The sequence below is a fragment of the Barbus barbus genome (assembly GCF_936440315.1).
Source record: "Barbus barbus genome assembly, chromosome: 33".
NCBI lineage: Eukaryota > Metazoa > Chordata > Actinopteri > Cypriniformes > Cyprinidae > Barbus > Barbus barbus.
The window spans coordinates 13923283-14136523 of NC_136761.1; the positions used below are offsets into that span (position 1 = coordinate 13923283).

The 213241-nt window shown below is 37.5% G+C and overlaps 20 protein-coding genes and 1 pseudogene across 31 annotated transcripts; 11 read left to right on the plus strand and 10 right to left on the minus strand.

Annotated features, from left to right (window-relative positions):
• Window positions 1–10572: 10572 nt before the first annotated feature.
• Window positions 10573–29028, minus strand: anxa6 (annexin A6). Of its 4 annotated transcripts, none has more exons than XR_013782708.1 (26): window positions 28742–29028; window positions 27677–27721; window positions 25263–25347; window positions 25066–25160; window positions 24864–24977; window positions 23815–23905; window positions 23648–23727; window positions 23465–23521; window positions 23002–23095; window positions 22570–22665; window positions 22426–22484; window positions 22217–22339; window positions 21874–21932; window positions 17244–17322; window positions 16775–16856; window positions 16592–16686; window positions 16384–16497; window positions 15926–16016; window positions 15663–15742; window positions 15511–15564; window positions 15314–15407; window positions 15130–15225; window positions 12768–12826; window positions 12005–12127; window positions 11698–11869; window positions 10718–11099 (listed from the first exon to the last, which is right to left on the minus strand). XR_013782708.1 is itself a non-coding variant. In XM_079390296.1 (25 exons), the coding sequence occupies exons 2-25, from the start codon at window positions 27683–27685 to the stop codon at window positions 11040–11042; spliced, it is 1989 nt and encodes a 662-aa protein (XP_079246422.1). In that variant the 5' UTR covers window positions 27686–27721; window positions 28742–29028; the 3' UTR covers window positions 10573–11039. The 4 variants fall into 4 exon arrangements, 2 of the variants coding, with proteins under 2 accessions (XP_079246422.1, XP_079246421.1); XR_013782709.1 differs by having other exon boundaries at window positions 11990–12127; XM_079390296.1 differs by lacking the exon at window positions 11698–11869 and having other exon boundaries at window positions 10573–11099.
• A 6068-nt stretch (window positions 29029–35096) lies between these two features.
• Window positions 35097–39580, plus strand: LOC306853321 (cationic amino acid transporter 2-like; the record flags this gene model as incomplete). Its single annotated transcript, XM_079390639.1, has 11 exons — window positions 35097–35460; window positions 35631–35786; window positions 35875–36040; window positions 36429–36565; window positions 36926–37148; window positions 37225–37361; window positions 37558–37660; window positions 37737–37867; window positions 37977–38143; window positions 38308–38416; window positions 38489–39580. The coding sequence occupies 11 exons, from the start codon at window positions 35097–35099 to the stop codon at window positions 38605–38607; spliced, it is 1812 nt and encodes a 603-aa protein (XP_079246765.1). The 3' UTR covers window positions 38608–39580.
• A 1211-nt stretch (window positions 39581–40791) lies between these two features.
• On the plus strand, window positions 40792–43276 carry LOC306853028 (platelet-derived growth factor receptor-like protein). Its single transcript, XM_079390186.1, has 4 exons — window positions 40792–40927; window positions 41838–42131; window positions 42254–42473; window positions 42579–43276. The coding sequence occupies exons 1-3, from the start codon at window positions 40858–40860 to the stop codon at window positions 42433–42435; spliced, it is 546 nt and encodes a 181-aa protein (XP_079246312.1). The 5' UTR covers window positions 40792–40857; the 3' UTR covers window positions 42436–42473; window positions 42579–43276.
• A 1456-nt stretch (window positions 43277–44732) lies between these two features.
• Window positions 44733–71826, plus strand: LOC306853274 (NEDD4-binding protein 3-A-like). Of its 2 annotated transcripts, none has more exons than XM_079390558.1 (5): window positions 44733–44912; window positions 64836–65279; window positions 66505–67107; window positions 69665–69928; window positions 70325–71826. In XM_079390558.1, exons 2-5 carry the CDS (start codon window positions 64869–64871, stop codon window positions 70895–70897), a joined length of 1851 nt encoding a protein of 616 aa, XP_079246684.1. In that variant the 5' UTR covers window positions 44733–44912; window positions 64836–64868; the 3' UTR covers window positions 70898–71826. The 2 variants fall into 2 exon arrangements, with proteins under 2 accessions (XP_079246684.1, XP_079246685.1); XM_079390559.1 differs by lacking the exon at window positions 44733–44912 and adding an exon at window positions 50790–51016.
• Window positions 71827–72787: 961 nt separating this feature from the next.
• Window positions 72788–82379, minus strand: LOC306853395 (E3 ubiquitin-protein transferase RMND5B-like). Of its 2 annotated transcripts, none has more exons than XM_079390761.1 (10): window positions 82325–82379; window positions 80992–81169; window positions 79990–80132; window positions 78332–78469; window positions 78064–78164; window positions 77311–77477; window positions 76941–77106; window positions 75925–76027; window positions 75119–75273; window positions 72788–74689 (listed from the first exon to the last, which is right to left on the minus strand). In XM_079390761.1, exons 2-10 carry the CDS (start codon window positions 81128–81130, stop codon window positions 74626–74628), a joined length of 1176 nt encoding a protein of 391 aa, XP_079246887.1. In that variant the 5' UTR covers window positions 81131–81169; window positions 82325–82379; the 3' UTR covers window positions 72788–74625. The 2 variants fall into 2 exon arrangements, with proteins under 2 accessions (XP_079246887.1, XP_079246888.1); XM_079390762.1 differs by having other exon boundaries at window positions 82263–82368.
• A 2749-nt stretch (window positions 82380–85128) lies between these two features.
• LOC306853711 (histone-lysine N-methyltransferase, H3 lysine-36 specific-like) lies at window positions 85129–108083 on the minus strand. 2 transcript variants are annotated; one of them, XM_079391328.1, is made up of 24 exons: window positions 107264–108083; window positions 105592–106481; window positions 103570–103711; window positions 103190–103362; window positions 101239–103084; window positions 101027–101139; window positions 99469–99679; window positions 99294–99385; window positions 99138–99191; window positions 98074–98113; window positions 97791–97945; window positions 97514–97636; window positions 95993–96116; window positions 95419–95619; window positions 95123–95302; window positions 94803–94959; window positions 94503–94708; window positions 93901–94013; window positions 93278–93547; window positions 90969–91085; window positions 90733–90874; window positions 90550–90656; window positions 90257–90458; window positions 85129–87841 (listed from the first exon to the last, which is right to left on the minus strand). In XM_079391328.1, the coding sequence occupies exons 2-24, from the start codon at window positions 106462–106464 to the stop codon at window positions 87177–87179; spliced, it is 6306 nt and encodes a 2101-aa protein (XP_079247454.1). In that variant the 5' UTR covers window positions 106465–106481; window positions 107264–108083; the 3' UTR covers window positions 85129–87176. The 2 variants fall into 2 exon arrangements, with proteins under 2 accessions (XP_079247454.1, XP_079247453.1); XM_079391327.1 differs by having other exon boundaries at window positions 97791–97948.
• Window positions 108084–109378: 1295 nt separating this feature from the next.
• Window positions 109379–111540, minus strand: LOC306853278 (UPF0461 protein C5orf24 homolog). Its single transcript, XM_079390563.1, has 2 exons — window positions 111317–111540; window positions 109379–110823 (listed from the first exon to the last, which is right to left on the minus strand). The coding sequence occupies exons 1-2, from the start codon at window positions 111356–111358 to the stop codon at window positions 110215–110217; spliced, it is 651 nt and encodes a 216-aa protein (XP_079246689.1). The 5' UTR covers window positions 111359–111540; the 3' UTR covers window positions 109379–110214.
• Window positions 111541–112556: 1016 nt separating this feature from the next.
• Window positions 112557–116967, plus strand: LOC306853394 (serine/threonine-protein phosphatase 2A catalytic subunit alpha isoform-like). Its single transcript, XM_079390760.1, has 7 exons — window positions 112557–112982; window positions 113983–114192; window positions 114275–114448; window positions 114567–114656; window positions 114771–114932; window positions 115783–115901; window positions 116025–116967. The coding sequence occupies exons 1-7, from the start codon at window positions 112881–112883 to the stop codon at window positions 116095–116097; spliced, it is 930 nt and encodes a 309-aa protein (XP_079246886.1). The 5' UTR covers window positions 112557–112880; the 3' UTR covers window positions 116098–116967.
• A 1127-nt stretch (window positions 116968–118094) lies between these two features.
• LOC306852799 (sideroflexin-1) lies at window positions 118095–125775 on the plus strand. Its single transcript, XM_079389882.1, has 11 exons — window positions 118095–118226; window positions 120110–120279; window positions 120384–120554; window positions 120777–120875; window positions 120982–121057; window positions 121213–121298; window positions 121975–122102; window positions 122368–122417; window positions 122609–122658; window positions 122749–122796; window positions 122878–125775. The coding sequence occupies exons 2-11, from the start codon at window positions 120116–120118 to the stop codon at window positions 122972–122974; spliced, it is 969 nt and encodes a 322-aa protein (XP_079246008.1). The 5' UTR covers window positions 118095–118226; window positions 120110–120115; the 3' UTR covers window positions 122975–125775.
• Window positions 125776–129793: 4018 nt separating this feature from the next.
• LOC306852969 (septin-8-B-like) lies at window positions 129794–133769 on the plus strand. The gene is given in 9 exon segments (XM_079390104.1): window positions 129794–129966; window positions 130054–130240; window positions 130343–130504; window positions 130631–130727; window positions 131310–131478; window positions 131598–131634; window positions 131636–131644; window positions 131648–131731; window positions 132444–133769. Coding segments are annotated over 9 exon segments (1095 nt in total). The 5' UTR covers window positions 129794–129799; the 3' UTR covers window positions 132627–133769.
• Window positions 133770–134451: 682 nt separating this feature from the next.
• Window positions 134452–147287, minus strand: LOC306852968 (palmitoyltransferase ZDHHC5-B). 3 transcript variants are annotated; one of them, XM_079390101.1, is made up of 13 exons: window positions 147139–147260; window positions 144447–145708; window positions 144240–144361; window positions 143095–143252; window positions 142799–142971; window positions 142597–142699; window positions 142384–142475; window positions 142177–142291; window positions 141400–141508; window positions 140268–140374; window positions 138168–138916; window positions 137829–138013; window positions 134453–136449 (listed from the first exon to the last, which is right to left on the minus strand). In XM_079390101.1, the coding sequence occupies exons 2-12, from the start codon at window positions 144581–144583 to the stop codon at window positions 137830–137832; spliced, it is 2049 nt and encodes a 682-aa protein (XP_079246227.1). In that variant the 5' UTR covers window positions 144584–145708; window positions 147139–147260; the 3' UTR covers window positions 134453–136449; window position 137829. The 3 variants fall into 3 exon arrangements, with proteins under 3 accessions (XP_079246229.1, XP_079246228.1, XP_079246227.1); XM_079390103.1 differs by lacking the exon at window positions 137829–138013 and having other exon boundaries at window positions 134452–136449; window positions 147170–147287; XM_079390102.1 differs by lacking the exon at window positions 137829–138013 and having other exon boundaries at window positions 134452–136449.
• Window positions 147288–147607: 320 nt separating this feature from the next.
• Window positions 147608–151938, minus strand: LOC306852970 (polyribonucleotide 5'-hydroxyl-kinase Clp1). Its single transcript, XM_079390105.1, has 6 exons — window positions 151637–151938; window positions 151258–151535; window positions 151061–151168; window positions 149966–150085; window positions 149726–149863; window positions 147608–148517 (listed from the first exon to the last, which is right to left on the minus strand). The coding sequence occupies exons 2-6, from the start codon at window positions 151531–151533 to the stop codon at window positions 147822–147824; spliced, it is 1338 nt and encodes a 445-aa protein (XP_079246231.1). The 5' UTR covers window positions 151534–151535; window positions 151637–151938; the 3' UTR covers window positions 147608–147821.
• A 1609-nt stretch (window positions 151939–153547) lies between these two features.
• Window positions 153548–155689, plus strand: LOC306853386 (selenoprotein H-like). Its single transcript, XM_079390746.1, has 5 exons — window positions 153548–153598; window positions 153920–154046; window positions 154214–154356; window positions 154492–154615; window positions 154708–155689. The coding sequence occupies exons 1-4, from the start codon at window positions 153577–153579 to the stop codon at window positions 154593–154595; spliced, it is 396 nt and encodes a 131-aa protein (XP_079246872.1). The 5' UTR covers window positions 153548–153576; the 3' UTR covers window positions 154596–154615; window positions 154708–155689.
• On the minus strand, window positions 155582–157301 carry LOC306853387 (macrophage migration inhibitory factor-like). Its single transcript, XM_079390747.1, has 3 exons — window positions 157048–157301; window positions 155930–156102; window positions 155582–155715 (listed from the first exon to the last, which is right to left on the minus strand). The coding sequence occupies exons 1-3, from the start codon at window positions 157153–157155 to the stop codon at window positions 155649–155651; spliced, it is 348 nt and encodes a 115-aa protein (XP_079246873.1). The 5' UTR covers window positions 157156–157301; the 3' UTR covers window positions 155582–155648.
• A 1081-nt stretch (window positions 157302–158382) lies between these two features.
• Window positions 158383–162556, plus strand: LOC306853384 (uncharacterized protein). Its single transcript, XM_079390743.1, has 4 exons — window positions 158383–159084; window positions 159289–159476; window positions 160143–160239; window positions 161070–162556. The coding sequence occupies exons 1-4, from the start codon at window positions 158790–158792 to the stop codon at window positions 161945–161947; spliced, it is 1458 nt and encodes a 485-aa protein (XP_079246869.1). The 5' UTR covers window positions 158383–158789; the 3' UTR covers window positions 161948–162556.
• A 693-nt stretch (window positions 162557–163249) lies between these two features.
• LOC306853624 (short coiled-coil protein B) lies at window positions 163250–170253 on the plus strand. The gene is made up of 4 exons (XM_079391169.1): window positions 163250–163315; window positions 163732–163835; window positions 169240–169320; window positions 169434–170253. The coding sequence occupies exons 2-4, from the start codon at window positions 163817–163819 to the stop codon at window positions 169574–169576; spliced, it is 243 nt and encodes an 80-aa protein (XP_079247295.1). The 5' UTR covers window positions 163250–163315; window positions 163732–163816; the 3' UTR covers window positions 169577–170253.
• Window positions 170254–170817: 564 nt separating this feature from the next.
• Window positions 170818–182263, minus strand: LOC306853625 (alpha-1,3-mannosyl-glycoprotein 4-beta-N-acetylglucosaminyltransferase B-like). The gene is made up of 15 exons (XM_079391170.1): window positions 181883–182263; window positions 180838–180990; window positions 180633–180764; window positions 179864–179997; window positions 179414–179460; window positions 179220–179333; window positions 179065–179140; window positions 178862–178976; window positions 178226–178356; window positions 178018–178125; window positions 176257–176450; window positions 175001–175079; window positions 173976–174051; window positions 172453–172565; window positions 170818–171218 (listed from the first exon to the last, which is right to left on the minus strand). Exons 1-15 carry the CDS (start codon window positions 181965–181967, stop codon window positions 171201–171203), a joined length of 1575 nt encoding a protein of 524 aa, XP_079247296.1. The 5' UTR covers window positions 181968–182263; the 3' UTR covers window positions 170818–171200.
• Window positions 182264–187222: 4959 nt separating this feature from the next.
• Window positions 187223–188642, minus strand: LOC306853626 (saxitoxin and tetrodotoxin-binding protein 2-like). The gene is made up of 6 exons (XM_079391171.1): window positions 188499–188642; window positions 188244–188386; window positions 188082–188146; window positions 187890–188000; window positions 187702–187806; window positions 187223–187463 (listed from the first exon to the last, which is right to left on the minus strand). Exons 1-6 carry the CDS (start codon window positions 188613–188615, stop codon window positions 187396–187398), a joined length of 609 nt encoding a protein of 202 aa, XP_079247297.1. The 5' UTR covers window positions 188616–188642; the 3' UTR covers window positions 187223–187395.
• An 858-nt stretch (window positions 188643–189500) lies between these two features.
• Window positions 189501–194689, minus strand: LOC306853322 (matrix metalloproteinase-17-like; annotated as a pseudogene). The gene is made up of 8 exons: window positions 194682–194689; window positions 194146–194254; window positions 193881–194058; window positions 192154–192329; window positions 191937–192063; window positions 191262–191485; window positions 189936–190196; window positions 189501–189826 (listed from the first exon to the last, which is right to left on the minus strand). The product of its transcript is annotated as a matrix metalloproteinase-17-like (transcript).
• A 121-nt stretch (window positions 194690–194810) lies between these two features.
• LOC306853627 (SUMO-interacting motif-containing protein 1-like) lies at window positions 194811–200462 on the plus strand. Of its 2 annotated transcripts, none has more exons than XM_079391172.1 (10): window positions 194811–195235; window positions 196135–197409; window positions 198064–198314; window positions 198535–198604; window positions 198711–198874; window positions 199015–199107; window positions 199438–199569; window positions 199743–199881; window positions 199970–200054; window positions 200183–200462. In XM_079391172.1, exons 1-10 carry the CDS (start codon window positions 195116–195118, stop codon window positions 200395–200397), a joined length of 2544 nt encoding a protein of 847 aa, XP_079247298.1. In that variant the 5' UTR covers window positions 194811–195115; the 3' UTR covers window positions 200398–200462. The 2 variants fall into 2 exon arrangements, with proteins under 2 accessions (XP_079247298.1, XP_079247299.1); XM_079391173.1 differs by lacking the exon at window positions 194811–195235 and adding an exon at window positions 195824–196006 and having other exon boundaries at window positions 200183–200461.
• An 877-nt stretch (window positions 200463–201339) lies between these two features.
• LOC306853537 (CCR4-NOT transcription complex subunit 6-like) lies at window positions 201340–211637 on the plus strand. 2 transcript variants are annotated; one of them, XM_079391030.1, is made up of 12 exons: window positions 201340–201517; window positions 202675–202796; window positions 202913–203099; window positions 203931–204016; window positions 204094–204198; window positions 204436–204504; window positions 204591–204748; window positions 205145–205299; window positions 205422–205576; window positions 206280–206513; window positions 207531–207733; window positions 208062–211637. In XM_079391030.1, exons 2-12 carry the CDS (start codon window positions 202685–202687, stop codon window positions 208272–208274), a joined length of 1677 nt encoding a protein of 558 aa, XP_079247156.1. In that variant the 5' UTR covers window positions 201340–201517; window positions 202675–202684; the 3' UTR covers window positions 208275–211637. The 2 variants fall into 2 exon arrangements, with proteins under 2 accessions (XP_079247156.1, XP_079247157.1); XM_079391031.1 differs by having other exon boundaries at window positions 201362–201517; window positions 206283–206513.
• Window positions 211638–213241: the final 1604 nt, after the last annotated feature.

A 213241-nucleotide genomic window follows, 5' to 3' on the forward strand; every position in this document is an offset into this window, starting at 1 on the left:
GTCGAAAATATCATTATGATCATGTATTTGATGTTTTGTTCTGAATTTAACAATGTTATTGCAATTACAGACATCATCGATGGTGACTGGGATGTTGGTCTACTTGCAGGGGATTTCCTAGCCCCACAAGCTTTTTTCTTTCCTCTTTTAACTAAAGACGGCCTGACAACAGCTGCACTCACACAAAGACACGTCTGCACACACACACACACAAACAGACGTGTGTATGCACACATACACATAGCTGCAGACAAGAGTATAATGAATTGATGGTTTGAAGGCTCGTTTTTAACACAGGAAGGCTGTTGTACGGAAAAAGACCCATCAATGCTTCTACTCACACCCTGAAATCAGCAGACAATACTGTTGCTGTCTGCTATCTGGGAAACCTCTCTTGAAACTGGTGCGAAGCCCAAGAGAATGTCTCGGTTACGTACGTAACCCTCGTTCCCTGATGGAGGGAACGGAGACGTTATGTCGTGACGACATAGGGGATTTACTTGGAAGCCCCAATAATCTCTGACTTAAGAGAAAACGCCAATGAAATTGGCTAGTGGATTTTGCATACCTGAGCCACTCCCCGTGCATACGGGTATAAAAGGGCGACAGGTACATCCACTCATCCGGTTTTACCCACTGAGGGGCCGAGAACGTGTCCCTGGCAACCAGCGATGGTTCAAGATTGTGGCATGGGGACATTACGTCTCCGTTCCCTCCATCAGGGAACGAGGGTTACGTATGTAACCGAGACGTTCCCTATCTGTCGGTCACTACGAGTTATGTCGTGACGACATAGGGGTCATATGGAAAGCGCCACAACCTGAACCCCGTCACGACCTTGTGCATGCAGATGTTGACAAGCTGGTGCGTGACAGACAAATGCCATGCGAAGGTCGCAACCTTCCCATCGCCCCAGCGCAAATTCGCTAACCTTGGTGCCCGCAGGGACCACTGAGTACATTGCTGCTGAAGATAGCCAAGCCGCTGTTCCTTTCCCCAAGAAATCGGAAGGGATTTCGACCTTCTATGAAAGACCGTTTCAAGTCTTTCCTATTTGTTGTTACAGCTTGGCAGTAACGACGGGGAAGCGAGCCTTCCGGAGAAGGGCGCTACGGAGGCCACATCCTGCCCGAAGGGAGGTAACATGTGGAGACACTGATATGGACTGGCCCAGGCCTGGGGCAGTTCTACATACGACTGGACCCTGGGGCAGATCCTACCTAGGAGTAGGGAGGAGGGCTGCCAGCAGGGCCTGACAGAGCTCTGTCAAAGGGAAGACACGGGTTTACCGTGAGGGAAACCGTACCGTGGACGAATACACGTGTGGGATTACCCGAAGGGAATCAGGCCATACGGACACCTAGTCGAGTACAGGGGCTGACCGGAGACCCGGGCGAGCTAGCACCAGTACTGGGCCTGGCGCCAGACTGCTCCGCCCAGTCTGACTGCCGGGAGTGCTGGAGGACTCCACCACGGTTCGCTGTCCGGGGAACTGAACTGGAGGAGGAAAAAAGGCGCTCGTATCCCCGGGTGAGGGGGAATGGCGCAGCAAGCGTGACACCGGCCAACTCTTCCCGCCACTTACCTGTTACCCAACACACGGGAAGAAACTGGCTCAACGCGGAGACTGTAAAATCTTGCGAAGGTGTTCGTGTCGCCCAGCCCGCAGCTCTAAAGATGTCTGCCAAAGAGGCGCCGTGCGCCAACGCATAGGCGGAGGCAACACTCCGTGGAGTGAGCCCTCACCCCGAGGGGGCACGGCTCGCCTTGGGATTGGTAGGTCGCCTAATGCTTGGAGGTCCCCGACCCTCTTGATGGAAGTGAGCGCGGTCAGGAGCGCTGTCTTAGCCGACAGGAATTTCAGCTCGACTGAGTCCAGCGGCTCAGAGGGACCCCTCTGAAGTCCAGCCAGGACGATAGAGAGGTCCCAGGAGGGCATCAGGGGTGACCTATGGGGATTAAACCTCATGGCACCCCTCAGGAACCTCACGATGAGATCATGCTTTCCCAGGGACCGGCCGTCCACTGCATCGTGATGGGCTGCGATAGCAGCCACATACACTTTCAAGGTGGAGGGTGACAGCCTACGCTCCAACCTTTCTTGCAGGAAAGAAAGCACTACTCCAATCGTGCATCTTCGGGGGTCTTCCCGGCGAGAAGAACACCAGTTCGCGAACAGACTCCACTTCAGTGCATAGGCTTGCCTTGTTGAAGGAGCTCTAGCCTGAGTGATGGTGTCTACCACGGACTGTGGTAGACCACTTAAGTCTGCCGCGTCCCGTCCAGGAGCCACACATGGAGGTTCCACAGATCTGGACGCGGGTGCCATATGGTGCCGAGCCCCTGAGAGAGGAGTTCTTTCCTCAGAGGGATACGCCAGGGAATGGCTGTCGCGAGGAGAATGAGTTCGGGAAACCAGGTCCGGGTGGGCCAATACGGCGCGAACAGCAGGACCTGCTCCTCGTCCTCCCTGACCTTGCAAAATGTCTGTGCGAGCAGGCTCACTGGGGGAAATGAATACTTGCGTAAAGCCCGAGGCCAGCTGTGTGCCAGTGCGTCCGAGCCGAGAGGCCCCTCGGTCAGGGAGAAATATAGCTGGCAGTGGGAGGAATCGTGGGAAGCAAACAGGTCTACCTGAGCTTCCCCGAATCGACTCCAGATCAGCCGGAACGTCTCGGGATGGAGTCGCCACTCTCCAGGAAAAGTGAGCTGTCGTGAGAGCGCATCGGCCGCACGATTGAGCTCCCCCAGAATGTGGACAGCGCGCAGCGATCTGAGCTGCGTGTGACTCCAGAGGAGGAGATGGCGGGCGAGCTGTGACATGCGGCGTGATCGTACACCTCCCAGCCGGTTGATGTGCGACACAGCCGCAGTGTTGTCCGTACGGACCAACACATGCTTGCCTAGCAGCAGTGGCCGAAACTGCCGCAAGGCCAGGTGCACTGCCAACAGCTCCAGGCAATTGATGTGCCAAAGCAGTCGAGGCTCCGTCCAGAGCCCCGAGGCTGCCTGCCCGTTGCATGTAGCGCCCCAGCCCGTGCTGGAGGCATCTGTTGTTGACACTTGTTCTAAGGGCACCCCGGCCCGTAGAAAAGCAAGGTCCGTCCAGGGGCTGAAGGAGCGGCGACACTCGCGTGTGATACTCACCCGAAGTGAACCACGGCGCCATGCCCACCTCGGGACTCGGGAGTGCAACCAGTGCTGAAGTGGACTCATATGAAGCAATCCGAGCGGCGTGACTGCAGCTGCGGATGCCATATGCCCCAGGAGCCTCTGAAACTGTTTCAGTGGCACCACCGTCCTGCCTCTGAAGGAACTCAGGCAGTTCAGCACTGATTGGGCGCGCTCGTCCGTGAGGCGCGCCGTCATACTCACCGAGTCTAACTCCACACCGAGAAAAGAGATTCTCTGCACAGGGGAGAGCTTGCTCTTTTCCCAGTTGACCCAAAGCCCCAACTGGCTGAGGTGCCTTAACACCAGCTCCCTGTGATCGCACAACTGCTCTCGGGACTGGGCCAGAATGAGCCAGTCGTCGAGATAGTTGAGGACCCTGATGCCCACTTCCCGTAGCGGGGCAAGGGCGCCTTCTACGACCTTCGTGAAGACACGGGGAGACAGGGAGAGCCCGAAGGGAAGGACCTTGTACTGCCATGCCGACCCTCGAACGCAAACCGTAGGAACGGTCTGTGTCGCAGAAGGATCGAAACATGAAAGTAAGCATTAGGGCTGTAACGTCCCAGTCGATTAGTCGATTAATTGGTCGATACGGTCTGGTTCGACCAAAATTCTGATTGGTCGATTTTTTGCCTCGCTCATTTCATCATTTTTGGATTAGCCCAACCCACTGGAGAAGAGAGACAGATAAGTAGGCTTTAGAAGGTTTGATGCTGAATAATATTTATTTAATAATAAGCTAGTGTCAATAAAACAAGAAGCTGTCTCCTTCCAAAGAACCAGTGTTAATTTCGTTAACGAAGAGGACGACGAAAAATATTCGTTAACGAACCTTTTTTCTGTGACTAAGACGAGAAGTTGACGAGATAAAACTAATATCTGATGATAAAAACTATGACGAAATTTATGCGCGTCTTCGTTAACAAGACGAGACAGGACTAAAATGTTATTTGAGGACTACCTGACATTCAAACTACATCCTATAGGCTAAGTTGACTGTCTTGTCTTTTAAAATGTGCGTCCCTGTCACTGGATCGCAATCAGATGAGGGGCGTTTCTATATCTAGTCACAGTATGGCAGCCGCAGTGGGCGGATACGCTACCAAAACGCAAACTAGCGATCTGAAACAATGGCCTCAGCACCTGAATGGTTATAGGGATAGGGTGACCAGACATCCCGTTTTTCCCAGGAGTCACAATTCGTTGTTGATTAACTTAAAGTTAGTGAAGGTGCGATAGGCGGAATCACTCTGATAGAAGTGCTCCACTTTCTCAGTTCTCACACAGCGCGCGATCAGTTCTCAGTTCTCATACAGCGCGCGATCAGTTCTCAGTTCTCACACAGCGCGCGATCAGTTCTCAGTTCTCATACAGCGCGCGATCAGTTCTCAGTTCTCATACAGCGCGCGATCAGTTCTCAGTTCTCACACAGCGCGCGATCAGTTCTCAGTTCTCACACAGCGCGCGATCAGTTCTCACACAGCGCGCGATCAGTTCTCAGTTCTCACACAGCGCGCGATCAGTTCTCATACAGCGCGCGATCAGTTCTCAGTGCTCAAATATACACACAGCAGTCCAAATGTATATCGTGTAGAGCATCTCATGTAAATACAGTCGGTTATGGCTTAAGTGAACGTAAACAGGTGGGTGAAATCTGAATGTGTGTCAGTATTACATGCATCCGTCTTAAATGGACAACATTCCTAATTAAATAGCCTACCTATCTATGCCATTAATATTAACCAACAAAAGATGTTAAATAAATGTATACTTGTTATATAAACCTACTGTATCTGAAAAATTAGTTACATTTGTATCTCTACCAAAAAAATTGAATTTATTCCACTTTTTCCCAAATTCAATCCTTAATTCAAATTTCTCATAAACTTAATTGATTTGGTAATGACTATTTTTGTTTGAAGACTACATATAAAATAGCTACCAAAATAAATGTTGGTAACTGCAGTTTGACTAAAAGTGCAATGCAATGACTTTTCGTCGACTAAAACTATGAAAGACTCAAATGACTAAAATGTGACTAAGACTATTAAGCATTTTTCTCTCAAGATAAAGACTAAGACTAAATCAAAAAAGCCTGCCAAAATTAACACTGCAAAGAACGTGGATATGCTTGTGTTTCTCGCACACAACACAAAAAAGTGTGGAATGGAGACTGATTGTACTCTCTGTGAGTGAGTAGCCATTTGTTTATTTAATTGTTTTTACATTATTTCGTTTTGGACATTAATCAAATGTTATAATTTTGCACATTTATTTAAAGTATTATTGGATTTGGGCACTTTATTTTTATTTGTTGTAGCCTAACGCGCAATTGCGCTGTGCACACTGTTTGTTTTAGTTTTGAACCTATGCTTTATTTATTTTTTGCACTTTATTTCGTTTTGGACATTAATAACATTTTATAATTTTGCACATTTATTAATTTTAAATACTTGTGGATTTGGGCATTTGATTTATTTATTTTTGTATTTGTTCTGAGTGCAGCTACCTTGTTGTTGTATTCACTTTATTTGGTTTCGTTTAAAATTTGGATGATTAACATGTTGTAGTAGCCTACTTTACTTTTATGGTTCCGTTTTATTATTGTGCAAACTGCAAATTTATTTCTAGTATTATTTATTGGATTTGGGCACTTTTTTTATTTTTTGTATTTTTTATTTGGAATGCGCAATTGCGCTGTGCCCACTTGTGTTAGTTTTGAGCCTAAGATGCTTTATTTTTCAGTTATGCACTTTATTTGGTTTCTGCTCTTGTTTGTTTAATAAATATTCTTTTTTTATTAAAGTGGACGCGCCTTTTGTGTTTATTAAGAGTAAAAGCTTTAAGTCTATTCGTGTCTCAGCCGCGAAGCTGAGCTCTTATGTTCAGCCTCGCTCTGTGAGAGCTGCGCAGAGCGGCTGAAATGATAGTGTCTGATAGTTATACTTATAACATATGACAAAAATAATTTTCTAAATTATGTTGCACATTCCTCAAAAGTTCTTGTGATATCACTAGTTGACAACATAGTACTGTTTTCAGAAATCACAGGCTATGATATTGCGCAGGTGCACGTGATGCACCGCTGTCAGAGACGACAGACTCGTGTGTCAGACTCATTTCAGTGCAAAATAATTAGGTCAAAAACGATTTAATATACTGCAAATAGCCTATTAGTTTTTTATGTTTATTTATAATTAATTTAGGCAGACAACAAGGCTACCAAGTACTGAGCACAGTGCGTATCTAATTAATGTAATGTACGTTTTTTTTTTCTCCACGTCATTTTTAGTCGATTTTTAGTCGAAAGTTTCAGGACTTTAGTCGACCAAGATTTTCTTTGGTTGATTACAGCCCTAGTAAGCATCCTTCAGGTCGATCGCTGCAAACCAATCCTGGGGCTGGATGCACCTGATCATGCGCCTGTGCGTCACCATCTTGAACGGGAGCCTGTGCAGGCCCCGGTTCAAGACTCGCAAATCCAGGATTGGTCGAAGACCACCGCCTTTCTTGGGTACGATGAAGTAAGGGCTGTAAAACCCCTGCCTCATCTCGGCTGGAGGGACCGGCTCGACTGCATCCTTTGCCAGGAGGACCGCAATCTCCTCGCGCAAGACAGGAGCGTTCCGAGCTACCACTGAGGTCTCGAGAACGCCGCTGAACTTGGGAGGTCGCCTGGCGAACTGAATCGCATAGCCGAGTCGAATTGTGCGCGTGAGCCACCGAGACGGGCTGGGCAGCGCAAGCCACGCTTCCAGACGCCGTGCAAGGGGCTCCAACGGCACAATCGACGTACCTGCGGTGGTGCAGCACAGGGGAGTAGGGCTGGATGGTACAGAAGGCAGCGCGTTCTGAAGCATCCTTACCGAACTCCCTGGGTCCCAAAGGGGACTGGCTAGAGGTCAACCCGCGAACCTGATAACCCGGAGGAAAAGGAAATTGCTCTTTCTTTTGACAATGTGGGTACATGAAATGATTCTCCCCCAGCCCTCCTTCAGGGGAAGGAGCGGCGCTGACCTCGCCATCTCCTGAGATAGAGCAGCTTCCCACATCTCCGGGTTGCCTGTGTCAGGGCCGTTTTATCACCTCCTTGGACGATATCCGGGCCAGCTGGAACACGGGGGGCGCCACGCTCCTGCAAGAGGCTCGACGCGCCAACACAAGGCGGAGCAGCTCAGGGGAACACAGGAGGGCGCCCACGGCGACCAGCAGACTGGGGCTTGCCCTGCGGCGGAGCGGTGCATCATGCTGGGGCAAAATGTGCTGGACAGCCTCGGTCTGCTGCAGTACTGCCGAGAACTGCTGGGCACAGTCCTCGACAGTATCGCCGAACAGTCCAGCACGAGAGCGTCGAGAAAGTGTACTTTGTCGACTTCGCCCCTCTCAGCAGGCTGAGCCATAGACGGCACTCTTGGACCACAAGTGTGTAGACATCGCCTTCCCGAGGGACTGCGCTGTGACTTCCATTGCCCGTAGGGCAAGGCCAGTCGCTGAGCGCAGTTCCTGCGTCAACCTCGGGTTGGTACTACCCTTGTGCATTTAATGCCTTGGCTTGTGTACTCGCAGGATAGCCATGGCATGCAGGGCAGGGGCGGCCTGGCCCGCAGCACTGTGAGCTTTGGCCGCAAGAGCAGCCGTCAGCCCATAGGCTTTGGACGGGAGACGCGGACGATTCCTCCAAGTGGCGGCGTTTCGCGGGCACAAGTGCACCACGACCGCTCTCTCCACCTGGGAAATGTCAGCGTCACCCTTAGCCGCCCCGCCATCGAGGGTAGCGAGGATGGAGGAGGCAGACGTGCCGCTTCTGGCCGTAAAAAGGGGCCGTCCACGACTTCATCAGCTCCTCGTGCACTTCCGGGAAGAAAGAAACCAGGGCAGGGCGTGGTCGCGAGCCACAGCCCATGCCGAGGAGCCAATCATCTCACCGCGAGGGCTCGGGACTGGGAGGTGTGCACGCCTCCAGCCCGATCTCGCGGCGGCCCGGGAAAGCACGGCCGTCAACTCTGGGTCCGATTCGGCGGCCGCCGCGAACCCCGAGGGGGCAGCTGCGCCGAACCTTCATCCTCAGAGGACAATTGCCCATCCCCCGATGCCGCGATCGACATCTAATCCTCTATCGGCACGCCGAATGAAAATGCTGGGCACGTCGTACGACGGCACAGCAGAATCACCGGGGAGCCGCACAGAACAGCTACTGCAGGCGGAGTGAAAGGTCCGTGGGGACTGGCCCGGCGGAAAGGCTCTCACTGTAACCCTCAGATCGCCCAGAGCACTAGCCGATGGTTCTCTGCTCGTGGCAGAGAAGCCAGCGCGGGTAGTGACAGAGGGAGCCCCTACCATCCCCGTGAGGAGAGAGAGGCGCGATCGCAGCGCTGTCATGGTTACACGCTCAATGAACGCATAAACCATCCACGACCGCAGCTTCAGCGTGCTGGAAGCCCAGACACTGAAGACAACGATCGTGGCTGTTGACGGAGGACAGGAAACGACCGCAACCAAGAGGACATGGCCGGAACAGCGTCTTTAAAGAGACGTGAACCAACCATGATTTGCTCTTTTAGGAAATCTGCTCTTTCAGTTGAAGTGGCCAGGGGAATCGCTGCAGACAGGACACCGCTGTTCGCACCGTGACGCCAACCAGAACAGCTTCCAGACAGATGATGAATGGCTTTGTGGAGATCAACACGTTCATCCACTCGGCTCCAAAGCAAAAATCGGATGAGTGGATGCACCTGTCGCCCTTTTATACCCGTATGCACGGGGAGTGGCTCAGATATGCAAAATCCACTAGCCAATTTCATCGGCGTGTTCTCTTAAGTCAGAGATGATTGGGGCTTCCAAGTAAATCCCCTATGTCGTCACGACATAACTCGTAGTGACCGACAGATAGGGAATAGAACATTTGTTGAAGTTCAATTTTCCCAAACAACAACAACAAAAAACTCTTCAAAATGGCACATGATATGGAATTAAGGTGTGATGTGCATCAAGAAATCCAATAAAAGCAATGTATTCAGGGCAGACACTAGGGTTATGTATGCATCAAGTCGTATGTTTTTTTCTCTTTATTTTAGGAACGTCATTATGCTTTTTTTAATCAACTTCATAATGCATGATTTATCTTTTGAAAAGTAAATTAAATCTACCGACCATCAAATATCACATTTACCTTCTGCAGCTTATAACCAGATATTTCCCATTCAGAACAGAGTTGCATAGATTACAACAGGAGGGAATTTCCTTATGTGGTGTGTCTGTAATGTAAATAAAGTTAATGACTGATCTGGGTGAATCAGCTATTCAGACCACTAATGAAAATAAGGATGTGAGAAACATCCTCTGCTGAAAGAAATACTAGATGTTTTAGGCCAGTGGTTCTCAATTTTTTGTGACTGAAAAAATGGATCAAAGAGCCACGAACATCAGTTGAAAAATGTAAATAATTAAATGCAACTAGTTATATAATCATGCACAGATATAAAAGAGCAAAATAAATATGCTTAACTGTTAAAAATCAGGAAAAGTTGTTTCCTGTATCTTCTGTTGTCAACAGAAAATTAATTTGTCACCTGTAATAAAAATCTACACAGGATAAAAAATATATATGACCCATTCTACATAAAATATGATTTTTCCTTAAGAGAGCATAAAAAACTATTTGTGAATTATTGGCTGCTTATGAAAACATTATTAAATGCCTGTTTAATAATTATCATAATTAAAACAATAACTATCCTAGTGTCCACAATGATCTGTTTATTCTAAGCGCATGCTGCAGTTTTGGCGCGTGTTGCTTTAAATGCTCAAGAAAGCAGGATTGATTCTGATTGGCTGTCAATGTTTTTAGCATTCATCAGCTAGCTGAAAAACTAAAATCCTTCTGAAAGTGATTCTAGCAATAGCTTGCCTTCTGTGTTATCATTATTGTTGTGGTGAGAACAATTTTTAAAACTATATCTTTCTTGCTAAAATTATCATCCATGGACTGAATGCGCTTTAAAAAAAAAAAAAAAAAAAAAAAAATTTAGCTTACAGTATGTCATAATATTAATTGTGCACAATATCAATAAGCCTATGCAATTCATCGAAAGGTCCATTGTCTGTTGTCAATAGTGTAATCTGTGTGACCAACTTAAACCTGTTGCAAAATCTGTGTGGGAAAATATTCATGTGGATTCCAACTGAAATGCCCATGAAAGCTTGCGTACATGACCGCACTTGAAGTCATTCATTTTAATTGTTTACTTTTGTATGAAAAAAAAAGTCAAAGTACGCACATCCAAAGCATCTTGGCCAGTGCAAGATCAAAAAATACATCAAATAATAAAAATTTAATTCTTTGACCGAAACGTTGCCACTTTTAACTTTTTCTAAATAAAGGGAGAATAACAAGTGTGCACATCTATTTGGTATTATTTACTTTTGTATGATCAAGAATTTTGGTACTTTGTTCATAAGCATATCACCACATTCTGTACTAGATTTAAAGCAACTTTTGGTATTAAAACACATCAACAATGGTGGACATCTAACAACACAAACTCAAACACGATCACGTCTTTTATTTTTGGGGTGATCAATTTAAACAGGATGTTGGGTAACAAATAAAGCACTGGTAGTACGGTCACACCATAAAAAGTGCTCATAACTGTAAAAAAAAAAATGTGTTTCGTGCATCATTTCAGAAAATGGGACAAGGTGTGGCTTCTGCATAGGTCATTAGCTTTGGCATAGGCATGGCAGCAGCAGCAGAGGGCACAAAGACTGTATGTTGACTAACATCTCACAAACAATGAATGGGAACACAGTGCACTGGTTACTTGGCATGAATATCCTGTGACACATCCCAGATGACGGACAATGTTCTAGTCCTCACCTCCACAGAGAATCAGAAGGGTTTTTCGATAGTCTCCTGATGTGTCACCCTGAAAAAATAATATGATTTGGTCAGAACAAACGTTTTGAAATAAAGCATCAAAACACACCCAATAATTTGGGAGTGAACATCATAATCATATCAGTGAAAGTTTGGTGTTGCATAATGATATTAAGCCATTACGAAATTCACTGCATTACGTAATTACAGAGTGTTTCGTATAAACATTCATAATAACTGTACGAGCAGTGAGATAAACGGCTCATTTTCCTTCCTTCATGTTCTAAAATGCATTTCCATTGAACTAATGTTTGCAAATGCAAATGAAAATGATATGAAACCATGCAATTCTACAAAACAATAAATCTAATCAGGAAAGCTTTTGACACACACCTTAAAAACACACACAGAGAGACTTGTTCTCAGCATGCTTTATCTGCAAGCATCTAAAAATAAATCATGCTGTTATTTTTTATTTTTTTATATAGGATTTGAATTTAAATGAAGCATTAGTTTGTTTTGGTTGGTTTATTGGGATACTGGTCCAACTAATAGCATAATAAGCCCCAAAAACAAGACATAAAATATATAATTTAGTGTTGTTATTGATCTCTAAAGGGAGTTTTGATTATAGAGCCTGTATAGACCTGTTATTCAACACTTCCTGTCTCCTTTCTCTCCACCAATCAGATTCAGCACACTGAGAGGAAGTCAAGCATGCAGGGGAAATTCCTAAACAGCTGAGTCGAGCGAGTACACCGCAGGAACCTGTCAAACACTCTGTTCCCCTTGACTTAACCAAAAGAGGATGTGCAACACCTACAGTAAGACAAAACACAATATCTACACAACTCTCTTTTAAATTCACTAACGTCCCATCGCACCAGTAACACATGCACAAATGCATGCAGTATGTATAAGAAGGAGCACACAACTTACAACAAACGTCTCTACCTGGATGAATTCATGCAAAGAGGCGTCATGGGTCTCCTTGAACTCTTTGCGGATGTTGAAGAGGTCAATCTCAGAGCGGGACACCATGATACGGATGAGAGCCCTGTCGTCTGTTCCCAGGCCCTGCAGGGAAAGTCACAGTGCTTAGGAAACTCAATAGTGCTGATGCTCATCACAGGGCCTGTGACTCATAATCAAGCCTGAGAACCATCGCTGGCACAGATACTCTCTCATCAGATGAGCTCTACATGACTGTCATTTTACACAAGTGTGTATAGCCCACAAAAACTAAGACCATAAAACATGTTTCATTTCAGACTGAGCAACCCTCAGTAAAGCATGATTTTAATCAGTGTCTGTAATTCATCATTCAGAGTAAAGGTCAGAGTAAAAAAAGACTTAACTGAGTCCTCAGTTATGTTTTATTTCAGCATCAACTCAGATTTTTCCCCTTGTGAAATAGCAAGAGTGTGAATAGTAAGAGCTATAAAATTAAATTATTGAAATGTCTTCTAAACTTCAGACTACTGCAGTGTGATTACTGTTGCGTGAGATCAAGTATCTCCATTTGCTCCCACTTTTACTGGGAGCATTGAAACCATTTAGATATTAAAGAGACCAGAGTTATGATTTTATTCCTGTTCTATAGGCACTTTGAGTTGACTGATGTCATGTTCTTGGGCTAAATCAGCTGTTTGAGTTTGTTCCTCCTGCTCAGAGACAGATGTTGAGGGAAGTGTATTACATAACAATGCACTTTTACCTTCATGGCTTTGTACAATCGGTCAGCAAAGTAAGATGGCTGATTCTTCACACTCCGCACTGGAAAATATACACATGTAATTGCTATTTTTTAGATGACTGGAGTCATATGATTTTTTTGCATGTGAAACATGTGATCATAAATGTCACTGCTTGCTGATGTACAACCCAAATTCTGGAACTGTTGGAAGGTTTTTTAAATTTGAGTAAAATGACAACTAAGACTTTCAAATCACATGAGCCAATATTTTATTCACAATAGAACATAGAGAGCATAAAAAATGTTTAAACGGAGAAATGTTACACTTTTATCGACTAAATGAGCTCATTTCAAACTTGACGCCTGCTACAGGTCTCAAAAAAGTTGGCACGGGGGCAACAAAGGGCTGAAAAAGCAAGACATTTTTAAAAGATTCAGCTGGGAGAACATCTAGCAACTAATTAAGTTAATCAGGTCTGTAACATGATTAGCTATAAAAGGGATGTCTTAGAGAGGCAGAGTCTCTCAAAAGTAAATGGGCAGAGGCTCTCCAATCTGTGAAAGAGTGCATAAAAAGACAAAATGTTCCTGAACATCAAATTGCAAAGGCTTTGCGAATCTCATCATCTACAGTGCATAAAATCATCAAAAATGTCAGAAAAACTTGAGAAATCTCTGTGCGTAAGGGACAACTTTGTTGGATGCCCGTGGTCTTCGGGCCCTCAGACAGCACTGCATCACTCATCAGCATGATTCTGTCATTGACATTACTAAATGGGCCCAGGAATACTTCCAGAAATCACTGTCGGTAAACACAATCCTCCGTGCCATCTGCAGATGCCAACTAAAGCTCTATCGTGTCAAAAGGAAGCCATATGTCAACAAGGTCCAGAAGCGCCGTCATGTCCTGTGGACCAAGGCTCATTTAAAATGGACTGTTTCAAGGTGGAAAAGTGTTCTATGGTCAGACGAGTCCAAATTTGACATTCTTGTTGGAAACCACAGACGCCGTGCCCTCCGGGCTAAAGAGGAGGACAGCTGGAGACCTTCCAGCATGTTTTCAGCGTTCAGTTCAAAAGCCAGCATCTCTGATCTTATGGGGGTGCATAAGTGCATACGGTATGGGCAGCTTGCATGTTTTGGAAGGCACTATGAAGGCTGAAAGGTATATAAAGGTTTTAGAGGAACATATGCTCCCCTCCATATGACGACTATTTCAGGGAAGGCCTTGTGTATTTCAGCAGGACAATGCAAAACCACATACTGCAGCTATTACAACAGCATGGCTTCGTAGTAGAAGAGTCCGGGTGCTGAATTGGTCTGCCTGCAGTCCAGTTCTTTCACCTATACTATAGAGAACATTTGGCGCATCATTAAACGAAAAATACGTCAAAGACGACCACGAACTCTTCAGCAGCTGGAAACCTATATCAGGCAAGAATGGGACCAAATTCCAACACCAAAACTCCAGAAACTCATAACCTCGATGCCCAGAGGAGGTGAAAAGAAGAGGAGATGCTGCACCATGGTAAACATGCCCCCGTCCCAACTATTTTGAGACCTGTAGCAGGCATTAAATTTGAAATGAGCTCATTTTGTGCATAGAATTGTAAAATTTCTCAGTTGAAACATTTGCTATGTTATCTATGTTCTATTGTGAATAAATATTGAATAAAATAATAAAATAATGCGGATGAAAATAAGGCTGTGAAGGATAGACCTACAGTCTTTACAGTGGAACACTATGTATAAAGGCCCTAGATCACGTAATTTTCACAATTCACAACTTTCAAAACTCTTTTATAGTGTTTTTGTCTACTGAAAGTTTCCTTCAGAAAGATGTTTCATCATCTGAACAATTAGTATGTTGTTAAACAACAGTACAGTCCATTGAATGCACTGTACTTCTATCACTCACAGCCTTAAATTAAACATGGTGCTACCCTGACTAAGTGTTGCTACTGTTAATTAAAAATAAAACTACAACTATAAAAAATGTTTTGTTAATTGAAACAAACTAAAATAAATATAACTTTAAAATAAAAAATATTGCCTATATAACTGAAATCAATGTTAAAGTATAAAAAATACTAAAACTAGAACTGAAAAAATAAAGCTTAATGGATCTATTAAAAATATATAAAAATGATAAAAGCCCATAAAAATTTACTAAACTTAGAAATTATATAAATAAAAGCTCATTTAAAATATGAATAAATACTATCATTAATTACAAATTATTTTGACAGTATGTTGCACTCAAATTCATTTCTGATTTCATGATGATATGACAGTTCTAATGACAAAAAATCTAATTCAAAGTAATTAGTCATAAAATAAGTATTTTCCTGATGCCTGGTCATTGTCCTGATAAAAATCTTACCAATAGCAAACATGGCATTTTTAACGTCTCCTGACATCTCCTTCTTTATGATCTGTTCGATATCTTTATTGCTGCTCCTCACAAATTCCTGGAACACTGGAGGGGATATAGTGAATGTTGGCTGGAGCGTCCATGAAAACATGTATTAGCATGTGTACCAGAAGCAAACATGAGTTTGCATTACCTCTCCTCAGGTGAGGAAAACTCCTTGTGCACAGAATACTCATGAACTGGTCCTCGAAGTCACCAGAATCTGCATTACATGCATCTGCCAATGCCTTAAATTGGACAGAAAAATAAAATCTTATGATAATACTCTGGCATTACTTTTATACTTGGTAAACAAAAGACAGTTGTGTTTTATGAGTATTTCACACTTACTTGGGCATCTTCCAAGGCCCTGGCCATGTCTGCTGGGTCCTCCTCACGGGCTCCCTGACAAACACCATCAGATTGAAGTAAAATATGAGTTTATAAAGCACAAAGTATGAACTGTGAGTCAGTGTTTGGATCCACAAAATGTGTAGATATACCTGTGCCAAAGATATCAGGATGCGTTTGAAATGGCCAGATGTATCTGATGCGATGGCATCCTCCAAACTTTTTTTATAGGCTATGTAGAAGAAAGTTAAAATAAGGGTAGACATAAAGTGATGGATAGTCTATCTGTAAAAAAATAATTGTTCAAACTGTAGTAAACACCCCATGACAAAGCCTTTTTATCTGTTTAGCCTAGATAAATGGCGCCGCCTGCTGGACAATGCATTATTAAATTTACAGCAAGATTTTTAGTTACCATTCTGATAGGCAGAACACATATCCTGAATCTCCTGGTTGCTCCTAGTGACCAGGATCTCAATCAATGCATGTTCATCGGTCCCTGCACCCTATTAAAAAAAAAAATTATATATATATCTATTTAAGCATAAAAATAGTATTTCATACCAAATTGCTTTAGATTAATATATGTAAACTAATATCCATATCACTAAATACTGCTTTTAATGTCATTTCTTTACCAACCCAGTGAAACTCAACATGAAAGCAACACTGGCAAACAAACAGTCCTTGTAAAAAGAGACTATCACTTCTGCTCTAGTTTGGACAGGTCACTGACCCCCCAGTGCACAAATGAACACAGAGGTTAAATAGCAAAAGCAGGTCGATCTGCTTCAATGATGAAACAGCACTTTTTATGACTCAAAAAAGTATTTTTTTGGTTCCATCGTGCCGTTACAATTTTATTCTCTGTACCTCAATGGCTTTCTTCATCATCTTAGCGTCAAACTCTGCTGGAGTCATCATGAGACCCAGGATGAGTCTTTCGAGGTTTTTGGACAGTTCTGATTTTAGGTCAGCCATGAGATCCTGATGGAAAATACCAAATGCATACACATTTACAGTAACCACAATAATATACTCTGTTCAATTGAGAACAAAACTATACAGGGTAGTGTCGTACCCGTCCCAAAAGAGATTTAAAAGTCTGTCTGATCTCCTGTCTCTGTGCATTGCTCCTGTGTGCCACAATGTCAATAATCGTATCTTCATCAGTTCCTGAAAAATAACAGGAAATCATATCTTATATTTTGCAATTCTTTGGCTAATGCATGCTATTAACCATAACATACTGTTTTTTACGCACCAAATCCCTTCATTGCTTTTCTCAGAGCTTGAGCATCACTCGCAGGGTCAAAATTTTGATATGGTCGCACAGTTCCTCTTAACTAGTGATGGATAGGAAAAACCACATGATACACTTACACATTAAAAAAGACATACACAAATTGATAACATTGATCTATCAGTGCATATTTGTTAAACTGATTAACAGCAACATCACATCAGCAGCACAAGCACATGTACGGACACAATGACATCTGTGGGATTGGTGTGACAATGAACTGACACTGAGTGACTGGAAAAGAGTCACAGGAACTGGCAGCAAATCAAGACTCTGATTAGCGAATTGAGTGGCATTCGGATCCTATCTGTGCACAGACAAAAGCCCTGCTGTATGTTCAGGGTGCATGACACAGTTATCAACTCTAGTTTGGCCGGCGCAGAGGCTAATATAATGCATGCTGCTGAGAGAAAACATGGGGGTCTCCAACCTGGACTCTGGTCATGGCGCTGATTTCCCACATCTTGTAGGCAATCTGTGCTGCCTCTGGGAAGAACTCCCCTGCAATACTGAGAAACAAACAGCTCTTTAGCCTTTTGTGCTGACAAAATAACAATGTGTGGATTGAGGGCTTGACAAAAACAAAATAGCTTAAATTCTTGATCTCTGGCCCTGGCTCAATGAAATCTGCAAGAGCATATAAATCATATAATACAGTATGTAAATATGGAGGTACTGTATATAAATACACTACTGTTCGAAAGTTTGGGAACAGTAAGATTTTCATTCAGCAAGGATGCATGAATTTTTAATTTTTTTTAAACATTTATAACGTTACAGATAATTTCTATTTCAAATTACTGCTGTTTTTTTAAACTTTCTATTCATCAGAAAATCCTGAAAAAAATGTATCATTGCTTTGACAAAAATATTAAGCAGCACAACTGTTTTCAACATTGATAATAATAAGAAAATTTTCTTGAGTACCAAAGAAGCATATTAGAATGATGTCTAATCATATGACATTGTAGACTGGAGTAATGGCTGCTGAAAATTCAGCTATTCATTCAAATAGAAAATCAAATTGTAGTGATATCTCACATTATTGCTGTTTTACTGTGTTTTTCATCATACAAATGTGGCCTTGGTGAGCATAAGACAATAACATAAAAAAACATCCAAAAATACTTACTGATCTCAAACTTTTGAACAGTAGCATGCATTAAAAGAACATTTAAAGAAAGTATAGATAGAATCTTACGCCTTGTTTCTATATACTGTTTCTAAAACTGTGAATGTGGATACTATAATACAGGGATGGGCAACTTCGGTCCTGGAGGGCCACTGTCCTGCAGAGTTTAGCTCCAACCCTAATCAAACACACCTGCTTGTAGCTTTCTAGTGATCTTGAAGACCTTGATTAGCTGGTTCAGGTGTGTTTGATTAGGGTTGGAGCTACACTCTGCAGGACAGTGGCCCTCCAGGACCGAAGTTGCCCATCCCTGCTATAATATGTTGTCCTGTTTTATGATGGACCAATGTCTCCCTCTACTGATTATTCATAGTTACTGCAAAACTGATCAGAATCAGAATCAGAATGAGCTTTATTGGCCAAGTATGTTTACATATACGAGGAATTTGTTATAGTGACAGAAGCTCCACAGTGCAACAGAGAGACAGGACAGGACACAGATATTAAAAGAATAATATACAAATAGGCAATGTACAAAATAGCAAAAACACAATATATAATAAAGACAATTATGTGTGTACAGGTCTGATATGTGCAAATTTTAAATGAAAAAATAAGTAAGTGTGGTGAATAAATAATGTATAATAGAGTTGTGTGTTCCATGTTTATTGTCAAGTGTTCATGAGATGGATTGCCTGAGGGAAGAAACTGTTCCTGTGCCTGGTCGTTCTGGTTCTCAGAGCTCTGTAGCGTTGACCAGACGTAACAGTTCAAAGAGGGAGTGTGCTGGATGTGAGGGGTCCAGAGTGATTCAATTCTTGGAGAGTGGGGAGGATTGTACCAATGATTCGCTCAGCAGTCCGGACTACCCTCCGTAGTCTTGAGGTCAGATTTGGTAGCTAAGCTGAACCGGACAGTTATTGAAGTGCAGAGGATGGATTCAATGATGGCAGAGTAGAACTGTTTCAGCAGGTCCTGTGGCAGGTTGAACTTCCTCAGCTGGCGAAGAAAGTATAGCCTCTGCTGGGCCTTTTTGACAATAGAGTCAATGTGAATCTCCCACTTCAGGTCCTGAGAGATGGTGGTGCCCAGGAATCTGAATGACTCCACTGCAGTCACAGTGCTGTTCAAGATGGTGAGTGGGGGGAGTGCAGGGGGGTTTCTCCTGAAGTCCACGGTCATCTCCACAGTTTTGAGCATGTTAAGCTCCAGGTTGTTAAGACTGCACCATACAGCCAGCTCCTTAACCTCCTGTCTGTAAGCAGACTCGTCACCATCCTGGATGAGGCCGATCAGTGTGGTGTCGTCTGCAAACTTCAGGAGCTTGACAGAGGGGTCTTTAGAGGTGCAGTCGTTGGTGTAGAGGGAGAAGAGCAGTGGGGAGAGAATGCAGCCCTGAGGAGCTCCAGTGCTGATGGTTTGAGTGCTGGATGTGAATTTACCAAGCTTTACTAACTGCTGCCTGTCTGTCAGGAAGCTGTTGATCCACTGGCAGATGGATGTTGGGATGGAGAGCTGAGTTATTTTATTCTGAAGGGTGTCCGTGATGATGGTGTTAAAAGCGGAGCTGAAGTCCCTGAACAGGATCCTCACATAAGTCCCTGGTCTGTCCAGATGCTGCAGGATGAAGTGCAGTCCCATGTTGACAGCATCATCCAGAGACCTGTTTGCTCTGTAGGCAAACTGCAGGGGGTCCAGTGATGTCCTTCAGATAAGCCAAAACCAGTCTTTCAAATGATTTCATGGCTACAGACGTTAGAGTCACAGGTCTGTAGTCATTAAGTCCAATAATTTTGGGTTTCTTTGGGACGGGGATTATGGTGGAGCGTTTGAAGCATGAGGGGACTTCGCACAGCTCCAGTGATCTGTTGAAGATCTGTGTGAAGATGGGGGCCAGCTGGTCAGCACAGATTTTTAGGCAGGCTGGTGACACACCGTCTGAGCCTGGTGCTTTCTTCTTTTGTTCTTTCTGAAGTCCTGGCGCACGTCATCTTCACTTATCTGAATTGTAGGTGTGGGGGAGAGGGGGGTTGCTGAAGGTGTAAATGGTTGTGTGGAGAGTTGTTAAGAGCGGGTGTGGGGTGATTTTTCAAACCTGCAATAAAACTCTTTCATGTCGTCTGCTAGTTGTTGATACTCCAATGTGCTAAAGAAAGTGCTAAAGTGATCTAAAGAAGTTTGTGATTTCTGCACCACTAGAATCATTAAATGCAATTTACAAAAGAATAAGTTTTTGAGAGGAATCTGCCTTTGAATGGCTCACGTATAGTTATCTTTGCATATAAAGCTAGGACCCAGACAGTAGGGGTGGGCGTATCGATCCTAATATCGATAGTATCGATACCAACGTTGGTATTGGTATCGGATCGATACTAGCCTGATAAGATCGATACTTTAGGTTAATTTTTTTCTCCTATACACGTAATAACATTGCTTAATACATACAACACAGTGTAGACATGTCTGGGTGCATATGCCGCTCTTTTCACATCTCTTATGCAAACATTGCTGCTCCTCCCCTGCTATGATGTGTTTGGTTGTCATGCCATCACGTGACTCAGCGGCTCCGAGCGTGAGCGGATACAGTGAGAGATGAAACGGAACTCCGAGCTACAAACGAAATGAAAAGGGGAGGAAGGAAATCCTTCACATAGTGCATATTATACCTGTATACTGAATTTGTCCTTTTTATACAGTATCACTGTAAGGTGTGGACTGAGTTTAGCTTTTTAAAATTATTTCTTAATGCATTAAGACACTTTAAATTTTCATTATAATGGTTTTCTATGGGAGTAAAATGCTTAACATGTTGTTTAGCATGTTTGCATATATATTCTGGTCTCAGCTGCTTGCAACATATTATATTTTATTAACAAGCTGTTTCCTGAATTTAGTTTTTATTTATTTATTTGGTCTTTATCACTGTCTTCCTCCATTCATTAATTGCACCATATTAAATGTTTTTATATTGCAATTAGAGAAAATGAAAATCAGCGTGTTGCATTCATGTTCTGGGTTCATCTGCTTACCTGTACATACATAGTAGGCCTATATATTTTTATAAACTATACCGAATTTGGCCTTTTCATATCACAGTTTTGTTTTATTGCGATAAAAAACAAATATTACAGTATGTATAAAACAAACAGAAAATACAGTACATACATAACATACTAAAATCCTTTCAATAATAAGCGAGTTATGGTTTAATAGTTATTTTTCATATCAATGTCTTCATTCAATAAGCCACTTACGTTAAACTTTTCTTTATAATGTTTTTTTTATGGGAGGAAAATACATAATGTGAAAACTTTGAGCGTTGCTTTCATATTCTGGGCACATCTGCTTACGTGTATATCTAGTTTGCAACATTAATAAGGTGTATACTAAGTTTTTTAATATTACGTTCTTAATTTATTAAGCCACATTAATTATTTTTTGGGAGGAAAAGACTTAACATGAAACTGTTTATTGCTTTCATGTTCTGGGCTCCTCTGCCGGCAAAGTCCTTTTAGAAAGGCAAATAATATCCACGTAGCTTTAAGGTGAATATAATATTAGTCATATCAACATTAGTATTGTTAATTTTTTTTAATTGTTGTTGGTCATTTAAATTGATGTTTTTTTACCTGACAAGTATCGGAATCGGCGATACTGGCCCTGTAAATTTGCAGTATCGCACACCCCTACCAGACAGCAACCAGTGCATTTCACACGGGCCAGATGTGGGCTGGATCTAGGCCAACACTATAGGCCCTTCCTAGTACCCATGCAACCGTTTAAATGGTACTGGGAAATAGTTTGTGCAAAATCGTCCCAGTACTTTAGTACTGTACTTTTAGCTCTGGAACTAAAACGGTGCAAAAGGGGCTTATGTTGCTGACTGGGGATTTTTAACATTTAAAAAATGACCCTTAAAAAAGCTTACTCATCATCTCCTCCACACAGTTTCAGCAGGGTGCGCTTGTAATCCCCGGATGTGTCATCCTGTTGGGTAAACACATGACAAAATATATTATTTACTATTTTATTTACAGACACACACAATGTGCACCCTGTGGGTAACTTAAAATATGACCCATCAATGTACCACAAGAATAAGCCGTATTTCCTATGTAATTACACAACAAATGACAAACTCAATTATAAGGCCAAGGAGAAAAACTTCACTATTATTGGAAATGATTTCAAACGATAATAAATGTAACGCATATGAATGTACTGATAGAATGCAGAAAAGTCTGAATTCTGTTGTGTTTGTGTATATGCACCTGAATCATGTTGTACAGAGATTTCTCATAGCGCAGTCTGAAGCACTCTCTGATGTCCAACATGTCAATCTCAGAGCGGGAGACCATGACGCGGATCAGAGTGTTATCAGCCGTGCCCAGACCCTGCAGACAGATGGGAAAAATGATAATGCATTGATATAAGCCTTGAGAATTGCAATTTCACTACAATTATAGGTAGGTAACACTACCTTCATGGATTTGTAAAGGCGTTTGGCGAAGAACATGGGCCTACTCCTGATGCACTGAACTATGGGAGATAAACAAAAAAGCCAATCTTAGAGAAAATGCAGCAGTGTGCTTTCAGGTATTGATTGCATGGTGCCAAAGCTTACCGACAGCCAACATCAGTGTTTCAAAGTCTCCGGAGAGCTCACTCTTAATACTGTCCTCAATGGACTTCTCAGCAATTTTCTGGTATTCATCAAATACTGAAAAACACAATTATTTATTTGCTGTTACGTCATACAGAATTTATCCATGTTACACTGGGTAATCCAAATATTGCAATGAATCTTAACCATTAATAATTTAAATTCATTAACAATCATAAAATTGCACAGTGGTGCATCTTGCATAATCACACATCATTTAGGTCACTGCACAGTGGTTTTGTGTCAGGTTATTATAAGCAGCAACCTGATGGTCAAATCTAAATGGCGGTGCAGTGAGGAGTGCTACAGACACAGAAGGGAGATTGTGTAGTGGAGGAGGGGTGTTGGTCAGCAGAAATCTCTGTATCCAGTGTGTGGCTACGGTTCTCATACCCAACTGCAAATGGGTCACACTTCGGTTTCCCAGCAGCATGATGAATTTGGCCTCGTCTGTGCCCCACTGTGCCTCTCCTGCGTCATACAGGTCCTACAGCGAGATTACAGAATCATTCTTTTAGGATGCAAGTCAGGAGGTCAAAAACACACTTGCTAAGTTGCATGCTAGGGTATTCTAGTATGCTACATAGTTTTCCTGTTGCCTTTGTGCACTAAAGAGCCAAATAAATAAGTAAATAAGCATAGAATATTCAGTTACATTTTATTTTCTTTATGTGGGAAGAAAGAGAGCGCAGAGTTATACAATCATTGTAAATTACATTTGATCACAAAAGGTCACAATCGACCAATCAGAATCAATGTAATATTGATTTGTAGTATCATTTATCCAGTGATCTGTTTGAAACAGTTTGTAATTTATAGCTAGTTCTAACTCTAATATTCTAATATTCACACTCACTTGAGCATCTTGCTCCACGAGGTCTTCACTAACAACATCATCTTCCTCTCTGGTCCCCTGAGAAACAAGACACAATTAACTTACACAGCTTCTGGATTCCCAAAAAAACAACAACATGAAGGTTTTAAATACCTAAACCTTTGAAATATAAGCATAAATCAACATATACAAGATTTGACTCACCTGAAGCAAAACAATCAGCATCTTCTTAAAATGTCCAGATGTGTCCCCTATAATATCCTCTTCAAGGTCTCTGCCATATGCTGTGAACACAGTCAGAGTCATGCTTTGCCTCAGTTCAGAAGAATCTTTGGTTTCATGTTAACTTGTGTAAAAAAAAAAAACCTCACCATCTTTGTATGCTTCCACCAGATTATGAATCTGCTCGTTGGTTCTTGAAGCGAGAATTTCAATCAAACATTTCTCATCTGTTCCTGCTCCCTTTAAAGCACAGCAAGAAGGTCCATTACTGAGCACAAATCACATATTCTGTCTCTTTCGTTTGTATTTATCTGTTTGTAGAGGATAATGTACAGTCAGCTAGTTTAATTCTTCAGAGGGATATGAGTGCAGTTACTTAAACGACACAGAAAAATTACAGTACAACTCTGTCCTAGATGACAAAATACTCTTCTCTTATTTGAAAACATATTCAGTGTTAGTATTGCAAACATTTTTCAAACCATGCAGTCTTTTGTGGTAACAATGCATTTGCAGAAAGCAGTTAAAATCTGCAATAAACGCCAATTTAGGTTTAAACTCCCCATTAAGAGTTGAAACGAAGCAGGTACTATATCTGTGATGAATACTTATTAAATATGTAAAAATCTACTTCTTTTCCAAAGGTATAGTCAGACATTTCTTCCATGTTTTCTATTATAGAAGTCCTGATTGGCTAAATCCTTTTTGATTTTTCACAGCCGTAAAGATCATGAAATGGTTAACACTCACTAAAGAAAGAACTGGCCTAACTATTACAATTTAATTAGTTAAGGAAAATCACTTACCGAATCCTAATGATAGCAACAGCAAAACAGATTCACAGAACAAAACATGCAGTAAATAACAGAGAATATAGCTGATAATTGTAATTGGTCTTTTAATGAATGATGAGATGAGGTTGTTAGTCACTTCTGTTCTGTTTAGCTGATAGATAGATATAGTATAAGCCACATATCCTGTAGCCATTTTGCTATTATATTTAAATAAAAACATTGTGACCATAATTAAATATGTTTCCAGAAAATATTAAGGACAGAATTAAATAATACAGCATAACACATCTATCTGAATACAAGCCATACATTTGAATAGTTCATTTCAGTGCAATTCCATTAGCCAGGCATAGCACACTTAACTGAAAGTCTCAAATTCTCCAAGCATCAAGATTCTCACATACCTTAATGGCATCCTTGATTTCTTTGGCATCATGATTGGCTGGAGGTCTCATCAAACCCACAATCAGACGTTCAAAGTTCCCTGTCAGCTCGTATTTCAGATCATCAATTAAATCCTGTAAAATAACATATTTTTGATAAAGCACATTTTGTTCTATAAGTCTTTTATGCATTTACTGAATGCTTGCAAAGATTTTCGAGTACCTTCCCATACTGTGATTTGTAGGCAGCACGGATCTCCTGCCTCTGAGCATTGCTTCGTGAGACAATCAGGTCTAAGATGGCCTCCTTGTCACTTCCTGTGACACATAAGAGAATACTTTTAAGTGATCATATGGACATATCCCAGCAGCCACTGGCTTCATATTTAACATCTATAAATGAGGAGTCCTGAAACTTACCAAAGCCTTTCATGGCATTATACAGGGCTTCTGCATCACTGCCCGCGTCAAAGTCAGGGTGATCTGCAATTGTACCTCTGAATTCCTATAACAAAAATAATAAATGTCTAGTTGTTGATTTTATTGAATGGTGAAGTCCAAGAGTTGTTGCAAGATTAATTTTATCAAACCCAATGAATAATAAGCATTCAAAATGTTTTCTTACCATATTACAAGATAAAATTACTTGAAGCAAAACTGCATACAATATTATGACTTATTTTCAGGGAATATATATTGAATTAAATGCTCTTTCCAAAATATTTTTTTCTGTCTTCAAGCATAAATTTAGTGAGGTTTATACTTAAACAAAAAATGTTAGTATAAACGGTAATATTGTGAAATATTACACATTATACAATTAAATTTTTCTATTTTAATTTATTTTAAAATGTAATATATCCTTGTGATGGCAATGCTGAATTTTCAGCATCATTACTCCAGTCTCGAGTGTCACATGATCCTTCAGAAATTATTCTAATACATTAATTTGGTGCTCAAGAACATTTCTTCCTAGTGTTTCCGCTTAATGACTTTGTGGAAACTGTGCTATGATTAATAGAATGTTCACATCTATTTGAAATAGGAATATTTTGTAACAATGTAAGTCTTCACTGTCACTATTGATCAATTTACTGCATCTTTGCTGAATAAAAGTTTTAATTTCTTTCAAAACTTTTGAACCAGTAGTGTATATAAAAAAATCTATAAAATATTCTCTTAAAAACAATCAGAAATCATTATTTTCTAAAGTTAATTAATCTTGTTTTAAGGATGTTTGGACATTTTTTTTACTGAAAACAAAACAAAATACTGATGAAGACAATTATTTTTTTGGCAGTGCATTTAGATGTCTTTTACAGTCTCATGCATTATACTGAACTCAAAAATGTATTTTAAGTCGCTCATGGGTGGGACAGGCTACATGTGTTTATATAATCCCAAAATGTAATTTTATACCAACAATCAGACTCTCCCTCATCTGGCCTTTAGTCCAAACCCAAGCGAGACTACAGAGTGGACAGCTGACACCTGTCAGTGTAGCAGTTGTGCGTTATGGTCAGCAGCAAAAGTCTGTTTGTGTGTGACAGAGAGAGACAGAAAGCCTGTATGCGACTTAAATGTCTGTAACCTTACACTTTCAACCCTACTGAATCTATAGAGGGATCGTTCTCCTTCAGAGAGCAGCAGACCTCACATCTGACAGGGCATAAATGCTGCATGACTGTGCATTTTCAAAGTTCCTCTACATTCATTGCCTCCCTTATTCCCCGTTATATTGGCCTTGCTGGTGTGTCTCCGTAGGGCACAAAGCCAGGGTCCTCCCCCACATGCTTCTGTGCACATGCTCAAGGCCTCTCCAGCAGCTATCGCTCAACACAGCAGCTGTAGGGTTCCACGTCTACAGCAACAGACCCCTAGCAACACCGATTTCAGCAAACAAACATCCAGCCAGGCACTTCTACAATATTATAAGAAATGCTTTATGCCATCTAGTGTAGTGGCGAGCAGTTCCTTACTTTCAGAAAACATCTAAGATGTCACTGAGAAAGTTTTGGAAACATAGTAAGTCTTTCAGCTGCAGAAAGAAAAAAAAAACTGTGAAATATAACTTATAAACTTACAAAATATAGCAATATAAATTACATTCTGAAGAATGTCCTTCAGACATTTTCTGAAGAAAATGTGATTGCTACACATCAGTGGTAAACTCCCCACCATGTGGCAAGTGGAAACCATTACTATATGGTTTTCAGTATGTTACAGGCATGGTCCCTCCTTGAATTTAAGTTTTTCTCCTGTTTATTCATTCTGCATTTGTAAATTTTGAGCACTTACAAAAGTAATAGCTCACCTCTCCTCAATAAGCTGCATAATTTAAGGTATTATTCATGAGCGTAGCACAAACAAGGTTTAATACTTAGGGTTAGAGGTTTATTAAAATCCCTAATCTTAATAATAGCAAAAGCAATAGTGATGCTTAATTTTACAAGCATCAATAATACATAATGAATTATCAGTGTGCTTTTTGCTACTACCTATTAAAAAAAAAAAAAAAGGTAAGATATCAAGAATGAAATAAAAACTCAAAAATAAGACAACTGAGGCACCACATGTCTACGTGCGGCATTGTGGTGTTCACAACAGATCTAATTTTTTAATGAGCAACTCATTGACCTCTGAGATTCCATAAAGAAAACTGTGATATCCTATACTCTCTGAACTACAATAGATGGAAAACGAGATTCGTTACCATGAGAAAGGAGGCAGAGGTCATGTCTTTGTGGCCATTTTTTTCTACCTACATGATCAAAATGCAAACGTTACATCAACATAACACAAGTAGACACATTGATATAGACGTTTTGGCTTACTTTGCCCATGTTTGATCAGTTGTCAATGGAATGCTAGTCTTGAACCTGGAGAGAGAATTAATAAGAAATAAATTAATGTTAGCCTGTTCTTAGCTTGTGCATGAGTAAAGACAAAATGTAATGTGCTTTTTATTTTCAGAATCTGAGTTAAGTCTTCTATAAGCTACAGTGGAAACTAAGTTAGATATATGATATTATCCCAAACTGTTCAATCTTTATGACTTTTGTTTACTTACCCAGGAATGATCTAAAAAATAATGTCCCCCTAATTTAGCCTAAACCATTTCTACTCCCTATAGGTTTAACCACTGAAGGCAAAGCCACATTTTCCACAGGATACTCAGGGCTCCACCTAGTGAACTTATACTATGCTCTCTTTCATCATAATCAGGAAAATAAAGAACAGGGAACTCTCAGTGAAGGAAGAACGTCCAGTCTGCAGTGGACCAATGGAAATGTGACTCTCTGTTATAATGCCAAACTTGTGCACAAATCATCCTGAAGATGCAAGCAGTTACTGCACAATGACAATTCATCAAATGTCTTGTTTCTTCTTGTATGTTGTGTAAGCATTATTGATTGTGCACTCAGAGAATATCATATGAAACTTTCTGTATTGTTTAAAATTGTAAATGTGTGTCAGTGGAGTCCAAAAATAGGCATGTCTCTCTGTCTGGAATACATCCAAGGTCTGAGAAAGACATTCACAGCCCCACCCAAGCAGCAATACCACAAATTATAATGACATTTAAAAATAAAATGAATGAAAATTATCCTCAGCTTATCTGATATGACATAAAAAGACGTTTCCTACAATCATAATCTTAAGACCTTTGCATTATAATCGACTTTTCACATTTGCAATAATCACACGTTTGTTTATTTTATAAAACTGAGAGTCTATATCAAATTTTGTGGCAGTAGGAAAACATTTGAACTCATCTGTAAGTTATTAAAGTGCCTATGAAACGCGCGTTTATATGCTACAATATGTGTCCCACTATTTGCTAATGCATTCGTTAAGAATATTCACAAATATTAACAACAGCAAAAGCAACATTTTACCTTAATCTCGGGGAGTCTCGAGCTCCGATTGACGGTGGTCCGTTGTCTCTCTTCGGTGGTCTCGCTGAGAAAGTATCAGCTGTCTTCTCTGACGCAATTTATGCGGCACAAACCGCACGCGGCGCTCAGCTCAGGATAAAGCAGCTGGGATGAAATGTCGTCATAGCCACTTCTCACAAATGACATAGAGATTAGCCTACTATCAGTGAAGACATGAAGCGTTGGTTTTTCAGACAGTATTATGTGCAGTGCACCTCCTGATCTGCATATGCAGCTAATTTGGGGATTCCTAGAAATCAGGATGATAATTTGATAAACAAATGCACAGTATGCAATTTGTGAGGTTAACGATCTACTCAGCAAAGTTTTACACAATAAAATTGTAATAAATTGCATATGATCAAATTAAAATAAATTTGACATTGAAACATTATAACTGAAATGGGAATTAAACATCGTTATTCTAGATGAAACGGGACGGGTTCCTGTGTGGTAGCCACCATGTTGACATCAAATGATCATCTGTGGTATGCAATTCACATAGATTTCTTTATATAGGCTAGTAAAGTATTTTTTAACATACATAAAAGTATTTTGCATGGACAGGAGCAGTTCAAATAAGTGTCAGTATCTGAAAACCTTTACTTTTGGGATAAATAGCCAGCTAAAAAGTAGCCTACTTACTAAATGCACCAGTAATATCTGAAACATTACTAAATACACACCTTTTTTATACGACATTAGAAGTATTTGAAGGAATTGAGGTAAGCATTTTCAAGTAAATTATGGCTGATACAAGCTTCTGTGTATATATAGGGCCTATATGATGTAAGGTGTCTTCCTCAAGAACAATGTGCTTTTAACATATTTTTGATATCATTCTTTGGCCTATATTAAGTTGCATTAATATATAAGTGCCATTAATGTAAAATACTAAATGAACAGTTCTATTGAAAATTGTGTTTACAAAAATATTTAATTGCCCATGAATTGTGTCATATAAGCACCACTATTACTTCCAATTAATTTCACTCAATAGTCTGTAGGTTCTTGTGAATAGCAAAGATGTCTACATCTATTTCATGGAATTATTATGAATTATATGAAGTATTACATTTTAAAAATGCTAACACTAAATAACTTTTTCTTTTCAGAAAAAAACATTTGGCAAAGCACAAAAACCTGTAATATTAAACTATAAAATGTCACAGATCACAATTTTCTGGACAGACAAAATTAGATCATTTAACCTCAAAATTAGTTTTGACCATCTAAATTTCACAAATGTTGATATTCAGATGAAAAGATCAAATTAAGAGTGTAGTCATTCTTCAAATATGTTAAGATTTTGTGTACCCACACACACACACACACGGTATATACTGACAGGCTTCATTAGCCATGAAGATGAACCAGTAAAAGTAAAATATCTTAAGGAAAGATCATATTTAGACACATCTTTTAAACTGTTTATATGAACAGTTAATAAAGCACTCAGATGCAGTCTGAATTGCAGCCAAGTGCAAACTAAATCAAACACAGTGTCTTTTGAATAAACTTCAAGAGAAAAGTAGAGTGTTTTCTGATATGCTCTTAGTATGCAGTGGCCGATCATGTCTGCCTTGGCGTGAGATTGTGACAGGGCTATTTTTGTCCGGGCCTTTCGGTCATTCCGGTAAGAGGGTGAGGAATCCAGATCAGAGCAGCATAGAAGACCAGAACGGAGGGAGAGGGGGCCGATTCAGCCAGTACTCATTTACAGTACACTTTTCTTCCTAAATACTGTGTCACCTCATTACACTCACAGAATACTTAAGTATTTTCCAAACACTTTTGTTATAGTTATTGTTAAAACATGGTTCAATTGCTGGAGTCACATAGAGCATTATATAAGCTAAAGTGCCCCTATTATGGATTTTTTGTGTGTAACACAGCTCTGTGAATGAAATCATCCTGCAAAGTTTTAAATCTGAAAGTGCACCTTGTATAAAGTTGTTGTCTCTCAAAAGAAAGAGTCGACTCTGAATCATTGAAACGAGTCTTTTTTTTAAACGAATCCCAAGCAAAGACTATAGAATACCCAGCAGGAAGCCCCGCCTTCTGAAGGAAAGAGCCAATCGCTAATCGGGAAAGTCAGCTCGTCACTGCAGCTGCAGTTAGAAGTCCTGGTTGCTATAGAAACATTCAGCGCTCTGAGACCCGCGCTGAAGACTGCGCATGCGCTCTGACTGATCTAGCCTGAAAAATAAGCTTCTTATAACCTATTTGAGCAAAAGAAACAACATTTATGACACAGTTGTTGTCCAATTTCATTGGTGATTTCAAATATAAAACTTAATCATAAGCTTAGTGAACGGTTTTGGAGAATTTGATGTTTCCCCATACAAAGTGATAGGAGCTGCACTTGGATGCCGGTTTCAAAGATGGCCGCCGAGTGACATGACTGGGTGCGTCTCAATCAGCTCCCTAGCTCCCGAGTTCGTAAATCAGTTAATCGTGACACGAATTCGGTCACTGGTAAGTTCCCTGACTCACCGCACGTTGGGACAGTGATCACCCGAATATACTCCGGTAAGGGAGCACAGTGAGCTCTGATGCTCCCTAGTTTTTGCGGTGCATTGTGAGATTTTCCAGGGAGCGAAAGTTCCAGTGCACTGGAAGGATTTCGCGATTGAGTGTGTCTCACTCGTCCTGAAAAGTGAAGCTGCGGGCTCTTTGATCGTCCCCTGGTGGCTGGCTGCAGTACAGGTCATAAACCCCGCCCTCTCCATGTAAACCAATGGGACTTGAGTCATAACAAAAAAATTCATTACACTTCCAATACAATTTTCCCAAATATGATTTTGTTCATTTAAGGTAGTTGTTATCACACTGATATATGATCAATTGTTCGTTTTTGTGGTAAATTTGATTTTAGCTAGTAATTTGATGCTATAAAAATGGGGCATGTCGTTATGGTTGATTGGGTCTGCGGGAGTTTCATAACGCGGCTCCACCTCACGACTCTACTGCGCAGACTCGGGCTCCAAATGAATCTCTACTGCGCAGACTCGGGCTCCAAAGGAATCTCTACTGCGCAGACTCGGGCTCCAAAGGAATCTCTACTGCGCAGACTCGGGCTCCAAAGGAATCTCTACTGCGCAGACTCCGGCTCCAAATGAATCTCTACTGCGCAGACTCGGGCTCCAAATGAATCTCTACTGCGCAGACTCGGGCTCCAAAGGAATCTCTACTGCGCAGACTCGGGCTCCAAAGGAATCTCTACTGCGCAGACTCGGGCTCCAAAGGAATCTCTACTGCGCAGACTCGGGCTCCAAAGGAATCTCTACTGCGCAGACTCGGGCTCCAAATGAATCTCTACTGCGCAGACTCGGGCTCCAAATGAATCTCTACTGCGCAGACTCCGGCTCCAAATGACTTAATTTACTCACGATGGCAGTGGCCATACTGAGATGTTTTGGCTTCACTTTTTTCACTTTTCTATAGTGGAAGGAAGCGGAGATGTGTCGTCCATCTTTTTTTACAGTCTATGGTCCCAAGCCGTTTCATGTTGACGTCAACATGAAACATTAGCATATTGTCCGCCCACTTGTTGGTCTGAATGAAAATGCTAATTCATTCTTTGCCACTAGATGCCACTTTTGTAGCGTAAAAAATAGCGGTTTGCCGGTAACGCTGTACATAAAGCAGCACTGAGCTCACAAACTCTGCTTTATCAGGCATTACAGGCTAAATGAAATGAAAATGAGACCAACCAGACCAAGCACCGCAGATTAGCATCACGCAAAGGAGGGGTTTGGAAAAATGAATCGTTAAACGAATCGTTTGGGAGTCATTGAGCAAATAAGGTAAAAAAATCAATGCAGATTATAAAACAGTGAAAGTGTTTTTTTAACCTTGCATGCATGTGTTGTTGGGGACTCCTAAGATCAAAATATGAAACTTTCATACCCATAATAGGGGCACTTTAAAGCATCAAGGCCCGGTTTCTTAGACAGGATTAGGCCATTGTTCAATTAGGACATTTAAGTAATTTTTTTTATAAACGTGCCTTAGAAAAAACATTACTGGTGTGCATCTTGAGACAAAACAAAGGCACTGATATATTTTAAGATCAGTCAGTGCAAGTTTCTTTCAGTTGAAACAGCTCAGACTTACATTTTAGTCTAGGACTAGGCTTAAGCCTAGTCTGTGAAACCGGAGGTATGTGTTAACTTTCTGCACTACAAATCATGAGGGTCACCATCTAAACCCTGATTTCTTTGTAGACAGTAAATAACAAGGCATGGCAAAGCTGGCTGCCATCTAGTGTACAGAAAGTGAACTGTTTGTTGAAATTGTTGAAAAATAAGAATGTCCTATTTATTTCTTGTACGAAACAACGTCCTGTTTTGTTGTGTGAATATATCTATCTGAGATAGACGGTCATCATAACCTCACAGCAATGTCACAAATCTTTCTTTGGTTTTCAACATGGAATTTTATCCTCACCCTGTGCCTTGGCTGCAATTATGAGCACATTATGGGGCCAGTGAGAAATGTGGAAAGAAAGGCTACTTTGTTGCTAATGCCATTGAGTGGGTGGGTCAAACAGTCCACTCTTGTATATATTGTTGTAAAAATCATTTGGCCTCATTGGTGTGAAAGAGACGGATATATTTAGATGGTTATTACAAAGATACAGACTGCAAACTTCTCTGGACAATTAAGGTACAGAAACAAACGTTCACTTACTAATTAAATGCATCAAGAAATGTCTTTGCAAACTCTTTATTCATAATAGTCATAACATTTTATCATTATAGTCATAACTTTTTGTGGCTTTTCTTCTTACTACGCATTATTTCAGTGCATATTTTCAGTGCAACAGCAGGTGTAAATAAATGTTAAAAATTCATGAATTAATAAGAAAAATATTTCAAATCCTACTTCAGTTCACATGCATTTTAGAAAACATAAAATAATGCATGGAAATTAAAGAATAACAGTTTCCTACATAAAATAGTCGCAATAGAAAAGTAAAATAATTACAGTAGAATAGTACTAATAGAACCTTTTTGCAACACTATGTTCTGTACATTCATGTTGGCATGGCATGTGATCAGTGCTATAGAATGCAGTATGCAGCAGTAGATTCCTGGCAGGATTAGCATGGATTGTAAATCTCCAGTTGGCAGATTTTAGAAAGCCACTATACAAAGAGAACGTGTGCCAGCCGACCACTACCAAGTCAAGTTATGAAAGCAGCTTTGTCTATCCTTCTTCATTACTATCTCATGGAGCCACAGAACAGACCTCTGTCTAGAGTTTAGAAGGGGATATGTGATACAGCAGAAAGTGAAGGACACCTGACTGCATATTTTGTGTTGTATGAACCAATATACAAATGAAAAATTAATTTAATGTTAATTAATTAAAAATTATATTATAGTATAAAATGAGATTGAGATATTTTTTTTCAAAATCACTTGAATAAAATGATTTAATAATTTAAAGTGGATCCCTTATAATATGTTTTATTCTTTAATTAATTTGATTTGATATAGAAATAATTTTGTGGATCACAAAGATAGTTAGTGATGGATATCAGTGATCTTTTTATACTTAAATTAGAGATCTGTTTTTATTCTTTCTTTTTTGAAGGTTTCAAAGGAAAGAAGCAAAGAAAAACATCTCAGTACTTGTAAAAACATGAAGACATTGTGATAAGGTAAATGGGAGGACAAAAATGAATCGACAAATAAATGACCAGCATGCAAAGGATTAAAAACTATTATTTTTCAGGCCGATTACTGAGCATAATCCAGATTAGTTGTCCAATGTCACGATAGCATGGAAATTATATTAATGACATTTCATATGATGATAAAATTATGAAACAAAAGTAATTTTAGCTTAATAAAAATGAAAAAAATGTCATTAGTTTAAAGAAATAGTTCACCCAAAAACTAAAATTTGCTTAAGATTTACTCACCCTTACACCATACAAGATGAGTTTGTTTGTTCATCGGAACAGATTTTGAGAAATTGAGCATTACATAACTTGCTCACTAATGGATCCTCTTCAGTGAATGGGTGCCATCAGAATGAGAGTCCAAACAGCTGATAAAACATAACAATAATCCACAAGTGTGTTTATAAGAAACAAATCCGAACAAACAACTCAATTCCACATCTTGGATGTCCTGAGGTTGAGTACATTTTCAGCAAATGTTCATTTTTTGGTTGAACAATTCAATTTTAAAAATTGGATATAGCATTACCTAACTTTTTTTTATATTTCTATCCTCACATACAAGCTATATTCAAAGTAAACCTTTAAAATTTTACTCTCACTCACCTATAACAGCCAATAATGCAGTCAATGCGGTCTTTCCTGAGGGGCCTGTGCCGCAGGAAGCCCCTGGAACCAGAGGGAGAGGTCTCCACCTTTCGTCGTTGTCTTACAACATTAGATCTGGTGGCTTTGGGAGTGGGCAGCACCTTGGGGGCCGGTGTTTATGTGCTCTCTGGAGAGGTGGCCCGGACCCTGGCTGGACCAAGTATTATCATCTCCTTCTTCATTGCTGCTTTAGCTTCTGTCTTTGCTGGGCTCTGCTATGCTGAGTTTGGCGCAAGGGTTCCTAAGACCGGCTCTGCCTATCTGTACAGCTACGTGACTGTAGGAGAGGTGTGGGCCTTCACCACAGGATGGAATTTACTACTGTCTTATGTCATTGGTAAATAGAAATTAAAGGCCTATAAAATTGCAAATCCAGCATAATGATAGATAGATAGATAGATAGATAGATAGATAGATAGATAGATAGATAGATAGATAGATAGATAGATAGATAGATAGATTAAAGTGTTAAAGGTCAAATACTAACAGAGCTTTCTCTTGGTTTAGGCACATCAAGTGTGGCCAGGGCATGGAGTGGTACATTCGATGATCTTATTGGAAATGTGATGGCTAATTATTTTAGCAAATATGCCGCCATGAACCTGCCTGGGCTGGCAGCTTACCCAGACTTCTTTGCAGCTGGTCTCATAATGATTCTCTCTGGTATCTGACTGTCATACACTGTCTAGTTCATTACTACATTTACCATATGGCAAAGGCTTAGACACAACTTACCATATTTTTCTCACAGGTCTTCTTGCGTATGGCGTGAAAGAATCAACCACGGTCAACAAGATATTTACAAGTGTTAATATACTGGTGTTGGTATTTGTCATCATCGCTGGCTTCATCAAAGGAAACCTACAGAACTGGTTTATCACTGAAGACATCATCCTGAATGCAACAGCAAAGCATGAGTGAGTCTATTTGCATTTATTATTTATTAGAATTTTCAGCATACTGTAGTAATATTCAGTGTAATCCTTTCGGTCTGCAAACATATTAAAATGATCTGTGTAGGTTAAGTATAGAATACTAGCATATTGCTTGATGCAGTACATGGTACATATAATACAAATTACTAGAATACACAATCTATTGCATTTGTAAGAATAAAATCAACTGCAATTTTTTGACTCATTATTTGATTGGACTGACAAAAGTTACACAAAATAGATAAAAATGCAAAATCTATATGTTCTTTACCAAATAGCATACTACTCTTACTATAATGGCAAAAAATACTAGGACTAGTAGGCTAGCATGCTATTACAAATAAACCTTTAAAACTGCTTTTATTTTTAGAAACCTAACATCCACCATCAACATCACCACTCAGTATGGAGTAGGTGGCTTTTTTCCATTTGGATTTGAAGGAACACTTGCAGGGGCAGCTACATGTTTCTATGCATTTGTTGGCTTTGATTGCATTGCAACTACAGGTAAATCCGAAAACATTAATAATGAGCCATTTTTTATGTTTTCTCTTGTAGTCTTTTGTTCACTTTGGCTGCATTTATTTGAGCAAAATACTGTAAAAATAATGATATTATGAAATATTATTACAATTTAAAATACCAGTTTTCTATTTTAATAAATGTAATTTGTTCCTATAATGCCAAAGCTGAATTTTCAGCATTATTGCTCCAGTCTTCAGTGTCACATGATTCTTCAGAAATCTTTCTAATATGCTGATTTGGTGCTCAATAATTTTTTTCTCTTAAAAAATCTTGCTGATCCCAAACTTTTAAAAGTTAGTGCATGTTATCATCAGTAGTCATTCTTTTAAACTGATTTTATAGGCGAGGAGGTGAAGAATCCTCAGAAGTCTATACCTGTGGGTATCGTGGCATCTCTGCTCATCTGTTTCCTGGCGTACTTTGGTGTTTCGGCTGCTCTCACTTTGATGATGCCATACTACAGACTCAGCATTCAGAGTCCTTTGCCCGTGGCCTTCACTTACATTGGCTGGGCTGCTGCAAAGTACGTTGTGGCAGTCGGGTCCCTGTGTGCTCTGTCAACAAGGTAAAGGAGTCACGCATTGAGATCTGAATCTCTGTTAAGTATTGGAACAGTTACAGACATTTAATTTCATCTGCAGTCTCTTGGGGTCCATGTTCCCAATGCCTCGTGTCCTGTTCGCTATGGCCAGAGATGGACTTATGTTTCAATCACTGTATAAAGTCAGCTTACGGCAGAGTCCAGTGGTGGCCACAATATCCTCTGGCACTGTTGCGGGTAAGTGTACTAAAAAAACATGATCTACAAATCGGATCAATTAAGTCGGGTCTGTTTTTCATCTCTCACATATGACAGACTAAGCTAAATCATAAGACTAGGGCTTTTTTCTCTCTTTAAGATGAATAGTAAATAGTCTGCAGCTTTTGAGCAAAATACAAAAGCCCTGGAAATCATGTGCTCTGCTTTATTCCAGCAATAATGGCTCTTTTATTTGACCTGAAGGCATTGGTTGATATGATGTCGATTGGAACCCTCTTCTCCTACACACTTGTGGCTATTTGTATTCTCATACTAAGGTTGTATTCCCAGCTCCAAACTTCCCTTCTAACACCATGATGCAAATCTTTGAAGCTAAAAGTGGTTTCTTTCAAGGTATCAAGAGACGGCTTCAGAGGGAAATGATTTGTGCACACCCACAACTTCGACGTTTGGGTTTTTAAAACCCCCTTCTTATCCTACTTATGAAACTTCAAACACTGTTACGACCTGCACAGTTTTTCTTGGTATGTTGAAAACCTAAGTAAATTCCTTACTAAATCCACAGAAATACCAAAAATATGACCACTTGGACCATTATATATGTACATTTCTTTCATATCTTTGATTTTGCAGTTGTGTTGGTGATTATTCTGTCACTGCTGATGAGCAAAGCTATCAGATCTTTGTTGTTTCTGGAGATCTGGAGTCTTGTGAGTGTAACTGTGATCCTGATCATAATGTTACTCATGGTTTTTATTATCTGGAGGCAACCCCAGAACCCAACCAAAGCCTCCTTCATGGTGAGAACAGCACTTTTACCAAAGCAACATCATCTTGAAAAAAAAAAAATATATATATATATATATATATATATATATATAATATAATAGCACCTTATTTTATAAAATAAAAATATTAATAAATAATAACAATTATTCATATCTCATATTTTCTGTGACCACAGGTGCCATTCTTGCCTTTACTCCCTGTGGCAAGTGTGTTCATCAACATTTACTTGATGGTTCAACTAGGAGGAGACACCTGGATTCGCTATGCTGTGTGGATGGCTGGGGGTATGCAATGCAAAATATGAAATGTTGCTGAAAATCAAATCCATATTAAATGTGTGTATTTTTTCTGCTCAGGTTTCCTTATCTACTTTGGATATGGAGTGAGGAACAGCGTCCAGAAGCAAAGGTTACTCAGCAGTCAGGTCACCATTGAAACCACTGAAACCAAATCAGATAACGATGGAAAAAAATAAATTGATGAACTACAGAAAAATCCTGTGCACCTGTCACATCTGTCAAGTAGATGCCAGTTCAGCAAGAAACTCTTTCTAGGTATTTTTTTTTTTACTAGAGCTTTATCATATTTGCAGTGAAATAATCTCTGTCATTTTATACTTTTTATAATAAATAAATAAATAATTCTGAATCTTCAAGTTGACCATAACATTGTTTATTACATTACACATTACTGTTACTGTCTGTAATTTGTTTTTAAATGTTTTTGAAGGAAGTCTCTTATGCTCAGCATTTATTTGATCCAAAAAATTCAGCAAATTTGTGAAAATATATTACAATTAAAAGTATTTATTTTCTATTTTAACATACTTTAAAAATGAAATTGATGTGATGGCAAAGCTGAATTTTCAGGAATCTTTACTCCAGTCTATTGATACTACTCCTAACATTATAAATGTCTATACTGCTACTTTTAATCAATTTAATGCATTATTTCTGAATAAAAGTATAAAAAGTATCATACTGACCAAAACATTTTAACAAGTTTATGTCAGGAGAAAATGCTTCAATAATTTAAACAAAAGGTCCCAAATACCGTAAGTATGCATTATCTGGATTAAATGGGAAAAAAGTTTAGTATCAAGATTTTAAATTTTAGTTAAGCATTAAGATATAAGATTTGAGTTTAATAAAGAGAATCAGAGTTCATTGTTGATGTTTATTTATGTAACAAAATGTAAGCGTTTTGGACATTTTGGTAAAGTCTATACTTGCATGAAAATAGTTGCTGAGTTTAATCTTACTTTAAACTGTGAGGGCACAAAAAACAATAGTACCATTCACAAGATCTTACCTGCGTTGCATTAATCAGATCTGAACTATTAAATCAAAAAGAAACTCAGAAAACTGGGTCATTCCACAGCAAATACCAGACAATGAGTTTACAGGCCACTTGTATCTTAGTTTAGCATTTTTAGCTCTATTGTTTTATACACCAGAAAAAAAAATAAAGGAAGTAAATGTAATATAATGTAGAATATACTAGTAATCACCCATAACACTATCATGTACATATTTGTGGATCATTGTTTTGTAGTCTTCAGTAATTACAAATTGCCTTGTGACAATTGTTTTCACAGAGCAGACCTTAGACAGATGCCTCTGAGTTTTTACAGCTAAATAATCACTGACTGCTTTTTCAGTTGGATGGCCAGCTCTTCTCAGACCCTGATTGGTAGAAAGGATCCATTGAGTGTAACCAGAAGAATTTAGGGTGTTCATGCGACTGGTAAACTTCTGACCTCTCGGTTCCTCCTCTCCTGCTACCTTTCTATTTCTCCCTTCTCTGCATGTATATTAAGGTATAACAGTGAACTAAAGTTTGTTTGTGGTTGCTGTGAATATTCTCCGCCAGTGGAGGGTGGTGCTATTTTCTCTTCTTGTTTCTCTTTTCATCATTCAGTTCGGTGAGTATCTTACCTCTTAAGAGGCCATATTGTATTGTAGATACGATTCCCAGTAATACAAAGAGTGAAAAACAATATAACTGTAAAAAGTAGGTATTAACGCAATGCATGTAAAACATCAAAAGTTGCATATAAAATGCTTTTCAGGGACTACATGAACTGGTAAAATGCACTTTGAATTCAGTCCAAAATCACTATGGATAAAAGTGTCTGCCGAATGCATAAATGAAAAAATTACTGAGTGTACTTGTAAATGTTTTTTTATATATAAATCTTTAAAAGAATAATAAATATAAACAGAAACTTTCTGAATTATTTAATAATGGTTTGTCACATAAAACACAGGCATGTGCAAAATGGTTGAACCTGACCCAAAGACCAAAGCTGATAAGAGACCAAATGGCAAGTCCAAATCTGGGAAGGGATCAGGAAAGACTCCTGCTTCCAAGTCTAAAGTGAAAACCACCCCTGAGACCCCCAAAGAAGCTCAGACATACCTTACTCAGGTGGTAAACAAGGGAAGGTTCCAGAAAGTAGGGGACGTGCTGACTGTCCAAGCTGGTGGCACGTTAGAGCTGAGGTGTAAAGGAAATCCTGTCAATTGGGCTGTTCCCGCATATCTGGAAGAGGATGATGAAGGACGACTCAGGTATGAGCTAATAGAGTGGTTAAAACTGTGATCACATTAGATTGCGTTCAATAATCAATTGCTTTTGTCTATATGTTCAGCATGAACGTTATGGTACTCTGATTTTGGCAAATTCAACAGCAGCAGATACAGGAGAAATCACCTGCTATCCCATGTATTGTGAGGATAAAGACTGCAGAAAACAGTATGACAAAAGCGTCAAAGTCTTCATCTTTTTCTCAGGTAAAATGAGAATATTATGTGATGAACAGCGTGCAAATATAGCATTCTATAGGTAACTAACATATGACATGTAAATCTAAAATTAAAACCTTTTAAGGTTGGAATACAGATTTTTTTCCCCATTAATTTGGATGAGTCAACACTAGTTTGCAAAAGTGATGGGCACTCTGTGATTCTGAACAGTCAGAGTTAACAGATCTCACAAAAAATAAATAAATATATATATGTGTGTGTGTGTGTGTATATATATATATATATATATATATATATATATATATATATATATGAGTTTTTGTTAATATTTAGAAATATTTAGGGGTAAATTGAAAATAAAGAACTTTTTTTATAATTAATTTTATTTCTGTCAACGTTTCAGTTGTTTTATTTCAAGTAAAGTAAGTAAAGTAAAAAGTAAAGTCGTGACGTATTGTCAAGTATGGTGACCCATACTCGAAATTGGTGCTCTGCGTTTAACCCATCCAAGTGCACACACACACAGCAGTGAGTAGTGAACAAATGCACACACACACACCGTGAACACACACCTGGAGCAGTGGGCAGCCATTTATGCTGCGGCGCCCGGGGAGCAGTTGGGGGTTCGGTGCCTTGCTCAAGGGCACCTCAGTCGTGGTATTGAGGGTGGGGAGAGCGCTGGACATTCACTCCCCCCACCTACAATCCCTGCTGGCCGGGGACTCGAACCCGCAACCTTTCGATTACGAGTCCAATTCTCTAACCATTAGGCCACGAGTCCAATTCTCTAACCATTAGGCCACGACTTCAAGTATTGAAAGTGTTTTTTATGGTTTTTGATGACTGTCTGACTGTATTTACACAGTGTATAATGTCACTATTTTATTTTCAGTTTACACTTAGAGATGACAATTGTCTGTTTCCATTTCTCTCTCAGACCCTCAGGAGTTGTTTGTACCTTCCGCTGACTATTATGAGGTCATTCAGCTTTGCACAAACTGGCCCACCGTCCTGCCCTGTCAGGTGACTTCTCCGCTAGCAAATGTGACTTTACACCGGGAATTTCCTCCAATGGAGGTGAAAGTGGATGGACGAGAAATCTCCTTTGATGTCCAAAAGGGTTTCACTATTCACAGTCCGAAGCAGTGTCATGCTGGATCTTTGTACTGTGTGGCAAGCCTGGGGAACCTTCGCCAGAGCTCAACCAAATGCATGCTCATCTATGTCTACTGTGAGTATTTCCTCTGTTGTTAGCACACAACAGCAAACTGAAAGCGGTACATAAGCACGCAACCATATAAATCAGACTCTAGAAATTTCAGAAATGATTTCAGAATGTCTAAACCCTGACAGATCCAGACGCTCCTCCGTCTCCTGTGATCCAGGCCTCCTCTGGCACTGTGGCAGTGGGACAGAACCTCCAGGTGACATGCACTGTGATAGGAGAGCAGGATGTGGTGGTGGATTTTACCTGGGAATATCCTGGACAAAAGGTTAGACTAGAGATAAAACACAGGCATGTGCAAAATGGTTGAACCTGACCCAAAGACCAAAGCTGATAAGAGACCAAATGGCAAGTCCAAATCTGGGACATAACCAAAAATGACAATAAATTAAATGATATTTCTATTATTTAAAAGACTTGTTTTTAGTGATAATTTATATTTTGTATTATCAGATTAGGCGCCTGCTGTACAACCAGGACAGTGTGCAGACAGTGCAGGTGGATGGACAGAACCGACAGCGAACTCAGACAATACTGCTGGTGGATGAGGTCAGAGAGGTTGACCAAGGAACATACACCTGCACAGCTCAAAACCTAGAGGGTTCAAGGTCTGCATCAACCAGTGTCAAAGTGCAGTCAGCACAAACTAACACCAAGCCTAAGAAACCAAGCCTAATGAAGTCCTTGAAAGAAATCCTGCAGGAACCTGAAAACCTGGAGCATGCCAGTCAGATATTCTCAGCTATTACATGCTATACTAAATGGCTGAAAAATAACCAGAATGACCACCACAGAACACTGAGTAGACACAAGTCAGTGGCAACAGAGCAAAGCAGAAACAGTGCTTAGATTACATAGCATGTGCATTACTATTGTCTTATTGACCATGTGGCAAGAGAGCAAAGAGGACTGTATAAATATCATTTGAGCACAGACAAAATTAAAATATGACAATCAAACATGCAACTACAGAAATACTGGTATAAATGGATAAACAAAAATGGAACGAGGGTTATGTATCCATATCAGTAACACCATTTTACTTCTGGCTATTTATTTACACATTTAGGCTATAATATTGTGCACTTTTGAATCCTGTACCTACATACTATGTTTTCAGACTATACAAATAAAACACAATATAGTCTATTAATGACAGCTTCTGTTATCCTTGTTCTTTATAGCAATTTAAACTATTACTGTTATAATGTTTGGGACACCCACTGAATCCTAGAAATACTGCAGCTTTAACATTACCAGCAGAGGCCGACATATTTGCGCTATTGAAAACACAGGAAAGATGTGGAAAAAGCAAAAGCAACCACAGGATATTAAACTTAACACACAAGAACTGATATTCATATTGTGTTAGGAATTGGTTAAAACATTTTACATTTTACGTATGGATTATTGTGATGTTTTTCTCTGCTGTTTGGACTCTCATCCTGACGGCACCCATTCACCCCATCAACAATTGATATAATGCCAGATTTTCCAAATCTGTTCCCATCTACATCTTGAATGGCCTGAGTGTGTACATTCTAAGCAAAGTAAAAAATTTTGTTTTGTTTTGTTTTTTTAACAATTTTGCAGTTTTGCTACAGTGGGGCTCTAAGGGTTAAAAAGTCTTAACACACCAGATTCTCCAGAAACTGAGTTCTTTTCACTCATTTACTGCTCCTGAAATTAAACCATTCAGGATGTCTCTGCTCTATCCTCAAAGGACATGAAGTATGCAGTGTGCACTCAGGTGTGTGCCCAGAGGCTACAGTCATCCGAGAGAGAGTGGAGAGGAGCGGTAATGACAGGGTGCTGTCAGCCGTACTCAGTATAAGGAGGTCTGGGGGCCAGATATGAGTCTGTGTCTAGTTCTATGAATAATTATAACAACAGGATGCGTCAAAGCTTGGGATACACCTCTATGATCATTCTGTTCTGTTCGTTCCCATCGGAAATGCATCATCTGTATAAAAATGTTATAAAGCTGATGCAGCTCTTACACAGCACAGCCCCAGGTCTCAATTGTGCTCCAAATTACATATCCAGATAAACAGCGGAAATGAAGGAGAGTTCACCATACTACACCTTTTATTACATTTGAAATGTTTGGGGTCAGTAGAATTTTATTTAAAATTTTGAAATGAATTCATTCTTTTGTTCAGCAAGGATGCATTGGAATGGTTAAAACAAAAGTAGCAGTATTTTTACATAAAAATAGAAATTCTGAAAAATATGGGGTTTCCATATCCGATTTCCCAAAAAAATAAAAAATTTGAATTTTTTTTTTTTTTTTTTTCAAGGTCATATTTCAGCATTAGAATTTCGAATGATCATGTGACACTAAAGACTGGCTTAATGACAGCTGAAAATTCAGCTTTGCCATCAGAGGAATTAATTACATTGTAAAATATATTAAAATAGAAAGTGTTATTTTTAATTGTAATGATATTCACAATATTATTGTTTACTAATAGAAAGAAAGAAAGAAAGAAAGAAAGAAAGAAAGAAAGAAAACATCCAGCAGTTCCTCTCTGTAATCGCCAGGTGTCGCTGTAGAGTCAGTGTGATAAATCACTGAAGCCGCTGCAGTGCACTAGTTCAAATCTCAGAGAGGGAAACCGAGGCGCAACATTACGTTGTGTAGGACTCCGACATCAGATCATCTCCAGGTCGCTGTTGGCGCCGAGGAATATCTCTCTATTGTTTTCTTCTAAAACAAACTGAAAAAATCTCATGCGATCCAGACATCAGTCTCATCTATATTGTGATTGAGCGCCAGCAATAATGGTGAGTCTGCTGTGACTTTAGAGTCTGTTTGCACTTGCTGCAGTGTCTCTAGACTACATATAGAATTAAGCCTGATCTCTGTCTGTAAACATGGCTTAACGGTGCATATTACTGAACTTGAATTAATTTAACTCTATTTTTTACTGCATGTGATCTGAAAATGAGTTTACAGGTGTCTTCCAGTTTGATGCACTGAAGAGCGGCAGTGGATAGCAACAAAAATATTATATATATATATATATATATATATATATATATATATATATATATATATATATATATATATATATGGACATTTTTATAACAGAAATTGATCATTTATTTTCTCTTCATGGTCATAGAAGCATATTGTTAGCATCTCAGTGATTATGTGCAGAAAGATTAGTGCACTCTTGTTTGAAAAACAATTGCATTGCATTCCTAGCAGGTCAGTTCCATTAAAGCAAGGTCACTAAGAAGTTTTCTCAGCACTTAATAGGTTGCCACAAACCATAAAAAAGGCTATTTGCATAGTTGGAGTGCAGCCTGCCTGTTTCTGTCATCTGCCTTGGCGGTCGCAGAGCACTCGGAACCCCATCGAACTCACTCCACAGTGTCTACATGTATTTACGGGTGACTGTTGAGAAATGTTTGGGTGGGAGTCTTACTCTAGACTCCAGCTCTGCACTGCTTTTGATGCCCTGATTTTAGGGACAAAAGAGAACTGAGTAGCGTTCTTCTCTGCTAGGCAGTAACCTTGGAAACCAGGGGCCAAAACGGGACCCCTGACCTATAGAGTCACGGCCCATTGCGGGAGTGGCTCTCAAGTGGAGCTGGTCAGAGGGCGTGAAGGTCCTCACATCTTCTTTCAGCGGCACAGAATGCATTAATGGGGTGTCTAACAACATGAAACTACACTTAGGGTGGCTTTTAGACAAGGCAGTTGGATGGCTGACAGTGGATTACTTCTTGTGCAATTCACTGAATGTTCTTAGTACACATGCAAACAGAGCAACAAATGTTGCTTGGTTGTCACCTTGCAGAAAACGTACATAACAGCTGACGGATGAGACTAGTAGTAGAAGCTCCCGTCCAGGCAGAATATCTGGCACTGAACTATCATGCCATCCTTGACCTGCACTGCTCAATATATCCATTGTTAAGTGTGCTACTATTCTGGACAAGATATAATAACATGAAGTCAACCAATGGTGTGAATTTGGGTTGGAACTACCTGTATGTTAATTCAGTTATACATATTTCAAATAAATAATATAAAAATAAATAATGAAAAAAAATGTATCTCAGTTTCCACAAAAATAGCAGCACAACTGTTTTCAACATTGACAATAATAATGTTTCTTGAGCAGCAATATTACAATGATTTCTGAAGGATCATGTGACACTGAAGACTGGAGTAATGATTGCTGAAAATTAGAGCTTTTGCCATCACAGGAATAAATTATATTTATCTTTATTATATTAAATATATTAAAAAGAGTTTGTTAGGGTAATACTTTAGTACCAATTCTCACTATTGCTTTTTAGCATGCCTATTATTAACATATTGGCAGTTTATTAGTACTTATAAAGCACATATTCTGCATGACCATATTCCACATCCTTAATCCTATACCCAATTCCTAAATTTAACAACTGCCTTACTATTAATAAGCAGTAATTAGGAGTTTGAGGCAAAAATTGTAGTTAATCGTTAGCTACTGAGAACTGGACCTTAAAATAAAGCGTGACCAATTGTCACGTAATAACATTTTACAATATTGTTTTTACTGTATTTTACTGTAGTAATTCCAGCATAAGAGACTTCCTTCAAAAACAAAAAACTTACAGACTGTAACAGTATTGTATAACAGTAATGTATAATTTATTAACACCCAAAAGAGGCACAAACCAACAGTGACTAACACTAATTTGGCGTAAGCATCAGGAGAGCAGGTGTGCGGCACGGAAGGCATCATTCAGCGTTATCAGAAACTACACCTTTAAAGCTGGTCCCTGCAGGGCTTTGGCTCAGCAACTAAACCATGCATTAGCATGCAATCACTTCACCTGTTTGTGCTTCTATCCTGTGGCCCTGTAGTTTTTATAGGCCATGTACTACCTGCTTTGAGTATCTGAAACCTGGAAACTTTTTTCAAACTTTTGCCATTATCAGTTTTTAAGAGTGTTGGGAAATAACTAAGTATTGTGACAATAATAGTTTATCTATTTTTAAAATACTGTAGCTTATCTGGTCTCAAGCTTAGCGATATAGTGCAGTGTTATATAAATTAGGGTGCAATCTAGTATTTGATCTGTCCAAATGTATCTGTTTAATGCTGTCAGTCAATAATGCAAATGCCAGAAATAGCAGCAGGAATGTAATTCCAGGACCTTAGTGAAGAAGGCAGTGGGCTTTTAACATAGCTGGACCCAGAGAAGATAAGCTAAGCATAGCTAATCATCCTGCTGATATATTCCTCCTCTTCACCTATATACTATCCCATGAACCCCTTTCTAACACTGTATAGAAAGTCTTGTGTAGGATTAGGATTAGTCAGCTTTCTTTCTCAGGACGACATCACACGCGCTCACACTCACCACTCAGATTCTCCTTTTGCCTTTAGATCCTTTCATCCGCTGAGAGACGCGTATGTCGTTGTAATTAAAGATTTGTGGTGTTGGAGAATAAATAGAAGATCTGATCCTGCAACATTACCTCAAAATAGTCAGGACGGCATTTAAACTTCCTCTATCTATCCTGTGTTTGCCTTCAAGCACATACTGTAGCTTTGTGCTGATTCATGTGATCCTTTTGATATCATACTAGACAAACCAAGATCTGATACTCTTGCAAAGTGGTTTTACGTCTTTTGGTTTCTCTGACTGTATGAAACATTTCCTAGTGGCACTATCATGTCTGTCTTAGCAGTCTACTGGACTGCTTTCTTTAGTATTTTGTTTTTAGAGGTTTTATTGAAGTTTGATGGCCAGAAAAGAACAGTGAGTGTAAAATAGTCTTGACAGCCAGTGTTTATATCAGGTTACAGTTAGGAACATTTGTATGTGGGTCTATTGTGTATTGAATAGAATGAAGAATACAGTGGCTGCTGGATTGACATAATGAGGTAGGCTCAGGATACTAATGCTTAAGGTTGCTAGGATCTGTAGAGGTGACTCCCAAAATAATGTGTGATCACTTAATTATTCAACCTATAAGAGAGTGCTTAAAAATACAACTTAATACTAGGGCTGTCAATATTTTAAATTTATAGTGTGATTTGTTTCTACTTCAAAATGTCATGTTTAATTCAGTGTGTTGCTACACATTTCTTTGTAATTGTCTGTGAAATTTACTTGCAATTTCTGAATGAAAATTGCGAATTTTTTATAGCGTACTTATAAAAATACTAAAATATTCAATTCAGTTCCATTTTTCTTGTGCATATCATTTAACCCTAGATTACTCCAGGGGACTTTCCATGCAATTTGTATGTCACATATTGTTTTGGATGAAATGTCTACTTCAATGAGGAACTAAGTAATAATTTGTGTGACCCTTAGTTCATTTCCTTCTCATCAAATTTCCAGCAAATCATAAGCAACAGAATGATATCGATTACAGCACTTTGTTTCCATCACTCAAATATTTCTCATAGCATCAAACAGGTTGTAATTCAAAACTACCTGGAAATCAGTTTGCAGTTTTTCCTCTGATGGTCTGTTTGGCTGCGGTACAGAAGAGGATCAAACTCTGGTACTTATTGTTTCTTTTTATAGCTGGCTGGCTAATAGCTGCTCTCCAGAAATGTACAGGGTTGTGTTTTTTTTCTGTACATGCTGCTACTATAGAAAAAGCAGAGCTGGTTTGGGTAGAGTGTTTTTCCACTCACAATGGAAACAAAAACTATGTGCTATGACTTTGCTAAGCAATTTTTGTTTTGTTTTTTCATGGCTATTCAAGAATACATTTCTTCTGAGGAACACAATAATTTGTTTTCATTAGGAAACAGGTCTGGCTCAGTTAGTTGTTTGTCATCAGGAGTCAGATAGATAACTGAGAGCAGGCTTCAACTTGTCTACATTACCACACTACACGTCCTCATCCTCCCTCTGTTCTCTTTCTTCTTGCTCGTTCAACTCTCCTCCTCCTCTGTCATCCCGGGAAAGCCTTCTGCTGCCAGTTGAATTTATGGAATCTTCTAGACTGACTTGCCTGGAGGGGAGAGAATATGCAGCACTGTATTTAAGAAACATGACTGGGGCACTCATTATAAAGTCTGCTTCGTCCTTCAGTAGCTATTTATTTTTTCTGTTTGATCTTTCTGCCAGTGAAATAACCCATATGTAAATATGGCCTTTCCAAAAATCTTTCTCCCAGAAAGAATTTGTTTGTCTGGTTGATCCCTGGCCAAGAGTGACGTACTGTACTTTGGTTAAAGTGTATCATAAAAGTCAGCTGAGGCGTTCCAGAGGTGAGATTTGGCCCTTTCGGACACCTGTAACTAGTTCTCTCATGATCATGTGAAGAGATTGACTGACTGATAATGTATCGACCGATACCAGATTCTTTTGTTGGAAGTGTTAGATAACCAGTATGCCAATAATTATTGTATTGTTGCAGCTTTTTGGCACAAATATCATTAGAGTGAAACGATATAAAGATGCATTGTGAATATACATAAATATATCAAAGTTGGGGTCTGTAAAATGTATTGTTTTATAAAAAAAAATTATAACAATATTGAGAATAAAGACATTTGTAATGTTAGCAAACACCTCTGTTTCAAATAAATGCTGCTCTTTTGAACTTGAATCAAAGAATCCTGAAAAAAGTATCATGGTTTTCACAAAAATATTAAATAGCACATCCATTTTCAACATTGGTAATACGTTAGATAAGTTATAACAGGTTAATAAATAATTTCTGAAGAATCATGTGACACTGAAGACTGGAGTAACGGCTGCTGAAAATTTAGCTTTGCCATTAAAGGAATAAATTACATTTTAAAAAATTTAAAATAGCTATTTTAAATGTAATTTTTCACAATATTAATGCTTTAACTTTATTTTTGATCAAATAAATGCAGCCCTCGTGAGAAAAACTGACAAAAACATTATAATATATATTACGCAATATATATTATTAATACTACGCAGATGAATTGCCTTCGATTATGAACACGATATTGCGTAGCTTGTCAGTGAATTATGGCTCTGTGTATTAAATGCCGCTCCATCTGAAAGCATGTGATAGAGATTTACTACTAATCAGAACCAGCTTTACTTTTATATATAACCATAGTCAATAATCAATACATAATAATAAAAAATACATTAATAAAATATAATAAATAACACAATATAATACAAATAAAACCATAATAGCTATAAGCAGTAATCAATGATTATGAATACTGCTAAACAATACAAAAAAATCTGTTTCAAACTAATTATGGGTCTTTAGTCACGTGGATACCACGAGAAACTGACTCATTTGCTCTGTAAAGTTCTCCTGTAGAACAAGCCCCTCATTTTTTAGTGTCTCCCACCTGCATGATGTAATCTGATGCTGTGGAGAGCTTGCCAAGGCTGCCTGATGTAGCCTGCAAGACTTAAGTCTATTGTTTAGACACATTGCAAGATGACAACACAACTTGTTTCCCACTGGACACCAGATTCTGCGGTGAGCCTCTGAACCTCTCCATCACAAACAACATTCTTTGGCCAAATTCAAACCAAACGATTTCCACTTTCTGTATTCTGACATCTAGTTGGTTCCGCATTAGCAGCATTCAATATTGCTGCCCATGGCACAAGTAGTGTCCTTCACATTTGTCACAGAACAAGGAGAACAGGTTCTCCCACACCGGCACCATAGAAAGGCGCGCTTTATTTACAAAAGGGAGAGAGGGGTGATCAGTGTACCGGTGGCAGGAGAGAGTAACCAGAGACATTCCCAAGGGTTTTCCTGGCCGTAGTCTGGCAGCAGGTCCGTGGGAGTGAAGGAAGAGATGTTTAAGTGCTGATGGGTAATTTGGATCTCTCCTCAGCGGCATTAGGAGGAAATCAAATATATGTGCATTGACTGGAAGACAAGAGCAGCGGCAGCAAGTTTTTCTCAGGTGAACATCTTGTTTTGCATTTTATTTTATGTAGCCGCATTTCATAGTGTTTGTAGTATCATTAAATAAGAACTGGACAAGCCGTTTGTCTCCAAATACTGCCTCACTGTGATCCTCTCAGCATACAAACCTAATATGGTTCGGCTGATTAACTTCCATTCTGTTTACTGTCAAGAAAGTTGTGAAGTGAGACTCTTTGTAGCCTTTGGGGAGCTTATTTGCAATTGAAATGCACTGCACCAGTTTCTTTAATACGGACGTCAAATGAACACACAGGATTTGCATTGTTTTTTTGCCAGTACAAGTTACATCCTCATTCCCTGCAGGGACAACATTGTAATTCCAAAACTATTGCACAAGGGTGGCATTGTTCAGATCCATGCTTTGTGTTCAGAGACCACTGACAGGGTTGAAATCTTCCATCCCATGGTGTGACATGTGTCATAATTAATGGAAAGTCTGGGATAAATACAAGCTCTTTGACATGCTGTTAAAACATCAAATAACTCTGACTCATCCTTCAGTTAGTAAAAACAAACAAAAATCATGTTTAAGGCACTTTTAATGACAGTCTATATTGGAATAAAAGTTTGTAACAATATGCAACATGTGGTCTAAGTTTCACAAGGTATGTGGAGGAATACTATAATGTCATTTTTATATTTGATTATGCACAACAGCTATTGATAATGAAGTGCCTATACTGTTTTTTTGTAACATACACTGCTAGTCTCTCACAGTAATATTATGAAATATTATTACAAAGCTTTCTAAAGGCAATCTTTTTACATAATGCAGGGTATATTTAAAGTATTAATTATTAATAAAGCTTAACTTGCATTTAACCCTGAGCATTCCTTTAATAATAATCCAAGATGATGTCATGACCTTGTGAGCGAAACTGATTGTACAGTGAAACCCTGACAAAAAAGTGCTTTTTTTCCCCGAAGAATTCTGATTGCAGTATTTCTCACAATCTTGTTTCCTAAAGCTTTACTATTGCTCCACTGCTGCCCAGCTCCAAGTCTAATAATTTATTCACTGTTGTTTATTTCTAAAACAGCAGAAGTTCCCATATCTTGTGTAGATTTGGGTTGATCTTTCTCTGCAATTTTTCTTTCTTTTGGTCTTATATCAGCACCCCAGTGAAGACAGCCATAAATCTCATAAATATTAATCATTACTTCCACAGAAATGTGAGGAATGTCCATTTTTTACTCACTTATCTAACTTACTTCCCCTAAAGAATGTACCATTCGGCTCAGGACACAGGCATCCCACTAAAAAGGGTCAGATAGACTCAATGAGAAAAGTACACAGAAAAAGAGCTGGTTAAACAAAAGAACCTGATGCCCCTCCTCACCACTGACCTATTACGACATTACACCTGGACTGTGCAACTACATGTTCCTTAGTTGCGGTACCTGTAAAATGTAGGCTGCTTTCAAATATTAAGAGAATTTAGGGAATCCCAGGTCTAAAAAAACTGTGATTTCTATAATGAATATAAATGTTCTATTATGCTCAGCTATAAACTATATCCTTTCTGAAATATTTCATAATTTATTCTTTGTTTATGATCTCTGGAACATTAAAATCCTTATCCAGTAATCACAACCTGGAAAAGTCATGGAAGTTGATTGGTGAAAAAGTGTGGCAATCCTAACCTACATTTAAATAATTTTAATGCAACTGTAAACAGGGACACTTGCATTTATTTTTAGTGCAATTAATTACATAAGCCAGATTGCTGTAATATATTTGTAGATACTTCTTTTCCACAGCCCTCTGAATGCTAGTCAACCCTGCTACATAATTTAAAAGCAATGTATCGTGAATAAAAGGCTTTGTAGGTGTTAACAGGCAAAGCACATCCTGGCTATATTTACTGAAAGTTTCTAAAGGTAGGTGTGAAGTTTCCATTCAGTTGCCATAGAGACTGTTTAAAATGCGTCCATAAAATACAGACAAGTGCCCTTAAAGTTGCACGTTGCAGTTGAGTAATGGAACATCTGAATCTCTGTTGCACTAATTTCTCACATAGCTGTTTGAAAAAGTGCTTTAGGTCAGTATTGACAGCACTCAGCAGGCGGGGGACAAGGATTTGCTCTGTTAAAACAAACCTGAACGGCTCAGGTCTGTGCCGGGCACTTCATAGCATTAGGGCTAATACGATTTAACACTCCCAGAGTGACCTCCACAAAGCCTCTTCGCATGCTGATCTTCACTACATTATCGCACGTGCAGGATTTAACACACCTCCACATGGCTTGCTTCTGCTTCAGACCACATTTCCAAATTTTCTTCCATGAACACAGGTGAAAAAAAAAATTTCTTAAAAGAACAGCATTTACTAGAAAAGTCCTATGTAACAATAAATATCTAGCTTTACTGCCTTTAATGCTGAAAAAATGTATTAATTTCTCTAAAGTGCACCTATTATGCCTCTTTTTAAAAGATGTATTATAAGCCTCAGGTGTCCCCAGAATGTGTCTGTGAAGTTTCAGCTCAAAATACCTTACAGATCATTTATTTTATCATTTTGAAAAATGCCCATTTTGAGTGGAAGCTTTTTAAATGCAAATGAGCTGCTGCTCCCCGCCCCCTTTTCCAGAATAGGGCTGTGCCTTTACATCTCGGACCTCAGATAATCTGCCAAAAAACATCTGGTTATCATGTATATCGCTCTGAAATCATGTGTTTTAAAGCCATATCCTTTTTAAACTTCTGATATACGTTTTTTTGAACACATCCGAAGCACGCGCAAACAGAAAGCGACTGTCACAGTCGCAGAAAGTATTAAACTGAGTTATCTTTCGTGTCTTATTGTGCTTAAACTGTCAAATACACACAAGTTTGTTAAAAACATACATAAGTTACAAAAACACAGTTCGTTATGTGTGTCAAGTGAAACAGCTGGGAAAGAAATTGCATAATATACAGCAGCGTAATACACAGTACCTATACTGCTGTCTACTCTGTAAATATGCCCCAATCAATCAAATAAAAACAGAAAATCACTCACTGCTCTGAACTGAATAACTAATATAGATTTAATAAAAAAAATGTCTTACTTGAATGATGCTTTTAAATGCTCTAGCATGAAGATAAACATGGCGGATTGTGTGTTGCTCACTTTGGGGGGATACGGCAGTGTCCGTCAACAGTCATGGGTGGGGCTTGTAAAATGTGACATCACATATTAGGGGCACTGCTTATGATTTATGGGGATTAAAAAAAAGGAGTGGATGGAGTGGATTATCATTTTAGGGTGGTTGTGTACACACACTGCCAACACACATTTATGTTCAAACAACATGTTAAAGTGAATTTTGCATAATAGGTGCCCTTTAAAAAAAAACTATTTAGAAACTAAGTAGCAGTGGTCATCGGGAATCCTTCAAAATAAAAATAAAAAATCAGTCTGGTTGATATATTCAGCTCTTCAGCTCATTAACTCCTAATATTAGCACCATTGTTAGCACCAGAGAGAACATGCAGTGTGCCGAAGGTCTCTGTGGGGCCCTCAGGTCATTATTTTGTGATAAGACATTCACTTTCCTCTTTGCCCTCTCTGTCTGACCCCCAGCCTCTAACCCTGAAGGGGCAAGTTAATGGTGCTTTCCCAGTGGCATGACTGAACGGCCCTGTACTCACTAAAGAGAGTGTCTCCAGTGTGTGTGCCTGTGAAAAATGAATGGTGCTTCTATGCCAAAGTAAGACCTCTAAAGAACGTGATGCAATCCCTATAAAGAGAGCTAGTGTGAAGTTAGGGCCTTTTCAATGAATGAAGTCGCCACCATTCGACTTGTCATATTTCACAGGGAGTCATATTCAGCCTAATGTCTGTAGTTTGGTGCTAAATGGGTGAATAATTAAAGGGGACTTAGTGTCACTTTGGGTCCTACAAACTCTGGTCATGATTCCCAGCAGTTTTAGCTCAACAGACCTTTTATTTACATCTGTAATTAGTAAACAATAAAGAGGCTGTTGTTATGTTCCCACAATTAAGTGAGCTGCATATAGAGGCAGCATTTTAAGGCATCATAAACACTTTTGATGCAATGCCTGTTTCAAAAATAGGCAGAATAATTGTTCCCTTATACATTTTGGCACAATTCTAAGGGATTATCACATGTATACTTTGCAGAGAAAGAGAAAAAAGGTAAAAAAAGAATCCAATATGGCAGACAAAGCAAGAGAAATTTGATTATAAACAAACTACAGACACTGATATTAAATTCTGTTAAATGAAACTATTAAATGATTTAAACAATTTAAAAACTAAAATAAAAAATGTAAATTCTACAATTAAATGTAGGTGCCCCATTATTAAATACAGTAAAAAAAATAGATTGGCTAATAATTATATACAGCCATGAAAATTAGTAGTGTTCTAAAAAGTGAGCATTTAATGACAACAAAGGTCATTTAAATATAAAAAAAAATATATATATATATATATATATATATATATATACATATATGGAAAACAAGCATGCACAATTTAGTATCAAGCAATACCAATAAATCAAAATCAATAAATAACTAGTATCAGCAACTGATACTAATGGTACTGATATATTGTACATCCTTAAAATAAAGAAAGTATTGATAAATCTTAATTTTTGTTGCTGTCTATGAAGCACTTTCTGTTTGGGTGGGTAGTTAGTAGGCAGTGAGGCAGCTTTCTAGATTTTGGAGCAGAGTTTGTTCCCTCAGGGCAAACTGGTCATGTTCATTTATTTGATGATACGCAGAAGGGTTCTTGTCTTTAGGTTTGTCCATGGCCTCCAGCTAAATGATACTAGTCACGACATGGTGCCTATGATGTAACAGAAATCATTGACCAGAGAGCTATGAGTGAATAAATAGCCCTGTAAGTTGTTTTTTGACTGACGGTACATGAAGGATAGCTGACAGGAAATGCCTTGTGGAATGAAATGTGTCATTTCCTGTGATGTGTCAGCAGATCAGTCCTCAATTTCAGTTAATGGGGCACCAAAGTAATTTTAAGTGTAAACCTGTTGTTCTGAATGGAATACTGGAGTACTGCTTACACACTATATTGTTTCTTTAAATATTAATAATGATGTTAATAATAATATTCAGCTAATATTTGGATTATAATCAATATATCACCTTTTTATAATATTTTGATCAAACTGCATTGTTGGATACATTACACACACAGTACACTCTGTACAGCAGTGTTTTGTCAAATATAGTCACACAGGTAATGGATGAAGAAAATCCATGCTGCGTATTGCAGATATAGTAAGATTAGGATACTATTCCAAACATCACCTTCTTGTCTGTGCTGGAACAAGGTTATGCTGGTCTGTGCACAAAAATGTGCTACAAAGCAAGAATGAGGTAGTATGAATGATTAGAGCCAAAGAAGGAAGTAAACTGATATTTTTAGAGATACATCAAGTTAGACAGGGAACTGTCTTGATGAGAGAGAATGCAAGTCACAACTTGATTTTTAGAGGTATGTTTGGAATTTGAAGTATCTTTGAGACCTGCTTTAGCTTTGTGCACTTCTGTATAAAAGCTATTTAGCCAATACATATATGTATGTGTGTGTGTGTGTGTGTGTGTGTGTGTGTGTGTGTGTGTGTGTATATATATATATATATATATACACAAACACAGTGCCCTACATAAGTATTGGAACAGTAAAGACACAATTGCTCTGTTGGCTGTGGAGTAAAGACATTTGCAAATATGATTAAAAGATGAATATGAGAAAAAACTACAGAATGTCACATTTTATTATTAGCCGTTTCAATACACACATGTTTTACCAAATAAAAAGAGCAGCACTTTTAGAGTTCATCCCACTCATTGATGTGAGCATAAGTATTGGGACAGTTGAACATAAGGCAGATATAAAAGATTAAAAGCTATTATTTAGTTTCAGATCCCTTGCACACAATCACAGCAGTGAGTCTGTGACCCATAGACATCACCAGACTCTTGGTCTCATCCTTTGAAAGACTTTTCCCAGCCTTTAATGCAGCCAATTCCAATTGTTGCTTGTTTTGGGGAGTTTCTGCCTTTACTCTCCTCTTCAGCTGGTGAAGTTCATGTTCAATCGGACATGTTCAAACTCTAATCTTGCCTTTCTATTTTTGGTGCTGGTCAGAGGTTTGCATCTTGCTGTGTAGCATCTGTAATTCTGTGTCAAAGTCTCCTGAGGACAGTAGATTGTCAGAGCATCACCCCAGCTTTCTGGAAGTTGTTGGTTATTTTAAAGACTCGTCTTTTAGGATTCATTTTCACAGCTTTTATGATTTGTCTGTCATCAACTACTGTTGTTTTCTCAGTCGATCAGGTCGTTGTTGGTTGCTAGTGTCGTTTCTCCATGCCCTTCATTTTTGCTATAACTCTAATTGACTTCCTCTTTTCTTTTAGCATCCACATTGCTTGCTTTTCTCTCAAAGTCAGCTCCCTCATCTTCATCCTGGTTTGTGTGTGTCATCATCGAATGCAAGATTCAGAATGCAGAAGTAATGGATATAACTGATACGACACATTCCCTGCTTTTAATATCTGAAGAATTAATGCAACAGGACACAGCTGATCACTTAGAAAGACCTGTGAGGCAACTGTTCCAATACTTATGCTCACATCAGATAGAGGGATGAAACTCTAGAAGTGCTGAAGTACTTAGCTGGTAAAACATCTGTGTTGAATCACCCAATAATAAAAAGTGACATTCTGTAGTTTTGTCTCATATTCATCTTTTAATCATATTTGAAAATGTCTTGACTCCACAGCCAACAGAGCAATTTCCTCTTTACTGTTCCAATACTTTTGGAGGGCACTGTATATATATATATATATATATATATATATATATATATATATATATATATATATATATATATTAGGGCTGCACGATTAACCTTTATCGCATCGATATTGAGGTTTTAACTCCCGCAATAACCTAACCAATTAGAAATGGCAATGGAAACAAGGTTGTATGCAGTGCACCGGCTTTCTGTCAGCAGCAAAGCAGCTAACACACAACGTGTACCTCGAATTGTATAGAAAAAGCTTGTAACTGCGCAGAAATGGCCGAAGGCACTTCTTCGGTGACGGGAGAGGAAGCGGGGGAGCACTTGGTTAACAAGAAGGGTGGTACTTCAGCTGTTTGGACTTATTTTGGATTCGCGAAGAACGACGTGGAGCAAAAGAGTGCTAAATGTAAAATCTCTCTCTGACAGGAGTTCTCATATTTGCACTTTGTCTTGCAGTGGGCAAGATGAGATGTTGTTGTTTTTTTATTTTACTTTAAAATGATTGTGTGCAATATACAACCGTTTTATGTTTGGTGATTGTCCATTTTTTCTTAAAGTGAATTTACAAGTGGATTTCCAGTATGTCTTGTTATTCTATGCCATCAGAGCATTTTTTCGGTGCCAGTGACATTGTCACGTGTCTCATGCCAGAATTGTAGACATGTTGGTGTTTTTAGCAAAAGAACTCTGAAAATGTAACACTGTGACACAGTTCTCAATTTTGCACTTTATCGTTCAGAAGGCAAGCTGATCTAGCTTTTTATTTTACTTCAAAATGTGTGCAATGCAGCTGTTTTATGTTTACTAAATGCCAGTGGGTTGCAGTATTGCTATATTTATTTTTTCTAATTCCAAGTCTAATAAGAGATTGTATTATTTATTTTTCAATTTTTAAGTTTAATGGGTTAGAATTGTTCACTTTTTCTCAAAGTAAATTTACCATTTGTCAAGGTAATTCCCAGTATGTCTCATTATTCTATGCCATTAGAGCATATTTTCAGTGCCAGGTATTTAATAATCACGAAGCATCAAACAATCTCATTACCTCAATCACTATGTATGTAGTTTATTTAACCCTCTGTGTCGTAAAAGTAACAACATATTCATAATTTTAGGTTTTATGCACTTAAAAGTATCGAACGCAAAAATCGAAAATCGCATCGCAATCGCAATATTTGTCAGAAAAACCGCATTTTTCTCAAAATCGTGCAGCCCTAATATATATATATATATATTTAGGCAGACACATTATACTCTATTGTAAATATCTGGGTAAAATAATAAAAGAAAGTGTTCAAAAGTAATTATACTAGTGAGAGTTGCAGAATTTACTTTAAATATTACATTGAGAACTCTGACTTCCTCTCATTGGAAAATGTTTTAACTTTTATCCAAGCACCCAGGTAAATTTGACTCCTCACAGAAAACACCAGATTTCAACTCATGGATGTCATTTTTTACATTTACAATCATTATAGAATGTAAATATATATAATACAAGATATTTAAAACATCAGAAGAAGGAAATGAGAAGTCTCAGTTGCTCTTTAAACAAATGAAACTGAACCGCTGTGAGGTAGACAGGTCTCTAATTAAAGCTTTTCCATGAGGGGGATGTAAATGAGAGTGTGTGTAAGGGCCACTGGCTCTGAAGGGCCCGACTAGGCTGTAAATCAAACCTGGTCTCTCAACTCACTCTTGCTGTTCAGTGTCTGAAGCAATTATGGAAAAAGACTGGATGAAACATTTTTCCTGTCCTTCAAGATTTGTGGCCACTTTTAAAAGGGTTTTGAACCTTTGCTAACCCTTCCCCCCAATTCCTCAGGTCACGTCATAAAAACTCAAACTTTTTTGTATCAGACCACAGACATTCCTCACACAGTTGCTATGGTTGTCAATAGATTGCAAATGCAATTGAATTAAATACCTTATACATATACAGATTAACCAATCTAGAAAAAACACATACAGTGCCCTCCAAAGTATTGTATAGAACAGTAAAGACAAAATTGCTCTGTTGGCTGTGGAGTCAAGACATTTGCAAATATGATTAAAAGATGAATATGAGACCAAACTACAGAATGTCACATTTTATTATTGGGTGATTCAACACATAGATATTTTATCAGCTAAGTACTTCAGCACTTCTAGAGTTTCATCCCTCTATCTGATGTGAGCATAAGTATTGGAACAGTTGCCTCACAGGTCTTTCTAAGTGATCAGCTGTGTCCTGTTGCATTAATTCTTCAGATATTAAAAGCAGGGAATGTGTCGTATCAGTTATATCCATTACTTCTGCATTCTGAATCTTGCATTCGATGATGACACCCACAAACCAGGATGAAGATGAGGGAGCTGACTTTGAGAGAAAAGCAAGCAATTTGGATGCTAAAAGAAAAGAGGAAGTCAATTAGAGCTCTAGCAAAAACAAAGGGCAGAGAAATCCAGAGTTTGGAAACCACCAGCGACACCAGCAACCAACAATGACCTGATCGGCTGAGAAAACAACAGTAATTGATGACAGACAAATCATAAAAGCTGTGAAAATGAATCCTAAAAGACGTGTCTGTAAATTTCCAACAACTTCCAGAAAGCTGGGGTGATGCTCTGACAATCTACTGTCCTCAGGAGACTTTGACACAGAATTACAGATGCTACACAGCAAGATGCAAACCTCTGACCAGCACCAAAAATAGAAAGGCAAGATTAGAGTTTGCAAAAAAAGCACATAGGTGAGCCAGAAGAGTTTTGGAACTGTGTTTATGGACCGATGAGACAAAGATGAACCTTTATCTAAGTGATGGGAAAGCAAAAATGTGGAGAAAAAAGGGAACTGCAAATGATCCCAAGCATACAGCCTCATCTGTAAAGCATGGTGGAGGTTGTGGCATGGCATGGGCATGCATGGCTGTCTCTGGAACAGGCCCTCTCAACTTTACTGATGACTTAATGTATGATGACAGTAGCAGAATGAATTTAGAAGGGTACAAATCCATCTAGCCTACCTATATTCAAGAAAATGCCACCAGATTCATTGGGAAGTGCTTCATATTGCATCAGGACAATGACCCAAAACACCCTGCCAGTTCAGTCAAGGAATTTATAAGGGCAAAGAAATGGGAAGTCTTAGATTGCCCAAGTCAATCTCCAGATTTAAATCTGATTGAACATGAATTTCACCAGCTGAAGAGGAGAGTAAAGGCAGAAACTCCCCAAAACAAGCAACAATTGGAATTGGCTGCATTAAAGGCTGGGAAAGGTATTTCAAAGGATGAGACCAAGAGTCTGGTGATGTCTACGGGTCACAGACTCACTGCTGTGATTGTGTGCAAGGGATCTGAAACTAAATAATAGCTTTTAATCTTTTATATCTGCCTTATGTTCAACTGTCCCAATACTTATGCTCACATCAATGAGTGGTATGAACTCTAAAAGTGCTGCTCTTTTTATTTGGTCAAACATGTATGTGTTTAAACGGCTAATAATAAAATGTGACATTCTGTAGTTTGGTCTCATATTCATCTTTTAATCATATTTGCAAATGTCTTGACTCCACAGCCAACAGAGCAATTTTGTCTTTACTGTTCCAGTACTTATGGAGGGCACTGTAAATAATAGCTCTAAGAATTATATTATAGCATAACCTTCATATGTTGTATAAACAACTGTAAGCTTTGATATCTAATCAAGCTAGACATCAGTTTCCTGGTTTGTCTGTGTGTCAACATCACTTTGGTTCACCTGACTACATAAGGAGGAAGTATGGCTATCTGAACTTAATTGTGGCAGCCACAGTGTTCTACACTTACAAGCATATAAGTGATATAAGCATAACGGTCAGTGTCATCATGCATATCAAACCCAAAATGATCTCAACTCAGCATCTACTCATAAAATTATATCCCAACACGCCCTCTTCCTTTCACACTGAGGGAGCAGTCACTTATTTCTCTAAGTTCCTGCATTAGAATACTTCACTATCCATCCTGTCAATCATAAACTAAAGTGGCACTTCAAGTCATGGCATATTTATAATCGGCACTTGGACAGACGCAGGTCTTGTACAGTAAGTGTTGTAGTTAGCTGAGTGCTGTGATGGCAGAAAACTGAGGAGAGCTCGGCCACATCTCATGCATAAAATCATGAGGTGCTGTTTTGATCTCTCTATGGTTAAAAACCTGAACTTAAGTGCCGCACTTTTTTGCCTCCTCTCTAACTATTTGCATAATCACTCCAGGAGCGTAAGGCTGAATTTGGTAAATTATCATTTTGTTGAAATAAGAAAGAGCCTGGAGGGGATGTTGTGCTTAACTGTGCATTTGTAGCAGAATGTGCTGACATCTGGTGAAGCTGTTAATACATTGCAAAAAATTTCTAATTATTATTTTTAAATACATTTTTAAGGAAAAACAATAACATTTGTTTTCATAGAGAATATATCTTTAGATAAGTATTTTTATCCATTGGCAAGTTGTATTAAGCACAAATATTAAGTATAAACAAAATTAAGTGAGGTTTAACAAAATTAGTGGGTATTAAGAAGCTGTATTTTATCAAATTTTTCATGAAAGACATCTTAAGTACTTTTTCTCTATTGTGTTTAATAAGTATTAACAATATTTAATAAAAAACTAAAATTAAGTGAGGTGTACACCCAAGACTGAACAAAAAAAAAAAAGAAGATACATTCCTTAAAAGTCTATAAAATGTGCATTGATTTTGTTTTCAGGACGTTTAGATATTTTTATGGAAAACAAGAAAAACGAATTATTTGGAAAATGATTTTACAGTATATAGTAATACTGGAATATCGGTGGAATAAATTAGTTCTCTGAGTTTTAATTACCAGAACTTCAATTGTGCTTCAGCGTTCACTGAAAATTAATGCCAAAGAGATATTTTATAAAATAAACATTTAAGAAATAAAATTTTCCTTGATCTTATTGAATACAACAGTATAACATCATAAACACATCCTGTAACCTCCAGGACAGAGAAATGCACCTAGGCTCACAAAGAGGGTGGAAAAGTTCATTACTGTTCTGGGAATACAACAACAAAAAACTTTACTAGGTGGACTTAGTCTTCTGTATGAGAAATCAATAGGTGATCACACACCAGTTTTTATACATGAAACATCAATTAATCAAGTATGTTCCTACAGGTACCTTGGTATCCATATGGATGATAAACTCAGTTGGGGGATTCATATGGATGCAATTTGTTCTTGTGTGCAGCAAAGATTGTATTTTCTGCATAGACTTAGGATTTTAGGAGTAGAGAAGAAAATCATGTATTTATTCTATCAGGCAGTTATAGAGAGTATAATTAGATATTGCATTACGGTATGGTTTGGTAACTTCACAATTCAGGTAAAGTCTAAGCTTGCACGCTTGTTAAAAATAGCAATGAAGACCATCGGGAGAAAGAATTATCTTTCCCTTAAGTCACTGTATGAACAGTCGGTCCTTAGGGACGCACATAAAATTTTAGCTAACCCATTACATGTACTGCATACAGAGAATGAATTGTTGCCTTCTGGAAGACGGTATAGATTTCCAATGTGTAGGTATAATCGTTTTAAAAAGTCTTTTATACCTGTATCAGTTAAAATGTTAAATAATAAAATGTTGTTTTGTTTATAGGAATTCATGTGTATATTGTGTGTATATTGTTATTTATGGATCCAATGGTCTTGTCAATGTAAACACCTTGAGTCCAACACAAATTTCCAATAAAGTTTCCAATTTCATTTCATTTCACTTCAGGAAAAAAAAAAACAAGTTAGGTAATTAAAAAAAAAAACAGCATAGCTTCTTTAATGCCAGATCCATCGTCATGGGGGTAGGTCACAGTGAGCAAATGTTTGCTTTGGGTGAGATGCCAGAGGTGAAGATGCACTAGACAAAAGGAAACACTTAGAAACGCTCTCAGCGTGACCCAGAGGTGCTGAGTAGTGATCTGGCAAAGTGCTAGAATATTTTAGGCCTTCGTTTCCCTGCATTAGCTCCACCACAAGTCACAATTGGCCTAAATGTGTTTAAACAAGGTCATTATATTATTTATGACTCTTTCAGAGGGCACTGGCTCCTGTTCAATCTGTTTATTCTTAGTTACAGAAATGTGTCCTACGTGTATATATGACAGACAGTATATATTTCACACTGGATATGCCTGATGAGTGTTCACATAAGCAAAAACACTTGAGTGCATTTGTCTTTACAGGTGTTTGAGGCCAGTAGCCTACGTTTATAGCCATGAGAGAGAAGGTCGTTGAGGTGAAATCAATACAGGCACTTAATGAGGTGCTCTGGAAAGAGAAAACTGATTGAGAAAGGGTTAGAGAGAAACAAAAAGTGAGGCACTACTAAACAAATATATTGAAACCCAGACCGTTTAGAAGCAGGGCAGCACTGAGCGAAGAAGTAGATCAACCTCACTTCCAGTGAGAGGAAATATTCACAACTTAGTTTGTTTTTTTTAGTAGGGAAATATTAGTGATTACCAGAGGACATTGATTAATGCAGCAGTATTGCAGTGTAAATTGCAAAAAAGTTAAAAAGTGTGTTTTTTTCATGTTCTAAAGGCATCTGCCCTCATTTTCAGGGTATTTGGCTCATGAGACGATTCCCAGCTTGTATCATCTCAGTTATATAACAGACTTGTGAACTTCAGTGTGTACAGTAGTTCTCATTTCTAAAAGAAAGCAGAAGCTTTTGACCTATTTTCATGTCGTGGTCTTACATGAAAGGGTTTTTATTAGACTACATACAGTATAAACATGCTTATGAGTAGCTTACATTTGAAACAGTGACTGTAGTGTGACATTATCAAATAATTAAGAAATAAATTTTTTTGTAAAAATAAGTTGGATGGTAAGAGGAAGAGCTTGCTTCATGATGTGAAACATAAAGATGGATGCAACCAGAGCTTCTTGAAAGATCTGAATATTCTGCAGAAGAAGGATTCAGGTTTCATATTTGTTTTTCATTTCTCTTCTTTCAATTTAGAGATCCCAGTGGAGCCGTTTGATCCTGTAACCAATGGCAACAGTCCAGGCCCTGTCCTTGAACCAGGACCCCAGCAAAAGCATCTGTGCCGGTTATCTAGCGTCCACTTTGGCATCAGGCCGCTGCGTCATGGGAAGTGTAGGCAGCCTAATCGAGAAACCAGATGTGTCACCAACCAAGAGCAACAGAGCAGTTCCACAAGTGCCAGGAAGTCAGAACCACGGCCTGCTCAAGAAGGGTTTCAACCAGAGGGAGTTGCTTAACTATCTGAACATCACCAAGAAGGAGGCAAAGGGCAGCAAACACATCATCTCTGGGACATCCTCTATCAAGAGAGAGCACAGGAGAGAGGAGGACGACGTCTACACTAAGGTCTACCACAGGGATGGAAAGGAGGTCGATTTGGGAAAGAACTCGCTTCCCATAGGTGGCAAGTTTGACAAGGTACACAACTGTCAAGGAGTTGCTTTACTTAAGTCATGTAAAAATTACAGTAATTGCGATTTTTCATGTTTGTCAAGCTCAAAATTACAGGTTTGAACCTCTGGCCAATGGCAGATGCAGGGAATGTTTGGGAAACATAGCTTTAAACAGTTATTAGTTATGATACTGTGTTTAAAGACTTAAGTGGTGCAGAAATTACATACTTCATCTTCATATATTTTATATGTATATTTTATATATATATATATATATACACACACACACACACACACACATCTTTACTTAATATCATAATGATTTTTGGCAGAAAAGAAAAATGGATAATGTTGACCCCTACAATGTATTTTTGGCTATTGCTACAAATATACCCCAGCGACTTAAGACTGGTTTTGTGGTCCAGGGTCACATATATATATATATATATATATATATATATATATATATATATTATATATATTAATAAATCAAGAACTCAGCTGGAAAAAAAAGATACATTTTGGCATTATGAGATTTGCCATGGAAACTACTCATTTATAAAGTTAACATAAAACACATAGTAATGTGGTAATTCAGACATGACCAAAAAGCAGCATTTTTATTAATATTAAAATTAATATTATTTAATTATGGAATGAAAGAAAAAGAAACACTGTTCAGTAGTTGTTTACCACTTTGTAGGAAAGTAAGGATGAATTTATCATAGTTACTGGCTTTCAGTAATTTGCATCAGCATTTGTTTTCAGTAAGTATTTCAAATCTCGGAAGGAGCAGGTGCTAAAAACACACTTTACAATGACTGGAGTAAAACAAGATGAATAGGTTCCTCGTAGTGGTTTCAAAGCCTGTCAATGAAATGCAAAAATCATGACAATGTTTCCAGTCTGGCTCCATAAAGGCAATATTTCTTCTTGAGGCAAGTGTAATTTATTGATAGGTGGGCTACTCCCCACCGTCTCAAATGGAAATAAATCATATAAACTGTTCGGGCCAGCAGCGTGTAGACTAACTGACTAGCCTCTGCTGGCTAAATTTATCTCTGTAATCAAATATGGTCCCCCTCAGGTGACGTTATTGAGCAGGAAATTCAGCGAGACCGATGAAATATGGAAGTAAAAGTGGTCAACATTAAATTACTTTATGTTGTTTGGCATGGCTCCAGTATTTAAGTGTAGATCTATTCTCCTGATGCACATGCTGCAATTGAATTATCCTTTTCATTTCACAGCCACGATTCAGGCCTTCCGCCTTTAAACCAGTCACCCCGAAAAACTTCAGTTCAATGCAGAACCTCTACCCCTCCAAGTCAGAGGAGGTAGAGAGCGGCTTAACCAACGGCATGCATCCGTCCTATGCCAAAGCAGTGTCCAAATCGCTGTCCACCTCTTCCTCGTCCTCCTCCCCTTCACGGCCAGGCGCGAGTGTCAGCAAAGGCGTGCTAGCAGCAGCCCGGGGCCTCAGTCAGGAAGAGGAGAACACATCTGATTCGGGGCACAACTCCATGAACAGCCTGCCGCCTTATCGGCCGCCGTTCCGCCCTCACTTGGGACAAATCAGTGCCTCTATGGGTCACATCAACCACATCGGCTCACTAGATCGCACCTCGCTGGGCTCCAAGGGAGCCACTTCCACGGTCACAGACGTGTCCTGTCATAGTGTGGCAACGCTGAACCGCCTGCAGTGCTATGGAAGCGAGGCCCCGCCACCCTACGAGCTGTCGCACTCTCTGGAGGACGTGGTGAGGGACCTGGAGGACTGTCTGCAGGAAAAAGAGCACGAGCTACGTCAGATGAGGAGGAACCTGGATGAAAGCGAAGACGCTATTGCACAGGTCAGCATCTTTAAGATTGTTTTTTAAATGTTTTTAATATCTCTTATGTTCAAAAATGCTGCATATACAGGTCCTTCTCAAAAAATTAGCATATTGTGATAAAGTTGATTATTTTCTGTAATGTACTGATAAACATTAGACTTTCATATATTTTATATTCATTACAACACAACTGAAGTAGTTCAAGCCTTTTATTGTTTTAATATTGATGATTTTGGCATACAGCTCATGAAAACCCAAAATTCCTATCTCAAAAAATTAGCATATCATGAAAAGGTTCTCTAAACGAGCTATTAACCTAATCATCTGAATCAACTAATTAACTCTAAACACCTGCAAAAGATTCCTGAGGCTTTTAAAAACTCCCAGCCTGGTTCATTACTCAAAACCGCAATCATGGGTAAGACTGCCGACCTGACTGCTGTCCAGAAGGCCATCATTGACACCCTCAAGCAAGAGGGTAAGACACAGAAAGAAATTTCTGAACGAATAGGCTGTTCCCAGAGTGCTGTATCAAGGCACCTCAGTGGGAAGTCTGTGGGAAGGAAAAAGTGTGGCAGAAAACGCAGCACAACGAGAAGAGGTCACCGGACCCTGAGGAAGATTGTGGAGAAGGACCGATTCCAGACCTTGGGGGACCTGCGGAAGCAGTGGACTGAGTCTGGAGTAGAAACATCCAGAGCCACCGTGTACAGGCGTGTGCAGGAAATGGACTACAGGTGCCGCATTCCCCAGGTCAAGCCACTTTTGAACCAGAAACAGCGGCAGAAGCGCCTGACCTGGGCTGCAGAGAAGCAGCACTGGACTGTTGCTCAGTGGTCCAAAGTACTTTTTTCGGATGAAAGCAAATTTTGCATGTCATTCGGAAATCAAGGTGCCAGAGTCTGGAGGAAGACTGGGGAGAGGGAAATGCCAAAATGCCTGAAGTCCAGTGTCAAGTACCCACAGTCAGTGATGCTGGTGTTGGTCCACTGTGTTTTATCAAGGGCAGGGTCAATGCAGCTAGCTATCAGGAGATTTTGGAGCACGTCATGCTTCCATCTGCTGAAAAGCTTTATGGAGATGAAGATTTCACTTTTCAGCACGACCTGGCACCTGCTCACAGTGCCAAAACCACTGGTAAATGGTTTACTGACCATGGTATTACTGTGCTCAATTGGCCTGCCAACTCTCCTGACCTGAACCCCATAGAGAATCTGTGGGATATTGTGAAGAGAAAGTTGAGAGACGCAAGACCCAACACTCTGGATGAGCTTAAGGCCGCTATCGAAGCATCCTGGGCCTCCATAACACCTCAGCAGTGCCACAGGCTGATTGCCTCCATGCCACGCCGCATCGAAGCAGTCATTTCTGCAAAAGGATTCCCGACCAAGTATTGAGTGCATAACTGAACATAATTATTTGAAGGTTGACTTTTTTTGTATTAAAAACACTTTTCTTTTATTGGTCGGATGAAATATGCAAATTTTTTGAGATAGGAATTTTGGGTTTTCATGAGCTGTATGCCAAAATCATCAATATTAAAACAATAAAAGGCTTGAACTACTTCAGTTGTGTTGTAATGAATCTAAAATATATGAAAGTCTAATGTTTATCAGTACATTACAGAAAATAATCAACTTTATCACAATATGCTAATTTTTTGAGAAGGACCTGTATTTAAATAAAAATATACAGTAATATTGTGAAATATTGTTATAAAAATAAATATTTCACAATATGAAATAAATGTCTGCTTATGATAAATTCATATTAATAATAATAATAATAACTGTGCTAGTTTTCATAATATATTATTTATAGTATATTATACAATATATATTTATGTAATTTATGTGTGTATATATATATATATATATAAATATATATATATTTTTTTTAATTTTTATTATTTATTTTTTTTGACAGTTTGTCTCACCAGGGCTGCATTTATTTGATCAAAAATACAGTAAAAACAGTAATATTGTGAAAAATGATTACATTTTAAAATAACAGTTTTCTATTTGAATATATTTTAAAGTGTAATTTATTCCTGCGATGGCAAAGCTGAATTTTCAGCATCATAACTGTCTTTAGTGACACATGGTTTTTCATAAATATGCTGATTTGTTGCTCAAGAAATTATTATTATTATTAATGTAGAGAACAGTTGCGCTGCATATTATTTTTGTGGCAACCATAATAAATTTTTTACAGGATTCTTCAATGAATACAAAGTTCAAAAGAACAGCATTTATTTTAATTAGATATATTATGTAACATATTTAAAGAATATATATTTTGTCTTTACTGCCACTTTTGCATCTTTGCTGAATAAAAGTATGTTTTTTTTTTTTTTTTAAAGGTTGATACCTTATAAAACAATACATTTAAATAATTTTAAACATAGACCATAATCAAATACTACAACTAAAATAAGAAGTAAATACACTGAAAAATAAGCAAACCTGAAAATACAGAAAAATGAAAGAAATTCAAAATAAATTAATACATTATCATTATTACAAAATAAAAACTACATTAAAATTCAAAACTCTGTGTTTGTGCCCTCCTGTAGGTTTTTGAAGAGAAGCAGCGGCTCTGGGAGAAGGAAGTGACAGAACTGAAACACCTGTACAACGCCAAACTGCGCCAGGTATCCCAGCAGTCCCAGCGTTCACAACGAAACCTGCAGCTGCAGCTGTATAAAGCACAACAGGAACGCAACCGGCTGCAGGAGGAGCTGGATTCTGTCAGGCTGGAGTGCCAGACCCTGAGAAGTCAAAGCCCAGCGGCACAAAGCCAGAGCATTAATCCCCAGCTGGAAGAGACCCAATGGGAGGTATGCATTAAGTCAGCGCTATCTGTCCAGAGCTCTGGGGATTTCAGAAAAGATTGGAAGAGATAAAAGAAAGAAATAGATTTTAGTTGCAAGATAAACTTATCATGTATACTTGTTAGTTTGTTCACACTGAACACAAATCTAAATGAGATGTTTAAGGCTGAATAGATCAGATTTCATGTTTTCTTTTCACTTTTCAGACTGTCCAAACAACTAAATTGTTTTAAATGACAAAAATATTTAGTTGCCTGTCTGAACAAACCCCTGTGAGCCTTTCATAATTAAAACAAAGGACAGCAACCATCCTTGACAGCCTTATTATGAACAGTCTTTTCAAATCGTATTTTGTGTATTGTATAAGCTGTAATAAATGACTAAATTGTATTTCTCTAATAGGTTTGCCAAAAGTCTGGAGAAATCTCTTTACTGAAGCAACAGTTTCGGGACTCTCAGGCAGAGGTTACACGGAAGCTGAGTGAAATCTTTCTCTTAAAGACTCAGCTGCATGAGGCACGCAATCAGATACGGAGCAAGGACAGTCAGATCGACATGTTACAGATGGCCATACAGGGTACCCGGCGGAAATGCCCCTTGCCTGCTTTTGAGGAGCATCGAGCGGATGCGGGTGAGACTGGAGGAGCCAGTGCTACGGAGGAGCGTCTCAGGGCTGAACTGCTGCTGGAAAGGCGGCAGAACGAGGCGCAGGCTTCAGCTTTTGAAAATGAGAGGAGCACGTGGCAGAATGAGAAGGAGAAGGTGATACGCTACCAGAAGGAACTACAGGCCAGCTACCTGGAGATGTACCACAAGAATGAGGCCTTAGAGAGAGAACTGGCATTGCTGAGAGGGAGCAGGGCAAGAGTTGAAGAGGTGGGATCAGGGGGCGGAGATGAGTGCGGGGCTTTACAAGAAGCAAACCCGCCCACTGGTCTGCCCTGGATAGAGAGGATTGAGTCCTCTGAAATTTGACTTTGCAAATGTTCTTTGGCATCGGAGATTAGATTGATGCCAACAGCTCTGGCTCCTTAACCCACGTTTCTCTACTGAGACAATATTTTAAACCGAATAAATAAACAAAACTATATAAGTTTGACCAAAAATGTATCAAACAGAGGAGCAAGCTGAGTAATATGGGCTGTTTTGTATCACAGAAGGGATTTTGCTTTGATAAATTTGAATCATCATAACAGTGACTCTGATTTTAGTTTAGCCATATTTGATTTTGGATTCAAAACAGTCAGGAGTGTTCTAGCAATCCTTTTTTTTCATTGAGTCTACAGTATATTTGTGCATTAGGTACTGAATATTGCTTAAGTTCATCATGACAAATCACAAATCCCAACATTATATTTTTTTTATATGCTGCCATCCTTTAAAGACTGAAATCAGAAGTGTGCATTCCCAAAAACGCATGTTGCACTTTAAAAGCACACAACTTATAAGTTGTCCTTTTGCATTAGAAAAAAAACATATGTAAACAGCAGATCCATATAGAAGCATTTCTGCTACTATGTGTATTGTTGTGCTCTGGTGGGCTTTTCTGTTCTTTTGACCCAAGATGTGTATAACTGCATGAAATGTGAAATGAAAATTCTGGAAAGTTTGATGCCAGTGTGTGCATAGAACTGTGGAAAAGTCATTGATGTAAGGGTAACGTTAGATCCCACGTTATTATATCTTCATATAGCAAACTATACTGTGACTTGTTAAAAACTACTGAATTTCATCATCTATTTCATGTATTAATTGTATAGATTTGTACTATACAGGTATGGTGTTCTTTACCATAAACCTTGCTATTTTCCCTTACATTGACTGAAGGTTATTTGTTCTGTAAAAACAGCTCTATAATGTGTCTTCCAGTTAGTTCAAAATAAAAGTTTAAAATGTGTCTTCCAATTAGTGCTTTCTTTCACACAAACACTATATTTTATTATGTTAATAACTCCAGGTCTAGTCCAGCCCACCGATCTATTATAGATTAATATATCTATTATACTTATATATATAATTATTTTTTAATAAACGTAATGAACAGTTTTGCAAGTCCATGTCTCAGAGGAATAATGTGGCTCCACGAGCCCCTGCACACCTTCACATTAGATCCGGCTCTACTGAGAGGAATTTTGTGCTTGATAGACCAGAATGGGCCTTTGTCACAAGGACAATAAGATGTCTATTCTGTCTCCAGGTAGGGACTTAAGTTGCTTCTTTAGAAGCAAGTAAACCAAGTTTAAGAAAAGGCAGACAGGGTCAACACATTAGATGTGTAACTTAAAATGGAAAGAAAAGTTTATTTACTTTTTTAACTTACATAAAACATGGACCTTGTTTTCAAAAAGAAAAAATCCTGCTGTTTTATCTTGTTCTTGAATGCATAGCTTTGCCCCCTAGTGTTCATTATATAGTCAAGCTCTTTTTAAAGCAGGTCAGAGGTCATCTAACTTATAGTGTGCAAACATAGGAGGGTCTCAATTTCATTCAAGAAACAGGTGTTTCCATAGAAACTTCTGACAAAAAAACGCAATTTGCAAAAATTCAAATGCAATTTTGACAGACTGACAACGTTTTATTACAAAAACGTCTATTTTAAACAACTCTTAATAGTATAAAGAATATCAAGGAAACCAATGTATGGCCATTGTGTCAGTTTGAGCCCTTACAGCTTCCCCACTGAGGTTGAACTGAGGTTTCCCTCTTGTGGGAGTAAAGGGTCAACATCTCATTTATTTTGCTATTGTTTTCAATAGTTTCAGTATGTTCATAATTTCAAGACAAAGCAAGGAATATTCCCAAACTCATTGATATATAACAATTGTTATGAACACTACCTTGTGTGCAGAGGCAGACAACAAAGTTGAGTATAAATCTTTTTATTATTTAGATGCAAGTATAATAAACATATTGTACTGTTAGAAGATAAATATTTACAATAGTTGCCTTGCAGTTGTTAGTAGAGAAAGCAGAGTCATTACTCAATCACTGAATGAACTAAAACCAAAAAAAAACTAAAACCAAAAAAAAACTAAAACCAAAAAGCACTTCCTTAAACTCATAACACACAGTACTCTGCTTTGATCTTACAGATTTCCAGGAGGTAATAAATGATTGTCTACTTAAAGAAAAAACAGACAATGTTTATTATCAGCACATGTCAGTGGCCACACAGCACTCCTACACACCTCTTGAAGGCTTTAAACAAGACGACAGAAAAAAATAATAATAATCAGACATCATTCACTGAAGAACGAAGCTGTGCTGGTACATGCCCGACCTTCGAGAAAGTCAAAGATCACTAGTAAAGGTTTTCTCTCTCTCTAGGTCTCAGGTCTGGATCACATCTGTCAGAAGAGCTTGTTACGGGCAAGGTTTCCAAATTTCATTCAATCACTGCAAAAGGGCAATTTACAAACCACACATTCCGCTTCGGCATGCACATTTTGAGATATCGATCCCTAAAGCAGAACGGAACAATTAGTAGTTACATTGTGTTAAAGCCAGGAAGGATTTGAAGAACATCCTGAGGGACAAAATATTATTCCACCGTCTCCCTTCACCTATACAGATATAAACAGAGTGAGCTTTACATTCAAAGATGATGGGAAACAGCTGGAAACTCTCGTCTTGATGGGGAACATTAAAACACAGTCAGTCTACCATCAACGTTACATTAATGGACATATAGTTTCAGTACGTTACGCTGGCAAAGGTTCAACCGCTAATGCAACTGTCTGCAGAGGATGCATTTCTGGAATCAACGCATAGACCCGTTTTGATTATGTAAGTGTAGAAGCCTGGAGCTGTGAGAGCTAATTCAGCAAGTCCAGTCAACTCTGTGATAAAATCATTTGTGTGTGCACTTAAATACATTACATATGTAATTATACTAATGAAAAGTTATACCATCACAAATCACTGCTGTATATTAATTAAACTTTTTTTTAAATACACAGAGCAAGACACATGGCTTGGACAAGCTGGTTTTCTCAGACATTAGACGGGAGCATAGAACAAGATCACAATCTGCACAACAAATCCTCAGATTTCTGATTAATATTCACACTGACGCACTAATCAAAACACCATTCGATCCAATTAAGCCTTTATTATATTGGAGAGACGCGATTCATTTATAATCAACAGGCACCTGTCCACCAGTCCTTATGTCATTGTTAATATACATACTGAAAAGCCATTTCTATCATGTACACGTGCAAAGATTCCCCGTTCATGTATTTAAATGTGATCTCAAAAGAGGAAACTGTGGATATATTCTGCAAGAAGTCACCCACACAGATGCATCACGCCCATTCGCTTAATAAGAGTCACAAAGAAAGAAAAAGAGAGGCGTTATACCATGGAAACTTAAAAATACTCTGCAATTAAAACAAATGGAGAGGAAGCGAAATGCGCACACACATACGTTCTTGTAAAAGCCTGTTTATACTAGGCTATGTTAACAAATGAATGATCCGCAAAGATCGTTTTCCTCATTAGGTACACTTACTGACTCGGGTTCTACAGGTATGTTGCCGTGGCCACCGGCCTCTGTAAACTAAAAGCTTTGGAGAGGGAGGTGGCATTGCGGGGGAGAAGCCGCCACATAAGGCTTGTCATGCCTGTGAATGAGGATCATTCGAAAAAGCGGCTCCACGAAGCCTTTAACACGACTTTCGGCTACGCTCCGAAAAAAGACATCAGAAGAAGATCTGTTTGGCATCTGAGGGATTCTGCTCCATTGGACAATATGGGCATTTAAGCCTGAGAAGAGAGAGTTTAAGATACTGTAAGCAAGGAATATCAGCATCAATAATGCATAAAAGATTCATTTATTTTGGTAACACTTTGCTTTACGGTGACCCTGCTACTATTGTAAACTAACCCTAAACCAAGCCCTAACCCTAAAGTAAACACATGTAGTTAAATAATATACCTCAGTACTAATTTGTATAATTACAATGCAACAACTTGTGAGGGACTATTATAAGATCATACAGTGTGTACCTGGCTTAAGTTCAATTATTTGCAATCATCTGTCAATCAACTATGGCTATTGCTGGTAGCAACAACTGCAGACTGCACTTTAACCCTTGTTAAATAACCATCAGGCATCAGGTCTGGGGTCTGTTTGCTAGCACTGATTAAACTTTAAACGTAACATAGAATGTGATGCATATGTCAGAGTCTTACTTTCCAGCATTGGTGAGTTTGTTAAGCGCGTCTCTGGATATGACATGCCCACAGATGAGCTTCATGGGTGGATTGCTCTCTGATGTCTGCTGCCTCAAGATAGGACAGGCAAACACAGAGTGATACCAGCATTTCTTCCCCAGATCTATTTCAATCTAAACACACACACAAACAAAGAGCAGGGATGAACAGATTAAGCATTAATGTACCTGAAATGACCGCATTTATTAATAATTATAATTAGCAGATATATCAGCCAGTTCTTGGCAGATAAAAGTAGGTATCTAGCACCTATCAGACAGAGCAATTAGTCAAGCCGGCTGCAATCAAAATCTTGATTGCTTTGCGTTTCAGTGTTTTTAAACTGAACAGTCTGAATAGGGAAATGAACAGAAAGTGTAATTTATCATTCCTAATTTTGGTAGTTCATTGGTTTAAATTGATCTGTCATTGACAAATGAAAATCACTTTATTTCCCATATCTTTGCTGGTCTTGAATTATAAAAGTTCAGCTATAAAAGCACCTTGTGTTGCAAAACAAATGTTCAAAACTTGTTATAGAAATACTTCAATTTATTTAGTTGCGTAATTAATTATGTGTTCCATAATTAATTATCAGAGTAAAAAAAAAAGAAACACCAAACTATTGGTATCAGTAAATGTTATTCAAGTAATTGATGCATCCCTAATTATGATGTAAATGTAAAAATTCATGTAATGTACAAAACCTTTTCAACGTCTGAAAATACCTTCAGAAAAAGACATATCACTGAATCAAAGCATTAAAGGGAAAGAAAGAGACCTACTGGCAGCTCATCCTTATGCGTCCAAACACCACTGCACTGTCTCTGTTCAATAACCTGTTTGATGTTCATGAGCACAGGCAGCGCCATACAGCCGGACGCAAAACTGATGGAAAATCAAAGGAGGATTCAATAATAAAACATCAATCATTCATCATTCATTCAATACTAATTTCAAAACGTGCAAGTCTAAAACAGAGTAGGTCTGTCAATTGATTATTTTAAATCTAATTAATTATATGATATCCCAAATAACTACTATTAAACATATACATGAGTATGCTGAGGAAAGCCACCTATGAAGAGAATCTACACTACCATTCAAAAGGCAATTAATACTTTTATTTAACAATGTCTTAAATTTATCAAAAGTGACAGTAAGTGCTTTCATAATGTTAGAAAAGATTTCTATTTTAAATGCTGTTCTTTTTAACTTCCATATAAAATTGGAAGACTGGAGTAACGGCTACTGAAAATTCAGCTTTGCCATCACAGGAAATAAAATATATTTAAAAGGGGTCACATGACTCATGTTTTCTTTGTCTTTGGAACTGTGTGAACATCGCATTACACCAAATACCGAAATAATGTTCTTATTAGCCATTTCATATGACCCCTTTAAAACACATTTAAACTGAAAACAGTAGTTTTCAATTATTCTAATAATTTCAGAATATGACTGTTTTCACTGTATTTTTAATTAAATAAATTCAGGCTTAGCAAGACAAGAGGCTTTTTTCAAAAAAATAATTTAACAGTACATTATTCAGACAAGTAAAGCACTGAATAGACATTACAAAATGTGGCATTTCAAGATAAAACTTAATTTAATTTTAAAAGTATGCTTTGTGACTCCATTGAGCACCATGTAAAACTTGCATAAAACTTAAAAGACATTAATGAATTCAGTAGTTCCTAAAAGAGTCCTGCCATCTCTTTAATTATTGGTTAGGGACAATATTGCAAATCCTACAGGATCAGTAGAAATTTTAGGACTTTTAGGTGAGCTTTTTACAGACCTGACACTGAGTGGGGACTCCACAGAGAGTCCAAGAAGGGCGCAAGCATCTCGTGTGAAGATGTTACAGATCTCTGCCCACTGATCCGTCTCCAGCAGACTGCGGTACGGAGAGTTCTCGATCCCATGGCGGAGGTAAACTAGACTACCCATTAAGATCTGAATATCTAGCAAGCACACACAAACAAAGCTCAGATGTCATCCCAGACTTTGGTCATAACATTGAGTCAGGTAGTGTAATACAGAACAAAATAATTGCATCAATGGTGTTATTGGTAAAACAGCCTCAATGGTGCTTCAGTTCCACCCATATGTTTACAAAACTAAAGCCTCGTTGTGGTTCATGAATTCTGGACTGAACCTTTCCTCACCTCTCTGATGCTGTGAGGCAAATGGTTGGAAATGCCGTGCGTACTGTAAAGCTTCCTGCTGTTTGTTGATGCCACTGTTGAGCAGGCTGATGAAATAGAGTCTGTGGAGCTTGAACTCAAGGGTGCTGTTTAGATCCAGCAACCGCTGACGGTTTGTCACCGCCCACCTACCACAGCAATCATACAACCAAACAATTACAACTAGTAATCTTAAATCTACAATTCACATATTCAAGCCACATCCAATCAAATTCATTGTTCGGAAAAATCCAGTGTATGTTTAAAGACTGAGAGGATGTGGATAGATACACTATCCAAAGGTTTAGGGTCAGTATGATTTTGAAAGAAACATATTGGGTTCACCAGGTTGTATTTATTTGATTAAAATAATTTATTCCTGAGTAGTTTATTCCTGTGATGGAATTTTCAGCTGCCATTACTGCAGTCTTCAGTGTCACGTGATCCTTTAGAAATTATTCTAAAATTCTGATTTGGAGCTCGAGAAACATTTCTTATTATCAATGTTGAAAACAGTTGTGTTGCTCATTATTATTATTATTATTATTATTATTATAGGTATCTGTCACTTTTGATTAATGTGTCCAAGCTAAATAAAAATGTAAATTTTTTTATATAAAAACCCCCCAAAAAACTTTACTGACCCCAAACTTTTGAAAGGCCGTGTACATGAGGGGGAAAAAAATTAATAAAAATAAAAGCAAGAAGTAGAAAGCAGAAGGATGTGATACATACTCTAAAGCTGGTCTGAGATCTTGTGTTCTTAAAGCCTCTAAAATGCGGTTGAGCTCCAGAAATGGCTGTTTCATGCTCATGTCGATTACTACACCAGACTCCTGTGAAGTCAGATTGAAACACTACATGTTAGTGCTGGGATCAAATTGTCAACAAAATACAAGAGCTGAAAAACTCACAAGTGAAGATGAATGCGAATTACACCAATTATTAAGAAATGCACACTCACATTTAGAGTATTTAATAATAATACAGAAGAAAATCCTACCTGGCAGAGATCCTCTGCAACACTCAACATGCCTTGTCGATAAAGATGTTCTACGATGGTTTCACTGAGGTATTTCTGCCTCTCTGGAGAGTCCCAGACATTCTCAGCTACAACTGCACTCACCTCTGCATCAAAATTCTGTGCAAGAGAACAGCATTTAAAAGAAACATATTAAACCATGTAACACAAAACTTTGAGGTGATAGATTTAAAAAAATAAATTAAACCACAAGTCTAATTTTATCATCAAACAGGTATATATTTTTCAATTTTAACAGACAGAAAATTTACAAAGCAACTGTAAATTAAGAATGGGATTGGGAATGCCACTGGAATGTATTTGAATATATTTATTCAGACAAACATAACATTTTGTCTTTTGTTATTGTGTTTTATTTTAAAATTATTTATTAGAATTTTCCATTTCTATCATTTAAAGGGGTCATATGACGCAATTTCTTGTTTTCCTTTTCTTTAGTGTGTTATGTAGCTGTTTGTGCATGTATACGATCTGCAGAGTTACAAAGCTCAAAGTCTCCCACAAAAAGATTTATTCTATCTAAAAGAGAAGGCTGATCCAGACCAGGCTAAAACGCCTCATTCAAACACGCCCCCACATGTCTACGTCACAATGTGGAAATATTTGCGTAATGCCGCCCAAATGTTCACACAAAGAAAGAAGACATGGTTTCAGTAACCGCAGTAGTGTTGATGCAGCCATGTCAGGGAGACGCTGTGTGTTTCTATGCGAAAGCACTTTATTTGGCCTTCCGAAAGTAGATGTAATTAGGTATCATTGGTTAAGATTTGTTTACAACAGAACAGCACAACCCAAATGTTCGAATTTGTGCATTGCATTTTATGGACGATCGTTTTGTGAACCTAGGAGAGTGCAAGGCTGGCTATACACAAAGGCTATTTAAAAAAAAAAAAAAAAAAAGGGTAAATTACAACTTTGCTATGACAATCTGGCGCTTCTGAATCAGCGACTGCAAGAATGTTTTGTTATTAGTTTAAGTATTTGCTATTAACTGTTCAAATGCGGAGTTATGCGCAGTGTAACGCATTGTGTGTGTGTGTGTGTGTGTGTGTGAGACAGAGAGAGAGAGACAGGGTCACAGTAGAGTCAACTGTCTTAACCGTGGCTTGTGCGCAAATACATATGAGCATCATCACTGTCTGTCACATGACTCTGTTCCCCTTTCGGGCTTGAACTGATGGTAAAACTACAGATATTATTATCTGTCTTTATATTTACTTTGAAAGCTGAAGCTCGCAATAATGGAAAGTTACATTTCTGACACGTCCTTGTGGTGTTCGGCCAATCCCAATGCACTGGGTCAGTTGGCCAATCAGAGCAGACTGGGCTTGTCGGAAGGAGGGGCTTTGTAGAAAACAACACGTTTGAGAGAGGCAGGGCATAGAGGAACCACAATAATGTACATATGTAATGTACATAATGTGTTTTTTGAACATTAAAGCATGTCAACATATTCTGTTATACCAAACACACAAAATAATGATTTTTAAAAAAGCATCATATGACCCCTTTAAATTTTCATCATAAACAATTCCCAGTTTGGGAGACCCTGACTAAGACAAAGTGTTGTTACATTTAATACTTGATTAAATTAAACACTTAAGATTGCAAATTCTTACTCTGTCAATTGCTTTCCCCACTTTCGACACACTGCCATGGATGTCTTTGTGCCTTGAGGCAAGCATCTGCACGGTTTCTTTGATTTCCTTGCAGCACTGGGCCATTGTTTGATGGAGCACTGACAAATCTGCATCTTGAACACCTAGAGTTGAAACGGAGTATGATGAAATATAACAACTCAGTGAACTTTGATCTAAACAGATATATGCTACTGTGACTCATCTCTGTAACAGAGTTACACTTATATAACCATCTACAAATCTAACGTGTGGGCTAGAGGTTATACAGCTAAATACAGTTTTTCCTGTGTTTTTGTATGTTTGTTTGCACTGCAGGCTATTATTTATGCAGGCATCTAAAGTACACCTATTGTTCATGACTTAATGTCACAGAATTGGCTTTTTTCAAAGCTGTAAAAGCACTTGGCTGACTTCCTCCTCCTCCTCCTCAGACTTGTTTTCATGAACAAGCACTGACATATGAATCAGTCTCTCACTCAAGCTGACAATTGATAACATGGAATATTTTTTTTAAATGTAACTTTTTCATCTCAAAATTCGCACTTTTGTTCTTACAATTGCGAGTTTATAGCTCAGATTTCTGAATGCTCAGAACGGCAAGTTTATCTCACAATTATAATTATATAGAAAAAAATTCTAAATTCTGAGAAGAAAAGTCTGAAATGTGAGATATAAACTTCCAATTTTGAGAAAGTTAGAATTCTAAGATATAAACTCAGAATTGAGAGATAAAGTGAGATAAAGCTGCAATTAGCTTTTTTTTTTTATTCTATGGCAGAAACAAGATTTCATATTGTCCAGTTTCTTTATACTTATTTCCCATATATTCTGCCATGTGTGCCATTCAGATTAAATCTCCAAGCCTTCATTTCATCAGTTACCCATGGCTGATTTATTGCCTAAGGTATAGAAACCAAACTACTAGATGACCGTATTTTACCAGAACCCAAAATTTGCTATTCAAGTGGATCCTAAGCTCACCATAGGCAACCAATCGACTTCTTAGCTCACAGACGTTCCTCAGGAGTTCATCCAGACTTTCCTCTGACTGATGTCCATACGTGACAAACCTGTGTAGCACCTTCTCGAGCTCTCGTTCCACACACGCACACTGCTCCATCAGCACAGCGTTACAGCTTTCACACACAAACACAATGTCCTGCAAAACAGGAAAACATAAAAATCAACCTCATATACAGATTACAATCCTATTACTTTATAAAGCCTGATATGACCATAGATCTTGTGTCCTGCATAGATCTTGTGTTCTTTAGTTGGTCAATTCCAGATATTAGTAGAAAAAAATTATAATTATAACATAAATTTGTCAAGGTGCGTGAATACTGTTTGGTATGGTGTGGTCAATCATGACACACAGTGAACTACAGCAGAATAGAAGTTTAATTGTGTTTTTATAAATGGCTAGATTTTTACCAAGCACTTCAGAAGAGCTAATTTGTCAAATTAATTTGTTAGTCTCATATGTTTGAATCATATGAATCATCTGAATGGTCCTCACAGCAACTTGTTTGTGTGACTGAGTACTGATTAAATCAAGCCAACGGGTCAGTAAATGATTTCCCGGGATAAGAGGATCAGATCAAAAATCTGAGCCAAAAGTCTGACTCAAACATTGGGTCAAAAAACTCTTAGTGTTCCTAAGTTTTAGACGTACAACACCTATCAATATGTCATTTCAACGTAAGCAGGTACTCATAGGATATAATTCCAAGGATTTAGGCTTACGGGCCTGTTGTCATAAAAATAAACAGCCTAAAAAGACTGAAATGCTTTGTACCCAACTAACCTTAACTGGAATAAAATGTCACTCTAAAATGCAATACTGTATTAACGCATAACTAATCAGTCATAAAGGATCCTGAATGAATATAAACATGAATAAACGTCCTTGAATTTTTCAGTTTAAAACAAATCTATAAAAGCCTATAGGTCAGGGCTATGCAGCCCAAACACAGCAAAATGATGAGCTAAAATAGCCAACAGCTACTATTCTCAATTTGTTTCAACTGCTTAAATAATACACTGCAATTACATTTATGTCTAACTAAAGAAAACTGTAATAATAACTAAAATTGTGCGTTGAAATGAGCAACTGTGTGATCAAAACAATCAGTTAGCTTGTTAGCATAGCCGGGAATACATTTAGCCATAAGAGCGAGTCTAAAACTCGCAAATTCAACATGTACTTTGACACTAACGAAGTTATTAAAGCATGTCAGCGTAGTACTGACCTCGAACGAATTTTAGAAGGCTATATCAAACGCGTAAATTTAATAATACATGATGTTCTTGCCTGTTTTAACACCACTTCACCAGCAGACGTCCCTGAAGCGATGCAGTGAATCTGTTCTTCTGGAGCGAGGTACGTGTTTGACGCTCTGCTGCCCACTGTGGCCTGGAGGTGTATGCTTTTACCTCAATGACAACAAAGCACAAACACTTGATACGCAAGTACTGATGACAAATGACACATGGGCCAGATTTAATGGTCTTAGCTGGTTTAAAGTGTCTATAAGTTCTAGTTCAAAACAAACTGTAATGAACAAATATCTGAGGAAATATGCATGTACTCAGGGACTTCAGATACATATGTGACCCCCCACATGCAAAAATATTAAAGTAATTTATAGTAAATACTGTAGTGTTTTAACCATACTATAGTATTATACTGTATATATTATAGTATTTACAGCACTTTGTTAATGAATGCTACAGCATACTGTGTGAACTATAGTGAACTGATAAACTGTAATTAATACTGTACTTTTGTTTTTATTACAGCAAACTGTAGTGTATTGCAGTATAGTAGTACAGTATTGGGTAAAGTAATTTGTTTATATTACTATAGTTGTTACAGTCATGGCCAAAAATATCGGCACCCTTGGTAAATATGAACAAAGAAGGCTGTGGAAATAAATCTGCATTGTTAATCCTTTTGATCTTTTATTTTAAAAATTCACAAAAATCTAACCTTTCATTGGATAATAAGAATTTAAAATGGGGGGAAATATCCTTATGAAATAAATGTTTTTTCTCTAATACATATTGGCCACAATTAACGGCACCATTCTATTCAATACTTTTTGAAACCTCCATTTGCCAGTTTAACAGTTCTAAATGTTCTCCTATAATGCCTGATGAGGTTAGAGAACACCTGAGAAGAGATCAGAGACCATTCCTTCATCCAGAATCTCTCCAGATGCTTCAGATTCACAGCTCCATGACGGTGCTTCTTCTCTTCAGTTCACCCACTCATTTTCTACAGGGTTCAGGTCAGAGGACTGCATGGCCATAGCAGAAGCTTAGTTTTGTGCCTAGTGACCCATTTTTGTGTTGTTTTTAAGGTTTGTTTTTGGATTATTGTCCGGTTGGAAGATCCAAACATGGCCCATTATAAGATTTCTAACAGAGTCAGTCACTTGTTGATTTTTTTTTATCTGTTGGTATTTGATAAAAAGCTAATTTTTTTGTTTCATCTGACCATAGCAACCAGTGCCATTTGACGTTCCAATCCTGTCTGATAACTGAATATGCTGGAGTTTGTTTTTGGAGGAGCTATTTCTCTTGAAACCCTCCCAAACAACATGTGGTGATGTAGGTGCTGTTTGACCTTTTTTTTTTAAGGTTTTCTAACCCCAAGACTCAACTATTTTCTGCAATTCTCCAGCTGTGGTCTTTGAAGAGTCTTTGGCCACTCAAATTCTCCTTCTCACCGTGTATTAGGACGATACAGACACGCGTCCTCTTCCAGGCAGATTCATAACATTTTATGTTGATTTGGAAATTCTTAATTATTGCCCTGATGGTGGAAATGGGAATTTCTCTAGCTCTTTTCTTAAAGCCACTTTCTAATTTGCGAAGCTCAATTATCTTTATCTGCGCATCAGAAATGTATTCTTTGGTTTTTCTCATTGTGATGGATGATTAAGGGAATTTGGCATTTGGTTTCCCTCCTGTTTATATTTCTGTGAAATAGGAAGCCATGGCTGGATAATTTCATGTTCATAATCACCCTGGAGTGCTCAAATTTGTGAATATGAATGGGAATATACTTCAGAGATATTTTACTCATAAGAATTTCTAGGGGTGCCAATAATTGTGTCCAATGTGTATCTGAGAAAAAAACATGTATTTCATAATGAGATTTCCCCCCATTTTAAATTCTTATTATCCAATGAAAGATTACATTTTTGTGAATTTTTTAAATAAAAATGCAAAAGGATTAACAATGCAAATGAATTTTTACAGCCTTCTTTGATCATATTAACCAAGGGTGCCGATATTTTTGCCAATGACTCTATATTACCATAGCAACTATAGAATTACCACAACAAATGAATTAAAGTACTTTACTATAGTATTTTTTTTTTCATGTGGGCCTGGACCACAAAACCAGTCATAAGGGTCTTAATTTTTTAAAATTGAGATTTATACATAATTTTAAAGCTGAATAAATAAGCTTTTCATTGATGTTAGGATAGGAAACTATTTGGCTGAGATACAACTATTTGAAAATATGGAATCTGAGGGTTCAGAAAAAAATCGAAATATTGAGAAAATCGCCTTTAAAGTTTCCAAATGAAGTCCTTATCAATGCATTTTATTATTAAAAAATTAAGTTTTTATGGTAGGAAATTTACTAAATATCCTCATGGAATACGATCTTTACTTAATGATTTTGTGGCATAAAAGAAAAATGGATAATTTTGACCCATACAATGTATTTTTGGCTATTGCTACAAATATACCTGCACTACTTAACACTGGTTTTGTGGTCCAGGGGCACCTGTAGAGTTTTTTCGCAGGATACATGGCAAAATATTGTAAAGTATAACAGCTTTTTACAAATAGTTTTATTTATGGCATGGAAAATGTACGCTGGTTTTTAAAAACATTAAGGTCAAAAACTAGGAAAATGTCTAAGATAGCATTTATACACAAATATGTAAAGCTCTATTGATTTTGTCATTTTTCTATCAAAACAATTATTGTTGTGCATTTGAAATTTAAAATTTCAGCCTTTATTAACTATATCTAGTTTGACCCACATATACTTCATAAGGACAGTTGATAAAAAAACAGAAGGAACTGCTGTCTATTGTAAAATTTTACTTATAATATTTATTATGCACAAGGTACAGTACAAAATCATGGGTCTCTAACATGGCAGCAAACTTTTTGCCCAAATGTCCTCAGGAAGCTCGCATCTGAATTTCGTCCTGTTCATGGTGTCAAGGGCCCATAGCGCTGAAACACAGCAGCAGATTTAACAAACAAGAAACAAGGAACACAAAAACGAATGAAAAAGATTATACAAGGACCATAAATACAAAGAGACAAAAAGTATAAAGAAACAGAGCTAAGCAAAGTACAAAGGCTGATGATGATGATGCTGCTAAAGAAAAAAAGCTTTTTAAAAAAGCATCCGCATGATTAGGTTGCAAAGTTACAGAACCAGAATAATGAGTGTAAGGCCTAAAGACATTGAAAACATTTTGTACAATATCAGTGATGGAAACACGTTCCAAAAAGGTTCTGTGAATATGAACATTACTTCATTACATGAGGCAGTTTTTCAATCAGGAATTGTACCTGGTGCACAATGATGTTTCAAACAAAATGTGCTTTCTTAATTTTTGAGAATCAAGTAATGGTGAGGGAAATTTTCACCATAAATCATAATGTTGCAAAATTAAACCAAAATATGACTACTGGAAACAAATATGGGCTCCAGTATGATAATATTTGTAATGAAAATAAAAATCATTTATGGCAAGACCGCATTTGTGTCTAAATATGCATTTTTAAGGGATTGTCTGCATCCCTTAAATACTAAATGCAAATATGATAACTTGAGTCTTAACAGAGCATGCCAAAGCAGCCACAATGAACTGCCATACGTTTCATCAGGCAGATCAACACAGTGTGTTGAATGAACAGCTTGGAATCGTGAATATAAAAGACGCTTTGAATTTCTCCTGAACTCTGAAAGAGTGCAAAACATTCAGAGGCACCTTTTAAAGTTAACCTGCTCATAGACAACTTAACCCGCAGATTTGTAACACAACGTGGGGGGGGGGGGGGGGGGGGGGGGGGGTCTCTGACATTGTGAATGTTTACTGCAATGAGGCGTCTGGAGATTTTTGAACAGTATTTTGAGATGGTGGTTGATTTTAAGTAACTAGGAATAGTACAAATAGGCCTTATGTAACATCCATCTTATCTAAGAAGTACAAACTCATCTTTCCTAAAAGCTTTCAAGACTCAAAAGCCACACAAGAAAGGAGAATGAAAGGTGATACAATCACTCCTCCAGACTTTACAAAAACTTAAAAACTACTAAGCTTGTTTAGTCTTGACATATTATCTGAAGTAAAATGACAAACACAAATGCAACAAAAAAAAGTGCATGACTGAAATGAAGCAGGATGATGCTGGGAATGTCATACTTCCTTGTCCTTTTTGATAGTAGTACTCTTTTCTTTTTCACAAATCAGCTAAAAAATGTACTAGGATGCCTATTATTCATTCTCATGTAGCCACTCTGTGATACTAACAGACAGACCTGAAGAAATCATTTCAAGTACCGTGACCCGTGGAGCCATTTTTGGCCTAATGATGTAGCTATGTCATTGTAATCACCTGGTGAAGGGACTAAACATTAGTTATCTGCTGCTTTATGTTCTCTTTTCTCTGTCAATGAAGCGTAATCAAAATCTATGCAGATTTCGTTAATAAGACACAACTGTATGGTTTGTGGTGCCCCATTTCAATCCTCTGTGAGGTCATCTTTCTATGTAGATCAGAGAATGTAAACAAGTCAAGGAGGAAAATGTTAAAAAAAGCACAAAAGAGCACCAGACACTAATTATACTCCAACAAAAGGACTGAAAAAATAAAAATCACAGTCCCACAGCACCAGGTCCAACCCTCTTTATGGACTTTTCCAAGAGGACTTGGGTTGAGAAGGCAAGCTGATACCAACATCAACTTAAGAATGTTGCACATGTCCATCATTCTCAAAAGTTCAGCTGGGCACCAACCGGAAAAACGGCAGTTGACTTTCCCTACAGGTCACCTACTGTGCCCATCAGAGAGAGTGTTTGTGTGCGAGAGATGGATGTCTAGCCAAAATGCAGGAGAGATCACTTTTCTCCTTCGACAAACTCATCCCATGATGATTCCTGGTCGTCCCCCTCCACTTCCCCCAAGTCCTCAGTGTCTTCGAAGTCATCATTCACATATTCATCTCCCCAGTCCTCCTCTTCCTTTTCTTCCTCGTCGTCTTCGAATTCCATCCCTCCGTAGTCCATTTCTTCATCATCATCCACAACCTCAAGGCCTTCATCTTCCCCATCATCCCCGATCACCCCTTCCATCACCTCGCCTTCATCGCTCATATCTTCCTCCTTGATGTCCTTAGAAGGAGAAGAGGATGGCAAAACCACATTGTCCACTACCTCATCTGCATATGGGTCTCTTTGGGCTTGGAATGCGGGTCTGTTGGGGGCAGGAATGAAGAGCGGAGCAGCAGGCGGTAGGGCAGGCAGGGGTATCCTGCCCGACACTGAAACATTGGGCGGAGGGGGCACGATAGGTGTACCGGGCACATACTCTCGAATTTCACCCGGTTCCAGAGGATCGGGGCCGCAGGGGTCATGATCGCTGCAAGACAGCTTGCCGTCCAGTTTGGATATGAACAGCTTTCCCTCACGGTGCTGTTTGCAGTAGGAGTTGGGGCACATCTCGCAGTAGGACGCCGACTCACTATTACACAAATTACACTGATGCCATGGACACTCCCAGCGGCCTGAAAAATGCATATAAGGCAGATTTAATCATGATTTAGCTTGAATAAAATCCTGAGCTAATAGCCAATAGTGGGAGAGTTTTATTTAACATTACTATAGCAAGAAAATTCCTTTCAAATGCTGAAAAGAATTTTGAAGCAAACCACAATTTGTAAAAGTAAAGTGAATATTTTACTCTTTTCTTTTTAAATATGTTAAGTTAAAACTAATTTATTAATTTATTAAAACATTTCAAGTTTTATATTACTATGCTTTCTATAGGCTGGTAAGAAATCAGGAGATTAATTGTGAAAAAAAAGTCATAAGGGTCAATTTTTTGAAACCGAGATTGAAAACTGAAGAAATAAGCCTTCCATTGATGTATGGTTTGTTATGATTCGAGATACAACTATTTGAAAATCTGGAATCTGAGAGTGCAAAAATCGAAAATCGCCTTTTAAGTTGTCCAAAGGAAGTTCTTAGCAATGTATATTACTAATCAAAAATAAAATTGATATATTTATGGTAGGAAATGTACAAAATATCTTCATGGAATACCTAAGACTGGTTTTGTGGTCCAGGGTCATATTATATATACACACACGTGGTCAGAATTGTTGGTACCCTTGGTAAATATGATCAAAGGAGGCTGTGAAAATAAAATGTGCATTGTTAATCCTTTTGATCATTTAAAAAAAAAAAAAAAAAAATCTAACCTTTCATTGGAGAATAAGAATTTAAAATGAGGGAAATATGATTATGAAATACATGTTGGACACAATTACTGGTACCCCTAGAAATTCTTATGAGTAAAATATATCTGAAATATATTCCCTTTCATTTTCACAATTTTGAGCACACCAGCATGATTATGAACATGAAATTGTCCAGCCATGGCTTCCTGTTTCACAGAAATATAAATAGGAGGGAAAACAAAACAAAGGCCAAATTCCAAATTAATCATCCATCACAATGAGAAAAAACAAAGAATATATTTCTGATGTGCAGCAAAAGATAATTGAGCTTCACAAATTAGAAAGTGGCTTTAAGAAAATAGCTAGAAAAATTCCCATTTCCTCCATCAGGGCAATAATTAAGAATTTCCAAATCAACATAAAATGTTATGAATCTGCCTGGAACTCCAGACAGGATTGGAACTTCAAATGGCACTGGCAGTAAACACTCAAGATGGGTTTGGTGAACACATGGATAAAAAGTACCCCATGTGTACAGTGAAATATACTGCTGTATTTTTGATGTTGTGGGCCTATATTTCTGCTGGAGGTCCTGGACATCTTGTTTAGACACATGGCATCATGGATTCTATCAAATACCAACAAAAAAAAAATCAACAAGTGACTGACTCTGTTAGAAATCTTATAATGGGCCATGTTTGGATCTTCCAACCGGACAATCCAAAAACAAACCTTAAAAACAACACAACAATGGGTCACTGGGCACAAAACTAAGCTTCTGCTATGGCCATTCCAGTCCTCTGACCTGAACCCTGTAGAAAATGAGTGGGTGAACTGAAGAGAAGAAGCACCGTCATGGAGCTGTGAATCTGAAGCATCTGGAGAGATTCTGGATGAAGGAATGGTCTCTGATCTCTTCTCAGGTGTTCTCTGACCTCATCAGGCATTATAGGCATTATTATACGTATTGAATAAAAGGCTACCGTTAATTGTGTCCAATGTATAGTATAGAGAAAACATTTATTTCATAAGGATACCGCCTCCCCCCTCCCATTTCAAATTCTTTTTCTCCAATGAAAGGTTCGATTTGTGAATTTTTTAAATAATAGATCAAAAGGATTAACAATGCAGATTTATTTCCACTGCCTTCTTTGATCATATTTACCAAGGGTACCAACAATTCTGACCACATGTGTATATATAGATAAAATACGTCCCGTCTCAAACTAGTAATAGCAAGCAGCAAATCATTGTTTTGCCACAGTTTGAGGAGTTATAAATAACAATAAATAACAATTTGTTACAAAAAACTCAATTTCAAACAAATGTTGTTCTTTTGAACTTTCTATTTCCATAAATGTTATTATTTACAATCAGTCACAGACACAATATTACTGTTATATTACTTTATACTATATTTTGGTCAAATAATTGCAACCTTGGTAAGCACAAGAGATTTCTTTAACATTTCTTAACACAATTTTCTTTCTACATAAAAAAATTTCTCCTAAATTTTTAAACATTAGTGTAAACTAAAGGCTTTCATTTTTTTTAATTTTTTTTTAAGAGGACACCCCAACTTCCTGTTTTAATACAAAATACATAACAAAAGAAAAATAGAGCTCACCATGAAAGAAACATATCATAAACTTCAGAACAAGGCAAAATACCTTGACAATGAAACATGTTAAAACAAAATAGTTAAAAGTGACTCATGCTCTTTGAAAATGAGTCACTCACCTGCAGGTCTCCTGGACAGATTCAGACAGTCTGCATGATAGACCTTGGGGCAGCCAGGCTTCTTACAAGACACAATTTGCCCGCCATCACCACAGAAGAAACATTCATCCTCTCGCTCCTTGGTGACCTCCAACTGGCTCTTGCGCTTCACCGAAACCTTCTTTTTCAGTTTCCGTACCTTGTCATCAGATGAGGGTTGATTCTGAAGAGAAAGTTGTGTCACACTGAGAACACCAATTTTAACCCTGAATATACCTTTAAAACAACCCTATAATACACTCAGCAGGCCATACCTTTGGTCTGACACCAAGGAATCCGCTGCAGTTGGGCGCTCCACATTTACACACCGTCTTCCCATTACCAAGACACTCCAAGTTATAGTTAAAAGTGAGTTCAACACCTGAGAACAACCAACAAACCTATTAAACAAACAGTCTCCCCCTTTCTATTACCATATTATCTAGATTCAAACTCACCTGTAGGAATGTCCTCCAATGCAAACAGCCCGACTCTGGTATCTCCATTCACCGTCCACTTCTGTGTCTCACAGTTCGGCTGGCAGCTGTGGTTCATAAAACGTGATTGGTTTCCCTTCGGCCCGGCATCTATGATCCGATCCTGCACATACACAGAAAACAGAGCCCAGTGTCAAGGTAAGAGCAGAACATGTTATCAGGATAATCTGGATTGAGAATCGCCTCAGGTGACTGACCTTATCCAGTGTGAGCATGTAGAAGTTGCAGATGTTGTTCTCCTGTGCATGTTTGATCCTGGCTCGACACTCCTCTTCGTCAATGACCTCTCCAACATACTCATTCACAAACGCTCCCTATGGTGGAGTAATGTAATGCAATGTTATTAAATGAGGACGAGAGACATAGTAAATCTTAATATGCATGTTCAGAGCTCATGTAATCTGGATTACATAATCAGATTCCTAAAATTAAATACTTGTAATTGCATTCAATTACATTTTAAAATCAGACTGCAGTTACTTTCTTAGGGATTACATGATTTCATATTATTTATACTAGGGATGTTCATTTCAGTTATTTTTCCTAACCGACAACCGACGTTCGTTAACTGATTATTAACCGTAAACCGACAAGATTATTTTAAATTAGAACCGAATTAAATTAGAAAGAATAAGTATCTGTGACTCGTTAAAAATACTAACATTTGTTTTCCAGGGATTCATTTTACATGCACAAAAAGCAGCAAACAACAGAACATGAGGATTCACATGGTCGTCATATCACATCAAGCCCCTGCAGCGCTTCTGCGAGCCAAGAAAAACAAAGCTAGGTGCTATATATTATAACGCATAAATAGACCTATACGAGAAATATATTTTCACTTAAATAATAATTTAAGAAAACGAAAGAAAAACTGGGCAACAAGTTTTCCTTGCAGAATTTCGGTTTATTTTTGTGCTGCGCGAAAGGAAACCAAGACGGCAGAAAGCGGCGTCCTTTTCTTTTAGGCTTATTTTACAAAAGCACAAAGATTTGTTTTTATTGTGAATGTACACAAACAAAAGCAAACCTTTTACAATTCCGATTATCTTCATGACTAAAAGGACTAGTTGCTTCCACTGTTAGAAGGGGGAAAAAAAAATAAAAATCAAAAAGTGATTGCTCCAGCGCCGCATGCGCGCACACAGTTAAGCATTCTACCTTGACAGTGCAGCCTGTTCATTATCATAATAAAAACAAACAGTCAAACATTTGGAAAAAAAACACACTGCTCAGTTTAAATATGTAGTAAAATATGTGCCGTTAAGCGTTATCACTGTACCGCCGTGAAGTTATGCAAAACATTTTATTTTACGTGGATATTGTAACACGAGTGAAGTAGGCCTACATAAAAGGTACATAATATTTTGGTATTCATCGCGAATACGGAAACATTTGATTTTGTGTCGAACGAGAGGCCCAACATTGGTTTCAGTTTCGTTTTAGCCTAAATTAATTTGTTTTGGTTTGTCGTTTATATAGCTAGCTTCTTACATTTTTAATTCTTGTTCTTTTCTAAATAGCCTACTGTTAATTGAAAGGATTTGTTGTGGAGTGAGGGGAACTAAAATAGTCTAACTATGTTTACAGCGTTTATTATAATGTTTGTAATTCGCGTCGGCCTATTTCTGAATGAAATAATAAAATGCGACTTATAGGCGACTTGTGTTTTTTTCTCTCTCTCTCTCTAAAAAACTTTTTTTTTTTTATAGGCGTAGCTCATTTTAACCATGCAGCAAATCTTTTAAAATATTGATAAATAACTGAAAAATTACTGAAAAAATAAATAAATAAATGAGTGACTTTAAACCGTTTAACTGATTGTATTAATCGGCCAAAAATCTTATTGGTCGGTTAACGGTTAAACAGTTAAAATGAACATCCCTAATTTACACAATAGAAATAATTTATTCAGAATTTATTGATTCTCCCTAATTCCACTTTTTCATCTTTTAAAGTTTCCTTTCTAAAATAACCTACTGCTTATATACACTCAGTAAGTCTTCCAGTTTTGTGGACATTCACACAGAGATCAGTCATTAGTCAGGCTACAGCATTTAACAACAAAAAATTATTTCAGGTTTAAGAAGCGTTTCAACATGGCATCAACTACTGATGAACACACTAATTTATATTTGAATTATCACAAGTTATTTTACCATGTATTACTTTGGAAGGCATTTGTCAATCAAACACATTAAAATGCACAAATTCACCAATTTTCTTGTCATTTGCATTTTCTGACGTTGGCTATGGTCACGACATGCAGGTAAACAAATACAATTTTCTATTTAAATCAATGTGAAAAACGAGATGGGTCAAAAGTATATAAAAGTAGTCTGATTATATTACCCAAAATGTGTAATGTAATGGATTACGTAATACTAACTACAATTTTTGTCATGTAATTTGGAATCAGTAATGGACTACAATTTGTAAGATATCTTCCCAGCTCTGTGTGTGTGTTATATAATCTCAAATAAATCAGCAAGTGAATACAGCCCACCTTCTTGATGTCAGACACACTGCGTAAACCCCAACCACGCGACAGCGTCCTGAAGATCTCCACCTCGGTGTACTGGCGTTTGGTGAAGCTTTGGTTCTGACAGCTGTCCGCTGCTGGACACACATGAGGATGACACTCGTACATTAGCATGCGGTTGATGCACTCCGAGTCAATGCCACATGGGTTCTCATCTTCAGCTTTACAGTTGCAGCGTGGGATCTCAGACAGATCTGCCGTGATGATTTGCACTTTCCCTATCAGTCTGTTCACCTGCGTGAAAAACGATCATTGTTCATGAGAGATAACATGAGATCAGTGTCACTATCTGAGAAGCCAGCATTAGGCCAATTTTAAGAGTGAGAGATCAACACAATACTGAAGTCTTGAAGGACAATCCTCACCACCATGACATTAAAAAATGTTCATGGAACACAAAAGGAGAATTTGAGTAATGTGGATTATTTATTTTTTTTGGAAAATTTTGTTTTATGGAAAAGAGCAGCGTCAAGATTCATCAAAAGTTTGATACTGTGCTTCAAGGACAATAATAAAATGGCATGCGAGTAAATAATCAACAATTGTCAAATTGTAGAAGTGTTAACCAGGCATTTGACATTTATTACCTTAATGTGTTTGTATGGTGGAGGTTTCTTGTCATTCTTCCTGTCTTCTTGAAGCTGTCTCATCTCCTTCTCCGCCTGCAGTTCCCTGAATCTTTCGGCTGCTTCATTCAAAGCTGAGAAAAAATAAATAAATAAATAAATCCTTTAAACCAATTTGCTTTCAATATTGAGAGAATTCACACTGCAAACTCTAATCAATAGTTGCTATAACTGCCAGGCTTTAAGTGGTATCATAACAGCATACATATATTAATAACTCACATTTCTACAGTGCCTTAAACTTTTATATATAAAACAAACATTTGTTTTCATACTGTCATAATCAGTCATAATTTGATAAAGTGCCAAGATACAGCAGATTAATCTGATTTCCACCATGTTACAAAAGCCCATGTCAAGTTTGTCCAAACAGCTTTTAAATGTCAATATATATTATGTAATATCATAATGTGTCATAATATCATATTTGTCCAAAATCCTGCTCCACATAGTAATATTTTAGATAGCAAACATGTTTTGATATCAAGTGTGAATATTAAGTATGGCTCCTAATAACCTGTGTGAATTAACTATTTTAGATAACTGCTAGAGTGTAAAATTACCTTTCTTATAGACAGCATCTGCACCCTTTCCCATTTTTTCCTTATTGTTGGCATCCCCTTCCATGTAGGGAAAACAGCGAGCCTGATATGTCCACACATAGTCTTTGGAGCCAAAGAAGTGCACAGGAAACTCCCCAACCTCATGCCGCATGCGGTAGATGTTCTCAGGAACACTTTTTGGTTGAGTCACTTCAGCGGGCCACCACCTGGAACAAAAGGTCAGAAATGCATCAGTGAACATCATCAATATTGCATTGTAATTTTCAAGGGAAAGTGGTACTGGTGAAACAACACACAAACCTGTAGCGGCCCACTTTGACCCACAGAATGTCCTTGTAGTGGGGTTTCTTTCCTGCTCGACAGTCATTACAGAACCAACTTCCCTGGGGCATGTCAATGTTCAAACACTCACGGTGAAAGGCAGCAGGGCAAGATTCACAGCAGAGCAGACTTCCTCCTATAGGGCGAGACAGAAAACAAATGTAATTGAAATAAACAACTGTAGTAAAATGTTTGCTCTGTCCACACAACTCACTATAACAAAGTCTTTTACAACTTGGAAAATAATAGCCTTAGCAAGCACCACTAATAATTTAATCTATGAGGTCTGGACTGCATACCTTCAGAACACACAAAACACCAGCTGACGTTGATGTGTTCATGGTTTTTGCAACCTTTGCGTGGAGTGAAGTGGTTGGGGCACAGGAAGCTGTTATTGGCCAATGGGACGCTGCCGGCAGCCATACAGTAGTCATTGGCGTGGTAGGCCACAGGGCAGCGGACGCAGCGGGTCAAGCGGCCTGTGAGATCGACAAAGTTATGATCAATGGCACAAAATCATGACATTGTTATACGTAGAAACAACAGATTTTATTTGTAATAATCTATGCAAATGCAATATCTGAATGACAGACACCTTTGGAGATACCAGGGTTGGCGGGGTTGGTGATGAAGCAAGCCAGACAGACATGGAGGGAGCAGCGGAAGCCGCGGTTCTGAGCGACGGTGGGGGAATATTTCAGTATGCATTCCATGTGATAAAACTTCCCACACACAGGGATCATACACCTCCTGACCTCCTTGTCAGGCTTTTTACACACAAAACATGTGTGCACACCTACAGGAAGGAAGAACGGGAAAGACACTCAAAGAAATGAAGGTGTTCACTTGTATATCTTGGACTGCAACTGAATTTTTGAGTGCATCACAATATCATAATTAGAGTATATATGGTTAGAATCATAATTAAGAACAAAATGAATTAAGAACTGAAATGAAATGAGTTTTTATGTACTTAAACTAGAATATTCTAAAAATAGGAAATTATTTTTATCATTGGTAATGCTGTCAGTAGATTTTCGGAACTGGCACAAAAGAACAAACTAATATTTTCGATAATTGTCTAAGAGGACTGTTATCAATCAATCCTAACAGTGTTCAAAATGGCCAAATAGCTTGGCTGATATGTTGGTTATGGATTGGTTACTCACCCGTCTTACACTCTTGGCAGATAAACCGGCCTTTAGGGGTCTCCGTGAGGCCAATGCACTGCAGATGGAAGGCACCACAGCACTGCCCCTCACAGAGGAGCAGTTCACCTGTTTTCTCACATACCTACGAGACATAACCCAAAAACAGCTTTACACTGAATGCCAGGATAATTGTTTAAACAAACACTACCATTCAAAAGTTGGGGGTTGGTAAGATTTTAAATATTTTTGAAAGATGTCTCTTTTAAAGCTCACAAGGCTGAATTTATTTGATTTTATCAGTAAAAGTAATATTTTGAAATATCACCATTTAAAATACCTCTTTTACCAATTCAATATATTTTAAAATGTAATTTAAGTTTGTGAAGATAAAGCTGAATTTTCAGCATTACTCCAGTCTTTTTAAGGATTCCTTTATGAACAGAATGTTAGAAAACATTTATTTAAAACATTATAAATCTAGAAACATTATATGTCTCAACTATCTCTTTAGTTCATTTGAATCCATCTGTGCTAAATAAAAGTATCAATTTTAAATTAAATAAATAAATAAAAATCAAAGTGAAGGTGAATAAATCAAAGTTAATAAAAAAATTAAAATCTAAATATCAGTTTAAAACCAATCAAGCAAATAAAGTAGGGATGAATCGAAATGAAAATTCTTGGCTGAAGCTGAAACCGAACAAAATGAAACATTCGGGCCAAAGGCCGAATACTGAACGCGGTTTTTCCGCATTTTTCTCCCCATGCATTTTGCTTTTTTTTTTTTTTTTTTTTTTTTTTTTACCATTGCATAAATTAAATAGCCAAAATGTGCCTTTTAATATTTTGTCTTGCTTTTCAAAGAAAAAAAAACAATTACAAAACAACAATTTAAAAATATTTATTTAACACTGAACATTTTATAATATTCTAGCACATTATACCAACATAGCACAATTTAACTTTAAATTAATAATACTTTTTGGCCATTTTTGAGACCCCCTTCTTGAATCAGGCATGTATTTTTACTGTACAAATAAATGCAGCCTTGCTGAGCAGAAGATACTTCTTTTACAACATTAGAAAATATTACAGATCCCAATTTGAACACTATGCGTGAATGTTATAATAATAGAACAGTTGTAATTATTATTATCGTTATTACTTTTTTACTGTATATTATTTTACACAACAACAGTAAAATTACAATACTAACATTTATGAATGTTGATGGAGGTCTTGCTTTTTCTCAGCTTTTATTTTGGCGGAAACCCACAGTAAGACCTCAGTGCTTCTTTTTGTTGACAACAGCAGATTTATAAATAATTCTCATTAGAAATTTGGGAAGATGTTTGTTGCACATATCACACTGTCACATGCCTTAAAAATTCATAAAAATATTACTGCGCAACTGACGAGTAACACTGCGCAGATTTTCCTTGCGCTTTGGACTTTGAATCCTGGCTAACGAGCTTGTGCTGCACTGTCAGAATACATGCAATTCGTTCGTGCTTTTTATATATATAAAAATATTTTTACCTGGCAAACATTCTCCTTCAATGATGCACCTCCACCTTTCTCCCCTGATTTTCTATTGCTTGAGAGTCCTGATAAGTCACCTGATAAAGAATCTCTACTATCATTCAGTCCTGCACCAAAAACCTGAAAATTAAACGCAAAAAACAGTTATGTAACTCTACAAATAGAGATACATCTCACCATGTTGAATCAACGAATCAAAACAAGAAAGAAGCTAGATCATGAGGTTTGAATCATGAGGGTGACTGATGAAAAATGTGCAGCTAATAATAATAACCTCAGAGATCAGGGAGTCCTCGCCATTTGTGTGTGACTCCTTTGCCTGAGGCTTTGATGGGCTGCACTGATCTTCTTCAAGCTGGATCTGGCAGACACTGGGTGTGTCCTGCTGGATTGGGGACGATGTTCTTATTTCATCTTCACTTTGTGTTGCTGCTAAGGATGACAGAAATAAATATCATTGTAATTTTTTGGAAAATGAAAAGAAAAAAAAAGGTGGATCAATATTCTCAATAAAATACATGAATATAACGACAAAAGTCACACATGAGAAAACAAACCTGATGCAGCACACGGTTTAGGTCCAGGCTCTTCCTGTTTCTGTTAAAAATAAAAAAATATTTATATCTCTCAGTAGTGTTGGTGGTCAGATTGTCTAAATTTTTAATAGAAAATTTTATAATGGTTAAATGTTTTAAAAAATACATTTAAAAAGTAAAAACTATACAGTATAAAGAATAAAGTGTACAGTAGTAGAAGTACTTTTAAATCAACTATAGTTAATTGTTTCTTAATTGTAGTCTATGTGCAATGTGCAAATAGTGAGTTCTTCACTGTCACTGTAAGTAACAAAAGTTCATAAAAAAGTTATTAATAGTTAAAGCTGCAGTCCGTAACTTTGTGTTCAAAATGTACAACATTTATATAATAAGTGAGTACACCATGAATCCATTTTCCAAACCGTGTTTTTGGCTTGTCCTGAATCACTACGCTACGCCTATAATAAGTGTTTATATTCGGACTATTTAGACTGGTTCGGGTAGGTACCACTGCGGAGAAGCCCGGTACTTGTGTGATTCATCGTAGACATGAACAGAGAGAATTAGCTCCGGCTACAATGTTCTTCCACAACACGCACCCAGCTCTGTTTATTAACTGCTAGAGCGCCAAAAGTTACGGACTGCAGCTTTAAGAAATGTAAAGCTTAATGCATTTAGGTTTAAAGCATTTATGCTTAATGTATTTGTAAACATTTTAGGAACGCTCACTATTAATGCAATTAATGTCTAATAAAGGTAGGTTATTGCCTTTATTTGAGTATTTTCTGAGAACTACTCTTACTTCTAATAAACCATTAACAACTCCTTTACTATGGAGTTAAATACTGTACATGAGTTAGTAAAGTTGGTAACAAAGGATAATAAAACATGACAATGAATGAAGAACTCACTATTTGTACGTAACCTATTAGTGTATTACAGACTACATAAACTAACTGAACTAGTTTAAACTAGTTTGCAAATGATTTTAAAGTTACTGAATACTTATACTTTTTATTGGTGTTACCAATTTATTAAAATTACTATATACATTACTAAAAAACAAGTACACCCCATAACATTACCTGCAAATCTTTGAGATCTGATTCATCTGGGCTTTGATCTTGTTGTTTACTCTCCTGATTTAACAGAGGTAAAAAGAAAAAAATATATATATAAAAGCAAATACAGAAGACCCCAAAACATTTAATAATTTTTTAGAAATCATACAGACCACTAACCTCTTTCTTTGGGACCTTTACAGAATCCCCCTCAATGGTGCAGTCTAAAATTTTATGCACAGTCTTACGTGGTCTCTTTCTATCTGAGGATGCTGCAACAGCAATATAAAATATATTTATACCTACAACTGATATTTAAAGGTAAAGTAAATTGCCTTAAACTATACATTCTTACCAGATTTCTTCTCACAAGACTCTCTGCTTAGCAATGGGCCTCCACAGGATGGCGATAATGGTGTTGAAGGTGATATGAGACCATCTGCTGGTTGTTTCTGCTCCTCTGGTGTGGCCTGCTCAGAGGGTTTTTCAGGTGAAGAGCTTAAAACGTCAGGCGTGATCTGCTCAGGTGCCGGCTGCTCAGCATTAGTGTTGGCGATCAAAGATCCCTTCAGGAAAGGTATGAAATAACATTATTCACATACAGAAATACAGTTTGTGCAAGTTACGAATACTTCACTCAAAACCATTTATGAATTATGACATCATTTTAGTACCTTTTTCTATGGAAAATTGCACCTATCAATTATAGCCTATGCTCTCAAATCTCATTTGTGTATATTCAAACTTGGCACCTCGTGTTGCATGTTGTTTCACAAGTCAATGTAAATTACACCGAACATCATTGGCTCTTGCATGCATTTGAATGTTTTGAATTGAATGTAAGCATGAATGAGACTACGAAAGAAACTTCAATTTATATAGTTTGTCATTCTGGAGGCCTGATAATTCTAGTGCCCACTTTTGTTGTATGGAAAAGAGCTAAATATTATAACATCCAAAATTCTGCTTTTGTGTACATGGAAGAAAGTAAAATGTGTTTTAAATGACATGAAGATTAGTATAAATGACAATGTTCTTTTTTTTTGGTGAATTACTGAAAATAAAAAATAAAATAAAAAAGTCAAATAAAGTGTGCACATCCATAATAAAATGTGCTTCACACAGCTCCAGGGCATGAATAAAGGCCTCCTGTAAAGGCGAATCCATGCGTTTTTGTAAGAAAAATATCCATATTTCATATGTAATAAACACTTCTGTCTCACTTCTGCTGACTGTCGTACGTGGAAGCTGTTCTGGCGGATGACGTAGGACGTGCGTCACGCGTGCACCTTTGAGATATCCTAGTCTCGCGAGTTTGTTTACAGGAGCAAAGGAAGCAGAGTTTCCTTACTTTAGCAAAGGAAAACCAGTCTCCTCTTGGTTTATATCGAAATCCTCCGATATTTTTCTTTACAAATCCTCGGTTTGTACTTCTAATTCATGACCGGCATTTTCTTTTGTTCTCTGTCTGCGTTCGTCACTAATCACGCAACGCCCTATGTCATCCGCCGGAACGACTTCCGCGTATGACAGTTAGATAAAGTGAGAGAGAAGTGTTTATTACGTTTGAAATATGAATATTTTTCTTACAAAAAAACTCATTGATTCGCTACAGGAGGTCTTTATTCACACCCTGGAGCTGTGTGAGGCACATTTTATTATGGATGCGCTCGCTTTATTTGACGTGTTTTGGACTGTGGAACAGAAACACCCGCCAACTGCAACAGCTTAAAAATGCCAGGACAATTTTTAATATAACTCCGGTTGGATTCGTCTGAAAGAAGAAAGTCATATACACCTAGGATGGCTTGAGGGTGACTAAATAACAGGCTAGTTTTCATTTCTGGGTGAACTAACCCTTTAAAGTCCATTGGATCAAGAGAAAAATGTAAAGAGTTGTAGAAACAGCTTACTGTTTTACAGGATTCAGGAGTTTTCTTTGCTTTTTTCTTTATGGAAAATATTTGTTCATATTCTTCACTGCATTCAATCAGCCTCTTGCTTGGTTTTCTGAGCCTTTTGTTTTCTAAAAACAGAATAATTAAAAATGCATTGAATTTAGCATAAATCATTTAACTTTTAACATTAAACATATATTTTGAGACTAATCTAATATTTCAGTTACCTGAAGTATCTTTTTTATCAGAAATGTCAGAATGAGCCTTTTCTTCAAGACTGTCTTTGAAAACTCCATTTAGCTCCGTGGACTCCTTCACTACATCTTGATTCAAACCAACCGGATCGCTCTTTGGCTTGGTGCTTTTCCCAATGCCAGACTCAAATGTTTGCCATCGCTTTTTAGGAGCAACCTTGGAGATGGTGCCTTTGCCACAGACATCAGGAACAGCATCACGGTGAGAGTTGGAAAGTTTCCCTAACAGAGGCAAACTCTTTTCAAGTGCATCCAAACCTGCTGATGAGTTCTGCTTTTTCAGTGGAGAAACTAAATTGTTCCCACCATCGTGTTTTTGCATCTCCTTTTTCCCCGATGATTTCGGCTTAGCCTTGCTCTGTTTTGAGCTGTTTGGCGTTGATATCTTTCCCTGCCGACTGTTGTGATCCGCAATCGCCTTCCAGTCCTTTTCACAAAGCACCTCATTTGTTGTTTCTACTCCAGGTGGGATAAGAGAAGGTTCTTCCCTGATGAGAGAGGATGGAGATGTGGGAGGAAGAGTTAAAGGTTTCCCATCCTTCTCCCGGCTGTCGTGCAGATCCTTCAGGAGCATTAGGAAAGTGCTGAATTTGTAGTTTGAATCTGCACAGAGAGAAGGTTCTCCTGAGCTGCATTCCTCTTTGACAAGAGACCTGAAAGAAAGCTCCTTTATATCCTGGAAAGCGTCCATGGGAGAGATCGAGGGAGATGGGAAGGACGAAGATGAAGTGTCTGAGATCATACTCTCGTTTTTGATATTAATGGAATTGAGGGAGGATTCAGTCACATCTGACTTGGAACCTTTATGTCGAGGTCCATTCTGAACATCCTTTTTCTCATTTCGGATTCTTTTAAACTTAAGAGTTGGGTTTGGCGGTGTGTGGGAGATAGAGGCATCCGTGGGCTCTACGCTGACCTCTGTTTTTACCTTCCATTGTTGTTTTGACAACTCAGAATGATCGGTGGGGGATGAGCACTTGTTGTAAAACTCCGAGTGTTCATTGCCAGCACATGGTGAGCGAGATTTTGGCTCCTGACTTAAATCTTTCTCCTTGGTTTCTTCACTGGCGGCAAGTGCTCTTGAGATTAAGCCACTGCTGGCAGGTAAACAGAAAGAGTGCATGGCAAAAGAGCCATCTGAGGACCCTGGGGAACTGCTTTCCTTCTGTCTGGAGTTCGTAGCCCTAAGTGGGGTTTTTTTGGGTGTTGACTTCTTTAGCTTACTGTTGGATGTGCATTTTGAACCAGCCTCTGTCTTCTTCACCGGCTTATCCACGTTGGCTTTTTTCATCTTTTTACTTGGCTGTACTTTCTTATGTTTAGTGCTCAGTTCTTTCACCGCCTCCTCCTGTGGCAACTGCTGTGAACGTTTGGGACACAGAATCCTCGGGACAGAGTCGATATCTGAATACAGACTATCTAGGGGGTCTGGTTTGTGCCATTCGGCACCTGTGGAAGGTTTGTAGCTGTCCGATGAAGTGTTTGATAATGGTTTAGATGATAAAGAGTTTTCAGTTAGTTTCACAGACGATTTTACAGTTGAGCTGTTCTTCTTAGTTGCCTTCTTTTTGCTTCCAGTGCCAGGTTTTCCTTTGTTCTTAACAGATGCATCTAGTCCATTGGACAAAAGTGAGCTTGATAATGTGGACTGTGTAGTAGATGTCGGGCAAGCAGGACTTTTTGGTGCCTTGTCTTCTGTAATAGGCATGTGCACATCCCGAATTAAAGTCAATGGAGGTTCGCTATTTAACCGTTTGTTCAGTGCTGCCTCTGCCTCCGAGACACTAACTTTCCATGATGGCATTAGACGTTTGGGAACCTGTAGAATGAACAAAAGTCTTTCTATCAAAAGCATTCATGTCATTTGATCATAAGCACTCATTTTTCTAAATATAAGAACAAAACAGCTGTAAGTTAGCTTTACCGTGTATTTGTAATCTTTGTCCTTCTGTCTTCCTCTTCGTCTAAGTACAGGCAGTTTTTCAAACTGATGACCTCCTTCAAAAGGAAAAGTGGCTTTTGCCGGGACCCAAGCTTGGTCTACGATCTCCCCAAACATCTTGACAAAATAGAGACGGCATGGCCGACGACTGGGATCTGCAAGAAAATTTTATAATATGATATTATGACACCAATGAGTTCTAAGAAAGGTTTTACCTTATAAGACATAATATAGTTAGTTATTAATTTTTTTTGTTTTAAGTCAATAGCATGTCCCATTACAAAAATGTTACATCACCCATGTGAAATTAAACATCCATTATGAATAGTCATACAAAAGGTGATTAAAACAAAAGAGATAACCTTTCATTTTGGTGTGGACTTCAATCTGGGGGTCAGTGGTTACATGACAGGGCCACCAGGGTCTGCGGTTGAATTTGGCCCACACGACATCTTCAACAGAGTACTTTATACCTGGGAGCTGCTTCTTCTTTGGGCTATTGGACTTTGGGTTAAAATAAAAAGTTGTCAGTTTAATCATCATTCATAAATCATCAATAACATGAGTCAAGACAGCTTGAGTTGTTTGTTTAGGCCACTCTTTTAACATTTCATATGCTTTCACCTTTCAGAGAGCCGTTTGTGTGCTGCAACCCACTATAGTACGGCATTTGTCCTTACTATGACAAAGATCATGGTCAGATAAGTTTCACAAAAAAAGCATGTACCAACAAGCACTTAGTCACTTCTGCCCCACTGGAAAAAAAGTAAAGCTACTACTCAACGATTCAGTGTGGTTCAAGAGGTGTTCGGCTTGAGGGAGTGTAATACAAATGACTTCCATCTATGACAAAAACAACTGGGGCCTGTACCATGATACTGTCTGAACAAACTCAGGGTTACAGGATTAGTTTTGAAAAAAAAACAAACCAATCCAATCTGGCTTTGTTGGTACCATGATGCTGACCATCAACTTTCTCTGTCAACTCAGGCTTTGATCCTGGGTTAATGAAGCAAATACTCTTGAAAGCGTGACATCAGTAATGAACAGCCAATCACATGCCTTTTAACTGCGATTCACTTGAGCAGATTAGCTGAGAAGCATAAGTTACTATGGCGATGAACACAGCTAAAAGCCAAGCCACTTTCATGGTACCTAAAACCCAGGATTGGTGTAAACTAAACTGAAATTTACCTGGCTAGCCAGCTAATCCGGCTTCATGGTACAGGCCCCTGGGCAATACCAACTACAAATACACATACCTCTGCCTACAAGTAACAAATATGTTGTTGAAGTTGAAGTGTGTAATTTCTACACCACAAACGCTACCATACTGAATGGCAGTTTTCAAACAAGTTGCCCAAACACTCCCCCTGTGTGCAATTGTCAAAAAACTCAAAATACTGGTTAAGAAAAAGTTGTGGCAAAGCAACGTTTCGATAGTGCCAGTGTTTATACTTTCTTTTTAGCCAAATCAATTTATGAATGAGTTGAGTGTCTGCATATTAAGATGAGCTACTTTTTTTTAGCACATATACCAAATATAATGCATATTTTGGCTGCACTGTTCATTAAATTAAACAAAGTCTTTTACAGTGATTGACCAACATTTCATTTTCATATTATCTGCATCAGCCAGTTACTGTGGTCAACTGACAGAAGTGATTCTGCTCGGTTGCTTGTTTAAAAAAAATTGTTTTACTAAGACCTTTGTTATACTACACATTTGGTTTTCACATATTTCTTAATTTTTGTGTAAAGAATATGCAAAATAAATGCATGCTTAATTATTTAAATTAGCAATACATACAGCAGGGTTCAAAAATCTGAGTGTTAATAAAAATGAATAAATTTATAGTATTTTTCTGATCGCTAACCATTTTTTTCAATCCAAAACAACTTTAATTTTGCTTTAATCAGAGAAGCACTTGAGCTGCTCCACATATTTGAGCAAAACCTGATCATCATGTTATCCATGAATGATTTGAAATGTTCCAAAGAGCACCTTGTGCTTCAGTGGAAACGAAAACATATGAGTTCACATGATCAATGTCACAAATTTGGCTTCCAGATTAGGGACTTAGAAATTGGTCAGAATCTGAAAAAAGTCATAACATTTCTTTTGAATTTAATAATGTTTATTTCAAGGTTTAAATTACGGATTTTCAATGTGGTTTTGAACCCCACTGTGTGTGTGCATGAATCTATATATATATATGCAGTGTATATGTATGTACATATACACCATATATAAAAAAAAAATAGATCTTCCTTCCCGCGTTCTTAGGTGGAAGCTCTTTAACATTATACCTTGTACACTTCTGTTAGGGAAAAAACAATCAAGACAACAAAATAATAAATCTGATGAACATAAAACATCTTACAGAATTCGAATGGGTGTCACTGGGTGAATTTGGTCTTTTAGAGAGACCAGAGTTGAATATTGAAGCACTGTTCTCAGTGCTGGGCAGATCACAGTCACTGTCTGAATAATCTTCCATACTGTCAAAATCCTCCATCATGACCTCGACAGGCAAATGTGAGGGACTACCAGGAGGGTTAGACTTCACTGTATTTTTAGAAACAAGGTTACAACTTCCATGTTTGTTTGTACTTCGGTCCAGCTTGTGGCTGTTAGGAGCCTTTGTATTTGCCAGATTTCGTTTCTGGCATTTCTTTGAAGTGTCTTTAAACGGTGCCACCGCATTACCCCCATCATGCTGCTCCTCATCATTATCCTTGCTGTCCCCACTATCAAACAGGGTTGACTCAAAATGCAAAAATCCATTTGAGATGGATGGAAAATGTTCCAAGCTATCAGAGCTTACTGGTGAGAAACCATTTTTGTCCAGATGCTGAATAGTAGTCCTTTCAGTGTTTCCTTGTGAATTGGACGTGTGATAAAGGCCTATTCCGAACTCTCCTCCACCGATGGGATTGTGCATGAGCAATTTACTTCGTCCGTGAAAGTCCTTGTCCTGCAAACTCATGTCGGGATGGTTCACCATAGTGGTCAGATCCTGAAGTCTCCTCAGCGGACTGTAGTTGGAGGTGGATTCTCTCTGATTGTACACAAATGGCGATGCCGAGAGTTTGTAGCCAGAGTTTAAGAAATGCATGGCAGACCCCTGGTCCCCCTGTCGCTTTGTGCTCTGGTGTCCACAGGAGCTGATGCGGCTATCAAGTGCCTTGGTCTCCTGTGGATCACCACGACACTCCGAGCCATCCCTGCCAGCCACTTTGTAGGATTGATTCATGTTGTCATGGCTCCATCCTGCGACAAAATACAGGGAAATGCTTTTAGATGATGTTTTTTAAGATGACCTAAAGAATTATAACTCGGGCTTTTCTTAACTCCTGAAGGGTTTGTTGCAACTGACCACAAAACACTTAATGTGTTGTGCATTAAACTGAACATTGCAATCCAATTTAAAACAATTATGCAGGAGAAAATATGATTTCACATTAACATGACATTTTGACAGCAAAAACACTGTAATGTTGCAAAACACCAGCATGCACATGCGATATCCCTGCTGAAAATGCAGATTAAGCTGCTAGCTGGTTTCTAACTGGTGCGAGCTGGAAGACCATCTTTGACCAACTAACCAGATGCCAGTTTAAGCTGGTCATAATGTTGTTTGAAGTATGAAAGCTGGACGACCAGCTAATGATCATCTTCAACCGGCTAGAAACCAGCTATCATGTTCCAAAACATAGCTAGCATCATAAACTGGATTTTGTAACAAGGTGGCTACTCGGGTTTAAATCGCAACCCTCGTAGGCCGTCTTGTCAAGAATCCATCAAGACAAAGATAAGAGAGCTTGAAAAACTCAACATGAATCGCTGTCAAAGACACTTCGATATGCCCCTACTGGACTGTTTAAAGATGACCTCTACCACGATTTCAGTGTGAAAACGCTGGTAAAGTATGTTACATTATCATCCTGTGCATCAAGTTCCCACAGTCCTACAGCAGTAAAGTCACCCACGACGGTGAGATGAAAAACGCACCAAATACAAAAGGTACAGGAGAGAAATCGCCGGTTTCTTACCATTTACGACTCGGTCACGACAAAACCACCGGAAAGCCCTTCAAATTCGAGCATGTAGCGTTACTTTTTGTCAATTTGTGAAACCGGATCTGCAAAATCCCAGCAGCATTTGCACCAGTAGGCCCGGCCTCGGCACTCATTTCTCTCTCCAACATCAAAAATGGAGATTAATAAATAAACGAAAATGAAATTGAGCGCCTGTCACCTTCCCTCGAAGCACCACGTCAATGCATCGAAAGCACGTTTTTCAGCGGCCACGATTTCTATTAAAATACATGATTGTTTGCCCCGCTTGCCGAGTGCCCCTGGTTGTATGTGTGTGTTAAAACAAGCCCTGACTGTGTGTGTGTGTGTGTGCTGGTGAGAGCGACCAATCGGCACAGCACACCCAACCCCCAGTCAGTATACATTCACATCCACTTAACCCGATTCACTATTTCCCAGGTACATCTCTCACTTGCGCTAAATGCATGTAGACAATGTGTAAGCAAACGCAAGTTTAACTTTGTCCCAAACGCGTCCTGCATACAGCCACAGTCGACGCGGTGCGTGTTGAGCGCATGGAAAGACTCAACAGTGAGCATTTGCTTTTTAACCCTCACGCCATTTGTTTCCTTGTCCTAACAAAGGCGTAACTTCCTCCATTTTAGAGAGACCGCTCGTGCTTTGCAAGGTAGCCGACCACAATAAGTCATATGAGCAGAAAACGCAATTTATTGGTCTCGATTAACAGGCACATGCTCCGACATTCTTCATTTTCTCAGTTTTCTTTGCGCATTTTGTGAGTGGTTGCAAATTAGGCCATGCCACGCATAAGTGTAATATGTCAGTTATGGCAAGCGGGTTTAACATGCATTCCTTACTAGTTTTATTTTATGTTACTACTCATATTTATAGTTCTTAGACATTAGGCTGTACTCCAATTGTTGACATTTTTATTCTTACTAGCCTAGTAAGATTTCTAAATCCTATAAATTAACCATGCTTACATAGGCCTAACATGTAAAAAAAAAAAAAAAGTAAACAGTGGGATAAGAACTATTACAATTTTGATCGAAACCAGTGTCTCAGAAATAGATAGGCTACTAGTTTCTAATAATTAAGTTTATTAATTAACTATTAAACCTAAAATAGATACCAACAAAATTTGTGAGAAACTGCAAGGCATATTAGTGAATAGTTGACACATGAACCATAGAATTCAATGGTGGGAAAAAATTTAATTAAATTCTATAAAAATGGAATAGTTTTTTGTCACCATTGGGATAGTAGTAGAAAAATAAAATGCTAATAGCCGATGGATACGTATTCATATAAAAAAATCGAATTAAAATATTTAAATTAAGAATAACTTAATCAAATTTAAATAAGATATTAATCATTATTGGAGTAGTAATTTTAAAAAGCACTACTATGTACTACCAACATTAGCCTAAATGTTAAAATGGCTTGCCACAGCCATGCGTCAACATCCATTGTGTCATGAGCATAGACTGTAACTCGTTTATCGGCCTATTTTAAGATTACACGTAAGAAATAAATATAGAAGTGGCAATACATTTGCAATAAAAGCTATTCTAATCTGTCAACGTTTTAAGAATTTGGTCATGCTATAGCTTATCCGCGTTCAGTGTTTGTATAGAAACATGTTTAACAGAACAAAGACAGTCCTAGGGGACCTATATGAATTGCCCGCTGTTTCTACAAATATCTTAGTCGTTCTGAACAATTATTTTTTGGAAAAGAATGTAAAAATTCTATAATGTAAAAATTATAAGTTACATTTTATTGAATTATGTGCAGTAGAGTTCTTTAGGGTATGGTTATAGTTAACATTCATAACGTTATTTTAATGCTATGTCTTAACAGGTTTTCTCTTACAATATGTGCATATTTACAACATGTAAATGTTCCTAAAGTTTGGTTACATATTTTTAAACACGTTCTATTGTTTACATAGTTACAGTCATATATCATTACTTCATAAGAGACACAATTTCGCACCAAACTTAATTTGAAAAAAAAAAAAAAAAAATATATATATATATATATATATATTTCTTGTACAAAAAAAATGTTTTAGCAGTTTTCCTGTACAACTTATTTTTTTGGAGTGATAATTGTTTATTTTATTTATTCTTTCTTCAGGTGTATTCAATTACACAAAACAAGACTTGTTTTAGTGCAGTGGTTAAAAAAAAAGGTATTCTAGAGTGGATCATTGATCAGCAAATCAATTTTAGGTTAAACAGAACACACTGGCTGATATAAACTCACAGTTATATTTACAAGAGCATTATGCCATTGCTGAAATATGTGACTTGACGTTTTATCAAAAATCCACACAATCCTCTGTCTGAAAAGGGCACCAGGAATTTCATAAATATACAACAACAAAAAAGATCAACATATTATTGGACATCACAAACAGAGCACTTTCACATACACATCAGGGGAACAGAGGAATTATTTCTAGTGATCAGATTTTTCAAGTCAAATGCAATGTCCTAAAATCTAGAGTGAAACAAACTATGTGATGAAGACTGCTCCCAGCGGTAACTTTACATCGAAAGTATTAAGGAAAAGGCAAAGTTAAATGTAAAACAACACAATTGGAGTTCTCTCCACATTTCACTTGAGCAAAGTCTAAGGGACTGAAAAGATTAATATGTGTTCAATACTGTAACTTTATTTCACAATACTACCGTCATGCACATCTGTACAATAGGTTAACATACGTCATAGCGAGAAAGGTAATGCTAATGGTCTTTGGAAAAAGATACACAAAAGGATAACACTGGCACATACACATGAGTTGAAGTATCAAAATCCATCTTTTTTCTTCCTTGCAAGAGTTTGACATTTCAAACACAATTCACTGTGACTTTGGACATGCACCCACATCCCGAGTCCCCCCTTGCAATAATAAAAAAAAAAAAAAAAAACTGTTTTCACTCTGTAGTAGTGTCTTTCTCTTTCACAGTGGCTTCGCACAAGGCCCTCTTCTGCATCATGGTGTAAGGGAACGGTGCACCATTGCAGGCGCCATAGTCCAGTTTGTTAAGCCTTGTCAGAGTTTTGATGCTGCCTGGAGGCCTACCTGGGCTCACCTTGTAGCCTGCTGCTTTGGTGGTGCCCAGTGGCCGACCTGGACTGGTTTTAAAGCCTGCTGCTCTGGTGGTGCCGGGTGGTCGTCCCGTACTTGTCCTGTAGCCTGCAGACTTAGTGGTACCCGAGGGCCTGCCTCGTCGTCCAGACTTTCCGAGGCCCTTCTTTTTCTTGGAGCCCTCTGGGGCATCTGCAGCCCTCATTCGGACGGTTTGGGAGTGAAATTCATTCTGGGAGTCCTGCATCTGACAGGACATGGGCTTGATCGTGCTCTGTGGCAAGGGGGGCAAGTTTGGGAGTGGCAGTTGTAGTGTAGGAGGTGGGGCGGTAGTGTAAAATTTGTTGGACTGTGAACTGCACAACTCAAAGTGACTGGCTGGGTGTTGCCCATCATCTCCAATGCTACCCAGACCATAGTCGTTGCTGTTGCTGGCTACTTGGTGCATCATTTTCTGTTAAAATAAAATACATTTGATATATTACAAGATAAAGTGGTTAATGAAAAGTATGTTGTGAAATAACAACTGAATGTGAGGCTTTGCAATACTTTTCCAACATCTCACATCGACCGCGTGCATCGAAAGTGATTGATTGACGACGTCAATCAAAAAGAAAACAACAGGCCTGTGCAATTAACCACTGAAAGTTAATGCAGAAGAAGGCATAGCTATATAATCTATGTATAAGATACGGAAATATTCACACTTTAAGTAGGTCGCATCACTTTACAGTTGGATAAACACAATGTCTGGTCACAAAATGTTCAGCGACCGCGGAATCTCGCTTATGCAAGTCCATCGTTATCCTGTAATTCTGTATCTTTTTTTTCCTGCGCTATTTGGTGGTTAATATTGATTATTCATTTAATTACTGCAAATAAAACTGAATTTAGTATAAAACAGATGTAATTTTGCGTTAAATAATGCAATAGAGAAAGTACTTTACCTCATCTGGAACGCGGATCACGGAGTGTAACGGGTTAAACATGAAACAGATCTATCTGCCATTCTTGAAAGCAGAAGCATAATGTTATTTACGCAGGAATATGGACATCCTTGAACCTCAAGATTTTTTCTTCCTAAACGATCGTGCTAATTCTGAATTAAGGGATGGATATTTTTCCCCTGAACCGCTGAGGTTTAAAGCTGAAAGGCAGCCATTTTCACTAGAAAAAAATAAATAATAAAATAATAAGAATAGCTAACACGCATGCGTCAACTGCTGGGAATTTATACTATTCTTTAGCAAATACCAGAAGGCCCTGGTGTCAGCTCTCGCACCACTTATGTCCTCGATATTTATTCATTTATATATATTTATTTGTTGGTGATATTTGAAAATGTCGCCATGTCACTGTGTCTATACAGAATGCGTATGGCTGGGGATTTTTAAATCATTATTATTTATCTTAATTTAAGTCATATTTCCAAGGAGAGTGTTCAAGCTTCTTTATTGTGAGAGCTCACAGGGAAAAGCACAGTCAGATATGTTCCCCATCACATAAATAAAGGAAAAAATAAATGGTATATGAGAAAATAAAAAGATATGAACATGAAAACAGTGTATGGATAGAATATTTAAATAAAGTTTGTTGAAGACCATAATGAACGCTTCACATAAAATACACAGAAACAGAGCAAAAAAGACCTACTATTACTTCCTAGCAACAGAGCATAATAATAATAATAATAGGTAAAAAAGTACCTTAACCTTCCAGCAACAGAGTGATGTAATGTAGTAGTAATAGTAGTAACTATAATAATATCATTATTATTACTACTTTATTTCTTTATTGAAACCTAATGTAGCGTTTCTCAAATTAAAACTTAATATTATTCCCCTTGTACATCGATTGGCGGCACTAAACGCACAAGAGACAAAGCAATATATCTGCGACAAATACTACTATGGCGAAGACTTATCTGGTCAATATTAATAAGGTCATCCTATTGCGAACGCCTGGCTTATAAATATTAATTAAGTAATAAAGATTCAGTCCAGTAATCTACCAATGGAGAAGGCTTGGGTCATGAATATTAAGCAGGAAGTCTTGTAATCTTCCAATGGAGAAGGCTTGGCTCATGAATATTAAGCAGGAAGGCTAGTAATCTACCAATGGAGAAGGCTTGGCTCATGAATATTAAGTAGGAGGTCCTCACAGTAGTAAATTCGTTATTTTGAATGCGGATTAGGTGACGTCAACCTACATGAGCGGATTCTTCGTCGCTGCTGCGCATCACAACCAGACTCTGACCGAAATCAAAGGAGCTTTCAGGCTTACTTTTAATCGTTTACTGCTTCAAAGAACAGCAATTCATCGATTTATTCTTGAGGGAGTAAAATTGACAGCGTTTCACTTCATTTTGCGGCCTTAAAGTATTTCAAGTTACCAAGGACTCAACAGCTTTATTTCAAACTGGGATTGATTACTTTGACGCATGACGCCAAACCCAAATAAAGCATTCTTGTTTTTTTAACATTACTTGAATGATTTAAGGAATTGTCGAGAATGGACGAGAAGGTATTCACGAAAGAACTGGACCAATGGATCGAGCAACTGAACGAGTGCAAGCAACTGTCGGAAAACCAAGTGAAAATGTTATGCGAGAAGGTGAGTTCCGCATGACTGTCATCCTCACCGAGTCAGTGTTGCATTGTATGTTAAAACACGTGTTTTGTCAGGCGGCCAGCAGCAGACTGGCTATATATGTTATCGGCTCAGATACAGTTGCAGTGCGCCCTTCCCACTGGCCGCTCATCCGAAGATGGCGGTGCCGAATTATTCTATTATTGGCCGTCTGTGCGCCATGAATGTGACTATTGGCTGTTGGCTGTGCAGCAACCAGAGCTCGTCAGGTTATGCCCACTTTACTGTTATTCGTTGTCAGGCAGAGTTTTGGGTTTGCCTTTTGCTTTTTCTAAGCAGACGTTCAGATCCACCAGCATCCGTTAAAAAACCCCTAAACAGCCTAATTTTGCGTTATATATATAATTTATTTGCTTTTCATGTGTGAAAAGGAGCCATTTTTATGTAAGTTGTTTAGCAATGTTAAAAATGGCCAGATTATTTCAAGCGGTGCATCTAGAATTAGTCCACCTGCATTAATCACTATGACCTTATTCTGTTAAACCAAAATCTTCAACTTCCTGTAACTTTACCTGCACAACGTAAAAGTGAAAATGTGCGCTCTTTGCCTTAAAATAGTTGACTTAAAAATGAAAATTCTGTCATCATGTACTCACCCACATGTTGTTCCAAACCTGCATGACTGACTTTCTACTGTGGAGCACAAAGGAAGATGTACCTGAGTTTGTATTGGGAAAATATACATCTTTTATAATATATGAAATAATAATGATTATTTTTAGAAGTATTGTAATTAATATTATGATTCATTTATTTTACCACATTTTTAGGTTATCTGACACAATTTTTTACAGCGCATTTGTTCCCTCAATCTATTTCCAAGAACAAATGCCCATTAAGCAAATGCCAATATTTATTCATCACTGGTCCGTGTCAACATTTCCTCTCACAGTTTGTTGTTTAATAGTTGAGACCATGGTTTGTGTGCTTTTGTTGTCTAACCTGCCTGTTTTATCTATTGCAGGCTAAAGAAATTTTATCCAAAGAGTCAAACGTTCAGGAGGTGCGTTGCCCGGTCACAGTATGTGGAGATGTACACGGCCAATTTCACGATCTTATGGAACTGTTTAAGATCGGGGGTAAATCACCAGATACTAATTACCTATTCATGGGAGACTATGTGGATAGAGGCTACTATTCAGTAGAGACAGTCACACTACTGGTATCTTTAAAGGTATGTGAATGGATACAGCTTTAATATTTAATATTGACATTTGCATTGTTAAAGGCTTGTTTTGTCATTTGAAATGTTCCAGGTTCGATATCGAGAGAGAATCACCATCCTCCGTGGAAATCATGAAAGTAGACAGATCACACAAGTTTATGGCTTTTATGACGAGTGCCTGAGAAAATACGGAAATGCAAATGTTTGGAAATATTTCACAGACCTCTTTGACTACCTTCCTCTTACAGCCCTCGTAGACACACAGGTAAATTGGTTTGTGATTAAGAGTATTTCATCCGTTGTAACTGTAGTCAACTCAAAACAAAGACGTCGCATAGTAATTTGAGTGCACAGAAAGCTTAAGCTTTGCTCTCTGTCCACAGATTTTCTGTCTCCATGGAGGATTGTCACCTTCAATTGACACGCTGGATCACATCCGTGCGTTGGACCGTATCCAAGAAGTTCCCCATGAGGTATAAATTCCACCTGTGAATATCAAAAAGATGTATAGTGTTATTATATTCAAAATCATTAAGTGTCCCAGCTGTGAATACTACTCACAGGACCTTATGAAATCTTATTGGCAGGGTCCCATGTGTGATTTGCTGTGGTCAGATCCGGATGACCGTGGAGGTTGGGGGATTTCCCCCAGGGGGGCCGGGTACACATTTGGCCAGGATATCTCAGAAACATTTAACCATGCCAACTGCTTGACTCTGGTCTCACGAGCTCACCAGTTAGTGATGGAGGTAAAAGAGAATTGATTACCGTGTATAAATATTTGTTGGATACATGAATGGTTTTCGATTTTTGGAGTAGAAATAAGTTTTAGATTTAGAAGGCCACAACTGGCGTGTTGTTACTAGTGATATTTTTTATTATTATTGAGTATTTCCATGAATTAGATGTACATTTCAGACACCTTCACTTTTCTTTAAAACCTGTAGGCTAATTGAGTAAAATCATTCAATATGCATTCATGGAGTTGCTATTATGACATATTTTCAATTGCAATAGTGGCAGGTAATATATATATATATTCATACGCCTGTATATAAAAGTCATAGAATAAATTTACCTTTCTCGTGAATCTCTTTTACTTATATTTTGATTTGTCTCACATTGGTTATTTAATTATTCAACTAAATTATCAAAATACAATTTTAAATAAAATAGTTGATTTACTATTTCACATTAATTACAATTTAAAGAATATATAAATATTAATACAAAATTTAGAAAAAAGTAATTAGTAGTTTCTATATTAAAACAAAATGTCTTTTGACAATTGAATAATTGGATAACTGATGACAGACAAGGCAATCCTAATAAAAGAGATTCTGAAAGGTAAAGTGTATATAATTATGTTGTCGTATATCATTTTTGAAGATTTTTAATGTTGTTTGTTACATGAGTAAATTAAAATATAACATAGCAGTATATCAGAAACAAAATATGTAATAGGAATTTGAAACTGTACAAAGTTCTAAAATATTCACATATATATATTTTTTTGAATTTGTAGCATGGATAATAATACACCTACCGAATGTGGATTAGCTACTGTCTAATATATTTTTATATGTAACATTCCTGCAGGGTTATAACTGGTGTCATGAACGTAATGTTGTAACGATCTTCAGTGCACCTAATTATTGCTACCGATGTGGTAACCAGGCTGCCATCATGGAACTCGATGACACGCTCAAGTATTCCTTGTACGTATATGACATAAAGCATAAAACAATTTCTGTTCTTATTGATAATTTCCCTTTCCCTGTGTTATATATCTGTAATTTTGCTGTTATAAATATGAATATTAAGAGAATGATTTCCTTTAGTTTACAGTTTGACCCTGCACCACGCAGAGGAGAGCCTCACGTTACTCGTCGCACTCCAGATTATTTCCTGTAAGATGGGAAGGCTTTTTTAAAATTACAGTATTGCAGCACTATCTGACCAGTGGACAATGATTATTCATAGAAGACATGCTCATCTGTTCAAGTTTTCCTACACAAACCCCTGTCCTTGGACCAAAACATGTGCCATATCTATACTGCAATAAGATAGCTGCAGTCTTCTCAACAAACACACAAATGTAACAGTACTCTTTCATCTGCATCATGTACTTTTCTCTCTTATGTACTAAAAAGCTGTTGTGTTTTTGATCAGGATATAAGGGTTTCTTCTGACTAACGGGTTTATGTGCATTCTTCTGAAACGCTGTGTTTTGGAATACCATTTTGAATATACACTCTAAATGCTTATGACTGGATAATGTTCAAGTTGTGATGAGCTTTGTGTATTATAGCTGCATTTTCATGCTGCATGGCCTCGGGTACACAATGAACTGTTATCTGGCAAATTTCCGACTGCTTGTTTTAAACAATTACCTACTGCAGTGTTTGTTACAGGTGGGTATGAGACACTTTAGTTGTAGTCCCTTTTCAATGTCTTTTAAGCACATTTTTCAATGCAGTAATTGTTATTGTTCTTAGTTTACAGCGCAGTGGTTTTGTCTGTTTTTGCTTTTGTATGTTACTGCATTATTTCCCAATAATTTGTAAATGAGAGCACAATTGAATAGGGATTTGAACGGCAATAAAGACTCATGCTATTTATCTATGTAAAGTCTGTTTCTTTTTAGACAGCAGCTGTAACATTCTGTTCTGGTGCAAAATGTTAGCAGTGTTGCTGATTGATTTTAATTGTCAAACTGGGTCATTCCTGTTATGCAGTAAAATGGACTGAGCGCTGTAACTATAAAAAACTAAATATGCCTGTATTGTATTTTTTAATGGTTACAGTACAGCAGACTTTTAAAAAAATATGGTCTGGTTAAGTTCAGGCAACTATTTTAACAATGAAAATTAAGAGGATGGAACCTAATAGGACAAAAAGTTTAAGGTTAGCATTGCTCAGGGAAAAATAAATAATTTGAAAACTATAATTTCTGTAATTCTAAGTTTTTGTCAAATATAACAGTGAGAGATGCTTGCTCGTGATGTAACGTTTTGTTAAAATTTTTTAGATAAGTTTTAAAAAAAATGAGGAAATATCCGAAAACGTTTATTTATTCAAATAAAATACTTATTAAACACTCACTAAAATCAAAGTGCCACACTTGGAATTCACTCTTATGTTTAACTTAGTGAAAACAAAATAATATGATTTAAATGACTGGAAATTGTGAGTTTAATATTTTACACAGAATTGCGGACATGAAAATGCTATGCATAACAGGAATGACATAACAGGTTGTTGTCTAAAATATCCGCTAGATGGAGCCATTTTCTAAACCTTTAACTCTATTTAATTGTATCAAACACTACAGAATACCAGGGACTTTGTGCTACTGATGAATCTATCACGCACCCTCTTCGAATAAAAAGCTTTAATTAGCTCCAAGAAATAACTGGCTTTTCGAAAAGGTCTTAGTTTTTGGAGGTAATTATGTAATTAACATTCGATTAAAACATAAAAAAGGTTAAAGTGTTCATTGCAATCCTTCTGTATGACATACAAATTAGCCTTGAATATAAGAATTGACAGGCGCTATAGAGAGCATTTATTTATTTGGTGAACACAATTCATACAAAAGAGTAATGCTTTACGTCAAAAATTACTGTAATTAAAACTGAAGACTTAGAACGGATTTGGCATCTTTGAAGCTCATTAAATTCCATAATCAAAATATTTGCATTCCTTTGATTTCATGACAAAATTCTTTCGTTGACTGACTAATGCATTTTATTTTACTACAATTCCGTAGCTACCTATTTATCCATAATTAATTGTCTGGATATAACTGTTTTCTGGAATATAAATCGAATGTTACCATGTTACAAATATTTTCCAAGAGATTGAGAACTTTTATTTTGTATTATCATCAGCGTCTGTGGTTGGTTGGGAGAGAAGGTGGCGTTTACTGCAGCGTTCTTCACGTTCATTCGTAAATTCCAAATTAGCCTCAGCGCGTGAGACTGATATCTGCTGCGGAGTGCTGTGATTTGGTCTGACGGCGAGCTTTGCTCTGTTGCACTGTAAGTAACATGACCTTTCTTTATAGATCTCCACGGATGCCGTTGTCAAGATCATTTTTTCTTTTTTTGCTGGCTGCATTAGAATGTAAAAGCTTATATGGATTTGTGATGTGGCATCCAGAGGTTGATAAAGAGGTGCACAGCTGGAGTTGTACAGATGCTTTTAAAGATAAAACTAACATTGATTGAGATGTTAATCATATGGAGATATATTTTTTAATATGATATTTAAGCATAATATAATTCATATTTGGATTTATGACATATTGAAAACGCCAATGGAAGCCACCTAACCGGTACTGACTGGTTTTGAACCATTCTTTGCCATTGGGCTACAATGATGAAATTCTAACTAATGATTTCAAAACGAGACACCAAATAAATCATGCCATTTATCCTACAGTGCTTGCTCTTTAAAAAGCATCGCTGTTTAAACACAAAATATAGCCTATAAATTAAGATGTGTGCATGCATATTATTACTAGGCTATTGAAAAAACAGAGTATAATATATATAATCATGAATGCGAATCGTGAATCAATTGTTCTTTTGAGTCGGCTCTTTTGAGTTTTAGCGAATCGGTGGAGCCTGTGCACACAAGCAGTCTGAAGGATTGTTCACAAAAATGACTGAACGATTCGTTGACGGATCGAATCAATAATTGACTCATTGAGCCGAGAATCATCTCTTGTCAAATAAAACTAAACTTACTGGCAAATAGAAGAACGTTCCATAAAACGTAAATCGAAATGGTTTTTACTAAATTGCTTGTTATGGAAATACGCTACGATATTTAAATGAATTTTTAATACTTAATGTAAATAAAATATGTAAAACTTAAAAATTATTTTGGAATTATGACTGATCTGGGAACATTACATAAACACCATTATTAATAAAACATAATCAAATTAAAACGTAAAGCAATGCCTACATATCGAAACGTTTCTAAATGCCACACTGGGATGTATGGTTGAATCCGAAACGGTTCTTTGAAACGAACTGTTCAAAGGAATCGACTCGGACTCAAGTGAGAATCAAATGAGTCGGACTTCCTATCACCATTGAAACACGTTACAACCGGGACGCAGCGCAAGCCAAAGCATGAAGGGATCTCGTGCAAAGCACATGCACATGATTTGATTTAAAAAGACACGGGCCCACTTTTGTAGCTGTCAGCAGAGAAACGCTTGATTTATTATCGTCCATTTAGCCGTCTTTGGTGCATTGTCAAAATAAAATGTCACCAAGCTGCACATTTAAAGCGCGTGATTTATTTCATTTATTTAATTCTGCCACTGTGAATGCCCTTAATTGCAATATGCACATGCAAATAAATGGTTAAATTCTGTTATCTAAACTTGACCTTGAAGCATTTGATAATGAAGTTGGTTTTCTAATCGTCATTGGAAAGGCATGGTTCAAAATAGTAACCTCATATCATTTAAAACCATGTGGCTTTCTTTCTTCAGTGGAAAACAAAAATTGCAGTCAGCCTCAGTAATCCTGATTTTCATTGTATGGAAAATAATACAATGAAAGTGAATGTTGTTGACTAAGACTGTCAGTCCTTACACACACACACACACACACACACACTGTCAAATATCTTTTGTCTTTCACAGAAGAAACAAGACAATAAATGAGAATGAATTACTGATGACATTTTATTGAGAGAACTATCGTTTTAATCAGTCCCCTACCCTGAGAAAGGGGATATTTCACAATATTATTTTTATCTTGGAACAAGTAAATGCAGTCCAAGTGAGCAGAAGAGATCTTACCATCCCCAAACGTTTGAACAGTAGTGTACTTACCATCAAAAATAACTTCGGTGTTAAAAGATAAAGAAAAGTGTTTTTAACAGTGTAATATTTTTACAGTGTACCATGGCAGCTGAGCTCTCCACCTCCATAAACATTAAAGAGCCACGGTGGGATCAGGGAACATTTGTGGGTCGAGCAAAGCATTTCTTCACTGTCACAGACCCAAGAAACATCCTCCTGCCAAATGAACAATTAGAAAAAGCACGTCAGATTATTCTGGATTACAAGTAAGATTCTACTCTGCACTTGTCTGCTTTTCAATAGTGTTTCATGCTACATAGTTTTCTAACAAATACACATATCATCATCTTCCATTTTCCTCTCCTTGAAGAAAAGGGGTGGTAACACCAGGTCTCACAGAAGATGAGCTATGGAGGGCGAAGTATGTTTTTGACTCAGCATTCCATCCAGACACAGGCGAGAAAATGCTCCTGATTGGTCGCATGTCTGCTCAGGTCCCCATGAACATGACCATCACTGGATGCATGATGACGTTCTACAGGTGAATCATGCTGGGTTTGCTGTGTAATCCACTATTGTAGGGTTTTTTTGGCCAATAAATGATTTGCCCACATGTAATGCTGAATATGGTGGTGGTTGAGGATAGACCCTGCCACATGATTGTAAAGCGCTTTGGTGTACAGCAATACACAATAAAGCGCTATATAAATGCATCATTCATTCATTCATTCATTCAATATTTATACTCTTTCTTGCTTTGTAGAACGACTCCAGCAGTCCTGTTTTGGCAGTGGATCAATCAGTCTTTTAATGCAATAGTCAACTACACCAACAGGAGCGGAGACGCACCCATCACAGTAAAGTGAGAGAACTTTAGATCATGCATATGAATATTTTTGGCATTTATCTTGTGTTTTACTTTGAACTATTTTGCAATATCCCTAAATTCCTAATATATGTTCTTGCAGCCAGCTTGGCACAGCATATGTATCAGCCACCACAGGAGCCGTGGCTACTGCTTTAGGACTAAATGCATTAGCAAAGGTAATGGTCTTGCTTTCTAATGTTTAAGGGCTGTAACTCTTTCACTGCAAAATAATAAATATTAGAGTGTTTATTGCTCATTGCTCACTCTGTGTTCATGTAATAATCAATATTTCTATTTAAACTAAAAATGATTTAATTTCACTGTCTTTCAGCATGTGTCTCCACTCATAGGACGCTTTGTTCCTTTCGCTGCTGTAGCTGCTGCTAACTGTATTAATATTCCACTCATGAGACAACGGTAAATAATTATCTAAAACAAATCATGCATAAAGAGCTTTGACCTGAGTTTAATAGTGTTCAATAGTCATGAAATATTGGAATAACAAAAAAAATATGCTTGTGCATGTTCTATATAGTTCAAAAGATTCGGTTTGGTAAGATTTTTTTTATGTTTTTGAAAGAACTCTTATGCTCACCAATTTATTTGATTAATAACAGAGTAAAACATTAATATTGTGAAATATTACTAAAATCTAAAATGACTATCTCCTATTTAAATGTATATCTTAAAATGTAATTTATTCCTGTGATGGCAAAGCTGAATTTTCAGTAGTCATTACTCTCAGTTTTCACACAATCCTTCAGAAATCATTCTAATATGCTGATTTGCTGCTACCCCCCCCCCCCCCCACCCCATTCCTTATGCATAATATTTTTGTGCAAACCTTTTTTGATGAATAGAAAGTTCAAAAGAACAGCATTCATTTAAAATGTAAATTGTAATATTATAAATGTCTTTATTGTCACTATTGACCAATTTGAAGCATCCTTGCTGAATAAAATGATAATTTCTTTAAAAAAAAAAAAAAATTAAATCAGCTGACCCCAAATATTTGACCGGTGGCGTATACTGTGTGCACATTATAACAGACATGAAGTGATGTGAACTATGTTTTTCCTTTTGTTTCAATCAGGGAACTCAAACACGGCATTCCAGTAACAGATGAGAACGACAATCGGTTAGGAGAATCTTCAAAGGCAGCTCAACAGGCCATCACACAAGTGGTGGTTTCCAGAATCCTCATGGCCTCTCCGGGAATGGGTTCGTTTACTCTAAATCTCTGAATCTGATAGCAGTAGAATGGGCTTTGCAACTATATTTATAAAATTACGCATCTAATTTAAACCTAGAAATAAAGTTTAGGAATTTGAAATGTAATAAAATATAAAATATCAGGATTTTTTTGAGTGGTCCCTCACTGTAGGTCTTATGCAAATGCATTGTTAATTTATCAAAGTGCATAGCTGTTATGGGACACTGTAATTACAAACAAATAATCTATCATTCTAATTCAATCTTCCTATAGCAATCCCACCATTTTTAATGAACTCTTTGGAAAAGAAGGCCTTTCTGAAGGTAATTTCAAACCTACATTATAAATATTTTGTTTACATGGGTGAAAATCTTAATGAAAGCTATTTAGCCTTAGCAGAGCACGTACACACCCAACAGTGTCCGGTCTGCTTGAATGCATTAGCCCTTAAAATGGCCCCATAGAATCAAGGGCTTTGTTACCAGGTTGATTTTCTCCCCCTTCATTTTTTCAGAGGTTTCCGTGGATGAGTGCACCCATTCAAGTTGGCTTGGTTGGGTTTTGGTGAGTTGCCAAAGATAGAATGATGGTCTAATAAACAGTGCATTCAAGAATTAGTTACCTATTCTTTTGTACATTCTTTCTTCTTCTTAGCCTCGTGTTTGCAACCCCATTGTGCTGTGCGTTATTCCCACAAAAGAGGTGAGAACATTTTCAAAATAATTCTATTGGTTTTATGAATCATTCTGTTGCATTTCATAATTAAATGTATCATTCATGCAGCTCTATGGCAGTGAGCCGTTTGGAACCAGAGCTGCAGGAGAAGATTCGAGCCAGTCATCCTGGAGTAGAGACTGTCTACTTCAACAAAGGACTGTAAAGACAAACGTTGATGAATCTGCTCTCTGCTGTAATGGTTTCACGTTCATCTAAAACATCTCTTTGTGTGCCAAAGTTCACCTGTTCCTCTCCAGGACATCCCAACTCAGTCATTTTGTAAGATGCTTTTACATTTTTGACTGTTTTAATTGTTTTTAAGCTTGTCGTTGCTGATCTTTGCCAATCTTTTTGTCTGACGTGTATTATGATGCACACTACTCTATATACATGTAGCATTGTTTTTTTTTTAACATTTGAAATAATTTTGTTTGCTGCCAGATTATTCCATGTGCCATTCAATGTCGTTTTCAGTAAGGATCAAAGATGGCTGGTGTTGACCTTGTTTTTCTTTTCCGTTAGTCTGTATTGCATTGTTATTGTCAGTATTTCGTCTTTATCTCTTCATGAGGGTTGCAGTTCATACGTTACTGCCAAATTTCATTTCAGTTTCAAGAAAAATCAAGGGACCTCTTAATGACAATAGTGCAATCCGTTGAAAACGTTGCCAAATACAAACCTCTGCAGCACATTTCCTTAGACGCAGGTTTAATAAACCGATAAAATACAGCATGGGTTTTAAAAAGAGTTTTATCTATTTTACTATCCTCAGTATTTTAGTTTAACTAGGATGTTGTACAAGAATAGTGTGTATGTTCATATAATTTCTTCTTATTTCTTCAGTGCATGAACAAACTTTTTGTAAGTGAAAATAGTGTGAGGTTAAAGTTCAACGTGTTCTCATTGACTGTTCCAAAGTCCACTCCTCTAGCAGTTCAAGGTAACACATTGTTTTTCAATCCAAACTTCACAAACCTGCATCTGTTTTCTATTTAATGAAAGGCCATTTACTTCAGTCTTTTCATGGCCATATTTTGTTATGTTTAAGGTAACACACAGCAGTGTCCATTACACCTAGAATAACTAGAACAATCTAACAGTATAGAGGTTAATGACTAATGGAAAGTAATGTCATTTTCTGGATCTTTAAAAGAAAAGACACAATCCAATAGTATTTTTTAGCTAGTGTGATTTTTATTATTTTATGAAGTGCTATACTGCCTTTCCGTAAATCCTGTTCTTGTTTGCCATCTACACTACATGGCCAAAGTACATGGACAGTTCCTTTGAATGAACAGCTTTGGCTATTTCAGTCATTTATTATTATTAATGACAAGTATTAATGCAACTACATAAAGACATTTTATCTTGTGAGGTGAAAAGCTGCATGTTTTTAACTTTAAACCATTGCCACAATATTATAGATGAAGCTTTTCGCTTCATAAGACGTAAACTGATGTACTGAAGTCATTTGGATTACTTGTTTTTATCAGCTCTCATTCTGACGGCACCCATTCACTGCAGAGGATCCTTTGGTGAGCAAGTGATGTAATGCTACATTTTTCCAAATCTGTTCCAATGAAGCAACAAACTATATCTTGAATGGCCTGAGGGTGAGCAAATTTTCATTTTTGGGTTACCTATGCCTTTAATTTAACTGCATACAGTGATATTCTAGGGAAGTGTATGTTAAACTTTATGCTCAAGGTCCATAAAGAACTCACTCACCACCTTTTTTGAAACAAGATGATTGGCCTACACAAAGCCTCATCCTTTAGGATGAATTGTAACACAGGGTCTGTGTTCACTGCATTCCAAAAGCCAAACCCTTCCTACAAGAGTTTGGTGCAAGTGGATCAAAGAATGCTTTTAGTTTAAAGCAACATATGGGTATGTGTTTGGATGTCCATGTATTTTTGGCTATGTTATGTGTTTTTAGATTTACTGATGTTGATCTGTGTGAACTTTCTGTTTAATTGACTAAGTCTCCATGTGTTGAGGTATTTAAATATGTTTAATATTTAATATGTAACCTACTAAGAGAGCGCAACAGCTCTCGGTTAGCTGTGTGTTGAGCCCTCTGATCTTTGTTGTTGTGAGACTGTTGATGTGCCACATTTGTTCAGTTCTTGAATGTAGTGTTGGCAGTAATGAAATCAAACCGAGAGCATGTACATTTCCGTGGATAGACTGCTTGTTCTGTTGGTAGCCACTCTTTGTTTTTTGTTTTAATTGTGACAAAAGCACAACAGTCCTTGTTCTTCAAGATTCCCTGAAGGTCTTCAGTATTATGCTTCACGTATCTCTGTGAAAGACGATGGGTAGGAGACAATTTTAGGTGTTTATAATGTGTTTAATGTGTGCCAGATCCGGGTCGCCAGCTTCACTAACATTTGCAGGGCCTGGGACAATTTTTTTTGTCCCCCTCAATGAAGGCCCTAGGTGCTCAGATCTTTGATCATTTGTGTTCCGTTTGAGATCTGTGATGCTTAAAGGATCTTGTATAAATGAACTGAATTCATAACTGTTTCAAACAACTGCTGGTTTGTTCAGGAGAATCACAACATGGTAGATCAGCATGGTAGCTGACTTTATTAATATGTTAAGTAGAATGCAGTGTTTTCCTGGACAAGAAAAGCTTTCCTTGTGCATTGAACACAGCATAATACTATTTGTTACTTGATCCCATATTATGTAATCAGTCAATATAACTCAAGACATCTGCATACTTGGAAGAAAACGGGAATACTCTGAGGTGACTCAATGGTCTGCTCTTCAAATGAACAAGTCGCTCTGATTCGTACAATAATTTGTTTACAGTGAATGAGATGGGTGTATGATTTTCAAGATGAATATTTTAAAAATGTTTCTTATTTTACAGTGAATGGGGATATTGTACTGTGTAGATTACACTGTACTGTGTGGATTACCTAAATGAAATAAAGAGTATTAAGCAATGGATCGATTTTTGTGGTCATAGTCTATTTAGATTTTAGGACTGTGCACTTTAATTTCTTACAGTTTCCTCAGTATATGAACAGAAATTCGTTCACTTCATCTGGTTGTTGTGCTATTCATCAGTAATTGGCGCGTATGTCACGCTTAAAATTAATGTCATTGCATTAAATAATAAAATATATATATGACTTGAATCAAATCATAAAATAATATAGCCTACTAGTCGGCTTCGAACGTTAGTTCAGTGTTAATGTGATGAACTAACCTGTTTTAACTAAACCGGCGCACCCTTATCGCAAATATTTCTTAGTTATATAGAAAAGCTCTTAAATCATTTATCTGAAGGTTCTGCTATATCATTATCTTTAATATAAACTCGTAACTTTACAATATGGCTCAAGTGTCTTATGTTGCTAATTATAGGTAAGGGGTATAAACAAAAATGGGAAAGGGCGACACATACTGGACATACTTGGAACTCAGTACTTCCGGCTGTGTAGCCTACTGGAGACAGACACAACATTAGACTAATATAGAATCTGAAGATGATAATTGTTTGGACCATTTCGAAGCCTCTGTGTTGCACACACATGATAATATATATATATATATATATATATATATATATATATAATTAAAATGGAACAATCAAGATGAAATTGAAGTGCAGACTTTAAGTTTTAATTTAAGGGGTTGAACAAAACATAAAAAGCTTAGGAATTACAACCATTTTTATACACACTCCCCCCATTTTCAGGGGCTCAAATGTAACTGGACAAATAAAAATAATCATGAATAAAATATCAATTTTTAATATTTTGTTGCGAATCCTTTGCAGGCAATGACCGCCTTAAGTCTGGAACTCATGGACATTTACAAAGGCTAGGTTTCCTCCTTTGTGATGCGTTGCCAGGCCTTTACTGCAGCTGACGTCAGTTGTTGTTTATTTGTGGGTCTTTCTGCCTTTAGTTTTGTCTTGAGCAAGTGAAATGCATGCTCAGTCGGGTTGAGATTGTGGGTTTTTCTTTACCATGGAGCGTATCATCCACCACTGTTGTTGGAAGTCCAGGCCTTTTTATGTTGCTGAGCTCACCAGTGCATTATTTTTCTCAGAATGTACCAAACTGTTGATTTGACCGCTCCTAATGTTCCTGCTATCTCTATGATGGATATTTTGTTTTTGAAGCCTAACAATTGTCAGTTTCACTTGGAGAGCTCCTTTGACTGCATGCTGTGGGTTCAGAGTAACAGCTTCCAAACACACACTTAGAATCAACTCCAGACCGTTTACCTGCGTAACTGATGTGGAAATAACAAAGGAATAGACCACATCTGTCCATGAAATGGCTTTTGAGTCAAATGTCCAATGGTCCCTTAAAAAAGGGGGGAGGTGCATTGAAGAGCTATAATTCCTTAATCTTTCCTCCAGTTGTGATGTGGATGAATACCTCAAATTAAAGCTCAGAGTGTGCACTTTAAGCCCATATTCATTATATAACTGTAACTCGAATATGTTTTGGCCAGCAGCTAAAATAATAAAATTGCGCCTGTGTCATAATATAATTGATTATGTAATATAATAAATGAAATTAATTAATTTATTTTTCATTAGTTAGTTAAATGAAGAAGCTGGATTATTTAACTACATCTGCTGAGAATCTTGTCCAGCAGAGAGATGTACTTGATTTGATACTACTTGAGAGAGACACCCAAACCAAATAATCAAGTGTTTTCTGAAACAAGTGCGTTTGTAAGGGCAGTGGGAGGAGTGAATGTGGGCAACCCGGACAGCATTTTAATTCAGCCAGAGGGTGTTTCCATCAAGTGGCCATACTAGAATGGTAGAGAGAGAGAGAGAGAGAGAGAGCGCAATAAATGAAAGCATACTGTCAGTGCTATCTATTGCATTAATCTGCATGGCTGCCACAGATGTAAACTTATATCCTGTAAGTTTTTTTGCCTCTTATATTTAGGCTAATGCACATTATTATTCTAAATATGGCATGCATATTCTTGATAAAGTTGCAATGTGTGCAGCAATATGTATGAAGACTGGATTAGTTGGTCAAAGATGATTCAAACTTTTGCATATTTCATAATTTGCCTGTATTTATGTGCTATTACGCGCAGTTAGTTTGTTGGTTGCAATGGGAAAAGGTTTAGTGTCCTTGAGTTTAATTCAAGCAACACAAAACCGAGTTGAACTTCAACATTATATTTAGTTCTGCTGTAAATCACTGTTTGTAATGCTTCATAATGCATGTCATGAAACTATTTCAAGATGCATATGCTTGTAATTTATATTTATAGTTTAACATTGGGGTCTTTCTCTGGTTAAATCCACTGTCAAGTAATTTCAAGCTGATTAGTTCTTGTAAGCAGATCAGCTTTGGTTCTTCTGGTTGCTGCTTCAGTCAACATAGATTTCAAGTCTAACGTTTTTACATTTGTACAAGAGTGTCATCCTAATTCTGTTCATTAAAATTCCTTTTAACTTGTTACATTTGTAAACCCAGCACTTAAGGATGTTTCTTAGGGAAAAAGCAGTGGAAGCCATCAGTTACTGAGAAACACAGGCTGCATAAAGAGTCCTTTGTGCCCCAGTGTGTGTTCAGAATACTGGGGCAGTGGAACAGATGATGGCTGTGTGGAACACTTCCTTGTGTTTGTACAGCGTGAGGAGCTCTGAATACCTCAGCATGCTGCTTTTCTCTGTGATCGAGACTCAAACCCGAGTTCATGCATGCCAATATGCTCAGTTACTTACAAAGTGACATTGATCAGTATCTCCCATATATTAATAGACACATTTGTGGACTTATATTTGTGATGGAGCACTGATCATATTTTGAAATATTATTACAATTTGAAATAAATATTTTCATTTGAATACATTTTAAAATGTAATTTATTTCTGTGATGGCAAACTGAATTTTTAAAAAGCCATTATTCCAGTCTTCAGTTTCTCATGATACTTCAGAAATCATTCTAATATGCTAATTTGATATTTTTATCCATGTTGACAACAGTTGTGCTGCGTGATATTTTTGTGAAAACTGTGATGCATTATATTTACAGGATTCTTTGAGTAGAAAGTTCAAAAGAACATAATCCATTTAAAATAGAATTCTCTATGGAACATAATCCATTTAAAACTATTTTCAAATAGTTGTATCTCAGCCAAATATTGTCCGATCCTAACAAACTATACATCAATGGGAAGCTTATTTATTCTTATAGCTTATAAGCGTATAGCTGTCAGATCATGTAGAAATCTCAATTTTGAAAAATTGACCCTTATGACTGGTTTTGTGGTCCAAGGTCACAAATGTCTTTTTCTGCCAATTTCTCTTAAAGAAATAATTCCAACTGCAAAAATTTGAACAGTAGTAAATATATGATATATTATTAGATTTAATATTAAATGCAATTGTATTGTTAATAAACTTAAGTAAATTTCAATACATTTATATATTTAACAGATTATTAAATAATACAATGAATAATACTTTAAAAAGACAGAATTTAACTGCACTCTAAGCTTTTTTTTATTGTTCTTGACAAAGGCTTTTCACCGAAACATCGGCAACAATTAAAAAGCTTAAGTGAGGGTGCAGTTATATTCTGTCTTTTTAATTGATTATTAAAACCATTTTTGAAAACAAGTTTAAATGGTTTTGATAAAAAATGAAATCCACTATAATGTCCTTTTGTACATTGAACATTTTTACAAAGGCACTTCATGACACTCTCAAAACGTCCTGTATGTCATGTCAGACTTTAATGATATTGTAATTTCTCAGAGTGAGGAGATGAGGACTCTCTCTCTCAGCAGTCGTGTGGGTTTTGACAGTCTTCCTGATCAGCTGGTCAGCAAATCAGTGAGCCAAGGATTCAGCTTCAACATTCTCTGCGTAGGTGAGGAGAAAGTGCTTTTAAGATTCTGCAGACCTGGTATGTAATAATAAAACCGATACAGAAGACTATGCCCTCTTTCACAGGTGAAACTGGCATAGGCAAATCTACATTAATGAACACGCTATTTAACACAACGTTCGAGAATGACGAGACCAGCCACTTCCAGAACGGGGTGCATTTACGCCCCAGAACATACAGCCTGCAGGAAAGCAATGTGGATTTGCAGCTAACTATTGTAGACACTGTGGGATTTGGCGACCAGGTTAATAAAGAAGAAAGGTAATGCTTGAGACTTCAGTTAAATACCCATTGACATTGATAATGAAGTACCAAAGTCAAAATCCTAATCCTCTTCTTTCTCTGCAGTTATAAACCTATTGTGGACTACATTGATGCTCAGTTTGGAAACTTCCTTGAAGAAGAGCTTAAAATTAAACGCTCCCTATACAACTATCACGATTCACGCATCCACATCTGCCTCTATTTTATTGCTCCCACCGGTCACTCACTGAAATCTCTGGACTTAGTTACCATGAAGAAACTGGACAGCAAGGTACAGTGTTCACAAAGTGTATGTTACATATATTCTATCTCATTAAATCTTAATTTATATTCATAGAATTAATGTATATCCATATTTTTCCTTCCCAACCAGGTCAACATTATTCCCATCGTAGCGAAGGCGGACACTATATCCAAGAGTGAACTTCAAAAATTTAAAATCAAGATCATGAGTGAACTGGTCAGCAATGGTGTTCAGATCTACCAGTTCCCAACAGACGATGAAGCTGTGGCTGAAATAAACTCTTCTATGAATGTAAGAGAAGCTTGAATAAAAATGTATATCATAATATCATGATGTTTTGCTATTGATCAGAACAGCTACACACTATATGCTCCTATACAGGCATCTTTAATGTTGAGCCGGTGACTTGTGTTGCAGGCACATCTCCCTTTTGCTGTGATTGGAAGCAGTGAAGAGGTTAAAATTGGGAACAAAATGGTGCGGGCCAGACAGTACCCCTGGGGCGTGGTACAGGGTAGGTATTGCTGCTAATAGTACATAAAGATATTTATCATTGTCTCACTTTTAGACAAAAATGGATAAATAGGGCAATGCTGTATTTTCTTTTTTATTTATTCTGAAGGATTGTGTAACACTGAAGACTGGAGTAATGGCTACTGAAAATACATCATTTATTCACCCTCATGTCATTCCAAACCTGTATGAGTTTCTTTCTTATGTTTAACACAAGAGGAAAAATTTTAAAGAATTTGGAAGAACCAAACAGTTTTTGGTCCCCATTGACTTTCATAGTATTTCTTTCCCTACTATGGAAGTCAATGCAACATTCTTCAAAATATATTTTATGTTCAACATAAGAAAGAAACGTATACAGGTTTGGAATGACATGAGGGTGAGTAAATGATGATATCATTTTCAAACAAAACTATTCTTATAAGTACACAGTATGTCTATTTAGACATCACAGTCCATCATGTAGTAGTTTGTCAACATTAATGCAAAACAAGCAGCAAACTGTGTCTTGATTACTATAGACACGATGAGAACTACACCAGATTATCAGTGGGAAGTTATGATTTCTGGGCTTTGTCCTCAGTGGAGAACGAGAGTCACTGTGACTTTGTAAAGCTGAGAGAGATGCTAATTCGTGTCAACATGATGGACCTGAGGGAACAGACCCACGCCAGACACTATGAGCTGTACCGCCGCTGCAAACTGGAGGAGATGGGCTTTGAAGACACCGACCCTGACAGCAAACCCTTCAGGTACTGCAACTTCTTCTCAAGAAGAGCATGCAACAAAAGAGGCTGTAAATTCATTTCATATTGCATAGTTGTCACAGTCATGGCATCAAGTGAATTGAAACATCTGTCCTCACATACAGTCTGCAGGAGACATATGTGGCCAAGAGAAGAGAATTCAATTGGTGAGTGACAACTCAAGGAGGAGCAGATGAGACAAATGTTTGTCAACAAAGTGAAGGAGACAGAAGCTGAACTAAAAGAGAAGGAGAGAGAGGTAAAAAAAAAAAACTGTTTGTTTAATGGAAATAAAATTTCAAGGTACTATTTTTTCAAGACATATTATGATATTTGTACTAGCCTTAATCTAATATAAATGGTCATGTAAAAAAACTACATTATATCTGCCTTTAGTGGAGACATGGCTTTAGAATAAAATAATAATAAAAAAGTCACATTTGTCCATTTTCATTAAATATCAAATGTAATACTTTTCACCTTTTATTAACAAAATTAAATATTTAAATACTTGTCAATTTTATAAAAAAATTAAATAAAAACACTAACAAACAAACTAAAAACTTTAAAAGCTTGTCACATTTGATTAAATAGTAACAAAATCTTTAAATAGCCTAATATCTTTAATATTTAAAATTAATTCACTTTCTATTAAATAATAAAATATTTCATTAAAAATAAACAATTAAATACTTGTCATTAATGAACTATTTAAATATTCACATTTAGTCACATTTTAGAAAATAATAAAATCTAAACAAATTCTTCAAAAGCATGTCATTTATTTAAATAAGCTAAAAACGTATCAAAATATACAATAAACCCTTCTTAATTAAAGTAAATACAGTACTTTTAACAGTATTTCAGCACTGTTGTGTTAATCCATTAAATAGTAATGGAATTAAAATGTATATAAAATCAAATAAAATACTGAGTATTTCAGTAAATGAGCCCTTGGTCTGTATTCCCAGCTGCATGACAGATTTGAGATGCTGAAACGCACACATCAGGAGGAGAAGAGGAACCTGGAGGAGAAGCGTAGAGATTTGGAGGAGGAAATGAACACCTTCAACAGGAGGAAAGAGGCTGCTGAAACCCTACAGTCACTTCAAGGCTCCTCTGCCCTCAAAAAAGACAAAGAGAAGAAAACGTAAGCCTGCGCCTCCTCCCTTTTTCCCCATTTCAACCTCTGAGTTGAGTCTGTTCCCATCTCTGGTAGTCACCGTCTGTGAATGAGACTGACCTGTGTCTGCATTCACAAGCGTCTGAGGTCTTTTTGTTCGTCTGAGTTAGCTAGCCGTCTTTGCTTCTTCTGGGCTCTGATGTCAGGGCAGAGGATGCTGGGATAGAAGAGCTTCAGTGCTGTAATATTAGAGCACTCCAGACAGGATCTTGGCATGTTAAAGGAGAAGGAGATAGATGATGACACTAGTTGCCTGGTACTGCCAGCTGCCGGCTCAGCATGCATTTACGCCCCCTGATTGAGTGTGTTTGCCATTTTTTGCACTCGATTTGAATAAAATGAGTGTTTGATTGCTTGAAATATGTGTTAGCGCTCCTGGTTGGTAACATTATTTTTATAATCTAGCTGATTTTATTTCTATTAAACATTTTCTTTTCAGTTAATTAGCGGCCCAAGGAAGCATCAGCATCAGCTCAGTAATTTTACAGTCACACCAGCTTGTCATGCTTTCAGGTGATGGTTAAATGTGAAACAAGCACAATTCAGACTTTGATGATTCACTGATGTGTACTTGATTCTTCTGGATTTACATTTTTATTAAAGGGATATAGGGGTTCACCCAAAAAAATACAAAATGTCAATTTATTCACCCTCATGTTGTTCCAAACTCCTTTGACTTTCTTTCTTTTGTTCTTAACATAATATATTTTGAGAAGATATTTTTGTCTATAAAATGGAACTATTTTTTGTTACACAGAAGGAAAAAAAAGTTTGGAATTGCATGTGGGTGAATAACTTTTTTTACATTTTTGTGTGAACTGTGTAAGCATGAAAGTTCTGTTGTATTGGTTTGATTAAAACCAATTAACTTTGTCATTGTCTTATATTAATAAAGAACTTGACTTTTAACATATCATTTAGATTTTTGTACATGAATATATTTTCCTCTAAGCAGTTTTACCAGATTGAAAAGACTGTACAAAATGAATTGTTTTATATTAACCAGAATAATTATATTTTTAAATGTTAAAAATCTCTGCTGATGTTATGGCTTACCTCTGCAACACAAATGCAAATGTACATTTTTCAGTTTAAAATAAAAAAATACTTTGTTTATATTGTTCTTTGTATTACTCACTTCTAGAGATACATATGGAAATACGTGAGAATAAAATATGAAAATAAATGAATGCAAATAAATAAAAATAATAGTTTTAGAAGAAAATAATACAAAAATAGGACTACTAAGTAAATTTAATATATTCCTTTATTTCTCTATTATTACATTTATGTATTTATTTTTAAATTAGGCAGGTTTTTGGGCCTCCATATAAAATAACCACTGAATAATGTTTTTTTTTCTCCCACAATCAGTTTAATTAAGAGTATACTACAAGACTTTGCTTTGAGAGAATCAGAAAAGAAATATCTCTATTTGAAACCAGTGCCTCCGGCTTCTTCAGAGTGGGTTTTTCACTTTTAGTTTCCTTTAGTCTATTTTTTGAGGCTTCCATCTGCATATTCCTTGACCTCAGAAAGATACTGAACTAGAAGATTTGTATCAGCCTTAGTGGCTTTTGCCAAAGGATTACCATGTGTACTTAACCAAATCCCAAAAGTACTTGAACTGCAAGTTGCTGCTGAATTCTCGCGAACAAGAGATTTGTTTTCAGATGGTGCTTGATATAAGTGAAACAGGTGCCTGTACTGAACGTTTCCTTTACTCTTGAACCAGCCGCTGATTATAAGACACATCAGGACAAAATAGTACTGAAATAAAAAATTAGGAAACTCAGCGCGTGTTCATTCTGTTGTTTATTGTTCTGTTGAAAATGTGTTGCTCGTGTGACTCAGAGTCAGCGGCATTAAAGGAATACAGAAGGGTCAAACGAGTCTGCATTCTTACCCAAAACAACCATCCTCTATCTGTCATCTCTCAGAGCCAATTATTCAGACTGAAACACCCTTGATAACAGTTAAAAGGCATCATAAGGCCATGGTGGAAATGACAAAAGATTAAAAAAAAAACTTGTGTGTCTCTGCATAAGTGGTTTTTATCTTACACTGACCAGTCCTCAGATCTAAAAAAGCAGACAAAAGACGTGAACAACCTCTGATCTGAACCAAACGGATAGTTGGAATGTGCTCTTGTACAAAAGTCAGGCAAGTTCAAATTAAATTTCACACTCATTCTCTCACATTGACAAATACAATCAAACTTATATATCTATGAGGAGACAATCACTGTACTCTGGCTGTTTATTTTAACCAATGTCCAGTAAAAAAAAAAAAAAAAAAAAAGTTAAAACAACATAAAAGAACAAAATTTTAAAATCATTGTCCACATCTATATGATGGTGCATCCAGCATGTACTTGCACTGGCCTCCTCCGGCTAAATAAATAAACTCTTGTGATTGGCTAACCATTTGTCAAGAGAGTATGGCTCTTGATTGGTGGACACGCCGACACAAAGTTACAATTTGCATATGATATCTTCAATACTTAATGTAAATAATCTTTCGCTTAATATTTTGTGCTCTAGTAACTTGTGTGTCTTTAGATACATTCACTCCTACTTGCCGAGTGTGCCATCTGTCAAACAGACCGAGTTTCTTTGGCTGATGCAGCGATATAAATCTGACAAACACCATCCAACCTAAAACAAACAATCGCACATCATATATGCCTGCATCTTAATATTATCTATCTTCTTTATCAAACTTTATACTTCTAATATACATCTGTACCTGTATAAAATAATAAATGGAGAAAAAAAAAGAAATAGTTCACCCAAAAATGAAAGTTGTGTGATCAGCACACATGAACGTTTTCAAACTTGCCACAACAACTGTTGCATTTTGCATCTGTCAGCTGTCATATGACTTTACAACATTTCAGTTTCTTATTTTAAACCATTTTAAGTCATCTTGAAGCCCCCTTGGAAGTTTCCCCATAGTGGTTGAGAACCACTGCTTTAGAAGACTTCAGAAGTTGTACTGTATCGTCTTTGTTGGAGCTGGAAAGTATGTGGACACTATTGTCTGTAAAAGAGCAGCCTGAACATTCATTAAAATATCTTCTTTTGTGTTCCACAGAAGGAAGTCAGTAATATGGATTTGGAATGACATAAGGGTATTAAACGATGACAGAATTTTCATTTTTGGTGAACTGTCTCTTTAAGGATTTGAAACGGAGCGCTGTGGAATATGCAAGACTGAACAGTGATTTTTGTAGCCAATGTTTCAAATGCTTATTGGCTGACTGCTGAGAGGCTTGTGGTTTCTGTTGACGTCATTCTGAATGAGGTATCAGTGCGTCTCACATGGTCCCGCCTACTAAGGCTGAATGTCCATTGATCATTAGACAGTCTTGCGTATAAATCATTAGTTAATACACTGAAGTACCAAATGATTCTTCAAATAACTAAGAAAGTATGTGGGATTTGTGCACCATATTGACATTCAGAAAAAAAAACAACAACACTAAGATTCTTCTTCACTGGTCCATGTTCTCAGTGTACGTCCTCCACAGTGACTGATGAAGTTTGACTGGCAAACACTTACGACTTCTCCTTGTAGTCTTATATGCTTTTTTGCATGTTTGGTTGAGCAGCTTTACATCCATCCGACTGAAGCTCAGAGGGCAAAAACTGCCGAGTGAATCCTGATTCTCTTTTGTCAGTCATACTGAAATCTCATAGGTCGTTCCTCCAACACCAGTCACTTTCTTCACCCCTCCTGCAGGTTTGTGTGAGTGGGTGTTATGATTGGCCACGGTTTGTTTAATAGTCGAGCTGAATGTTTGGTGGGGGAAAAAGAAAGAAAGATAGAAATAGGTTAACCTAAATAGGATGCATGTAAAAAAGGTAATCATTTAATCAAAAACATTCTGGATGCATTGAAAGTGTTGTAGGGGTTAAATGTATTAAATGTAACAGACAACCCAAGCAAGACATTTGCAAACTAAAAGTCAACATGAATCGACATTCACAAGCCACTTTAATTCCATAATGTTATGAAATGATTTTATCTGCAAATGTTTGGAAACTCAAAGTCCGTTTCACTGTTGAGATCATTTTGACAATGTTTTCTGTTTCAAATATATCATTTTCTATTATTTATGCAACCATTTTACAAAAATCCAATTCTAAATTTCTGTTTCACTTTCCCTCAATGCATTGGAAAACTGTTCAATGGTATTAAAAAATTATAGTTATTTTTAGCAATGTATTTTAGATTAATATCAGTATTTATAAACATTTTAATAGGAAAAATATATTCAATAAAAAAGTGAAATCATCTGGAAATTATATAGCTATAAAATGTAACCATAAACACACTTTGACCAGAAAAAGATGGCATACAGTTAGCCAGTTGGCTAACATTATCTCGGAGACAAATCAGCAAAATTCACAGCAATGTACAATACCTCACAGAATATACCAATTGCAAAATAGTTTTATATTGTATTCTATGACATAAAACAACCCCTTGTTATTTTTTTAAGCTTTCACTTGTCTTGAAAATGTTGCTTACAGAGGTTGTCGGGGACATTACATGTCTTAACACTGGATAGGTAGACCTATCTACTCACTTGTTTGATTTACAGACTTGTGTATAATCATGAATCTTGCAAACTATTCTAACTTTCAGGAATTTTTTTTTTGTTTTTTTTTTTAAAGAGGACTGAAACAGTTGTCGAATGTTGAATGCAACCATTTAGCTACAGTTACTGTAACTTTTTACTTCAGATGTTTTAAAACTACAAAATTCTTTTTTGCTCTTTTCCCCCCCAAGGGACCCAAGAGTGACACTAACTTACAGGTTGGTCTACCATCACTGCAGCACACTATATAATGAAAATACCACATTAAGATTTTATAAAGAATATTTGAGCTATAACAGTAGCCTAAAACAATGGTTATATAGGTATTAGTATATTGGTTAACATAATAAATAATCCACCCCGCCTTGGCAATTATAAATAGAAATAGTTTCAGGTTGTTTTTTTTTCTTTTTCTTTTTTTAACGGAAAAAAACATTTGTCTTAACTTCCTAACTTTTTTTTCCATGTGCACCAATATAAAATCAGGAATACAATGAAAATAATGTATACTTCAGTTTCATGTTGACTTTTAAGACATTAAAATTACATAAGCAAAATGAAACGAACCTTAGCAAAGAGACAGAGTCATCCTTATGGCCACAAGGCAGGAGGAGGGGAGGGCAGAAGAGAGCAGGCGAACGTAAAGAAAGAGAACAGAGAAGGAGAAAGGACAGAGAAAGATGGAGGGTGTGTACAGAAATTCGAGGGACAGTAGCGTGGCCATGGGTTGCAGGAAGAAAGAGACAGTGTTACTGAACAAAGAGAAGAAGAGAGACCAAACCAAATGAATACAAACACGAACACTGGATCTCAATGTTCTACTTGACCATCACACACACACACAGGCGTGCAGGTTTTTCTGAGGGGGGAAAAATGAGACGGCTAAAATCTGCAGGCATTACTCACTTCGGCATCGGAGTCCCGCCCCCTGAGCTAGAGGGGCGGTGCTGTAATTCGGCACCACCTCCATAGGACAGTGATTTGCCCAGAGGTGTATGGCCAGGGGCGGGGCCAGGAGGAGGGGAGCCCAATGAGCGAGCGCGAGGAGAAAGGGGCGGAGCCCGAGAAGGGGGTGAACTTGTTGGGCGCAGGAAAGCTCTGTTGGGGGAGGGTCTTAGGGGGGCAGGGCAGGCCTGGAGAGAGCCCTCCCTCTGCTGAGCAGACAGGAAAGGGGATGTGTACCCCAAAATAGACGGGGCCCCTGGTGCTGTGCTAAGAGAGTGCGGAGGGTGTGGTCTGGGCGGGGACAGCTCGTGAGCAGCAGACTCAAACTCCGGGCTTTCGGAGGGCGTCAGCAGACTTTCGTACGACAAGCTGCCGTTGCGTGTCTGATTGGCTAAACTCTTGTAGCTAGTGGAGGTCGTACCCTCAGAGATGAGGGGCCCGAGGGCATTGTGGGCCGTATGGGCAGAGCGAAGGCTTGAGGAGCAAGAGGCTGCTGCTGACTGGAGTAGTGTGTCGGTAAAAGAAGGGTAAGATCGCCCACCAAACGCAGAGGCCCCACCCAGGCCCCCCGAGCCTGCTCTACCTCCCTCCCCTCCCCCACGGCACCCTGCACCCCCTCGGCTTGACAAGCTGGGGTCTGAGCGGTAGCTGGGCTGCCCAGTGGTGACGGGGACAGAGGGAGACTCGGTCATACTGTTCCCTCGACTCATCTGAGAGGAAAAAGAAAGACAGAAACGGTACTCCAAACGTTCCCAGGAGCTGAAGCATCACCAAAGACATGAAAGATGGCACACAACTGAAAGTTTGAACAAACCACACCGTATAAAGAGACGTACAGAGTTCCTAAGGGGACATGGTGATGGACAAAATATGAGATTGGAGGATAAATTATATTTCAATGTTTCTGCATTCACCTTTTGTGTTTGCTCGCAAAAATTATCATGGAAACACTATCAAAACCATCACTGCGTTCCAAATGGGATAAATCCACCTCCGAAGGGCTCTTCGGAGTGAGAACACTCATGGCCGCCATATTGGAGAGTAGTTCCAATCCAAAGAGCTCAAAACTGGCCATTTAAAAAGGGCCCTGCTGAACGAAGGATTTCGAAGGGTACAACTGATGGAACTTTTGCCCCCATCATTCTTTGCACAGGTTTAATTGTGCGACTATGGCGCTTCCTTAATTAGCTCTGCAAGATGATACAGAAGTGCATTCCAAGGAACAGTTTTCTGGTCCCTTTCCTCCTTTTGAAGCTGTAACTCTGGAGGATAAATATTATTAGGGCATAGGGATGAGCCTTTCAGAATGGAACAAACCATATATTTATACGCAAGCAAATGTAAAGTGTCTCTGGGGACACAAAAGATTTTTTAGTTTCTAAAAACTATTTTCCCCCTTACCTGACAAACCTCCAAAAACTGGAAAGTTTAGTGAACGATTGCAACAGTTTTGCAAGGAAACTCAAAAGTTTCTTGAGGGAATGCAAAAGCATTGCAAGTGAGCGCAAAGTTTCTCACTGGAGTGCAAAACCTTTGTGAGAAAATGCAAACACTTTGCGATCAAATTCAAAAGTTTTGTGAATGAACACAAAAGCCTTTAAACCATTTTTCTCATATTTTCTCCCATCACCATGTCCCCTTAGGGGCTCTGTAGGAACGCATGAATGCACATAAATTATGCTTAAAACATCAAGGAGGATTTGACACTAAATTCATGCGATTTTTACAGAATGGATGAAGGAAAGGAAAGGATTCAAGTTATGCTTTAGAACGAGAGGAAAACAGCAACAGGAGAGAGTCCAGCTTGAATCAACGCAACAACTGCAGAGTCAAAATGACGAAACACCATAACAATGGATAACTCACATCTAAACTTACTCGTTCACTGACTGCCAGTGATTTCAGATATTCAAGAAAAATAATAAAAGAAAAGGATTCAATTCATTAACATAAACAAAAAAAACGAAAGAAAAAAAATGCAATGCAAACCTCAAGTGCAGTAGGTCATGGTTGTATCAAACAAACAAACAAAAAATACATTTTCACTGCACTTAGATTTACCTTGCTGGAATGTGTTGAGGCCGTGTGGTTTTTTCCTGGACTGCTGTAGGCCGGCCTGTATTTATATAATGAAGGTGTGGGTGGAGCCTCAGTCAGCAAGCTGCACTCTGAATGGAAGAAAAGATACAAAACCGTTATAAAAGTTAAATATTTATATGGCTCATGTAGATTAAAAATTCCTTTTAAAAATTATAAAATGAAAAAATTAAAGCATAGTACATTAGAAACAAAATACACAATTAACCAGAGATGCAAAAAGGTAAGCAGGAAAAAAGGTGAGAACATTGCATGGATTGGGGGCGCATCTACACGGAATTTCTTTTAGAGATATTTGCTTTACATGCTCATTTGTAGTTACTTTAAAGTGTTTTTAAATATTTTTTATTACCTTGTATATCCAAAACTGTAATTTTTCACAAAAAAATTTACATCTTGTTGCAACATTTTACAAAAATCAAGATTGAATATATTTGGTCAAAATCCCATGCTATAAGATAAAGTGCTATGCGGGCTATTTAAGACAATATTGGCTGATTAGATGGCTATGCTGACCTAAAATGCTAAATGTTTGCCCTCTCTCTTCACCGTTCTCACATCTCAGACCTCAAATACATAAAATACTATCCTTTTTAGACATAGATTTGAAGTAAAAAGTAAAGAAAATACTATGCAAAATTTATTGAATCAACCAGATGCCAGTTGCATCAACTTACCCACCACGTCTTAAGAACTAATTTGACCAACTAACAGCTGCCAAGCAAATAAGACCAATCTACTTTTTCATAACTGAATTTAAAGTTATGACCAGTCTTGAAGAAAACAAAAATTAGATGACTAACCTTGTAAGATCAAAAGACCCCCTTGCAAGACCCCTCCCCCATTAATTCTTTTTTTTTTTTCATTGGATCTAAGCAAATCTCATAGGTGACCTATTTTCATGTCAAAAAATTGAGTTGTCACTGAAAGGTGAAAAGTTTGCATCTATGATAACATAAAACAAAAGTTGAAAAAACTGTTCTGATTCCATTTAAGACACAGATCTTGGTATTAATATGCTTCATAATAGCCAAAAAATGCTGTAGTGATGCTATAAATGATCTGACAGTTATAAAACGTCTGTGTATGCACTAACCTTCATTTTGTGTGTGAGGCAGCCCAGGGTATCTGTGCTCTGGTTTAGGTGGTGGAGGGGGATCAGCATCAGTGGACTGACTCTCCATTATCTCCAAACTACTTTTAGACTGAAGTGCGCGCACACACACACACACACAGCAACTCTTAACAAAAATAGCCTACTCATCTAAAGGGATTTTACAAACCTACTCTTATCTGAGATCTTTCACATATATGTCAACAACTTTCAAAAGAAAGTTAACTCATTTCATCTCTCTACATGGACAAAACAAGACCATGACAAATATTAGAAAAGTTCAACTGATCTTGAGTATTATAACCAATGTGAATATTTGTTATTAAGCTACAACAGATACAGATAACATTCATAATAAATACTTTAATAATATAAATTAATATAGCATTCATTATACAGCCTACAACCTTTCAGTTACCAGCCCAAGGCTACGTTTCTCAAAAGCATCGTAAAGCTAAGTTGATCGTAGAGACCATTGGTGGCAATGCTTCTACAATCTACTTAGGCTTACGATGCTTTTGGGAAACGCAGCCTAGATCAGCAGCACACATTACACCTCTAAAACATTGTAAAATGCACTCAAGCATTAACATAGCATGCTTTAATATATATTATTGTTTATCTATTATATTATCAAATCAATTTACCGTACAAAATTAAAAAGAATAGAATTGCAATCCTACTCCATTTGGAAAGCACTGCCGCTGCCAATCATGGCTGTTAGCATAAAAAACAAAGTGTATGACAACGTGTTTGCACCTGTTGGATGCCATTATCCAGAACTTTAGCTGCTAGTTGGGCTTCAGATAGAGGGGGCCGCAGAAATGGTGGCTGGATCTGAACAGAACGAGGCTTTCGCAAGCGACCAAGATACCTGTACAAAAACGTGCATATAAAATTAGAACTTTAAATCCAACACAATCTGCAAAACACATCTTTATTTGTAAGGTAGTAAGATTCATGAACCTGGGAGCCTGTGAACTACACAGCACGTGTGCAATATTTTTTAAGCAACCGTTTGTGAAGGGGTTAACGCCACTTCTGAACTTCCCAGTCACCTGAGGGTGAAGAGAAAAAATTTGAGAACACACCCTTAGAAATCAGGCAGAAAAATAACATCATTCTGTTTGACCAAACATACACAATGTGGATAAGGGACACACCCGAGAGCACACACACCTGTTCGTTAGTTGTTCTCCCTCTGGCAACAAGGACAAGGTGGAACCCAGTGAGTCCTGCGACCGGGACAAAAAACAAACCAGCTACACACATCACCGCCATACTGAGTAGTGCGTTAAGGATACCAAAGAACAATGAAGAGGTTGATGTGCGTTTATGAGATTACATGCATATATCAGTACGTTATGTACGTAAAGGATACGTGACTCCAGAGTGGACCTGGTCCAGTTGTTTAGTGTGATGGAGGATGTACAGCAGACTGAAGCCAAACACATCCATAATGTGAATAGTGAGCGAGAGGAGGAACAGAAAGAAATAACGATAATTCCGCCTCCCAATGCAGTTGTTCACCCATGGGCAGTGATGGTCAAACGCCTAAACACAAACACACATGCATACATGTGTTTAGACGATAAAAAACAAAAAAAAAAAGTCAAGACTTAAATCGAAACGCTTAAGAGTTTGTTTAGTGTGAACCTGTGATCAATGTGCATGTACCTCCACACAGTTGTCACACACCGAGCAGTGTGAACAGCGCGGTGGTCTGTAAAAGCGACATGTGGAGCACCACTTCATCCGCACCTGAATGCCCCTCACCTCCACCGTCTTATAAAGTGGAGCCCGGAAATCATCCTCTTTGTCCTCATCTTCTTCAGCTGCAAAACATGCAATCTCATGAAAACTGCTGTTTTCAGCGTCCACATTATATTTCACCACAAAATCACCACAAAAATATAAGAAAAGAATATTTAGCATTTAAAAAATTAAGCCTAATTTGAGGACTACTGAGGTTTCTGTTATATTATATTTATGACACGTGAAAGTAATGTTTATTTTAATGAATATTTTTATATGCAAAAACATTTATTTGTAAAATATGCTACTGATCAAAAGTTTGGGGTCTGTAAAATTTGCAATGTTTTCAAAAGAAGTCTCTTGCGCTCATCAAGGATGCATTAATTTGATCGAAATTACTGTAAAGTCCATTATTGTGTCCTTGCTGAATAAAAGTATTAATTTCTTTAAAAAAAGTTTTGAACAGAAGTGTACATTTGTTAGTATTAGTGTTGTCAAATGATTAATCGCATCCAAAATAAAAGTTTTTGTTTACATAATATATGCGTGTATACGGTGTACATTAATTATGTATATATAAATACAAACTCATGCATGTATGTTTAAGAAAAATGTTATGTTTATATATTAAATATATTTATATATATAATATAAAATATAAGAATATAAACATATGTATATACACATGTAAATATTTTCAAAATATATAGTGTATTTGTGTATTTATACATACATACTAAATATACACAGTACACATACATAATGTAAACAAAAACTTTTCTTTTGGATGCGATTAATCGCGATTAATAATTTGACAGCATTTTAATTAATAATAAAACACTTTTTGGGTATGGTAATAACTATGGTAACTGCTATTAGTATCTTAATATAATATAGATACTGATATAGATCTATCAGAGGAAAATGAATTAATTATCAGTAAAATAATTTCACAATCTTTAAGATTGTGTATAAGGATTGGGGTGAAAAATATCTCCCTTCACAAAACTAAGTAGGATTTACTCACGGTTTCCCAATGTAAACTGCATAAAAACATAAGTGTGTACCTCTAGGAAAGATGCCGGGGTCCATGAATGTGGCCATACAGAAATTGGCCAGTGTGAAGAGGAAGACCACAGCATTATAGAACGGAATGGAGGAGGAGAACCGCTCGGACAGCCACGGACATCTGCACAGAGATGCCTCACATTATTACACTTACACTATTGCTAATATATTTGATTTCTGTTTTAATGTATTCAGGCTCTACTCACGTGAAACAAAGAAACAGCGTTGTAGCCCCCACAAGGAAGGCGGTTGCTGCGGACACAGGCACATAGCGACTGGGGCGGAATGGGCGGGATGGGGAGGGGTCTCCGAGAGCCCTGCCCACACTGAGACCCACAGGCATTTGGAGGCGTCAAAAAAACTGGGGAACAGGCGTCAGAGAGAGAAGGAAACTCGTCTCCCACCTGAGTGAGGATGGTGTGTAGCCATGGCCATAATAATAAATTTAGTGAAACTGATTATGTTCTCATAAATCAAGGTGCATTTCCCCCCCCAAAAAAAACAAACGTTAACATAAAAAAGTGCAGATGTCTTTTTGTATACGTCTGTGCTGATACATAAAAAATAGACTAAATTCATATACACTTAATATGCGATACTATGACTTTACTGTAATAGAAAAATAGCTCTAGTTTCATTAAAAAATAAGTTCATATGGCTTGAATGTAACAAGATTTGGTCAATAAAAGGAAAAACAAGTGACAGCAAAGCTCTTTTAGTGCAAATCTCCGGTAAGCCCCATGTTACACCAAAAAGAGCTCAAAGGAAGCAGCAACTTGAGTTCAAGCATTCATACAGTACTCGCTCAGAGACCAATCTCATATCTCTCAAAGCATCACAGCAGATGAGTGCATGTGAGCATGACGTCAGACAACAGAAAGGGGAAAAAAAAACAGTTTTGATGGGAGGTATACAGTGAAACAAAAAGTATGAGGAAAAAAAAAGAAACTACAAGACAAAAAATATGACTCTCTTTCTACAGTGTCAATGGAGTCTGGATTCCCTCTGGAACGGTCCGTCTAAGAAAAGACCGTAATTACGAGTACAAAATATGAAACAGAGCTCTTGATGTCTTGTGCCCTAAATGAGAACTCATTCTCCACTCTGAGGTGATCTATGCTCACACTTTGATGAGAGAAAAACTGGCCGAAAAGTGAGCAGAAAAACACAATTTGCAAAGTCACATGAATCTTGCAAGTGCAGATATCCACATGATAAGTTGTTTTTCAGACGTCCATATGCGAAAAATGTATGCCCACACCACAGTGCGTGTCCACCATCGCAACTGCACGCGATCTGTATGCGTCCGGGGTTGAAAACTCCTGGTTGTGGTAACTCATGAGCGTGCAAAACCATTTTAACCCTGCATAGCGTCCCATGAGGCCCTTCGTCCTCACAAGGATGAGATTGATGAGTCTAAAATGCCGCCCTCCTCCCTTCTGATTCCTTAACAGGTCTGCGCCGGTATCTATAAGAAGAGAAGATAATTACACACGTAAATATTAACTCATGACTTGATCTTACACATTCTTCAAGTTCTCCAAACCAGTTCCAAGCAGCCCATATCATACGAATGATCACATGAACCAGGCGAAACATAAACATAAAGCAATGAATTGTGAAACCTACATCTGTGTACACACACATCGTGTTGAAACCTGATCACGCGTGTTTGCTGCCCTGTGTCACAACTTCTGACTCACCAGGAAAGGGTGTGCCTCTTTTTTTCCTGTATTCTCCACCAAGTTTTGTGTATACAGTTCAACCCCATCCCCCCTTTACAATCCCCTTTTTGTCCTTGGGACTGCTGTCACACTGACCACGCAGTGACCTTGAGTCTGGCATACACAAGCCTTACTACACCACTCATAATCTTCTTTTCTTGTAGCTACTCCTGCTCTCTTCATTCACAGTACTAACCTGAAAAATTCACTTCACATGGGAATTATATACATATTTGATTAATTCATAAACATGTTCATATCCGACCATCAACTTTTAATCAATAATGAACTGGATGATGGATGTCAGATGATATCTGATTGGACCACATAATCAATAACAAGCTGTAAAATTATACTAGAATGTCACTGACCCACAACAGTCATTTGAACAATTTAATAGTCTTACAAAAGTGACTATATATTATGTTGTTTTTTGTTTTGTTTTTATTGTCAACGACAAATGCTAGCTGTGTTATTTGTAAGTCAGGTCCAGTTTACTATATAGATGACTGCAGTGCATTTTGAGAAAAAAATATAATCAATATTTAAAATATTGTGAGCTGGCTATCTACATAGATAACAGCGGTATTTCACGGCACCATATGTGGACTGCACACATCTGAATAAAACGATAATGCCCAAAAATGCTGTCTAGGTAGGCAACTCATTAGGTGACACAGTAATACAGTACAGCAAAAACAAATACCAAACGGGTTAATTGAGTCCATATGTTACATATATATCAAAACAAACAATTTCAGACAAAAAATAGCAAAATCTGAGACAAAAACACTACGATTGTGTCCCGTTTTGGTTAGCTTATCTTTCTAGCTAATATAATCCTCCAAAACACTACGTTACACAGTAAAACAAGACCGTTTGGATTAGAAAACACAAGAAGAATGCATATTAAGTAGTAACGTTAGCACAATTAACGTAGAAACCACACCAAAATACGATCATTTAACTTTTCGCTTCTTGTTCTGCGTTCCGTTTAACTAGGCCGCAAAATTAATCCTCAGACTCCAGTCGTTAGAGCGTCCACTGAAGGAAGCTCAAATGCGGGCATATCGATCCGATGTCGAAACAGAACAAAAACAAACAGCGACCGGTCTAAACGCACTTAAACAAACAACACATCTATCATGAATATCTTCAACTTGTATATACTCACTCAGTGTTGGATATCCCGAATGTTTACGTACTTTAAATGGCTGGCGTTTATTCACACATCCTGCGATTTGGAAACTCGGTTTCTCTTCTGCATCCCGGCCCGGGGCAGCGGTATTATCTGATGGTAGAGGAGCTTCAGCTCTCTTTATCCTCTCTCTCCCTTAATCTCCGTGTCTTTCTACGGCCTGGGAAACGGCTTTTGATCTGTGTACACCCGGGGCTGAAAACTCCCCAAGTCGTTTATCCGATGCAGTCTGATAAGCCAAAAATAAAACCCTTAACAAGGCATCATCACCTTCTTCTTCGGCCCCAGCATCGTTTAAGGACACCGGTATATGACAAGCAGGAAAAGATCCGGAAGAGATTCTTGTCTACACAATATATAGCATGCCAAAATAATTAATTGCTCAATTTGTTTGCTCAAAGAAAGTAATGTCTTTGAAAGAAAAAAATGGCATGCAGAATAACTTGTAGTCAAAAGGGTTTCGGTTTGTTTTATTGTTTGTTCAGAAGGACAGATGAAAATGCAATTGAATTTATTTTTTAAAAATACAGAAGCTTTTACTTATGTACATAATAAAAATTTGCCTTTTAAACACAGCTATAAATATTCTGTAAGAACTTAACAAATGTGATAAGATGGTGTCCCTTTTGAGTAGAGATCTCTGCTAAACTTATATGCTTCTATTTAAGGTCGATGAAACGAATGTCCATGATGAGCAGAGTGTGTCGAGGCAGTGGTCTGGGCGCTGGTGAGAGTACCGTCATCACCTGAGCTTGTGTGTCCACTCCTGTCACAACTATGAAGCCACACACGGGACTCTCTAGAATCCCTCTGCTCTGTCCTTCACCCACCTCAGCATCATCATCCACCGAACTCACACTCAGCACATGGTGGGTTAAATCCCTGCCAGGGCTGACTGGGACGAGTTTGAGCTGGGTGTCGTCCTGGGACATACCCAGAGGGAGACAGGAGTCTGGAATTGAGGGTGCACCGATCTTGTAAATACGCACATCTGAAAAGCGCACATCAAAAGCATGAGGGTAAAATGAAGTTCCACGGAAGCCGTAGAAGTATTCCCGGATCTTTTCGTCCCGTGACTCTCGTCGACAGTCCTTGGAGCGCTCCACCACGCCGCCGGACTTTGGTAGAAGGACGACACGTACAAAGTGTGGCAGGTCACGTTTAAGCTCATTATAGAGACGCTCCTGGTCCAGGACTATAACAACATCCACCTGGAAAGCTGAAGCGCAGTGGACCAGAGCCTGGTAGCCTGAACCTTTGACCCAGCCACAGGTGTTGATTATACATCCACCCACACTAGCCCTGCGGTTCACCTCACAGCGCTGGGAAAACACTTCTGCAAGGCTGGAAGTCAGCTACACACCAAAAAAAAAAAGAGACTCATTATTACACATTTTATTAATATGTCTGGATGATGCATACTGAACCAACTTAAAGTCAACATGAAACAGCATTCACAACTCATGTTACATCTGTAATCTAACATACACTGTTGTTCAAAAGAAGTCTCTTAGGCTCATCAAGGCTGCATAATTGTAAAAAAACAACAACAACAAAAAAGACAGTGAAATATTATTACAAATTAAAATTACTATTAATAAAATATTTATTCATGTGATGGCAAAGCTGAATTTTTAGCAGTCTATGTTTGAGACTCATTCTTATATGATAATTCAGTGCTCAATAAACATTTATTATTATTATCAATGTTGAAAAAAGTTGTGCTGCTTAATATTTTAGAGGAAACCATGACACTTTTTTTCTGGATTCTCTGAATTGAAAGTTCAAAAAAGTAACATTTATTTGAAATTGACACAACAGTGTTAGTCCTCAGTGTCAGTTTTGATCAATTTAATGCATCCTTGCTGAATAAAAGTATTATTTCTTTAAAAAGAAAAAATCATACTGACCCCAAACGTTTGAATGGCAGTACATTACAATCTCACAGTATATGACAGGAAAAAAAATGAGGAAAGCACTATTTTGTCTTTAAGTGGCCCAAAAATATTGCAGGTTTGACCACAAAAAAACAGAAATGGTAACATTAAAAGAGTTAATAATACTATGTTAAGCAGTTTGTAACATTAAATACAGTAAGTACATGCTATTCATTAAAAAAAGACAATAAGATGAGCATTTTTAAATTTAGAATAACATGCACTGATGGACCAAGAACCAGGAACATACATGAGGTAAGCGTAAACACTTTCACTCTAGAAATACCAATACTGTTGTGCAATGATTTAAAAAATTCAAAAGATGATTCATCATTGCCATGTCATCATGCAACTGGTGAGTACTACTTCTCCTTCAGTTACTGCTACAGAAATAGACTATTGTTTTTGTGTTAACAACTTCAGAAGAACAAGAACAAGACTATAGTTGCATTAAGAGAAAGATTAATGCATCTTCTCCTTGTTATTATTGATTAAACAGTGCCAGGATAGTTTGGAACTTTCTATTTTGTGCCAAGCTCAATCTGTTCTAATAATTTATGGGCCAATGCTCAGTATATCACTGAAGTGTAAAGACAACACTCCCTTAAGTGCAATTTTGTCATTACCTTGTTGTAAAGTTTGATGTTTGTTCCTGGTGTGGTAGAGCCAAAGTGAAATACAAGCGGAGCCTGCACAGAGAAGCCTTCTTCTACATCAGCAGGACGCTCGATGCACAGAGCTGACATAGTTCCAGGCACAGAGACCTACATACAAGAACAATTAAACATGCATATAACGCTTAATTTCTCACAAGCCTGTAATGTTTAACAGATGTTGCATTGATCGTTCAGGCATCATTTACTTACGTTGCTCTGGCCGACATCCAGTTCTACAAGCGTAGGCCTTCTTCCCAGTCGTACAGCATAGTTCAGCAACACTCGACATACTGTTGACTTTCCCACATCAGTTGGTCCGACAACCATTACCTATGACAACAAAACATGTTTAATTTCTTATATTAGATATACATTATTATTCAAAAGTTCATAAGGAGTTGGTAAGACATCTTTAATGTTTAATTATCTTATGCTTATTATCTTATGGCTGCATGTATATTATATTAATATTGTGAAATATTATCACAATTTAAAATAAGTTTTCTGTCTTAAAATGTAATATATTCCTGTGATGGCAAAGCTGAATTTTTACAAGCCAGTCTTCCGTGTCACATCCTTGAGAAATCATCTTAATATGCTGCTTTGTTTTAAGCAATGTTCAAAACAGTTGTGGAAAGTGTGATTTTTTTTTTGATGAATATAAAGTTTAAAAGAACAGCATTTATTTGAAATAGAATCGGGGAAGTCGTGGCCTAATGGATAGAGAGTCAGACTTGTAATCCAAAGGTTGCGGGTTCGAGTCTCGGGCCGGCAGGGATTGTAGGTGGGAGGTGAGTGAATGTCCAGCGCTCTCTCCACCCTCAATACCACGACTGATGTCGTGTCGTGTGCCCTTGAGCAAGGCACCGAACTGCTCCCTGGGCGCCGCAGCATAAATGGCTGCCCACTGCTCTGGGTGTGTGTTCACTGCTGTGTGTGTGCACGTTGGATGGGTTAAATGCAGAGCACGAATTCCGAGTACGGGGCACCATACTCGGCCGTTATGTCACTTCACTTCTTACTGTTATTTGTGATCGATTTGATGCATAATTGCTAATAAGCTTGCAAAGGGGTGGAACAATTTCCTTTAAATTTCCAGAAACTTCAAAATTAAACAGTAAATTTCCAAAAATTCCTGTAAGATTAAAAAATATCCTGGAACGTTTCCAAAATTTCTTGAATAATGTTTCTGAAATTTACTGGAAATTTTACACTTTTTTGCAACCCTACTTGCTAAGTAAAAATATTTTTTCTTATCAACCCCAAATTTAAGAAACAAATAGTTTGAGAAGTCTGTTTACATACCCGAGGGCCTCTCTCATTCTCTTTCTCTGCCTGACGTCTCATCTGCTCTAGAGCTGCATGGGTGTTGAGATACAGCAGCATGGGTGTATCTTTGGAGATATAAGCCACCTATATTTATGGAGTAAAAACATGTTTGAATTGATTTAGCATTCCATGTCATTATAGACATCCACTGACATATTTTTAACCCTTCTCACCTCCATCTTGCCTGAAAGCGACACACTGCAGCCTTGCCAGGTGAACACCGCAATCTTAGAGCCTGGCCCAAAAGTGTACTTCTTATTTCGGTTCAGTTCGGATCCGAACACCTCTGCCAGACCGGACAACAGCTCGAGCTGGACTCGTTCTCCTGCTTCGACCTCAAAGCGCAGTTCTGTCTCTTTCTCCAGGTCATACCGCGTACCTGAGGTCCCAGCACTGCCCGACGAGCTCATGCCCTCCTCCGCTGACTTTTCTGAGGCTTCTGCAGTCATGGCTGTGATAGATAGATAGAGAACTAGGATGTTCAAAACTGCTACATAGCTAGGTACTTGTATTCTTACAGATGAGAAAAAATAACAAATTATTGTGCTATACCTGTTTGAATTCGTCCCCTTTGTGATTTATCTCGGCAAATACCGTGTTTTATTTAGATTATGTCAAATAAGTTCAGGTAGCATTAGCTTGTTAACGTTAGCCTGTTAAATATAATTAAATCGAAGGAGGTCTGGCTTTGCAAATAATATTATTTAATATACTGTAACATGCATAGACTCTTCCAAACATCCACTCTTTCAACTATGCCTCGTTATTTGGAAATTATCCCTCTTTTCTTCACAGCAGCGAGACGCGCTGTTAAACTACCACACCACAGTGAGTGATGATGTCGTGTCGCGTGTAGATGATGTCATGCAGTGATTGACCAATGACCAAGATCCTCACAATAACTTGGTAAAAAAGTTTTTTTGAGGAATAATTTACTTTTGTTAGCAAAGAATTTTATTCACAAATGTAGATTTTTATCCGCCCCCCGGTTTATAGTATTTAAGAATTATTTGAGACAATATTCAAAAACTTTGTCAAAAGCAAAAAATAAAAAAGCTGGAATCTTGTTAGATTTATTTGATAAATATAATCTATTATAATTTTTTGTTATCCCCTGTTTAATCTGTATTTATTAATATGGTTGGGTAAAAGATTTTTCTTTCTTGTTTTTTTTTAAATCTTTTTTTATCTTTTGTTTGTATTCTGTATTATTTGTATTCTGTCTAAGCCCCTCTTTAATTTGATGTCTTTGAATATAAATTGTATGCCAGTTTGTTCTGTAAACTTGTAATATTTTTGTTATACTTCAATTAAAAAAAGATCCGTACAACATGTGTTTTAACTCTAAAGTTGTATCTGTGAATTTTTGACCTATATGACTGCTTTTACTAAATGTAATATACACAAATAATCTAAAAATATGGGATGTGTTATGTTGACACTCTTATTACTGAGTTTTCCCCGTTTGTATTTATTTTGTTTGTTTGTTTGTAACCCCTGTTCCTCTTTGCACAACAGTACATGTGGCTCATATTCATTTTTTTTTTTTTTTTTGTTCAATTGAATTGTATTTAAGTGGAACTACATTATCAGTTTTAATTTATGATCTACAGGCAGTAGGGTGAAAGATGGGATTCTAGGTGTGCACAATAATTTCTACTGCCTATGATAAAAAGCTAATTATTATCAATATAATTTTAACACGCACACCATGTTCTCTTGACATGTCAGCGTATGTGTGTATAAAAATGGTCATTCTTATTAATTTTGCTGTAGCATATCATAGTACATGTTTACAGTGAATAATGTGCTGTTTAAAATGAAAGTGTTATGTATTTAACTAGTGTCTTCTCTCACTATTTACAACATTTTGTTGGAGTGGATGAACATGTGATGATGCACTGAAAAAGAAGGAATTAGGAATTTTTTAAGGAATTAGGTCTTCTATATAGAATATTTTCTATTCAATATTCTATTTCTATCTTGTACTTACTGGCTGATATTCATCAAATATATGGAGTACTGTCAACGGTTACTTTTCTTTACTTTATAGTTACTTTATCTGTAATTATATACATATTAATTTACCTTAATTTGGGATTTGTTGGTTCAAATTCACTACCCACCGTATTTAACACTGTAAATGAATTAAAATGTATATTTGACTGTGAACTGTAGCCTAAGGTGATCTACTGTCCTATTCAAAAAACACACACACAAAAGGTAAACTGGTTAGGTGAGTGATCAGGTAAGATGATTTTTAGCTTTGCAACTATGTCTACTTGTGCCTTTATTGCAGGACAGATGACCTAATCATAACAGAGCTGTTGGCTGACAGGCACTGGGTCATTTCGTGAGAAGACTGTTATATATTTATTCACATTACAGACAAGAAACTTTCCACACCAAAAGGTGGCAGTGTCCGTCTCACTTACTTTTTTTTAACATAACCCACCAAACTCTCTGCACGTGACGTCTTATGTGTTGCAGAAATGGCGACTCGAGCCAAATCAGGTGCGTAACACGTTTCGAAACTTTCGTGTAGTAGTAGTCTATAGCGGAATGAGTTTCTGTTAAATAGTTATTATTAAATATCCTTAGTAGCCTTATATATAAATATGTTGCACGTGTTGTATTATGAGTTTTCGTATTTGTTACATAATGTGTCTCCAGTGGGAGTCGAGCTGCTTGTGTAAGGTCACGCCTTACAATCTCATTTCATTATTAGGAAGCTATGTCTTTTATAAAATCCTTTCAATGCAAAAACAACCAAATAAATATCCCCTCATCCTATATATGCAAAACTGAAAATCTGTGATGCGCTTTAATATGCAGGTCGTGGTAGGAAGCGTAAGACGGACGTGGATGCAGAAGCAGCTGCAGTGGAGGAGAAGAAAGAAAAGCTTGATGGAGTTGACAAAAAAGATGAAGAAACAGGACAAAGGGTCGTTATTGAGCATTGGTGAGGACACATGGAAAATGTTCATGCACAGTTTGTGTAACAATTTTTGTGAATTATTTACAGATGCTTTTTTTCCATTTTATAACATTAAAAATATGTAAAAATACCCCTAAAGTTAAATACATATGTGACACTTGTATTTGAATCATGTTCTGACTTTTTCACAGCAAAAGCTGACGGGTCTACGGGCGGAATGCTGAAGGTGTGCGTGAGGCACTTGCGGCTTCGCACCCTGAACTTCATGTGGTGCTCAATCCTCAGAAACCTCGGCGGAACAGCTTTGAGATCACGCTGATGGAGGGAGACAAAGGTTAGAATGCCATGGAAAGAATCCCAACCAGTATTCAGACGCCTGCATGATTGAGTAACAAGATTGCATTTTATGGTTGTCCAAAGAATTAGTCTATTTACATGTGCTGCCTCTGAATTTCTTTTTCCTGAGCAGAGGTTGTTTTGTGGTCTGGCATTAAGAAGGGTCCTCCACGCAAACTAAAGTTTCCTGATCCCGCTGAAGTGGTTTCTGCTCTGAAGGAAGCCTTGAAGAGCTAGTGGAGGTTATAAGGAGACAGGTAAGTCTGTTGCTCCTTAACTTGTCTTTAACAAATTATAGCTTTGTAAATGGCAGTAAATTCAATTAATTTAATTTATTTTCTCCCGCTAGTCAGTCATCTTTGTTCCTGGACACTGGATGCATAATGATGTAAATGGACAAATGGGAAAATCTCCCCGTCTGTTTTCTGATGATCGGCTCTGTTGTTCCGGACTGGATAATTGATTTTGCCTTGTTTCTTCTGTTAAACTGTTAAAGTCTTTCTTGTTCGTGTTCTTTTCTTGACATGACTATTTTTACATTGCTAGTTTCTGTCTCTGTACTCACTGTTAATGTTTGTTAAATCACTTTTTTACCGTTTATATGCTTTATTATAATGCTAATTCTACGGTATAGTTACATATTTTGGCTAAAATATAAATCAATTCAGACAGATTTGTGGTATTTCTCTTTCTATATATAGATACATACGTATATAAATTCACCACTGTGCCTTTTGTAACCTTACTTTTGAGGCATGCGTTTCCTCTTTGTGCTGATTTCTCAAAATTATGTTTTTGCTAGGCTAGTTATATAATCAAAGTACAGAAACAGGTCAGTATTGTACCCTGGTGTGACTGAAGGCGTATTAGCACACAAATTAAGACTTCAATATTAAGATATTGAAGAATTTTTTTTTCTTCCAAATTTACCATTTTGCCTTGTCTAATATTGAGCTACTTTATTTGCCCAGTATGTTGTGGCTTCCTTTAATTTTGGATTTTTCTGTTATCTAATATTTAATTTTATAGGCCATAACCAATATAATCCCTTTGTCAGCATTATGATTTCCTAAACATTTATGCTTTAAAGAGGCACGTACAACAAAAAACTCAACACCTCAGTACAGTTTAAAGAAAGTTTTATTGTCAAAGCAAGATGTTGTCTTCTGTAAGCAGTAAGTGCTGTGTGTTGAGACTTAATTTACTGATGGCTTTATGCTTTCAAAAGCTTTTCTCTGAAAAGAGCTGGAATAGAAACTGCAGCCTTATATCAGGTCACAAATCCATACTCTATCCAAAGGTGGTGCTGTTCCAAGCCACATTGGCTGCATCCATATCAACAAAGTTTATATAGATCCTGAAAAACAATACATGGTTTTACTAAATAAAGATAACTGCATTTGACACACGCAAAAAAAACAATATGAAGAGTATATCTTATTCAATATTTATGCATGCATATGCATATTAACAAATGAAATTCATTAGAAATTTGCCAATTGAATCTTAATCTGTGTAAAATATTCAGGTAAATGCAAAATAATGTAGTCAGTTGTAATGTATGGATTTACCTGTCAGGTGAAATTCCAAGGTGTTTTTTGAGCAAGCCCATAAGAAGTTTGGAGTATTGCTTATTTTGCGCACCCCCAATCTTTCCGATGCTGGTGAGAGAACAGAGCGCGCATGGATCTCCTTTGCCCCCAAACATCATCATCTGATCTGGGACAATGTGTATGGCGATGTACTGTCACATAGCAATAGAAAAAGACATAGGCAAGGGTAAATAGTTTATAATGCAGTTCCTCTGAACAGGATATTTTCAGATCTGAAAGATTTATTCTCAAATCTGACTGTGTTGTTTTTCCGAGCGGTTCTCGAGTCAACTAACAGACACAATTTTCACAATAAATATAATTTTAGTATGGTGTAATGCAAATTTGGTTTATTACAGGGTTACTCAAATCTTGCTCTGGAGGGCCAATGCTCTGTAGAGTTTAGCACCAACACTGATCAACCTCACCTACCTGTGATTTTCTTATGATTCTGCAGACATTGATCAGCATGCTCATGTCTGTTTGATTAGGGTTAGAGCTAAACTCTGCAGGAAAGTGGATCTCGTAGGCCAGATTTGAGAAGCCCTGGTATATTAAAAGCTTTAAATGACTTTGTTTTTTACGAATCAATATGGCTCCAAAACACTAAACTGAAATACACATTAATGCAATAGTTTAATACTTGATAAAATGCAAATGTGCCTGTATATGGATCTTTTGGAACGTTTTAGAGTCAAGGTATATATAATATGTCACACGTGGGATCTGGGATAACGCGGTCACGTAATTGCGTCACGACGTAAAAGAATCACTGAATCGTTTTTTTGAACTGGTTCTTTGAAATGATTTGTTGAAAAGCATGATTCACGGAAATGAGTCTGACTTCCCACCACTACTTCAAGCTTAAATCGAGACAAATAATGATAATGTATATATGCAGCCATGGTCTCTTTCAGTTTAAAACTGTGAAAAATTCAGCATGACTTGAACTACAGCTAAAAGGATAACTGTAGAATAAGTCTCTTGTATTTTTCATTGTATCGAGATTAATTTATACTTACAGCTCCATATTCTATGCAGGCTAATATAAAAAGTCATACGATTTGTATGAAATGTGATAAATGCAGAGTGCTCACCTGCGCGGGTTTGCCCATCGCTTTGGCGAGCTCCTGCGTGGCCTCCGAGAGCAGCTCAGCAGGAACCTCGTCCTTTGCAACATTTGTGTTCACCACGAACATCGGCATGACTGCAATGGAGAGACAGCTCTTTCTGCAGAATAGTGCACGGTGGAAGGATATCAGACACCTTCCGGGATGTATCCAGATGTGAGCTCTGGTTGAACAAGGTAAGTAACCGCGATGCTAGTACTTCTTCTGGGGTACCGTAAAACACCATATGACCCAAATAAAGATTTGACAGTGCAGACCCGTTAGCATACCACAGTTGCTCGGCTGGCGCATGCGGCCCTAGAAATGCATGATGCAGAAGCACAACCAAAGAGACCTGCTCCCTAAATTTCATGTGACTGATTACAATGTATATATATATATATATGTTGTTGTTTATTCATTTTCTTTTTATTCAATAAACAGTATTATGCAGTAAAGTAGCCTACAATATTATACAACAATATAAATAATAACAACCTTGAGAAAAAGCTGTAAAGTTCTATTGAAATACTGTAGAAATAATTTAAAAAATGCCAGTGGAATGAAAAACACAGCAGACATTTCACATTGGGAGCCCCCAGGAAAAACATTTTCTTCATCATCATCATCATCAACAACAACAACAACATTATTATTATTATTATTAGTAGTAGTAGTATTATTATTATCTTTTATATTACAACAGTCACCAAGTACTTGACATTAAAAATGCCATAATTACAAGATTAAATTGAAACCCACCTTTATAATTATAATAAAAGAGAAAATGATTATACATTAAATGCATAAAAAAATAAAATTATAATAAAAGAAAACATAATAATTCAGAAAAATCATTTGCTAACTGCAGTAAAGAGATACGTTTTTAGGTTTCTTTAAAAAAAATTGCAAGTGTTTGGACGGAGGGCGGGTCATTCTGAGCAAACTGGCTTCATGCTCTTGATAATGTGCTCCATAGAATTGGGGCATAATTGACAAAGGCTGCATCTTGATAACATAACAGAATATTTATTTTCTTGAAAAACATTGGTTTTCTTCAGAATTCTGTTGAATAATCGCCTATGGAGGTTAATGCATTTTGCCTCTATAATAGTGCACAGCATATACCAACAAAAGGTTATTCCTATTTTTCAACAGATTATTCTTGTTTTATTTTGTATGTATAATTATTCAATAATAATAGTAATAATAATAAAAATTATCTACCAGCAGGGTAGCCAAAGCTAGCTAGCCAAAAGTTTTATAGGTCCATTTTTTGGGGGTAATTACGGTAGCTGTGCGCATGCGCAGAACGCGACATCCGGAAATAATATTGTAGGCGAGAATTAAAACCTCTTGAGTTGAGAGGGGTGGTCGCGCCTCGGTGAAATTGTGCTGCTGATAGCGCATAAACACTTGTAAAACATGAACACGGATCTTTTTTAGCCGTCGACTATATTTGTGCAGTCATCTGGAGTTTCATCTTTTAAGGGTTTGATTTGTTTGGTCGCATTCCTTTGGCTGTGTACAAAGTTGGGTTACTTCGGGTGACAGCCGTTGCCATAGTTAGTTGATGTCAGATTATTATAACCTCATGCGCAATTAAATTAAGCGTTGTTATTGCAAAGCGGATGCGTAGAGAAGTGTGACTGGTGTTGATATATGGTCCAATATAGTTTTATTGGACACAACTTTATTTATTATTTGTGCGACTGAAAACTAGTGAAACCATGGCGGAATCGGTCAAGACCTTTCAAGCGCACCTGACTGCTGTCATGGACAGTTTGGTCCGCGCATCAGTGTGCGAGATCACCAAACTCTTCCACGACACGGTGAACGACTACCTGGTGGAAATCTCGCTGAACAGAAAAGAGAACGAAGCGTTGAAATTGAGACTGAGGCTGACTGAGAATAAACTGAGAAACGAACGCAAATATGGCATGGGCTGGGCGGCTGGTAGGCGCGCGGCTGGTCTGCTTGGCGCGGACGACACCGTGCGCAAAGCGCGCAGAACGGATCTCCAAAGTAAGCGCACTCGCCAAGTCGCATTCATTGTGTGATGCTGTTGTTTTATCGTGCATTTTTCGTGCCTTTGAGTGGGAAACCATAATGGCGACCTGCTCCTCAGTTCTCAGGTTTCTTTCTCCTTCCTCTCCTCCTCTTTTGCATTCCTCCCTCCCCCTCCTGCTCTCCTCTCTCCTCTCTCCCCCTCCCATCTTTCTCTCTCAGGAGGCAAGCAGGGGAAGGAGTGGAGTGTTGATGCGTGGGAGGAGGGGTCTGGAGGAGTGAGGGATGAGAGGAGGGACGTTTTCCGTGTCCATCTGCCAACTGGAGGAGGTGGAGGTGGGGAGGAGGAGGAGGAGGAAAGGATATGCGTCTCTGGGGAGAGGAAGGAGGTGGCCAGCATTAAAGAGGAGGTGAGTAGCCAATCGGATGTGAGGAAACAGCTGCAGGGAGCGGAGGGGAGAGAGGAGATGCAGGGACAGGAGAAGGACCTGAAAAGAAAAATCCCTTTGTGCAAACTGATTTGAAAGTATATTTTGGTCGATTTTGCTAACTACAATTCACTTTCCTCATTATCTTTCCTTCTAATATTTACATTATTATATTTAAAGGGCTTGTTCACCCAAAATTAACATTTTTGTCATTTACTCACCCTCAAGTTATTCCAGACCTTTGCTAATTTCTTCCTTCTGCTGAACACTGAATAAAATGATTTGTAGAATGTGGGGAACCAAACATTTGATGGTAAAAAAAAAAATACAATGGAAGTCAATGGCTACTATCAACTGTTTGATTACCTACTTTCTTCAAAATATCTTCAACTACAACTAGAGGGTGAATAATTGATGACAGGCGAATAGATTTTTATTTTGGCGTGAACTATACCTTTAAGAGGTCATATTTCCAAAAATGTTTTGGAAATATGACAGCACATATGTAACATAAGGTTACTTACCCCCTCAGGTCTGCATAAAATGTTTATTATCGGTTTTAAAATAAATGTTTTATTGTTAGCAAAGAGGATTTATTTCACACCTTATGTTCTTGTTTTTTCTGCTTCTGTGGGATGATGGATAAAGGTGGAAGGCTACAGATCAGACTCCCTGAGGCTGTTGCAAGAGGCTCTACAGATGAACCAAACTGAAACCAGCCCTCCCTCCCCCAGTCCCACCCACGGTGAGTACTGCAGTGCTTTGTTCAGGAAAATGGTTAATAATTTCTTTTTGATTGTGAGCATGAACAGTTAAAGGAATGGTTAACTTGAAGAACACAGTTCTGTCATTAGTTCCTCAACTTTGTGTTGTTTTTTCAGTGAAACACAGGAAGAAATTTTGAAAGCTGTACTCAGTTTTTCATACATTAACAGTATATTGGACCCAAGACTGTCAAGTTCCAAAAAGGTGACTAGTTTTACACTAAAGGAATAGTTCACACAAAAATGAAAATTGTTATCATTTAATCAGCGTCACATCGTTCCAACCCTGTACGGCTTTATTTTCTTCTGTGGAACATGACAGTTTTGAATTCCATTAACTTCCATTGTATTGTTTGTCCATATGTTAGAAGTCAGTGGGAACTGAAAACATTTGCTTACTAACATTCTTAAGAATGTCTTCTGTGTTCCGCAGAAGGAAAATGCAACAGCTTTGGAAGGTTTGATTAAGTTTTCGTTTTGCACACAAAGCCATTGTATTGATACTTTTCCTGTTTGTTTTTGTGAGCTTGACAGCTGTGGTCACTATTAACTGCTAATGTAAAAGAAAAGTGTGTAAATTCAGCTTTGCCATCACACCAATAAATTGTATTTGAAAATACTTCCAAGTAGAAAGCTGTTATTTTGAACTGTAATAATATTTCACAATATTCATGTTTTTACTGTGTTTTTGAACAAATAATTGCAGTCATGGTGGACAGGACAAGAGATTTCTTTGAAAAGCATTTCTAGCATTTTAATTCGGAGGTAAAATTTTGTTCTTATGTCTGATATATCTAATTTCTGTCTGCAGGAGAAATGGGTCCTGCTTCTTCTGGTCCTGACTCCGCTGCAGCTGAAGTGTGGGAGGAACAGCCAGCCTTGTCAGAGGAACCAATGACCGGTGGAGACGAGCTCAGCGGGCTTGAGACGGCCCTCAAGGCGGAGCGCGAACGTGAGGAGGCAGAGTCTGGCCTGGGCAGCCCGTCTCAGGAGACGTGTGGATCCGAAGGTGTGGCATTCATCGGACTAGACGGTTTATGTAGCTCTCAGCAGGCAATGTCATCCTCGTCACATAGAGCAGACCCTGCTGAACTACAACTCCCATCAGCCCCTCCCAACAAAGAAGAGGAAGAGGAGTCAGGAGGAGAGAGCGGGGACATGCTGCACTTCTGCGCACGCTGCGGCAGCGGCTTCAGTTCCACATCTGACCTCATGAAGCACTCTTGCCCTGCAGTTGAGGATCGGCCCTATCAGTGCTCCGTTTGTGGGAGAGCATTCGGCCACGCCTGGAGCCTTAAGAGCCACGAATGCGTCCAGACGGGAGAGCAGCTGCACCACTGCGAACTCTGCGGCAAACGCTTCACGCACTCGCGGTCCCTCGAGCGCCATCAGCTGGTTCACACAGGTGAGCGGCCCCACAGGTGTCCGCAGTGCGGCCGCAGCTTCAGTCGTCTCGGGAACCTGGAGAGGCACCAGCGCATCCACACTGGTGAAAGACCGTATGAATGTGGGACGTGTGGGAAACGTTTCAGTCGAGTGGAATACCTAAAACGGCATCAGCACACCCACATTAGCGATGCAATGGTGAAGCTCCCACCGCTGCGAAACTCTCACCACTGCTCTCAGTGCAACCAAACATTCAGTGATACTGAGCAGTTCAAACAGCATCAGTGTCCGTACAACACATAATGTTATTCAGTGTTCAGGAGAATCTACTAGACCTTAACTAGAAACCCTCAGCACTCAAAAGACCTCATTCTTCATAATTCTTTTAACTTTTTGTATCTTCTATTAGCATCTTACCACATGCTTCTGCCTTTAATGACCCCAAAATCACAGACTTGCACCCAGAACTTCAAAGCAAAGCACATTTAGCCTAGTGCAATGATATTTTAAAGTGAATTTCCTATTTATTATTATTTAGAAACTGTCTACTCATTATTCAGTGAATATATATCAATATATTAATCACCTCTGTTTCAATTCCAACAGTCTGTCAATGCAGACAACCCTATTTTTGTTATGTCAGGCTCCTTATAACAAGCTGTGAAATATTTTTTGACATTTATAGAAGTGTGTTGTTTCTTATTAATAACAAATAGAATGCTTATTCATGCATTCTTAGGAATCTTTTTCCTCTCATAGGACCCATGTGTTGTTTTCACTCCTTTTTTACTCCAAACAGAAGTGAAATATCTGTTTTGATGAGAATTGTTTGTCATGTTGTATTCTATTTACTCAATTTCATACTGTATTGAACAATATGTCATATTGTTAATAAATCCCTTCTAGATGCATACTGTTATAGCTTGTCTTTATCCCTTGTATGTTTATTTGTTTGCTTACGAGAAACTTAAGTTTAAAATTGCATTCATATCATAATTTGGACTTAATACTTAATTCTAAAGAAAACTTTCAGAGCAAGTATAAATCTATGCTGTAGGCTATTATCATTCAGAGATAATGGAATATATGCAATAAATATGAATAAATGAAATAAAATACAGATGAAATGCCTTCGTAAATAAAAGATGAAAGGCGTTTGTAAATGCTTATTGATATTTCTTATCAGTGGATTTTATGTTGTTAAATAATTTGCTCTACCTATAAGTATTGACATCGATTCTGCTCGGACTGATTTAATAAAAGAAGTGAACAAATCGTTCAGTCCAATTCAGAGCTGCTCGCGATGCTTTTTAGGAAACGCAGCCCCAAACCTGTTGGGCACCGGTTCAACCGATTCATTGAAATTATATAAAAATGACAATAACAAAAAATAAAATGAACAAAACAAAGAAACAGATAAAGTGTTGTTCTCATAGCTTTCTTTGAATCTTTTACTGAGGTCAGATGTTCAAGTAATTTTACATTTCTTTTAAGTTTAAAAATTTGCATGTGTGAATGTAAAATTAGTTTAGGAATATAATTAAATGTGTAACAAAACATATTCTTTTGTGGGATCTAAAGGGTTAATACATGATCCATGACGTCAGACTAAGAAGTCGTCACTGTGGTGGTGTGGGACCTCTTCTGCCGGTTTAATTTCACAGTGCAAAGGTTTGGATGTAATTTGCATAATTTAGTTTTATTTTTTGGATTTATATGTGTAACGTTATACTTTAAAGCGAAGGACACGAACTGCGCTTCAGCTGGGAGTGTAATTGGCAGTGTATTGGTTTGTTTACCTCATCAGCTGTGTGTCAGCTAATGGCAGCTAAACTGAGTAACGTTAGCAGCTGTTTTACGATAAAATATGAAACTGTTTTGCGCTTTATTCTGTGTACTTAGGCCATTTACAAAATTACGTAATTCTATCATATCACATAAACTATACAACCACAGTGCACTGCAACTATTACAATGCACATGCTATTTAGTGAAATATGTAGCGCCTAGCATTGCAGCATCAATGAACAAGACTCCACATTATGAATGAAAGCCTCTTTGCAAACTCCCGGTCTGTGTTTTTACAGTTTCCATCAGGCCTTGCCCTCATCCCGAAGTGTGTTCACAAGAGTCGCAGCCCTGCATTTCAAAACAGAAGACGAGTATTTCGCCATGAACTCTGACATGGATGGTGAGACACTGGGTGGAATCAGCATGCGGATTCATCTACAGCAATGCTGTACATTCCAAAATATTATGCATCTAAAACTTGATTTTGTAAGGAAAAGGAAAACAAATTCCCCAATATGTTATTTAGCATGTTAAATTATTTATTTTTGAATAAATCTGTACTTATCAACTGTCAGTTTCAATTTGATAATATTTAACAATAACATTTAAAATAAAAATCTGTAGATCAATGGTTTTCAAACCTGTCCTGGAGGCACCCCTGCCCTGCAAATTTTGTATGTCTCCCTTATTAGACACACCCAAATCGGGTCTTGCAGTTTCTACTAATGAGCTGATGACTTGAATCAGGTGTGTTAGATGAGGGAGACATGCAAAATGAGCATTGTCCTGCTGAAATACACGTCATCTGGAGGGGAGCATATTTTGCTCTAAAACCTTTATATACCTTTCAGCATTCATTGTGCCTTCCAAAACATGCAAGCTGCCCATACCGTATGCACTTATGACCCCCATACCATCAGAGATGCTGGCTTTTGAACTGAATGCTGAAAACACGCTGGAAGATCTCCCTCCTCTTTAGACTGGAGGACACGCCATCTGTGATTTCCAACAAGAATGTCAAATTTGGACTCGTCTGACCTTAAAACACTTTTCCACTTTGAAACAGTCCATTTTAAATTGGCCACAGGACACGAAGGCGCTTCTGGACATACAGTGGGGGAAACATTATTTGATCCCCTGCTGATTTTGTACTTTTGCTCACTGACAAAGAAATGATTAGTCTATAATTTTAATGGTAGGTTTATTTAAACAGTGAGAGACAGAATAGCAACAAAAAAATCCAGAAAAACCCATTTCAAAAAAGTTATAAATTGATTTTCATTTTAATGAGTCAAATAAGTATTTGACCCCTTCGCAAAACATGACTTAGTACTTGGTGGCAAAACCCTTGTTGGCAATCACAGAGGTCAGATGTTTCTTGTAGTTGGCCACCAGGCTTGCACACATCTCTGGAGGGATTTTGTCCCACTCATCTTTGCAGATCCTCTCCAAGTCATTAAGGTTTCGAGGCTGACGTTTGGCAACTCGAACCTTCAGCTCCCTCCACAGATTTTCTATGGGATTAAGGTCTGGAGACTGGCTGGGCCACTTCATGACCTTAATGTGCTTGTTCTTGAGCCACTCCTTTGTTGCCTTGGCTGTGTGTTTTGGGTCACTGTCGTGTTGGAATACCCATCCATGACCCATTTTCAATGCCCTGGTTGGCTTCAATGCCCTGGCCCTGACGGTACATGGCCCCAACCGTCGTCCCTTTGATGCGGTGCAGTTGTCCTGTCTCCTTAGCAGAAAGACACCCCCAAAGCATGATATTTCCACCTCCTTGTTTGACGATGGGGATGGTGTTCTTGGAGTCATAGGCAGCATTCCTCCTCCTCCAAACACGGCGAGTTGAGTTGATGCCAAAGAGCTTGATTTTGGTCTCCTCTGACCACAACACTTTCACCCAGTTCTCCTCTGAATCAATGGCAAATTTCAGACGGGCCTGTACATGTGCTTTCTTGAGCAGGGGGACCTTGCGGGTGCTGCAGGATTTCAGTCCTTCACGGCGGAGTGTTACCAATTGTTTTCTTGGGGACTATGGTCCCAGCTGCCTTGAGATCATTGACAAGATCCTCCCGTGTAGTTCTGGGCTGATTCCTCACTGTTCTCATGATCATTGAAACTCCACGAGGTGAGATCTTGCATGGAGCCCCAGTCTGAGGAAGATTGACAGTTATTTTGTGTTTCTTCCTTTTGCAAATAATCGCATCAACTGTTGTCACCTTCTCACCAAGCTGCTTGGCGATGGTCTTGTAGCCCATTCCAGCCTTGTGCATGTCTACAATCTTGTCCCTGACATCCTTGGACAGCTCTTTGGTCTTGGCCATGGTGGAGAGTTTGGAATCTGATTGATTGATTGATTGCTTCTGTGGACAGATGTCTTTTATACAGGTAACAAACTGAGATTAGGAACACTCCCTTTAAGAGAGTGCTCCTGATCTCAGCTCCTTACCTGTATAAAAGACACCTGGGAGCCAGACATCTTACTGATTGATAGGGGAACAAATACTTATTTTACTCATTAAAATGCAAATCAATTTATAACTTTTTTTAAATGCGTTTTTCTGGATTTTTTTTATTGTTATTCTGTCTCTCACTGTTCAAATAAACCTACCATTAAAATTATACACTGATCATTTCTTTGTCATTTGGCAAATGTACAAAATCAGCAGGGGATCAAAAACATTTCCCCACTGTATAGCTTCCTTTTTGCATGATAGAGCTTTAGTTGGCATCTGCAGATGGCACGGCAGATTGTGTTTACCGACAGTGGTCTCTGGAAGTATTCCTGGGCCCATTTAGTAATGTCAATGACAGAATCATGCCGATGAGTGATACAGTGTCGTCTGAGGGCCCGAAGACCACGGGCATCCAACATAAGTCTTCGGTCTTGTTCCTTACGCACCAAGATTTCTCCTGTTTCTCTGAATCTTTTGATGATGTTATGCACTGTAGAGGATGAGATTTGCAAACCTTTGCAATTTGACGTTGAGGAACGTTGTTTTTAAAGTATTCCACAATCTTTTTACGCACTCTTTCACAGATTGGAGAGCCTCTGCCCATCTTTACTTCTGAGAGGCTCTGCCTCTCTAAGACATCCCTTTTATAGCTAATCATGTTACAGACCCGATGTCAATTAAATTAATTAGTTCCTAGATGTTCTCCCAGCTGAATCTTTTCAAAATGTCTTGCTTTTGCTTTTTCAGCCCTTTGTTGCCCCTGTGCCAACTTTTTTGAGACCTGTAGCAGGTATCAAATTTTAAATGAGCTCATTTAGTGGATAAAAGTGTAACATTTCTCCATTTAAACGTTTATGTTCTCTATGTTCTATTGTGAATAAAATATTGGCTCATGTGATTTGAAAGTCTTTTAGTTTTTATTTTATTCAAATTTAAAAAACGTCCCAACATTGACGGAATTCGGGTTGTAACAAATATCAATAACACAACATATACAATTTATATACATATTCACACTGTATTGAATAAAAGGGTACCATTAATTGTGGACAATGTGTATTAGAGAAAAACAATTATTTCATAATGGTATTTCCCCCCCATTTCGAATATCGATATTACCCCCCATTTGAAAAAAAAAAAAAAAAGATCAAAAGGATTTTCACAGCCTTCTTTGATCATATTTACCAAGGGTACCAACAATTCTGACCACGGGTACCAACAATTCTGACCACGTGTGTAATTATATATTTTGTCATTTATCCACTTTATTTACTTCAGTAAGTAAAAAATAATTAATCTTCAAAGAAACTCACAAATTCAGTTTCTTTTTAAACATTTCTCCTTACCAGTTCAAACCCTTGATATTTTTTTTCTAACAAATAGTAATATTTAAATTATCCTCTAAATGCAAATCCTTATCCTTGATTTTAAGAATATACAGTGGTGTGAAAAAGTGTTGGCCCCCTTCCTGATTTTTAATTTTTTTGCATGTTTGTCACACTTTAATGTTTCAGATCATCAAACTAATTTAAATATTAATCAAAGATAACAAGTAAACACAACATGCAGTTTTTAAATGAAGTTTTTTATTATGAAGGGAAAACAAAATCCAAACCCACATGGCCCTGTGTGAAAAAGTGCTTGCCCCCTAAACCTAATAACTGGTTGGGCCACCCTTAGCAGCAAAAGCATTTGCGATAACTTGCAATGAGTCTGTTACAGCACTGTGGAGGAATTTTGGCCCACTCATCTTGGCAGAATTGTTGTAATTCAGCCACATTGGAGGGTTTTCGAGCATGAACCGCATTTTTAAGGTCATGCCACAGAATCTCAATAGGATTCAGGTCAGGACTTTGACTAGGCCACTCCAAAGTCTTCATTTTGTTTTTCTTCAGCCATTCAGAGGTGGATTTGCTGGTGTGCTTTGGATCATTTCCTGCTGCAGAACCCAAGTTTGTTTCAGCTTGAGGTCACGAACAGATGGCCGGACATATTCAGTATTCTTCAGTATTTTTTGGTAGACAGCTGAATTCATGGTTCCATTTATCACAGCAAGTCTTCCAGGTCCTGAAGCAGCAAAACAGCCCCAGACCATCACAGTACCACCACCATATTTTACTGTTGGTATGATGTTCTTTTTCTGAAATGCTGTGTTACTTTTACGCCAGATGTAATGGGACACACACCTTCCAAAAAGTTCAACTTTTGTCTCATCAATCCACAGAGTATTTTCCCAAAAAGTCTTGGGGATCATCAAGATGTTTTCTGGCAAAACTGAGACATGCCTTTGTTGTTTCTGCTCAGCAGTGGTTTTCGTCTTGGAACTCTGCCATGCAGGCCATTTTTGCCCAGTCTCTTTCTTATGGTGGAGTCATGAACACTGACCTTAACTGAGGCAAGTGAGGCCTGCAGTTCTTTAGATGTTGTTGTGGGGTCTTTTGTGACCTCTTGGATGAGTCGTCGCTGCGCTCTTGGGGTAATTTTGGTCGGCCGGCCACTCCTGGGAAGGTTCACCACTGTTCCATGTTTTTCGCCATTTGTGGATAATGGCTCTCACTGTGGTTCGCTGGAGTCCCAAAGCTTTAGAAATGGCTTAATAACCTTTTCCAGACTGATAGATCTCAATTACTTTCTTTATCATTTGTTCCTGAATTTCTTTGGATCTCAACATGATGTGTAGCTTTTGAGGATCTTTTGGTCTACTTCACTTTGTCAGGCAGGTCCTATTTAAGTGATTTCTTGATTGCGAACAGGTGTGGCAGTAATCAGGCCTGGGTGTGTCTAGAGAAACTGAACTCAGGTGTGATAAACCACAGTTATGTTTTAACAGGAGGTGGGGGGCAAACACTTTTTCACACAGGGCCATGTGGGTTTGGATTTTGTTTTCCCTTCATAAAAAAAACCCTTCATTTGCAACCCTGCATGTTGTGTTTACTTGTTATCTTTGATTAATATTTAAATTTGTTTGATGATCTGAAACATTAAACTGTGACAAACATGCAAAAAAAATAAAAATCAGGAAGGGGGTCAACACTTTTTCACACACCACTGTATACCTTTCCAACTAAAATAACATTTTAATAAAGATTTTGTCTATGATCACCCTCAAATTATTTTATTTGAATTGTATGGTAATTAAATGCCAAGTAATAGCTAATAATTTTTCTTTGTTCAATCAACAGGCAACAACAAAAAGGCAATACCAAAATAAATGTATAATGTCTTCTTATCCGAACATAACCCTTTTCCAGCTTTATTCATTGATTTCTTTATTAATAATAAGCTTTAAGGACCTTTCATTGTCTCCGAGATTGCAAAGTGTGTAATTCTAAGTTCAACTTCCAGGTGACATAGAAAATCAGGTGGAGTTGGAGGAGAAGACCAGACTTATAAACCAGGTCCTTGAGTTGCAGAATACTCTTGAGGGTAAGTAACCCTCACTGAATGGTTTGTCACATAATGTTAACTAATGCTGGGTTCTTTAACCTTTTATTATATTATATAACAAGCATTCATTTCTGTCTTTCTCTTTCTGATAGATCTCTCAGCTCGGGTGGATGCTGTAAAAGAAGAAAATCTGAAGTTAAAATCAGAGAATCAGGTTCTTGGGCAGTACATTGAGAACCTCATGTCAGCATCTAGCGTGTTTCAGACCACTGACTCCAAGAGCAAACGGAAGTAAGAGGGCCTCGTTTCTCCCAGAATCCCTTGTGTAGACGGCAACCCCACGCAGATACACCCTTGCCATATCAGCTCATTTAAACTTTCCACTGGGATTCATTTGATCCTTATGCCACTAAAATGATAAATGTTTACATTTATTTTATTTATCAGTATTGGTGTTCTTTAACAACTTTGTTAAACATATTACATACTAAATCATTTTATAAAGACATTAAGGTGTTAAACTAAGACTTTATATGTTGTTTTGTAGTTTTTTATGTTCAGACAGGGTATGATATTATTATTTGTAATATTTAAAATTGTTTTGTCTCACTAAACGAACAGTTAATCGATTAAAAATGTAATATGTATTTTGTATTTCATTTAATATTTTTGCTTTCTAGATGAGGGTATGGCTGTGATGCCATGACAGTTGCTCTCTCCCGCTGAGCTGTTTGTCTGTATCAACACTGATTATATTCAAGTTGAGAGAAAATATTTTCAGGCTATTCTGATCAGGGAATTAAATTTAGACCCTTTCCTTGGTGCTATCAACAGAAGGGAGTTCTCTGGCATGCATCACATCTGTGCCTCTGAATATCTCAATGTATTTGTTGTGTTTGAATGTGTAATCTTACCATTGTGTGGCATTGCAAATGCCTGTTTTAATTAAATAAATAAATAAATATAATTTGCTGTGCTGTGAGTCATTCTTTAGGCCCCTGCGGTGGTTTGCTTCTCATTCAGTCACCTCACTTCTTCTGGGATTCAAATCTACACATATGCCACCTGAGTTTGGAGGATTGCTCCACCTGCTCTCGTCAGAGGAGTGAGGAACTGAGTCTCATAGAGTAGCATTGCCGTTTTCTCCTCCACCGCTGCTTTAAATTGTGATCTGCATCTGAATGTGTGTCTCCCTCTTTCACAGGGTTACCAAAGGTGTTCAGAAGGACAAATCAACTAGTGTTTAAACATGAATTAAAGCTGAAATGTGTACATTTTTATGTTAAACATTTCCTATTCTGGCTTGATTCATAGGCAGGCTGATGTTCTTAGTAAGTGTGAACTTTAGTGTAATCAAGTCTTATACAGTAGCACTGGGTGGGATTATCTGTTTGTCTGACCAATGAAAGATGAGGAGGATTATTTTTTCATTATTAAAATTAATTTTGCAATTCCACTTGATGATGCTAGGGTTGAAGAAATTAAAATAGAATATGATGTGACCAGTAAAGAACACAATGATGCCATGACAAGTTGTAAATTGGTATTCCTGGCATTTAATAGTTTGACAAAGTCAAATATTTAAATAATTCTGTATAATATGAAACCTTTTCAAATCCCATATGTGTGGTCCTTTTTTTTTGCAAAACAATAATTTAAATAAAATAATGTCGAAAAAATTAATAAATCAAAACATTCATGGGCCACAATAAACGGTGTAAACACTTTTTTTGCTCTCACGTTGATGAGGGAACATCCTGTAATTCAGTATTATGTTGCACCTCAAGATGGCACACAGCAATGACAGTCCTTCAAGCATAGGGAAGTTCCTTTCCAGACCAGCAGCATGCGCTGTTGTCCACAGCAGGAGGTATTACATGTTACAATGTGGATCAAATTTCTCCTCTCCCCTCAGCTCATCAAACTTTAATAAAGATCTGTCAGAGAAAGAGACGTGACTTTTAAGCAAACCTTAGATACTGTATCACAGCTCCAAACAAGACTATTGAAAACTATCAGTGGGTTAGAGGATTCACAACAAGGCTGTTCCTCAAAACACTGTTTAATTTATAGACAAAACAAGACAGATATTTTTATAGTTATTGGTGAATGATAGTGACTACAATGGAAAACATAGTGAGGGTAACTTAATGGCATCTACTGAAACAGCCTACTGTGAATGCATTTCCAAGGATTTTGCAAAACATATTCAAATTAGATATCTCTGATGACAGATACACTTGACCTTTTCATTTTTAAGCATTGCTGGGTTGATCTCCTAACTAAAAAAGTAGACAACTTCATTTTTTTTGTTGTAGGGAAAATCTTGTATTCTAAATTACACATTTACAATTTTCAAGTAAATACAGTAGATGTTAAAATAAACTATTGACATTTTTGTCAGTTTATTTGCACTTATCACTTATGAATTTAATAATAAAAAGTTAAATTAACAGATTTAAGAAATAAAAAATGTGAATTTAGCATATGCAAATTTGACATTCACTTTTCTGTATAAAGGCAAGAAATGAAAGAAATATGTTGAAACTGAAAAGTGACTTATCAAGCACTGAATGGTCAATAAAATAAAAGATAAAAGTTTTCTGGATAAAAAAAAAAAAAAAAATCCATAAGAAAGCGAACAATATTGTGGGCTACAATAAATGTTTAGAGGCCATTTCTGATAAAGTGTTCCTGATAGTGACAATCTACCCAAACATACTGCAATAAAATCCTTGATTTATAACGATATGAAACAGTAAGATAACATGTTTACATGGAGGAAAATACTTTACATGATTAGCTGGTGAATGCTAAACTAGCTTAGCATTCACCCAAACAAACCCTACGAGTGCTTTACTGGTTTTGTTTGTCATACAGAGGCCTCATGGCCTCTTCCTTACTTTCATTTGATTTACTGTAACTGTTTACTTGCGAAACACTTCACAAATGTGCTAATAAACCACTTTTCTTTTTTGTATTTCCCTGGAGATATGTCAACAAAACTGGGTTGGGTGTGTTTTTTTATATCTTCATTGCATTTCTGTGAGTTACAGCTTACTCATGTCAGCATAGCTTTCTCTGAATTAAGTGATTGTTAGCTCAAGCCCTTCCCAATTAGGTGAGGCCTGTTTCTAAGGGTTATTCATAGATGTTATGAATGTGGCTCACCTCACTGAGAAGGACCCAGACATCAGAATCAGAGTGAACCAAGAGTCGCATGGCTGCTATTTCTCCTAATGCTCCATCCACTTCTCCCTCAGCCACTCCATTCTTGAAAGAACCTAAGAAAACAGACATAACATCACAAATTAAACAGAAACAACATGACCTCTTTTAATCAACAGATTGCATGACAGGTGCTTTAATAAACCACGTTTTGATGCTGGTTTTCACACGCACACACATCCTGGTCTTAGACAATGGCCAAGCATGCTCACATTTTTACACAACCACATTTGAGCTCATGTTTCTTACTGCAGAGAGCCCAAAGGGATGAAAAGAAAGTGAGTGTGTGTATTACAGACATGCACATGCATACTTGCTCAGAGTCTGTTAACCTTGTTTGATCATCAACATCCATAAAATACAATGTCATGGCCTATGCGCCATTAAATTAGATCCACAAATCAGTAATGCTTGTTTATTACAGAGTTGTCATGAAAAAAAAACATTTTAGTGGTTGATTCTAATACCATCTAGATTCCCTGATTCTTAATAATTGTAATAAATTTTAGATTTCCGTTTCTTCCAATAACATGTCATGTTTTAAAATAACAATATTTTAAAACATAATTTATTTCTGTGATTGAAAAGCTGAATTTTCAGCAGCCATTGCTCCAGTCCTCAGTGTCAAATTAATATTTGGAAATCATTTTAAAATACTGATTTGGTGTTTAGGAATCATTTCTTATTATTATCAATGTTGAAAACAGTAGGCTAACTACTTGTGAAACTGTGTTTTTTTTTTTTTTTTGATGAATAGAAAGTTCAAAAGAACTGAATTAATTTGGAATAAATTTGTATTCCTTTTGTAATTGCCACTTTTGATGAATTTAATGCATCCCTGCTGAATAAAAGAATAATTTATTTAAAAAGAAATTTCTTTAAAAAAAGTGACAGGTACCTTTGAATGGTACTGTAAAAATCGAAAGTTTGTATGAACATGACAAAAGTCACCAGTTCAAATGAAAGCACGTCACAATGAAAAAAAAAAAAAACACTTTCACTTGCCAGGTGCTATAGATTCAGTACTGGTTCAAGAAGCAAGCTGCAGTTTCACTACCCTCAGTGCTCCACACTAGTGGAAAAAAAATGCAGCCATTCAAGAACTGTTAATGAAACTGACATCACGAAACTCATTCAGCTCTTTAACAGAAAAAACAGAACTAGTTCTGAACCGGTTTTTGATACCCAAACCTAAAACATATTTAAACAGACATGTGTTCACAAGCCACACTTGCCAATTCTTTTTAGAGTTTCCTGTAATTATCATTATTATTGTCACAGCTAGTTTTACAACAACTCAAATCGAACTAATATCATCACATAGTTTTTTATGATGTATCAAAGTATAACTTACAGTACTTGAAATTCTTAGTTCACTGGCAAACAAATGATTGCACTTCATCTATATGTATTTATGCAAAATGATAGAAAAGACAAGAAACAGGAAATCAATGATGGTTGAGTACCTATCTGAACAAAGCCATCGGATGAGGGTTTACAGCAGGCTAATTCTCCTCTAGTGACCTTCTCTTTCACAGTGTTCTGTAAAACACAGACATGTACCTGTCAACACTTTATACTTCAATGCAAATGAAAAAAAGAGACATATAAGGAAACATGTACAAAAATCCTCGTCTAATAGGTTTGAGGTAAGGTTTGAACTTCAACACGATCTCAAAGGCTGCAACAAACACAAATTTGGTTTTGGGTGTCAGTTTTCTGTTGTCTTAGAAGTGTTTACATGGCTACCATGCACAGGAGCAAGGCCCCATCATGACAAGCAAATGAATACAAATGTACACTTAGAAAAAGGGTGTAGTCATGTACGCTCTAAGATACAATGCAATGTCTAAAGCTATGACAATTTCAACATATTGACACAAACTGAATCCACCAATTTTTCAGGCAGCTTTGGATCTGGAAGTATTTAAGGGATTTCAAGTATTTCAGACATTAAAGCACTTAAAGATTGTTTACTTATCTTTTATGAGGGAACGAATTACATTCCCATAAATCGTAACAAATGGTGTAATCAAAAGATATCAACACAATATTAAACTATTAGGGAGTCTCAATTATGTAATTCACAATGTTTCATAGGAGAGCTGTGGTCACTGCTGAGCTCTTTCTCCCTGATTTGTTTTGATTCTCTGATTGGTCGATCATTCTCTTCAGGTTTCATGGGTAGTGTAGTCTTTCAACTGGAATTTGGCTGTTAATAATTTTTTTTTTTTTTTTTTTCCGATTCTTCAACAGAACCTCATGGTCTGTCTTCAAAGGTTTACACTACCATTCAAACATCAGAGTAAGATTTTTTAAAATACTTTTGTTCAACAAGGATCCAGTAATTGATCAAAAGTGACAGTACACACATTTTCAAAGTTACAAAAGATTCCTGTGTCACATAAATGTTGTTTTGAGCTGTTGCTGTAAGTAGATCTGTCACTTTTGAGCGCTGTGATTTTTCGATCACTTTTGGCATGACACTTACATTATTAGGGAGCACCTCCACTGTTGTGTTGTAAAACCTGTCACCATTTGTCTCAATATTGCCAGATCGAAAAAAGTACCTAGTGGAACAAAAATATAAAAACATTAAATCAGTCAATGGAAGTTTCACTGTATGTCCACACATGTCCCTGTTGAAAAATCCAGCTGGTTAGGTATGTTTTGAAGCATGGCTGCTGGTTTGAGCTGGTTTAAGCTGGTCATGTGCTGGTTCTTAGGACCAGCTTAGGACCAACACATGATCAGCTAAGAACCAGCTAAAAACAGTTTATGAACAGCTAAGGACCAGCTTAAACCAGCTCAAACCATCAACCATGTTTCAAAACATACCTAACCAGCATATGCTGTTTTTTTCAACAGGGGTGTCAACACATTGCTTTTGTCATATGAATTTAAATGTTTCTAATGCCACAGATGCGGTTGATAGAGTTACAAACTACAAAATTGATAGGTGGTTTTGTAAGTTATGTATGTAGCTTAAACAATCCACTGTCTGCTGCATTTCAAAAAACAACCAGGAATATCTCTGGGCTCATTACATCACTCTTTGTCAAGGGACATATGCACCCATTACCTACAATTTCACGAAGACGGTACTGAGAAAGTTTATATTTCTTTACAACACCTTCCTCAAATGCCAACTAACCACATTTAGATCTTAACTTAGTTTTTGGGACGCTGTAAAACGGAATCAAATTAACTCCTATATGTGTGCTTAAAGGGTATTTAGAAAGATTGCTGTCACCATGTATTCAGCATTGGTTCACGTTCTTTCAGCAGGGCAAACTCACTTTAATATAAGAGCGCACAAGCAGACAGCTGGGTATATTTACACTGCCATTGGGTTTTTACTTCTATTTATGTCCACGTAAAGAGATATTTACAATGAATACTATAAGCCGTGGCTGCTGAAAGAAGACTCTCCTAACCATATCAAGTCATATCAAGTTTACTTTCACAGATAAAGGGATAGGTTACCCAAAATATGCCTGCGTGACTTTTTGCAGAACACAAAAAAAGATTTTAGACAACACTGGACTTGACAGTAACACTTTTCAAAATATCCTTTTTTTTAGTATTGCAAAAGAAATAAAGTCACAGCTTTGGAATGACAAAATAAATGACTGAATTTTCATTTTCTGTTGATACACAAACTGGATATACAAGCTGGAACTTTAGCAAGATTGCCTGTTACACTTCGTGTACTCATCAAATTAATGTCCTGTACTGGTGTCTCACCCTTTGACAGCTTGAGGTGTGGTAAAAGTAATGAGGATGTAATCTGCCCTTTTAGGTGTGAGGCCCCAGAAGAAGTCTTCTCCATTGTAAGCTTTCTCCAGAGTGTGAGACTGATATTTCTCCAGACTGCTGTTGAGTTCTGCTGGTGGGTTATAGTGGCCTTTGAACAGCACTTGATTTCCAAAGTCTTTATCCTGTAATCACATTAAGACACAGACATATACATAAGTGCAGTTCCAAAACCTAGTGAGCTGACTTGCTGTATATTGTCTACACAGATTTCTAACTGAAATAGAACCTAATAGTGAGTGATTTGGAACACTCTACATAGGCATCATGAGAAGTGCACAAGAAAACTGTCATTTCGGTTGGTCTGGCTATTGATTTAGTGAAAGGATCCTGTGTTGTATTGTCCTTTCTTGTTCTTGTGTGAGTGTAAGAGTTTAGGGATTGTTCTCCAGGCCCGGCTTTCTTTTGTATATGCATTGTGTTTGGGGCTTGGTGTCTGGATCCTGACAATCCTGTCTACTTTGGTTTCAGTCCAGGGATCCTGACATTTAGGCTCCGGGCACTTTCGTCTGTCTTGTGTCTTGTCTTCTGTAGAGCACACGCTTATGTTTATATTCATTTTCTGTGTGCTCTACTGTCTTGAGAATGTGTTTGGTGGTTTTTATGTTACTTGTATTATTTAATAAAGACTTTTTGAGTACAGTTGGGATTTTCTGCATTTTGGTTCTGTTGCAACACCTGACAAAACCTAACTAGCTTTCAATTCATTTGGGAACTTTGTTTTGCAGCACTTTTAATGGGAATGTTTCTTTAAAGGTGAAGTGTGTAATTATCTTGGACATATACATACATATATGTGTGACCGATCCAGCCCTGCCACGAGCACAGCACGGACACACCGCCCCACCTCAGCGACTCACACTTCACTCAGCACCCCTTATCACTAATAAATCCACCCTCTGGGGTATTTATTTGAGCTCTCCTTGTCGCGTGATTCTTCCACCCCGTCACAATACACACACACACATACATATTAAAATCCTTCCTCAAAGCCCAGTTTATTTTTCAGAGGAAGGTACATGTAACTCACTGGTTGGATGACTTCCCAAAATAGATCAAAGTAAACGCAAAGGAATAATAATAAAAAAAATATTGGTGCCATTAGCACACCAGAAATGAGGCACTTCACCTTAAAGATGAATTACATGAGTTGTGTTATTACAAATTTGTAAGTCATTATGGAAATAGAATGCTCTAATATAAATAATGCAAATGTTCTATTTGCAATGTAGATAAGCTTACCCCATTAAGCAGACCTATAGTACTGTTGGGGAGTTTAGGTGGTCACTATTATACAAGAAATTCATCTTGCATTATACTATTAAAGTTTTATTCATATTTTGAATAGGTTTTCAAATAGGTTTTTTATTCCCCATTTTCATTTTTAATTTAGTTAGTTTTATTAAGTTTTTTTTTTCATTTTTATTAGTTTTTATTTTTTATATTCAGTTTTTATAAAATATAAAAGTTTTTTTTTTTAACTCATTGAGTTGAATTAAATGAAAATGAGAAATGTCGCCTTAAACTAGCTGAAATAAAATGTGTTTTATTTATTTTTATTTCAGTTAATGTTTTTTAGTTCAAGTAACATTGTTTTTATGGTTTCAGTTTTAGTTTTCATTGACTAAAACAAGACCTTTAACACATATAAAAATGAAAATCTTCATACAAGGAAGAGCAAGTTTGAATTACCTTTAGGTTTTGAACTTTACCGGGCAGTGAGGAATGCAAACCGACATGCTGAAACAGGGAGGGTTTGTAAACTCTCTTCAGTCGGGCCTTCTCACTATTGCAGTGTTTCTAAGTGCAATGAATTATAACAATAAACAATTAAATGTCTTATATCAATCTCACAAATAAATAAATAAACAAAACAACAAACAAGAATATTCAAACTTACTAAATCTTTCTCTGGGTTACACACTTTAACCCACAGGATGTGATCTAGCAGCCAATCAATTGGCTTGTCTTTGTGAAACATCAGGAAGAACTCCACAACCATTGGCAGATCTGATGTGCGGAAAAGCTTGCCTAAAATATGAAAAATTATTGATATACTCAATTTTATGCTAGGACACAAATAGATTTGGTCATAGTAAACAGTATCTATGGGAGCTGTGAGACACTGACAATGTTCCTTGAAATCTGATGCTACTCTGAGAAAACCTGCTTGATTATTTGAATAATCAAGACAGAGTATCTGAATGCAATTATTTTAAAGGCAAATATGTAAATAACCAAATGCTAGCAGAAGCTGTGCTTGTTTTTTTTTTAACAAAGAGGGCTCATATTTCTTTCCTTCCTTTTTATTTCTGACCTTCTTGACACTGACTAATAAAAGATATCTAATCGCTACTGTAAAAATAAACACCATTAATTTGCATTCACAAATGAACGACTAACAATGAACAACTGGTCCAGGTGTACAAATAACAAAAGAGCAGACGAATGAAACAACTGATCAAACAGAAATGGTGGGAGAGAAGAGGTTAGAAAAAGACAGGGCATCAATGAACGGAGAGCACAAGACACTGACCAATGAATCCCAGCTGGGAAAACTCCAGGAAAAGCCACTCCTCGGAAAGCACCTGATCTATATATTTTTTCATGGACTCAAAGAATCCTTGCTTTGCTACAATATCATCCTCAAGCTGAAACACATATGCACAGACTCAGACTGATAAAGGCAATGAAACATAGAGCTAACAATGAGTTGTATGACAGTGTCTTTGGCATTACCTGGACGTAGTATGTGCCCTTAGACTGCGCATACAGCATGAGGAAACTGTAGTCAAGGTTCTGCTTGGTCCTCCATCTATGATCGGTAAAACATGCTTCACAATTAACACACCATCTATTTCAAGTTACACTTGCACAAGAAGTGAATCTCTAACCTGACTCGCTCCTTGGGGTCTCCAAACGTTTCCTTCGGGTTACTTAAGTCTGGGTAATAGTGAGGAGATGGAGAGATCACCTCTATCACTCCAGAACTGACAGCATCTGGGAGACTACACAGAGTCAAATACAGTGTTAATTGCACAGCGAAACATCTCTAATGAAACAGATGAGTAAATAACAAAACACTCACTTGGTCTGTACACTCTGTACAACAGCATTCACAAATGTTGCATTTGTCTAAGAGAAGAATGGAAATACTTAATGAAAATAACAAAGGACACTATCGTTCAAAAGTTTGGGATCAGTATGATTTTTTTTCTTTTATTAAGCACGGATGCATTAAATTGATTACAAGTGACAGTAAATACATTTAAAAGTTACAAAAGATTTCTATTCCAAACAACTGATATACTTTCTTTCCAATTACAATTTCCACTAAAATATTAAGCATGGCAGCACTTTTCTGCGTTTAAAACTCAAAATCAGACTTAACAACCCATAATATAAAATGGCTTGACAGGAATGAATTAAGGAATGAAATGATATAGAACTATAAAGTTCTATACAATCTTACAAGAGCAATAAAACAGATAAAGGCAGGAGAGATACATGAGAACAAAGAGCACAAGTAAATGGTTACCTCGGCAACAAAGACTACAATGACAATATCTTTCCTCTCGGCAGTTGAAAGGTCATATAGGAGAGACTGGAGTGTGTTCACTAGATAACTCTGTTTCTGCCTTTGCACGGTTGGTACTCCTAACACCAGAGACACTGCGTGAACAGTTAAAACTGTGTTTCAGCTTGTCTTCCTATGGTGACTGCATTACAGTGGTTATGTATGTGTAAGGCTATTAGAAACTATAAAACTGACAACGTAAAAGAAACATTATATGTTCAATAATTAAATAAAACATCACATTACAATACATCATGTTAGATTTGCTGGAAAAAGAATAGTGCTAATGTTTCAGCAAAGAGTTTTTAAGGGTTAATTAGGCTTTCAAATAAAAAGCTGCAACTGTGATGCTTTGCTGCTTTCATAACACTCAGCAGGCAATTGAACAATGCATAAACAATATTTGCAGTGTAACAGCAGCTATAGCTGATTTAAGAGACACACGAAAGTAAAGAGCTAAATTTAGTATGCAAAGAGGTAGAGAAAAGAAGGCCAATCAGAATTCAGTATGCAAATATTACAATGATACCTTTGCTTGTGGTTACATTTTGTGGGTTGGAGATTTAGATCTTAGCTTCTTATGCAAAGATACACTTGTTTTTTTTTTCTCCTTAATAGACGTTTAACACAGTAAGACATCAATATTACTTATGAGAAGTATGTTTAAATCAAATTACATTGCAAGCATTGTAACAATACAATCACAAAAAAATGATAATGGGAGACAGACCTCCAGTGCGTCGCTGCCCCAGATGAACGATGGGTTTCAGACTGTCCACATGCTCCTTCAGGTGAGGCAAGTAGATGTGGACATTAGGCCGCGAAGCCAACAAGCGCCGAAGGACCCTCTCTTCTAATAAAGCTAAAATGGCAGATAAAATACTGAATAACTGTACAGACACGAATATTACAGCAAGAGATGTGCTTGGACTCACCTGAGGAGTTGCTGATTGTGAGATTCGATGGAGCAATGTTGCGGTTTTGAAGTTGACCAAGCACTTTAAGCAGCTCTTGTGATAAGACCACCCCTTGTTGTTCTGCCCGCAGTAACCTCTCATAGACCAAATGCAGCTGTGATGGCAAGTTATCTGATACACAGAGTGTCAGTCATCACTTGATTTGAATTAAAGGGATGTTTCAAGGCTGAAAACAAATTAAATTAAGCCTTGCAACAGCATTTGTGGCATAAGGTTGAGCACCACAGACAATAATTAGTTCTAAAAACAATTAGTTTGAAAAAAAGGGAAAATCATGGTTCCTAGAGGAACTTACAATGGAAATGTTCATATGCAATTTATATCAATCATCATTGCTGCCTAAAGACACTCAAAGCTGCTTCTGCTCTCTGCAAACAACACTTCCTCCAAACACAAGCTACGCCATATAATTTTAAGGAGGCTTGTAGTGTTTTAGGAAGTTTTGTAATGTTGAATAGATGCAGCAATAGATGATATATAGTATATACGCATCTCTGTTGATAAGCTGCTAAAGTTCCTCTTTGCCGTGATGCATTTCGTTGTTGTTTGGCATATGATTTCATCTAATTCCTACACTGAAGCGCAGGGTTTGTCAGTCATCTTAACTTTATAATACAAAATAAAATAGGCTAATATGTAACTCTGGACCACAAAACCAGTCATAAGTAGCATGGGTATATTTGTAGGAATAGCCATCAATACATTGTATTGTATGGTCCAGGATCACACAAATGGAAAACATTCCTGCAATACCGGTTTGTTTGGCGTACAGGTGACATTTCACGTCTGACAGGTTGACAACTGATTGAGGACTAAGTAAAGAACTATCTAACTTGTCATGTCATAGAATCTCTTAAAAATTCATCTCTCAACTCCTTCAAGTCCAAAATGTCATTACATAAATGGTCAAACATTAAAAACAAGAAAACTGTTAATAAATGCAAATTCCGAATAACCAATCCAAATATTTAATAGGCCATCGTCACAGGCTGATCACGCTCACCTGATTTTGATGTGTGCCAGGAAGTTAACATCAACACACATACAACACCCGCGAAGAAGAAAAGTTTACCATGCCAGGACCTCATCTCATCTCATCTCATCTCAGTCCAGTCCACAGAAATACCAGAACACTAGGCTACTCGTATATTACTGAGAAGGCGGCAAAATCCTCAAGATATAACAAGTAAGAAAAGTTAGTTGCTGCTTCTTCCTCGCGACGTCTGGATGAACTGGAAAAATGTCACAATAATCCTTTTGAAATGCATGCTATTTTCTGCGATCAGGCCATCTACACGAATGGTCAGGAATCGTGTTGTCAGTTGATGCCTTGATGCCACACGAGGAACTTCGCTGTAATCCACTCACGCCTCCAAACCGCAGCAGCTCCATCCTCCACCTGTCCAGCTCATGAATATTCATCCAGGCGATGCATATTCACGAAGACGCGGCTGACAGTTGTGTAGTAGCCTACTCTTTTTTTACACATTGCGTTTAAACGTCTATCAGATTATTATTTTTTTCCCCCCCTCTCTATTTATTACTCTCAGATTTTGATATGGCAATGTGTAGATATCTGCTTCAATATAAAGTTGTTTAGAATTATGTCAAGCCCAAAGAGCGCTATTACAATCTAGGTCTGCTTAAATAAAAACACCTGGGCATTTTACATTACGATAAAATGTTATATTTTTCAAGTAATAAGATAAGAGCCTTCTAATTCAGTTGTCTTATTTTATATGTGGAACTATATAGGCTACTGGTCACAGTCAGATATTGGTTTGGTTTAAACTGGTTTACCAGTTTCTCGGAGCTGTTCTTCATCTGTGAAATTTAATTTAATGCTGTCTGTCATATATGACGGTCATATAGGAATGATATGAAGCTTTCTGACTCTGTGAAGGATTGTATGTGGAAAAAGTGACACCTAGGGGTGCAATCCTTTACAACACTGAAAACGTGAACCTCTTAATAGTTTTGCATCAGTAGTTTTGGTAGTTTTCTCACTAGTTTTGAATTAGTCATGCATTATGGATGGAGGTATAAATATCCCTCTTTATATTTGTTATAGTGTTGATAAAAGCATTACAGTTTTCTTTCTTTCTTTCTTTCTTTCTTAATTCCTTTATTTCCATTTTAAACATCCGTTGATGCAAATTATGCATTTGACTTGTCTTGTGAAATAGATAGGTAAGCCTACTCAAAAGAGAATATATAAATTATCAGAAGCTTTTTTTCTTTTTGTTATGGTTATTTAACTAAGGTGTGGGTGAAACAGGCCTAATAATTGCAACATATATATATATATATATATATATATATGTTATAAGGTATAAAGTTGTGTAAGTGTTGAATGTGATGTGCTTCCATGAGTATCATTTTTATTGTCACGATATTTGTCTCTCTTTTTGATCATAGTAGTGTTCATTATTTATTGTTCAAATTTGACTTTTGCTCAGGTGAGCTGTCCTTAGCCACATGACATGGTTTTGCAATGAGAATGAGGAAAAAAAAAAAAAAAAATTAGAAATACCTTCATTTAACTAAATATTTTGGAGGTGTGTGTATTTCCTGATTTCTGCAACTACAATTAAATTATATTGATGTTCATTTAATATTTAGAATTAGATTCCAGAATATTTATCATCACATGATATAATTAAAGTCCATCAGACCTATATGATTTAGTCCATATTCAGTGCCCTCCAAAAGTATTGGAACAGTAAAGACAAAATTGCTCTGTTGGCTGTGGAGTCAAGACATTTACAAATATGATTAAAAGATGAATATGAGACAAAACTACAGAATGTCACATTTTATTATTGGGTGATTCAACACATAGATGTTTTACCAGCTAAGAAGTTCAGCACTTTTAGAGTTTCATCCCTCTATCTAATGTGAGCATAAGTATTGGAACAGTTGCCTCACAGGTCTTTCTAAGTGATCAGCTGTGTCCTGTTGCATTAATTCTTCAGATATTAAAAGCAGGGAATGTGTCGTATCAGTTATATCCATTACTTCTGTATTCTGAATCTTGCATTCGATGATGACACACACAAACCAGGATGAAGATGAGGGAGCTGACTTTGAGAGAAAAGGAAGCAATTTGGATGCTAAAAGAAAAGAGGAGTGAGTTAGAGCTCTAGCAAAAACAAAGGGCAGAGAAATCCAGAGTTTGGGAACCACCAGCGACACCAGCAACCAACAACTACCTGATCGGCTGAGAAAACAACAGTAGTTGATGACAGACAAATCATAAAAGCTGTGAAAATGAATCCTAAAAGACGTGTCTATAAAATAACCAACAACTTCCAGAAAGCTGGGGTGATGCTCTGACAATCTACTGTCCTCAGGAGACTTTGACACAGAATTACAGATGCTACACAGCAAGATGCAAACCTCTGACCAGCACCAAAAATAGAAAGGCAAGATTAGAGTTTGCAAAAAAGCACAAAGGTGAGCCAGAAGAGTTTTGGAACTGTGTTTATGGACCAATGAGACAAAGATGAGCCTTTATCTAAGTGATGGGAAAGCAAAAATGTGGAGAAAAAAAGGGCACTGCAAATGATCCCAAGCATACAGCCTCATCTGTAAAGCATGGTGGAGGTAGTGGCATGGCATGGGCATGCATGGCTGCCTCTGGAACAGTCCCTCTCAACTTTACTGATGACTTAATGTATGATGACAGTAGCAGAATGAATTTGGAAGGGTACAAAACCATCTTGCCACCAATATTCAAGAAAATACCACCAGGTTCATTGGGAAGTGCTTCATATTGCATCAGGACAATGACCCAAAACACCCTGCCAGTTCAGTCAAGGAATTTATAAGGGCAAAGAAATGGGAAGTGTTAGATTGCCCAAGTCAATCTCCAGATTTAAATCTGATTGAACATGAATTTCACCAGCTGAAGAGGAGAGTAAAGGCAGAAACTCCCCAAAACAATTGGAATTGGCTGCATTAAAGGCTGGGAAAAGTATTTCAAAGGATGAGAGCAAGAGTCTGGTGATGTCTATGGGTCACAGACTCACTGCTGTGATTGTGTGCAAGGGATCTGCAACTAAATAATAGCTTTTAATCTTTTATATCTGCCTTATGTTCAACTGTCCCAATATTTATACTCACATCAATGAGTGGGATGAACTCTAAAAGTGCTGTTCTTTTTATTTGGTAAAACATGTACAGTATGTGTTGAAACGGCTAATAATAAAATGTGACATTCTGTAGTTTTGTCTCATATTCATCTTTTAATCATATTTGCAAATATCTTGACTCCACAGCCAACAGAGCAATTGTGTCTTTACCGTTCCAATACTTTTGCAGGGCACTGTAAATTAACTTTCAAAAGTGTGGTGCACAATTGTTTGTTATGTGACTGTGCTGGGAAACTGATCACTGATAAAGATGATGGCATGATCAGTGTGTCTTTCCAGAACCGCTCGCAGTGGAGGAAGTGAAGAAGGAAGAGCCGACCAAAGTCTCTGTACAGGAACAGCCCTGACTGACACCAGACCATCTCTGCTCACCCTCCACATGTTCTGCCCTGAAAAATGCATGAAGAAAGGTAAGAGAGACATGAAAATTAGGAGAAAAAAAAATGCACATATGGTGACATTGGCTGGATGGATAAAGAGTGTTACAATAACAAGAGTACTAAGAAGATGGCAGCACTAAAAGTGGAGGAAGTGTTAATCTAAATAACTCCATAAAGTGTTAATATATCAAATAACTCCATAAATTAGTTAAAAGTTTCAAGTATCTACCTTTAAGGAAGAAGATCTCTCCTCGAATCTTAGCAACTGCATCAAAACTAGTGTTACAGCGATCCACAGAACTTAAGACAAAGAAAGACATTTCAAAATATATGAATTTTCTCGTCATTAACATGCATTGAACATTTTAACAAACTTGTTTTGGTTAAAAAAATACAACAACCAAGAAACATGACTTTGAATATTTAAAGGAATATTTTATAGTTGAAAATTCTGTCCTTATTTACTTGCCCTCAAGTTGTTCCAAACCTGTATGAGTTTCTTTCTTCTGTTGAAAAGAAGATATTTTGACAAATGCTTGTAATCAAACAGTTACTGGTAGCCATTTTCTTCCATTTTATGGAAAAAAAATACTTTGGAAGTCTATAGCTACCAGCATCTGTTTTTCCAATATCCTTCAAAAGGATGACAGAATTTTCATTTTTGGGTGAACTATCACTTTAAACATCTTTTGCCTTAAAAGCCAGCATGAAACAGTTTTCAGAATTTACTTCGTTACTATATTACTTATGTTACACCACATGACTCTTGTTCATGTATTTCCTCAGTCTTAGTACTTGTAGGGCAAAAATCAGAGTCAGTCTGCAGATTTTAGGCAGTCGGAGTTGATGGATTTCAAATATCAAACATATTTTAGCCCATATTAGAACACATAATGTATTTGTCATGTGCCTCTTATCAACGAGGCTCATGTTTCTGCGTTTCACACTAGTTTTCACACTACTTGAAATTCTGGAAGTGTGTGATCCTCGGTCATTTAGTATATAAGTAGCGAATTAAGTTCTCTTTTGCGTCTTATCCTGCTTGATAGCGTGTTCATATAGTCTACTGTAAGGCTATAGCCAAAGGGATGCCAGGAAAAAATTGATTTGGGTAAAAATGGATCAAATCCATTTACCCATGATCTACTGTAAACAAAAATAATCTACAAAATTCAGAATGTAAGAATTAGCCTTATATAAAATTAATTATTCAATACATTAATTTTAATTACATTAAATAAATAACATCACAAATAGAATTTACTGGTATTTATATTTATAAATTTTTGAGGCTAATTTAGGATAAATATACATAAGTGATTATCAACTATGATCGATTTATCTGTTTGGAAGAAAATTAATGTTTCATGTTTCCTTATATAAGGTCCTGTAGTGTTCATTTACTATCAAAGAATACTTGCTCTAAAATATATTAATAATGCACTTACACTTTTTTTGTCATCCTCCAGGGTTAGTGGTGTTATGAGCTCCTTACAGTCTGGCAGAGATGCCTGACTCAAACTAAACGGGCCCAAAAGAGCAGTCAAGACCACCGCAGTAGACATTGTAGAACTTCAGGAGATGATTTCAGATTATTATGGTGTGTGGATCAAGTACCTTAAATAGTCCTGGTACTATTTTAGAACTCTTTTTTTTTTTTTTTCCTGAAGTGATGCAACAGGTTCTGTAAATTCTAGTTAATTGAAATTAATTCAGTGGGCAAAACTCTGGACTTTGGGCAACTGGCAAACACCCCTGTCAGAATGACCATGAGTCTTTAGAAATGAGGACAATCCCCAAAAAATACTGAACATGCAACATAATTTTTATTAATATTTAAAGCATGTAACAGGCGCGCACACACACATACAATGATGAATAACAAATATTCTTTATTCAATTTCACTTTCACATGTTGTTTTTCTTGTCATGGTGGTTCTTAGGAATTTTACTTGCATAAAAATATTGCATGCATGCATGCATTATTGATCTGATTTGTCCAAACTTGGCTTCTGGTCAGATGAGCTGTGCTTGACCACATCACAGTGTTCTGCAATAACAGAAGAAGATTGTTTTTGCAATTACTTGAGTGCCAATTAATTCTGATTTCTTTTTGATTTGGGGGTTAAATTATGACATGGACATGTTCTTGGCAGATTTACCTGTAACTTCTGTATCTGAAATCATATTTTATACAAATGTGATATTGAATCTCACAAGAGCAGGAGCTGTTTTCTCAAAATCACTGTTTTCAATGAAAACTACAAGAACTTGAAACCTAGACTGACCTGTTACTCCATCATAGGAGTACTGGGTTTCTCTTTTGAATCCAAGACACTCAGCTTGCTTCCAGTAGGTGTCCATATCAGACTGCGTTGGATTGCTCACTCTCTCTGCGGGAGCAAAGATGAGAAAAAATGAATGTCTCGGAATACAACATTTTAACATGATGTAATCTATGGATTTTGTGACTTACTGAAAAAGTACAGAGTCTTTATGGTCTCATTTTTGAATTGGCTGATGAAGCTTATGGTGGTACAGTCAGGACAGGAAGGCAAGAACTGGCCCTCTGATATTGTATCATTCTCTGTGGATCAAGCACCAGCATTACATTCATTAGTGCTCAGAACCCATGAGTTTTACCTGAAATAAGCTTTTGTTAACTTACCATTGGCATAAAAAGTATTTCCTTTAAAAATGGTGTTGATGGTGCTAAATTCACACTTTCCTTTTCTGAGAGGGAGAGAGATACCAGATTCAGAATGCTGGCCATCATAATGAAGAAATTAATTCAGATTAGCAAAACATGTTATAAAAAGGACAGTCTTACAGCATGTTCCCTTGATTGAGGGTTGAAGTGTTTGCAAGAGTGCTTGGGCCAAACTCTACCCATGAGCTGTTCACAGTCTTCAGGATATCTGTAAATAAGTGGTGATCAGCTATGCCTTCAAGGAAGATCCATTTACCCATGATCTATTTGGAAGAGAAAAGAAGTTGTGAAATTGAAGCTCCTTATATAATCTCCAGTAGCATTAATTTACTGTAAAAGAATGCTTGCTCTAAAATATATTAATAATGCACTTACACTTTTTTTGTCATCCTCCAGGGTTAGTGGTGTTATGAGCTCCTTACAGTCTGGCAGAGATGCCTGACTCAAACTAAACAGGCCCAAAAGAGCAGTCAAGACCACCGAAGTAGACATTGTATAAAAGAGGATTTCAGATTATTATGCTGCATCACCTGGAGAACAAGTACTTTATATAGAACAGCTTATCTCACATCAGCTGGATGTTCTGAAATGATGCAACAGTTTGCTTTTTTGTGATGCCAGTGCCAGTAAACTGAAACAAATTAAACGAGTAAAACTGTGGACTTTAGGGATCAGGTAATTCCTGAGGTGACACAATATGCAGTAACTGTGAAATGAAATAATGTTCTTATTTTTCTTTTTATTGGTTCAGTCTTTAGGTACATGTTTAAAAAAAGAAAATAGAGAAAATTGATAAAGAAAAATGTTATTTATAAAATATATTAATAATAATAGTATCCATAAAATATATTAAATCAAATTTACAGTGCATTTTTATTTGATTACAATAGAGTTTGTTCTGTAAATGACACTTTACTGATCTTTACAGATCCTTCCATCCACCCGGTAGTATGTTATTTGAAAAAAGCAAATAAAACTATGAATAAATCACATTATTTTATGAGATTTGCTCTCTGCTTCTTCATAATCAAAATACTGTATGAATATATCATTACACATCTAAATTCTAGCACAATATTATTTGAAGTCTCCATAATCTTTAGTGAGCTGACAGACTCTGAACTGTAAATCATTAACATCAGTTCATTTGTTGATGTTTGTTTTGTACTACATGAGGTTTGATATGAAAGATGGCATTAAAAGGAGTTTTAGCAACTAAAACAGGAATTAACAGAGATAGAAAGTCAGTTGTTTGGTAAAACTGCATGTAACAACACTATAAAGTTTTTTAATCTCAGAATTTAATCTCAGTATAATGGTTGTTATAAATCTTCTTACCAACTATTTTAGTCACTTCCTTTGGTCAGAGACTGAAAGTCAAGGAAACGTTATTTTGGGGTATGACTGTGTAAATTTGGATGTGGAAAATATTAAAGTGATGGATAACAAGTCCCTGCGAAGAGGTTTATCTCTTTCGGTTTTTCCTTTGTGAATGATCTGGTCGATTATTCTGTGCCCTTTCTGCTCAGGAAGCTACTGCTGACCATAATGAGAGATCAAAGAGATGTCGCCTGAGCTGTAAGAGGACGGCTGAGGGCAGTTCAACCAATCAGTGGCCAGAAGCCGAGGGTATGCTTCTTCAGGGGCGGAGCCTGGGTGAGTAAATTTCCAGTAGGAATTGCCTTTGAAAAGGTAGGTTGAACCTGATTGATATAGAGAATTAAAAAATCAGCAGCACTCTAAAACACTGTCACACGCATATTCACAATGCAGCATAATGTATTTTTAACTAAAGGTCTTGAAGCATCACACCCTTAAAGTCTCCAGTCCTTTCTCTCTCGTCGTCATTCTCCATGATAATTCCATTCACTCCTCCTTCAATGAGCTCTCTCCAGACTTCACTTTCCTCTCCTTTCTTTCCATCTTCTCTCACAGACCCCCACACCACACCCTGCTTTGGGACCCAGTGCAATCCTTGCCACCCTTCTCCTGAGCCCCCGGGAGCCAGAGTAGACAGAGGCTGAGGGAAACCCTCTTGGAGTGACAGATTCTTAAACAGCCAAACCTGGGAACCTGCACATGTATGTTCAATAGAGCGGTGTCAAACTGATGAAAACTTGCACAGAAAAATAGCAAGGGTTTAGAAATCTGTTGTCCGTGTAAAGTCAATTCTGAGAATTGTTTATAAACACATTATAAATGTTAGAAACGCATTGCTGAAACATGTCACAAAGACTGTGAACTATATAGTAATTCATTGTGGAGTTCCACCGAGGATGTTTTGGGCGGGGCTAAATCATGACTCGATGGCGCAATCGAGCCACCGCGCTCTAGTTATTATTAGGTGTTCGACTCAATGTTTGACATCAAAGTACAGTGAGAGACAGAGAGCAGACGCTCCTGACGCTTTCGAATCGCTGCTGCGCTGCTTCAAGTCGAACACACCTAATAACTAGAGCGCAAGCATTAGTGGTTCAAGGCTCAATCGCGAGTTACTGTCATTACCGTTAGTTACTATAGCCTACAGTTTGATAGCGCTAGCTAGCTATGCCTTCGTCACGTAAATGGATAATACCTGGTTGCGATCATTTACAAAACAGCTCGGTCAATATATCGGTCTCCTTATTAAATAAGTGGCTAGAGGAAGCCAGTTGAGAGAGACTGCAGCTTTTCCGCGAGTGGGCGTGGTTTCAGCGCCGCCAAGCAGAGAATACTGCTTATTTATTCAAGATTTAGATACCTTATTTTATTTACTTGGCGGTTTTTTTAGCTTTCAAATTTGGCTGGGTGGTTAATAACAAATTTGTCTGTGGTGTGACAAACTAATATTTGTGTTCTTGTGTTGTCAACATGTATGAAAATACTGCTTGATGTTTTATACTGTAACTGTACTACATTATAGCGTAAATAATATCCACCACTAAATATGAATAGCATCCAATGCCATTTTCACTAAGTGAAAATAGCATCTTACTACTGTTTACACTTTGTAATTTGCTACTATTTACCCACTATTACTTTTGGCACTTAGCTTACACTGGGGCCAAGTAAAATAAATCTCTTTAAATTACATAAATTAACTTTCAAAAGTGTGGTGCACAATTGTTTGTTATGTGACTGTGCTGGGAAACTGATCACTGATAAAGATGATGGCATGATCAGTGTGTCTTTCCAGAACCGCTCGCAGTGGAGGAAGTGAAGAAGGAAGAGCCGACCAAAGTCTCTGTACAGGAACAGCCCTGACTGACACCAGACCATCTCTGCTCACCCTCCACATGTTCTGCCCTGAAAAATGCATGAAGAAAGGTAAGAGAGACATGAAAATTAGGAGAAAAAAAAAAATGCACATATGGTGACATTGGCTGGATGGATAAAGAGTATTACAATAACAAGATGACAACACTAAAAGTGGAGGAAGTGTTAATATACTAAATAACTCCATAAAGTGTTAATATATCAAATAACTCCATAAATTAGTTAAAAAATTATATTAAAATTAGAGCCAGTCTGCAGATTTTGGGCAGTCAGAGTTGATGGATTTCAAACATACTTTAGCCTATATTAGAACACAATGTATTTGTCATGTGCCTATTACCAACAAGGCTCATGCACACTAGTTTTCACAATAAAGTCTGGTAGTGTGTGATCCTCGGTCATTTAGTATATAATGTCCAGTTTTTATCCAGTTATTCCTATAAAATCTGTCTAGATTTGTATGTGTTTTCCAGTATTTGTCACAATAAAGAACATGCATTAGTATATAAACTTGATTTTAATTTTGATGCTGAATTCAAAAGCTCGATCCTTTCTTACCTGTCCAAATGGCTGTGAGCGTGTCTGTACATGTGTGTGAGTCTGTGTACTCCTCCATGTCGGTGACGCAATTGAGCCTCCGTCACAAGAAGAGGTCTGTCAGTTGAAACATGGTTTCCCCTCTTACCTGAATTCACAAACAGACACACATGCAGAAAAGATACTTTGAGTAAATTGCCAAACAGAGATTCCAAACAAGGCGTTTAATGACAGTTACCATAAAGGGCTGTGATGTGTTGAAGGTCATGATGTCCCAGGCTGAAGTGTAGTGGGTCTCCTAGGGGCCCTGGCAGTATGGACGCATTACAGATTGTCGTGTGTATGAATGGGTCAGTCCGAGGGCATGACCAAGGTCGTGCACCAGCACAGTGAACAGATCTGTGCCCTGCATTGCTGTGTATAAATGTGCACACGTTGAATTTGGTTATTATCAATACTGGATATATGTATCAGCTGATATTGAATATTTAACCCTATTAGACTAAAGGTCTTACTGCATCATATTATATACGCAAACTTCTAAGTTGTTACAATGTAATAACTTTTACATTGTTACAATATTGCAAGATGAAGTTAGTGGACTGAAGCAACTTGGGTTTATTTGACTATCCATACATCATTTTTTAAAAATCATATTAAAATTGTATCAAATATGATACACCAGGCTTCTGAGAAATGTCTCATTCATCTTTCTATTGCATTGCATTATGTTTTTCCCCAAAAAATAAGATCTTTGATCATAAAACTAAGCATTTAAATCTTACTAAAACATATTATTGGAAGGTACTGTTGGATTACAAATTTATAAAATGATAAATCTAGGTTCCAATGTAATAGTATATAAACTGAAACACTGCGTTTTACATTTTGAGGTAAAGATGATGACATTCTAAGAAGATCAAGTCAGGCAGCCCAGGTGTCTGAGACATTAATCTTTTCTCTTTATGCACTTCCTGATCCATTGGGCAGGGTCCTAAGTTACAGGCGAATGCTCAAGGCACAGCTGTGCCTTTGTATCTATGATAATGTGAAGGTATGGGCAATACTGTCAGGCTGATTGGATTGGCACCAATGCAGATGAGGTCAGGGCTGGGGAAATTCTGATTCCTGTACTGCATTTGCATGCTTTGTTTAGATTGTCTCCACCTCTATGTACCCATCCCCCTTGAAAGGTATAAACTCTTCTGTGCTGAGCCATAGTCAGACTTGGATGACTGCAGCGACGTACAGCGAGTTCTCAATAAAGAGTAACTTCTGCTTGAAAGATATCCCAACGTCTCCTGGTCTCTGCTTCGACGAGGAAAAAGTTTCCTACAGTACAGAGTGAGAACTGATATGCATTTTATGTAAGTAGTTTGCTCTAAAGATCTCATTGATTTACATTACAAGCTATCCGAATTTCATCTTACTTTTTGGCTATAAAAATATAAGCAGCTGCCTCAAGTAGCATATTTTTGTTCAGTTTGGGCCTCTGAATTAGTACAAGCTCCATATTTTCCTTATGTATAGAATATGATACTCAACAAAAAGTGTTTGTTTGTTTTTTTGCTCTTTTTAAAGTTTTTTTTTAAAAATATGTTTTGTCTAATGCTTTAATAAACTTTAATAAACCAGTAAAAAATTATTAATCAAATGTCAGGCTAGGTTAATTGTGCTTATCTTCCTCCTATTTTACAATAAGATTAAGTAAGTGTTAGATGATGGGAAAGCTAATCTTTAAAAACAAACAAAAAAAAATATTTAATAACTGTAATCTTTAGCAAATCCCAAATTGAATATGTCTTTAATATTGTACATTTATAAATTTGTAAAACTCAAATTCACTTGTAGCAAAAAACTGTTTTTATTTTTGGCCTTAGCATGAAAATTATTGGGCTGTACTCTCCTGTTGGGTTTTACTTTGGCTTTGTGTATTCCTTACCTTTGATTAATTTGCGGAATTACCTGGTTGTCTGAAGGCCCATTCCTCCTCCGCATCCAAGTGAACTCCACCTGCCCTGTCTGGATCTGACAGAAAGAAGGCATGACCAACAGATCCACCTGCTCCATCAAAGGGGTACCCGTCTCCATGGGAACCGCGCAAGAAATCTATCTGGAGATCCGCCCCCTCTGGTCCTCGCACCTATTTGAAATAGTTCACGCATAGTCTGTGAATTTACATGAACTCAAATGTATTCAAAAACACTGGCTTTTAAAAAGCAAGCAGAACCTCATGGAATTCAAGTAACGTTGGATCGGCCCACACTCTGAGTGCATAGTACACAAGGGAGCGAATCATTTCACGGGACAGTTTAGCAGATGTGGGGTAAGAACGCAGCCTGCAGAAAAAAAAGAGAATAAGATACATTTGCTGAGGTGTTTCTTAATCTTTTTATTTGCTGTGATACTGTGTACAAACCATTAAGTATGTGAAAGCAGGATGGAAAATCAGGAAGAAAAACACAACTGGTAAAATAATCAGGCTAACATCCAGTTGATATTTCTTCTTGTCCAGGTAGAAGCTGCTCTTTTGAAACTTCTTTTAAAAACATTTAACAATCTTACCAACCCCAAACCTTTGAATGGTACTTTAACACTATATATATATATATATTTTTATTATTATTATTATTATGTATATAAAAATTATGTAAATATATATTATGTTTTATTGGAAACAAACAATCAAGCATATAAAAATGGAGATGCCGGGGATTGAACCCGGGGCCTCATACATGCAAAGCATGCGCTCTACCACTGAGCTACATCCCCATGTGCTCGTCAATAGAAACAAAAGCAGTATATCAGTCACATCTACACATTATGGCACAACATAAGAGTCAAAAGCTCATAAACAAATGTAATGTTGTCTAGCGGCTATCTATGGCTGCGTACAGCTTAACAAAGCATTTCGAGCCGCTGTGGACCCTAAACCCACGAATCCAACACACTTCCGCATAAACCGACAACATTTCACTTGCGGAAGTTCCTCCTTCGTAAACCAAAACATTTCCACCTATGTGACACTCATATTGACATTTAGCTACGTGATTATTTGTTTTCGTAGAGACTTGTTTGAAAGCAACAGCTAACAACAATAACTTCACGATTAATGTTCTCTCCTGGACGAGCTATTTTTTGATGTTCAAGACTGCTCTGTCAGCACAAACATGGCTAAAGGGACAGAGTGAGGCAGGATTATGGAGGATATTATCTGTGTCAGCGACTACGACTCTGATTTAGAGGTCATAAACAGTTATAATGAAGAGAAAGAAGACACAGTTCCGTTCATTCGAGCACAATGGCTACCAGTCACACCTGTAAGTTCATCATACTATTTTCAAGAAGTTTTATCAGACTCACAATGTTTTGCTTTTTTTTAGCCGCTTGCACATTTATCAGTTCCTACGCAGAACATGACAACCTTCATGTGGTTTACATATGCAAAAACTATATTTGTTTAAAGTGTACGTAAACTTCCACTTGTTTCCAACCGCACGTGGTTTTTGCGTTTTATACATGGCGCGCGCACAGCTGACTTTACCTCGAGATTTTTTAAGAGATTTAGACATTTATATCGCTTTACAGAGCACAACAACCTTTAAGAACGAAAATAAAAATGTAATATTTTAAATACTTGGTTACATGTTCGTTATTTTATTTTAGATTTCAATTTCAATTATTTTGGCATTAAAGCTGTGTTAATCTATAAATCGACTGATGCACAAAAAATATTACATGTTTACATATTACTATAAAGCCTATTAGCTTTCAATTGTGTTAGAAATCAATACCAACCAGGTACTGGCTACATACGTTTGATTGCGCGGCTCTCTGTAAGAAGCGATTCTGATTGGCCAGTCGCGCTTTAACTGACCGCTCATCCGGGAAACCTGTGTTTCTCAGCTGAGCTCGAAGTCGTACTCTTCATGGTCTGTGCAAGTAAGCTAATACAGTTATTTCAAGTTTTATCAATTTTTAATATGAATGTATGTATTTATTTGCATACAAAGTGGTGTATAGGATACACCTAGGATAATGTACAGCAGTCGGCCATTGTTGCAAAATAAGAAATCCTTCAAGGAGGCTTGGTAACGATTGTTATTATATTTAACTTTGATCTATTGTCTATTTGGTATCCATTACATAATGGCCATCAGTTACCTGCTCTACAGTTATCAATACTGGCATACCTTTATTCATTATTTGTTTGTCTTAGGTCCTCATCGATATCGCTGGCCACAACTTCACCCCTCCAAGGCGAAGATGCTCAAGAAAAGATACATGCTCCTCCTTAGAAGTTATAGATCTGAGTGAAGATGATCCTCCTGGTGATATTGACGTGCAGAAACCTTTGCCGACTTTGCCGTCCGTAGAAAGCAGAGACATGAAAGTGCATGTAACATCAAAAACTTTTGGAAAAGCTCAAGAATTACAATCTCAAACCAGCGTTGGCAAAGATGTGGCTAATTCAGGTTGTTTTGTTGGAAGCAGTGTGCAGTCTGTTGCCTCTAAGTCACTCAGTCAGGAAAACACTCTCACAGGCGTGCTCCAAAGAACAGAAGATTGTTTGCATCAGGACACACATTGTAATTCAAGCTTGCCGTCTGAGCAGCTGAGCTGGGATAAGTCTTTGGAACATTGCACGTCCAAAGATAAAATAAAAAATCTGTTCAAATATGAATCTGAAGTATTAAAGGACTCTATTGCAGATGTATCGCAGAACACTAAAGACACACAGCTTAGTACACCAGCTGTCTACAGCAAAGAAGCAGACCAAGAAGACAATCTTGACTCATTACAGAAATGGGAAGACAGTGTTCTCTCTCCTTACAATCTTGACAGTCCATATTACTGTCCGAGTGAGGTAGATGCTTATATATTCTCTGATTCATCGAACAAGTCTGAAGATAATAATCATCTGTTTACATACAACAGTCAGCAGTCATTTCAAACCTCTGAGCTACCCTCTGGTACTCATACTACATCAGTATCCAATGCACTTTCATTAAAAGAGGATGGTGAAACGATGAATATCAGCAAAAATGAGGACCTACATACTCCGGTTCATCCCAAGCCTTCATCCCTCTCCATAGCTACCTCATCTAGGGCATCGCCCCCCTGGAGCCCTGATCTTTTGTCTAGACGTAGTAAACCCAACAGTCCCACATCCACAGAGATTATTGCCAGTCACACAGCAGCACATTCTCCTGATCCGTCTACGCTGAGCTCACCAAGTAGCCTCCTCATTTCTCAGCCCTCCTCACCAAACTTTCCAGAGAGAATAGCGCAAAAAAGAAATGATTTAGATGCAGGATCTCTAGAAAGCCCTCCCATCAGGCTTTGGGAGACAAGCAGTGATGATGGCAATGAAAATGTGCTGGATAATGTGGAGTCAAATCTTTTTGAAAACAACATAGAAAATAGACAACATATTTGTCTGACTCAGTACAAAAAATTTAATTGGTGCACGAGTGGAACGGTTCCACACATGGTAAGATGCTTCGATATGCACATTGACTTTTAAATAGATTGATTTAAAGCGATACCCCATAATGCTCTCATCATTGACTTATGCAGTTCCAGATGTATATGACATTTTGTTCTTCAGATGAACAGAAACAGGTTTTTTCGAAAAAGAATCCCTGTGAAACTCAAGCGAAAGCACAGAGGACTGTCACATGCATACATCAGTTCTTACACAAACCTATTGTTTCACTTCAAAAGGCATTGATTTGTCAACTGGGGTAGTATAGATTATCATGGTGTTCACTTTGTATGGTTTTTGCAGTGTTAACTTTGGGGGTCTCATATGGACTCACAGATATTTTATGATTTTTCTAAAAATCTTCATGTTCATCTGAAGGTAAAAGAGTCATATACATCTGGAATGGCATGAGGGTGAGTAAATGAATTAAATTTTTTGGGTGGCGTATCTGTTTAATAGACAGAATATTGATAATGTGGTTGTCTCATAATTTTAACATGAATGATACAATCTTTTGTGTTTACTTCAGCCCTTAGGACCAAAATTGCAGCAAGACACACCCTTGAGTCTCACCCTGAACATGTCATGCCAACATTTGTGAATAACCTGCAATATCCATAGTGAAATAGATTTCAGTCAGTCATTTTCTGTTTTTAACAGGATGACGATGAGGAAGATGAACACTATGGTCCCGCTGAGCCTGTATGCCGTCAGAGCCTTAGCTTGGTCTACAGCACCATTGAGGAGAATTATCCAGAAGGCACTCTTCAGCTGCTCTTTGACTTCATTCAGCCTCAGTATTACCCACCGGTGGATATTACGAAACATCTGCTCAGGGGGATTCTCTTAAACCCACAAAGCCCTGATGTTTTTGTCATAGAGGCCTATAACCTATTGATGAAGACTCAGAGGTGAGTGTAACACAGCTGTAGCTACTTGGTTCAAAACAGTTATGGGAGTATAAACAATTTAAGTTTTCATGAAAAAGTCAAGTGTAAATCAGAAATGTAGCCTGGTAAGTTGTCCATGTGCTCTGAAACATGAAATATCTACCCGCTTCACAAAAAAAAAGTCAACGTGTAGAACTTAGTATTCATGATAAATATTTATTAGTTTGTTTTGTATGTTAAGATACCACCCTGTGGATGCTTCGACAGTGCCATGGGATTGGGAACTGATGAAGTCAGTTATGGAGGAACAGGTAGATACATTTGGAACTTTAAGTAATTTTAAGTCATATTAAAAATATTATGAAGTAATGCTTTTATTTTTTTCAACATTCCACGCTTCATTATTCCTGTCTTAAGGATGACACTAGGATGTTGCGGACGGAGGTCCAGTATCTGCTCCTGCAATACGTGTTGCAGGTTTTAGAAGATGATTTTCATTTTAAACTCAGGAGTCAGTGTCTTCATCACTCTGTTGCAAAGAAGATGCTTTCACGTGGCAATGAAACAATTGGGCAAGTCAAGTAAGTTGCAATCACTATTGCTGTAGCTTTTTTTATTTAAGCCCAAAATTTGCAATTGGTTTTTAATTTGGCACAATATTATTTATCTAATAATTATTTCATTTAATATATGTAATTATTATTGTGATTCTTGTTCTTAGGGATATAATAAGTTGGTTGATGAATGCTGCAACGGAGTCAGTGAACCACTCAAAAGATGTGGAATATCCAAAGAAAGAGGACAACTATCTTAAGTAAATTAAGTGATATGAGTATTTTTTATTTTTTTTATTTTTTATCATTATACACTACCATTCAAAAGTTTGGAGTCGGTAAGATTTTCTTTAAAGAAACTAATACTGTTATTTAGCAAGAATGCATTAACATTTTCAATGTAAAAAATATCAAAATAATGCAGCCTTGATGAGCTTGAAAAAATCTTACAGACCCCAAACACTGAACGGTAGTATAACATAACATTTCTAACAGTAATATATTTTTGCTGTGCAACAACAGTCTGAAAAAACCCCAGTTTGGATTGTTCTTTCTCTTTTTGCTTAATATAGACATTTACTTTGTTACAGGATTGTATTATCTCTTCAGAGGATGTTAACATTGGCCCTGGAGGTGGACAAGGATCCCACTTACAATTCTGAAAAAATTTCAAAGGAACTCTTCAGTTGTCTTAAAACAATGGATTCTTGCAGGCAGATAAGGTAAAAAAAAAAAGAGAACCAGTATAATCAGTGCTTGCATTGTTTTACATATTGCAATCATTAGATCTTTACTGAATGTTCTCTAAATGAAGAGGATTTGCTGCTGTTTGTATTGTAACTGCATATATGTACATTTCTAATTATGATTTTGTTTTCCTCGTTGTGTGTGCTAGACTTTTATTGTTGAGGACTCTGGATAGCAAGCTGCTGAGATGTGAGCTGTTGAAGCGGTTGCTAGATGAGACTTGTTCTCAGCCCTTGTCTCTAAACTTGCTGTTACACTACCTCAAGACCCTGACCCCAGAGCCCTCTGTAAAATATCATTGCACTTTTTTATTACAAATTAACATTTTGCATTCTTATTCTACATAACAGCAGAACTCGTATGCTTTTCCTTCAGGATGGAGAAGAGAAGTGGAGAAAATGGGATGAACTGCTTCAGCTTCTGTGGATGCTGATGCTCAGTTATGAAGAAGTTGTGACAGGTAGGAAACTATGGCTAACACAGCTTTTTCAGACTTAACATAATAAGAGATAACAAAGAAGACAAGTAATCAAATAAGGTTAACATTGTAGTTTTTAATTGACCTTACTTACAACCTTTGTTCCCCAGGTCATCTATGCCGCCCCATCACAAAGCGTTTTGATAAAAGAGATGCTCCGATCTGGACACAGGAAAATCGGGTGAAATGCTCAGCAGTGCAAGAGGCAACAGGCGCCTTTCTGTCACGTGCAGTGGACGACATCGGCCATGCTCTTCCTGTGGAAATGCAGGATTTACTATCCCAACTTCAAGAACACATAATTGACATGCCCAGTGTTACTTAAAGTCATTAAACCTTTTATAATAGCTTTGTTTTGACAGTTGTTTTAATAAATGCATTTTTTATACAATTTGTGTGTTTGTTTACTACGCAAATGAATCTAGAGAAGTTATTAGTATTAATAGTAGTAGTAGGAGTATTATGCTCTCCTCATGGAAATCCAGGATTTACTATCTCATCAACAGGAGCACATAACTTACATAACATCCAGTGTTACTTTAAGTCATTAAACATTTAGTATGTATGTATATGTATACCTATGTAAATTAATCTTACAGTAAGATCATAGTGTAACAAAAACAGAATCCCAGACACTGCTCTAGCATGCAAATGATGTTTTAATACGTTTCAGTCATGCAACCTTCACTGGGAATTGCTTTTAAGCATTGCATTAAAACATGAAACGCAAACTATATCAGTGTTTGGGATTTTTATTAGACCGTGTTCTTGAATTTATTCCTGTGCATCTGCTTCTAAAATTTTCAAGGAGTTGTGTGCCATTTCATTTATATTTAGTAATAAAATAATGAAAGCTTTATGTGGTTTTGCATACAGAAAAGGATAGTTTGCCCAAATTCTGGGTACCCAAATAATCATTAATCCATTAACAGTAAAAAAATAGGATTTTATTTATTTACTTATTTATTGTTATTAAATTAATAGCAAAATAATAACTCAAAGCTGCATCACAACCTAGTTGTACCAGAACAGTAATTTCCTGCACATTCAGTACAAATGATCTCTTACATAAAAACAAATATAACATTTTATAAAAAGGAAAAATCACATGCTACATCAGTTTGGTTAAGAACATGTTGTTTCCAAAACTTATTAGACTATATTAGGATAAGAGTGACTGTCTCAAATCCTAAAGAGCTGCATACCTAGACACTATTTCTGAGCACCACTGTGCGTTCTGTATAGTCGGCTCAGCAGGGCTTGAGACACGAACAGCATGATATGGGCACATGGACCCTTGTTTTGGAGAGCAGCACAACAGCTGCACAAAAACCCTCCGCCATGATGCTGTGCTGCTTCCCGTAGCTGCACAGCCGACACGAACGAATGAATTAACGCCCAAGCGAGACACACAGCTGACTTCAGGAGTTGTTATGCTATTGAGGGTAATTCTTAAACATTATTTATAAAGTTTTGTTGCAGATTGGAGTCCCCGTTTGGGTTTGTTTCCAAGTTAGCTATAGCTACACTAGTTAGCCTCTCTTTGTTCATATGCAGAGAATATTATATAAAATTGTTATTTTTTTAAAACATGTGCACAGTGTTTCCTAAATATCAATGTATTTAACCCGTAACACGTGTTAATTAAGATATAAATCTTTTAGCAGGCTGCACCTTCAGCAGCCTGTGGCTAATGCTGATAGCAATTTAGCAATTCAGGTTAGCTGTGAGAAAATATTAAAGTAAACCGATGCATTGGATGATTATTACATTTTTAAAAGTGCATGACTAGCATGCTATTTCATGTTATGTCACTGTGGAGGCCGCGTTTTATAATATCGATGAGTTTAATTGGGTCATTAGCATAGCACAGAGCTAGTTTATTAGCTTGCGCGCTGTGTTGCATTTCTACTTTCTGCCTCATTTGACATGCGCAATGTCGAATAAATATGAAGATTAAACATTATTAGACTTGTTTCTATTCTAATAAGCTTTGAAGTGTGTGTGTTTTGGTCTTGTAAGGAGCTAGCAGTTATCAAGTTACGTTTGTTTTGACTGTTCCAGGAAGCGAGGTCATTTAGCTGCCTGCTTATTTTTTACTTTTATGTTAATTAACGTACTTTGTTTATAAATTAACACATTTGTGAAACTATTTTTACATTTTAGACTTTTACATGGTTATGTATCAGAGTTCTCTCCAAAATATCTGCAAAAACATTGATTATAAATGTCAGCATATTAGAGTGATTCTATAGTACTGTAGATTTATAGTTCTTTTTTCAACTTTAAGGGATAATTTATTCAGAAATCGCTATGAAAATAGCCTTGATGCTGACATGGCGTTAAAAAGTGACTAAATAAATAAATTAAACTTTAAGGGGAAATTTGCTTGCAAGACAGCAGCAACAATCATAACACACAATATCCCTCAGATGCTATATATAAGCCTAGTATTCGCATATGCACATTATACATATTATATCTCTCAGAAAATAAACAGGTGTAAATGGTGTCCTTGTTTGGATTGTAAACCGGTTAAATCATGTCATGCAAACGTTTTTGTCTTGTTCTATAAATCTGATTATGTATTTGTCCTCCACAGTGGTCTAGGGATGCCCAAAGAGAAATATGACCCGCTGGATTCCAGGCGGATGTACACTATCATGTCCAGCGAGGAGGCAAACAGTGGGAAAAAATCCATCTGGGATGGGCTTGAAATAACTGGTATGTTTCAAAGTAAACCCTCTGATAGAGATTTCACCTTGACATCACAGCTGCAATGAAAGTGAAACATATTAAAGAAAGAAAGAGATTTTTATTAATATTTGTTTATTTCTCAGGTAATGTTCGGAGTCTCAGCTCGGGTCTTTGGTCGCTCACGCACCTCACTGCTCTGCACCTCAGTGACAACTCCCTGTCACGCATCCCACCTGAAATTGCCAAGCTGCACAACCTTGTGTTCTTGGACCTGTCGTCCAATAAGATCAGGAGCCTGCCAGCAGAGCTTGGCAACATGGTGTCTCTCAGGTGAGCTACTTGGAGCAAAAGCTGCGTTATTCTTTCCATGGATCATTTCTTCCATTTAATGTGATTGCGATACAGGAGGGAAAAAGGTCCTTAACCTTCTCATGAGTGCACTTGATGAAACTAGATCACTCCCAACAGGGTTTCCACATTCATGGAAATGTCAGGGAATTTTAAAGTTGTGATTTCCAGGCCTTATCGCAATGTTACAAACGACAATACATTTTTTAATAACCATTATTGGCCAGAAATGGCTTTTTTAAATTTAATCTTCATAGAAGGATTTGTTCACATTTTTTAAATAGTTTAATTTAATAACATTAGGCACAGTTTTAATGACATTAATTTTGAGCAGATGTATTTGTGATTTTTATTTATTTATTTTTAGCTCATTTTCTAACATATTTATTTGTTTTTTTCCTTCTATTATTGTATCTTGCTGTATTCTATTATAGTTTTGAAATTGTACAGCACATTGATACTGTGGTTTTTAAAGTGTTTTTAAAAATATATTTGGATTTTATTTGAACTAAATTAGTTCATATGAACAGCATGCATTAATTGAAGCTAATTTCAACAATTTTCTAATGCATTTTAAAGTCAAAAGTGTTGTGTTGGATGTAAAATGTACAAAATATAAATAATTCTATTTGTAATAACTAACATTAGTAAAGATTAATGCTGTAAAAAAGTGTGAATTGTTCCAAAAAGTTCCTATTTAGTCATCACAAATCAGATGAAAGATTTGATCGAGAAGGTTTTTTTTTTCTAAGCATTAAGCACACAGCTGATTGGTGTATTGTTAGTTAACATTTGTTTCATGGTTTCCAACAGGGAACTGCTTTTAAATAACAACCAGTTGCGGGTTCTGCCATTCGAATTGGGGAAATTGTTTCAGTTACAGACACTGGGGTTAAAAGGTGAGTGGTCAGTGTTCTGGTGGTTGAGATCCTCAATGTGTAGAGAATGTTTCCTACTGATTTGGGTGTCTCTACAGGCAATCCACTTACTCAAGAAATTGTGAGCGTCTACCAGGAGCCTGATGGTACCCGGAGACTGCTAAGCTACCTTTTGGACAATCTTAACGGTGCTATCAAGCGCAGTAGGTTTCAAAGGCAAATTAACTGTTTAGGATCTGTCCATGTCTCTTTTTTTTCTGTAATGTCATGGACTGTTGTCCAAGGTTAATAATATTCACTGTTAGTGCTGAGCGTTTTATCAAATATTCATAGTATGTTGTTAAAGATTTTTTTGGTGACTTAATGCAAAATGTCACAAGGACTGTGTCTTTTGACTATTCAAATGATTAAACTGAAATACACATGCTTTGCCTTCTCAGTCCAAACAGAGCCACCTCCGTCCAGGTCCTGGATTGTGATGCAGGAGCCTGAAAGAACAAGACCAACAGGTATTTGTTCTTTGACAAATAGTGGAATATAATTCAAAATCTAGGTACACTTTGCCTGATCCTTCTTTCTCCTCTTTGTTCACAAGCCCTGTTAACTGTAATGTGCTACAACGTGCTGTGTGATAAGTATGCCACACGTCAGCTTTACGGCTACTGCCCATCCTGGGCCCTTAACTGGAGCTACAGGAAAAAGTCCATTATGCAGGAGATACTCAGCTGCAATGCAGATATTATCAGCTTACAGGTAAAAAGAACTTATGTAAGCCTAAATGTTGTAGTAAAAGTTTTTTTACAGCAAAATGTGCAGTAACCAATTATAGCAACATCTCAAAACAGCCAAAAATGCTTGTCAGTCTTTAAAGTGCTTTAAAACGTATCATAACTATAATACGTTTAATGAAATTTTTTATATTTATGTATTTTAAAATACTTATGTTTGCTTCACATAATAAGCCACTGATAACCTTTTGGTGTTTTAGAGTATGCCTGTTCTAACAGATGAAGTGCTCTTCTTGTGTTGTGTTCCTTTAAAGGTCACTTTTTTTAGTTCAGTGATGCACAACAGGTAGCTCTGAATAGTCAATGCATGTAATCCCCTACAGCACAGTTTGAGTCACTTAGTCTGCTGTGTCATGCACAGGAAGTGGAGACAGAGCAGTATTACAACTACTTCCTTGTGGAGCTGAGTAAACAGGGATATGATGGAATCTTCAGCCCAAAATCCCGGGCCAGAACCATGTCTGAATCAGACAGGAAACACGTAGATGGATGTGCAATATTCTACAGGACTGAAAAGTGAGCGAAGTAACACTCAAGGGTTGCGAAGTGTGGTGTCAGACTCTGTCTGGGAGGTTTATTTCAGTGTTGTTTTGAATGAACACTTGGAACCGGATAATTTATTTATTTTTTGCTGTTAGGTTCAGCATGGTGCAAAAACACACAGTAGAGTTTAACCAACTGGCTATGGCTAATTCAGAGGGCTCAGAGCCCATGTTGAATCGGGTCATGACCAAGGACAACATTGGGGTGACTATGTTGCTGGAGCTAAAGGAGGAGTTAATGGAGTTGTCATGTGAGTATCTGCACAATTCAAATTTGTTTTCCTATTGTGACGTTATTTTTATGACAACTAAGCACCTTCCTGCCCTGAGTGTCTTTATCGTAAAACATTGCTATTAATTTGTACTGAAATATTGTAATACAATAATTTACATTAGTGTTTTGGGCCAGTATGATGGTATGTATAATTAATAAAATAATTACTTGAATAAATTAACTTTTATTCAGCAAGGACACATAAATTGATAAAAAGTTAAATGAAAGATTTTTTACTTTGATTCAAAAAGAATCCGCTTTCCAAATTTCTGAATTTACATAAGAATTGTAAAATTTAACAATATTACTATTTTGGTAAAATAAATGCAGTCTTGGAATGCATTTCAAAAACATAGTACAGTATTTATTCAGTGAAGTTTACCATATTGCAATGTAAATCTAAAGTCTTCACGGACAATGTGAATGGCAAAATATAAAAAATTGAAGTGTTTCTGCATTACAGTAGTGTAAATGTAATGCTACAAGACAAAAATGACAGAGTATTTCACACCAATTCCAAACAGCTGTGTAATTTATTGTAATAAACCTTTTTAGTATATTTCTGTACCCTAAATGAAGGCTATATTATGCTCATCCTGTCAGATTTTAGGTCTTTAATGTATGTTATTTGTCTTAGTTTTAATGTCTTTTATAAAATATTCTTTTCTATTTTTCTACAGCAGGCAAGTCAGTCCATGCTATGGAGAAACAGCTCCTACTGGTGGCTAATGCTCACATGCACTGGGACCCAGAATATTCTGACGTGAAGCTGGTACAGACCATGATGTTCCTGTCAGAGGTGAAGAATATCATAGACAAAGCCTCCCGCAGTTTGAAGCTCTCCTCTGTGTCTGGAGAAACCAACAGCATCCCTTTGGTGCTTTGTGCCGACCTCAACTCACTTCCTGACTCGGGTAAGCCTTCTTAAAAGTCGCAGATATATGACATGTCTTGTTTTCTATTTCGTGTTGATAGAAGAGTTTTTGACCCTTGAAGCAGATGATTGTTGTGAGATACTGTTGTGAGTTTAACAGGAAGAACTACTTTCTTGCTCATTGTGACATGCTTTTGGTTACCTCGGCAATGTGGAAAGAATGGATGAAATCATGGAATCCTGTCGTAAAAATTGAGTTTACAGTATAATACCGAATGTTACAGAATTGTGCAAATTTTGAATGAATAAATGAAAAGTGGAGCTGTAGAGTTAATCAAATTTAAATGAATACATTGTTGAAGATTTATGAATTCAGTTGCTTAGGCATACAGAACTAATACATATTTTTGTTAAAATTAATAAATTGTTCAATTAAGTTTTCTGCTTGAAATTAATTGGACACATTTTGATTACTAAACTTTAATTGAATCATTAAAACAGAAGCCAGAAAATGTCAAATGAAAAGAACAAAAAAAAAAAACAGGTTTCATGGGCCCTATTCAGCAGAAAATTAGTTTTAGAGCTCTATAGAAGATCAAGCACAAAACAAAATAAGGCCAATGATGTTTAAGAAAGTAAATCAGGTTGTTTTTTGATTTTATGTTGTGTTATAATAGTGCTGTCTAGTGTTATAATAGTGCTGATTAATTGCATCCAAAATAAGTTTTTGTTTACATAATGTGTGTGTACTGTCTATTTATGTATATATAAAAACACACACATTCAGTATTTAGTTAAAATATTTACATGTATATACTTATATTCATATAATTTATATTCTAAATATTTAATATAAACAAAATTTTTCTTAAATATATACATGCATGTATATAGACGGTACACACACAGATATTATGTTAACAAAAACTTTTATTTTGCATGCAATTAATTGTGATTAATCGTTTGACAGCACTAGTTTTTAATAGTATTGTCGCAACTGCAGTAGATGCAGGTATGTGGGCCAGACATGTGTAAGGAGTTTCAAATCTGATCTTAGGTGTAGTGGAGTACCTGAGCACAGGTGGGGTGGACTGTACGCACAAAGACTTCAAGGAGCTGCGCTACAGTGACAGCCTGACCAACTTCAACTGCAACGGCAAAAACGGCGCATCAAACGGGAGGATCACACATGGTTTCAAGCTGAAGAGTGCCTACGAGAACGTGCTTATGCCTTACACCAATTACACTTTTGACTTCAGAGTAAGTACATTGAGCTCAAAGTGACAGCCATTGTTTAGAGTTTAATACTTTGATGCCAAGACAATTTTTGCAATACATTTTTAAAAAGATTATTTCTACATTATCAATGGTACCTATTTTTGTTCCTCAATTGCTAGGTCCAGTATTGCACTTATATAGTTATGACAGAAAAATTAATTGACATTGCAAACATGTCACATTGTGGTTTTTCTTGTTCTGCTGTGTACCATAACAGATGAACAGCAGAAAGAATGAAAACAGCTCTTGTTGTGTGATTCAATGATGTATGCTCACAAGTCACAACTCCCTTTTTTTAAACCCAATTTAGGGTGTCATTGACTACATCTTCTACTCCAGACCACAACTGAACATACTGGGCGTCCTCGGGCCTTTGGACACAAGCTGGCTCCTTGAGAACAATATCTGTGGTTGCCCACACCCTCACATCCCCTCAGATCACTTCTCCCTGTTTGCACAACTAGAGTTGGTCCTGCCTTATCCTCCCCTTCTCAATGGAGTCCACTTAGCTGGACACAGGTAGTGAGCCCTTCTGGCCACTGGTGGCGCTGCAGAGTCACAGTTCTTATACGTTTTCTGAAAAACGACAAAACCTCTAAGCAATTTATATAGATATAGGGTTTTTTTCTTTCTACAATCTTTATTTTTTAGGGTCCAACATGTTCCTGTTTGCCCGGGAGTTTTTTCTATTTGTTAAGCTGTAGATCTTTTTTTATTTTTGTTGAATCATTCTCTCCCATAGACTAAAATATTATCTTTTTTTTTTTTAATTGTTGGGCATAGCTTGTGTGCATGAAATGTGTCCAAACTTTAAGAAGAGGATAACTCACTTGGTCACACATTCAAAGGAATTGCAGACTGTTTTAATTCCTTTTATGGTCAGACCTTAATACTTAAAAACCAACCGTTGCAATTCTGATCTTGGAAATAAGCATTAACTTGTCATCCTTTATGAATTCAGCCTCAATTTAAACATGCTCTTTGAAGTAATTTTTTCCACTTGGACTTGCAGATGAATTTAATTTCATATACACTTACATAATCCACCTTTGGATGAGTGACCAATGTGTTTTACAGACCAAATTCATGTAAAATCAGTCCCCAACCGGGAAGCAGAGTGGAACCCCTAGAGCTTAACTACTTGTGTGGTGCTGGAACTCGCTTTACATCGGTGCTTCATCTCCTGATGTTTTTATTCTCCCATCAATGGTGCAATATTTGGAACGTTCTAAGCGAGGGCACGGTTACACAATGTTTTTAACAAGCTTAGACAACATAAAAAGCACTTATTTGTCTTTCTCTCTCTTCCCTTTTGGTGGGATTTGGAAAAGTGTGAGCTTAATCGTTCTAAATGTAAACCAAATTATTTTAGATGTCTCGATTCAGCGGCACTGCTTTTTGCACACTATTGTTTTAACCCGTTCTATGGAGGCAGGCTCTCTTTGTTTCTTTGTACGACAGGCTATGTGAATAATTTAAACTGCGCTTGATCTCACTGTGGTTATAAACAGGAGGTTTTTATTAGAAAGGGAGGTTTTATATAAGACTAACCAGGGAGTCTTTTAACCAGCGATTTCTCACTTATTGGGACGAAAAGGATTTCCCGTACCTTTTCATCCTCTCATTACACACATACACACATCCTGGAAAGATCTGTAGCACTGTTAAGGCTAGTAATGTTCTGACCTAGCCGCAACCACCTTCTATATTGTATCAGAGAGGTTCTCCCAGGTCTTTGTACAAAATTGAATCAAATATATATAAACGGACAGATTTCGGCTTGACCTGATTGTATATGAGCCACATGCAAGAATACTTTTTAAAGAAAAAAAGTTTTTCTTTTTGTACTAAGAATAAATTATGATCCAAATTCAGAAAATTAAAAAGATTGTATTGTAAGCTACATTTTTATCAGAATTAATCAACTTACCAGCTTGTAAAAAAGACAAAGAGGTTGTTCCTGGTTCTCGCTGCCATACTTTTGCACTCATCGCTCATTTTGCACTCTTTTTTACTTTAGTAATTTATTTTCTTTTGTAAATCTCAGAGTACATGCATTTCTTGTCCATGCAATCATCTCAAGCTCACTGTCGTATACATAAAGGGAGGGGAATCGCGAAGCTCCGTAACATTCCATCTTTCTGTGAAGTCAAGTCAGTAACACTCCTGCCATTCCTATATATCGTGCAAATGTGTTTCTGTTTTGCTAACTCTTCGGTGTGCAACTCCTTGGTGGATGTTCAGTAGTTTCCTTTTAGTTTGCATTATGCTATCAGTATATCTTTGTTTCTAAGATCGAAGAATCTTAAGAAATCAGGTTTTAAGAACGTTTTGATCTTTAGTTAACTAGTGTTCATCATTTTTGCAACAACACCAAATATTTTAAAGTCCAGACTGTATAATCCGGTATACTTTAATTGTCATATTCATATTATATGGCCATAATCTTTCCTGTGTAGTGCCAGTTTGATGTGTTCTTCTAAAGCCAATTGCAAGAGTTAGATTTTCCTCATCTGGTATTTCCGTGTGGGATTTTAATTTTTGAAACTATCTCCATAACCCTTAGTTCGGAGCGTTTGGACCAAATTATCATCTCTAAGACTTGTAAATGATGTATGGCAGTGCTCTATTTGTAGTTGGGTGTTTAGCACTTCATGTATTTTGGTTCACTAAACTGATGACATCACACGTTCAACATGTCACAAATCGGTTTCTTTCAACTATGCAGCAGTATCGCTTTTACGTCTTGCTATGTTTTAGCAGTATGAACCAGAGCAGTCTTTTGTTAGTTGGGGCCTCTTCACAATATTCTTCAGCGTTTTTTGTCTTAAGTGACCATGAATTGTTTATAGTATTATAGTAGAAATGAGATTAGTTTTTTTGTAAAGTGTGAATAAAATGTATTGCATATTTCCTTTCTACAAAACCAGTGAATTGTTGTGTGTGTGTGTGTGTGTATATAATGAATTCTCCTACATCATTGGTGTCTAATTTTGTTTAATGATCTGTTTCACAATTCTTAACATTGATTATTGGTCCTAAACATATTTGCTACTCTGACTGAATGGTAGAAGGATGCGAAGTTGGTGCCCACAGATCGATAATGTTAAATCTGTAGAGCGTCCTGCTTGTTAGTAGACTAGGTTTTGTGAAGTCGTGATGGAGAGCTGTTTGACACCAGGTGTTGTCGGAGATGGTGTCTTGCTTAAATTAAACTGTATGGTATAAAGTATATGACTTGATATCTGTGCATTTCAATCAGTGATAAGATTGCTGCTTAAAGTGCTAGAAAGTAAGACTGGTAATGGAAACAAAATTGTTTTCGGATTCATCCTTGCCAGACAAAAACATAAAAAAAAAAACAATTCTTAAACCTAATAAGAAACTGGAATTAATGGATCAAGTCTTTCTTTACTGTCCTTCCATCTTTTATTTCTCATTACCTCTTGCTTGCTTTCTGCTTTACCCTTTATTATAACAAACTTTTCCAGCCTTGGTTTTTTTAATACTGAAAATCTGGACCTGGATTAGCTGGACCTTTTTGATTTTTAGAGGCCAATGACCATTTGTAGTTTCTCTGTGACTAACACTGTATATACCGTCATGAGCCATCGTGTAGTACATGGGATCAACTCTTGTTTACCATTCAAAATAAAGCCAGCAGATACACATCCATAATTAAAAAAAAAACTAGTTTTTGCGATATTCAATGAATGTTTAATAAAATCCAAAAAAGGCAGCTCTTAAAAAAATCTCTGGAAAAGGATGGTAAACAACTATTTTCTGTCTGTTCTCTGTATTCTTAGTTCTATAGATCTGTACATAGAGGTTCCTTTACACTAATGTATTTTCCTATCTATGGTTGATAAATTCTTTCTGCTTCATGACCAGTTGTCATTTCTTTTAATCTGTCAGGCCACTTTCATTCAGTTAAAGCTTTAATAGTTTTTTTCACTTTCACAAGTAGCTTATTGTTTTCTTCTCCTTATGATGCTTAATGAGATATTATCCACAAGGTGGTGCCATGTGAACAAAGACCACAGCAGGCCACAACCACACATCTGAGAACAGATGAACAACACAGCTGAGAACACAAAATAGACCTTAGGCTTTAACAACTAAATGGTTCTAAGCAACACTTGAATGTAATCAATGATGTTCGTATGATTTTACTTTTGATTTTTTTTTATTTATTTTTTTTACTGTTCTTAGAGATTTAATGATTATTTTAATTAATTTGTGCTAAATAATAAAGTTAGACTGTAGCAGACTAAACCAAATTTTAAATATATCACCCCTCCCAAAAACATATATTTAAAAAAAAAATTTATTTAAACATTAATTGAACATTTATTAGCATAGACAAAACATGGAATTCTTCTGAAAATCTAGGCCTCTGAAATGATAGCATATGAGAATATTAAAGGAGTACCTGTTATGTAAAAGTACAGTGTTAGGTTAACTTTATTCGTCTCTCATGGGAGAAATTTGGCTTGGACAAAGGGTATGCTGCACAAATACACACACACACACACACACGTTATATATATATATATATATAACACTTTTCAAACACATAACATAAAAGACATTAAACATATATAAAAATTACTCCGTGGCTTACAATTTAACCAGGTGAACTTATGCAGACAACACTGCCACCCTGTGTGTGTGTGTATGTATGTGTCTTTCAGAGTGTGAATGTATTATTTCAGAGGCCATACACACACACACACACACACATATATATACAGTGCCCTCTATAAGTATAGGAACAGTAAAGACAAAATTGCTCTGTTGGCTGTGGAGTCAAGACATTTACAAATATGATTAAAAGATGAATATGAGACAAAACTACAGAATGTCACATTTTATTATTGGGTGATTCAACACATACTGTACATGTTTGACCAAATAAAAAGAGCAGCACTTTTAGAGTTCATACCACTCATTGATGTGAGCATAAGTATTGGGACAGTTGAACATAAGGCAGATATAAAAGATTAAAAGCTATTATTTAGTTTCAGATCCCTTGCACACAATCACAGCAGTGAGTCTGTGACCCATAGACATCACCAGACTCTTGGTCTCATCCTTTGAAATACTTTTCCCAGCCTTTAATGCAGCCAATTCCAATTGTTGCTTGTTTTGGGGAGTTTCTGCCTTTACTCTCCTCTTCAGCTGGTGAAATTCATGTTCAATCAGATTTAAATCTGGAGATTGACTTGGGCAATCTAAGACTTTACATTTCTTTGCCCTTATAAATTCCTTGACTGAACTGGCAGGGTGTTTTGGGTCATTGTCCTGATGCAATATGAAGCAATTCCCAATGAATCTGGTGGCATTTTCTTGAATATAGGTAGGCAAGATGGTTTTGTACCCTTCCAAATTCATTCTGCTACTGTCATCATACATCAAGCCATCAGTAAATTTGAGAGGGCCTGTTCCAGAGACAGCCATGCATGCCCATGCCACAACCTCCACCATGCT

What these genes read in the sequence shown, in the direction of transcription:
- LOC306852968 (XM_079390101.1), bottom strand. Translation starts at nt 144,583, where the DNA reads ATGCCTGTGGGTCTCAGTGTGGGCAGGGCTCTCGGAGACCCCTCCCCA. An exon ending in TGTGTGACAACTGTGTGGAG is followed by an intron (nt 142,972 to 143,094) that starts GTACATGCACAT and finishes GTTTGTGTTTAG; the next exon opens with GCGTTTGACCATCACTGCCC. An exon ending in GGAGAACAACTAACGAACAG is followed by an intron (nt 142,476 to 142,596) that starts GTGTGTGTGCTC and finishes CTTCACCCTCAG; the next exon opens with GTGACTGGGAAGTTCAGAAG.
- LOC306853537 (XM_079391030.1), top strand. Translation starts at nt 202,685, where the DNA reads ATGCCCAAAGAGAAATATGACCCGCTGGATTCCAGGCGGATGTACACT. An exon ending in GGCAACATGGTGTCTCTCAG is followed by an intron (nt 203,100 to 203,930) that starts GTGAGCTACTTG and finishes GGTTTCCAACAG; the next exon opens with GGAACTGCTTTTAAATAACA. An exon ending in CAACTCACTTCCTGACTCGG is followed by an intron (nt 206,514 to 207,530) that starts GTAAGCCTTCTT and finishes ATCTGATCTTAG; the next exon opens with GTGTAGTGGAGTACCTGAGC.
- LOC306852970 (XM_079390105.1), bottom strand. Translation starts at nt 151,533, where the DNA reads ATGACTGCAGAAGCCTCAGAAAAGTCAGCGGAGGAGGGCATGAGCTCG. An exon ending in CGCTTTCAGGCAAGATGGAG is followed by an intron (nt 151,169 to 151,257) that starts GTGAGAAGGGTT and finishes CCATAAATATAG; the next exon opens with GTGGCTTATATCTCCAAAGA. An exon ending in AGAATGAGAGAGGCCCTCGG is followed by an intron (nt 150,086 to 151,060) that starts GTATGTAAACAG and finishes TTGTTGTCATAG; the next exon opens with GTAATGGTTGTCGGACCAAC.
- LOC306853625 (XM_079391170.1), bottom strand. Translation starts at nt 181,967, where the DNA reads ATGAGGTCCTGGCATGGTAAACTTTTCTTCTTCGCGGGTGTTGTATGT. An exon ending in GTACAGAGTGTACAGACCAA is followed by an intron (nt 179,334 to 179,413) that starts GTGAGTGTTTTG and finishes GACTCTGTGTAG; the next exon opens with TCTCCCAGATGCTGTCAGTT. An exon ending in CGATGGCTTTGTTCAGATAG is followed by an intron (nt 172,566 to 173,975) that starts GTACTCAACCAT and finishes CTGTTTTCTTAG; the next exon opens with GTTCTTTCAAGAATGGAGTG.
- LOC306853394 (XM_079390760.1), top strand. Translation starts at nt 112,881, where the DNA reads ATGGACGAGAAGGTATTCACGAAAGAACTGGACCAATGGATCGAGCAA. An exon ending in CAGCCCTCGTAGACACACAG is followed by an intron (nt 114,449 to 114,566) that starts GTAAATTGGTTT and finishes CTCTGTCCACAG; the next exon opens with ATTTTCTGTCTCCATGGAGG. An exon ending in GACACGCTCAAGTATTCCTT is followed by an intron (nt 115,902 to 116,024) that starts GTACGTATATGA and finishes GATTTCCTTTAG; the next exon opens with TTTACAGTTTGACCCTGCAC.
- LOC306853627 (XM_079391172.1), top strand. Translation starts at nt 195,116, where the DNA reads ATGGAGGATATTATCTGTGTCAGCGACTACGACTCTGATTTAGAGGTC. An exon ending in GAAACAATTGGGCAAGTCAA is followed by an intron (nt 198,875 to 199,014) that starts GTAAGTTGCAAT and finishes TCTTGTTCTTAG; the next exon opens with GGATATAATAAGTTGGTTGA. An exon ending in AAAGAGGACAACTATCTTAA is followed by an intron (nt 199,108 to 199,437) that starts GTAAATTAAGTG and finishes ACTTTGTTACAG; the next exon opens with GATTGTATTATCTCTTCAGA.
- LOC306853711 (XM_079391327.1), bottom strand. Translation starts at nt 106,464, where the DNA reads ATGAATCAATCCTACAAAGTGGCTGGCAGGGATGGCTCGGAGTGTCGT. An exon ending in GTGTTTTGTGTGTTCTGAAG is followed by an intron (nt 94,960 to 95,122) that starts GTATGCAGTCCA and finishes CTCGCCCTATAG; the next exon opens with GAGGAAGTCTGCTCTGCTGT. An exon ending in ATTGGAGGACATTCCTACAG is followed by an intron (nt 90,657 to 90,732) that starts GTGAGTTTGAAT and finishes GGTTGTTCTCAG; the next exon opens with GTGTTGAACTCACTTTTAAC.
- anxa6 (XM_079390295.1), bottom strand. An exon ending in CTCTGTACAACATGATTCAG is followed by an intron (nt 21,933 to 22,216) that starts GTGCATATACAC and finishes TTTACCCAACAG; the next exon opens with GATGACACATCCGGGGATTA. An exon ending in AAAAGCAATGAAGGGATTTG is followed by an intron (nt 16,687 to 16,774) that starts GTGCGTAAAAAA and finishes GTTATTTTTCAG; the next exon opens with GAACTGATGAAGATACGATT.
- LOC306853626 (XM_079391171.1), bottom strand. Translation starts at nt 188,615, where the DNA reads ATGTCTACTTCGGTGGTCTTGACTGCTCTTTTGGGCCTGTTTAGTTTG. An exon ending in AAATACTTTTTATGCCAATG is followed by an intron (nt 188,001 to 188,081) that starts GTAAGTTAACAA and finishes CTTGATCCACAG; the next exon opens with AGAATGATACAATATCAGAG. An exon ending in CTCCTATGATGGAGTAACAG is followed by an intron (nt 187,464 to 187,701) that starts GTCAGTCTAGGT and finishes CTGTTATTGCAG; the next exon opens with AACACTGTGATGTGGTCAAG.
- LOC306853028 (XM_079390186.1), top strand. Translation starts at nt 40,858, where the DNA reads ATGTATTGTGAGGATAAAGACTGCAGAAAACAGTATGACAAAAGCGTC. An exon ending in AGTCTTCATCTTTTTCTCAG is followed by an intron (nt 40,928 to 41,837) that starts GTAAAATGAGAA and finishes TTTCTCTCTCAG; the next exon opens with ACCCTCAGGAGTTGTTTGTA. An exon ending in CATGCTCATCTATGTCTACT is followed by an intron (nt 42,132 to 42,253) that starts GTGAGTATTTCC and finishes AAACCCTGACAG; the next exon opens with ATCCAGACGCTCCTCCGTCT.
- LOC306852799 (XM_079389882.1), top strand. Translation starts at nt 120,116, where the DNA reads ATGGCAGCTGAGCTCTCCACCTCCATAAACATTAAAGAGCCACGGTGG. An exon ending in ATTCCACTCATGAGACAACG is followed by an intron (nt 121,299 to 121,974) that starts GTAAATAATTAT and finishes TGTTTCAATCAG; the next exon opens with GGAACTCAAACACGGCATTC. An exon ending in GTTGGCTTGGTTGGGTTTTG is followed by an intron (nt 122,659 to 122,748) that starts GTGAGTTGCCAA and finishes TCTTCTTCTTAG; the next exon opens with CCTCGTGTTTGCAACCCCAT.
- LOC306853624 (XM_079391169.1), top strand. An exon ending in GTTGCAGAATACTCTTGAGG is followed by an intron (nt 169,321 to 169,433) that starts GTAAGTAACCCT and finishes TCTTTCTGATAG; the next exon opens with ATCTCTCAGCTCGGGTGGAT.
- LOC306853278 (XM_079390563.1), bottom strand. Translation starts at nt 111,358, where the DNA reads ATGTTTAACCCGTTACACTCCGTGATCCGCGTTCCAGATGAG. An exon ending in TGATCCGCGTTCCAGATGAG is followed by an intron (nt 110,824 to 111,316) that starts GTAAAGTACTTT and finishes TTATTTTAACAG; the next exon opens with AAAATGATGCACCAAGTAGC.
- LOC306853395 (XM_079390761.1), bottom strand. Translation starts at nt 81,130, where the DNA reads ATGGAGCAGTGTGCGTGTGTGGAACGAGAGCTCGAGAAGGTGCTACAC. An exon ending in CGCATAAGGATGAGCTGCCA is followed by an intron (nt 75,274 to 75,924) that starts GTAGGTCTCTTT and finishes GTGTGTGTTTAG; the next exon opens with ATTGAAATAGATCTGGGGAA. An exon ending in AAACTCACCAATGCTGGAAA is followed by an intron (nt 74,690 to 75,118) that starts GTAAGACTCTGA and finishes CTCTCTTCTCAG; the next exon opens with GCTTAAATGCCCATATTGTC.
- LOC306853274 (XM_079390558.1), top strand. Translation starts at nt 64,869, where the DNA reads ATGGCAACAGTCCAGGCCCTGTCCTTGAACCAGGACCCCAGCAAAAGC. An exon ending in TAGGTGGCAAGTTTGACAAG is followed by an intron (nt 65,280 to 66,504) that starts GTACACAACTGT and finishes TTCATTTCACAG; the next exon opens with CCACGATTCAGGCCTTCCGC. An exon ending in GCGAAGACGCTATTGCACAG is followed by an intron (nt 67,108 to 69,664) that starts GTCAGCATCTTT and finishes GCCCTCCTGTAG; the next exon opens with GTTTTTGAAGAGAAGCAGCG.
- LOC306853387 (XM_079390747.1), bottom strand. Translation starts at nt 157,155, where the DNA reads ATGCCGATGTTCGTGGTGAACACAAATGTTGCAAAGGACGAGGTTCCT. An exon ending in CGATGGGCAAACCCGCGCAG is followed by an intron (nt 156,103 to 157,047) that starts GTGAGCACTCTG and finishes GCTATGTGACAG; the next exon opens with TACATCGCCATACACATTGT. An exon ending in CTTGGAATTTCACCTGACAG is followed by an intron (nt 155,716 to 155,929) that starts GTAAATCCATAC and finishes ATTGTTTTTCAG; the next exon opens with GATCTATATAAACTTTGTTG.
- LOC306853384 (XM_079390743.1), top strand. Translation starts at nt 158,790, where the DNA reads ATGGCGGAATCGGTCAAGACCTTTCAAGCGCACCTGACTGCTGTCATG. An exon ending in GCGCAGAACGGATCTCCAAA is followed by an intron (nt 159,085 to 159,288) that starts GTAAGCGCACTC and finishes TTTCTCTCTCAG; the next exon opens with GAGGCAAGCAGGGGAAGGAG. An exon ending in CTCCCCCAGTCCCACCCACG is followed by an intron (nt 160,240 to 161,069) that starts GTGAGTACTGCA and finishes TTCTGTCTGCAG; the next exon opens with GAGAAATGGGTCCTGCTTCT.